Consider the following 251,141-nt stretch of genomic DNA (forward strand, 5'->3'; position numbering starts at 1 on the left):
AAATCTTAGATGGACTGTTGAACCACACTAATCGTTGTTTTGCAGTTATACGTTCAACAGATCAGGACATCACAACCCCTTTACGGATGATTCATCACGTCACCGACTGGACACAGACAACTGAGTGTGTGAGTATCAGCAACATATTCAAGATGGATTGTTACAACCACAATGGTTACATTTCTTCCAAATCTCCCTGAGCACTCACATGGCAGAACGATGCCAGGGTCAGATCACTTGGCTTTACACTCCATTTCTAGATGATTCATCGACAGCAAGATGAGAAGAGAACCCACCTGAGTCCTGAAGGGCTCCACATACTACAGGTCAGAGGTCACATGGTCCCATCACAGTGGAAGACACTGTTGTGGTGTTAATCTTGAATTAGTGAAGTGTTGGAAACTCACTACTCCACTACACACCTACACTGACTTGTTAGGACAACCAGGCAATTTGCTGGGTCCAAATCACAATGACTGCAATACAGTTGCATCACTGATACATGACAGAGAAAACTGAAGACAAGAACTACAGGACATTTGATTGGACACTAGCTTCATTCCTTACAATCAACGATTTCCCTAAATGAACTGATTTCATTTTTGTATGAAGGTTTGTTTCTCACAAGACAGTTGGGAAACTCTGTACGATGACAATCCCGATATTGGACTTATCATGGTATGTTTGGATAGTGAATCCTTCCCTATTGCAGGTAGAATTGTTCTCTATTAATTTGTTCACAGGTACAACAGGATATGCATGAGCCTTTTGTATGATTTTGTAGCATGTATCATTGATACAGACAAGACATTAAAATAACATAAAATGTATCAAAATATAGAGTAGACATTGTTAATGTTGTAAATGACTATTGTAGCTGAAAATGACTATTGTTTGCTAATCCAAGTTTAACATTTTAAAAGGCTAGTTGATCATTAGAAAACCCTTTTGCGATTGTATTAGCATTGCTGAAAACTGTTGTGCTGATTAAAGAAGCAAAAAAACTGGCCTTCTTTATACTAGTTCAGTATCTTAAACATTAGCATTAATTACATTATATTGATTACAGGTTCAAAATGTACATAAACAAATAACTGTATTCTGAAACATGTCAGTCTATTCTTGTTCTTAGAAATGGCGGCCATTCCATGCAAGAAATTGTCAAAAAATGGAACAGCGCAAACTGGCTCTAACCAGAATAGAAAGAGGAGTGGCATGCACTGCTGCACAACAGAGCAAGAGGGCAAATACATTAGACTGTCTAGTTTGAGAAACAGATGCCTCACAGGTCCTCAACTGGCAGCTTCATTCCATAGTACCCGCCAAAATGTTCTTTCATCAACAGTAAAAAGGCGATTCCAGGATCCTGGCCATTTAGGAAGAGTTGTCAAACTGGTAGAGACTTATCCAAATAGAGTCATGAAGTGTCTCAACCAAATATTGACTAAAGGGGGTTAATACTTATGCCATCATTCAAATTTGAACAAATTGCTTATTATTATTATTCATTTGGAACTGATGGACAGATGGACTGGCAAAAACTCCTTATTACATCCAATTTGATTTTATTTTGTAAAATATCCAAGGGGTGAACTATTTTTAGAAACACATTACATGTTAACTAAATATAATAAGCATATCTTTATTTACATGCAAAGACCCAAACAGTGTTACATCCTTTTGTCCAGTCATCCATCTATTAACAAGGAACAAGTGCATGTGGTTCCGTCAAGCTGATCTCATTATTTAATTTTCAGTAAGTATACAGGAGTAGCAGTCCCAATGTTGCAAAAATAATGAACAAAAATATTCCAAAAACATTGTGAAAAACTGACTTTCTCTGTCTCTCTAATTAGCTCCTATCCAATGTAACAATAGTGGTTATATCAGTAACCAGTGGCACCATATGGGTTTATTGTAAAAAAAAATTCGAAAATTAGGTTTCCAAAAAAAAAAATTACAATATTAAATTATTAATTAAAACATTAAATTATTTGCCCATCCACCTATCCTATTTTATTGTTTTTGGCAAAAAGAAAACATCCAGAGAGGCTCTGTATTCTGCATTGCACACCCCACCCCCCACATGAAAAATGGTTTGGTTCAGTGTCAAAACCAGGCGCGAATAGTTTTATGTCGTGAAGCTTTGCCCATAGGGGCTTCGCTCCTATTGGTTTACCCCTCTGCCAATAGGCAGGCACTGAAAATGTAAATATGCAAATCGCACCTCTCATGGCCATCTGCCCCCATGGCTATAAAAGAGGTCGTCACACCCCAATCTGCCTCCCTTCTTTCTTCATGAGAAAGTTTAATTTTATGTGATTTTCTACTAGCTAAGGATGGCTTCACCAACTTCATCTGCTGGAGCGGCTTCTTCTGTGGCAGCACCCCAGCCACTGACTTCTTTGTCAACCTACCAGTGTAGCGAGTTAGTGCGTGTCTGGGACCGCTGCATGCTTGTGACGGTGCCACCGAGGAGCCTGTATGCACCGCCTGCGCCGTCCTCCCTTTTCCCGTTGAGGATGGAGCGGCTTGCGTATTTCGCAGAGGAGGTCCCCCTCACCGACTTCCTCTCTCTCTTCTCTGAGGAGGACTCCTTTCAGGAGTTGGGGTCGGAGGCTGAGGAGACCGGCCCGGTTTTGGCTCCGCCCTCCTCGGGAACTGTTCTGCCCCGCTCGGCTGAGTGGGTGCGGAGTTGTTCCAGCTCTTCCTCTTCGGAGGTGGAGGAGGCTGTCACAACCCCCAAGGACAGGGGTGTCGACCCTCCGGCAGTGAAGAAGGACTTCTTTGCTGCCATCTCTGCCGCTGCCCAGCGCCTGCGCATCCCCATGCCGGTGCCGGCGCCAGGGCTTTGCGGTGAACTGGGAAAAGAGTGCTCCTCAGCCCCGTCAACTGGTGGTATTTCTGGGTCTCCAGTTATCCACAGTCTCTATGAGGGCTCGGGTGTCCGAGGTGCAGAGAGAGGCAACTCTGCGGGCATTCGTTCATGTCCGGCCGTCACGCACGGTGTCGGTGTACGCGGTCATGTCTCTCCTGGGCTTGATGTCTTTGGCCCACGCAGTGGTCCCGCTGGGTCTGCTACACATGAGAGGCCTTCAACGCTGGTATTCTCTTCGAGCGCAAGACAGGCCCCCGTTGGGCGATCCCTTATCGCCACGGGGCGTTGTCACAGGCGAACGGCTTGATCGGGGCGTTCCCTGTGCTGGGTCAGCCACTGCGGGCCTGGCTCCTGAGAGGGCCAGGCTGCTGTTCCAGGGACTGACTGCAGAGGTGGTCGCGACCATTCAGGGTGCAAGGGCAGCCTTGAAGTCGGCTAGCTATACTAGCCGTTGGGGTATCTTTGCCCTCTGGTGTGAGGACACAAGGGTTGACCCCCTCTGTTGTGACGTTTGTGTCTGGTCCACGCTTTGGCACAGTATGTGCGGTGCACGGCCGCGGTGCGGACCGCGCCCTAGCTCTTTGTGTGTCACGGTGGCCCCAAGGTGAGCCAGCCGTTGTCGAAACAGCGTCTGTCTCACTGGTTGTGTGAGGCGATTGATCTTGCCTACAAGTCACGTGTCACTCCTACACCTAGAGGGTTTGCGGCCCACTCCACGCGTGGGGTGGCGGCCTCAGCCACTCTGTTTAGGGGCGTGGGGGTGGAGGACATTTGTGCTGCTGCGTCTTGGGGGACACCGTCGCTGTTTGTCCAATTTTACTTGCGTGACATGGCCGCAGGCACGTTGGCTCACTCTGTGCTCAGTGTGGCTGAGTCTGGGATGTGAGTTGGGTCCGTTAAGCTACTGGGACGGCACATTTGACATGGGTCCGTCCGCTGCTCCGGTGTGCCTGTGCGCTTTTGTGTGTGACGCTCGCGTTGTGTATGCTTGAGCGTCTACTTGTGCGCCGAGTTTGGGTCTCGGCGTGTTCTATGGGCTGGCTTCGGACGCTCCGATTCAGTCAAGACTGATTGAGGAGGTACTGGATGGGTTGGTGCCGTGAGTGCATTCGTTTGGGGGCTGTGGTCAGCGCGCAACCGTATGTGCTTAGTGTGAGCCGGATGGAAGAGACTTGGTGTCGTGGTTTGCACGCCTGGGCCGTCCTGTTTGGCACTTATCTCTTTGGCGAGGTGGGTGACAGGCAGGGAGTACATCTTGGGCTCGCTCGCTTTGCCCTAAACCAATAGGAGCGAAGCCCCTATGGGAAAAGCTTCTGTAGTAACTTCAGTAATATAAAGACTGAATCACGCACTATAACTGTACAGAATACTTTATTGCTTTTACAAGTGTAACAGCATACATTCAATGGAGTGTCACTTCTTCTATCTCGTTTACAATCACTCCCAGGACCCACATGATCCTGAAGCTCAACTGCACCTCTTGTGGTATGGAGTGGAACTGCCGGTAACTAATATAAATGTATCAGGATACCACATCCCTCCCCCCTTAAGAGAAAAAATACTCTAGTGATCACACATCATCTGTTCCCCCAAACTACTCACAATTGTACTGTAAGGGTGATATTATACTTAATACTGTTTGCACAGAAAAAATGTAATTAAAAAAATCAACAGTAAGCTCTTTTAGACAGTCTGTTCACATTGTTGAACAGTTGACACAGGCTGTCAACTGTCTGGCATATTCACACGTTTATTTATTTATTTATTTTTTTTCTTCTAACTCCATGAACAGAGTTAAGACAAAACAAAACGAACTAGAAAGGTGGGTAGACTGCCATCCTTCCAGTGAGTCCCAGAGCTCATTCTTGCTCTGACTTGAGGGATCTCACTACTATTTCACAAAGTCTTTCAGATAAGCAGGAGTCTGTCTTGTGCGCTCGGAGCGGCGCAGCACAGGTAGTGGAACTACTGCTGCTTTTGTCTGTTCAACCACTGAGGGGTGTGCTTGTTTTGTATCAGACTCAGTCATTCTCTAACTGACTGCTGTAGTGACGGCAAAGTCTGCAGGCAGGGCCTCCAATACTGTATCTGAGACCTGAAGACTGGGAGGCTCCTCCGTCCTCTCGGGCATGGGCGTTTCACCGCTCCCTGTGGTATGTCATTTTCTGATTTGGTCAACATGACGCCTCATGACTCGTCCATCTCCTGTCCGTACTGTATAGGATACAGGTCCTGTGTTCTCTTCAACGACTGCAGGTATCCAACGGGGTCCATGACTGTAGTTTCAGGTGTACACATCATCCCCAGGAGAAAAACTCCTCCACTTACTGTGTGTGTCATGTTGTTCTTTCTGTTTGAGTTGTTTCTTACATAACTTTGACTTCACATCAGGCAGTAGCAGATCCAGTGTTGAGCACAATCTCCTGGACATGAGCATTTCCGCTGGTGACAATCCAGTCGTGGTTTGCGGTGTGATTCTGTAATTAAACAGAAATCTTGCTATTCTTGTTTCCAGCGTGTCTCCTTTTATTCTCTTGATTCCTTGTTTGAACATCTGTACAGCTCTTTCCGCTAGGCCGTTTGACGCCGGGTGGAATGGTGCGGATGTTATGTGCTGTATGCCATTCTGTTTCAGGAATGCTTGACACTCCTGGCTGGTGAAGCAAGTACCATTATCTGATACTAAGGTCTGGGGAAGGCCATGTATGCTAAAGCACTGTCTGAGCTTTTCAATGGTAACTTGACTTGTTGCTGTACTGGCTGGGTACACGTCAATCCATTTGGAGTGTGCATCTACAATAACAAGGAACATTTTCCATAGGAAAGGGCCGGCATAATCCACATGCAGTCTGCTCCAGGGTGTCTCAGGCCACTCCCATGGATGTAGCGGTGCTCCTGCTGGAGGATTACTGCTTTCCTGACATGTCTGGCAGGACTGCACTTCCTTTTCAATTTCGGAGTCCATCCCTGGCCACCAAACATATGAACGTGCTAAGCCCTTCATCCTAGATATCCCTGGGTGTGTGTGGTGTAACTGCTTTAAAATGGCTTTCCTGCTCCTCTGCGGAACGACCACTCTCGCCCCCCAGAGCACACACCCATCTTTCACACTCAGTTCCAGTTTTCTCTGACTGTAGGGTTTGTAGATTGTATCCACCTCCCTTGGCCATCCTTTCAGACACCAGGCTAGCACTTGTGAGAGTGTTTCGTCCTTAGCTGTCCACTGTCTAACCTGTTTTGTCGTGATAGGTGGGTCCTCCATGACCTCCAACATAAGGACCTGATCTGTCTCGTCCTCTTCCTCTGTTTGTGGCAGCGGTAACCTGCTCAGCGCGTCTGCATTTGAATGTTCCGGCCCAGGTTTGTATAAGACTTTGTACTCATAAGCTCTGAGGAGTGTCACCCACCTCTGCACTCTTGGTGACCCCATCTGTGGCACTGGCTTTTTTTCATTAAAGAGGGATATCAGTGGTTTGTGGTCAGTGCTGATTGTGAATGTTCGTCCGTAGATGTATTTGTGAAACCTCTTGATCCCGAATATGATAGCTAACCCCTCCTTATCGAGCTGTGAGTATCACTTCTCTGCTGGTGTTAGCGTGCGTGACATGAAGCCTAAAGGTTTTCCGCTACCGTCTTCCATGACATGTGACAGTACGGCGCCTATTCCATATGGCGAGGCGTCGCACGCGAGCACCAAGTCTTTGTCTGCTGAATAGTGGCCCAGGACTTTAGCTAACTTCAGTAGCTGTTTTGAGTTCTGAAAAGCTTCTTCCTGCTCATTGTTCCAGGCCCACGAAACATCTTTCCTCAGCAGCTTGTGTAGCGGGGCTAAGCGTGTAGCTAGACTAGGGAGAAATGTATTGTAGTAATTCAAGAGACCTAAATAGGCCTTTAGCGCAGTCACTGTGGTAGGTGGTGGAGCTTCCTCTATGGCTCTCACCTTGCTCTGTACGGGATGTAAGCCTTCAGCATTAACAACATGCCCAAGGTATTCCACCTCATTTTGCAGAAACGCACATTTGGTTCTGTGAAGTCGCAGGCCGGCATCTTTCAGTCGCCTAAGTACCTCATCCAGTGTGCTCATATGTTCGGCCTCGTCTCTTCCCGTCAGAATAATGTCATCTAAGTAGACAGCTACATTTGGAAGGCCTTGTAACAGGTTTTCCATCGTTCGCTGGAAAATGGCGGGAGCTGAAGAAACTCCGAAAGGTAGCCTATTATAGGTGAACAGGCCTCGATGTGTGTTTATTGTGAGGTATTTCTTTGAGGCATCATCCATCACAATCTGTTGGTAAGCGTGGCTTAGATCGAGCTTGGAGAACTGTTTCCCACCTGACAGAGTGTTGAACAGGTCTTCGACACAGGGAATAGGGTATTGCTCTAGTGAGGAGGCACTGTTAACGGTTAGTTTGTAATCCCCGCATATTCTGACCGATCCGTTTGGCTTTAAGACAGGAACTATGGGTGCGGCCCATTCAGCGTATTTAACAGGAGCTATAATGTCCTCCTTCAGCAGCTGATCTATCTCCTCTTCTACTTTTGCCCTCATGGCATAAGGAACTGAGCGGGGCCGATATAATTTAAGATGTGCTTCAGCAGACACTCGAATGGTTGCTTTCATGCCTTCGACATGCCTAATTCCTGCTTGAAGACGTCTTCATTTTTAATGAGTACTTCCTGTAGACTCTGTGTCTCTGTTCTCACATTTTTGATTTCTTGTCACTTCAGCTTTAAAGCCTCTAGCCATCCTCTTCCTAACAAGCTAGGTCCTGTACCTTTAACCACCACTGGGGGCAATGTATTTATTTGTCGCTCATAGTTGACTTCCACTTCGGCTACGGTGTATGACTTGAGTAGAAGTTTAGTTTGTCTTATTTGTGGTCGTTGCTTTTGTTCCACATCTCATTGAACTTCATCTTGTTTATTATGCTTACACTGCATCCTGTATCAATTTCAAAGTGTGCTGTTTTCTTTTTAACTTCCATAGTTACTTCAAACGGTTTTATTCTCTGAATTGATGTCTCCGTTTTCATGCAGTTTAATGTGAATGCTTCCTCCTCGGATCTATCACCATCCTGCTTTTTACAGTCTACATTATGTGATCGATGTGGACGTGAACGCCGCTCTGCTCTGTATGTTTTCTTTTCGTTGTGGTATGCACCTTCTTTCTTTCTATTTCGGCAAGACTTAGCTATATGCCCTACTTTCCCGCAACAGTGACACTTTGCCTCCTTAAATGTACACTCTACTGCGCTGTGTTGCTTTCCATTACACCGGTAGCATTCTTTATTTCTTTTTCCATTTACCCTCCTTTTTTAGTGTTCCCTCGGTCTTCATGCTGTTGCATGCTAGCGGTGCTTTGTGGAGGTCTTGAAAATGTTTACTAGCAGCTTCTGCAGCTACTGCAATTTTGAACGCCTTCTCAAAAGTCAAGTCTGTTTTGGATAGCAAGCATCTTTAAATCCTGTCATCATTAATACTGCATACCAGTCGGTCTCTTGACATCTGTTCCAGTGTACTACCATAGTTACAATCATGTGCTAAACGTCTCTGCTACATATGCACTGACGGTCTCTGTAGGCTGGCGGGAGCGCGAGTCAAATTTGTATCGCTGCACAATTTCGCTCGGTTTTGGGTTGAAGTGCTCCTTCATTAAATTTTTCAACTGGATGTATGTTTTTGAGCTGGGCTTATCTGGACTCACCAGGTTCCGTATGAGCTTGTATGTGGCTGGTCCCACCACGCTGATGAGGATAGCTTTTTCCTTCTCTCCGTCATCAATTCCATTAGCTTCAAAAAACTGCTCCAGTATCTCACAATACTCTTCCCATGTCTGCTCTTTCACGTCAAAAGCAGACAGAGTGCCTATCATTGTAGTCATCTTGGCGTTTGAGTCTGTGACTCCTCCGGTTCAATACTAGCCCCTCGTTTCTCTCACCATCAGCTCTCTGAACTCATCCAGTGTCATCCGATTCATCCGTCTTTTTACTGACTCTTATTTCATCTTTCCAATATTCTCGTCGCCAATATGTAGTAACTTCAATAATATAAAGACTGAATCACGCACTATAACTGTATGGAATACTTTATTGCTTTTACAAGTGTAACAGCATACATTCAACGGAGTGTCACTTCTTCTATCTCATTTACAATTACTCCCAGGACCCACATGATCCTGAAGCTCAACTGCACCTCTTGTGGTGTGGAGTGGAACTGCCTGTAACTAATATAAATGTATCAGGATACCACAGCTTCACAATATAGTTGCTATACTTGCTGGCAGTGAATAGCGATTGAGGAGTACTGGTGTAGCATCAAGGATGTCTGTGCTTACTAAAGAAAAGTCTTGTTTCCTAAAATGAAAAGAAAGAAAAGAGAGGCGAGAGAAAAGAAAGTGCTACAGTATGTTACCCAATTTTTCAAAAAGTTAGGTGTGTGTAGTCCGTGAGTGGTGGAAAGTAACGTGTTACCTCAGTCCATAGAGAAATAGGCTACTTTTGCACCCCTAATTAGTTAGTTACTTAATATCTTCACAGAAAATTCTGAGTGTTTACATTTTGATAATCTTTTAGCTGACATTTAATCAATGCAAGCAAACTTTTAGCAAGCTATTGATACTAAATCAGTTGTTCCTGCCTGGTGCCAGGCCCAACAGATGCAGATTCAGGCTCAGCAGCCCTGTCTGCCAATTCCATTACCCCTGAACCAGCCCCACTTCCCAACTGAAAGAGGTGAGCAGCATTGTGCTGAATGTCATATCACTTGGCATAATTGCAGGGATTATGTGGGATTAAAAGAAAAATTTATAAAAAATTGATTAAATCCTTTTCAATAAGAATTCAAACATTCTATATCATTCAATGTTGTAAAGTTAATTTATTTAATTGAAGAGGTTAATGTATATTTAAGTTATATTTATTTTAAGCTATTCATTAATGTTGCGATTTTTCCAGTCAAGACATGTACTATTAAAAACATTTACACTGTTAAAGATGTTTTTTTATTTCTTATAGAGGGTATCAGTCTTCCATCAAATAGTGAATTCCACTTTTAAGAGCTGTATCAGTGGACAGTGCCTTCGGGTTTGGTGGTAGCGTGGTGGCAACAGCTTGCTTGACTCGTGTGCATGCTAATATAAAGAGGACTCAACGTAGTTACGAATTATAGAATGTATTGTGTTTATTCCGTTAGCTTCACAGTTAACCGATTACATTAAAGAAATCTTGTTAGACAAAGCAAAGTAATTCCTACATATAATTCATGCAAATATGGTTAGAAAACTGTACAGAACACACAGCTGTCCAATCACCACCTGTTTTAAAGTGACGGTAACCAAATAGGTAAGATATACAATGACAATTCATCCCATGCCTGTACAATGTACATCAATCATAGCTGCTCCTACCATTGTAGTAAAATGTCAGAAATTACAATAAAAATAATTGGACAACATTTTATACCCAGTATTTAGTATATACTGTAGTGATACTATTCCTTGTGCACGCACACCCAACATTAAACAACCGCACACCTTTAAAGGGGCTTTGGCTCCCACACCCACTGTATGCATTTTGCCAATGTGTGCATGTGTACACTAGTTGTTTATGTGTGCACTAGTATGTTTATGTGTTCAAGTGTAGTGAGACACTCTCCACTAACTGCGCTCAGCAGCATTCTACACAACCATTCTCCAGCACAGGGTTAATTTTGAACAACCTAGTTCTAACAATTATTTTAGGAACACTACAAACTCTTTAAATTGTTCACCTTTTGTTTAGTATGATCATATACAGCTCCGGAAAAAATTAAGAGCCTACTGTACCTTTTTCTTTCCTTTCCAAAAAAGTAAGAATGGAAGGTTTTGAGTGAGGAACAGATGGTATTTCTTTTCATACAAGTAATGTGTGACATTTGTATGATATGTCAATGTTATACCTTACCTCAAGCTCAAATGAACCAAAAAGGTGTGACAGGGCAAAGGGGGATAAAAGAGATGTGGAATCCCTGGGAGCACTGAGAGCATAAGGTCAGAGTCACTGAAATGTTCCTACTTATGCAATGTTTCTGAAAACCATTGATGACAGAGCCCACCAGATATAGTATAGTATATTCATAGAGTCAGGTCAATATTTTCACTTCTTAAGGGAGAGGAAGTTCATGTTTAGACACATAGAGTGAGATGGGACTGGGCCTGTATGATGGTGAACAGCTTGGTCGCCAAAATGGAAAGTGCCTTCTTAAATAGCTGCTATGGATGTCTGTACCATCTCAATCCACTTTTGGCATCTAGCCATTATTAAATAATTGGGTGTCACTGACCCCAAATAATATTGTCTGTCTATATTGCAAAACTTTCTTATTGAGCTGAAGTTATAGGTGCATCATCTTTCTAAATCCATGTCTGTGATCAATATTAGATGGTTAGGTGACATACAGTAGGTGACACACAATGAGATACACTGATCAGCCATTACATTATGACCACTGCCAGGTGAAGTAAATAACACTGATAAACTTGTTATCATGGCACCTGTCAGTGGGTGGGATATATTAGTCAGCAAGTGAACATTCTGTCCTCGAAGTTGATGTGTTAGCAGCAGGTAAAATGGGCTAAAGTAAGGATCTGAGCGACTTTGACAAGGGCTTAATTTTTATGGCTAGACGACTGGGTCAGAGCATCTCCAGAACTGCAGCCCGTGTGGGGTGTTCCTGGTCTGCAGTGTTCAGTACCTTTCAAAAGTGGTCCAAGGAAGGAAAAGCGGTGAACCGGTGACAGGGTCATGGGCGGCCAAGGCTCATTGATGCATGTGGGAAGCGAAGGCTGGCCCATGTGGTCCGATCCAACAGATGAGCTACCCATAGCTCAAATTGCTGAAAAAGTTAATGCTGGTTCAGATAGAAAGGTGTCAGAACACACAGTGCATCACAGTTTGTCGCGTATGGGGCTTCGTAGCCACAGACCAGTCAGGGTGCCCATGCTGACCCCTGTCCACTGCTGAAAGGGCACGTGAGCATCAGAACTGGATCACGGAGCAACGGAAGAAGGTGGCCTGGTCTGAGGAATCATGTTTCCTTTTCCGGATGCATGTGCATTGCTTACCTGGAGAACACGTGGCACCAGGATGCACTATGGGAAGGAGGCCAGGTCTCCTGCCATTCATTGTGGATGTTACTTTAACATGTACAACCTACCTGAGCATTGTTGCAGACCTTGTGCACCCTTTCATGGCAACGGTATTTTCTGATGGCATTTGCCTCTTTCAGAAGGATAATGCACTCTGCCACAAAGCAAAAATGGTTCAGGAATGGTTTGAGGAACACAACGAGTTCAAGCTGTTGACTTGGCCTCCAAATTCCCCAGATCTCAATCCAATCGAGCATCTGTGGGATGTGCTGGACAAACAAGTCTGATCCATGGAGGTCCCACCTCACAACTTACAGGACTTAAAGGATCTGCTGTTAACGTCTTGGTGCCAGATACCACAGTACACCTTCAGAGTCTAGAGGGAGTCTATGCCTTGATGGGTCAGGGCTGTTTTGGCGGCAAAAGTGTGACCTACACTAGGCAGGTGGTCATAATGTTATGGCTGATCGTTGTATATCACAGCATGTAATATCCTGCCAAGCAAAGACCTACTTGTTTCTCAGTCTGGAAATTAATGAAATTCAATTACATGCAGAAGGGTAGAACATAATTGAAGTGCTTTGATCAGTCCTATGACTCAAGCATGATAGCAAATTAGACCAAATTCAGTCCCACTATTGACAAAAAGATTACATGGCAACCAATACACTAGTGTTTATCTGCAATGCTACAGAACAACTAAGAGAAATACACACAAAAACTGGAAATAAAAAAACAAGAAAGACTTGGATCAAAAAAGACCCATAAAGGAGATCAATGTATCATCACCTATTTATAAAATGTTTTTTTGGTTAAAAAGTTCTAATTAATGTATATCCTCTTCAAGTGCAATGAAATTAAGTACAATATGCACCAAAAAAGCCCTTATAGTGATTACCTATTTTATTTATAAGTTTCACAACACTGTATGTTATTAGTGCCACACTTAACTCCAGCCTTTGGGTCTAAATAATACATCCAAATGCAGTGTTCTTCACAATTCAGGGGAATACGCATCCAAATGTTTTGTACATTATTCATAACAAAACATTTGGGGACCCAATTTTGTCAGCTTTATAAGACACTGAGCTTATGAATGCTTCATAATACCTTCATAAGCAGTACATAAATGTGTTACAAAGCATTTACAACATTTATTCATGCTTTAAAATAATTAATAAACATGACATTACTATGTGACAAATATTTTATCTCAAATATGCCATAACCCACTTTGTCATATATGAAATAAACATGTGCTTTAGAAAGGGTGGCTTAAGCACTGTATAATAAAGGTTTAATAAATCATAATACTTTGAGGTGGCACAGCTTATTCATGCAATGCCAAAATAGTTAATTTCATTCCTGGGACCGCCCATTGTAACATATGGAACGATTGTCATTTCTTTTGTAAAACAAAACATCAGCTAAATGCTGTATTTGAGCAATAAGACCAGAGATTATGGTATCTAACCAATATATTGCAACAAAGGGTTGTATTTTGGCACAAAAACATGCATGTGTTGTGCTGCAGAATGACACTCAACATTAGGTATTTGGAAGTGTCTTTCTTTTGGTACCAAATGTTCCTTAACATTTAGCTTTTAGCAGGGGAATGAGTGAAAGTGTATTAAATAACTGACCAGGTCTAGCACCACATGGTATGCTTCTTTTAGTGTGTGTGTGTGTGTGTGTGTGTGTGTGTGTGTTTGTGTGTGATTTTAAAAGCCACTTCCATTTCCCTAATGTTGATGGCTATTTAAGCAATAAAGGAATGAGGGTGTATGGCATATGGCCAATACACAATGGACAAGAGCTGTTAGGCAGAGCTCTTAGGCAGGATGCATCACTGTTATCAGCATTATCACCCAATCAGCATTAAGGATAAAAAAAAAACAGTTTATAATATATACCAAATATGCTCAAATACAGCATATAGCTGATGTTTTTTTTCATTACAGTGGGTGGTCAGGAGAATGAAACCCACTCTACTTACATGACAATGTTTAAGTGTATGCTTATAATGTTTAGAAAACAAAAGAACATCTGTATATCTGTACACAGGAAGTCACATTCATTCAAAGTGCAACAGTAATTAGCCCGTGGGCTTACGGTACTTGGATGTGTAATGCAGGTTGGGATGTCTATAAAGCTGAGGTATGACCGGATGTTCTTTGAGATGAGACTGAATTTGTAAGACATCGTTTATAAAGACAGAGTCTGTAACATCATGAACAATAGACTATCAAATGCTGCAATAAATAATTGAATGACTCTCTCCTTTGATGACTGGGTACGCGATCATTATTTCAACCACTATATGAAATGGCTGATTTCTAACAGCAATATTATACATATGTTGTGAAGCACCAATTTAATATCATTTACAAAGTTTTTATTAATCAGTGTGTATTCCACATTTCAAATTCTACATTTCAAAATTCCAACCAAACTACAAGCTATGACTGGGTATTTCCATCACTAGACATTTTCCATTCTTGTGGACAGCTGTTGATGTGAGAGTTGATAGCACCAGCCATATTAATACAGTAAAGTGGGTGTGATTTCAACTTTATTTTATATTTTTTCATTATAATTTCATCCTTCCTGATGACACGGTTTAGACATGACTCTAAACAGGTCATTGAGAAAGATCAGCCAATTAAGTTGGAAGTCCTACCAAACTGACAACATTAAAATGTCAAGGGCCTTTAATGGTAATGTAAATTCTAAAATGGACTTTGGCCACATAAGGCTTCTTACGTACTTGTTATAACCAACAAGACTCAATACTACTTTTTCATTCCTTGTTGCAGTTGGATGGAATAGCCACAAGAGGCCACCGCAACTACATGATCTTGCAACAACAGAAAAGACCGACGTAAAGAAATGGCAATCATTTTCATATAGGCTCTTTGGAAACAGCCCAGCCAGAAAAATTTACCAACCAGAAAATTAACACACTCTGGTGATTATAACAAATAAATGAATTGCCATCATTAAAATATATTTGATTTAAATATTATTCGATGTGTGAAAAAGCATTCAGAAACCTTAAAATCTAGTTAATTCTTCGTAACTAGATTTTAACGCGGAAGGTTCCTGAATGCTTACAGACCGAAAAATTGTTAAATCAACTATATATACATATAACATGCTTTATATCTATAAAGAAATGCCTATCATATAGATGAAATCGTCGAAGTCAATAAAAACACAGGATTACTGTACACACATGCATGAAAGTAAAACGCTATATTCTAAAAACCCATACCGTGGTGTACAGTAATCCTGATTAAAGCGATACGCGGATTAATGTAGTAAATCATTTTCAGGAAGTGACGTTGTTCCACTTCCATCGACAATTGCTGTATTGTTTTGATTCTGAGAGTTCCATGGCAAGCTGATTCTGTTTTGGTTTTTAGCTACAAAAAGAACAAGTTAAAAGGTTAGTGCGCACTGTGGAACACATTATGAATTAAAGTAAAAAACATAGACAGTTTTAATTATCGCTTGATAAACGTAAACCATTTTAGCAAGATCAAAAAGGCTAGCTAGCCAGCTACGCGTTAGCTGCCCTGCAGAACAGGTTCTAGAGTACTGTAAATTGTTAAATTACAGTACTGTAAAGTGACGTTAGATTTAGGCTAACCGTTAAATGTTTTAGCTACTGTAGTTAGGGTTGGATTGTTGTATGTTGTTAGTAATGAGTTATCGTCACGTATGTTTCTTCCGCACATTGTCTCTTTCTTGCTGACTGTCATGCTCATATGCAAAAATATTTTTGTATATGAACTTAAAAAACATACACATGCTGGCATGCAAGACTTGTATTTGAATGTACGTACAAAATGCTTATTTCACTAAGTTGCCCGTTTTAATATATTTACATATTTTTGCTTATGGTTGCCAGTTTTGCACTGCTGTCAAATATAGCTACATTAGCTAGTTAATGTTAGCATGAATTGTGATGTGTCATGGGTATCGATAAAGAGGAATAACGACGAATATCTACTATTTGAAATATTTCTTAGAATGTCTCTAGGCACGCTACTCCCTCACTCGGGAGAGCAGGGTCGAGCTAGAACGAGTGCCGCGTCATCTGGTTATATTGCACTCCTCCCCACTAAAACGATTTGATATAAAACTTTTTAAAATAACAATTATCTAAGTTAAAATGAATGGTCGGTCACTGCGAAAACACAACATTCGGGAACCCCAATCGTTTGTGGTACATATCATATACGTTTTATGTGATGGATGTCTGTTGAGGTTTTAAATGTTACGAGCCGTTTATGTAGGGGATGTTAGAAAAAGTTATATTAAATCGCTTTATTAGGGGGAGAGCAGTATAACCAGATGACATTGCACTCCCTCCTACTCTCGCTAAGTGAGGACGGTGCGTGCATAGACACCCTTAGACAATTACTTATTTCAATGTATGTACTTTGACAAATTGTCGATATTCCCCTTTAAGATCTCTATTTTTCAGAGGTTGCGCAGCAGGCATTTGCCTGCACTTCAGTAGAACTGGAGAAAAAAAAATAACTCAGTGGGTTAAAGAGGCTCACTAGCTACCATGCTAAATTATTTAAATCGTGTATTTATGTGGGTTTAAATGAGTGTTTCTCAATCCTGCTCCTGGACACCCCATTGCCCTGCATGTTTTAGATCTCTTCCTGCCCTACCTTACCTGATATAGCCCATGAAGGACTTGATAATGAGCTGATAATTTGAATCAGGTGTGATAGAGCAGGGAGAGATCTAAAATATGCAGGGCAGGGGAGTGCCCAGGAGCAGAGTTGAGAAACACTGGTTTAAATGGTACATGTGATTAATAGGTACACTTACCCTAGAATTCGGGGCTGCCCAACCCTGTTCTTGGAGATCTACTGTCCTGTAGGTTTTCTCTCTAACTCTTATTTAGCACACCGGATTCTAATAATTAACTGGATGAAAAGCTTAACTGGATTAGTCTCAAATGGGGTTGAAGAGATAACCTACAGGACAATAGATCTCCAGGATTTGGGCAGCCCTGCCCTAGATAGTATTAGTCAGGGGTATTCAACTCTTACCCTATGAGGTCCTGAGTCTGCTGGTTTTCTGTTGTAACTTGAAGCCATCTAGTTTCCTAGGTTTATGTAAGTCCCCGATTAGAGGCTTGCAATGAACTGGCCTCGACGTGTGGAATGGAGTTTTGTGTAGGCTATTATGGACACTGGATATTATTGTTCATTACAATATCTACCAGCTTTGGCAGTTCACTAGTGACACAAGGCGCTCTAACTTCTTTCCTCATCCAGCCGAATTCATCTTCCCAAAATGTCTTCTTTTATCATTCTATGTATGACTATATCATATCCATTCAAGAAATAATGTGTCTGTATCACATAGCTCTAAGCAGTGAGGCACAAGAGGCAATGATTTATCTTGAATTGAAGTCATATTTAACTCTTAGTTCAGCATGCCTCATTATCTTATTGATTTTATAAAACATTGCCAACATACATTTACCAGTCACTCTTCTCCAGAGGAACTTACAGTAGTAAGTGCATATATTAATATAACAATTAGGCTTGCTGGTATTTTTGCTGGAGCAGCTAAGAACAGTTAATGTATTTTACTGACTGACTGAGTGAGTGGGCGAGCGTAGTGGTTAGAGAAGTGGACTTGTGAGCTATAGGTCCCGAGTTCATATCTCCTCGAAGGCTAAATGAATGAAAGAAAAAAGTTGTTTAGCCATGAAAGAAAAAATATACGTTCTTATTCCATGAAATGAAATAGCTTTGGCAGACTTGCTAGCAATTGCTCAATTCTTATGACTATTCCAGTAAGTTAGTAGATACCGGTAAAGCTTATTACTGGCTAATATGCTGTTAAAACAACCAGTGGCAAACAGCATACATAGACGCTATTTGTGGTAGAGGTGAACATAGTAAGGAATGTTAGTCAGTTTAACTGTATCTATGTCATTCAGGAATGGCCAATTAACTATTAAAACGACCAGCGGTAGAGGAGTATTTGTTCAGGATCTACAGATGCCAGGTTTCAGTATAGACAAGAGTAGCTGGCAAATGTACAGCATCGTGGTGTAGTGTTTAACGATATAGCCTTTCACGTGGGTGACCTGGGTTCAAATCTCGAGACACTTTCTATTGCGGGCCGGCTGAACTAGGCTTGCCTGTTTTTTGGTTTTATTAACGTTTTATTCAGATAAGTTAATGTTTACTATGGATGTGCATTGGACATTACTTTGTATCTGAATAATATTTGTTATTATTCGAATAGTATTCGTTTACCTGAAATACATGTTTATTTTTAACTACCGATACAACGTGGGCGCTATAGTACTGCGTAACGCACAAGGGAGTGGATGTCGTTCTCCTATTCTTTCTAATCTAACACTGGCTCAGTGGACGTTTGTGAGAGAATAGAGCGCGCGCCTAAGGAGGAAGCAGTGTGGTACACTTTGCAAAATTTCGCTACAGAACTGAAGAGCAATTTTATTAACACATTGAGTTTCCACAGCAACATTAGATTCCACAGCTACAACTATACGTAGTAAAATAATTTTACTACCAAATAATTTTACTACCAAATAGGTTTCATAAGTAACAATTAATTCCGATAATATATTGCATATTTTACTATTAGTTAACTTTCATCCACAACTTCCTCAGACTACGCATATACTGACTGTGCCTCCACACCACTACGGCTCTGATGATTGACAAAAACACGTGCAAAGGAATGCATGCCATACGAAACATATTTTTAAATGTGAAGCTATGTCATCGTATGTAAAAATTGTAGATTGGAATCTTGATAGTGTTTAGAAAAATCATGTTCTCATTTTTACTCATTTATTTCAACAACAAAAAATACATAGTTTAATTTTTGAAGGACAAAAATTAATACACAGAAGTACTCGAATACTAACTTATTTTAGGTTATTCGAGTATTTAACCGTGCCCATCCCTAATGCATACAACATAATATTCCACTAGAAGATATGGTCCAGACCAAAATCTAATGGTTTGCAGTGTTGGGGACAGGATCCGAAATAACACCCGCCAAGCGACAAATGCGGGTAGAGTTAACGTTTCTCAGTTTCTCAGAAGGCTATCAGCTACACTGCGAAGTTGTGATCCGCCACAACAGAAAACCAGAATATTTTTATGACATACTATTTATTTTACCAAGCTTAGCGCACGTTCGATCGCGCATAGTTTACTATAACACGAGCGCCGGAACAGAGCAACAATGTCCTGGCCGCTCAGAGTATTAAAATAGCTAGTGAGGTCAGAGAAAAGTAACTGGCTGTGACAGTTTATGCGTACGTTTGTGTCGAACTGTCAGTAAGTGTCTGTCATTGTTATAAAAGTAGCCATCGTCTGAGCGACAACCCAAAGTAAGAAGCTAGCTACCTAAAACTTTCACAAACTGGATAGTTACCATGGATTAGTCTTATGCAGGCAACTGTATAGATTCGGCATCAACAATAAGACCTCCGGGTTTCGTATTTTGCCTTCAAAATGAAAGCCTGCGATGGGTTGTGTGTATTGTTTACTTTTTCAAAGGAAAAACTATGTGGGGTAAAATATAAATTAAACTAAATACTATTTAAATAATACATTATTTAAGGTAAATTATATTATAAGGTGGAATACATTGAGAAATGGTTAGAGCTTAACTAAGTTAATGGAGAGAACATCTCTAATATAAAGGAAATCAGATTTTTGATGTTATTGTTGTTCATTTGCTTTGGCTCATTAGGTTTGGAGAGGGATTGTGTTATAAATCTGGGAGGTGATTCATAAACAGTTTTAATGAATGATTAATTGAGGGGGAGTACTTAGGTTAGTAGGGAATTATGTTAAATAAGTATTGTAAAATAATGTTACGTTGACAAGGAAGAGAGACTGATGTTAAGGGACAACGTTATTGCAATACATAAAAAACATGTTTGTAGCATCACATAGAAAAATTAAGTTTAGTGAGAATTTGAGGTTTGGAGAGGTTTGCAAATCTAAAGGTCAGTGACCAAAATACAAGTGGTTTTAGATGTATATGTCATAGGAATCTATTCATAAATTGTGATATATCAGCTTTAACAACAGAAATATATGTAGAAATTGATAGATTTGTTTAATAACACAGTGTCTGTACCTATGTTTTTCCTTTAGAGGGGCAGGTATTAATAGGTTGACACAAAAGGAAAAAAAAATATACAATTTGTTTTGAAAAAGGTATTGACGATCAAACTCTGAGTAGAAAATACAGTATAAAACCAAATTTACCTCAGTGCAAGAACCCAGAGTTCTGCAAGCTTTTTACAGCGTTTCTTAGATAACTAAAAATGTATGCTTGTAATGCTAACGATATCGTGGTCTATATGTACAATGATGTGAATATAAAACTTTCCAGAAATTAATGTTTATTTTACCTTTCTAAATAATGTCCAATTGATTGAATTTGCCTCAGTTCTACATAACTCTCTGGGACAATAAAATGACAGGATTCATCTGAGTTCAATTTGAAGTGTCACATCAAAGGGACCTAAAATGTATAAATGATTTTTCATTTTTATGTGTACTTGGACAAAATAATTTTGGGGTATTGTGTGTTGATAGAAGGCACTCCATATATATGCCCAGGTATGTAGCCTAAAAAGGTGTTGTTCAATTGGTTATATTGCTGTTTGTCTTATAATGTCTCTTAATATGAAAGTAATCAGATTATGTTACTGGGATTGAGTAATCCAGAAGTTACTGATAAAAATTTTAGACCTGTAACTTGTAATTGTAATGGATTGCATTGGTACATAATACCAACAAGGCATCTAAAGGGGTATGTGGTATTTTGGCAACATACCACGACTAAGCACTGTATTCAGGAAGTCTTCGATGCGCTGTGCTTAAGATGTGATGTATTGGTCAGCACTCCTCCTTGTGTCTTATTGCTTGGATGTAGATTTGTAAGTAAATGGAAGTGATCATACAACATCAAGGTTCATGGCTAGTCGTTGACATTGGCCAGCTGAATGGGTTCTTTACATAATTTTGACTAGTGAGGTATGGGTAAACCAAAGGTACAGTATAAGAACTGTATGTCAGTGACATCATTTTTATAAACCTTAGTACCCCATCTGTTTTGAAAAGTATGGCTATCACAATTATGACTACAACTTAGTTACTGATTATCTGAAGTCTTTCTGCGTTGTTACTTGGGTGAGTAAAAACGAATTCTACCTATTCTCTATACACTGATCAGCCATAACATTATGACCACCTGCCTAATATTGTGTAGGTCACCTTTCAGTGGTCGTAGTGTTATGGCTGATGGGTGTATGTCCACACACCAACGGAATAGCAAACATATCCTTCTCACCTCCCTTTTGATTAGGTCTAGCTGAGGAGGTTGTGGAAGCGGGAAACATTTTGTCTCGAAAAAAAAGTACGGAAACAGTGACTCGACATGACATTTAGCCTTCTGTTAGCCATTTTACAGATTTCTTTCTGTGAAACAATTTTGAGCCAACAGTTTTGCTTGTGTTCCCAGTTTCCGTTAGCACAGGAGCTGTTGTAGTTGAGGTAGGTGTGCTGTCAGTGGGATTCTGTTTAGGTAAAACTACTCACAGATCTAGATCTACTGTAAATATATATGACTAAATAGTGAACTTATCTTCTCGGTATGTGCATGTGTGGCAGCAAATTGTATTTGAACTTATATGCTGTTACCATGATAAAGTTAGGGATTAAACCTTCTTGTAGTGTGTACTACAAACCCTCCTGCAGTAGAGAGCACTAATGCTTTATTCCACTTCATTCTCCTCTGGGCTGAGTTTTCTGATTTGACATGCACACTTGCTCTTTCAGGAGTTCCTTAGCATACCAGACCAATATGAATAATTTACACTACAGCAGTAATTGTTTCATTCACTTATTTCTGCTCCACATTGAGCTCAGTCCAACTGCACGCCTTTTTCATTAACCCAGGAGGGGTTGTCAAGCCAAGTCTTTGACAGTATCACAATTTCTTATCAAATCAAATTATCTGAGCTAGGTTAGTAGCCTTCTGTACCTTGATAAGCAAAACCCTGAGTTGTCCCCATGGTTTATCTTAGTAGGCAAACATAATGTCTGTTTTTATGTGGAGGATTTATTTTTGGAATCTTTCCCACAGAATTGGATGACTGTAGGAAGCTACATCCAGGATATGGTGCTTCACTTCCGTAAGCAGGGTTTGAAGAGGTCGGGGGTCATAAGATATTGACATTGTCTGTTGGCCAAACATTTTGAGAACATATTTATATTTTCCTGTTAGCTTGTCTTTTTCAGCATGTGATAAACCTTTTGTTGTAACACAAATAGATTTTCAGAACAGTGTTTAGCATAAGGCAGCGCTCCAGACCGCGATCAGGTGTTCACACTTTTTTGTGGCTTAAATTTGGAATTGGTTGCATGAGCACAACCTTCAAAAACCTTTTATTTTCTTTATTTCAAAGTCTATTTTTGCGGGTTGTGTCTATGGCTACATATAAGCCACAGTCTCCTTCTCACTCATCCAACTTCCCTACAAGGGCGTTTAAAAACAGCGCGGTTGCCAGAAGACAAGAGACCTGAACCTAAGACCAATTCACATTTATAACATTAGTTTAATTGCTGCTAATGGCAACATCATTTTGCTGAGTCTGTTGTTAAGAAGCTGAGCATTGCAGTTTTGTCTTGGTGTAACTCTTGATTCCCATTCACCTTTTCTCTTTGACCATGTCCACTACTTTGTGCCCCCAGTTGCCCCCTATCTGACATTACAACCGATTCCAAACAATTCTACCACTTGATGTGGCTTTGTTGAAATCAGGCTACTCACCCCTTGAGATATGTTTATGGAGGAGAGATATGTTTCTCCACTGGCCCAAAAACTTTGATTGCTTTTCTATCAGAGGAAACACTGGCTGTTAAAGGAACTTATTGGAGCAAAAGGGAGGTGCAGAAGACTTGTTGAAAAAGTGAGAGAAAAGAATTCTGCCTCACTCCTCTTGTGTTATATTAGCACATCACTGCTTGCAAAAACTATACCTCAGTCCAAATAAAATCTTAAATATGGCCTTAGCATTTTAATATTTCTGTTTAAAATAGGAACATATCCTAAATTAACTTGAGGATATTTAAAAGGCAACATTTGCAAGTTTTCTTTTCTTTCTTTCTAAAGATCTGCTGACAGTTTGTACTCTTAGTGGAAGATCCTGTGTGCACAATAAGAACTAACTTTGTTTTCTTCCTATATATGCTGTTAGAGGCAGAGGCAATGGAGGAGCAGACGGGCTCCCCTGGTAACACGGATAACAGCAGCCAGAGGAATGGAGAGGAGGTGAGGCCGTATCATACAAACAACCTTTATAATCTCAAACCATATCTTCAAGGCTTAAACTATGAAAATGTTTAGTAATGTGTTAGAGTAGGTCTGGACCAAAGCCCCCACCCCTGGCCAAGCCTGGAATCCAAACTGATTGGAATTCAAACAAGCCTGAAGTCCAAATGTATTGGAATCCAAACTGACTGGATTCCAAACAAGTGTGGAATCAAAAATAAATTGGTTAGGATCTGTTTCAACAGAGGATATGATTTCATTTTGGATTCCACCATTCATCATAAGCAAATTTTTCCAACTATGGCGGTGCTTATGATTTGCCAATGTTGTCCAACCACCCCCTCCCCCTCTTCAGAAACCCCGGCGCAGCAACTGGACCAAGGGCCGTAAGAGGAAGAAGCCAGTAAAGGACAGCAATGCCCCCAAGGCGCCGCTGACTGGTTATGTGCGTTTCATGAACGACCGGCGTGAGCAGTTGAGGGCTGAGAGGCCGGATGTGCCCTTCCCAGAGATCACCAGGATGCTGGGAAACGAGTGGAGCAAGCTGCCCCCTGAAGACAAACAGGTTGGCCCATAGACTAGGATAGAAATATCATCAAGTTTTCTGCCTCAGTAAAAGAGTAATAGGAGCAGTAAGCATTGTAACATGAAAATTTTCATATCTGAAGCAATAGTGGAATTATAGTATTTTACAGTATTTACTCAGATATTATTTGTTTTGGGTGCATAAAAAAATGTATCCTCTAATTCAGGAATGTGCAGTTTACGTATGAGATGTTTTGTTGACTGGTGTTCAGTATCAGCACCAGTCAAAGGAAATGCGAAAGAGAAATTTTCTGCATCCGCTTGTAATATCTACAGCCAGACATACCACATGGGCATGATCATCGATGGTGTCTACTTCACTCTTCTAAATATTATTATTTTGTTATTTATTATTTTAGGTGTATTCTTTGTTCACCATTTTGTTAGGGAGGCGGTATCTATGTTTGCTATGAATGCTGGAACTTGTGTTTATTCATGAACATATTAATACAGAGGATTGTTGTGTGAAATTCATATTTGCGTTGGGGAGAAGTGGTATTTTTATAAAATAATACGCAAAAATGTATCATTGCTAACATTAGTAATGAGTTTTTTAAGTTGGTGAGCTAAGGTGAATATTTGCTCAAGTATAATGAATTAGATGATCTCTCCTGGCGACCAAAATGGAATCATGTAATCCCTTTTTAATCCATAAGGATTTTTCCTCAGTTGACTTAAAAATGTTATGGCACTTTCCATGCAAGGCCCTAGAGTCCTCTATCTACAGCGTCTCTCAAAAGTATTCACCCCCTTTATCTTTTCCAAAAAAATTTTATTAGATGAATGGAGTCTGCCATTAAGGTGATTCACATAATGTCAGGTTAAATACAAAAAACTGCATCTTGAAGATGAAGGAACATTCAAAGCAAATCCGGAATAAGGTTCTACAAATGCACCAATCAGGAATGGAATATCCCTTGGAGCACAGTGAAGTTCATTATTAAGGAATAAACAGAATATGGCATCAATATGGCAAGCCATTGCTTTGGGCAATGTTCTGCTGGGATACCTTGGGTCCTGCCATTCATGTTACTTTGACACGTACCACCTACTTAAGCATTGTTGCAGACCATGTGCGCCCTTTCATGGCAACGGTATTCCCTGATGGCATTGGCCTCTTTCAGCAGGATAATGCGCCCTGCCACAAAGCAAAAATGGTTCAGGAATAGTTTGAGGAACACAAAAACGAGTTCAAGGAGTTGACTTGGCCTCCAAATTCCCCAGATCTCAATCCAATCGAGCATCTGTGGGATGTGCTGGACAAACAGGTCCGATCCATGGAGGCCCCAACTCGTAACATACAGGACATAAAGGATCTGCTGCTAACGTCTTGGTGCCAGATACCACAGCACACCTTCAGAAGTCTATTGGGGTCCATGCCTCGGTGGGTCAGGGCTGTTTGGGCGGCAAAAGGGGGACCTACACAATATTATGGTTGATTGGTGTATATGCGGTTAGGGCATCCAATTGAACTGCAACTATCTGGCAAGTTTAACTAGTAAAAGTTGTGGAGTTGTTAATAGAGGGCAATGGAAGGAGAGTTTGTTTGGAAGTCAGAAACCGTGCAGCGCAACATATAAGCGCTGTGGACAAAGGCATTTAAGATCTGACTGAATTGCTAAATGTCCACTAATGCTCACTTTACACTTTCCGCTCTATTAAACATCAAATCATAACTAAATGTTTCTCTTTTGCAGTTTTTATGTATAATACCTTATTTACCGCATTTATATCCAGGTATTGTATAATGTACAATTACAGATAGTGTGTAATTATTAGCATATAGTTCATGCATTTTATTCATTATGAGAAACAATAAGCATTTGAAGGAGCATTTATTTAATTTATGTCAGGGTACACAGGTACAGAAATGTCAAAACAATGATATTGACAGATCATGGTATATATATATACATATATATGTGTGTGTTTTTCTTATTGGTGCATCGCTATTTAGAAGTAACAGCCCAAAAATACAATAACTTCTCACAATCTCTTAGGTTGTCTCTTAGAGTCACATTTCTTGTTACGATGTACCTTTCCTTGAGATGTTTATTATCCTTATTTATATATTTCCATATCATCTTTTCATTTTATATACTTCTAATGTTCTTTTTTAATGCATGTAGTGCTACTATATGCATGAAGTGCTACAGTAGGAGGCATTTGATTCATACACAAGGTAATTGTCTTTGTGCGTGACAGTTGCTATTTAAGTCATTTATGTACAAAAGGAATTTCTACTTTTGAGATGTTATCAAGTCTATGCATCTTTTCTTTAAAATTACAAAGCCAACAACATCTAAATTATTAAAAACTGTCAATATTTAGGTGTCCCGGTAAGAGAACCTATTATAATTCTTGGAAATTATTTTGGTGATATCTATGCATTTAGCACATGATTTGCTCAGGGTCATGAATTTAGCTAATTTATTTAGTATGATTCACTTTGTCTACCAGGGGGCACCATTAGACAAGTAATACTGGACATGCTACATATGTGTCTCTCAGCTAAAATAGGTGCGATAAGGCATTTTAGTATTTGAAATCCTCTCAGTACTGCCACAGTTTTAATTAAAAATTAAGTTACAATTATTTTGTTTTACACCACCCCTGTTTACCTTTTCATCGCCATCCAATCAACAGCCCTCACAGCAACAACTGATTCAGGAAAGTTAAAGATTGCCTTTCTCAAGCCATTCTATCCACAAACTGCCCTACCACACAGTTTCACAACCCTCCATAAACCAACCATCCACCTAACCCTCATATTTATAGCTGCACAGGAGTTCAAATACTGTCATCAACAGTATGGCTCTTAATTAGAGTTGTTAAATTATCTGGATGTAAGCTACTGTGATTGCTACTGACCCCCACACCCCTGTTTCTTTCCCTGCTTTTCTCTGCGTGCAGCGCTACCTGGATGAGGCGGAGAGAGACAAGGAGCGGTACATGCGTGACCTGGAGAAATACCAGAAGACCGAGGCCTACAAGCACTTCACCCGGAAGGTCCAGGAGAAACAGAAGGGCAAGCGACACCGGGGAGGTAAAACACCCCTGAAGCAGCTATAGGTCCCATTCATTAGGGGAAGCAAGGCTTGCCTCCATTAAGGCCAGGTCTTCCTTCATATCTTCAGAAGAGTGTAGCAGCCAGTGCACTTTGGAAACTTGGTGTTTTGCTCACAGGTTCAAATTGGTTTAAAAAACATTGCTTTCACCTATGCTGTCCTTACAGATGAGCTGTCTTAGAGGAACAGAGATAACGCCAGTCTCGTATCTTTAGCTTTGATTGCCCACACAAGCCTTTTAGCCTCACGTGTGTGTGCTTTCTGTTCATTGTGATACACTGCAGCGAGCTGCTCCTTTGTACTGCCGTTGGACGAGCTTCCGTTGAAGCATCAAAAAGACAGGCCAGATACAATGTCCCATTGGAAACTGTGCGACTGGAAATGTAAATGGCACCCTCTTTATAGCAGACATTTATTTAAAAGCCAAGGAGTTGATGTTGAAGAAAATTACTTCTCTTGCATTGATTTAATGAGGGGACGCTGGGAATCGAGGAAGCATGAATCATCTCCTGTCTTGTTTATTTTGTATTATTCCTTTCTCACAGATGGTGGGCACCTGGTATCCAATGATTCCCTTCACGAGGTGAGATAACCCTGCCGCTCCCAATCCCTCCTCTACCCTAAATTGAACAAATAGAAAAACTGGTCTTGAACAAAGTCCACTCAGGTTTGGTTAATTAGCTTTTAGGGCCACAAAAGCAAGGTTGTTGAGGTTTAACTTCCCAGATGTGACTAATATGTTCATGTACTGTTAAAATGCTTACCTTGACTTCATGTTACAAAATGCCTCACAATCATGTCGACAATTTCTGAAATAACTGAAAAACCCACCCAACTCAGGGAATTGTCAGTATAACAATCTGAATGTACAGTGGAAATAAAAAGTCTACACGCCCCTGTTAAAATGCCAGGTTCTTGTGATGTAAAAGAATAAGACAAAGATAAATCATGTCAGAACTTTTTCCACCTTTAATGTGACCTATAACGTGAACAATTCAATTGCAAAACAAACTGAAATCTTTGAGAAAAAAATTAAAACTCACAATAACCTTGGTTGCGTAAGTGTGCACACCCTTAAACTAATACTTTGTTGAAGCACCTTTAGATTTTATTACAGCACTCAGTCTTTTTAGGTAGGAGTCTTTTAGCATGGCGCATCTTGACTTGGCAATATTTGCCCACTGTTCTTTGCAAAATGCGCACCAAATCTGTCAGATAGCGAGGACATCTCCTGTTCACAGCCCTCTTCAGATCACCCCACAGATGTTCAATTGGATTCAGGTCAGGGCTCTGGCTGCGCCATTCCAAAACGTTAATCTTCATCTGGTGAGGCCATGCTTTTGTGGATTTGGATATGTTCTTTGGGTCGTTGTGGTGCTGAAAGGTGAACTTCCTCTTCATCTTAAGCTGTCTAATGGACGCCTGAAGGTTTTGTGCCAAAATTGCCTGGCCCCTGACTAAGGCCCCAGTTCCAGCTGAAGAAAAACAGCCCCATAGCATGATGCTGCCACCACCATGCTTCACTGTAGGTATGGTGTTCTTTAGGTGATGTGCAGTGTTGTTTGTTTTTGCAAACTTCAGCCGGGCTTGGATGTTCTTCTTTGTAAGAAAAGGCTTCCGTCTTGCCACCCTACCCCATAGCCCATTCATATGAAAAATACGGGAGATTGTTGTCACATGTAGCACACAGCCAGTACTTGCCAGAAATCCCTGCAGTTCCTTTAATGTTTCTGTAGGCCTCTTGGAAGCCTCCCTGACCAGTTTTCTTCTCATCTTTTCATCAATTTTGGAGGGACGTCCAGTTCTTGGTAATGTCTCTGTTGTGCCACATTTTCTCCACTTGATGATGACTGTCTTTACTGTGTTCCATGGTATATCTAATGCTTTGGAAATTATTTTGTACTCTTCTCCTGACTGATATCTTTCAACAGTGACATCACTCTGATGCTTTGGAAGCTCTCAGTGGACCATGGCTTTTTCTCTAAGATGCAACTAAGAAAATGTCAGGAAAATCCTAACAGCTGAACTTTATTTGTGATTAATCAGTCACAAGGTTTTTATTTTTCCTTTTTCCCCCTAGAAGATTTCAGTTTGTTTTTCAATTGAATTGTTCACATTATATGTCACATTAAAAGTGGAAAAGGTTCTGACATTATTTATCTTTGTCTCATTCTTTTACATCACAAAAACCTGGCATTTTAACAGGGGTGTGTAGACTTTTTATATCCACTGTAGATAAAAATGTTTAGTTCATTTGTAGCCTAAACGTCGTCCTCAAATGGGCTCATATCTAATTGCTGTAGAAGTAATTGACCCATGCATAAGCAAATTAGTGATTTCTTACATATTGGGCATTTCTTATAAGGTCCTTGACACTATCCTCACCTAAGTAGCCTATCCCAAATTCTGGAGAATCTGTTCCACTCTCTGTCATATTAAGGGCTTACTGGAGCAAAGCCGATATTAAACTAGCTTTGGCACTCTGTTTATGTGAGGCTGCAAGCCCTTGGCTTCTTGTAAGTGTATAATTTATCTTTATGAAGTTAATCACTCTAATTATGGGGTCTGGTATAAATCTCCCGGCCTTTTCAAATACACTAGGGGAAAGCCAAGGTGACTTCTTAGCCGGAATTAGCTGTTCAGAAAAAAAAGGATTTCCTTGCAGCATGCAGACAAACAATTACTTTAAATTGAGAGCTATTGATGCTGCTTTGGAAGTACTGTATTACAATTCTCCCCAATGGATGACAAATAAGATATCTTGTTCTTATGTTAACACTGAATGTTTTATTTCCAATTTTGTAATTAAGATTGCACTCTAAATGCATTGTAGTATCTGGTTGTTTACCTCCATATGGTTACTTTTTCACTTGATTTAAAACTGTCTACTACTAAATGAATAAGACATAGACAAGTGTTCCATTATCCAGTGTTTCAATGTTCTCTCCTATGGGGGGCCATACCCCTACTCCATGGCCAGATGAAAAATCAATTCCCTCTCACTGCTTTCCCGTGGCCCAGTCTAGATTTATTTAGCTTTGCTCTACAATCATTAGTCCCCAACACAACAGCAGGAATAATTTCCACCACCGGGGACCACAGTACCAACAGTTAGAGATTGTTCAACCTAGTGAGAGGTTGCAGTCTATTCATAAAAGAGGAATAGTGCTTGAGCCAAAGATAGTGTTCATGGGAATGATAATCGTTGGCAGAGGATCCTGTATAATTTATATTGGTTAAACCATTTCCACCAAATAGTGGGATAATAATGTATTATGGTTTATCAGATAAGATAAGTTCCATTCCCCAAACCTTTTCACAGTTTTCCAAGTATCCATCCATTTCTGTCTCTGCAACACCTGCTTCTTCTCCACCCTTATCAGAAGGACACAGAGGGCAAGGAGAAATCGGTTTTTGACATTCCCATCTTCACAGAGGAGTTTCTCAACCACAGCAAAGGTATGCAGCATATCTGCTTTTGCAGTATCATGTGTTCTTTATACTCTGCTAACTTCCTTAAACAAAAAACATTTGTTGTTCTGTAGAGCAGCCATACACATCCTCAAAATAGCTGCTCTGCTTAGATAACACAATGGTGGCTTGAAACAGACTATATATGGCTGAATTATTGATAGTTCGTCCCCGCTGTTGCCTCGCATATCCTGCCTCGCAGACTTGATTCCTCGTGACCGGGACTGTGTTTCTGTTGTCCTGTGCCTGCAGCGCGCGAGGCTGAGATGCGGCAGCTGCGCAAGACCAACATGGAGTATGAGGAGCGAAATGCGGCCCTGCAGAAGCACGTGGAGAGCATGCGCGGCGCGGTGGAGCGCCTGGATGGCGACGTGAGGCAGGAGAGGGGACGCAACGGGCTGCTCCAGCAGCACCTGGAGACCCTGCGCCAGGCCCTTACCAGCAGCTTTTCATCGGTGCCCCTGCCTGGTGAGACACACAGACACACACACGTATAATGGTACCACACACACTTACAGTTACAAACTCAAAGACACACTGTTTATTATAAATGGGTAAATGCTGCAGACAGAGAAGCCCTTCGGTCGTGTTGAATTCCGGCGTGCACATCATCTCAAGGTCTTATTGATCACTCTCGGCGAGACAACTAATCCTTACCCAGCTACAGGGAAATGGCACGTCTCTTTTATACTTACCAGCGCGCCTCACTTGAATGTCTGCCGCTAAAGTGCCGTTTCACAATGCTTCACCTTTAAGAACTATCGTTCAGTCTTGCAGTGGTTATACGTCCTTGATTATGAATTTTATATTTTCTGTGGAGGATTATGAAAAATACCCTTTTGTTCAGGGGTAATCTTCAGAGGGAAATGAATGAAAAAGGCTTTTGTTGTTCTTTGGCAGTTGGGAACCCTAGGTAGTCCCTTTAACACGGCTTTGTCCTTTCTTCATTCATTTGGATTGTACATTTTCCAAGTGATAGAACACTTTTTTACCTACAGTCGTTTTATTTTAGCCATGGAAGAATTATTGGTGTGCTGGTATTCCTACAGTCCTGTTTTCCTAAATGTTTTTCTACGGTGTTTTCTAACGAACAGGACCCATGCCATTATATATTCCCATGCTCACGCTACCGTCTCGCCTGCAGGCAGTGGGGAGACCCCCACTCTGGACACCATTGACTCCTACATGAAAAAGCTCCATGGTATCATCCTGAGTAACCCACAGGAGCATGACAACCTCATCGGCACCGTCAGAGAGGTGGTGAATAGGCTGGACAGGTAACTAGCTGCCAAACCCTAGAGGTCTTCACAGATGCCCCATAAATAAAACACCAATACTGGGCCCATGTTGTTGATTTGCTTGCTGGTATTGTCTCACAGTACTCTTGTTTCGTTTCTTCTTCATATTAGCAAACAGTTGACTGCATGATTCAACCCCCCCCCCCAAAAAAAAAAGGTCTCAAACAAATAATAAAGGTGTAGGCTACTATGCCTACAGTTCTGTGAGAAAGTATTTGCCCCCTGCCAGGGTTTTTCCACATTGACATTGGTCAGAACTATTTTTGGGTGGTAGTAAAGCCCTGAGAACAAAAATGTGAATTACATCATTATGACATCCTTTGCTCAGTGGGAATATACAGAGGGAATCTGAGAGAAGACATGCCAAAGTTAGGTGCTTGCTTCAATTGATTAGTGTCCTGGGATATTCAATCTTCATGTGTGAAAATATTATTTCCTCCCTTATTAATTCAACCCAATGAAAGGGATTATTATGATTAAGTGTTTTAACACTTATGTAAACAATCTGGCCTGATTTGATCTAGCCCTGCCCAAAATAAATCAGACATTGGCCCTTGCCATCAGATTGAATGATCAGCACACAGGTTCCAAAACCACATCATGCCAAAATCAAAAGAAAATTCTAAACACCTCTGTGATGTTGTTGTTAATGCATATTTGATTGGAAAATGTTACAAAACAATTTCTATGGCTCTAGGGCTCCATCAAGTCGGAGACATATTTTGCAAATGGAGAATGTTTGTGAAAGTATTGGACTAACCAGCAAAATATTTCTAGGGTAAGGTGTGAAATAATCCATTAAGTTACCAAGTAACCTAGGACAACATCCAGGGCCTCTCACAACTTCGCTGATGTTAGTGTTCTTGAAATTGTATTCAGCGTGGGGTAGAGAAGAAGTTTCCCAGTGTTTCTTAAAATATTTGGATAATGTCATAAACCAGCAGGTCAAAACACCTTTTAAATCTGATGTAGAAGCCTGTAGATATATCTCAAAAGCACAACACACTTCTATTGTGAGCTCAGCACACCTGTTTTGGCAGTGTGATTTGCGTGGGAAGCAAATCCATTGTGCAAATACTGGTTTCTCTTTTCAGAATACCCTGCTTCCTGCATTTACGAGCTCTTGCGACAGATGCAGTTCAGTTCCAAGTGTTCACTAAATGCAGCTGTCCTGAAAGCTGTGTTTTGTTGGCAAAATACTCAGTCTACTATGATCATTCTTGCATCAAAAAAAGTAGCATTGGTTATTGTGAGTCCATGCGGGCTACTTTAGGAAACTTTTGTAATAGGCAAACACAATCAAGTCAGCGTCAATTGCAAATATTTATCAATTTCTTGAAATATATAAACTGATAATTTTGCAGTGGTCTCTTAACCACTGCAAAATGATCAGTTTCTCTGGTTTTACTATTCATAGGTATGTGTATGAGTAACAATTTTTTTTGTTTTATTCTATAAACATTACTCACAAAAATATTACTTAAAATATCAAATCAAAATATTGTAATTTTGAGTATTTATTTGTAGAAAATAACAACTGGTCAAAATAACAAAAAGTAAAATGCATTATTTTCAGACCTCAAATAATTCAAAGAAAACAAATTCATATTCATTTTTCTACAACAAAATACTAATGTTTTAACTTAGGAAGAGTTCAGAAATCAATATTTGGTGGAATAACCCTGATTTTTAATCACAGCTTTCATGCATCTTGGCATGCTCTCCACCAGTCTGTCACATTGCTGTTGGGTGACTTTATGCCACTCCTGGCACAAACATTAAAGTAGCTCGGCTTTGTTTGATGGCTTGTGACCATCCATCTTCCTCTTGATCAAATTCCAGAGGTTTTCAATGGGGCTGGTTCAATTGGGCTGGCCATGACAGGGTCTTGATCTGATGGTCCTCCATCCACACCTTGATTGACCTGGCTGTGTGGCATGGAGCATTGTCCTGCTGGAAAAACCAATTCTCAGATTTGGGGAACATTGTCAGAGCAGAAGGAAGCAATGTTCTTCCAGGATAACCTTGTATTTGGCTTGATTCATGTGTCCTTCACAAAGAAAAATCAGCTCGAATCCAGCTTTGCTGAAGCATCCCCAGATCATCACAGATCCTCCACCAAATTTCACAGAGGGTGTGAGACACTGTGTCTTGTAGACCTCTCCAGGTCTCTGTCTTACCATTAGATTACCAGGTGTTGGGCAAAGCTGAAAATGTGACTCGTCAGAGAAGTTGACCAATCTTTATGGTCTTTTGCAGACTTCAGCCTGGCAGTTCTTTGCTTTTAATTGATGAAGGACTTTTTTCTAGCTTTGCACGACATCAGCCCTGCCCCTAGGAGCCTGTGCATTTCACCCCAGCTGCTGTTTGACATTCTTTTGTTTAGGTCACTTGATGTCATCCTACGGTTGTTGAGTTTTTTATTCAAATTACATTTGAGGTACTACTTGTACTGTTTTTGCCATCCAGCTCGTCCTATTGCAAGAGGATAGTGAAGACCACAACAGGGGTTTTTATACTTTTCCTTGTTAAATTAGATTTGGTTCAGGTAATCACCTAACCAGTACCTCATTAGGTAAAATGAGGTGTGCCTGTGCTGGAATTTAACAGACACTGGAATGGAATGGCTGCCATATATGTAGAGATGCTGATTTAAGAAAAACTTGGAGTGGTTTCTTAATTTTTTCCAGAGCTGAATATATAAACGTAAGGGATGCCTTTCGCTTTCAAAAAGTAGGCGATAGGCTACTTTATAAGATTAGATTTTCGGATTAGTTGGGATTCTTGTTTGGACTATCTGAAATTGATTCTTAAATCGATTCTTTGGAGATGTTAAATGAGAGGGAGGTTAGAGAGAAAGAACCAGCGATCATGACAGATAATGCTGCTAAATATAATATGTGTTGTGGCATCGATGGAGTTGTTTCACGTTGGCTATTTCCCACACACACTAAACTCAAACGCACGCTGGCTTGGTTGGGTGGGGCGCATTGCAACCTTTTTTGAACTGGCCAGCCTTGTTCTTAAAGGGAAGCTGAGGTTGCCTAACCTGCCTTTACACAAGCTGCTGATTGACTTGGTTACCAGGTGGAATAGTGTGCTGGAGATCCTAGAAAGGTTCCTGGAGCATCAGCCAGCAGTCTCGGCATCTCTGCTGTCACTAGTGATATACAATTTGTGAACTTTTTACTGACTTGAGAGTCTTTTTTAGTGACTTGTTCAGCTGTATTGTTCAGTCGAACAGTTTGCAGTCCACCAATGTCTGTTTACGTTCCCAGAATCAAATACATGAGACCAGGCAGTTATATGTATAATTACATGCTTATAACTGATCATTTGTTGGAGTAATGAATGCAGATAATTGAGTAATGATTAATGATACACACATTTATATAAAAGCATAAACATAGGTTTTGTTAAAACAATAATAATTTTATTGTTCATCTCTATTTGTACGATTCATATGCTAAAGACATGTAAAGACATAAAGACGTGTTTAATACTGATAATCAGACACAGGGTATGCAAATGGGGAGGAGGTTGTTGATTGTCATATTCTTCAACAAATCTGATTTCAAGTTCGCCATAACGAGCCTGTCCTTTGGCACATGGCAGCTTTCTAGCTTGCCTAGTTGCCTACGTGCACATTTTTCATGTGGTGTGATCGGAGAGCCAGCTACCTAACTGAGGTAGAACTAGTTAGGACGTAATGTAGGAACATCTAAGATTTATTTTAACTTTCTTTTGAGAGGTTGATATTTTTTAGATGTAGTGCTTTCTGTTAGATTTTTTGTTTAGATTTGTACTGAGCCCTGTTGTTTCTTAACGCACAATGGAGGAGAAGAAATGGATTTGGTGACGGATTTACTGTGTGGCACTTTCAATCGATCGAGTACGAAAAGTACACCTGGTTTACAGGGTCGAGGGAACATCGTTTTTGTGAGTACGTTCTTGTTTCTTTTGTAGCTGTAATGTTATTAAGTTGGGCTTTGCGTTGCTGTGTCCTGTCATACTGCATAATGGTAATGTACATCCTTGATGGTTTAATTCACCATGGTTCTGTAATTAGTGTTGTAAGCCTTTTGTTAAATCGCTTTATTCCACTGTTACTGTGAATATGGGATGGCTACGTCGAATGACAAAAGCTTAATAGCCCATAGGATTAGGCAGCCGTACATGCTATAATCATTAGCATTCCGTCCATCGTGCTAAAGTTGCTAATCGTTATTGGCAAGTAGGATAGAGTGCCCCACTTTGGAAATCAAATGCCCGTCCAACACGTTTGTTTTGGTTACTGACCTGTACCTACTTGAAAGATAAGCAGGTTATCTTGTAACCAGGTAATCATTTGTTTTAACCAGCAAGGTAGTAGATAAATCTAGCTGCCATTTAGATGTACAGAAGTTGGTCAGGGGCTAATGAGGGGATGAATTCTTTGTAATTTAATATATGGACTATAAAATTGTGGTATGTGTTCTATTTTGCTAGTTGTTCAAGTAAATGTGCTAGTTTTTAATTACTCCATCTAAAATTATTGTGATAACATTATAACAAACAATTTGGCTATTATTAATTTGCCTTTTATATATGGTGTCTGTATGGTGTTTTCCTACCTCAATAGCTAATCAATGCTCAGTAACTATGTTAATCCACAGTTTTCATTTGTGCAGTGTATTGCTACTATTGGCAAATATTTAGTGGAATACAATGTTGCCATGATTATTTCATAAAAAACTAGCTAGCAGAGTCAATAAAAAGCTAATGACACTTACTTTAGCGATAATTGCTAACCGCATTGGCTAGCTTGTAACGTTTGCTAACGGAAATATGTTTAACTAACCTCAGTTTAAGCTAACGTTAGTCCATCTAAAATCATTCTGTTGACATGAACATAATGACATCCGGTTTAGCTAATAATAACTAACCTTGTGGAGATGGTGTCATTCATTCAAGCCTCAGTAGCGAATGTATTCTCATGTATCTATGTTTATTCTGTGTTTTCATTTGTACAACAACTTGCTAATATAAGCAAATGTTTAGTGAAATGCAACATTTCCATGATTATTTCTTTAAAAATAATTGCTAGAAGTGCCTCAGTCAATGCTAGCGTTAGTTGGCCTTAAATTAATTAATGACCCGCTAGTTAAATTTTATTTTCCTAATAATCACAAAACATTAATGAATTGATCAAATTATTATTCTGTAAAAAATTATATTTTTCAAAACTGCTGCTGCCCCAGAGGCCAGTGAGGCCTTCTCTGCTGGCCTAGTGATGTCAGAATCAGAAAATATAATTTAAATTATATTTTAATTAAAGCTAGATGTAGTTTAGAAAGTTCATTCCATCAGTATATTTACTTAATTTCATTGATATGAAATTAAGTAATGTCTTTCTCTCCGTAAATATATCTTTCTCTCCGTTGCGCTGTTTCCAGAGTAGCTCAGGTAAATCAGAGCTTTTGTCCAATCAGATTTCCCACGTGCTGTCTCCAGATGAAAATCTAAGTTGTTGATTGTCATATTCTTCAACCAATCAGATTTTGAGTTTGGCATGTTGAGCATATTTTTTGACATGCAGGAGCTTGCCTAGCTACCTACGTCAGCATTTTTCAGGTGGTGTGATCAGACAGCCAGTTCGCTAATTGAACTAAAACTGGTTAGCACATAACGTAGCAACATCTAAGATTTCCTTTGTGACATTTAGATTTTTTAGCCCTGTTTTTTTTTTAACACAATGGCCGGAGAAGAAGAAATTGATTTGTTGGGGGATTTTCTGGCAGGATCTTTCAAGAAAATCTGGAAATTGTGAGGAAGGCTTGACCAACCCCCCAGCCAGCAGCCCTTTCCTAGTCAGGGAAAGGATTTGTGTGGCACTTTCAATCGAGCAACTACCAAAAGTATATCTGACTTATAGCATTGAAGGATCATTGTTGTTGTGAGTTTGTTCTTGTTTCTTTGGTAATTACCTTAATTTAGGCTTTACAATCTCTATTTGTGATGCAGCATGTAGTGTAGTGGTACATTCTTGTTGGTTTCGTATTCATGTTTGTGTAATTAGTGTATTGTAAGCCTTTTGTTAAATCACGTTATTCCACTGTCACTGAATATGGGGTGGTTACATCGAATGACATTATCCAATAGCCCAAATGTCATGGTGAGGTTATTCAAAGGCGGTGTCATTGTGGGAGGATAGCACTGAAGGTCTAGGTGTAAAATACACAGCCTGCCTCTGCTGCCAACAGTGCTGTTGGCTATGCTGATAATAGGGGGTTCCACTAGCGCTTTTTTGAAAAGAACCCGTAGCCTAAATGTCACACATTATAATTGGCACAAACGCAGTATTGCAGGCATATAGCCTACAGTTCTGGTTTTATAGAGACATTTACATTTTAGATTTTTTGTTCTGGTAACAGTTGTGGTATGTATTCGACAGTTAAACAAGTTACTAAAGACTGTAACAAGGTCATAGTTTTTTTTAACCAGCAAGCTAGTAGATAAATGTAGCTGCCATTTAGATGTACAAACGGTGGTCAGGGGCAAATTACTTCCAAGAGGGGATGATTACTTTACATTATATAGCTTAGAAAATACAGTGGCATGCTAATATAGGCAGATATTTAGTGGAATGCTAAAAAACTGCTAACTACTGTTAGCAATAAATGCTAACAACGTTAGCTGGCTAGTAATGTTAGCTACATTAACTGTGGTTGACTAGCTTCAATCTAAGCTAAAGTTAGTCCATCTATTCTGGAATCATTCTGGTTCATTCATTTTTTAGAGATGGCGTCATGCTTTCAAACCTCAGTAGCTAATCTATGCTCAAGTTGCTAAATTAATGTTCTCTGTTCATTTGTAGAATTTGTTGCTAATATAAGCAAATATTTAGTGGAATGAAACATTGCCATGATCATTTCGTCAAAAAGATAATCCATGCTCAGCAGGTTTAGTCATTTGTTTTCATTTGTTTCTACAACTCCACTTCTGAGAGAGGGTTAAACTATATTTCCATGCACTGCCAAAGTCAACATTTTTAAAGTAAGAATAGGGAAGGCATTTTCCAAATTAATACAAATCTGGAAAGGTATTTATTTTATTGTTGCCACATAAGTCTTTTGATCATCAATATTAAACAATTCTAACAAATGGTTTGCTCAATCATTTATGTTAATACACATTCTTAAAGGAAAAGTTTGCTATAAACCTGGGGCCTATTTACAGATTGTCTCGCATGATCTTAGTTCAAAGAGATTATATATATTTATTTTTTTTATAATTTCAGTTTTGAGTTTTTCTAATTTTGTCTGCAGTCTGCCAGGGCTAAAATGGAACTGACCAGGGCTACTGATGTAGCATTCGAAAATATCATTCTTTTAGTTTTCCGAAATTGGAAGTGTATTGATGTAGGTCTCCATTCTCCCTATTTCCCCCCCCTCCCCTCCAAAACAAGCATTGTATCAATAATTATGTTCTACGGGAAACCAAACAATTTTCTTTGTAAACGATGCACTACCTCACAACATCTGTAAACGTCTGCACTCCAGTTAACAGGCCAGTGCTGTTTCAAAACAGCTGAACTATGGTGCTGACCTCATTGGAGTACTAGCTAGCAACAAGCACAATTTACGGACATTTTTCAAAATGTTTTGAGAATGATTCAGGGAAAATCAATGACATGGGCGTTCCCAACAGTATCAAAATCGTGCCAATGCTCGGTAGTAATGATTTTAGTACCTCCCCATACTTTTTCTGCAGAACGGGACTTAGGATAGAATTATCCAAATAGCTATACATGCCTACTTACAGAATTGAGAGTTGTCCGTTTGGTCCCTCTGGCCTCTGCCTCTCCTTCGAGTTTCTTTGGGGACCTGGAAGGTTTCCAAAACTGCCCAATTGGTAAGAGCTTGAAATGCCATCTGTTACACATGCTGGAGCCAATTCAGCCTCATCCACCGACACGATGGCATTAAGTAGGAATAAGTCCCACTCCTAATGTGAGCAATAGTTTTGTAAACAAAGCCGGTTGCTGGATAAAGCCTCCTTGCAGACAGATTTGTGTCTGTTTACCAGCAGCTAATAGAACCTCTTGGAATTTTTGTTTGAGCTATTAGTTTATACTAGCTCAAGTGAGCTACAGTTTTGTAAACAAAGCTGGTTGCCGGATAAATCCTCCTCATTGACAGATTCACGTCGGTTTTCCAGCAGCTGACAGAACTTGTTGGCATTTTGGTTTGATTTAGTAGTTTATACTAGCTAACATGGGCTACAGTTTAGTAAACAAAGCCGGTTGCCGGATAAATCCTCCTGGAAGACTGATTTCCGTAAATTTACCAGCAGCTAATAGAACATCTTGGCATTTTTGTTTGAGCTAGTTTATACTAGCTAACATGGGCTACAGTTTAGTAAACAAAGCCGGTTGCCGGATAAATCCTCCTTGAAGACCGATTTCTGTCGATTTACCAGCAGCTAATAGAACTTGTTGTCATTTTTGTTTGAGCTAGTTTATACTAGCCCACATGCGCTACAGTTTAGTAAACAAATCCGGTTGCCGGATAAATCCTCCTTGCAGACAGATTCGCGTCAGTTTACCAGCAGCTTATAGAACCTGTTGGCATTTGTGTTTGAGTAGTAGTTTATACTAGCTAATGTGAGCTACAGTTGTGTAAACAAAGCCGGTTACAGATATAGCCTCCTTACAGACAGGTTCATCCGCATGCCAGCTGCTTATACATTTTCCAGAAACAATATACAGCAATAACCATTGAAACAATGCTTGTTTAGGCACAAATTGTTTTTGGCAAACATACAGAGACCTATATCAACATTCCCTGGCCTTCCCGTTTTGGAAAACCGAAAATATCATATATTTTCAAATGCTATATCAGTTGACCCATTAACTTCCATTGTTTCAAGTAGGCTACATGGGGGCACTATAGAAAAGGAAAAACCATAGATGTCATATTCCTTGTAACTATGGATATAAGTTAAAAAAAACTGCAATCTGGCTAGTAGTAGCTTCAATGCTGAAACCCGCAAAATGCTGCTTGCATATTTTATTAATTGTTATTGAAGTCCACTTCTTTGGAAAAACCCACAAAACACCAGTCTCACTGTCAACAGTGAAGAGGTGACTGGCATGCTCTGTGTTCTTAATCTTTTGTCTTTTTTTCTGCCTAGAAGGCCAGCATCCCGGAGTTGCCTTTTCACTGTTGACATTGTGACTGTTGGTACCGGTACAGTTAAATGAAGCTGCCAATTGAGGACCTGTAAGGTGTATTTTTCTCAAATTAGACACTAATGTATTTGTCCTCTTGCTGAGTTGTGCACCAGGGTTTCCCACTCCTCTTTCTATTCTGCTTAGAGACAGTTTGTGCTGTTCTGTGAAGGGAGTCCTACACATTGTTGTACTAGATCTTCAATTTCTTGGCAATTTCAGGCATGGAATAGCCTTCATTTCTCAGAACAAGAATAGACTGATGAGTTTCAAAGAAAATTATTTGTTTCTGAAAAATTCCGGGATTTTATCGAACTCAGAACTGCTGATGCTGAAGATACTGAACTAGTCTGAAAAAGGCCAGTTTCATTGCTCCCTTAATCAGCACAACAGTTTTCTGTGGTGCTAACAAAAGGTTGGTTAATCTTGGATTAGCAAAAACAATGTGTCATTGAGACACAGAAGTGATGGCTGCATCATGTAGATATTCCATAAAAGTTTCTATCTACAATTCTCATTTCAACATTAATAATGTCTACACCATATTTCTGATCAATTTGATGTTATATTATAATGGACAATCCATTTTTATTCAAAAACTAGGACATTTCTAAGCGACTCCAAACTTTTGAACAGTAGTGTATATTTTGTGATGAAGGTCAGTTACAGGTTTTCAAGTTAATGGGTTTCTTAACTCTACTACTAGAGGTGTTTGATTGCAGTCGTTGTTGCTAAAGGTGGCGTAATCAGGGCAATAACTGTTTTTACAGTAACGCTGGGTGTTTCATAACTTTGTTAAATAAATGGATGAAATAAGTAGCAACATTTTCAGTTTGTTCACTCAACTTTATATTAGCTTCTTCTAAAAAAAATCTAATAAGGGGCAAATGCTTCTTCATTGCAGTTATTATAATTAGTTGACTACAGGCAACTATCCATGCTCCCGATCGTTGCACCATACAGAGGTCTGTGCTCATCATATGTCAGAGACACTGGCCAGACTGAATCGACAGTTGCACTTGCTTGTAAATTCTCTTTTAGTTTCTTATCCCTTGCCCCCTACTTCAAGTTTAGCTTTGTACCTTCACGTTTGCTGTGTAGCCTAATAATGTAACTTGTTTATGTCTCGGATGCTGCTACAGGTATCTCTGCATCTCGGTTGCACATGCCACCTTACTCCTTCAGTTTGCCTTGATTGCACATCTAGAATTGCCATTTGTACCCACACAATTATAAACCCACTTGCAACATACACTATACTTAATACTTTTTTATCTTCTTTATTTATCTTTATCCTCTCCTCTACTTTACATAATTGCACATTTAGTATTGCCATTTGTACTGCATTTGCCTAGATTGCACATCTATACATTCCACATGTTATATACATATCCTTAATACTTAATGTTCTGCCACCTTCTATTTGCACTTCTGGTCAGATGCTAACTGCATTTTGTTGTACTGTACTTGTACTTGTTCAATGACAATACAGTTGAATCTAATCTAATTTTATATTCTGAGCCACTCCAGAAATACTCAGTCAATATCAGCACGACTGCACATAGCCTGTAACACAGGCAAAATGACAAATTAATGTTGCCTCACTCAGTGACAAATATCAAATTTAACAACATGCGTTTGACAAGCAAACAAATAATAGATACTCATTATGTGATGTGTGCAGTACTGTGTTCTATTTTTGCAGTAAATAATAACTAATTAAAGCCAGTTAATATGCATTTTTTTCTTGCAGTCATATAACGGAATAATATGTATATCTGTGTTATTGGAGTTTGTTGTTAATGTTTGATTCTTCAAATAGAATGTTGGGTTTGTTTGTTTGATCTGTGTCCATTATTTGACATTTTCACACCCACCCAAGATCCATGGCCACCAAGTGTAATTTAAATTGGTTCAGAGTGTTAATTACAATTTCAGATAAGATCCTTTCTGCAAAACATTTCCTTTAGTAGAATACCGGAGGGTGTACTCGTGACAAGTTTACCGTAGTCTCGGGTTAAGAACAACCTGAGGTCATGAAATGCATGTAAATGGATTTTAAAATGATAATTTTCTCTTTTCTAGGTAATTGGATTCATCCATTTGGCTTTTTGGGTAAGAGGGAATGTGAGAATTCAAACCTCCTCCGGACCACTTCAACGTCTGGTTTAGTTTAGTATCATCACAAGACGTTGATTAAAAGAAAAACACCTTTTATTAAATTTAGTGAAGTGAAAATCTGTTGGATTATTTATTGTTTGTTATTTTTTTCTACTTTTTTGTACATTGTTGACACTGTCAGTGTAGTTAAATGTTTTATAGAGAATGCCATTCTAGAGATGTCAAGATGTCAGTTCAACACTTTGTACTTTGTGTCATTCAAACCCCATTCCAAGCATGAACAACTTTTTTGCTACTGTGTCAACACAATTACATGCATTTGGTTGACATGTGGATTCAATTAAGCCTGTATGCATCCAATTTTTTTTCTATGGGTCCCATATTTTCTAAAGCCATGATTTTAGTCTGTTCTTTATATGTTTGCTGAGTTAGGAAGAATTATCAACACGTGTTAGTGTTGAATTACACTTCAATCTAAGGTGATTTGTAGCTTTGTCACAAATACAGTGCCAGTTCAAATTTCAAAGCTTTGCATATTTCAAACTCATGCATATCTTCAATAAAATGCATTTACAGAACATTTTTCTAAGTATTTTCACTGTATAGACAATGCACATTTTGTTTCGTTTTGTTGTCTTCCACCTCAACACACCAATGACTCACTACAAATCAGTGCTGCTTCTGGGCACAAAAGTAAGCTTTGTCCAGTATGGCTTTGGCTGTATTTTGGGGGTACATTGACCTGCTGGAAAATGAATATAGTCCCAGGTTTTTTGCTGACTATCAGATTTTCTTCCTGGAGTTCTGTACTTTGCTGCATCCATTTTGCCTTCTTACCTTAACTGAAGCAGTGAATCATCCCCATAGCATGATGCAGCCATCATCATGCTTCACAGGATGATGTGCAGCTTTCGCCAAACATAGTGCTTAGTGTTTTGCTAAAAGCAAAAAAAATGTGGTTTATTCTGCTAGCCTGATTCACATGTGCCATTTTCTCTCCATTTGTTTATAAGGGACTTTACTGTGCTCAGGGAGATATTGAATACCTTGAAAATGGTCTTATATCTCACCCCTGATTCGCATACTACACATACTGTACTGCTCAATCCTCTTCCTAGAGATCTACCATCCAGTAGGTATTCTCTCCAACCCCAGTTGTGAGTGAACTGGCCTTTTTTGTTCTTTTTTTTTTTACAGCTTTTCATCTTGCTCATTATTACAATCAGGTGCGCTAAATTAGGGTTGGTGAGAAAACCTAGAGGATGGTAGCTCTCCAGGAACAGGATTGAGCAGTCCTGTACTTAACAGTACATACTTTACCATTACTGGGGCCAATTTCAGGAATTGTACTAACCAACTCTGCGACCTGCCAGAGACAGGTGTATTTAACCTGAAATCTTGTGAAACACCTTAACTGCAGACAGCTAGACTCCATTCAACTAATTACATGACTTCTGAAGACAATTGGTTGCGCCACAGCACATTCGCATGCTTCTTAACAAAGGTTGTGAATACATATACAATCAATTATTTTCTGTTTTATATTTGTAATGTATTTAGAACAATTTGCAGATATGTCTTCATATTGACACTGTGGACCTTTGTGTGTTTAACAGTGGCAACAATTCTGGATACTTCTAAATACTTCTATATTCTGGAAATTCTAATACTTTTGAGAGCCACATGCAGTGAGGAGAACGAGTATTTGATACACTGCCGATTTTGCAGGTTTCCTACTTACAAAGCAGGTAGAGGTCTGTCATTTTAATCATAGGTACACTTCAACTGTGAGAGACGGAATCTAAAACAAAAATCCAGAAAATCACATTGTATGATTTTTGAATAATTAATTAGCATTGTATTGCATGACATAAGTATTTTGATCACCTAACAACCAGTAAGAATTCCGGCTCTCACAGACCTGTTAGTTTTTCTTGAAGAAGCCTTCCGGTTCTCCACTCATTACCTGTATTAACTGCACCTGTTTGTACTTGTTACCTGTATAAAAGACACCTGTCCACACACTCAACCAAACAGACTCCAAACTCTCCACAATGGCCAAGACCAGAGAGCGGTGTAAGGACATCAGGGATACAATTGTAGACCTGCACAAGGCTGGGATGGGCTACAGGCAAGCAGCTTGGTGAGAAGGCAACAACTGTTGGCGCAATTATTTGAAAATGGAAGAAGTTCAAGATGACGGTCAATCTCCCTTGGTCTGGGGCTCCATGCAAGATCTCACCTCGTGGGGCATCAATGATCATGAGGAAGGTGAGGGATCAGCCCAGAACTACATGGCAGGACCTGGTCAATGACCTGAAGAGAGCTGGGAGCACAGTCTCAAAGAAAACCAGTAGTAACACACTACGCCGTCATGGATTAAAATCCTGCAGCGCACGCAAGGTCCCCCTGCTCAAGCCAGCGCATGTCCTGGCCTATCTGACGTTTGCCAATGACCATCTGGATGATGCAGAGGAGGAATGGGAGAAGGTCATGTGGTCTGATGAGACTAAAAATGTAGCTTTTACATGCTTTGTAAGTGGGAAACACTGTCGACTTTGCAGGTTATCAAACACTTCTTCTCCCTACTGTATATAGCGCATGACAAATGCACATGAATCTATCAGACTAAACTGATAGAAGGCAGCCTGTAGGGTAACTCGGAAAGTTGTTTTGATAGCACAAGATGGAACGTTTCATTGCTTCGGATTCCATTTGCCATGGCAACTTGTTCAAAACAACCCATGGGGCATTTATTAGTGGTTCATGTGACGGTGCCAACTGCAGCAGAAGCTATCCTTCTATTGTTGTGTCGAACAATGATGGGTTTATGCAGCTCTCTGTTTATGTGAAGAAAATGAGGTAAGCATGTCTTCTTAATCTCAAACAGCAGGCGGTGGATTCTGCTTTCCAAATTGCACAAGGCTAGGAATTCTCTCCTCAAACCAACTTAAGTTTGAAGATGCAGTTTGTTCAAATTCAATCGTAGTTCTAATCTGGTCACTGTTTAACATTATGCTGGGTCTGCACACATTGTAGCTGCATCCAATTAGATATTAGATATATATTTATTTTTGTATCTTTATTCATACAGAGAAATCGGTTTGAGTCTTAGATCTCTTTTCCAGCTGTTTTACAGCAAATAATAGATCATTTTAAATAATTTTATATGCTAGTCTACCTTTGACACTTCAGCTCATGTCATCTGCCTGAATTGTCTAATGTGGACTGGCTCTCTAAAATGTGCAGACCATTATTGTCGAACTGTCAGTTTAAGGGTGTAATAAGTACTCCCTGTTGTTGCTCAGTGATGCCCATTTCCTGTGTCTGCTAGCTGGCTCTTCCTGTCCACAATAGACCATGTGTCCCTCTGGCGTTTATCCAACATGCTCCCCACTCACAGGTGATGCTGTCCTCTTCATCTGAATTCTGCTGTAGTTGATTAAGGGCCTAACTTGTGATTCATATTCTTCTACTCAGTTATATCAAATTCAAACTGCCAGTTTGATATATGTGTTTTGGTCATTCACCTCATGTTCAATCTCACTAGTCTTTAACTACAAGTCGCCTTTGAACCCTCTATTAAAATGTTTACTTTTTGGTCTCTGGTATCACAAGCAAGTCCTTCATGCTCTGTGCATGGAAGCAACAAGCCCGGCACTTTGATGTGGACCTGCAGCTATGATGAGAAAGAAAAAATGCCCTTGTCTGTTTCCTGGTCTGGCTTCCTGTAGACAGGAGACTAGGGTGAAATTTAAGTTGGGATAGCAATAAGAAATGCTGTCAGAGAATGAGGGAAAGGGGTCTGTTTCCCATGGAGAAACAGGGCCACAAATCCTGGGCCGCAGGAGGAGTGAATGAGTCAGACATGGTGACTCAGGTGTCATGTGCTGAGCTAGCCAAGCATCATATCCTCAATGATTCAGTCATCTCAGCTATAAGTACAATACTAGGAGACACCAGAGACCTCTCCTGGACCCTCAACACTTCAACCCTGGTCAAAAAGGCACATCAGTGCCTGTACTTTTTGAGGAGACTGACGACCCTTTGTCTTCCCAGATCCTTTTGAACTTCTACTGCTGCACAATCGAGAGCATTTTGACAAACTGTGGCACTGTGTGGTTTGGCGGATGCTCCGTGGCCAACCGGAAGGCCCTACAATGGGTGGTGAAAACCGGCCAGCACATCACTGGTGCCCAGCTCCCAGCCATCGTAGACCTCTAGCGGAAGTGGTGCACGGCATCATCGGAAACACTTCACATCCATGCCACAATCTGTTTGCCCTCCTACCATCAGGCAGGTGGTACAGGTCTCATCATTCCCGCACCAGCAGTTTCAGGAACAGCTTCTTCCCCTCTACTGTAATCTTGCTGAACTCTGTGACCCATAACCAAACATACCCACCCACCACTTATTACTGCCTCTCAGGGACCTTGTGCACTACCTCCTTGTACTACTTGTCTACCTCGGGAACCTCATTACTGCTATCCCTGCATTTCAGTTGCACATACTACCTTACACCTCCAACTTGCTCGATTGCACAGTCAGAATTGTCATTTGTACCTGCATTGCACATCTATTCATTCCCACTTGTACATACATATACTCAATACATGTACATTTTCTGCCCTACCCTATTTGCTTTCATTGCTCATTTAGAATTGCCATTTGCACTGTATTTGCCTTCACTGCACATCCATACATTTCACTTGTAACATTCACTATACTTAATTATTGAAATTTCCTGCACTCTTCTACTTGCACTTCTGGTTAGATGCTAACTGAATTTAATTGTATTATACTTGTACTTTTCAATGACAATAAAGTTGAATCTAATCTAAAAAAGGCCACTCAGTGGCCTCCTCACACTTAAGTTTGAGTGAAAACCTGAGTCAAATTATCAGTCTGTTCAACTGCCATTCCTAATTAAAAATCACTGTTCATAAAAATGTGATCCCACCTTGTTTAAATGTGACATAACTCTGACTCCGACAGATCACCACTAATCAAAATCCCAACTAAATGAGCTTCAGGTATGCAAATGGATGTTTGGGGCTGGGGGATGCACTGCTCTTTGTTTCAATGGATATCACAAAGTGTGTCTAAATTAATGATTTTTTGCAAAGTCTGAATTTTCAGATGGAAGGAGATTTTCGTTTGAGGTTCATGGTAAAATAGTTCAAACAATTGTCATACTGTAAGCCTAGGCATTCAAAAGAAAAGTGAAAATAGCTTAAACTTAATTTAAATTCCTTGGTTCGTTTTGTGGAATAAGTCCTTTTTAATTCCATCATCTGCCACAGTGAATTTCTGTCTGAAATATAAACATTTTGATTATTGCTGGCCATGTCTGAAGGTCTACATATTTTCAGCAATGCTGATGTAGGTATTTGATTCCTACTTCTTTATACCCATCATGAGTAGGGCAAAGACATGCATTCTTTTACAATGTAGTTATAAAAGATTGGTTAACGATAGACAGTTAATTCACTTTCCATACAAAATGATATATGCTATGAACTGAAAACAACTGAATATTGACTCCTTGCACCTGAATGTGTCTATTTTAAATAGAGACAATTTGAAATAGATAGACATGAAAAAAGTATTGCTTTCTAAGTCTGTTCAGATCTTTGTCAAGAATGAGTGAAGAAAGAAAGAAACTGGGATACACCCCCCATTTAGACTTATTTGTTCAGTTAAGAAGAGGGAAACGTGGAGGAGGATGCTGACCTTGGTCTACCGTCTGCTTTTCTCCCCCGAAACTGGAAAACCTTGGCCCTGGTGACTGGGCCAGGGGGGGAAAATGCATGGAATGTGTAAAGACATGAGTCATTCCCACATGTCACCGTAAACTCCCAAATCTGAACTGCAGCCCCTCCTTTCCTGCCAGTAGACACTGGAGAAGGGGAATTCCTTTAAGTTTAGTTCTGTTAATTTAGTGTAATATCCCAGTAGCTAACTTTTAATAAGAAAGTTTTTAGAATGTTAAAGGCAGAGTATAACAGAATGACATCATGGTTTTGTTAAGTGTGATACATGAAAGTTACTCCTAAGCTTTAACACTATCCCTTCTGGCATTTTTGGCCATTGGTGGAGCTGTTGCTCCAAAACAGGTCCCAAAATTGTGTAAGGTCTGTCGTGTGGTGATGTATGCCTAGGTCATCCAACTACTCACTTACAAATTTCATGGCTAACTGAGGTCTGATAGTGATTCCACTTAGAAATGATGTAAAAAAACAACATAGACATCTAGAACAAAAGTGAGCTTTTAACTGCATCTTTAAGAGCTCACATTTGTGCCACTCATCAGCCAACATTTGGTAACAGTTTAGACAGTTAAAGACAGTGTTTTATGCAATTTGTAGGATTTGTTATGAAGCCAACATATTATATAACCTGTGTGCTTTACATTTTGGAATGCGTCTTTAACTTGTTAGGTTTTCTTCCAATCCTCTGCAGAATGCTACTGAATCTCTCTCAAGGTAAGATTCGTCATGTAAATATATTGTCAATCATAATTTAATTAGTGTGCCATCAAAAAAAGAATCATGTTGCAATAATGTAGTTAATAGTTAACCATTATTGCTTATTAAGGTTTCACTGCCGCATGTGCAGGCTAATCTACTTTTGAAACTCGACAGCAGGCTAGTTACTGAGGACTTCGGTTTAATTTGCCAGACATACTCCATAATGAAATTAAAGCAGGGTATTTTGTGAATTCTAAAATAAACAGCTTGTTTGTTTCATTGCATTTGATTTTCGATGTGATTTTGTGGAACAGTCTAGAATTGAGTATTTGTTATTATTTGGATGGCGTTTTTAAGTTGTTTGCAACTGCGCGTAACTGCGAATCGTGTGCATACGCTTTTCTTCAAAGCGCGCGACCACCGTGCCCTGTTTCGCGAGCCCTCACTTGGAGTTTAGAGTAGAGAACTGTCGGAGAACTGCGGGTGAAGCCATGCAGGGGAGTGTTTAGGATCGTCTACGCAGGAGCGCTGACAAAATTGTTGAAATATCCACGGATTTTCTTATCCCCGCATAAAACAGCAATACTAGAGTGGGGTTATGGTTGTCAAAAGATTGAAGAAGCACGAGAGAAGATACCGGACCTAATGGTAAGTAACATGAAGTTGCTTTCGGAATAGAAACGGTATAGACCGCACTGTAAAGTTCCTGTGTGGAAAGGGATGAAAACATTATGCCATGTCTTTTTGGAATAGATTTACATACATTCTGCATTACAAAGTGTATTTAACATGGGCTATATTTTTTCCTTGGTAAAATGTGTTCTGCGTTAGTCAGTAGCTACTTATCTACGGGAAAAGTTTAGTCCGTGCTACAATGTTGCAGGTAATTTGAGTGGTGAACCATTGCCCGGGTTCATTGCATTGAGTATCGTTGTTACGTTGGCACACGTTTGTCAGTTGGGACAAAATGAGGTACCGGTAGTAAAGCAAAAATAGGCCTATGGCATTAATAATGGATTTGGTAATCATTGTTTCTTGACAATTTGTTTTATTGTCTCGGACGTAACTTTACAGAGCATTTCTGGACTGTTGTGGAATAGCTCACTGTAGGCCTAAAGGATTAGTAAAGTAACCCATTTCATTACCATTTTTCTTTTTTCATCTGCAGTAATACATTGATTTGAAATTTTATTTATTATTTGAAACATTAGCTATGGTGAAAAGAGAGGGGGAGCGGTGTCCTTTATGATTCACATACCAGTATGTTATTTTTGTATTTTATTCAACATTTTTGCAATACTCTTCTAGAAAGTTTTTTTTGATACTGTATTTTGGCCAAATTCTTATTAGTTGCTTTAATCTTTGGTTGGTCCCAGGAATTGAACCCTCAATCCTTGCTTTGCAAGCATCATGCACTACCAAAGAAGCCACTGCAGAACTTTGATGCTAATGTAAAATCTCATAAAATGTGGATACCAGGTGTCTGCATCTAGGACTTTACCCATATTTGATTTAAACAAGAATGCCTTGCCAAACTCATGTTCTATCTAAAGATGTAGTCTCTTTTAGGGAGGTAATCTTCTTAGCCAGATATGGTGTTTGTGACTTCCATTCTGTTTTCACATGTGCCTCAACATTATGATTAATACAACTGTCAACCAAAGCAGGTGTTAAGCACGTTTTTTCCTAGATATTCATGTGAATTCTAGGATGGGAGACGATTTTAGATAAAGGTTGAAGATAGGATATCAGTCCATACATAGGCTTTATGTCAAGGAAAATATCCAACTTGCCTTTGACTGCCTGAATTGATTCCTATCTTGGAAAGCACATTGAAGATCCTTCAGTTTTAAACTGTGTTGTTGTTGAATGGTGTTGTGCCATGGCAAGTCAATTCAAAACTGCATTACCAAGATGATGTATTGTGTTATTTGGACCATTCCCAATTAATTATCTTGACTAATAACCTTGACTGATTCCTTGTTTGACTGGATGGGTCACTGATAAGCTTTTATTGAAAGGCGAATTGCTGAGACTACTCATTAGATGAGACCTTGGACATGGGTATCCTATTTCTCTTTCAGTTTGCATATCACAAACGTTTTTTAGTATCAATGTTCTTCTACTATTACTGCTTGCTAAGTTTTGTGTTATTATTACAGATTAGCCTAATGTTTGGACATTCACATTTCACCTCACATGTAATACCTGTTGTAAACTGTTTATTATACTACAATTGGAATGTGGTAAGATTGATATTCATCTACAATACACTGTCCCCCAAATGCATCTGAACCTGTTATATATTATTTTAAAATAAATTGGACCTCATTTTATAAAGGAGGCATTCAGTGTCTGAGTCACTGGTATTAAATTAGGTATTAGTGTGGCGGAGCAGCGTTGAAGTATTGAAGCTAATTATGCCAACAATACATTTTATGTCAGCATGGCATGTTTGTGGTGGTTTGCCAAAACTATGACTCAGAACTTTAACCTGAGTTTAGAACAAGACTTTATTTGGTTGTATTTCAGAGGAACAAGGCCAGAGAAAACTCTCAACAGCCAGTCTATATACATTTTCTGTATCAGCAGAAGCTGACTTGAAAAGGAAATGTCATGTGACCTCCTGGCCTCAAAACACTTCCCTTCCACTCAGCCGGCCGGAGGAGCTAGCAGAACAGGTGTGACCCAGGGCCCATGAGGGATAGGCTTTAGCCTGCCTGGAAAACAACACACAAGATGGCCTACTGCAGCAAGCTAACTGACTTAGGGAGCCTATTGGACTAGCTAGGTGTTGTTCTTTTTTAGATATTAAACTTAGAGTACATCCTTTTGAATTATATTGTTTTTGACCACACCCTTTTTGATATAAACTAAATGTTCCAAACATGTTAACATTTTAATTCATATAGAAGATGCCCCTATTCAGAGGGATTTAACAGTACTTAATGCAAACTTGTTCATGGAAAGTGATTTTAAGAATTGTATGCCAAAACTTTCATTAGTTAAATGTCCTCAGAATATAAACATTTGAGGTTATTGACATTTATAAGCTCACAAACAGGGATGTTATACTATTTTATAATTTCTTAATTAAAAAAAAAAAAGTATTTTTTGATGGCACCCAACTTGTATTCAAGGGCATGTGTCTAAATCGATTTCAGGCACAAAATATGGATGATGCTGTATATTGTAGGACCTATGCTACACTATATGAGAATATGAAGGAATTGTAGTTCTTGCATTTTTAAGATGGATCTTGTGTAGCACACTTGGTAACCATGACACTTGCATCGGCAGTGTTTGAGTTCAATTTCTACTTGGGGTGGAAAAGGGGCAGTATGAAAATGTATCCAATTGTTTTGCCTCCCCAGGTCTTAAATTAAGCTTTTGGACTATTTCTGTGGGCAAACATGCAAGAAAAGCTTAAATCAAAAGGGATGATGGCAAAACTTAATTGAGTTCAAATGGAATGACCTGGAAAGTCAACTCTAACATCGTACAAACAGGAAAGAGTGGAACAGATTAATAGACCATGAGGCCTAAAATGGAGATCATGTGCACTATTTTCTCCACACACAGTGCATGGTGCTTGTAAAGTTCAGTAGGCAAACACTGATCAACAGATGCAGCGGCAGCTCACATTACCTCTGCAAAACGTTAGCTTTTTGTTCTACTTAAGGATGTGTTGTTGGACTTTGGTGAGTGTGCAATTCAGACATAAAAATGTTGCTTAATTACTTGAAAAAGAGAGCTGTTTTTTGTGTGGCTATTTTCCTTTTTTACATAAGGTAATTTATGCTTAAATGCGCAATCCATAAAAGAGCTGCTGCAAGTCTAGTCAAGGTTCTCTAAAATGACTTCCCTTGGTGGAGTCAAGGCAGCCTGTCGTGACATTAAGAAAGTATTTTTAAATTCAGTCAACTGAAGAAGTACTATACCCAAACAAAAATAAAAAACAGATTATTTTACATGCTTTCTAATTCCAAAGGGATGTTGGTTTACTTTCTGAATTGACTGGAATTTAAATGGCACTGACCACAACCCCATAGGGCTGACCAGTTTTAAAATACTTCAGTGCGTAACAACACACAAACTAATCCCCTTTCCCGCTGAGTATAACTAGCAAAATGAACACAGTGTACTTTATTCACTCCAGTATGAAAAAAACCTGCAATGTGGACATGATAGGCCAAATGACAAGTGTGACTGATTTACAACCCTGTTACCAAAAAAGTTGGGACGCTGTGTAAAAAAAAAAGAGAATACAATGATATGCAAAACTTGTAAACCCTTCATTCAATAGAAAATAGTACAAAGACAACATGTCAAATGTTAAACTGAGTAATTCTATTGTTTCTTGAAAAATATATGCCCATTTTGAATTTGATGCCAGCAAGTTGGAACAGAGACTGGAAAAGTTTTGTGATGCTAAAAATCTAAACTTGGTGGTATATCACACAACTAATTAGGTCAATTGGCAACAGGTCAGTAACATTCCAGAGAGGATGGGTCTTTCAGAAGTGAGGATTGGAAAGGGTTCACCACTCTGTGAAAGACTGCATGGGCATGTAGTGCAACAACTTAAGAATTACATTTCTCAATGTATAATTGCAAAAAGTTTGCTGATCTCATCATCTACAGTACATAATATAATTAAAAGAGTCAGAGAATCCGGAGAAATCTCTGAATGCAAGGGATAAGGCCAAAAAACAATATTGGATGGCCGTGATCTTCGGGACATTCAATATTGGGACAGGCAGCACTGCATTAAAAGCAGACACGACTCTGTAGTGTAAATCACTGCATGGGCTCAGGAACACTTCCAAAAAACCATTGTCTGTGAACACAGTAAGTTAAAACTCTACCATGCAAAGAATAAACCATATATAAACGAGATCCAGAAACGCTGCTGCCTTCTCTAGGTCCGCTCTCATTTAAGATGGGCTGTGATGAGGTAGTAAACCTACATGTGGTTTACCAACAATTCAATATTTGAAATTATTTTTGGGAATCCTGGACGCTATGTTCAATGGGCTAAAGAGGAGAGGGACCATCCGGCTTTGTATCAGTGCACAATTCAAAAGCCAGCATCCTTGATGATGTAGGGGTGCATTAGTGCACATGGCATGGGTGACTTGCACATCTTTGAAGGCACCATAATGCTGAACAATATATACAGGTTTTGGTGCAACATATGCAGCCATCCAAAAAAACATCCTTTTCATGGAAGGTTTTGATTATTTAAAGAAGACAATGCCAAACCACATTCTGGATGTATTATACCAGCATGGCTCCTTATTAAATTAGTCTCAGTGCGAAACTGGCCTACTTGCAGTCCAGACCTGTCCCCCATTGAAAACATTTGGCGCATTATGTAAGGAAAAATACGACAAAGGAGACCCCAAATTGTTGAAATGCTGAACTCCTACATCAAGCAAGAATGGGAATACATTTCACTTTCAAAACAACAGTACTTGGTCTCCTCAGTTCCCAAACACTTAGTATTGTTAGAAGAAGAGGTTATGCAACACTGCAGTAAACATGCCTCTGTCCCAACTTTTTTTAAATGAGTTGCTGGCTTGTATTTTTCCAAAAACAGTAACATTTCTATGTTTCAACATTTGATATTTTATCTTTGTACTATTTTAAATTAAATATAGGGATGAATGATTGCATTCTGTTTTTATTTGCATTTTATGCAGATTCCCAACTTTTTTGGAAAAAGGGTTGTATTATTATGAATGCCTTTTTGTAAAAAGCTTTTTTGTAAGTTGTTATTGAAATTGTTTGTAATAGCTACTTGGGTTGGGGGCCATGGTGAAAGTAGTGGCCAACTTTCAGGACTGTCCCGGGACCTGTTGTCACCTCAACAAAGTGTCTCTGCTGGGTCTTTGTGTTTCACTCAACATCCATGTGGATCAGGCCTGGCCATGTTCATTGGGTATGCTTTGCAGGCGAAACACTTGTTTAACATTATTGGCTGATCTGTCTTTTAACACTCGACTGGATGTAAAGGGGTCAATGGACCACAGACTGTGGGGGATGGCAGAAGGACACTGTCATTGGTTACATCCTTTTTTTAACTGTGCGCCAAGTGGGTTTTTGTCAAATCTGCCTGCAAATCCCTCATATATTTATTGTAGTATGCCCACAATGTTGGCAAATCTGATTTAGATCTTTTTGGCAGTTTCTTGCATTTAATTATTTAGCTCATCCTCTATTCAAATTGCCAAGCTCTTCCTTCCAGGGGTGTAGCACATAATTTTGGGCACTGTACCTGTCTCTGAGGGGGCATTTTCAAGGGCCCCTCTACAAATTATGGCCCAATATACTCAATACTTATTTTCCCCCCAGTCTAATGCCACTGCTTCCAGCGCACATATCAACCCCAATCCCATTCAAAATTAAGTTCAGGTTATGCGTCAGGTTGTTTTGGCAGGGAGATGCACTGCTCAGTCGGTTTCAATTCGCTAGAATTGGTAAAACCTATGGTTTGTATAAGGGGACATTTATATGTTTTCCTGTCATATTCCTGTCACAATCAGTGCTACTTCCACTGTTGATACCATCTGAACTGCTTTAACTCTCAGAAAAATTACCAATTGTCCTTTAGAGGAACCTTACTGGAACTTTAATTTCTTTGTAAATATACAGCTCCGGAAAAAATGTAGAGACCACTGCACCTTTTTCTTTCCTTTCCAGAAAGTCGAAAAGGAAAGTTTTGAGTGAGGAGCAGAAGGGTTAAAATTCAGAGACCACTGCAAATTGAACGCTTCTGTTCCTCACTCAAAATCTTCCTTTTCAACTTTTCTTAATTCTTTCCCAAAGCTATATTTTTGGCCATGGCTTTTATGTTTTATTAACTGCTGGATTATCATAAGTCAATCAATCAATTAAATGTATTTATATACATATAGCCCTTTTTACATCACCAGTTGTCAGAAAGTGCTTTACAAAACACCTGAAAACCCAAGGAGCAAGCAACAGCAATTTTGAAGCACAGTGGCTAGGAAAAACTCCCTTCATTATGGCACTCCAGCAGAGTGGCAGCTGAAATCGTCAGGTATCGTCTTGATCTGCAACACAACCAGGAGGACTCTGGACAGGGACAGCAACGAGTCTTTCAAGCCTGGTACTCCGGAGGTCTTCCTAAGAGAATATTTTGAAAGTGCATTCCTTAGATCTATAAGGATTTACAGTGGAGATGGAGAACTGACCTTACTCCCCCGGCATAATAATATAGCAGCGTAAGACCTTGGGGTCTGAGAGTTGAGATCCCCTACCTAAAACATAATAATGTGTTTTGCATGTGTTTATGCTCACTGGACTCATTGGCTGTGTTGGTTTCACCTGTCCAAATATGCATAAGTCACATAGTATGCCTTAATTGTATTACAATGTCAGTGACACAAAAAGGATGACAGTGGCCCTGCAACACACATCAAGCCTGCATACATCCATTACTTCCATGGGTCATATGATCAAATGAGGAAGGGGTAGGCATTTATTTTACTCTCAGCTTCTCTGCAGTGGAATTGGGGGACTTACTATTGCTGTTCATGGCAACAGTTATCACTTTTATTTCTTCACTGCCTTTGCCTGCTGTCAAACAGTTCTAACATATTGACAACACCTCATAAATTTATGTCAAAAGCTGAAATCTAACCAAGTTGCTGTCCTACCATTGCATGCAGATGAATTATCTGACTCATAAAAAGTCACAACCAGGCTGATGGAAAAAGGAAATGTTGGTCCAGATTAGCTAAATCTTGACAGAAATGATAGGAGGCTCTTAAATATTATTTAAACCCCAAAATGACTGTTCCAGGTGTGTAGGAATCACAATTAGAATGCTTGAAAGAGACAGAGACCCACATATTGTACTGTGTGGAACACTGTCAGCAGATAATATGTATGTAACATTGTGGGATCTTGGATTCGTACAATTAATTGAAATAAGATAAAAATGTATGACAGTGGAATAGCCTTCAATATACTTGGATTGAATCACATTCAAGTGAATGTAGTCTTCGCCCTCAGAAAAGCACACAGTTTATTAGGATGATGAAATAAGTTATGATGAACTCAGTGCAAGGTAATGAGCTTTATGCTTCTTACTAATACATATTAAGGGCTGTTGACTAGAACAGTGGTTCTCATACCCCGGTCTGTGGAGGAATGCCTGCCGGTCCATGACATATCTCTCATGAAAAGTCCCAGTATGTATGTATCTAACGCAATGTCCACTGTCCAAATTTGATTCTAGCTTTTGAAGAGCTTGAACTATCTAACTATTACAACCCATTAAATTAAAGGTCTGACTCTCAGAAATGCAGTCATCTGTTTTCCTCTATGGTGCTCACAAGCTTCGTAGGGCACATCAACAGTGACTCTGGCAAAATTGAATTTAAAAGCAATCCATGTCTTTACTGCAGTCAGTGTGTGTATTATAAATCCTACATTCCAACCCTACCCAGAGGAATAAGTTTATGCTTTGCTGGTCCCTGACACAACGGTACGAGTAACACTGGGCTAGAACCCATTTGCCAAGACTAGAGTAGACCCAAAAACTTTATAATCTGTTCATCATCATCTGAATTCAGAAATGCTTACTTGCAGCTTGTTGCCTTAAATGTAATATTGTAATACTGCTGCAGTAGTATTTTTGGGTCAACTACAAATATTTGCATGCACCATAGGCCTGTGCTGTACTCGTTATAACAAGTTGACTTTTGTTGTATACTAGCCTAAATAGCCTGTTTTTCTGTCAACCAACAGAATTAGATTTTAAGATGCATGATTAAGCCCACATCAGCTCTACCGTTCACAGACAATGAATGTATTTTTAGCTGATAAATGGGATGCTTTTTAATTTAGAATCTCCCCAAACATTGATTTTGTTGGTAGGCTTCTCTTTTAACACCCTTTCATCGAGAATAGGGATTTATGTCTCCCCAGGCACAGGGGAAACAGTTTAGCTTTTCAGCCTTTTGAATGGACTTTATAACCATACCTCTTGGACTGTATCTACTGAACAAAACAGGGTCAGACACTTTTCATTTGTCTCCTGTCTGGTAATGAAACAGTGCGTCAGCTTGTTAACGTCTTCTTTCAAAAGCTGATAAATGTGGGATTTCTTCGCATTATCATTGCGCTCTTGACAGACATGATAATTGCTATGACTCGGCCTGCCTCGGGCACCTCGAAGCATAACTTATCATACCGCAGCTTCGTCTAGGCACCATTTAGATACCATCTAGCCTAAAGACCTGCTTTCGACCTGCAATCTTTGGATGGTGGTCTAAATAAAAACATACTTGTGACACATTATTGTCTTGGTTGATTTGGGTGCCTATTCTTTTTATAATTTGTTTGTGGACTCAGAGTATCTCCAGTCAATATAGGTTGAGCGTGTGCAATGTTTCTTCCACCATTGGGTTTCTTTCTTCATGGCACTGCCAGAAACTATTACAGTAGAAGTTGGAGACCATATTCATTATGGCACCGGCCTTGAATAAACTCAGTGACCCTGAATGGGAAGGCTTATTCGGAGATTGCTCCCAGGGTCTGCTCCAGCTGTGTTAAATTCCAACCACTGACATGCTTACGTTATTGTGGTTGGTCTCCCCGTTGATGAAATTCATGCTGTGTAACAGGGGGTGGGGTGTCATGTATTTACCTTACTAATTCTACCAACAGCAGTTGAAATGAATGACATTACAACTTACTCATGCCTGGCACGTCATGCCTGCTTCAGTTTTTGATGGGTGTTAGCTAGAATGAATCCACTCTCACTGTACTCATTGCTGCCAGATACACTACCAGCCAAATGTGTGTGGACACCAAATTATTGGATTTGGTTATTTCAGCCACACCCATTGCTGACAGATGAATTAATGTGAGCACGCAGCCGTGCAATCTCTTTAGACAGCATTGGTTTAGGGTTAGTGGCCCTTACATAAGAGCTAAACTTTGCAAAGTGGTGTAAAGTTCACCACCATTGAACTCATAAGCAGTGGAAATGCGCTTTCGTGAATAGAGAATCACACTTCACCATCTGGCAGTCTGGTGGATGAATCTAGGTTTGGACGATGCCAGAAGAATGCTACTGGCATGAATGCATAGTGCCAACTGGAAAGTTTGGTAGAGGGGAAATATTGGTCGGGGTCTGGTTTTCATACTTTAAGCTAACCCTCTTAATTCCATTAAAGGGAAGTCTTAATTCTACAGCATACAATGATATTCTAGACGATTCTGTGCTTCCTATGTTGTGGCAACCGTTTGGCCCTTTACTGTTTCAGCATGACAAGGCCCTTGTGCACAAAGTGAGGTCCAAACAGAAATTGATTTGTCAAGATCGGAGTGGAATAACTTGACTGACCTACGCAGAGCCCTGACCTGAACCCCTTTGAACACTGTAGAAATTAATTGGAACACAAACTGCAATCCATGCCTAACTGCCCACCATCAGTGCCCAACCTCACTCATTCTATTGTGGCTGAATGGAAAAGGTAAATCCCTGCAGCAATGTTCCAACATCTAGTGGAAGGCCTTCCCAAGAGACTGGAGGCTATTATAGATTTAGATTTCGCAAGGACATTTTCGACAAGCAGGTGTCCATATACTTTTAGCCATGTAGTGTTTGTTGGTGATGTGAGCAGCAAAGTGGCGTATGATACGAAAGCAGAAAATAATGCACATTACGGACTCCAGTGGCAAAAGCTTGGGTTGTTTTATACATAGGGATGCAAAATTGTCAATCCTTCCTACACAGTTCACTATAGCGAAACAACATATAGTGTGGGCAAAAGGACGTTTCAGTCAGAAACTAGAATGTGCGTAGGATAGAGAAGGATATTATCGGGTGCTGCTTTCCATGTATAAAATGTTTTTACATCGCAAATAACCAGAGCAGCCAAGGGCTTTAGGTACAAAACTTCAAACAAGACATGCAAATACTCGTTGGCAAAATATACATGTGCAGTTTAAGATGGATCCAATTTCCTGATCCATTATTCATGCCCTTAGAGAGGAACACCACAAATCTCCATCAAAGGATCAGTATCTGGTACCTGGTGTCTCAGATGAAAGCTGAAACAATGATTGGTTTAAATACCAAATGAATTAACTATCTGAAGCATTAGGTTATAGCACAGGTTCAATACAGAAATACATGCAGTGCATTGAAAGCAAGTAGTGGACAATAATAGGTCTAAAACTTATGTTAAATAGTCATTAGTTGAGACACCTTGCTTCATATAGTGTGCAATAGTTCTGTTGCACTAGGTTGCATCACATGTGACTGACACTTCTGGATGTCAGTTTTTATTTAAAAAACTTAGTCTGCTGTATCCAGATCAGTTTATTTATTCTGACTATATCAGTTCGGTGTCATCCCATGCATCTCCTTGCTATGAATAGTTGAATCTAGCCATGGTCATTGAACCCTGCTCTCGTGCTCTGGCAGATTTCGCTTTGTGATGCCCACCTTTAATTTAAAATTCCCACTACTGTGAAACGGTTTCCAGTTTCATTGGGGAGCAGGTTTTTAAAAATACCCTATGCACAATGAGTGCTGACAGTCTGCTCTTGGATCAGGCGGCACATTTTCACAGCAGAGCCCTGGCACCAGGCAGAGTCCCAATCCTGCTGTCAGTGATTGGCCTTGGTCTGACTGGCTGATTGTGCTCATGGTGCTCTATTGGTTGCTACAGGTAGTGTCTCCTTATTTGCTTCTCTTGCCTCTCTGGCAACCTTGTCCAGGAAATGTTTCACACAGAGAAGGAACGAATCATGTAAACCAAGGTGTTTAGGTTTTATCTACTCAAAAGATTTTGCCTTTGTAATCTCCCATTAAAATTGCTAGTACTTGTAGCACTTGGTTTTAAAGTCAATTTCATAAGGCCAGGTCCTGTAGTAGTTGAACCAATTTAATATTTAATGAGTTCTATATAAAGTTTTAATAAATAAAAATAAGGCAAAATTGACCTGTATTGAACTTTATTTAATGTGTATTAGCATTGAATATTCCTACACTTAACTTTTATACCAGTAAAATATACTTTTATACCAATGAAACATACTTATTAAGAGGAATATGGGGGATTGGAAAGTAATAATTATTTAATAAAAAATATATTAGATAGTGAAGCGTGCCCGTATAGAACCCATTTTCCACCACAGTTAATACCTCACCAATTCAGTAGTCTCGCTCTTTAACTGGACTCCAGACAAACATTGTCCCCATATTTTTCTGTGATCCCTTGCCCAGTTTCAGTCAAAAGCTGACAAATACGTTCTGGAGAAATGTAACCCCTCTCAAATGCATTTCACAGGTCTAGTGATGCAAAGACTGACAATGCATGGATATTATCACTTCATTCTCATTTATATTGTCTTTGTTTACCTTAAAGATGCAGTCTATGATTTTTGGCCACTGTTGTAAAAGTGGCATTGTCAAGACAGAAAGGGTCCCAGAAAATTGTGTCAATGCCATTCATGAATGACATTGATACAGTATCTATCAGTATCAATATAGGTAATGATAACTGACTTTTTTGTCAAGTGAAGAGATAACAGGATCATGTAGCCGGCAAAGTGTTTGTCTATCCTGAACAAATCCTAATATCAACCAGAACTGTTTTATTTTAGGCTTCCTATAACATAGCTACTGAAGGTTATAGCCAGCGCGGTCTTTGTCTGTCCTGAACAAATCCTAGGCATAATGTGTTTTGCCAAACACTGGACTTATTACTCTGTAGTCTGCGTCTCTAACCACTACGCTATTAAACAAGGGTCGTTCAGTCAGTTGGTTGTTCAGGCACTCACTCACACAGTCAGTAAGAGACATTCTCTCTTCAAAATATTTTGGTTTATTGGAAAAGTCCAAGACTGTATCTTCAAGTTTGTTAAACTTTTTACTAAAATGAAGTTATGATTGGGTACAACCAGTGCTTAATTTGTAAATTTAGAGATTCCGGATTACAAAATGAATGTGGATCCTGTATATCTTTGGAAGGAACGAGGTGACGGACTGAAGTGAGCTATAACAGGAGCGCAGTGCTGAAATAACTGAGAAAATATGGGGCCATTATTGTGTGGAAATTTGTGTTTGCCTCAGTAACTAAACAGCCTACATACCAGGCGGTAGTGCACGGTAGCATGCACTAATTTTAAGCATGACATACATTGATGGATGGGTAATGTAGTGGTTAATGAAATGCCATTTAAGTCAATATTAAATGAATAAATATGGCTCACAAAAAAGCTTCTCAGAATTATTGAGAAAGGCTGCCAACTGCCTCGACAGGACGGTGACACAGTATGGGCTCAAATTCAGGACATCCTGGTTTTCACATCAGCAATGTTGAGTTAGCATTTGTTTTTACTAAATAACAGTACAGTTACCTCATTTTTGCTAAGTTAGTCTCATACCCTAAACATTAGTAATAACAAAATGCTACTAGTAACTTGTATCTTGCTAGTCAATCGAGCTAAACATGTGCAACAGTAGCCACCAATAAATAAAGTATTCATTAAAATCAGTCCATACAGTAGTTGCTTCAGATACTGATATAGCCTTAATTGCCTAATTTGCCTTGATTCTTGGTTAGCCAATTGCTTGAATACTGACTAGTTTACAGATTACTCTGTTTTTTATGTTCACCACTAGGATATACAGCTCTGGAAAAAAAAAAGACCACTGTTAAATTATCTTTTTCTCTGGTTTTACTATTCATAGGTATGTGTTTGAGTAAAATGAAAATGTTTGTTTTTTTCTATAAACTACTGAAAACATTACTCCCATATTCCAAATAAAAATATAGTCGTTTAGAGTATTTATATGTTGAAAACAACAACTGGTCAAAATAACAAAAAGAAAATATGCATTGTCTTCAGACCTCAAATAATACAAGGAAAACAAATTCATATTCATTTTGCAACAACAAAATACTAATGTTTTAACTTGGGATGAGTTCAGAAATCAATATTTGGTGGAATAACCCTGCTTTTTAATCACTGCTTTTATGCGTCTTGGCATGCTCTCCACCAGTCTGTCACATTGCTAATGGGTGACTATGCCACTCCTGGCACAGAAATTCAAGTAGCTCGGCTTTGTTTGATGGCTTGTGACCATTCCTCTTCCTCTTTTCAATGGGGGTTCAGGTCTGGAGATTGTCCTGGCTGTGTGGCATGGAGCATTGTCCTGCTGGAAAAACCAATTCTCAGAGTTGGGGGACATTTTCAGAGCAGAAGGAAGCAGGTGTTCTTACAGGGTAACCTTGTACTTGCTGAAGCTTCCTCAGATCATAACCGATCCTCCACCAAATTTCACAGTGGGTGCGAGAGAATATGGCTTGCGAGATAATGTAGGCCTCAGGATGGAAGCAACCTGACGCTCACTGTATCCCTCTGCCAGGAAAGCCAGAATTGAACACTTTTTTATCTCTCTCAAAGCATTTCTTTTCAACTATTTGGTTATGCTGAATAGTAATTTTTTTATTCAAATTACCTTTGAGGTATTACTTGAACTGTTTTTGCCATCCAGCTGGTCCTATTGCAAAAAGACAGTGATGACCACAGCAGTGGTTTTTATACTTTTCATCTGATTAGGTAATCACCTAATCAGTACCTCATTAAATAAAATTAGGTGTGCGTCTGTGTTGGAATTTAACAGACACTGGAATAGAATGTCTGCCATACATGTAGAGATGCTGATTTAAGGAATGTTAGGAGTGGTCTCTTAGTTTTTTTCAGAGCAGTAGATGTACCAGGATAAGTGTGAAGAACCGGTGCCCACTAACTGTTCATCATCCTGGTTTACAGGCACTGTTGGAGGTGTGACAGGCAATAATGTCCAGAAGAGCAGGTAGTGATTACATGAATACTTGTGAGAATGATAAGCATGGCTTACTGATGTTCTGTCTATAGAAGTTCTCAGACTCCCATTGCTGACTTGCCTTTCAACAGGGTAGGTCCATATTTGGGAGACCATACTAATAGTCTCTAATAGTCCTGAACATTGTGCTGTCTTTTAGATGGGATGTTAAACGGGTGTCCTGGCTGGTCACTGCAGATCCCCTGGCTCTGATGGTATGAGGATGTCATGGCATGTAAAACCATGTAAACCATGTCATGGCAAAATATCAAATATGGGTCTCGTAACAACATTGGTAACTAATCATCCCCAGTCTCCAATTGGCTCATTCATCGGCTCTCCTCCGATTGTGACTATTCTCCCAGGTCATTGTTCTAAATGAGAATGTGTTTTCAACTTACCTGGTAAAATAACAGGTTTAATATCAATCTCTTGGCTAGTTGAAAAGCCCCTCCTGTTCATGTTTATTATTTAGTCTATATGTATTTACTGTTCCTGTCTATTCCATCAGTGACCATATCTGTCTGTTTAGTCAGAGCTCAGATGCTGCAGACTACCACAGGTACTGAGTTCATATATCTGGGGTGATGGAAACTATGGATGCATCTACCTGTGAAAGATCTCTGCTCATATCATCAGTCATGAAGGGTAATTGAGTGTTAGGCTGGAAATGTCTTAGTTTACCATTGAGCAAGGCCTAACCTTTATTGCTCCTCTTGGAGTCTCTGGCTCAGAACAGAACAACTGACCAAAATGTAAACATTTGTGAAAGGGAGAGGTGATTGGAAGATGTATGACAGCTAGCTGCTTGAGGAACATTTTGGTTAAAGCCCCGAACTACCCAATATACAATTCAATAGATTTTTAACTCATCATTTGTGATTGTTGTTTCTTTCTTTAGCAGTGTTAATCTAATTAGATCAGGTGTTTAAGCAATTCAGTTTTTCAAATACTTGGAATTGGAGTTGTGAAAACCACTGCAAATATCCACCCACTATTTAATCTCTAGTCCAGAATCCAAACCAGTAACTCACTGGTATCTTGTCTCTGGTAGTAGTTACACTTGCATCTGTTAAGACTGAACATTTTATTCCTTGCTGACTTTCTTTTGGTTCTAGACACATGAGGGTGCAGAGGGAAACACTCTAGATACCTTGAGGGAATGGAGGACCAGGCCACTTTCAGGGCACCTGAGTCAGTTTACTGCTCCTAGCACCTCTATAGTTGCAGCCAATCTCAAACAATCTGAAAAAGAACCCATTGGTTTGGGACAAAGCTTCACTGGTGTTCATAATAGCTATTATTGGCCTATTTATCCTCTTTATGAAACAAGAACAGTTTTTTCCAGTCTGGATGGATGCTGTCCTGTGGTTGGATACAGCTTTGACATATACAGACTCAGTCATTATCATGGGCTTTATGGTCTGTATGTGTGTTTGACATGCATTTAATGTGTTTCCATACTTAATACAATTATTTGAATTACCTCTTTGTTTGTCAGTCATTCTTCAATAGTCATACTTAAATTGTCTCTGAATAATAAATGGTAATGTAAGATATTTAAGCAATTAGGCAGGAATGACCAATATATGAGAACTAACGTCTGTTCTTAGGCACAACGTGACACAGAATGCCTGGATACAGTTCTTTACATTGTGTATCGGCCATACACCTGAAATGTCCTACATTATTACTATTATAAACCTGTTACTAACTTGTACCCGATCTTACAGCAAATTAACATTTAGTTTTTGAACAACAACATTTATAATTCTATACTACTAGTCAGGCGATAGAGTAACTAACATTAAGATCTTAATTTCATCACTACTGTAAATAACATATTTTACACTAAGTAATATTGTTTAATTGATTTTATTTCAAACTGAGGCAGGATTCAAACTGGTGAGTTTAAAGTGTTCTGCCACAGTTTGACAATGTTGCTTATGTTAGATTTTAAGGCAAAATCATGACAGTGAGTGTGTGCTATACAGATCCAGACATTCATTTGATTGTCATATATAAACAAACTGGAATAGAAATAACATATTGTACTGGTTGTTGAAGGTCAGGCTGGCTGTCTACCCAATGCATTGTAATTCTGCCAGGCTTTCCACCCAATGCATTCCTGGAAAATTAATCTACTGCTTGAAAGATTGTCAGGACTCATTTACAATTGAACACTGATTGCTGTTTCTGTGTGTATTATAATTTGGTTCTCCTTTGTCATATGTAAATATTCATGCTATAAGGTTGTATCAGTGTTCAATACAAATCAGAGCAGGAGGATTTATTACTGGAATACTTGGAAAGTTGTTTTACTCACCCTCTGGTGTTCTCTGTTCATCAAATACATTTTATAGAACCCTTTTTGCATTGGCAGTTGTCACCAAATGAATATGAAAAAAACACTAGTGGGAACGGAACCTACTCTCTAAGAAGAAACTTAAAGAGTAGCCAGACTTTTAGGGGTCCTGTTCGGGTGAAAGAAGAATACATGACCTTTTTTGCATGTTCCGATAACTGGCGGGTCAGTAAATACGGTTGAGCTGAGTCTTTATGCAGAATCCAGCTGCACAACCAGGTGGACAATGACAGGGGTGACCAAGTGGCCCATCATCACTGTGTAGATCTGAAACACAACCAGGTGGACTTTGAGCAGAGACAGCTATCTTAAGATTCAACAGGACACCACAGTAATTAGCAGAGGCATTCCATAGATCCAAAAAGATACCTCAGAATTCCGACTGAATTTTGTCCCCCGGCACAAACTATTGCAGCATAAAAACTAAGGACGGGGGTTGTTGGAGACTATGTGGTATGCATTATCTAAGTACTGTTATGGAATATTTATATACACGGATGCATGTTTGGTATCAGTAGAAGGATAAGTGGCATACTTCTTTGAGGATGTTTAGCCCATTAGTCTTCTCAGCAGTCAGGGCCAACAGTGAAACATCATGATCCAGAAAACTGATGGCCAGAATTGGGGACAGAGGGTTGGGCTCCAGGCAGTTAACATGGAAAGAGGTTTAGATGAAGAATGGCAAACATTGAGAAAGGTGATTGACAACAAAACTGAAACTGCTACTGTACAGTTTGTCTGATTATTACTTGTTTGTTTGGTTATTACCTTAAGCAGCAAGGCCCTTTTTATTTGGCATAGATCATCCCACCCACTGTTAATCTGTACAAATGTCTACATTTGAGTAATTTATCAGACACTATTATACAGAGCAATTTACTGTAGTATTTAGGATTAGGTGCCTTGCATAAAGGCAGAGACATGTTTCACCATTTTATCTAGAGAATTTTAACTAGCAAACTACTCTAAAAGCCAGCATACTCTCCCGTTTCCCCCAATTACTGGGTGATGTGAGCGGAAATATTGTTTTGTTAACATATTTCAGCCCCAGTACCGTTGTTATGGGCCTAATCTGTAAAGAGAAACAGTAAAGAGAAATAGAGCAATTAAGATAGATGGTTGAAAGATTTTTTGATAAGTAGGTGAGATTTTTATTTTATCTAGCCCTATTTTCTGTAACATTCTAATTTAGAGCATCAGCCTGGGGGAACTTATACAGAGGAAAGAGAGAAGATGGACCAATTGGATGCTGGCGATGGTAAGGTAGCCATGATTTTATGATATTACATATTGCCATCACACCGGTAAACACCCATTCTCTTACAGTGACATGGGACCTGTGGTGACCACAAACAGTCTGGATACCCATTTAATATCCAATCCAAATCACAGCACCCTGTGCAGGACACTTAAGCAACATGTAGTCTCCCACCCCAGGACCGACCAGGCCCGACTTAGCTTAGCTTCAGAGGCAAAAGCCAGCCATGGGATGCGAAGAACGTCCATAGACATATAGACAGTGCTTTTTCAGTTTTCCATGCTTCCATTCACTAATATTCACCTAATCATATGCTCCACAGTTATAGCTAAGGGAAAATCAAAGTCAATGCCCTTTTTTTACTTCTGCCTTAGAAACACATCTGTTGAAAGTGAATTAGAGTCTGGCCTGACATCCTGATCTCTCCCACAAGACAACCTTTATAATAAAATCAGTACATACATTTTGTGTGAACTAACCTTACATGGTCAGCTTCCATAGCTTATTCAGAAGGGTTGGAGGTTAGGCTACCTGTTCTGCTGGACATTATGACTAAATGTAATAAATACATGATTTATTGGTAGCTATGGTTGCAGATGTTTACCTTGATTAACTAACAAGATACACGTTACTGGTAGCATTTGTTATTACTAACGCTTAGGTATGAGACTAACCTAGCAAACATGAGGTTACTGAACTGTTATTTAGCAAATAGAATAGATCTACCTCAACACACAAGTAACTACATTAGGACTGTTGCTAGCTATCTAACGTTTTGCAGACACTCGTGTCCACAGTGTCGTCATGATAATTTGGTTTACAAAAACAAGCATATTTATAGCTAACATACATATAATACGAAAGTAGTGATGTTCACTTTACAAAGCAACTTTACCTAAAGCTCTTACTTGAATCAAATGGATGTGCAAGCCAGGATGTCCTGAATTTTAGCCCATACCGCGTCACCATCCCGTCGAGGCGGTTGGCAACCTCGCTCAATAATTCTGAGAAGATTTTTGGGAGCCATATTTATTTATTTAATATTGACTTAAATGGCATTCCATAAACCACTACATTAACCGCCCATCAATGTACAGTATGTCACAAAAGTGAGTACACCCCTCACAGTTTTGTAAATATTTGATTATATCTTTTCATGTGACAACTCAGGTTCCACTCAGAAAAGGCCTTGCCATGGTCGACTAAAGAAGTTGAGTGCACGTGCTCAGCGTCATATCCAGAGGTCGTCTTTGGGAAATAGACGTATGAGTGCTGCCAACATTGCTACAGAGGTTGAAGGGGTGGGGGGTCAGCCTGTCAGTGCTCAGACCATACGCCACACACAGCATCAAATTGGTCTGCATGGCTGTTGTCCCAGAAGGAAGCCTCTTCTGAATATGATGCACAAGAAAGCCCACAAACAGTTTGCTGAAGACAAGCAGACTAAGGACATGGATTACTGGAACCATGTCCTGTGGTCTTATGAGACCAAGATAAACTTATTTGGTTCAGATGGTGTCAAGCGTGTGTGGCGGCAACCAGGTGAGGAGTACGAAGACAAGTTTGGGGCTTGTAACATGCAATACAGTAACGTGCGATACGTTTGCTGAATTGATAATTGATGATCACTGGTATTTCCTTTGGTGAATAATTATTTAGCGTAATACATTTGTAGAATCTTAATCTTGAATAAAACAAACAGAGAAAACATTTTAGATTTACATTTGATGAAATAGCCTACACAAAACGCTGAATCTGCTATTGAAAAACGGTAATCTGTGATACATATGTTGAATTGTCAAGTAGCCTATATCGTTGGTATTATATTTCAAATAATAGCCAAATGAAATTGTTGAATGGTCATGTAAATCTTGTAAATTCATTCAAATTCAACCAAGGCTCTATCATTCTTCTGGGAGTATCGTGCATTGATCCATTGACGTCATGCATTTAGTGAGGGGTGATTAGCGCCTGGGTACCATTAGCGGCTGCCTGGGTATAGTTGCCTAGACTATTGGCAGATTAAGTTGGAAAACAGCGTAAAAAACAGGTAAATAGTATTTTCTATTTTGTGAGTTTAGAATTCTGACAATGGAACAATGGAATATACGCTTATTAAGGAAAAGCCATGGAAGGAGGAGGGTGTTGCTTTCAAACTGGCAATTTTATTTTAATTACAAACAAAATTGTCATAGGCATTTGGCATTCTTAGTGTTAATGTAATTAATTCCTAAGGCCAAAAATGAATGAAGAAATGGCAGATAATCACTTTTATTGTAATTGACTGACTATTGAGATATGAGTATGGTGATTTGAAAATAGCAATGTTCCACTCAACGGCCTATCCAAGGGCATTGATGGTCATAGAAGTTTGCATAACTGTCATTGTTTACTGTAGCCCCTTCTACTGGATAAATGCCCACAAATCCTGTCTTCAGTCAGCTATTTTTTGTACACACACACACAACCTAGTTGTGATGTTTATTTCACATTCAGTTACCCATTTCTTAGTAATTCTCTATGCCCTGGGCCTATTTTAAATAATTGTGTGTTAACTTATTATTGGTTGCACGTTGGAGTATTAGGTTGGCTGTGTAAGCACTTTGTGCTAATGTACAAAGGGCTTTATAAAATACATTTAACTCTCTGGTTTGTTTAGTTGACTAAGGAAATATTAGCCTAAGTCTGTTTCACCATGGCAACTGTGCAAGGCAAATGAAGTTAACTTGTGCCCGTGTTTTGACCGAAACCCCTCTCAGATTGTAGTCTTACCTAAGCTCACATCTAAACATAACCTGCTATGTACAGAGAAGTTAAAGTCTCAGACACATACCTTGCTGCTGTTTGCCCCTTTACCCTAACTGAATGTGACCCAATTCCTACTAAGGGGAGATTAGATGGAATGGATAGGAGGTTCTAACATGCCTCAATGCAATCGCATACACTCACATTAGTCACAGGGTGCTGTTTACGACATGTTTATATGTGTGTTTTGTCTGTCAGGTTAAGGTCAGCAATCCCGAAGCCAGTGGAAAAACAACCTCCTAAGCCAAGATTTAACTGAACATGTCATTAAGCATTGTCTCTGGGCTCGCTTCATTCAAATGGAACTGCTGGATTTTTCAGGAGATTGTATCAGGCGCAGATACTGTGTAGATGTTTTCCTGTGAATCACAATTCCTTCACTTGACTTGAGAAATTGTCAAGGATTTTCAACTCCAGTGTGACAGGGATGTATGAGGTATTTTGGAAAAAATGCCCTCTTTATCACATCCATGCACCCAGCTCAGTGAAAGTATGTTGGTTCAATCCAATTGACTCCTGTTTTTAATGACTGCTCCTGCTTTTGGAAATGTGTAAAACTTTCCATTTCTCAGTTATCTAGGTCACCATGACTCTCTTAACTCCCTCAAAATGACAGGTATGTTCTTCTTTACATCTTGCATTGGTTACAGCAAAAGTTTATGCTTGATTGTTGTGTACAAATTCTTTCCCAAGGGAAACTGGGTGTGAATCACTTGCATTCCAGAATTATGATACTTAAGATCCGAATTGTATTCACCCCTTTTTTCTCCTGTCCCATACTTGCTCGAGAGTCCGAATCTTTGGAGGGGGCCTCTGAATCACATCTTAAAACTGCTAGCCATAGAGGATTCAAGTTGACGGTGAGCTACCTATTTGTTTAATGTTTTGGGCAGCCATTCAATCCCTTTAGCTTTCATTTGAGGGCATTGAAACACGGTCTTCAATTTCCTAATGAGCTAATGTCTCCCCAATAAGGAGTTGACCTGCTAATACCACAGTAATGAGCAGCCTTTGAAAGGAGTGTTGTTGTCTTTGACAAGCGATGCAAACTAATGCACGCTGTCTCTGTCTGGACACCGGCAGTCTTTTTGGTAACACTTTACTTGAAGTGTAGTGTCATTATGACATAACTGTCATAATGTGTCATCTCAGCTGACATAACATGTCATATCCTGTCATAACATGGACACAACACTGTAATGACATATTTTGAAATATTATGACATATATTTTGCGTTTTTTTATGACTGGTTATGACACCTATGCAAGTCTGTCACAACATAACAAACCATTCTGTAACACCAGTCTTCTTATGAACAATATTTTTATATTACATTTCATCATGAATGCTATATACAGTGGGGAGAACAAGTATTTCATACACTGCTGATTTTGCAGGTTTTCCCACTTACAAAGAATGGAGAAGTCTGTAATTTTTATCATAGGTACTCCTCAACTGTGAGTGACGGAATCTAAAACAAAAATCCAGAAAATCACATTGTACGATTTTTAAATAATTAATTAGCATTTTATTGCATGACATAAGTATTAGAAAACCTTTAGAAAACCTTTGTTTGCATTTACAGAGATCATATGTCTCCTGTAGTTCTTGACCAGGTTTGCACACACTGCAGCAGGGATTTTGGCCCACTCCTTCATACAGACCTTCTCCAGATCCTTCAGTTTCGGGGCTGACGCTGGGCAATACAGACTTTCAGCTCCCTCCAAAGACCTGGACATGCGCTGGCTTGAGCAGGGGGACCTTGCGTGCGCTGCAAGATTTTAATCCATGACGGCGTAGTGTGTTACTAATGGTTTTCTTTGAGACTGTGGTCCCAGCTCTCTTCAGGTCATTGACCAGGTCCTGCCGTGTAGTTCTGGGCTGATCCCTCACCTTCCTCATGATCATTGATGCCCCACGAGGTGAGATCTTGCATGGAGCCCCAGATCGAGGGAGATTGACTGTCATCTTGAACTTCTTCCATTTTCTAATAATTGTGCCAGTTGTTGCCTTCTCACCAAGCTGCTTGCCTATTGTCCTGTAGCCCATCCCAGCCTTGTGCAGATCAATTTTGTCCCTGATGTCTTTACACAGCTCTCTAGTCTTGGCCGTTGTGGAGAAGTGCAGTTAATACAGGTAATGAGTGGAGAACAGGAGGGCTTCTTAAAGAAAAACTAACAGGCCTTTGAGAGATGGAATTCTTACTGGTTGGTAGGTGATCAAATACTTATGTCATGCAATAAAATGCTAATTAATTATTTAAAAATCATACAATGTGATTTTCTGGATTTTTGTTTTAGATTCCGTCTCTCACAGTTGAAGTGTACCTATGATAAAAATGACAGACCTCTACCTGCTTTGTAAGTAGGAAACCTGCAAAATCGGCAGTGTATCAAATACTTGTTCTCCTCACTGCATGTGGCTCTCAAAAGTATTAGAATTTCCAGAATATAGAAGTATTTAGAAGTATCCAGAATTGTTGCCACTGTTAAACACACAAAGGTCCACAGTGTCAATATGAAGACATATCTGCAAATTGTTCTAAATACATTACAAATATAAAACAGAAAATAATTGATTGTATATGTATTCACAACCTTTGTTAAGAAGCATGCGAATGTGCTGTGGCGCAACCAATTGTCTTCAGAAGTCATGTAATTAGTTGAATGGAGTCTAGCTGTCTGCAGTTAAGGTGTTTCACAAGATTTCAGGTTAAATACACCTGTCTCTGGCAGGTCGCAGAGTTGGTTAGTACAATTCCTGAAATTGGCCCCAGTAATGGTAAAGTATGTACTGTTAAGTACAGGACTGCTCAATCCTGTTCCTGGAGACTACAGACTTCTACATGCTTTGTAAATAGTAAAACCTGTGTATCAAATATTTGTTCTCCCCACTGTATCAAAATAATTATGCATGAAGTAATGTCAGATATTTACCTTCCCCAATGCAATGTTTCTCTTGACTAGGATGCATAATTAGGAGCAGGACATGACATACTCTTTGTGATTACTGACCATCATATGGGCATGTACAGATAGGTGATAGATCTATCTGGTTCCAATGATTATGGTCATAATGCGTCTTTTGTATCGTCATAAACATCAAATAAAGAGACACAGGGTTGGTCATAATGCTATCATGACATTTTCATAAACTGTAGTTTTTCCACCTTCCCCAATGCTTTGTTTCTCATGAATAGGATGCCAGCACTAGTAGATTTTAGGAGCAGGATATGAGATCATCTTTGTGAACAATGATCAATAATAAGAGATCCTTATGTCTTATTGGTGGAGGTCCCTTTGGTTGATGCTTGGCAGTGTGGGTGGATTGATTTCCTGCCTGTTGGGCCCTGTCCGGGGCCTCCCCCGGGTAGGGCCACAGTGTCACTGGACCCCCCTGTCTCAGCCCCAAGGTCTTACGCTTCTACATTATTGTGCTGGGGGAGTAGGGTCAGTTCTCCTTCAGTATAAGTCCTTGTAGATCTATGGAATGTATTTTCTAAGTTTTCCCTGAACCTGACGTTTTAAACTTAGGACAACATGAGGTCTTTGCCCACACCTGAAGAGTACCAGGCTTGAAATACTTGTTGCTGTCCCTGTCCAAAGTATTCCTGGTTGTGTTGCAGATCAAGACAAAACCTGACGATTTCAGCTGCCACTCTGCTGACTGCCCCCCCCCCCCCCCCACATGTTGTCCCTGTCCTTGTCCATCTGCTCATGCTTCCGACCTGAACTAAGTTTAAATAGACTCAGGACTCAGCCCACATGCATTTATTCATTATTACAATTTGTACTCTTAATATGTTCACCCGGCACAGCCAGAAAAGGTCACCCTTCTGAGCCTGGTTCCTCTCTAGGTTTCTTCCTACATTTCAGCCTTCTTAGGGAGTTTTTCTTAGCCACTGAAATTAAACACTACTGTTGTTTGCTCCGTGGGGTTTAAGGGGTGGTGTTTTGTAAAAGCACTTTGTGACAACTGCTGATGTAAAAAGGGCTTTATAAATACATTTGATTGATTGATTGACATCCTCTATGTGACTAATGACCAACAAAAGGCCATGTACAGCTAGGTGATAGGCCTATCTGGTTTGTATGATTATAGTAATGATGCTTCTCCTGTGACAAATAGCTAACATGTCCATTCAGATAGCTTTGTTTGCAAAAGATGGTCTGTACCCATCAATTACCGGGATCAATCAGCAAAACAGGGAACATCTTTCACGGTTCTAGATTTCCGGATATTACATTTGATGAATGAATATACTTTTAATTAAAAACAAATATTAGAGTATATAATCTCATTAATATAATTCCTATTTTTATATAATGATATACTTTTTATATAATGTAGGCTAACATTTTTATGTGAAACAAGGAGTATGGCCTACTTGGTAAGGAACACTGGGTGATTTCAAAACATTTGGTTCAAGTGGGTACAGTGCAATGACCATGCCCCTGATCTAAGTGAAGATAAGGCAGAAGTAAATTTTGATTATAAAATGGTTCTTGGTAGAACCCTTTATATAGTGTTCTAGTTATTTATTTTGAAGAAGCCTATATTGAACCCTGTGCAAAGAGTTATTTAAACAAGGTTGCATTTAGAGGACAAATCGATGCACCCTGTATGGTTTTACTAACTTTCTTTTTAGTAAGAATGGAGTAGGCCTAACACAGTGTTTCCCAATCTGCCTCTTTTTTGCACCCCTTTAAGGAACCAGAAAACTCTCACTAGCACTTGTGGGAAGAAAAGCAGTTGGGTATTTTCAAAGCTGTTTTATTGACCAGTGCTAAACAGAGTAAACCTTTTCCAGGTATTTTAGGGTTAACTCAATTTCATTTCAACCTGCAATCGAAGGACCGGTATATTGACCAAGCTCTGAGTTTGTATTGAGCTGTAGCTTATGTCAATTTGTATTGACCATTGCAATTGCTCGTTCAGTTAATTCATTTTATTTTTCGTTTGCTCCTTGCTGGCAGTAAGTAATTGGTAAGGTAAGCAAATAAGCTTATGGTATTTTTCTCCAAGATTATTATCTAGCTTACCTGTAGCTAGCAGTATTACCCTTTTAAGATATTCTGGATATTCATACAAGTTAACATATAGCCAGATAAAAGCAACATAACAAGTGTACAGTGCTGGCTAACTTAGCTATTTGCAAGTTAACTTTACTACAGTACTGTTGGTAGTAAGCCACCTAGCAGATTCAGAAAATAACAATTTATCGAACAGTTTACATTCTTGTTGACTAGCCATCCAGGCAGAGCGGCAAATGTGGGCTTAGTTTGAGGCCCATATGTAAACGTATCGTTGAAGTTGTATCGATGGTTGGCGCATAGTCTGTCAGCACAGTGGAAGGAGCGCGCCTTCGAAGTGTGTTAGATTTTTTTCATAGGTGGTAAATATGTAGCTGCCTTTGATTTCCAATAAACACAGAAACATTTACTTATTCGATATTTAAAGCTATAGGCTGTATGTTAGCAGCAAACAGTAGCCTGTTTAATACCGTGTGTACAGCTAATTATGTTAACTAGGATGCATGCAGTGCAGCAAACATTTGCAGCTTTTTCAGCCTTGCTGACATTTGGCATTCAAGTTGTCAAATTGTTTCGGTAATCTGAAGAGATTTCACCCCACACTTCCTGAAGCACCATCTACAGGTTGGATTAGCTTGATGGGCACATCTTATGTACCATCAGGTCATTCTGCTTCTACAACAGCGCAATAGGGTTGAGATCTGGTGACTGTGCTGGCCACTCCATTATAGACAGAAAACCAGCTGTCTGCTTCTTCCCTAAACAGTTATTGCATAGTTGGGCACTGTGCTTTTGATCATTTTCCTGTTCTAGGAGGAAATTGTCTCTAATCAAGTGCTGTCCAAAGGGTATGGCATGGCATTGCAAAATGGAGGGCCTTCTTTCTTCAAGATCCCTTTTACCCTGTACAAATCTCCCACTTCACCACCACCAAAGCACCCCCATACTATCACATTGCTTCCACCATGCTTGGCAGATGGCATCAAGCACTCCTCCATCATCTTTTCAATTGGTCTGTGTCTCATGAATGTTCATTGTGATCCAAACACCTGTCCATTTTTCTGTCCATAACACTTTTTGTCTTGTATCTGTGTTCCTTCGACCACCTGTTTTTTCAAACTTGACACTACTGTATTTGTTGTATTGCTCAGTTGTCCCACTCCTCTTTCTATTCTGGTTAGAGATAGTTTGCCCTGTTCTGTGAAGGGAGTAGTACACAACATTGTATGGGATCATCAGTTTCTTGGCATTTTCCCACATGCAATAGCCTTCATTTCTCAGAGCAAGAATAGACTGACGAGTTTCAGAAAAAAGTTCTTTATTTCGGTTTGTTTCTGGCCCTTTTATTTAGAAATCAAGGACATTTCTAAGTGTGTGTGTGTATACACACATTACCTAAACTTTAGACAAAAGGAGACCATCCTAGTGATGCAATTGATGTTAGTGTAGATTTTATATTCTATAGAAAGTCATGTGCCGTGACCGTCCTGTCATTTTATTTTGAATAAATAACTAAACGTTGTCAGTTTACTTGAACTGAGAAAATGCAGTTTTTGAAAATGTCATTGTAGCATTATGACCATCATGTGTCACTTGAACTGACAAAATACAGTGTATGACAATACAAAAGAAGTATTATGACCATAATCATTGCAATGTTTGGTATAATTGCCAAAAGGTTGACCTGGAAATGTTGAGTACAGTGAACTTTTATACAGTAACATGTTCTATAGGGTTATGAAAGTGAAAGTTGTTTGTTTGCCCTTTGGGCAACTTGGGCATTTCTCAGAATTCAACTTTGTCCTATAGACAAAATGAATGGAGGTCAATGGGACATGTTCACATGGCCATACCCGGAATTTTGTGCAGCAGTGATGGATGTCGAACACACATATAAAGTTTAATTGACTTTATTGACATTATTATCGGTCAGCTGTTGCGTAAGATGCAGAGAGATGTGTACATTCACCGCCTGACTCTGCAAAAAGGCCATGCGTGAAGGCAGCCTGTTGCATTGGTGACATCTTCAACCTTATAGCCAGTGACACGACACTTGGTCGGCTAAGGATGTCATGTGGAATGAAGATGTTTGTTCCAGTCTTCTTATGCTTGTGGGATGGTTTGCCCTCAGATGGTGGATAGACTGTGTTAGTATCCTCCTCTGACTCTTCATCACTCTCCGACTTCAAGCTGGACATTGCCGTCATCTCCTCCAGCTCCTTTTCACAGTGGAACTGCCTGGCTGCTGCGGCAGCTTGACGCTCCTCTCGCTGCTTCACCTTGAGCTGGAGCTTTTTGTCCAATACACCAAATGTGGCCACTCTGTCAGTCTTCATGCTGGCCAAGAAAGCTAGGTCTTCTCGGTTATCAATCAGCTTTTCAACTTTTGGAGGCCACAACGGAAATGTGGCATCAAGTCTGCACCCCATTTTCTCCAATTGTTTAACTGTAGTCTCACTGGAGTGCTTGGCCTGGGAGATTGTTGTTAGCATTGACTAAGTCTACCATATTGTGGCATGCACGCTTGTCGCTCATCATTGGGATGTTGGCTTTCTTGTAAAATGGCCACACCTGCTCCAGGACAACCTTGGCTGTCTCGATCTGCGACAACGCTCCATTTGCACCAGGTTTCTTGGCAAGCATGCAGCGAAAGATATGATGCCATCCTCACTGGTGATGCTGGGGCCCAGACCAAAGATCAGGCTGCGACTGTTAGTCTGGCAGGGACCAGTTGGTGAGGGCCGCATCTTAGGAGAGCTGGATCCTGGGGTGGGTTGTGTTGTGCAGTGCCTAAGAATGAAAAGGATACAAGCTCAAGGATATTGTTTAAAATCATATCTTACCATACTTAATATCACTCAATTATGATAAACCATTCTTACATAAGCCTCAAATTTTAGTTGTACATAGTTTAACTTCATCATAACTTACTGTTACATCACTACCAGAGTAGCTAGCTGTGCTTGCAAATATACTTGTATTTAAAATGTTAATTTACTGTAACAACTACAATCCTACTCTCAATAAACATGAGACATCTATACTCTGAATATGACACTGTCCACTCAAGAATTGTGTTTTTTGATGCACCCTAATGTATATGTTGAATGTATATGTTGTATTGTATGTAGTTATTGCTGTAGCTGTGAAGAGTTGAGCTTGGCCTCTATAAAGCAGCATTTCACAAATTTGGGTGAGTGACCTCATCTCGTTGCTATAGTAACTATGAAAAAAAGAATAAGATACACATTTTAGGTCAACTGGTTGAAGATTTCGTATTTTACAAGGATCTCCATTAGCTAGTTCTAGAAGGAGCAGCTTCTTTTCCTGGGGTCCATTTTAGCATTTAATTACTCCAGACTCAAATGGACCCCCCCTCAGTCACAGAATGGGCATATCACATTCCACAAAATTATCTGACAAGCAGTATTAGCACATGCCACGCCACTGTTATTTGCGGTTCAATGACAACCCCCTGGTTGTGTAAGTGCTTATCCATCATGACATGACACATAACTGCATCACATGATAGTCGAAATGCCCAAAGAAGAAACACTTCCAGCTTGTGGATCATCACACCACTGCCACTTAGATTATTCCTGTTTTTCGTTTCCGGTGCTAGCCATGTCACATCTAAGTGACATCTGACGACATAGTGAGGGAAGCATGGCAGGGGTCTAAGTCCTTTCAGAGTATAGCGTCTTAGCCTGAGGAGAGGTGGCAGGAACTGATGGTCTGGCCTATTGACTCATTCCTGGACAGGAGGTTTTGTAAGGAGACCGCTATGAAGCACCGGAGGGAGGACAGCTAGTCTGAACCTGGTTGGTGTTGAATGGCGGGAAAAGTTGCAGATCGGTCCAGGTAAAGCCAGGGGAGCACAAACACATTGCACACAGGCTGGAAAAAACAAAATGAAGCAGAATATTTTGGTGTACTGATTCCCCAGGCCTTGGTTCATTATACTTTGCCCCTCAGGCTTGAATATTTTTTTTTTCAGCAATGCCCCTAGCTTTTGCCACAGGGTGATTAGATGCTCTTTACATTAAATACGTTAGAATTCCTCATTTAGACTTGGTCATCATTTTGTATTTTTTTTCCTCAACATGTCTTGGTGTTGATTTGTTAATGCCATACTATATGATTTGTCCTCATGCTTCATTGGACCTAGTTAAGTCTGTGTTGTTTCTGACAGTTTCCTGCCTACTTTCTTCTACTAACTGCTGGTAGTTGATGGAATGATTCTACTCCATATTTCTCCATGTTTTTTGTACTTGTATTTATGTGTGAAGCAGAAACCAATGATTCGATGGATCCACCTGCCACAACAGGACTTATTACAGCTGACGTTACTTAGTGATCTTGACATTTCTCTGGGCCTTGTCTCTGTAGTCAGAACAGCACACCTAAGCCAAAATCCCTTTATTTGGCTACACAGGGCATGTTGGGCATTTAACGGAAATAAGAACCCCCCAGGGAGTTGCATACACACTGTGACAGTTCAAGTCAAAGCCTGCGAGAGTGTATTCTGTGCGTTCCCGGGTGAGCATCTGTGTAGGCCAACGTGTATCTAACAGACTGTGGAATGCAAGAGGCATGTTTCCTGCTCTGGTGGTCAGCTTTGTGCCAGTGCCCCCCCCCACGGGAGATGACCACCGCTGATGCGTGACAAGGACGCACCACTTTGAAAGATCCCAGCGCACCTTCTTTTTTGCCTGTAGCATAACAGGCGAGTTTGCTTGCCTGGAAAAATAAGCAGCTGACACTGTCAGTGGGTGGGAATTAGGGAAAGAGGCTGGGTCGCACATTGCCACTGCTGAGAGAGGCTATATGTCAACAGACTGTGTACATATTCTATTTTTGGATATTCCGGTGATGGAAAGCAGGCAGCAATTGTACTTGTGCACACCCATCGCTTATGGCTCTGCTACACTATAGCCAGGGGAAAACATTTAAAATCAACAAAGCCTGTTATACTGTCTGTGCAGTGTCTGACGGCAGTAGTCGGGTTCAGTGGTGGCCAAGTACTGGCTCTCGATAGCTGACCCATGTGTTCATTCGATTGAAATAATGAGACACATTGACGTGATGCAACACGTTGTGGTCTAGCAGATATGTTACACCGTGGCCTGTCCACCTTCACTGGCACGGCCAAGAATAGGTGGTCATTTATGGCGCTTGCAAATCCCAGAGTTGTGGGTTTATTTCCCATGGGGGAACATTGTGAAAAAGAATCCAGAAGACTCCATAAGATCAACCTTAGAACTGCTAAATTACATAAGCTATCTACCATCTCAGAGGGAAGTTATGATGGTTTGTAAGGGGTTACTTTTTGTCAGGTAGAAAAAATATTTAAGTTCTATCAAGTTTGAGTAAAAGCTGTCTTCCACCTGCATTGCCACTCATCCCTCTGTAAATTGCCTCTGTTCAGTATCTAAGATATTAGTTTTTTGGACAGATGAGGGGCTATTAGCTCAAGTTGTATGCTTTAACATTAGAAGCTCCGGAAGGGGTAAACTTGACCCAGAGGTACTTAAAAAAAATTTTTTTGCGGCACTTGATAAACTTAATTCGTCTAGACATGCATACTTTATTCCCCACTATTTTTTTATATTACAATAACCACTAGAAAAGCGAATTTTAAGCTATTTTGCACAAATTTCGGCCAGATGCGCTATCCGACATTTTTATAACATTTTTAAAGCTGTAATTCTCCCTTTCTGTCATTAGGTGGTGCTTAACAATAGCTTATTTGCCACCAGATGGCGCAATGTTTTGGTAATATTGATTAGTCTGAATGTGTGTGTCTGTGTGTGTGCATGTGTAAAAACATACACTGCTAGTATGGCTGGTTAGGGACCAAAAGTGAAACTGAAAAGGGAAAGGTGAATTATAGCCTTGCAAATGCATGTAGAGATAAGCCTAAACAAAAAACCAGGTAAGCTTAGTTCAGCCGGGCCGCAATAAAAGTGATGACTGTTGTTACCCTCCCTGGATTCAAACCCAGGTCTCCCATGTAAGAGACTGTCTTTAACCACTACACCACAGAGCTATACATCTGTGAAGAGTTGGTATAGCATTTCAACATTAGATCATTAACATTACTAACATTACTAAGTTCCAATATGTCGCTAGACACCATTAAGCATGGTGTTAAACTGAGTAACATTTCTTATTAAATTTACCTCCACCACAAAAAGCATGTATGAACTGTATGACTTTTGCCGCTGGCCGTTTTAAAAGCTTATTAGCCAGTCATATTTCGCTAGACACCATTACGCATTGTGTTGAACTGATTAACGTTTCTTATTAAGTTTACCTCCACCACAAATAGCTTCTATGAATTGTATGGTTTTTGCCACTGGCCGTTTTAACAGCTTATTAGCCATTCGTGAATGAAAGTGATCCAATTGCTATCAATATAGGTGACGATAACTGTTTCTGTAAGCACAATACAATAAATACACAAGTTGTAGAATTTGACCGTTTATAAAAAAGTTAATTATATAGAAAAAAAAAATAGGCTAAACAGAGAATGGAAAAAAAGCTTGTCCAGCTTTGAAATATGATATCTTTAATTCCAATCTAACCCTTTAGCAATATCTCAGATATAATGGAAAAATGTCATGCTTCAAGTTTCATATCAGCAAACTAATAGTCTTTGCAGACAATGTGAAAAGGCGATCGAGTCACACATTAGGGAAACAACCGGATTGTACTGCCAGCAATTGGCCGTGACCCCCACCCTCCCACTAATTACCATAGCTCTGTCAACATTCAATGCAGACTTTTGATACATTTCAAGTAAAACTGGTAAAAAAAATCCCAACACCACGGTCCAGTGTCAATAAGGAGAAGATGTTTTTAGGCTACATTTCTCTTTTCACATAACTACAATATCATTGAAAAACAAATGTGGTCTGCGTGTTTCATTATAAATGCCCAACCAATGCCAAATTTAATGACCGTTTGAGTGCATTTACCAAAAACAAGTCGCTTGCATGTTTGACAGATATAATTTGTTTCTTTCCCTGCACATATACCAAACTGACCTTTCCTTTTCGTTGTTGGGGAAGGAGTGTCAAAAGGCGTTGCTTGACCGGCATCCTTAATTCTTTTTAACCAACTCAAAAATAAACACCTTCTGCTTATAGTTGTGTTCATGCACTGTTTGTACAAAGTATGTGCATTGATGCCAGCCTGGGCTAAAATGTTGTAAAACACTGCAACTGGCCATCGGCGACTCCCTACCTGTACCGAATACAACTGTGCTATCTGGGTCCATAACATCAACACCACACTTAGTGCTGTTGCAAAGGCCAATATTTTCAGGTTTCAGTTTCTTTGCATCACTGTCAGTTCCATTTCCAATGCATACATCTTTCTTTAATCGTAAGGGTTGCGTTCCCTGCCTTCAGAACTTTTGTTGGATGTTTTTCAGACTGTGCCTGTTTAGAAGGTGGCATCTCTCGGGTGATTTATTCATTGTGCCAACAATTGTGGTTTTGTTTGCCAAAAGATTGCCTGTCAATGGCAAGGAGGTGAAGAAATTGTCTGTGGTTACACTTCTTCCTTTCCCCAAGAAAGGTTCCATCAGACATATAATGACATTTTCGGATAAACGCTGCCCAGCTGGCCTGCTATTGTCTTTTCCCAGACAGGGAAGAGCATTCAACAGCGGAAATACAGAACTTTATGATAGATTTGTCTGGTTTATTATATTAGCCATATAATGTGTGAATTGACAGTGTGCTTTGGTAGGGAACATTTGTTTATCAACAGTTTTGTTCGTATTGGGCTTGTAAGAAGCAACACAGTTTTTTCACAAATGTACAGAAGAACTCCGATATCATGGCAAACTTGTCAGTCTCAACTAAGGAAATAGGCTACCAACCAAATCGTTTAAGCGCTCTTACTCTGTAGCCGCTCACCTGCACCAGCCAAAGACTTGCTACTTTATAGGACTAAACGATAAAGAAACTGTACATTGAATACAGTTTTCCTAACATCGCTGCCCATTCAGTTGATCAATAAAATTTTAAATTTCTCTCTGTTGTTTCAATAGCCCATTATAGCCTATTGAATATCAAATTATTGCTGCCATCTTTGCCCCATTGCCTTACACAATGTGTTAATTTGCTTTTAGAAATAATCACTATTATATAACAATCTTTACGTAATAACGGTAATATATTAAACAAGGGTTTTATCAATTGATGTAGATCAGTAGCCTACATTTGCCAATTCATCCATGCTGACCCAAAATGTGGGGTAGAGATCCAACTCGATTGAGAAAACCATTGAAAAATCCAGGCAGCAGGCTTCATATTGGAGAAATGTTAGGCTAACAGTGTTACTGTTCCTTTTTTAGTTACAAGCCTTACTGTAAGGCGTAGGCTAGCTATACTGATGAACATAGTCCATGTGCGAATTGTCAGTTCTTGCACTTATTTCATATGGAGGACCAAACCTGCCAAAATTATAAATAAATGTATCAATCAATATATTTATACATAACAATATCATAATAAAAGTATTAATCAATATTATTTCCTTACTTTTTCTGTATTTATTTATTTCTGTATATATTTATTTCCGTATTCTATAGGCTACTGAGTGTTTAGCTATAAAAACGGTGCATCTTTGTGGGTCTCCCACGGGGGGTTCTGAGGGTGATAACGAATTGATTTCAATGCCAGTGCATAGGTCCAAACCAAAAGGAGTTCTGGGAAAATACGATTGCTTAAATTACCAGTCTGGTCCTATGCACTGGCACTGAAATTAACCCATTTCAATGGGTCAAACTCGCTGCGTACTGGTAGCCTATTCACTTGGCGAAAATTGTGTTTTTCTGAAAACTTCTCTTGGTTTTTCGATACCTCATTCATGTCACATATGCACAAAGGATGCACATGCTTAAACTAGGAATAGTGATTGGCAACATGGGGATGCGCCAAGGATCTAAAACAGCACTCACCATCTTCACAGTCTGATTCTCTCTGCTGCTCTGGGCTTGATTGCTACATCTGACTGTTAGTCCTGCTCCCTCATTAGCTTATGGACAAGCTAATGCAGAAATATACAGAAATAACTAAATCCAGAAATAAAAGAATATGGAAATAAAAACAGAAATATAAGATTATGGAAATTAATATACAAATAAATAAATACAGAAATGAATGATCAAGGAATTAAATTAATAGGGAAATAATACTGATTAATACATTTATGACTACATTTACATATATATATATATATATATATATATATATATATTAGTTACATTTATTTATTTATTCATTTTATTTTGGCAGTTTTGGTCCTACATCATTTCATCCCAAGTCAAGTGCTGCTAAAAACACGCAATATAAATCTCTGTACACACAAACACAATTTTCATAATAGCTTTCATAACATGCTTTTAATAGACTTTTAGTGGATTCATTAAACTGTCAATTCAATGAATTACATTTTAATTATCGGCACAATCTTTATCCCATTGCCAGATCTTTATGTAATGCAATAATTGGAAATAAGAAAAAAAACACTTTGTTGATGTGGTGGGGTGAGTAATAATTAGAATTTATCATAATGCCTGGATAGCTAATGTTTTCACCCTGACTTTTGGCGCCTGCTATTAGGCTTACTGTGATTTAAGAAATATTAGAAAATATTTTAAGGTTAGCCACACAATTTATTTAACTTTCAAATATTTTTTTAGGCCTATCTCTATTGTTGATAATTACACAATGGACTGAACATGTTATTTAATCTATATGCATTTGCAAGGCTATTACTCACTTCACTATTTTCAACAGTGGTTTGGTTCCTAACCTGACTATACAAACGTGCATACACCCCATTACATTGTTTTTAAGTGCCTCTTGGTCAAAGGTCCTTCTTGTGGAGCCAATAGTGTCATTGGCATTGGATATAGGCACTAAATTCACCATCTACCGATCATTGTGTGTCACCCTCCCATTCAAAACACGCATGGGTCAAAATTACCCCTGATGGTGCTTATGGTGTTATATTTGGAAATATTTTTAGAAGCCCCAACCATTCAGCAGATGTTCTTTTCAGTAGTGATACACAATTGTATTTGCTTAATATTACTGCATTGCATTTGTTTAGTCATTCAATCTAGGGAGGGAAAAATTACTTATACTTAGGGGACATTTGCCAAACATTATAGAATAACACTATGTTTCACATTTCAGGTAGGTAGATGTATTCTAGGTTCTCTGATTTTTAACACTGGTATAATCAGTACACTGCATAAAATACAATGGCTGTATGGGCTGAATCATTAAATTGCATCCTGGTGGACACGTCATTGCCTGTCAAGGGGGCCGGGCAAGTGATTTGTGATTGATGGGAGAGCCACCCTTACATCTGTACTTTTTACATTTGTCTTTCCTTCTTTAAATGACAGATTTTTTAATGGTGCTCTGGCTTGCTGGATAACCCGGCGGAGCTCTTTACGTTTGACTTAATCTGGAGCCGGGGAGTCCGGCAAACTTTAATTACTGCCATTGATGTGCTGTGCATGCCCCCCAGAATGCTTCCACTGTTGGCTTCCTTCTCAAGGAAAATGTAGAAATGCTTTTTTTTGGGTTCCTGGAAATATTTGAACACTGGCCAACTGCCCACCCTGAGACATGCCTTACATTAATAATGTTATACAAACCATTCTCATTCTGGTCCTGATATTCCATGTTTTCCATGTTTTCTTTTTTAAGTTTAACATGATTGGAGCTATGTACTAAAGCATTTAGATACGCGTACAGCACCACCTACTAATCTATGCATGTCACAAAAACCTTAAATTTTGATTGGTATTCAACCCTGCCGACTATGCCATATTACGTGTTACTTAGCAGACATTTTTATACAGAGCATCATACAGGTGCAATTAGGGTTGAGTTCATGATGTTTTCACCTTGTTGGCTCTGGGATTTGAACATTGAGTTCCAGCCTCTCTATATATCCAGGAGGATATCTTCCTCCCTAGATCAAGAAAGTGGGATTAAGAAGTAGGGAGAGAGCAGCAGATTAAGATAATTGTAGGAAGAACTAAAAACTGGTTAAGAGACGGTAGAAGCACTGTAAGTAACCCTTGGGTTGCAGCTTTTCATTCAGTAAGATTGACAAAGAAGCAAGGGTAGAGTCAGCAAACTTTTTACTTGGGTCCCCTCACTGCCCTCTTGCAGAATCCGGTTTAAATTTAGTAAATGATGCTGTTTACATTTGATGCAAGTTCTTGGATCTGCTCACCCTGCTTTTCTGTGTCGGCACAGTAAAAGTGTAATGACATCATGACTAATAGGGACTGGCTATCACATCCTTTGACTTTCTCTGCCAAGTGTCAGTGCCAGGCAATTGGAAAAATAAATTGTTCTAAACACCTTACCAAGGCAATTGATCTCTACGGAGACAGTGTCTCCCCACTGTTATGTTAATGAAACAAGGAAAACTAGTGTACTGGGCTTGTGGGTTTGGTCTTTTTCCACTTGTTTCCTGTCATCCTTGTCTTGCCTGAGGCATTGGTGGAGGGTCATTTTGTGACTAAGCAGTCATCCTTATATTCTTCCTGTTCATAAAAAAATTCCCCTATGTGAACTTCTGTGATAACTGCTCTCAAACAAGAGCGCATGTTGGAGAATTAAGTGAACTGATGACTGTTCTCTAATCTCCTTTAATGAGGCTCATTCAATATGGAAATAAACCATTCTTTCTGTCATGCTGGAAAAGCAACAAACTTTGCATGAACTGTCCAAGAACAGATTGTTAAACTTTGGGAATTTTGGTGGTCTGCAAGCTGCCAAGTTTCCTCCAGTCTGTTGGAAAGGTCACAGCGAACTTTGGGTTGCTGCCGCCTTAGGAACCGTGCTAGGCCCAAAAGACACCCTCCACAAACTACTGCAAACAGTCTGCCCCCTCCACTGCTAAGCCCAGGATTTTTTTCTCTCATCCTAATGGATCTGGAAGGTTCAGAGGTTCGAAGGATGGATGGAGCCACTGGACTCTTGTTGCACAGTGACAAGCCATCTCTAATTTGGACTCATTTCAGATAGTGACTGGCAACAGAAATTATGTTGTATGAGAACCAGCCTGGTATAGATTGCTTCTCACTTACTTAGTCAACTCTTTTGAGTTTAATATCATACATGCTGTAGATGTAGCTTTGATATGATCAGGGATGGCTGCTTTGGTTACATAGGCATTCAGCCTGGGGAAATACTGCATGTTTGAAGTGGGTTGAGGTTAATAGCATGCATATAGGCTGTGGTTTGTGTTCTGTTGAGCTGGGCATATTTCTCTCCCAAAGGGAGATTGAGCTCTCCACTAGAGCACCAGATCAAAGGCTTGTTACGTCAGCCCCTTCCCTGTTCAGGCTGTTCCACCTCACCTCGCTCCTTCAAGCCCTCTATCACCTCAGGCAGTTTTAAAGCAATGTTAACATTACTTTTTTCTGTCAGTTACTATTAATTCCTAATAATATTTGTCTAATGTACTTAACTGAAAGAAATTGTACTTTTGCTACAGCCCTCCATTTCTTCTTGTGGAGTATCTTTGCATTCAAGAGATGGTATTCAAAACCCTTATCATAGCAGTAACTAAGTGTTCACATGTACCCCTTTACCCACTGGCCCACACAAATGTGGGGGCTCGTTAATTTGACACAGATTGATGTGGCCATGGCTAAACAACAGCAGCATAAGCCAAGGGGAGCATCAAATTGAATGCTGTGGTGTTTGTCTTCCCCCATTCTAAGGTCTGAGCCCAGTCTCAGCCATTGTCAGTTTCTTTTTTTTGGTTCTTTTTTTTTTATTCTCTTCTTTTTCTTTATTTGTTTTTCACTCTCTCCTATTTCCTGTCTGTATACCCCTGCCTAGCTTATCAGAGTGTGGGAGAGAAAAGAAAAGGTTTAAAAGGAAATTAGTGATATAGTAAGAGAAAGAGTGGCAGACCATAAGTGTGGTTTATTTAATTCATATAGAGAGGGTGAGAGATGAAGTTCATAGTGCAAATGAGAGTGAGTCAGTTTTGTCTTGTTAATATTCGTAACTGGTAAGGTTTTACTTTTTGGCTGCAGAGCTCTTGCTTCAGGATAACCACTCAACAAGGATCTGTCAGTGTTTCCTGATTTCTATGAAATCACCTTTAAATTAATTAAATGAATCTATTTTTCCATCCCAGAATGGTAATGCTGTGTTAAATAATTTGACATGGTGTGGGCTTGCCCAACAACAGAATAGTGTTTACTGTATATGGTCATAGAAAATAGTCCTGTGCGTATACTACTGATTGGCCAGCTTGTCTTCCTCAGCAGTATGACATAATACTCGACAGTATGTTTGCAAAATGCCATAAACTTTATGTTTGAAGTGGAGTTTTTGAAGTGTCTACTTCTCCAATGTATGTTTTGGAAACAAGATACATGTATAGCAAGATTCAACATTGTTTGGTGTGAGGTCTGGGTTTTTGTTTCATTTTGTAACGTTGTTTCACTTGTTTTGAAAGTAGCCTTCTTCCCGGTCTTTGTCTTGATGAGTTTCACCTGTGTTTCTTTTCACCTGCTCCTTATTAGTTCCAATATAGTTCAGTTCGGTTTTGTAACTTGTTTCTGAGGTATTGTTTGTCTGTTGCCAACATACTGAGCCTTTGTTTAACGCACTACTTATTATCCCGTTTAGAGCATAAATTCGGACATTTGCGACTTTGCTCTTGCTATGTGATTTTTGTACTTTCGCCTTTGCCTATGGATTTTGATCTGTTGCCTTACATGGATTTTGATCTGTTGCCCTGGGCAGTTACTTTAAATTAAAGCTTCAGTGGTTGCTGTGAAAACAAGGAGGGAAAACAGTTTTTGACAAGGAAAGCCAGAATAGATAAGAAGGGCACCATGTAAGATAGCAAGGCACTCTGTCATTCATGGCACTCTCTAATTCATGGTAGTCCATTTCGCACCCAGCTAGGAGTGGGACGATATGAGAATTTCATGCCATGATTATCTTAGTCAATATCCCGATTAATAACAATCCCAATAACACCTCTGGTTTCTAGCTCAAAACGGCTGATCAGATATTCTTCCATTACATAAATAGTGTTCTTGTGCATTTAAAAAGCCATTACAGTAAAATATCAAAGAAGGTTTTTAATAATTAACTAATACACTAATAACATGTAACTCTCTAAATGTATATGGTTGCCAGCTTCATTGACAATACATTGCAGAGGATGTTTAGAGATATTTAGAATTGCCATTTGTACTGCATTTGCCTTAATTGCACATCTATACATTGCACATCTGTAACATACATTATACTTATTACAAGTAAATGTTTTGCCCTCTTCTATTTGCACTTCTTGTTAAATGCTAACTGCATTTTGTTGTACTGTACTTGTAGTTGTTCAATGACAATGTAGAATCTCATCTAAAAAGAAAATTGAGAGATGCGCTCCACCAGATAAATAAAACAAGTATTCTGGAACACTTAGGTGACTGGCAAGAGATCTTTCAAGTCACTTACCTGAAGATCAGGGTTGAAAATAGATTTAATTTCTTACCGGTACTGACCTGTGGATGCATGCACTTCTGTGCACATTTTTTGTGCCTTATTAGCTAAGGATAGGCCTATTTGATGTGTCGATTCTTTATAATAAATTAATAATTCATTATAACAGCTCCCTGTTATGTTGTGCACATCATGTATTGTGCAGATCATGCAGATTGACAATGTTATTTTGGCCCGTGAAAATTATATTCTATTTGACTTCTTTTGTCCTTTTCAGTAGGAAAGCATTAACAATTAGCATACAATATAAACAAAATTAGAATTAGAAAGTTATGTATAATAATGTATATCCTTCTTATATTTTCTACAATTTGCAGTTTGTTAACAGATTTCTGCATGCATCTCTCGTACACTGTAAAAACATTTATTTTATGGTAATTTTCTTTGTAAATTCTCTGTATTTCAGAATGTCAGTAAAATGGGGTTTTAAATTACACATTAAAATCTTCATTTAACATGTGTTCTATAAAATAACTGGAAAAGTCTGTTATCAGTTTTTCCATAGACTTTGATTTGAAGTTTTTCTGTTTTATTATTGATATCCATGCATGCCTTGTGGCAGCTAATTTTGTTAATGTTTATGTTTGTTGTAATTGATGTAATTGATATGAAGGTGCCATCTTGTTCTTTATGTACAGTGTTTCCCTTTGGAATGTTTTTTGGGGATTATGGTCGTGTTTTTGTGCCAACCATAGAAAAGAAGATGATTTTATTTGGTGTGATTTGCTGCTTTATAAGAATTGCTTCGGGAGCTCTGACTCTGGCATGTTTCTGACAACATTGTGTCTGGTAGAAGTTGGTAAGACGTGAGTCATCAAAATACAAATACCTGATGTATAAATGCAATAAACTTGAAAAACAACATTTTTAAAAGCTATTGATGATAGCCACAAATGGGAGAATTTGGGGGAGAAAATGGGTTCTTGCTGTGAAATTACATCAATATACTTTATTTTAAGTAAAGTAATTGTTCCGTATTTCTACAGATTAATAATCAAATTTTAGGCTATGTTGTTTTACAACATAAATCTGTTTTTTAACTGTATTTTTTCGGCACCCCAACTGTAGGCTGATGGAAATAAAGGGTATTTTCAACATTTAAGATTCAATTCTTGCAATGGAGAGTTTGGATATTTTTTTGGGGAAAATCTATATTTAATACAATTAGTGTGTATTTTATGTGCCTTATCAGCTCCTGGTTACGTTGTGTGCATCATGTATTGTGCAGATCATGTAGATAGTCAATGTTATTTTGGCCCACGCAAATTATATTCTATTTGCCTTCTCCTGTTACTTTCAGTAGGAAAGCGTTAACAATTAGCCTACAATATAAACAAAATTATAATTACAAAATTGAAAGAGATGTGTATAATGTATATCCTATTCATATTTTCTACAATTTGCCGTTTTTTTTTTCTGTATGCATTGTAGCTGCACGTCTTCTAGGATATCTTTGGTTTGTTTGAGCTCAACATTGTTTCGACTGCTTATTTTTCATGGAATGGACAGGTATTTTAATATAGTGTGAAGTGTAGTTGTTAGACTAGTACTATTGTAAAGGAATTGGAAAACTAGTTTATTCTTTATATCATTACAATTCAATCCCAATAATAACAACATTTTAGAATTTAATTTAGATTTTTATTGTAATTGACAATATTCTTCTATTTAAGCTAGCAGAGCCATTTGGCTTCATTGACCATACATTGCAGAGGATGTTTAGTGGCGAAGTACATGAGATGAGATCTGCGCTCCACTTGTAAAATAAAACAATCAGTCAGGGAATCTTCAGCGATTGGCAGAACTATTTCAAGTCACTCGTGAGGATTATCCCCATTTACGAGTATACTGATTATGAAATGTCTCCATGATCATGAATATTTTCCATCGCGATTAGTAGTAAAATCGTCTATCGTCCCATCCCTACACCCAGCATTACTCTCTAGAAATAGAATCCCCCAGCCAAACACAACAGCAGCACTTAGTCCAACTTTATTCCCAACTCCTGTTTATAATGCAAGAAAGTGCATATAGAACCTTATAGCATTGTGTTTGCAGGAATGGTCTGTAAAGATGTTGAAATACAGATGCCATACCTGCAGATGGAGGCATACAAAAGTCTTAATCTGCAGACATGTATTTTTGTTTTCTAGAATTGTCTAGATCAGTGGGTCCCAACTACGGTCCTTAAGTACCCCCAACAGTACACATTTTCATTGTAGCCCCAGCCAAGCACAGCTGATTCAACTTGTCAACTAATTATCAGGCTCTCATTGAGTTGAATTGGGTGTGCTTGTCCAGGGCTACAACAAAAATGTGTGCTGTTGGGGGTCCTCGTGAACCGGAGTAGATACAAAAATACAATCCACATTTTAGGCTTGAAAGTGGTGCAGCTTTCTTAGGTATTGCATCTAAATGCAGGTGCATCATTGCAACCTGAGTTCATGTCCAGGTCACAGTTTACCAGGGAGTCCTGCAAAGTGTGGTGCAGATTGGATGGGCTCTCTCCTGGTTGGAGAAAGAGTTTTTAATAATGTTGATTCACGTTACCCTCTATTAGCAGATAAGTCACCTCTAAACTCCTTTGTGGTTGTTAGGTGGAGGAGCGCTGTACTCTAGGTTTGTTGATTCCAGCCTACTTCCAATTTGTGCAAGCTGTGTAGTAAGTGCAAGAAAGTATTGGGGGGGGGACAAACATATTCATGGAATGCATTAATAATATAATGAAACAAAAGAACACAAAAGATACAGCACTTCAAACATGTATACATAAATGAGCATTTAAGTCATTTAGCGGACTCTGTCATCCAGAGCCACTTATGTTAAAGTTTGAAGATCATTAGTCAGATAAATCCACATTTTAAAATGTCCAGTGTTTCAACTTCTTCTGCACTTAGCTTTACAAATTGCAGGCAAGCTGAAATAAGTGCTCTTTTGTTGGCCTGGTGGAAATGTACCCTAATACACCCATATGTAGCTTGAACAGATCATACTGGTAAGCACCACATTCTAGACATTGTGGATGCATGCGTCCTGCATATACCATACCACAAATAATACTATTAACACATGTACTAGTAGAAATATTTTTCCAATAATTTCCTTTTCACAATTCATACTTTCTCAACTGTCTATTAAGCCTGGTTGTTAGTTCAATGAAGGATGACCACCGTTTTTGTATTTTTGTAGCTGTTTAAAAACTGCCTTTTTCCACTACAAATAGGAAAAAGAGGCTACAATTTGCACGAGCTCACCAAAATTGGGCAGTTGAAGACTGGAAGAATGTTGCCTGGTCTGATGAGTCTCGGTTTCTGTTGAGACATTCAGATGGTAGAGTCAGAATTTGGCGTAAACAGAATAAGAACATAGATCCATCATGCCTTGTTACCACTGTGCAGGCTGGTGGTGGTGGTGTAATGGTGTGGGGGATGTTTTCTTGGCACACTTTAGGCCCCTTAGTGCCAATTGGGCATCGTTTAAATGCCACGGCCTACCTGAGCATTGTTTCTGACCATGTCCATCCCTTTATGACCACCATGTACCCATCCTCTGATGGCTACAGGATAATGCACCATGTCACAAGGCTCAAATCATTTCAGATTGGTTTCTTGAACATGACAATGAATTCACTGTACTGAAATGGCCCCCACAGTCACCAGATCTCAACCCAATAGAGCATCTTTGAGATGTGGTGGAACGGGAGCTTCGTGCCCTGGATGTGCATCCCACAGATTTCCATCAACTGCAAGATGCTATCCTATCAATATGGGCCAACATTTCTAAAGAATGCTTTCAGCACCTTGTTGAATCAATGCTACGTAGAAATAAGGCAGTTCTGAAGGCGAAAGGGGGTCAAACACATATGGTGTTCCTAATAATCCTTTCGGTGAGTGTATTTTCCCTCCATAAAGTCAGTTATTCCAGTTGAGAAGCCAGATATTATAATGGAAGAAACAGCATGACTGCATTCTCTCCAGAAAGGCATCTCCTCTTGTTGCCTATACGTTGGTAACAGAAGTGTGATTAGAAATAATTGTGTTCTGCGATGGTGTTCTGTGATTTATCACTGGACAGGAATGATAACTTCTTTATAGTGCCAGTTTCACAATCCATTAATGTTCGTGCATGTTCCAGGGGTAAGGAGGACCCTAAAGCGTATGATACTTACGTGTAGAAAAATAAACTGAAAACCGATACTACTTGAATGCCACTTGTCAGCCTTGCTGTACAGCTGATCCAACGTCGTTTTTCCCGGGGACAGCAAGGTTTAGCCCACATTTTCTAACCGTCAGAATAATGCGTTCAAGGTTTTTATGGAGTGGAGAATTGCTTTCTGAAGAAAATCTCTCTGATGTAGTTTACATTGATTAAACGTAATTTAAAGTCTGTTGCACTTTTATGGCAGCCCCTCTCCTGCGCACTGAGTCCCAGCGCTCGTGTCTCATAAAATCAAGGAAGAGTGCAATTTTATGGGGTCTTTAACGGTTGTTTAGATTACTGTCAGGGCACACATTTTCAGCAGAAGTGGCCCCCAAATGATCAGATATGGCCATTGGCCCATAGTTGTGCTAGGCTTGCAATTACGGCTAGCCAAATTCTAACAACCATGCTTGCTAGCAAAACAGAACGCATGCTTACGGCAGAGCAGCAGTTATCTTAAGTCTAATGCATTACTAATGTCAGTCTATAGCTAATAACGTTATCATGCACATAAAGACGAATAATGCTGTCTTAAAGTTAACACTCATTTAAACATAAATGATCTCAGGTACAGTACACAGAGACATTACCTTGGCTTCATGTATGGAACCTCCGGCTCATCGCAAGGTTATGTAAGTCGCAAGTGACCAGTAGAGGCTTCGCAACTATGGGAGCTAAGTTCTAAGTTCTGCCGATAGCAATAGTTTGTAAACGTCCTATTGGCGCCGATTAATCGGCCAAAGGATTAATCGGTCAACCCCTACTTTAGACAAATATATTTCATGTAAATTGGGTTGTTAGACTAGCCAGTTACATAATTGTAGTCTAACCAAAGTCAGCTCAGTGGTTCTGGGTGCTACAGTTGACTAGGGTAACAATATATCAAGCTAAACAACCTGCATAATAATGCACAAATAATTTTGCTTGTCCAGAAAGAAAGAACTAACTCAATGTCCAACTTCTAATTTTTCACAGAGTAACTAGCCAAGCTAGCATTAGCTTAGCAGGACTGGGAGCTACCTATAGTTAGCTATTCAAATAAGAATTTCAACAATTTGTATATAATAATGAAAAAGCGCTAGATCAGAGTCGAAGTCCATCCCTTTTAATGTAATTAGTTTTTTCACCATGGAAATGCTACTGAACCACGTTTATTTGTGTTTTCACCATTGCTTAATCCTGCTCTTTTGCAAATAGTGCTACTCCGAAATCTTGCTTTGCATGGCAGTTTTCGATGTGTACGCTGTTGTAGGCAATGGAGGAATTTATATTTTGTCATCTCTAGCTGCCATTGTTGCTTCTTTTTTTGCATTGTTTTCTTAGCTCCTTATTGTGGGAATGTTCTTCCTCCTGGCTGTATGCATGTTCACAAATGGAGCCAAGCCCTGCCTCGTCAAAGGTGATTGGCTGGAACTGGAGTGGCTGCATTGTTGCTACCCGAGTCACATGTTTCATTGACAAAAGCTGCTGAAAAAGGCCAATGCCATCAGGGTATACTGGTACCATGAAAGGGTGCACATGGTCTGCAACAATGCTCAAGTAGTTGGTACGTATCATAGTAACATCCACATGAATGGCAGGACCTATGGTTTCCCAGCAGAACATTGCCCAAAGCATCACACTGCCTCTGCCGGCTTGCCTTCTTCCCATAGTGTATCCTTCTGTCATGTGTTCTCCAGGTAAGCAACGCACATGGACCCGGCCATCCACATGATGTAAAAGAAAACATGATTCATCAGACCAGGCCATCTTGTTCCATTGGTCCAGTTCTAATGCTCACGTGCCCATTGTTGGCACTTTCGGCAGTGGACAGGGGTCAGCATGGGCAACCTGACTGGTCTGTGGCTTCTCATGTGAGGTCAATGTGTCTTCTGACACCTTTCAATCAGTCCCAGCATTAAAATTTTCAGCAATTTGAGCTACAGTAGCTAGTCTGTTGGATCGAACCACACGGGCCCGCCTTCGCTCCCCATGTGCATCAGTGAGCCTGGGCCGCCCATGACCCTGTTCCCGGTTCACTGCTTTTCCTTAGACTACTTTTGGTAGGTACTGACCACTGCAGACCGGGAACAGCCCACAAGGGCTGCAGTTTTGCTACTCATGAGGGGGGCCAGCGATTGTATCAGGGTGGCTGTGGCCACCCCTTGGCAGTGTCAGTGCTTGTCATACACATTAGCATGTAACCCGTCAATGATAGTCTGGCAAATGTCATACCCACAGGGTCCATGGCTAATGAGAATCGTAAAAGGACAAAATTGCTTTGTCTTATTATTTGTATTTTTGCCCCTTTCATGTGCCATGGGCTAATGTGTCTTATCTGTCTGGTTTGAGTGGTATGGATCCTTGAAATCTCCTGTAAACTAGGGAGTGAGTAAAATAATGAATCTATTTCTGCTTGCCCAAGCCCTGAATACTTTTCACTGGTGTGCTATGTTTTGGCCACTATGTTTTTTCTTATTTGGTTAATGTGTTTGAGCCTCTTTCTCTCCCCCACCCCCATACTTACTGATACTGATTTCCATCTCTTTTCGCTGCCAGGCGTCATCTGGGGACGCTGCTCACACTTGTTCCCCTCTCTTCCTTTTCTCCCAGCAGGTTAAAACAGTTGGCTCATGACCCCTTCAGTCACCAGCAACTCACATGTCCTCCTGAATTATCTGTATCTGGTTGCATAACTGGGATAACAGACCAGACGTCCTACATGCATATTAACCAGGTGAGTCTGATTGGACCTTTCTACAGAGCTTCATTGAGCAAGGTTGTTTGACTTAAAGCTTGGTTTCTATCCGTCCAAAACAATTCCAGTCTGAATAGCATTGCTGCATCAGTGCAATTGTCTTAGCTTTTTATAATCTTTTGGCTGCTATACTACAGACAAATAGACAAGGTTTGCCATAAATAATGCTGTAAAACCTTTCACAGTGTCAGCTAACTAGAGACAAAATCCTGTGGTCAATATCACATCTACACAATAGTTCATTTATATATTTTTTTAACTTAAGTCATTTTTATTATTAACATTTATTTATACAGTGGAATCATACTGAGACCTCTGTCTTTTTTATTTAGTGGTCATTCATACCCTGGGTGACTTACAGTAGCAAGTTCATGCATTTTTGCAGTTCGGCTATATCCTAAGCTGATGCACTGCAACAGTACTGTTCAGTAACTGCCCGATTCAAATTTGCCTCAAGGCCAAAATCGCTTTCCTGCACAGCACAGGGTGGATAGGCATATTGAGTTATTCAGTGACCTTTTGGTTCAATGTTGTGTGTGTGGGTGTGTGTAACCCCCTGCAGAAAGTCAATGACCAGGGTTATTCTCATGTGAGGTCTCTGTCTCAGCTGAAGCACAAATAGAAACAAGGAGACTGAAGAAGCAGCTGAGAACAACATGTGGAATCCTACTCTTTTCCTGTTAAACAAGCAAACAAGCTTCATGACTAACAAACCAAAGGTACTAACAAATGTCTGCAGGCTGTGGAGGAATTTAGCCCTGCTTAGCCAGTGTCTCCCATGGTTAGAAGAAACCAGTCAAGAACATGCCTGGACATGCAATGTAGGCCTGCAGTTGAATTGCTAATTAGGATGGGAATATTTTGAGCCTCAATGTGTTTGATTTCTATCAATCATACTTGAATTTTCAAGGTCTAATATCCTCAAGAAATATTAAATATTAAATACAAGTCAGTATTAATGCCACCACCCGTTTGTGGTTTACATAGAGTTTCAATTTACAGACTTTGGACTCTTGCCTCTCCTAAAAGACCTCTTTGCGATACAAAGGATTTGAGTAATTTATGTCCTTGTGTGGTTTCAGTACATGTTGTTAACATCGCTGCTGTTATGACCACTCCCATTGTGCTGTCTGTCACTCCCTGACCAAACTCTGTCATCCAAAGTTTGAAAAATCATAGTTATTATCTCATATACCACTCCTGTCCCTATCCCTTATCCTTCTGTCCACTTCACCTATTTTAGGTTTTATTCTTTCCATGTGAAAAAGTGTTTTTTGTTCAGTTCAGTTATGTTTGGAACACCAACAGAGCTTCTTTTGTTTCCCAGGGCCAAATCCCTTCTTTTCTGAACTTGCAACTGTGAGATTATAAAATGGCATATGAGAGAAGCTGTGAACAACAACCGTCTGCTCTGTACTAGTAACTCCCTGTTTCATGGGGTTAACACACCTGTCCTCCTCAATTCATTTGCTTGATTGCATTAGAGCACAGCAAAATCCTGTATTTGTCTTGGGGCGGACTCTACTCAAACTTAATTGGACTTGTCAGATCTGGCAAGCACCAACCATATATCTCAACCATATATCTCAACCATATATCTCACCAACCATATATACCCTCTGTTCTGTTTGACCCAAACGTCATAATTGCATTAATTGTATTGTCTGGATGCCGTTCCCCTGCAGTAAAGAACGGTCACTGCAAATGTTTTCACAAAACTGGATGTGCTTGTACCTAGAGAAATCCTAGCAAAGCCTCTGGACAGAATTGAATTTAGGCATTGAGGACAATTTGTGTTGAAATCGTGACTGTAGAAAAACTGACCAATGCTGAATTTATTTAATGTTTGTTTTACAACATAGAATAATGTTGTTTACACTTGGCTTTCTTGGCTAAGGATCAGTTCCGGATCAATCGTGCTATATTTCTGTGGCTGTGCTTAATTTCCCCCCTCATTTCCGCTTCAAAAAGTGCCTTCTCTATCCAGCCTCTATAGTAAATGATGAAAAGAGAGAGAGGGGCGCAATTGATAAAGTCACAAAAATCTATAAAACTATACAAAGAATCCCCCCAATGGTTAAGAGAAGGGACTTTGATTAGCCACCATCCTTTTCGGTACCACAAAAGTCAATGGACGCAAGGTCAAGGTACATCAACAAAAGGAGGTGGAACTCCCATGCTTTACCCACCTCCCTGTACCCATCTCCTCCCTGGGCCCTCAGAACAAGGCTGCTGGAAATCCCCAGCTGTTGTTTTTCCCATCAAAGCACTGACAATTGTCTGAGATATCAATATCAAATTGAGGTCTGTAGTCTGTTCAGCACGTTTCCACAAACCCTACTTGGGGAGCGCCTCAGACAGATAGCTTCAGCACCTGCTTCAAAAGGTTCAAAATACTAACTGTTGACACAGTGTCTCTCTTGGATAGTCCTTTTCAGCTTGACCCCTATTGATTCAATTGCAAACCAGTTGACAGCCATTTTTGTGATTGTTCTTTCTGGAAAATCATAGCATAGGAAAATCAAATCAGAGAAATTTTTGTAACCACTAAAATAGCAATCAAATGATAACTTCACATTCTCACATTCAAAGATCACAAGTTGGCCGCAGTGTATTTATGCTGTGCAAATGAGGCGAGGAGTGGGTGGCAGCCCTATTGAATTCCACAGATGTGCCCCCCCCACCCCACCCCCGTGATCGCGCTAGTGGCTATAGTTATCCCAGGCCTGTTTATACTGAGCAATGGGAGGAATGCACAATAGCATGAGAAAAGGTCATCAGTGCTGATAACCCACCACAATCAGTCCAGCCTTGGTCAAAGGCGTGGAAAGACAGTCATGCTTTCCCACACACAAACACCAATCGTCACAGAGAATACTGTTCATTCTATCACCCCCCCCCCCCCCCGCCACAAAAAAAAAAGAAAATTTAATGTTTCATTAAAACAACTTGGTTAATTTGCTTGTGAACACGAATTGCCTCATTAGCCTTCTCATAATGTGTCCTTTTCTGAGCAGCTAAAAAAGCATGCTGCGGATGCAGATCTCAGTGCACTTAATCAAATCTGCAATAATTTATTAGATTGTTATTGAAAGTTATTCTTCAATTTCTTATATTCTTCAATTTTTTATATATCTGTTTGGGGGGCAGGATAGGTTGCTAGGTTGAATACCTAATCAGAAGAGGTGTAAAATATGTCATTCTATCCCTGAGCAAAAAAGCTAATCAACATATCACCCAGCTTGTTCCTGAAAATAAAAATGTTTGTAGTCATGATTACGGGCATGTTCTTTAATAAGCACGCCTTAATCGTGACAATTTACTAGTAATATAGCAGTTCTGTGCACCAATGATCTGTATTTGGACAATGTCATGAAAACTAGCATTATTAGTTAAGTTTGTTATTAATGTTAACTTACTCAGCATCCCCAGAGCATGATGCTCCCAACCTTATGCTTCACCATAGGGATGGTATTACCATATGTTTGCCAGATGTAGCGCTTGGCAGTAAGGCCTAATAGTTAGATTTTAAACTCATCAGATCAGAAATATTTTCCTTGTGCTCCCAGATTCCTTCAGACGGCATGTCGTATGCTTTTTACTTATGATTGGCTTCCATCTAGTCACTCTGTAATAAATGGCTGATTGATAGAGTGCTGTGGAGATGGTTGTCCTTATGACAGGTTCTCCCATCTCTGTAGATATACTCTTAAGCACTCTCAGTTGCCATTGTGTTTCTGGGCACTTCATTGACCATGGCCTGTCTTTCCCAGTTACTTAGGCTGGATTGCATTACAGTATCAAACTATTAGGCAGGGACGGAATTATCATTTTCTAATTTGTTTCCCAAAGAACTAGTTGAGAACTGTTGTATTCAAGTGTATATTATTTAATAATTGTTAATTGTCTGTCGTTCTTTAGCCCTTGTTTAATGTTTTAAAGACTTGATAATGTTTTCTATATGTGCTTTTTCATATGTATGGCTGTCATAATTTAACGTGTAACTGTACTAAGTTGATTTAAAGTTGATCAGAAAATCCTCAATTAGAATGAACTGCTTAGAGGTAGTATCTATTCATCATGGCAGTGAGGCCAGATAATGTTAAGGACAGTCTTGGTGGTCCTTCAGAATAATGCTAAACATTTCCAAAGTATTGGAGCATTTTGCTCTTAAAGCGCAATGTTGCTGTGAAACTACTATTTTACACTACCACGTCATCAATGTCGAAACATTTGAAGAAGAACCATCCAATCACGGAGGCATTAGACTTGGGCATGGCTAGACAGGCAGCCTCTTGCCGTCAGAACGGTGATGTATGTAATGTTAGCTAGTAGAGCTGACTAGCTAGCAGGGTGAGGTTTCTGTTGATGCTAGCTATGTGAGTTGGGCACACCAGATAATGCATTCTCCTGTCAGAAAGGGCTGGGTATGTAAGGTTAGCTGACTAGCTAAATTGCTAGATAATGTTAATTTTTTTTATTAGATTTGGTGAATAACGTTGTTGTCAGTGTATTTATTGGGAAACAATTTCTGCATCTTCTATAGATAAGAATTCTGTACAGTGGCCCACAGGTGCACAACACAACATTTGCCATGCGAACAAAAGTTGAAAAACATTTATAAAAATGCTGCATTTCACAAAACAATCAACTACTCACAACGCCACAACATTAAGTGACAACAGCCCAGAAGACAACAGTATAAGCCCAATACACAACAATATTTGCAGAAATGCTGCATTTCAAGTTGCTCGCAATGGAAGTGCTCCAGACCAAGGGGGTGATTTTGGTTGAGAAATCTAGTGAAGTCACTCAAAGTAAGATCATAATTAAATTATATAACATAGCTACTGAAGGGTTGTAGGCAGCAAAGTTTTCGTCTATCTGGTGCAAATCTTAATGCAGAATGTTTTTGGACTCGAACGCGGGACCTATTGGTTGTAGTCAGTCAGACAGACAGACATTCACTCACTCACTCTTTTTGGCTGGCTTGTCTGGCAAAAATTAAATTGTTGTATTGCATAAGATAGCTAAGTGTGTATTCATCTGAATGTGTATTCAAGCAATGGTGAGTCAGGCTTTTCTTCACAGCATAGTAAATAAAGTTAGATCTTAATAATAATGTTGTTTACTGTTTTAGCAAATCACAGAGTGTCATAGACAAGTTCATACAAAGAGCTGGGCTATTTTTCCCTCAGCCAGCACAGAATCTGCAGATAGTATTATAAACATGATCATTATAGACCTGTGCCCAATTTCCAAGGTGATTTGAAAATGTATTTGTTTATATTGACATAAAATTAAGATTTGTTAAAAACTGAATGTCAGCAGTTAAGTTGTTAAGACTACAGCCTAAATTATGCTTTTGAAAAGCAGTGTTTTAGCCTTCAACGACGGAATAGTCAATAGAATAGTTTATCACCAATGTAGTCATTTAGTTTTAAACCTTGCTCTATAATATTAGTAGTGATTTCAATTAAAAACTTTAAATGTATGTATATTGAAAAATATAAACAGAAATGAACCACTTAAAGCAAATGGTTTTAAGCTGGTGAGGTGCATGATGGAAATTGTGTGCTATGGCCTATTGATGTTGTATGATGCCAATGCCTTTGTAGCTCATACAGATTAAACATTATGGAAGGTTAAACGAAGCCTGGATTAAGACACAAATGGCACTTATTAACATTAATTATGCATTGCTCGATTGTGCTTAGTTGCTTATGTCAAATCTAACTTTATTTCTACAAAATAATCCTTTGTAGATTAAATAAAAAAATTAGACTGGTCCAGTTTTGTTGTAGTTTTTTGGGCAGTCAACCATTTTGACTACTCCTTTTGTTGTTTCAGCCTAAGGAGAATGTATTCTGTGTATGCTTACTAAGGCTTTTGATTTCCCTCCACAATGCTCTGCCAATGGATCTGGAACAGCTGTCAGTGTTTAATTTTAATATGATGTGGTGTTTATTACAGTGTACTGTATTTGCTACGGTCAGTAACAAGTAAAATGTGTAGTAATTTGATAAACACTTCCATATTTATTTTATTCAAATTTAATACTGTGTAAATTATATTTGTAAATCAGTCAGTTGGCCATCAAATAAGTAAACACATTTGCAATACCAAAATTTGGAAAGAATAGGGGAGAATGTCATTTATGTATCTTGTTTCAGTGGAAGAGTGTGTTTGTGTTAATTGTGTTTCCTCCTTAAATATTGTAACAGCAAGTAACCAAGGCTAGGCAGATGCTCCACTCCTAACTTGGTCGAATTAAGTCCAGTTTGTATCCTTGGGAGTCTTATGGGTTTGAAGAATGTTACGGTCTTGGTTTCATTTTCCTTTTGTTTTCATGTATGCAGGTCGGTGAACCTCCGGGGATGTTGGTTAATGAGTTTCTACTTTAAGGCAATTATGCTTTTGTCTTTTGGATCTCAGATATAATTCTGTTACTTCACAAAGTGCCATGTAATCTGTGTTTTTGATTAGACCGTCTAGCTGTGGTCTGGCCTCAGACGTTCAACTTGATCTCCCTTACTTTGTTTGCTTAGCTGCAGTTTCATTGTTTAATCAACCCTGTCATGCATGGTTTAAAAAGGACCTACAGTTTCAGCTGCTTCAGCTGTTGCCCCGCTTGTGTGTAGCCTGTGCTTTGAAATGGGTATGAGAAATGAGATTTCATGCTTTTAAATTGATATTGGAACTGGAATGGGAGACACAGCACTGAGTGAACCCTCTGGCTGTCATATTGTATGGCACTGAGCTTTTGAGCTCTCAAATTGTCTGTGATACTGCTCAGTTACCTGGCCTACATACAGGAGCACAGTTCACTGACTTGCCTGTATTGAAGGGTTGCTCTTTCATGCTAATACGTTACTCCAGCATTTGCACATGTATTTAGGGGAATTGGTAATTAAAGTTGTCATTGTTAACTGGAAATGTATATTACTTTTTTATAATTTTTTGGGGGGTGGGAGCGTTCTCACTGTGTATTTGGATAGAAGCAGTGGGGACAAGTTGAAATAGAAGAAATGTTTGTGCTGGAAGACCTGTGGGTCTAATTCAAACCCATACTGCAGCAGTGTATGTGAACTCAGGGGTTTACCGCTAGTTGCTCCATCACCTGAAGTTACACCTATGCACCTTCCTCCAGCTGAGTTGAAAGTGGAAGGATGCCAAACCCATAGGAGTCTAATCTGTTACAGCTCCCATCAATCAAAGTTTGTTTTCAGAATGATCTTTCAGGTACGATAGGCGGGATCCCCACTATCTAGAGGTGGCTAATGTTGAAATAGAACCTGGTGGACTGGTGGAAAGGTTGTTGCTGCTCCTCTTTACCTGTGTTTGATTCCTGGTGCACCCATGCAGGCAATAATGAGTGGTGTATACCAAAATTGCATATGATACCCAAGGCCAGCACATGTTCTTCTGTGCAGCTGTTTATCATCCTGTCAATTTAAAATGCTTTTTTAACTACCAACAGGACCATATTTACACATTGCATGTATTGATAATTCCAAGCACTCCAGTCAGGACGGATGTGGAAACTGTTGACACTTACAATGAGTCAACAACTGAGGAAGAAGGGTGTCGGGTTTCCAACAGGATCTTTCCTGAAACAGAACTTTCCCAGAACAGAACAGTCCCATTTCCTGGACAATGAGTTTTAAAATGTCAACCGCCCTGGTCTGCCACAGACTACACAGTTCTAATCCCACAGTCACAATCTTATTGAGCCTTTAAACTGTAAAAATATTTGCTTCATTCCAGCTAAACTACAACTGTGTCTAGGGGCCCGGAGATCACAGTGCAGCAAGAAGCCAGAGTTCCTTTACCCCATGTGTAATCCCTTCAGCTTCTCCTTCTTTGTTGTATGCCCGTCTGCTCGTCCCCCTTGACGCTGCTCAGTCTGGATCCTTTATCACCCCGCCAGAGCCTTGTCCTTTACCCTTCCCTGTTTTTTCAGCTGCTTTTGGGGCCTTCTATTGCCCGTCTCTCCTGGGCTGAAAGGTGGCTTTAATACCTTACTTTATTGAAGAGATGTGACATCTGTCAAGACTGACAGATCGCTCATATTGCTATGGACATTTGGGTCAAATTTTGACTTTAAAGGACACGACAGACTGTGTGAAAATGAAGTTGAAGGAAAAGTAATTACAGTGCCGATATGTAGGTAAAATCCTCCCCATGCTTAAAGGGATATTCCATCAGTTATTTTGCCGACACTTTTATCCAGAGTGAATAACAGTAGAATTCCTAAATAAAAAATCTGAATTTATCAGAATTATTTTGTTAGAGCATCTTAGTTTTCTTTGGTCAAAGTTCCTTAAGTTTCCTTGCCTTGCTTAGTTGCTTATATTTGCCTTACTGGTGGTAGTGGATGGATTCGCCAAAATGAAACGCTTCGCAATTTCCTCCAAAATGTTCAAATATATATAACTCTAAAGGGTGGTTTCCCTTAAACAGATTATAGTACAGAACAAAAATGTTACCATAGGTATTTTTTAAGTTACATTTTTAGCCCAGGACTAGTCTTAATCTGTGAATAACTGTTGAATTTTGATATGTGGGTATAGCCAACATAGATGACTGTTGTGTTTGATGTGCGATCATTTTACATTATTTTAATTTTTTGGTGAGTCCATCCACAATGGACTGTCTTGCATGTAAAATCGTCCAATGAGCCTGTAAAAATCGTCCGTCAGGTGCCTGTTACTGCGGCCAAAGCCTTGCTTGTCATCTGTTCCCCAATCATAAAATCCAATAAAGCTCATGTTATTAGCATGATGATACAACTCTACAAGGATGCAGAAAATAAATCCTAAAATGTTTATCATCAATGTCAATCATCAGTCAGTCTGGATATGTGTGTATAAATGACTAAAATGTTAATGTAGGTCAGCCAGCTCAGAGATTATTTTTATGTTGTTGAGAATTTTATGGACATTCTACACAAACAAATTTTTCTTGTTGAAAGACACCCATGCACAATGAGCCCCACCTCAAATAAAGGGAATCTGTTTTTACATTTGCTTGATACTTTTGACTGTAACAGCTAAAGAATCTCTAAATGACAGAATGTACTGGCAGTGCAGTAGAAAATCATTGTAAAATTGGGTACCACAGGGGTTCATACTGGGACCTGTACTTTTTATGACATATATAATTTTTTTCATTTTAAAATTTGTGATTGTTTAACAGATGTACAATACTATTAACCCAACTGTTGACCACATTGCCATATGCAAGAGTTGCATTCTTAAACTTACTTTGGTGACATACTCTACCATCAGGGCTGGATTATGTGGACCCTTCAGCCCATCATGTGCCCCATACCAGGGCCCTTCCATAACCCATACCATGACCCCTCAACTCCACCATACCAGGGCCCCCTGGGTCCACCTCTTACCAGGACTCCTCCACAAACCATATCAGGGTCCCTTTACAGTCAATAAAGGGGCCCCTGAATAACATATATTTACAACTGTTTATGTATCCCCGGATCATTTACCTGGAAAACATGCAGGTATGTAAAGCCTTTCTTTAAAATGGAATCCCAGATTACAATACCAACTCACTGACTGGCCTTTAACACAGTCTATTTTCTGTTAGTAGGTTTCTTAGCAACAGCTGTGGCAAACTATCCTTTTGGAAAATGAAATTGGCAGTGCCTCTTCAAGGGCAGATTTGATCAGTTTTCCCGAAACCTCACATCATTGTAAGATATTACCCTCCATATCTCTTTTCATTGTTCATGACATTACATATTATAAAGATGTCTTTGTTACTTTACAGTCTTAACCCCCAACAATATCCCGCTATTAATACCATGAAATTATCAGTGAGGAGCTGTTTTGAGGGGTGGCTACATTGTGTATGTGATTTCTTTTCTCTGTCAGTTGCATGATTACACTGCTAAAATAGACTGATATGCCATATCCATTATTTTTATTAATGGCAGCTCTGTGGTTACCAAGCTGTGCTCATAGCAGTTGTTACTTGTTGTTCAGCATGATATGGCTTATTCCTTCCATTGCTACGGGATCCTTGTCAGCATGATGGCTTCTTCTCGTTTGACATCTTTTGTTCCAATGAATCGGTTGATGGATGAACAGTTACTGCAGAAAGCTAATGCATTTTTTTCCTTAGTAGACAATTTCATATTTTTACCAAGTCTGCAGAGTTATGTTGCTTTTTAATATAGGCTCAGCGAATTGAAGCTGCTGTGAGCAAAACCACCAATATGTCTACCTTTTTAAAGCAGAGAATATTCAGCCAGAGCATTAAGCTTTTGTTCTCTAACAGAAAATGTGGCATGGAGCCAAACATTCAACTAGCTTCTTGCATTTTGAATGCACCTTATTTTATTTATCCTTTATTTAACCAGAGGTTTCATTAAGAATGTATTTTCTTTGTCTTATTCCGGTGCATAACTATAATTGAATGGAATCTGAGGGGAAGTGGATGTTGGAGGACTGCAACAAACAGGCGTAGCTTATTCACCAGTTGGGAGTAAATGAGTAAACTGATGTTTCTTTTAGCGTTACAGCACCGGCTCAGAATGCCCCTTCTTGGCACATGAGTGTTTTTCCACCCCCTAGGCTTGTTGCTAATAAATCTGTATTAGAGTTGTCACTGCAGTGCTTACTTTTAGAGACTGTGAGTGTGTGTGTGTGTGGTTACAGAGAGATTAAAAAGAGTGAATGAGCGAGGGGAAGAATATGTTTGTGGGAGAGTGTGGAAGACTAGAAATGGAGGGGAAATGATGGGGACAGTGAGAACAGTGCGAGAGCTTAAAAAGTTGAAACGGTTGGGAAATTATATCAATGTAGAGAGACCATGCCAAATGCAGGGTATGAGCACAATGCTTGGGGGGGGGGGGGGGGGGGGGGTCTGTTACGTAACGGTGGAAACCTCACGTGTCAACACCACCTCCGCCGCCCCACGTGCAGAAATCCTTCACTGAAGAGTCTGTTGCGTCTGACACTTCCTTCTGAGCAGTAAGAATGGTGACACTACTCCTCAGAGAATTCACGCTAGGGAGCCTTTCGATCAAATAAACATCTCAACACTTACAGCTGAGAGAGAGGAAGAGAGAGATGTCTCACACCTGACATAAAGGACTTCCACTGCTGAATACTCATCTCGTCAAGACTTAAATGATCACAGAGTTAACATATAACCATTAAATGTGTCTGTCTTGACCAATGTTTTCGTATCTGCTTTGGCAGAACACACAAACATTATTGTGTTCCTGTCATTGTGGTGACATTGTTATAGCACGCATTCATTATTCACCTAGATTTTGGTGTTGTGTAGTTCTGAACTTTCTAAGAGAGAACAACCAGTTCACTTAGAAAGAACCTCATGTAAAAATGGATATTGTGTTTCCTTTAAAAGCTGTTGTGCAAGCCTTATACATTGTTCAGCTTTCCAAACAAAAGCTATTGCAAATCTCCAAAGACTATGGGAACACTTTCTTTGGAACTGATCATTTTTTATTCATTGGTGGGCTGGAAGAACAGGCCCCTGGCCTTTCCCTTGAACTGGTGACTTTGATGCCAGTGGTTCCTCGGGTTGCCTTCCGGAGGTTAAATGCCCTAATGGACCAAAACTATTTCATAATAGCTTTCTTTACTCTATTGAAGTCATGTGTTTAATTCCAGCAATAGGACTGCATCTAAGGTGTATGAGTTGAGTTATCCAAGCAGTGAGACCAACTCCATGTCCTGCTCTTCTCTCTCGTTGGCTAACTTGAAATCCTACAGCCCAGAGGAGGAGAGACTGAAACTGCATTGATTAAGAAATTCTTCATATTGATAATCCCCTTCTGTCACTAAAGTATTTTGTTGACACAACCAACAAATGAGCGGGGTCCTTTAACAAAAACAAGGAGGAAATAGGAGTCTTGATACATGCATTATAGATGAGTGGGAAAGTCAATCCCAATGCTAATGGCTAATCTGTCATTCAGGAACGCAAATGACATTAGCCTCTCCCTGCCTCTAAGATGAGCCCCTTCCGACCTCCAGGCATCGATCAGTCAGACAATTTCGGTTTGAATAAATGTTCCATTTATATGCAGGGTCTATAAGAGAGGCCAGAAAGGAAGACACACCCGGACTTAATCATTTAAAACTTTTGGTGCCTCAGGGTCTGCTGATTCCAAAACCGCTGTGCTCACTCGCGATCAATCACTGACTGTTTGTTTTGGCCTTCGTTGAATATGAAATTAACTTTGGCACAGGTTTTACAGCTGGGGTATAATGCAAAAATGTAGAATCCACCAAGCTGATTATAGTTCCCACCTTGCTTGCAGGCGCTCTCTCAATATTGACAGAATTAACTTCAGAGTCTGTCGCGTCCTTGTAGTTTCATTTCAGAGCTGAGATCCAATAATTATGATTTGATACGATTATTCTTTTTGAAAATTTAGAAGCCATCCCATTTTATTATGAATATGTATCCAGTAAGCACACTTTTCTGTCAATGAATAATAATGCATTAGGGATTTAATGTATGTACAGTTGTGCTCAAAAGTTTGCATACCCTTGGAGAATTGGTAATTTATGTACCATTTGTAAAGAAAACACGAGTGAGCAGGCAAAACACATGTCTTTTATTATATTCACATTCAACTGTAGGTCATAACAAAATGGCACAATCATAAAACAAAACACTGCAACAAAGAAATGTTTTTACTGACACCTGTTCAAAAGTCTGCAAACCCTTAGTTCTTAATACTGTGTATTGCTCCCTTTAGCATCAATGACAGCGTGCAGTCTTTTGTTATAGTTGTCTATGAGGCTCCATATTCTTGCAGGTGGTATAGCTGCCCATTGGTCTTAGCAAAATGCCTCCAGGTCATGCAAAGTCTTTGGTTGTGCTGCATTCATCTTGCCATACATTTTCACAAGATTCCCTGTGCCTTAGAGCTGCCTTAGAGCTCACACAGTGAGCCACCACCATGCTTCACTATAGGCCTTGTTGACCCCTCTCCAAGCATAGTGCTTATGGTTGTGACCATAAAGCTCTATATTGGTCTCGTCACTCCAAATTACAGTGTGCCAGAAGCAATGAGGCAAAGGTGTTGTCGGGCATATTGTAACCAAGCTTTTTTGTGGCATTGGTGCACAAAAGGCTTCTTTCTGGCAACTCGACCAGGCAGCCCATTTTTGTTCAAGTATCGTTGTATTGTGCTCCTTGAAAAAAACCACACTGTATTTTTCCAGAGCAGCCTGTATTCCTCCCGAGGTTACCTGTGAGTTTTCCTTTGTATCCTGAACAATTCTTCAGGCAGTTTTGGCTGAAATCTTTCTTGTTCTACCTCACCTTGGCTTGGTATCTAGAGATCCCCAAATGTTCCCCTTTTTAAGGAGTGAACAGAACTTACTGGCATTTGCAAGGCTTTGGATATCTTTTTATATCCTTTTCCATCTTTAATAAGTTCCATTACCTTGTTATGTTATGTTAAGTCTTTTGACTGCTCTTTCCTGCTCACCATGGCTCAGTATCTAGCTTGCTCAGTGCATCCATGTGAGAGCTAACAAAGTGTTTTTAACCTGGATTTAATATTGATAATTTTGGGGCACGTCTAAGATCTTCTGGTAGTTTATTCCAGTGGTGTGCAGCATAATTGCTAAATGCAGTTTTGCCATGTTTAGTTTGGACTCTGGGCTTTACTAACTGACCTGTGTTCCATGGATCTAATGGGTCTAAGAGCCCTGCTCGGTTTATATTCTTCAAACATATCAGAAATGTTTTCGGGGCCCAAACCATTCAGTGATTAATATACTTAAAGCACCACTTTAAAATCTATTCTGCAACTGACTGGAAGCCGGTACAAAGATTTAAGAACCGGAGTGATGTGCTCTGTTCTCTTGGTCCTGGTTAACATTGTAGAAGCATCATTCTGAATGAGCTGAAGATGTTTTACAGTCTTTTAGGGGAGTCCAGTTAAGAGGCCATTACAGTAGTCAACCCTACTTGAGATAAAAGCATGCATGAGCTTCTCTTGGTCTTTTTGGTTGATTCTGGCTGTATTTTTAAGATGATAGAATGCTGTTTTGGTGACTGCTTTGATGTGAATGTTGAACGGGAGGTCTGAATCTATCAGAACACCAAGATTAAGCACTTGGTCCATGGTTTTAAGGGCCAGAGAATCCACCTCTTTATTAATACTAAGGGGTTTTGAACAGATTTTTAATACAGAACCCAGGTGAGATTCCATGGATTCAATTTAATAATGGATCAACGCCACTACTACTGCTTTTTATATCTATTAATTAGTGCGTTTATAAAAATACGAGATGCAGCAGATTTTACTATGAAACATATTTACATCAGGGTATAAAGCAGGTACAACGCCTATAGTGTTCGTGTCACGTCTGTTCATTTCCAAAATTAAGGGACAATATTCCTCTTGGAAGATATCTTTCTGTGTAAAATGGCTTTCTTGTACCGTTCAAACATTTTCCCATTTTGTGTTTGCTCATTTGCACTGGTGAACATCCTGTGAGGGCGAGTTAAAAGTCATATTGCCCCCCTCCTGCTCCCCTTGGGATGTCTGAACGGAATGGGCCGATTACGCGGCATACCTCAGGGATTCTGGGGAAGCAGATGGCAATTCCTCTGTAAGAATGTAACTAGATTGAAATGATTCAGCAATATAAATATATAATGTCATTACGGAAGACAATGGCGCTATTCTGTCTTTGTGTGCATGCGCTTCCATGTGGTAAACTTGCTCAATATTCTGCAGAAGCCTAAAGCCTAGTCCTCATGTACATTGGTATTTTTAAAACGAGTGGTTTTCTATGCATTTTGGCCGTTACCTCCTTTGCTTACATGAGGCGATTTTGTGTAATGGTGGACGTAACCAAAATATTGGTTTTTATCTTGCTAACAGGGCTTTTTCCAAGTTTACACATACATGTACTGTTACTATCCCACTTTAATGAGGAACTGAGGCATCAGAACATGCTACAGATGTCACTGCTACATCCAACACTCAAGCCATTGTTGTCAGTCTAACAGAACCAGTAATAACTTTTTTTCAGGTTTCTGATTGGCCAAATGGTTTTGAGGTTAGGGTTATATTGTCGCCTGTTTGTTTGGCATGCTCTTGACAGTGCTTGACAGCGTGTTTTTGCGTTTTTTCAAATTAGTGCTTGTATGGACAGGATTTCATCAAGCACAAAGCAGTTTTAAAAAAATACTTGTGTACGTGTGGACTAGGCCTCAAACGTTCCCTATCACAGTTTTTAGCTGGATGAGGCTTTCACAGCATATCTCCCACGTTGACACAGGCGCAATTTCCTAATTTACAAGCCGCATCTAAGACACTTCAGAGGTTTGCCGTGGTGGGTGCAAAGGCCAGCTGAGAACTAGGTGACATATAGACTATTACAGTGGTCTCCGAAGATGCTGCAATCATTTCATTTGAACTCCGTCAGTGCCAAACCTACATGGGCAACTGAGCTGGAACAATATCAGTCAGGTTTGAGAAACATTACAGGACATGGTGAATCTGTCTAGTAATATTGCTTCACTATCGACGCTGGGTTTTGTAAAGTTTTGACAATATCCTTTATCCTGTAGGAAGTGGCAAGCAACGTACCATTTTTTTAAAATAACGGTTATCTTGCAGTGAGATGAAAATCAGTGGTTCATGTCCATCATTGTTTTGTGTAATTAACATTGTTTAGCATGTTAAAAACATCATGGCCCTTTTAGTTTTTTGCCTGATCTCACTGTGTAATGGAAAAACAGAATGGAAGTCGATTATGCCATCTGCCAGATCAACAATGCTCATACAAAATACAGTTGCTAAGGAAAGATTTAGCGGTTAGTCAATGGAAGTAGTCAGTGGAGATGCACATAAAAGGCAAAGGGTCACATGGATGGGGGTTCATTCTGGTTCAACTGAGAACCTAGATCAATTCAGCAAATGTATGCAAGTAATTTCCAACTTCACTTTCAGTTCCAATAAGTTTGACCTTTTAATATTCGCTAGCTCATGTTGTAGCAAGACATACGTCTCCAGTGTTTTACTGAAAAGGCCAACATCAGTCTCCTTACACACGCTTCCCGGCTTTGTTTGGCATCCTGCCACTGGCACACCCCTTTCCTCCCTCAGCTGTTTAAGGAATGTGAGGGCGGGAGAGCAGAATCATGGCTCAGGAAAAATCTGTCTGGCCACTTGTGTGAGTGTCCATAGACTAAAAGCCAGCTATGGGTAACTCTAGTTTCCTATACTTATTCTGTGGCAATGAAGAAAAAAAAACTCTGTAGGTAGTTGGGTCATTCTTGAATACCAGGTATACTGGGGTATGCTATTAATATGTATTCACTTCAGTTTTTGTATTGATCATTTATGAGATTGGCCTATGTACATCCATCAGGGGAGACAATGTGTAACTATGTGTACTGTTTTTAGGTACCTCACTTAATTAGAAAGAGAAGTTGTTAGAATTTGTATTCATTCATTTTAAAAAGGGAAAATCCCTTTGGGCCAGAGGTCGACAGATTCCTTGGATTAGAACAGCTATCTGTATTGTGTTCAATACCTTTTTGTGTTGCTGTGATCGATTTCTGTGAAAGTGTGTTTCTGTGTGAATGGCAAATAATTGGACACTGACACAGGTGTTGTTATTTTGGCTGTTTATCAAAATATATTCAAGTTACATAATGAAATAATGCATATGGGCTTGAAGCGCAGTCTCTCAGCTTTAATATTCACATCCAAATTGGAGGAAGGGTTTAGGAATTACAGCTCTTTAATACACTGAACAAAATTATAAACACAACACTTTTGTTTTTGTCCCCATTTATCATGAGCTGAACTCAAAGATCTAAGACTTTTTCAATGTACACAAAAGGCCTATTTCTCTCAAATATTGTTCACAAATCTGTCTAAATCTGTGTTAGTGAGCCCTTCTCCTTTTTTTGAGATAATCCATCCCCCTCACAGGTGTGGCATATCAAGATGCTGATTAGACAGCATGATTATTGCACAGGTGTGCCTTAGGCTGGCCACAATAAAAGGCCACTCTAAAATGTGCAGTTTCATCATACCGCACAATGCCACAGATGTTGCATGTTTTGAGGGAGCGTGCAATTGGCATGCTGACTGCAGGAATGTCCACCAGGGCTGTTGCCCGTGAATTGAATGTTCATTTCTCTACCATAAGCCGTCTCCAAAGGCGTTTCAGAGAACTTGACAGTACATCCAACCGGCCTCACAACCACAGACCACATGTAACCACACCAGCCCAGGACATCCACATCCAGCATCTTCACTTCCAAGATTGTCTGAGACCAGCCATCTGGACAGCTGCTGCAACAATCGGTTGGCATAACCAAAGAATTCCTGCACAAACTGTCAGAAACCATCTCAGGGAAGCTCATTCTGCATGCTCGTCGTACTCATCGTGGTCTCGATCTGACTGCAGTTCGTCGTCGTAACTGACTTGAGTGGACAAATGCTCACATCGATGGCGTCTGGCACTTTGGAGTGTTGTTCACTTCCCGGATGAATCCCGGTTTTCACTGTGCAGGGCAGATGGCAGACAGCGTGTATGCCGTCATGTGGGTGAGCGGTTTGCTGATGTCAACGTTCTGGATCGAGTGGCCCATGGTGGCTGTGGGGTTATGGTATGGGCAGGCGTGTGTTATGGACAACAAACACAGGTGCATTTTCTTGATGGCATTTTGAATGCACAGAGATACCGTGACGAGATCCTGAGGCCCATTGTTGTACCATTCATCCACGACCATCACCTCATGTTGCAGCATGATAATGCACGGCCCCATGTTGCAAGGATCTGTACACATTTCCTGAAAGCTGAAAACATCCCAGTTCTTGCATTGCCAGCACACTCACCAGACATGTCACCCATTGAGGATGTTTGGGATGCACTGGATCGGCGTATACGACAGCATGTTCCAGGTCCTGCCAATATCCAGCAACTTTGCACAGCCATTGAAGAGGAGTGGACCAACATTCCACAGGCCACAATCAACAACCTGATGAACTCTATGCGACAGAAATGTGTTGCACTGCGTGAGGCAAATGGTGTTCACACCAGATACTGACTGGTTTTCGGACCCCCCTGGACCTCCCCCAATACAGTGAAACTGCACATTTTAGAGTGGCCTTTTATTGTGGCCAGCCTGAGGCACACCTGTGCAATAATTATGCTGTATAATCAGCATCTTGATATGCCACACCTGTGAAGTGGATGGATTATCTCAGCAAAGAAGTGATCACTAACACAGCTTTAGACAGATTTGTGAACAATATTTGAGAGAAATAGGCCTTTTGTGTACATAGAAAAAGTTTTAGATCTCTGAGTTCAGCTCATGATAAATGGAGGCAAAAACTAATTGTTGTGTTTATAAAAATGTTTTAAGTGTTTGTAGCCCCCTCTTATGCAAGGGACCAAAAGTAATTGGACAGTTCACTCAAAAGCTGTTTCATGGAAAGTTTTGGGCTATTCCTTTGTTATTTCTTTATCAATTAAGCAGGTAAAAGTTCTGGAATTAATTGCAGGTGTGGCATTCGTATTTGGAAGTTGTTGCTGTGAACCCACAACATTTGGTCAAAGGAGATCTCAGTGAAACAGGCCGTCCTTAGGCTGCAAAAAGAAATCCATCAGAGAGATAGCAGGAACATTAGGAGTGGCCAAATCAACAGTTTGTTACAGTCTGAGAAAAAAAAGAATGCACTGGTGAGCTCTGCAACACAAAAGGCCTGGACGTCCATGGAAAACAACAGAGGTGGATGATCGTAGGATCTTTTCCATGGTAAAGAAAAACCCCTTCGCAACATCCAGCCAAGTGAAGAACACTCTCCAGGAGGTAGGTATATCATTATCCAAGTCTACCATAAAGGGAACACTTCGGAAGAGCAAATACAGAGGGTTCATTACAAGTTGCAAACCATTTATAAGCCTCAAGAATAGATTTACCCAAAAAACATCTAAAAAAGCCTGCCCAGTTCTGGAACAGCATTCTTTGGGCAGATGGAACTCAGATCAACTTTTACCAGAATTATGGGAAGAAAAAGTATGGAGAAGGTTTGGAATGGCTCATGATCTGAAGCATACCACATCATCTGTATAACATGGCAGTGTGATGGCAGAGATTCAGCCAAATTCAGGGAAGTTGATTGGACAGCGCTTCACTTTACAGATGGACAGTGACTCAAAATATACTGCGAGAGCAACCCAGGAGTATTTTAAGGCAAATACAATTTTTTTAAGGAATATTCTGCAATGGTCGAGTCAATCACCTGATCTCAACCCAATCAAGCATGCATTTCACTTGCTGAAGACAAAACTTGCTGAAGACAAAAGGCGGAAAGACCCACAAACAAACAAAAACAAAAGACAGCTGCAGTAAAGGCTTGGCAAAGGTGGAAACCCAGCGTTTCTAGACAAAGTGTAAAAAATTCTAGACAAAGTGTAAAACATTTACATTTTATTCATGATTATGTTAATTTGTCCAATTACATATGAGCCCTTGAAATAAGGGGACTGTGCATGAAAATGGTTGCAATTCCTAAATGTTTCATACAATATTTTGAAATATTGGGCAACATTATGGAGATTGTGTCAGTTTCCAAATATTTCCGGACCTATCTGTAAATGCCAAAGTCTTTGTATTACAATGTATTTCACTTCTTTCCTCTCCTACTAAGCATGAAATGCCCGAAAAAATATTTAGAAAAAGGAAGTAATATACCTGTTGTTTTCATTCTTGTGCACCTGCATTATACATTTTTTTGGACTGTTAGTGACTAGTAGGCCTACCTTAATTAATTACCTCTTGATCTGTCCTAATGTCAACAGAAAGCTGCTAATGATGTGATAATAACCTAGCAGTCAGTTTACCAATGACAAGCCATATTGAATAAATGATTAAACTAGTGTGGAAGAATGGATTAGGTTTTGTTCGGTTGTTCCATTTTCCAACACTGCATTGCATTATACTTACTAATTGGTATGCAGAAACTTTGCAGATTATTTTTTTATTAAAGATATTTTAACCACTTACAATGTTTTTAAGAACACCTTTTTTAAGAATTTGAAGAAAGAAATCTAGCAGTTTAGAACTATATATTTTTCTAAAGCGGGTCGCTGATGCCCTCTGGACCTCCCTTTACTCCTTTGTGGGGCCCTTATAAGCACCTACATCAGAGAATGCCCTAGGGAGAATGTTGAATTTTAAGTCTAAGGTTTTTTGAGTTTTTTGAAGACTGGCCAATTATGGAGTACTCGTAACAATTTAAAGCCTACAATTCCCACTGAAGCAGCCTTCTGCTAACATTATTATTAGGTTGAGAAAGGCCTGTGATTCGAACTGTGTGTGGGTGTCGTGCATGTTGTGGTGTAGTCCAGGGCCAGGGGTGCCCCCGCCAAGCTGATGTGCTGCTCAGAAATATAATTCAAGGTTGGCATGATGGCGAATGTATGTTTTGTAATGGAATGACAGTTCATGTAATCTGGCGATATATAATGTTTGTCATTTAAAAGCGAAAATAATCTGTCTGGCATGTTACTAATATGTTCTGTGATGCTTCTCTACTTTTTTAGGACTTACTGCAACCCTTGGCCATCTTTTCCAGAAAGGGATATTATACTGTACTGTCACTGGTAAGTAGAACATTTTATTTAATTCCTGTATTTTGTTAATGGTCTTACTCTTCCCGTCCACGGGTTAAGCATACTGAATGAAGGTGTGTTTTGAGGAGTTTGATTCAGTTTCTATTGGTGGCTTCTCTGCATATCACCAGGAAAAGGCCCATGAACAGCTTCCAAATTTTTTCTGTTAATATTCGTGACTAATTCCTTTAAATAACCTTGAAGTAAGAAATCTACTTTACCCTCTTTGACTTTTCATTTAGATTATTTCCCTATGTTTGTATAACTCCTGATAAGAAGTTCAAGCTGAGCCACCGCCGAAAGTCACCACCATCCCCCAACCCAAAGCTTGGAATTGCAAATTGCCAGCAAGTAAATTTGTTGGGGGTGGGGGGGTGGATGTCGAGTTGCTTTAAATAGAACGAAGAATCAACGCAAACCCGCTAAATGCTAGGGGACTGCCTCATTCCATTCTGATGGCTTCATTTATATGCTAAGTGTTAAGCAGCTCATCGCAGACTGATATTGATTCTGTGCCCCTCTCTGTGGTGACTCAGTGCTCTGAGTCTGGTCGCTATGGGCATCATCTGCATTCAGGTACACATGTCTGCTGTGCCTCAAGACTTATTTGTTTTTAATTAGGATGACAAGTGTTAATCATAACTGAGAGGCCACGCTGACTTTGTGCAGGTTGGGCTCGTATGTTTCTGGTTTGTGCCTAGTACCTCCAGATTGGTAAAGGCTGATGACAACGTGGAAGAAATTTTTTATTAGGAGTAACTGACATTCCCTGATGTTTTTAGTTTTTATTTAGCCAGCTGTTGTTTAATTACCATTTGTACTCATTGTGCCTGAATCTTCCGATGCCCTTGAGAATCGACTGGGAATATGCCTGTGTTTGACCGTGGGTTTGTCTGTCTGCACATAATTACTATCGCTACTCTCTTTCCCTCTCAATGGAAGTCAAGGACTTCAATGATCAGGACAGGAGAATGTGGCAGAGATAGAGGGTATAGAGGAGAGAGAGAGATTAGGACAAGAGGAAGAGAGGAGGGAGAGATAGAATAGCGAAATGGAGGAGCGAATGAGAGGGTGATAAAAGAGGAGGGGCTGAAGATGAAGTGAGCGAAAGAGTGATATAGCTCAGTTCCAATATTATTATTTTACAAAAGTATTTATTGATTCCATGTCTCAATGTATTAATATCTTTAGTTAATGTCCGCTATCGCTAGTCAGTGCCAAAACAAAGTTTTTTTCTTCCCATAGCTATTGTGGTAAACAAAAATATATACATATCTCAACTTTTTAATGTCTGTGTTCATGAAATACATGTAACATTGAAGTTTCGCATTAATGAACTGCAATGCATCTAGAAGAGCGATACATGTTGTAGGAGCCAATGTAATTGTTGGACAGCCTAGTTGTTTTGGGATGTCACTCTTCCAGGGCACTAAGTGGCAGTATCGTCTATATGTCATGAGGTGGGTTCATGTGATCAACAGTCAGGTGTAGGAAGTTTAGTTGTTCTTGGTTATGGGAGCTTCTGGTTTCTTACCGCTATCACCAAGATACTCTACATCACAAAGCACCACAGTAACATCATCAAAGTCATTTGTTAAACTTTGATGTTACAATAAACGGAACATCAAACTAGATCATGGCTTGAATTGATTTAATGCACGTAATGAGACCAGCATTAGCATAACCAATTAACGAAGTGGCTAATGGACATTTAGGCTATGATAGTCACTACACATAAAGTAAGAAACCAGCCTCATGGAATGTTAAAAGTCTAATGGACTAATTTATTGGATTCAATTGTTTGCAAAATTGCTTGGGGGATTATCAGAATCACACAAGAAAAAGGAAATCAACCTCATTGCCTGGAATGGGAAGAACTCAAACACAGAGACCAAACTTTGCTGACATTAAAGGACAACAAACCAGTAGGTGTATGGATTTACTCTTATTTTGTAGGAGCATTGTGTGGAGCATCATTGGGCTGCAGTGAGAAAAATTGTGACGCCATTCACATTGTTGTTTTCTATTATATCTGGCGGCTGTGAGTGTTGTTTGCTGTGTGGTTTCAAATGCATTCTAGGCTATTTTGAAGTGAATTGTGCTACGTTGATTTATATTGAATGCGATATTGGAGTTCAGTATCAAGGGAAGTGGTGAATGTTGTTTCTTGCGGTGGCTTGTTGTAAGCACTTGAGTTTGGCGCTTGGACTTTCAGGGTTAATGAGGGCCTACTGTTCAGTCATCATTAAAGAAATACTATAAGGACATGGAAGCAAAAAGTGATACTGACTGATGTTCATGAAATTATGTTCATGAAATGCTTAACTCCTATGGAATTCTCATTGCCGGAAGATGAAAGTGAAAAACAAAATGCTTGGTTTTCATCCATAGTGGTTGTCAATAACCCACATATGGATGATGTTAAAAAATTGTTGGATGATGCTGAAAAACTGTTTTAGATCAATACTGCAACTAGTAATGATGATGCTTCTGTTTCAAGTAATGACATTGGTCCAGATGACAGTATATCAAATGTAGTTAGTGAATAGCTTAATGGGAAAGGCCATTCTACTACAACCTCAAAGGCCTCATTTATTTCCTTTGCACGTCTCAAAGCCAAAGCAGAGAAAGCAGTGCTTATTGAACGTGCTGCTGCTCTCAAAGTAGAACATGCACTGGAAGTTCAAGATGAATAGTTGAGAAAGGAGACAGCAAAATTAAGGCAGAAAAATTGAACCGCTGGAGCTAGACAATGACCTAGCTGCCACTAATGCTAAGATCTCAGTATTGGAACAAAGTGAAACAAAAAGTGACACTGGAACAGCATCTGATGGAATGAAAGATCTCACAGGCTCAATTCTAATGCCATGGAACACATACCCAAGGATATGGATCAACAAAGAATGAACTTATTGGAAGGATGAAACCTCAAAAGTCTCATTCCATTTCACATGCTCTGGATGTCTGTCCTAAAACCAGTTCTGTTCAATACACTCAGGATGTGTGCCCTAAGGAAAGGACGTATACACAGGACCAAGGAAAGTCATATGGACCCCATCTCAGGCTGCAGACACATGCCTATCTTTGATGTGCTTAGACTCTTTCTCTAATACCCCAAAGAGATTCAGTTTATCCTCTTGCCAAGAGCAAGGCAAGAGGATGAACACAGATGGGCCTGTAGCAAAATGCAACAGCAAAATGACATTACAGACCTACTTGTATGACAGCAGTGCTCAGCCTCTCTACCACCAAGAGACATATTTGTATTTGATGGAGACCCCATGCAGTATAAGAGATTTATCAAGTCATTTGAATATTGCATAGAGGGAAAGGCAAACAGTTGGGATGACTGTTTGTATTTCCTGGAGCAATACACCATAGGGCTACCCCGAGAACTGGTGAGGCATTGTCAACGTATGGTGCCAGATCAAGGTTACCAAAAGGCAATGGTGCTTTTGAAAGAACACTTTGGAAATGAAATCAAAATAACAAAAACATAGATGGAGAAAGCTTTTGGCTGGTCTTTAATAAAGTCTGAAAACATAAAGGCTTTGCAGGTATACTCACTCTTCCTAAGAGGATGTAGTGCTGCTATGGAAGACATTGCATACATGGATGAGATGAATATTGTATCCAATTTAAGGCTTATCATCATGAAGTTGTCATACAAGCTATGGGAAAGATGGAGAACTGTTGCTTGCAAGCTACAGGAGCGGTGTGGCTACAGAGCCATGTTTCCTGATGTAGTCAACTTTATTGAACGACAAATCAAGTTCCTTTCTGACCCTCTCTTTGGGGATTTTCAGGATTCACAGCTAGGCTCTGCTGTTAAACCAGCTGGCAGAATTAAAGTACCATTGAAATCAAGTAACAGACACAGTTTTGCTACAACTGTTGCAGCTGTCAACACAGCTGTGGATTTAAAGCCTACAACAGGCAAGTGGAAATAAAGACCCAGCTCATATCAGCTCACAGAATACCGGTTGGTTTTGCAGTGGTGGTCATTCATTGGGATGGTGTCAACAGCTGTGGATGAAGATTCATCGGGAAAATATCAAATCTCTGAGGGAGAGAGGGGTCTGTTTTGGCTGCCTAAGGACTGCCACACAAGCAAGGACTGTAGGAGTAGCTTATCTTGCAATGTGTTCAGCACCATCCAAACATATTCCAACCCAAGACAAGGAAACCAAATGTGGAACCACCAGAGGAAACGCGAGGACCAAGACTATCCCCTCCATCTTACCAGTGCAGTTAAAATCCAAGAAAGGAGACAAGGTGCTGCAAATATACCTTTTTGGACTATGGAAGTTCAGCATCATTCTGCACTGAACACCTGATAAAACTGCATAATCTCACAGGGACAAAGACAAGCATACTGCTGCATTGTACAATGGGTCAGGAAAAATCTGTTATGAGCTATGTTGTTACAGCTTTGGAGGTGTCTACACCGGAATAATATTGTTTAATGGATTTACACTCAAAAGTCTACACTCAAAAGAACATGCCTGTTTCAAAGAACAATATTGCTACACAGGAAGACCTGAGACAATGGCCATATTTGGATGGTGTTTGGATTCCAGATCTTGATGCAGATGATGAATTGTTGATTGGCATCAATGCCCCAAAGCTTATAGAGCCATAGGAAGTACTCAATATTCATTGTGATGGACCCTACGCTGTGAGGACCCTATTGGGGTAGGTAGGTTGTTAACAGTAGGGACAAGAATGTCTGCCCCATTGTCAACGCCAATAGGATTTCTGTTGCTAAACTGGAGCAACTATTGATTGCGCAGTACAATCAAGACTTCAACGAGAAGTTCTCAGAGGAAGAGCTGGCGATGTCAAGGGAAGACGTAAGGTTTATGGAGATAATGGGTCATTCCATAAAAGTTCAGAAAGGTCATTACTGTACGGACTTGCCATTCAAGGAGCATGACATCACCTTGTCAAACAATCGCAGCATTGCAGAAAAGCATATCCTATGTCTGGAACATAAGTTTTAAAGAAATGACAAGCATGAGGAATATACATCTATTCTCACTGATGTAATCAGGAAAGGATATGCTGGTCTGGTACATTCCACATTATGGTGTGTATCATCCTAGGAAGAAAACACTGAGGGTGGTATTTGACTGTGGAGCGGTGTTTAAAAGAACCTCTCTTAACTTCAAACTGCTACAGGGTCCTGATCTCACCAATTCTCTCTTTGGTACGCTCACAAGGTTTAGACAGGAGCCTGTCGCCTTGACGGCAGAGAGGCAATATTCCACCTAGTGAAGGTGTCTGAAAAGCATGTAGAGTTTCATCTTGTGGTGGCCTAATGGGGATGTTACTAAAAAACACATTGAGTACAAGATGACTGTGCATCTGTTTGGAGCAACGTCATCAAGTTGTGCCAATTATGCTTTTAAAAGGACTGCAGAGGCCTTCCTTCGAACAAGGCTTCCTTCGAGGCTGAAGTAATTGACACTCTTTTGTTAAATTTTTACGTGGAAGACTGCCTGAAATCCATGCCCTCAGAAGAAGAGGCTGCACTAATAGTGCATGAATTTACTGCTGAATGTATCCAGGGTGGATTTCACCTATCAAAATGGATCACAAACAGCTGTGTAGTGTTGGCTACTATTCCAAAGGGAAATAGGACGAAGACGACAAAGGAGATGCACGGCGCCATTCCAAAAAAGTTGAAAGTTCCTCACCTTCCTTTTCGACTTTTTGGAAAGTAAAGAAAAAGGTGCAGTGGTCTCTTCATTTTTTTTCCGGAACTGTATTCATGCTTGCCATTGAGGAGAGGCCGCCCACAAGACATAATTTTCTGTGGTCAGCTCAATTTATGACCCCCTAGGAATTTTTATCTCCATTTATTTGCCACCTAAACTGCTGTTGCAGGAGATGTGCAAATGGAACATTAGATGGGATGACAACATCCCAAGTATTCTCTCAGCAGTGGAAAGAATGGTTTCTGGATCTGGGGTAGACAGCAGAGTTCAATGTAGACCGATGTATCAAGTCCAGAGTATTTGGACTGCCTAAGTATTCACATTTTCGGATGCCAGTGAACACAGATATGGCACTATGTCATACTTGAGACTGGAGAACATCAACAAACAGGTGTTCCAGAATCTACTCAGATTGGTTTAAACATGAAAACGTGATAGACTCACCATGCACTTAGTTCATTGGTCAGAAAAAGCTGTGCCGTGCCAATCAGAGTCCCCATGGGCATATCCGCTGGTAAATGCTGTGAAACACTACCGCAGACTGTGATTTACAAATACAAATCATTTTGTCACAGTTCTAGCAACATTTTAGTAACAGAACTCCAAGTTAGTTATACTACACACATTTTTTACACAACAACAAATGTAATTCCAAGTTTGCAATTCCAAGTAAAACACTTTTGTCGCTGTTTTACCTTCATATAAAAATGGATATACACCCAATTTAGATGTGGCCTTTATTTTGTAGGAGAAACAAGTCTTCACTTTTTACATATTTATAAACAATCCTGTCACTTGCGGCGCTGTGTCCGCTGTTATTATTAATTCTGCTGCTTTGTCCAAGTTGTCCATGAACAATGTTTCTCCCTATTCAACTGTTATTGAATGGACAACCATCTACAGTAATCTTTGTACAAATGTAGTTATACCTTCTGTTGCCCACATTATTACAACTAAAATATAATGGGATTAAAGTTGTTTTTGGAGACTACAGGTGCTGGTCATATAATTAGAATATCATCGAAAAGTTGATTTATTTCAGTAATTCTATTCAAAAAGTGAAACTTGTATAATGTATACATTCATTCCACACAGACTGATGTATTTCAGGTGTTTATTTCTTTTAATTTTGATGATTATAACTGACATTTAATGAAAAACCCCAAATTCAGTATCTCAGAAAATTTGAATATTGTGAAAAGGTTCAATATTGAAGACACCTGGTGCCACACTCTAATCAGCTAATTAACCCAAAACACCTGCAAAGGCCTTTAAATGGTCTCTCAGACTAGTTCTGTAGGCAACACAATCATGGGGAAGACTGCTGACTTGACACCTGTCCAGAAGACGACCATTTAAACCTTGCACAAGGAGGGCAAGACACAAAAGGTCATAGCTAAAGAGGCTGGCTGTTCACAGAGCTCTGTGTCCAAGCACATTAATAGAGAGGCGTAGGGAAGGAAAATATGTGGTAGAAAAAAGTGTATGCTTCCTGATGCTGACCTACTTTATGGAGATGCAGATTTCATTTTCCAAAAGGACTTGGCACCTGCACACAGTGCCAAAGCTACCAGTACCTGGTTTAAGGACCATGGTATCCCTGTTCTTAATTGGCCAGCAAACTGGCCTGACCTTAACCCTATAGAAAGTCTATGGGGTATTGTGAAGAGGAAGATGTGATACGCCAGACCCAACAATGCAGAAGAGCTGAAGGCCACTATCAGAGCAACCTGTGCTCTCATAACACCTGAGCAGTGCCACAGACTGATCGACTCCATGCCACGCTACATTGCTGCAGTAATTCAGGCAAAAGGAGCCCCAACTAAGTTTTGAGTACTGTACATGCTCATACTTTTCATGTTCATACTTTTCAGTTGGACAACATTTCTAAAATTTCTTTTTTTTATTGGTCTTAAGTAATATAACAATTTTCAGAGATACTGAATTTGGCATTTTCATTAGTTGTCCAGGTATAATCATCACAAAAGAAATAAACATTTGAAATATATCAGTCTGTGTGTAATGAATGAATATAATATACAAGTTTAACTTTTTGAATGGAATTACTGACATAAATCAACCTTTTGATGATATTCTAATTATATGACCAGCACCTGAATATGGAGCTGGAATTTCTACCAACAAGTCCTGTGGTTTTGCGGGATTATCCCAGACCTTTAAAGTTTAGATCCTGGTTCGATTAATCTCTCAGACGTTCAACTTGTCTCTCAGAATTTTTCTTTCAGCCATCGCACAACAATATATTCCACTCTGGAGTCATTGTTTTTCGTTATAGGTAGGCCGAATAGCTATTAGCTAACCATCTACAGTAATCTTGGTACAGGAGTACACTTTAGTTCCATTAATAAACGTTCTGTTGCCCACGTTATTTCAGCAAATAACATAATGGCTGGGGTAAAAGTAACATTTGGAGATGATAAAATAGCTGAATTGAATAGCAGCAGGAAATGTTGTCTTTTGGGATTATCTCTGCTTTTCAATATTTTGACCCCGGTTTCATTCCCCTTTCAGATGTTCCAACTTTTGTCTCTCAGAAATATTTATCCACTCTATAATACCATGAATCTCATAATTAAAAGAGTAATTGTATTACGTGACCCTTTTATATATTTTTTTTCTAGATAAATGAACTTGTTATGGAGTAATTGGAGTCATTGTTTTCATTATACATACTGAATAGCTATTAGCTAGACATCTACAGTAATCTTTGTACAAGAGTACACTTTAGTTCTGTTAATAAACATTCTGCTGTTCATGTTATTTCAGTAAAAATATAATGGCTGAGGTAAAAGTTACATTCCTGCTATTTAAATAGTGTAATGGTTAACGACACAGACTGCCACATAGGAAACCGCAGATCAACACCATCTAAGGACAACAACATGAATATTTTTTTAATCATGGGCTGGCTGAACTAGGATTGTCTGGTTCCTTTTCTGGTTTAAGGGGCACACCAGATTGTTCAAACGAACAACTGGTGAAGGGAATCAGAATGTGCCTGTGTTAAAACAGTAAAGTAAGACTTGTGGCCTTAGGGTGTAGCTCGCATCTCCTCAACACTTAAATAAGGATGAAAGAGATGGCAGTGGGAACAATTACAACCCCCCTCCCGTAGGTCACTCTCCTTCCTCCTTGTGATGGACAAGCAAGTATTCTTTGAAGCAGAGGCAGAGCTTGAAATGGTGAGATAGAAAGACACTAACAAAGATGATTGCACCTTATTATCTGAGGCTATAAAGCTGCATTTAGTTGGTTTGGGATCTACTCTGGCCATAATTATCACCTTTTCAAACAAGGCACTTTTTTTACCGGAGCTTATCACAGAGAAAATGAGCTACTTACTGAATTTCAAAGAGAATGCACACTCGTCTAATTATGAGGGGACAGAGATTCTGCAATATTGTTGTGTAAATGTTACCGCCTTGTTATCATCAATCTCTTGAACAGAGAAACCTTTTTGAGCACAGCATGTGGTCATTGTAGTAACCAGTACAACATAATCTAGGTCTATTCCACATAGTGGTACTGGTTACGCAATTGTTTCCCACTAGAATAGTCTCAAATCTTAAGATCTAAGATCAGCGATTTCTACAAATTATTTGGCTTATATGAGGGGAGAGTTCCCAGCACTAGAAGCAGACAAGACCTGAATAATGTCTCTTCCCATAGAGTAAAACCATTCAAAATCAGTCATTTATTGACAGCATCTCTTTTGATTTGATTAACGTTTTCGATGCATTTATAATTTATTTTGACGTGAGTGCTGAAATAATTTAGGGAATAAAGGTTCCCCACACTAACATGAGATGCCCTTGTCTTCATTACTAAAACATTTAAGAATTATGTATTTCTGTGCGAAAATATGTGGAAGGTTATGTCAAACTTATATTTTCTAAATCAGTGTCAACATTTCACAATATCTGCCTGGGTATGCAATCTTATGAGCACAACTGTAGTAGTTGAAATAATGATTGCGTACCCAGTTGTCTAGGGAGAGAGTAATTAAATTAATTATTGCAGCATTTGATAGTCTACTGTTCATTATGTTACAGACTTGATGTTACAAACTCGGGCTACCAACTCAACCTCATCTCTGTCTTACCAACAAATGCATCTCAAAGAACTTCAGGTTGTCCTCTACTTTATAGACATCACAGGACAGAATACACCTCACAGTACTGTATGCCCATTGGCAGATTACAGTCGAGCTTTAACTGAACGTGACTTCCTGTTTATGGATAAATAAATGTTCTGTTGTAAACATGACAAGCATACATTCATGCACTTCAACACCTTCCTCGAGCAAGGCAGTTTAACTTAAAAGCTCTGGATAAAAACATCTGCTAACCACCCTATGCTGATGTCTAAAAAGTCCACTCCAATTCCTGTTCAACCTTTCTTGACCCATAGCCTTGTTTGCCCCCTCTCCTCACTCCTGACTCCCCTTACTTGCCTTAATGGTGTGGCAAAACCAATTGTCAGTATTGTATGTCCTCTCTTTTCATGCTATTGTTAACTGGTATTGTGAGAGGTGCCATGACAGTGGTCCGTCTGGTAAAATCACTGTTCCTGGGGCTTGATTTGACCCAGTTTGCTAAGTGAGATGATGACATTGCAGTCATGCGGAGAGGGTCTCAGATTGCATTAGGAGAAGTGATAGATATTTGTAATGTCCTCAAACGGAAGTCATAAGACTGCCAGTGTGTTTGCCAAATATTTGTGGAATGTGGGTCTAGACTAGTCCTCGGTTTGCTTTCTTTAGTACCTTATCATATACTGTCAACGATTTGGGGGTGCCAATGTAGTGGTGGGAAATAGACTCTGGACACTCTGGATCGCTGCTACACAACAATCAACAACGCCTATCATGCTGTACACCCTGCTGCTGTAGGACTCTCAGACCATGACATGGTCCATCTAATGTCCACATACAGGCAAAAACTTTCTAGGCCTATTATGCGAAGGTCAAACATGTGGAGCAGTGAAGCAACAGAGGACTGTGTGTCTGGAATGCACTGATTGGGATATTTTTAGGTCTACCACTAATAGTCTGGATGAGTTCACTGATGCTGTGACTTCATACATCAGCTGCGTACCAACATGGACCAGGGTGAGCAACAACAACGAAAAACCCTGGTTCACAGCCAAACTCAGACAGTTGCGCTTGGAAAAAGGCATTCAAGAGTCAGGACAGATACCGGTACAGAGAGGAATTTTCGACTGCCGACTCTGCTCTTGTTTGGAGGGGCCTCCAACAGATCACCAACGACAAGCCTAAATCCCCCACTCCATTAATGACCTACAACTTGCTAATGACCTGAATGAGTTCTACTACAGATTTGAAAGACAAAATGGCAGCCCTGACAACAGGCCTCCTCCCTGCCTGACCAGGCATCAACACCAACCCCCCACCATAGGGACCAATTCACATTTACCCATCTCAATCATCCCCACCATTGGAGCCCATTCACATTCTCCCAGCCCAATCATCCCCACCATTGGAGCCCATTCACATTCACCCATCCCAATCATCCCCACCCCTGCCACTACAATGGAATTTTAAATCCTGGAGGGGGAAGTTAATAACAGTCTATTCAAGAGACAGAACCCCCAGGAAGCAGCAGGGCCTGAGGGTGTCTCCCCATCCACCCTTAAGCACTGTGCAGATCATCTTTCTTTTGTTTTTAGTGATATCTTCAACACCTCACTGGAGACATGCTGCATCCCGGTTTTTAAGTCCTCCATCATCATCCCAGTCCCCAAGAAGCCAAGTATCAAAAGTCTTAATGACTACAGACCTGTTGCCCTGACCTCTGTGGTTATGAAGTAATTTGAAGGCTGTGTACTGTCCCACCTCAAGACCATCACCGACCCTCTACTAGATCCACTGCATTTTGCCTACAGAGCCAACATGTCTGTGGATGACACAGTAAACATGGCTCTTCACTTCATCCTCCAGCATCCCCTGGAACCTATGCCAGAATCTTGTTTGTGGACTTCAGTTCCCCATTGAAGTTATTTCAACTGGGAGTGCCCAAGTCCACATGCAGGAGGATCACAGCCTTCCTGTCCAACAGGAAGCAGCACGTGAGGCTGGGGAAGCACCTGTCCAACCCCCTGACCAAAAGCACTGGCTGCCCCCAAGACTGTGTCCTGTCCCCCGTACTCTTCTCCCTGTACACCAACAGCTGCACCTTGCAGTCACCACTCTGTCATCTGACTTATTTCTGATGGAGACGAGTCTGCCTACATGTGAGAGATTGACCAGCTGCTGTCCTTGTGCAGTCAGAACAACTTGGAGCTCAACGCCCTGAAGACTGTGGAGATGATAGTGGACTTCAGGAGAAGCCAAGCTGCCCTTTCCCTCATTGCTATGGGTGGCTCCCCAGTCAACTCTGTTGAGTCCTTTTCGCTTTCTGTGCACCACCATTGTCCAGGACCACAAGTGGGAGCTGAACATCACCTGTCTTACAAAGAAAGCACAACAGAGGATGTACTTTCTGCGAAAGTTGAAAAAACTCAACCTGCCAACAACTATGATGGTGCATTTCTACACTGCCATCATAGAGTCCATCCTAACCTCCTCCATCACTGGATTCAGCCACTGCAGACCCCAATGCATCATCCCCTCTGCTGGGAGGGTGATGGCTGCAATCTGCCGTGTCTACACGACCTACACACCTCCAGGACACCGAGGCGAGCGACAAAGATGGGGGCTGATCCCACTCGCCCCGGAAATGGACTATTCAGTGCTCTCCCCTCTGGCAGAAGGCTGAGCTCTATCAGGACCTAAACCTCCCGGCACAAGAACAGTTTCTTTACTACAGCAGTAGGCCTCATGAACATTCCCCTGGAACCAAATTTAGTATAGCCCGCTCCCCATATACATGAACAACCCTCAACAAGACACAATCTTGCACCTTACGTATACTTTTTTGTTATTTTTTGTAATTTAACAAATTCTTTGTTTGTTGTGAAATTTACTTGGCAATAAAACCCTTTCTGATACTGAATTGGTTTGAAAGAGAAAATTAGAACACTTGTATCCCTACACAGAGATTTTGCCTCTAGTTATGGACATACTTAGAATATACTTCTAAGTAACTTGCCAGTTGCCACTGTACACATCTTCTGAATCTTATTCAGTGCCATTGTTGATAAAGTAATGTGACCTTGGACCGGGTCAAGCCCACTCCATGGTGCTGTATGTAGGAGCTGTCATTGTGTTTTATGGCCATAGCCATACCCAGCTCGCTCCATTTCATTAGTCCTGCTAATGTGTCGGTCTCACCCTTTGGAAAAAGGTTACTCAAGTATAGTGAGTTGTTTATTGGTCATGGAGTTTTGTGTCTAACTAGACATCTAATGGAGTGCATCCTGGTGCCTTTTGTTCTACAGGTAAGCGATGCACACGCATCCGGCCATCCACATGATGTAAAAGGAAACGTGATTCATCAGACCAGGCCACCTTCTTCCATTGCTCTGTTGTCCTGGTCTGATACTCACGTGCCCATTGTAGGCGCTTTCGGCAGTGAACAGGGGTCAACATGGGCTCCCTGACTGGTCTGCAGCTACCCAGCCCCATACGCAACAAACTGCGATGGACTGTGTGTTCTGACACCTTTCTATCAGTACCAGCATTCACTTTTTCAGCAATTTGAGCTACAGTAGCTCGTCTGTTGGATCGTACCACACGAGCCAGCCTTCGCTCCCCACGAGTCAGTAAGCCTTGGCTTCCCATCACCCGGTCGCCACTTTTCCTTCCTTGGACCACTTTTGATAGGTACTGACCACTGCAGACCGGGAACACCCCACAAGGACTGCAGTTTTGGAGATGCTCTGACCCAATCGTCTAGCCATCACAATTTGGTCCTTGTCAAAATTGCTCAGATCATTTTTCCTGCTTCTAACACATCAACGTTGAGGACAGGATGTTTACTTGCTGTCTAATGTATCCCACCCACTGACAGGTGCCATGATAATGAGATTATCAGTTTTTCACTACACTTGTTAGTGGTCATGATGGTATGGCTGATCGGTGTATATGCAATGACTGTTCCTTTACCATTTCATTCACGGTTTGCAGTAACAGAAGATGAACCACCGTTTTTTTTTCCACAGAACTGTGGGTCACTTTGCTGGGCTGCTGTATGTATGGTTGCCTCCATTTCGTTAATGTCCATTAAATTAGCTTTCACCTCAAACAGGTATTCTTTTTTCTGAATTTATCACTATATAGTGAAGGAGGGGGCAATCAACAAAGGAAGCGCTGAGTTGAGGTACTTTAATTAGGAGACAATATCGCTCAAACTTGCCACCCAGCTAAGTCATTCCTGGAGCTAACAGACTTCCTAAACATCACAAGTAATTCCCAGAAATAATTCACATACAGACTGTTATGTAACTGTGGATTCTGATTGACTTTGTCATTGACTCTATGTACCTACGTCTGTCTCACCCAGTCTCTGCGGTAACTCTTGACACAAAATAGTATTTCACTATACGTACTAAGTGTGTCTGTCACCTTGGAATACATGGCCCAGTGACGTATGCAGGGGCCAACTGACTCTGTGTATTGAGTGCAACCTTTTGATTGGAGAACCAGCCCTGAATATGTACATACAGACAAGCTTGCATAAATCACTAACACAGACACAGGTCTTCCAGACATTAGAAGAAAGGTGTCGAATTTGCCAGGTTCTCTGTGGTTACAGGGATGTTGTGCTGGATGCACACTGGCCCATTCAACCAGGAGAATGTGACAGTGGCCAGAGAACCACATCCCTGACCTTGGATATACTGGGCCGACGGCTTCTGATGTGGAAGTTTCAAATTTCAATATTTTATTCAGAATACAACATAGATGACATATCAAATGTTTAAATTGAGCAAATGTATCACTTTAAGGGAAAAATAAGATGATTTTAAATTTCACGGCATCAACATATCTCAAAAAAGTTGGGACAAGGCCATGTTTACCACTGTGAGGCATCCCCTCTTCTTTTTATAACAGACTGCAAATGTCTGGGGACTGAGGAGACAAGTTGCTCAAGTTTTTGAATAATACATTTCTTGACCAGTACAGGCTTCTAGTTGCTCAACTGTCTTAGGTCTTCTTTGTCGCACCTTCCTCTTTATGATGCGCCAAATGTTTTCTATGAGTGAAAGGTCTGGACTGCAGGCTGGCCATTTCAGTACCCGGATCCTTCTTCTATGCAGCCATGACATTGTAATTGATGCAGTATGTGGTCTGGCATTGTCATGTTGGAAAATGCAAGGTCTTCCCTGAAAGAGACAACGTCTGGATGGGAGCATATGTTGTTCTAGAACTTGGATATATCTGTCAACATTGATGGTGACTTTCCAGATGTGTAGGCTGCCCATGCCACACGCACTCATGCAACCCCATACCATCAGAGATGCAGGCTTCTGAACTGAGCACTGATAACAACTTGGGTTGTCCTTGTCCTCTGTAGTCCGGATGACATGGCGTCCCAGTTTTCCAAAATGAACTTCAAATTTTGATTCGTCTGACCACAGAACACTTTTCCACTTTGCCACAGTCCATTTTAAATTATCCTTGGCCCAGAGAAAACGCCTGCGCGTCTGGATCCTTTTTAGATTGTTTTTTGACCTATAGAGTTTTATCCGGCAACGTCGAATGGCACGGTGGATTGTGTTCACCGACAATGTTTTCTGGAAGTATTCCTGAGCCCATGTTGTGATTTCCATTACAGTATCATTCCTGTATGTGATGCAGTGCCGTCTGAGGCCCCGAAGATCACGGGCATCCAGTTTGGTTTTCCGGTTTTCTCTGAATCTTTGGATGATATTATGCACTGTAGATGATGATAACTTCAAACTCTTTGGAATTTTTCTCTGAGAAACTCCTTTTTCTTTTTAAACAGCGGGACATTTTTGTTTTTAGCCTCACACGACTGATCAACACTCTTTCTCACGGCTCTCACTTGTGCCTCTGTAGCCGACATAAGGTGAGTGATATGTTCTGGAACATTGACTTGAAGCATCTATTTGCAATACATTCACTTGTTAGAATCATAATGCACATCTTACCTCCACCTCTGTGCTGTGAAGATGCATAAAGCATTTTTAACTAAGGTATTCTAACCTGATGTTCTATATCTATGTACAGTATTTGAAGGTTCCAGTCTAGCAGTCTAGTCTTAGCCTCTTCCTATCCCTTATTGAGTTCCTCTGGTGATGCATTGTAAGCCTGTCAAATGTGTAAAGGCTCCAGATTCCTCACAGGTGTGTGTGTGCCTGCCTGCACTCTTAAACAACACCAGTAACATTCTTCAATTGCCAAGCATCCAATTCCTGTGCACTGACCATTGACTTGACAGTGTCAAGTAATTGCACTGCTTTTTGACACAAGGCAGGAAACTCTCTTGCACTGTAAATGGTGAATGTGGAGGAAAATTGCATTTGTCCACTTTACCCCCTCCCACCTCCACCGTTCCCCTATTAGATTAAAGCCCCTCGCACGCACACCTCTCCATCCCCACTCAGAGCCAGACAGTGAGTCAGAGATGGGACAGTGGATGGGATCGGAGGATAAAGCCCCTCTAATTGACCTGATATGCACTCCTCCGTAGGGCTTGTCGCATCAGGGGGATTACTAGTCCTCCCGCCAGCTCAATCACAGCTCAGGCTTGTCATCTTCCCACCTCCACCCACCCCCACCCCCACTCGACACAGCTCACACAAGTCTCATATACACTCTGCAAGTCAGGCTTGCTGTAGCGGCCCTCTGAACATGTGGACGGCCTTGGTTTTACAGATGAGCAAGGACGCACAAGGGGATAGGTTCGCAGTCTCTCTTTTCAGGTTATGTGTCACCCTCCACGCATTACGGCTCTGGTAAATACTAGCAGCAGGTCATAATCCACAAAGAGCTGTAGTGCTGCTATCTGTGCCAGCCGGCCTCTGTCCTAGTTCCCTGTTGCTCCACAGAAACCCTTTCATGTGTTTTGATCCTGTTATTAATAGTGATTTGCTACAAAGCAGTGGCCTTGAAGGAGGGTAGATTTCAGAGGGGGCTGAATACGGGTCACTGTTCAGCAGTGCAGAAGGCAAAAGCAGACAAGGTGCATGCTTTGTTTGTAGGGAAGTCAAACTGCATCTTAACCTTTCAGATGTTTTTTTTTCTGTGAAGACAAGTCCAAAACATCATCCATAAGCCTGGAAAATCAGAGATCCCAGTTTACCAATATGTAATGAAACATATTTTTTTTTTTCTTTCAGTCAGACAAAAGAACAAGGGCCAGGAATGGGCAAGAATGCATTGACACACCTATACGAATATAAGAACATGTATCACTTGATCTCATACCAAAGTCTTAAAAACCATGCTTCCTGTGCTGGACTCCTCTCACGCCCAGGCATTTTTCTCAGTTCTTTCCCAGCCTACTGCAAGCCACAGTGGTTCCGTTGTGGAACCCCCTCCCGTGGTCTTCAGAAGTCCACCGGCTGTTCAGACTAACAGGTTCAGACTACTGAGGGGAGAGGATACAGAACAGCTCCAAACTATTCGCAATGTCTGGGCTAGGACACACGACCCGGATCTGCTTAATCCCGTAGCGTAATCACTCTGCTATGTGTTCCAAAAATAGCCTACATCATCTCCTCCAATTCCAGTCCCTTTGTGCAGTGTCCACTGTTCCTCATTCTCACGACACCAGTCATTGTAATAAATAAAGGATTACCTAGCCCCCCATAGCCCTCTGCATGTAATTTATGACAGGTAATTAGGAATGACTAATATGAAGGAGAAACCTAACGAGATGTGCTTCCTTGAGATAACACTCTAAAAATGCTGCATGGCGTGAGACTCCAGTGGGCACTGTAATGCCTATGAAGAAAGATCTCCTTTAACGGTGACAAAGCCGGCACTTCCCCTTTCATCAGCGGGCCTCCGCCAGCCCAGGCAGAGGAACCGCCACCAGTGGTAGTGGTGTGGATGGATGGCCCTTGTCATGTTTCCCTGCACCCTGTTCTCTGTGAAATGGAGGCAGGAGTGAGTGATGGGCCCTATCTCAGGGATGAAAAGAGGGCTAGTAGGAGAGAAGTAACTGCAGTTTATTGGTGCTCGAGGAGGTAGAGAAAATAGTGATTTCAGGGCAGGAAGCAGGACACCCGTGCAGGTGTACGAGTGTGTCAGCTAAAATGGTGCTTCTCTTGCTCACAACAGAAGGAAGGTTGTCAAAGCACACACTATATAACCATGATCATTTTCTTGCCAGGCCTCTGGTATTAGGCTTGGTAATTGATGGTCTCCTCAGCTCACTCAAAACAGGCACTGCAATATCTGTTGGCAAATGCCGCTCTCCTTTGGCATAGAAATGTGCATGAGAATCTATTCTTTGTTTATTCCAAGAACATCTGAGACATTATTGCTTGTTGGGGTGCTTAAGAGATCCTGTAATCGTCTGGATGGTTATTAGCTTTTCAGAACATATGACTGATTCGGTTTATTGTCCATTACAGTAGTCTCAATATATGAGAAGCCAGTGATCCCCATTATTAAAATATTTCTGCCAGCTTAGTGCATTGTCCAATATATATTTTCCCTGCTTTATGTCAATTCTCAGTTTCCTTACCATACCATTGTTAAAGCCCAAACATAGATTTTGGTTTTGGAATAAGCTACTTTGTTTAAAAAAAAATAAAGACTAAAGCATATTACCCATCCTATGAAAAGCATATCACCAGATCTAGTCGTCTTTATTCTTTAGTTTTTTTCTAGCCTATTCCACATGGGAGTGATCAGCCTTGTCAGGAAGCCCACCTTGCTGATCCGACAGCAGATAGCAGGAGCAGCTACAAAGGCTTTTTTGCTATTTTAATGTCCCTAGGGGGACCTGCAATGTTGGAGGCTCCATCTCTCCCCGCTTGCAAGTGCACGTGGATGGCTTATTGCCGTCAACACCAGCCTCAACCTGCCCACACCTCCGTCCCGTCCTCTTCTCTTTCTCAGACACTTTTGCCTTTCTTAATTCCATGTTGTTCAGGGTTCAATGTTTTTTCTCTGGAGGCAGGCGTTTAACATTTAAGTAAAGATCTTTCTTGCTTTTTTGCATACCTTATGTGATTGTATATATTGGTTTAGAATTGTATAGCAGGGGTAAGCGATTTCTTGAGTGGATGTGGGGCATCTTGCTGATAATATTGTGTCTCACGGCTATTCTTTGCGAAATAATACAGCTGACTCAAAACTGTCCTATTAATAATAGATAGCTGGCATGAGCACTTCACAGTGACATGTGCCTTTGGAGTCTCTGTTCTGCTTTTTAATGGATGGATGGACAGTTGCCCTTGGAGACCCTTGGGCCAAGTTCCCCTGAGTCAGAGGAAGTGCCCTGCTTTCAATCCGTAATTGGACCTTGGCCTTCTATATGAAATGTGTATGGTCCAGGTGTCAGGACAGATGACTCTGGTCAAGAGACCTCGATCTGCTCTGTGCCTCCTCTGCAGTCTGCTGGTGCTTCTGCATCGACGCAGAAGCAGCTTGTCAGTGTTTAAGAGAGGAAATTACTTTTCTATTTTTTTTTTTTACTTGAGATTTCAAATCTTCTACACATTTCATTCTTCAGATTGTGTGTTCAAAACCTGATAGAAAAGAAGCAATCTAACAATTGTGCTAAGTCAGAATGAAGTCCATCTCAACTCAAGTGATTGTTGTCCCATATTATTATTATTTACTTTTCACAGCCTATGTGCCTGTCTCTTACAGGCAAGCTCACAGTTTTCAAATATGGTACTTAGAGCAACACCAAAAAGGGTTTGGTAGAATGTTTGGTAGAATATGCATTGCCAATCCTTTTCAACTAAATATTTACAAAAATTATTTTGTAGAATATGCATTGCCAAACCTTTTCAAAAAAATACTTACAGAAATTAACTTCAGTAGAAATAACTACCAAGTTTGACAGGTGTCAGTATAGCCTCTTGTGTCTATGAACAAATCCTCTTTTGCCACTGGCCGTTTTAACAGCTAATTGGCCATTCATGAATGATATTGATACAGTTTCTAAGTTTACCTCCACCACAAATAGCATCTAGGAACTGTTACCTTTTGCCACTGGCCATTTGAACAGCTTATTAGCCAGTAATAGGCTTTACCAGTATCTACTAACTTACTGGAATAGTCATTGGAATAGAAGATAAACTTTTCCATGCCAGAAACTTTCGCAATATAACCGTATACAATTTCAGGTTTTAGCCAGTGAAGTTTTCGTCAATACGGAATTATTCACAATGTGTAATTCGCTACTGCAAGGAGATATGAACTTGGGACCTATAGTTCACAAGTTTGCTTCTTTAACCACTACGCTGTTTAACAAGGGGTAGTCAGTCGTCATGCGATTTGAAGGGATTCATTTTGTTCCCCTTGCTGGATTCTAACTGGGGTTTCCTATGTGACAGGCTGTGTCTTTAGTCACTACGCCACTAAGCTATACATGTGCCAAGTGTCAGTATAGCATCTTCGCATTAGATAATTTTGCCATGCATTAACATCACGCCAAGTTTGAATATTTTGATAGACACCATTAAGCGTTGTTAAACTTAAGTTTACTTCCACCACAAATGGTTTCTATGAACTGTTTGGGATTTGCCACTGGCTGTGTTAACAGCTCATTAGTCAGTACTAGGCATACTAGTATCTACTTAATACTTGGAATAGTCGTAAGAATTGAGCAATTGCTAGCGAGTCTGAAGAGGAACTTTACACTGCCAAAGCTATTTCATTTCATGTCTAGACAACGTTCGTTATTCTTTCATTTGTGAATGACATTGATACTATAACTATCAATATGGATGACAATAACTGACTCTTTCGTCAAGTGAGAAGAGGAGAGAATTGTGGAAACCCCTCCTCTTTTACTGCGCAAGGGGTTGTGATCTATATTACCCCAAAATGTATGCACGGATTCATACTTCGAAAATATACCAGAAATAGTCGCAATATAATCGTCAACAGTTTTATTTTAGGTTTACTGTAACCTAGCTACTGAAGGTTGTAGCCAGCAGAGTTTTTGTCCGTCCTGAACAAATCCTAATGCATAACTTGTTTTGAATGTGGCAAGGCTCGAACACCGGTCATCTGCATGGCAGTCCGCATCTCCTAACACTATGCTATTTAACATGGGGTATTCAGTCAGTCACTTAGTCACTCACACAGTAAGAGACATTCGCTCTGCTTGGCCAGTTCCACTTATGCGGTCTTGCAAAAAATTTTGTTTTATCATTGTGGGTTATTTTGATTGATGGCAAAATAAAAAGGTCTGTACAACACAACATAATATGGAGAAAGTGATATGTGCTACCATATTAGCTTCTGCCTACAGGTGTAATTATTCTATCCTGTTGTTCTCCCTAATTTTGTAAATAAGATTATGATTATGGCTTTTTTGCAACTATAGGAATCAGGACTGCCGATGTTGAGATGTTTTCTTAAGCACATCCAATGCCCTTTTGGTTCTTATCACTCGCTCCACTAGGAAGTCTAGACTGGGAATGGGAATGCCTTCCCACTCACTATAATTGATGGTCTCGGAATTCTTGTTGCTGTGAATTTTTGCTGCTGCCAGTATCAATATAAAATCAAGGTGTGTGTGTGTATGTGAAATGCTATTTATTGTTGTTTTTATTGAAGTCTGCATTAAGTATAATTTTTGTATTAAGGTCAGTGCCCTCCCTGTAGAACTGATTTAAATTAATAAAGCTTTCATGCTGCAGGAAAGACTTAAGGTAACATCAAAAAGCAAATCATACACTTTCCTAATTCCTGAATTAAACCTATTTTTCTGTGCATGAAGAAGGGGTAGTTAACAATCAGAGCACGGAATGAGTTTCTATTCATCATATGAAAAACTGCTTTTGCTGAACTCCATGGATTAATAGTGTTCCTAACAAAAAGACCTCCCCCACCACCCCCCAATAAAAAGTAAGTCTCCCAGAGTTTGCACACAACTCTCGGAATCACCAAACTGTTCCCCTTCAGTGGCAATGATCGCATACCACAGAAAATATATGAATCATAATTCCAGTTATCACAAAAACACCACTGAACTGTCCGGATCTGCACCAAATAAGAACAAATATCTAAGCATAGGAAACAGCAGTCATTTGGCAACCAAGTGAACTTATGCTAATCTGCTAAACTAATGAATTGCTTGTTATTGATTGTCCTGATTATAAAGTAGCTGTCTTGAATGCATAAAGCCCAGAGAAGCTATTTATGCTAGCTAGCAAATACTGGGATTATTGAGAACTATGAACATTGTGCTCACCCTTCTATTTCCTTTAATATTATTAGCTAAATAGCAAGCCTTCATGTTTGGTGCTGGAGCCTGTCCTCGTTTTAACTTTTAATTCTGTCATTTTTATTCCATCTTTCATTGATTAGCCAGATGTCTCATAATAACTTGCTATTTGGAGGCTTTGGTTTTGATTTTAAGAACGGACCACAACAAGCAATTGAACTAAGAACTGTGTGTCTGTGTCCAGTGTGGATACATATAACCTGTATAATAGCAGTTTTCAAGAAATCCAAGATGGTGGTCACATTTTCTAAATGTGGTATTTTCCTTTTGCAGATGCTCTTATAAAGAGTGAATAACCATAGTGAGTGCATTCATGTTCATACTTTCTCATTCTGGCAGACTAGTGGAAGGGAATCTGGGCATTTTTGCTTGAAATATCAACTGTGCAAACGGATTTAATTCATTTATTGGATTCCTTGGATTCTATTTTTTGCCTCAACCCTTCAACTGGCTTCTTCCTTCTCAGCTTGGTTGTTCATAGAATACATCTCACACCTACCTAGCCAATCCAAACACATTTCGTTTCAGATTTGGAAAGGGTCTTGGTCCTAATGTGAAGTGGCGTGAAGATTCCTTTCAAACAGCAAGCCAGAAAAGGGAGAATACCTGAAACACCAACACACAATTTGCAAAGGCTTTCACAGGAAAATAAAATACATCCATATTTTACATTACAAACTCACCCTCTCTTCATATCTGACAGGCAACAGATTTGCATAACAGTATCTTCCAGAGATCGACCAAATCTATGTAAGCTCTCAGAAGGCCATGCATGCTGTAACTTATGAATCTTCTTATGAATTCTTTGATGTATAACTAATGAATTGGCATGAGCAGGGACTGTCATATGCCACAGCTGCTCTACTTACACCTTGAGTATAATTTAGAAGAACTCAGAGGAAGTTGTATGCTGTCAAAGGCAGAGTGAGAATTAAACAGACCTCCTTTACCTTACAGGGGAAAGCTTCTCCAAGGCTCACCATGCTGTAGACAGATTTCTCTGGTTCAATTCAACTATGCATTGCTCTTCAGATTGCAACAGGGGTTGTTCCTTGCAACAATAGATCTAGGGAAAGAAAAGGTGTGTCTTTGTTCAAAACTCGATAGCAAGGGAGCAATCTAACAATCATCTGAAGTCAAAATGAAGTCGTTCTCAATTCAAGTGTCGTCCCACTGAGTCATACAGTGCTGATCTATCTGCAACAGACGAGGGCTGTCGGCAGCATATGTTGACATTTGTGTACAGTACCGAATCTAACAAAGCCATTTCACAGCCTATGCACAGTCACTCACAGGCAGGCTCACTGAGCAGAGGACAGCTGCTGGGCTCAGACCCTGCAAAGTGCTTCATTAGGAGGCATGGAGAAGCTGATACATCTCCCTGGGAATTCAATCTCCCTACGGGCCTGGCTGTTCCCTCTCTGCACTCATTTCCGCTGCTTTCTTGCCCTCTCTCCATTCCCTCTTTTCTTGTTCCCTTCCGCTCTCTCTTTCTCTTCCAACTCTCTCAATTTCTGATTCCCACTCTCTCCCTGACTCGTTCTCACCAATTGTTTCTCATTCCCACTCTCTCACGCTGTTTCTCATTGTGTCTCTCGCATTCGTACTCTTTGCACCAATCTCTGTTCTGTTGTATCCTCTATATTTTCCTCCCATCTCCCCCTCCTCCTCTGGCACTCTCTCTATTTCATTCTTTCTCTTCTCGTCTCTCCCCCCATGTACCCCTGTTCTCTCTATCTGTGTCTGTTTCTGTAATGGGCTTTTAGCCGTGACCGCATTGTTGATGTGGTGGAGAGGGGATCAGGAGACAGACAGACAGACAGACAGACGGACAGACAGACGGGCTGAGCCTGGACCGGTGCTGCTGAAGAGTGTGGAAAGAGGCCACATCCAGTGCTTTCTCTCTCGCCACACCATCCCTCTTCCTCTCCCATTTTGGCTCACTCTCCCTCATGCTTTATATCCCCTGCTCGCTCAGTCTCTCTCTCGCTCTCTCTCGCGCTCTCTCTCTCTCTCTCTCTCTCTCTCTCTCTGTGTCTCATTCGCTGACTCTCTCCTCATCTGAATGCATTTGTCATGTGGCTGTTCCCCCCTGCTCAGGCTCCGATCGAATTCACAGAATCACGCCGTAAGTTGCGCTCTCCTTTTTTTTTCTCCCCCACTCAAATCTAGAATTCTCCTACTCCTGACGTTTGCTTCAGGCAACTGTTGCTGGAGGCTTGCCTGTGGATTATAACGACTGGCGTGGCAGACAGACTGATGGACAGATTAAAAGAACACCTAGACGGACAGACAGACAGGATACAAACAGAGATGATAGGGGGAGTAAGGGAGGGTGTGACCGAGACTGTGTAGTGTCGTTGACAGAGTTCTTCTAAATGTGTGAAGTGTGTGTGTGTTGTGTAAGTGCAGACTTTTATTAGACAGGATGCAGGGCTTTGAACCCAGACTGGCATGTTAACAAGGCACTTGTTTATGTTCGGAAGCAGCAGTTATGCCTCGGTCGCGGTGCTAAACTATGGTGGTGAAACTCAGACGTGACCTATGCCTTGATTTTGTTGATAGCATGGCATTGTTTTGGTTGGTCAATGGCATTACTAAAACTCAGTTGTTGATGACCCAAGAAAACTTTTACATTCTAGAGAAAAACTTTATTTAGACTTTTACTGCTCTGTGTTCGGCATTGTGGGAATGTGAATTAGAAAGCATAAATATTGATCTTATTGGTTTTTACCTTAGTTGCCATGAAAATATATCCCACTGGTGGTTTCCATCTTGTAGTTGTCAGGTACAGTATGTAAGCATTCAAACGCCACGTTCACTAACAGTGAAAATGGTAATTCTACTATGGAAATAATGGTTTATCTTATTTTAGAGACCACTGTTGGGCCAGATTTGCACATTCAATCAATGGAGCCTGCATTTATGTCTCCTGTTATAATAGAGGGATTTTCTCTCAGGGATTGGAACTGTCTGTGCTACAAAAGGCAGTGAGAGAGGGAGGGAAAGTTGCCAGGAGCAAGATTATAGCTGAAAGCCAGCCGTATCAGGGGAGAAATGATTAATTAATTTCATTGGGTTTTTAGCATCCAGTCTAAAGTAATCCCTGGGAAAAAAAACAAACAGGTCTTGAGTAGATTTACCAGGTCTAATATACAATCAAATATACAATCACATTTTGCTGGACTACACGTTGTCTTTTTTGGCTTGTGTGTGGGCAGGGTTCTTAAGTATATTTTCCACCAATTGTGTTTCAGTTGTTTGCTTTTTAAGCCTGATTGTGATTAAGAGTTCAGTGTCTGTATACATGAAGCAGCTCATAACAGGGTATAACCAGTTTTGCTTAGGAGATCACAAAGGACCAATTGACTTAATAGAATGATTCTAGGTCAATGCCTAAATTGTGCTTTAAAAAAAAACAAGTTCTAAAATTCTGCAAGCTTAGACCCAACACGTCAATACCTGACAGCAGCAGCCAGTGAAAGTAAATGTTGTGGATGCCTTTTGAACAAGCTACCGATGATCAGTCAGCCATTTAAAGTGATGCCATCTCTGGTCTTATCTGATGAACGTAAGGTGTCATGGAGCTGCAGATATTTTGAATTCTGGGTTTCGCTTGGTGAGGAATTACTGGTCATGACAAGTTGTTGGCTACACTGCTGCTGGCAGGGTAGGATGACTAGATGGACAGTCGCTGCATTGTGACACTGTTAGTTGTTTTTTTTGTTGAATAATTGTTGCTGATTGGCTAAAAGTGAGTGAAAGAATGAACATTATTCCTAAAATACGGGACATTTGGTTGTCTTTTCAACAGGTATAAGGGACACGTAACCGTGACGTCAAATGCCACACAACCACTACATTTAGTAAGTGATAAATGACCACAACTATGGAGCTGTTTATCATGCTTATTCAACACTTTCCAATGAACAATGTCAAACATAGCAAAAATATTCTAACAGAAACTTATTTTATTTACATATTTTAGTTACTATTAGTGAATTCATTCTTTTTCATGTTTTGGTTGCTAAAGATGATGCCCAGGAGTTAATTCCATCAACATGCCGACTGTTAACAGGCTTTACTTGTCAGCCCTATCCCTATATTTTACATGTTGGACCATTTGATCGATTTAAAGGCTTAAAAAGGAACAAACATCAATAAGCAACAATTTGATAGTAGAAATATCATGTTAGTTTATAGTTGCTTTTTATATTTACAGCTTTTTATTAGTGATCATGCTTTCTTGGGTAAAAAAATAAATAATCTGAAATAAGCTTTAACTACTGGGTAGAATTGAATAATCAGTAGTACTGTGGGTCCCAATGTCTGGAGTCAAGCTGATGTTATGGAGGAGCCTTCGTTAGCCTTCTGAAATATGCCAGTACAGCATTCCAAGAGTCAAGCACTGTGTATAGTTGATCACTGATTGACTGTAGCTTAAATAAAGTGTTGATTGACATAGATATTCAGTCGCTCGCTAACAGCTTCCAAGCTAAGAGAAACACTAAGCTGTCTTTCAGTCCGTGGAAGTGATAACTAACACCCAAGGACACCCACACTGTACAATTACTGAAGAATTTCACAGCTTCAACAACACTATCCTATTCCTTTTGCTATTAAACACCCAGGCTGGTTGTATCCACGCACACATGCACGCTGGAACCATCTCTGAAGTTTTACACCGTTACTGTCTGTGCTACCAAAAGCAGTGTGGGTGGCAACACATTAACTTGAAACAGGAGACTGATTATACCTAAAATGCACGAGGCCGCGGTCTCACACACATGCACTCGCGCGGTCTCACACACTACAGCAACCTGAACCTAACCCTTGTAACTTTTACCCTTACCCTAATCCCCAAGTCTAAAATAGCCGTGTCCTTCATTGGGCCAGCAAAATGTCCCCATGTGGTACTACATTCCTTGTTTTATTATCCTTTTTGGGATAGTTGAACTTCTAAACACATGATTTTGGTCTGTACTGTTGTAAAGTCTGCATGATTACCTTGGTTAACACTTGATACATGACACATCACATGAGGTATAGGTATAGTCAGTCAGTTTTCTCTTCCAGGACATCGGTGGTTGTTATGGTGACAGAGAGGAAGAGCTGTATGATGGAACTTTCCAGAATAAATGCTTGTTGGAAAGGGAGGACAGTTATTGAGGAAATACCAAACAGTCACTATGAGGACTGGCAATGAAACGGCTACACTGTTTTGGCAATAAATGCCATTAATGCGATTGACTCTGTCATTCATTTAAAGGGCAACAGACCTCGTTTTCAATCATGCTCATTAAGAAATGTAGGCGCTATGACAGATTTTCGATCAGGGTTAGTTTTTAGGGTGTTGTTTAATGTGGGTGTCACAATCTTAATATATCTAATTCAGTTTCATGTGTAGGCCAAAGCCTGCGTTGTTCATTCAAGCTGATAGCTAGGTAGCAAGCATACTATCTTGTATGCGTTCCACAGGTGGCTAGACTATTTAGCTAACTGACACATTTCTCTGTTAAAAACATAAACAATAAATCACAGTCATGCCAATATAGTAGGAACCAGTGTCTGGAATGTGTTTATCCTGTATTGTTAGTGTGGAGGCTAAACCAACTGTCAAACATATTGTTCCGCTAACATTTGATAATTTTTAATGGATAGTTATAAATTAATTGATAAATGTTTTATGATTGTGAATACCAATCAAGTCTCGTATTTCAAAATGAAACTATAACCTATTTATGTTCTTTTAGCAGAAAAATATCAGATTAGGATATATATTTTTGCAATAGACCTTTCCAATAATGCCGGAAAAGTCAATACAACATCACAAAAATGAATGATGCAAACCACCCATCACCCATCCCCCCCAAACCCAGGCAACTCTATATATAAAATGTATTTAGAAAACATCAGACTGAATTATGTAAGGCAAATGCCTCAGCTTGTTTTCAAACTAAACAGTTATGGTCTCTAAAACACACGATACTGATGGTTAATCATACCTTGGCCATATCCCAATTGAGCATGGAAGCTTTCATTATGTTGTCGAAGCTACAACACAAGGGTGTTAGTGGCTGGGGAAGCTGACAAGAGAACATTATGTAACTATGAGTCATATTTGATGTTAGGCTGACTTTCGTTTGGTTATATGATGCATTATCTTTAAAAATCTGAAATCTGTTGAGTAAGGGCTATGGCAGGAGGAATTTACAGGAAGCGTTCATTTTGAAATTGATATGTTAAATATGCCATTGTGTGACATTTATTTTGGTCTAGTGTGTTCACAAATGTGAAATTGTGTTCAATTATTTGATAAATTGTAAAAATTGCTTCACGCCATGGTTTAAATTCCCACAGTTATATCCCTATAAGCTATAGAGCAGCAATCGCAAAAAGGGGAAACTAAAGCCAAACTCCACTTCAGGACATTGGCTGACTTGATGGCCAGTCGCAGAGATCCCCTCAGAGCGCACCTGTAGATTCATGACTAACCCGGGTCCCCTATCTGTCTGTCGGCCTGCTAACACACTCTAAAAGCAAACCACGAAACGGGATGCCTACCCGCAGATTCATGCTCAACATTGCTAGAAAAGCAGATACAAATAGACTACAATAATAACAACTGTTGTAGATCAATATTTAATACTTAGGTGAACAAAAATAACTCACACAAGCTGTGCTCACACAGACACATTCACACAGAGAGACAAAGAGAAAGACTGCATGCGTGTGTGTGTTGGGTGGGGGGGGGTGTTGTGTGTTGACTACAGCAACAACAATGGAGCTATACATTTTGAACTGGATACATTATGCAAATACCTCCCTGCCTCCAGCTCCAATCCCTCCCAATCCTGTTACTCGTTTTCCTTTCTTTTATGAGAAATAAAACTCCCATGACAGATCCCTATCTATTTCTGCTGTGCACGACACTTGATATTTTTTTTTTGCCAATAGCTAACTGCTTAACCAAAGTTATGTACGGGTCACCATTCATGTCTCCTTGAATCACAGTTTCCCAGCAGGCTGACAGTTTTAAAGCCAGTCAGTTAAATTACTGTGTCCAAAGCTCTTATCTTGGAGGTAATGGTTCAGCTCTAAGCCACACGACATGGCGAGTGTGTTTATAAGGTGTCCTGCTGGGAAATGTGTTTGCATTTGAGTGTGCTTGTGTGCCTGCGTGCATGTGTGTGTTTGTGTTTGCATGCGTGTGTGCCATTCACATGAGCTCATTTCTTTACCTATATAATATAACTTCTCTGATCTGTATTCACTCAGCCTGTGTTTCTGAATGACTGATATTTGTCTTTACAACTACATAATTGCTTTGTGACGATTTGACAACTTCTAACACAAAAGCCGTTATGATTTGCCTGCAATATGCATTTAGACAACAGCGAGCATGCACACAGACGGTCAGTCATGAGAGTAAACCAGGAGAAGACTGAACAAGCCCTATCGAGTGGAAACAGTTAATACTTTGTATTGACTCCTGCAGGAGTCTCTCACCGGTAATCCGGAAGAACTGTGGATGAGCATGCATTCAAAGCCTGTTCACCTCAATCGATACATGCCTGCGAAGTGTATCGAAACAAAAAGCCTCTGAGCCCACACTGCAAGGTCTTTCATAATCCCCGCCCCCTCCACCCGATAATGAGCTACAACCAAGTGATCCTTGCTAGAATGCTGTTTTTTCCTCCTTTTTGAGGGATTTATGTGAGATTTGTTTTAATTACTCGCAAATAAATAGTATTTTACATGTCTAAGCCAATGAAAGGCTGATTCTCTGTATTTATTGCAGAATATACTGTTATACTGAATATACTGGAACATGCTCACGCTATCACAAACATTTAGGGGCTGTCAATAACATTTAGGTGTCGTTTAAGCTCTAAAGAGTATTCTTCGCTCAGGATCAATCACCTTTAATCTAATCGTCTCTACAACTGGGAATAAGGTCAGATATAGCAATAACGTGCCACGTAATTGTAGGGCATAATGAGGGACAATCGTGCTTCCTTTTAAACCACCATTACAAAAGTTACAAAATTGGAAACCTTAAAACAAAAGTTCTTTGTCAGGTTACAATTGTAGTTTGAACAACTGAACCGAAACCTTGGGGTAGTTCGCTGTCCTCAGAACAAACCGGGTTGCATTGAACGGTCACTTCCTATTGGCCGCACTCTCATTCCTCGCCATGCAATATTCCGTGCTAAATCTTACATTAAATCTGTCCGGTTTCCTTCAGTGTTGAACTTTCTATTTGGCCTTTCCCTTGCTCTCCACATCTCTCTCCATCTCCTTCCCTGTCCATCCCTCTCAGGCTTCAGCAGTGATAGAGTGTTGGACCCCTTACTGTTTACTGGAAGCAGCTGGGAGTCCATGGCTGGAATTTGACTCATTACACTGTACGTAAGTCATCTCTCTTCATTCCTCTATGGTGTGTGTGTGTGTATGCTGCTTTAAGAGGCCTAGTGCTCCTTTCTCCATATTTATCTGCATAGTGTTGTGCAAAGTGGAAACAGAGTACAAAATAATAACAATCTGGTTAAATAGTTCAGAACACAAGAATATTCCTGGACTGTGCCTTCAGGAAATGAACAGCGTTCTCAAATTGGACTACATAATTCTTGTTTCTCCAGAAAGTAAACAAACTATTTTCCGAATGGCTGGGCTGTGAAAAAATTCAAATTCTCATTTAAACTCCAAAAAGTCAATTTCATTTTAATTTAGTTTAATGTAAAAGTGTTGTTTTTTCCCCTGCCATTCTTGCAGTGGTTTTAGGGAATCGTCTTTTCTTGTTTTAATACCCTGCAGCTAACTAACTGTTATTCCGTATGGCTCCGGGCCTGTTTGCTGAAGATTCTGAAGAGCTGCCATCTGTGTTGTGTCTGGGGCTGGTTGTGGCTCGGCTGCGTTTGCGCATCACTCGGAGTCCCTCGGCTTCTCCTGTTAACGTTGCCTCTGCCAGACTTGCACTGACGCAGTAGGCAGTGACCACTTCCCTTCAGTTACTGTATTACCCTCAAGTAGATTTCTCAGATGAATGGCCTTTTGCCTTATTGTGAAGGGCAAGCTGTTACATAACAAGCCAGTCAATCCACACACGTTTGTGGATAACACTCGTTTTATGCTACATGCACAAATACTCACGTTTTCAAGACTTTTCAAGACTTTTTTTTGTTTATGTAGCACCCTACCCCCTGAACCTTCAAGTCTAAACCTAACCTTACCCCTTAACCTAACCGTAACTGACCCAACCCCAACCTTAAAACAATTTTTTTTTTAAATAACTAACCTCCACTATTAACCTAACCCATAAGCCCCCCCAAAACATTTTGAAACAAGAACTTTCCTTTTGCCATGTTTTTCTAGTTCATTTCTTACATTTGTCTTAAATATGGTCCCGAAAAGGTAGGAAATACAAGCGCGTGCACACACACACACTAACCCTTTTCAGAATAACACAAGCTCTATGTCTTACACAGAAACAAAGATTCAACCAGACACTCTGTCTAACGAATAAGCACACACACACTTATGCCAGAAAGACACCCATTCATGTATCCAAGAGCTCTGGCTATCCAGTGAGCAGTCATGCCTGGCAAGCAGAGAGGTTATGAGGCAGGAGGTTGAATGTGAGCTCTCCTATCTGCTTTGCCTCCTCCAGACAGACGTGTCTCCCGAGTCTCTTGTCTAGGCTAGCTTTCCATTATCCCTCGATCCCTCACATTGGGACTGTTTCTCCCCCTTTGTCCTGTGAGGAGAGCCAAACTGCCCAGTTTATTTTATTTTTTTTTAATATTTTTTTTATTGTCCTCCACTCCAGATGTACAGTAGTGTTCACTGCAGTTCCTCCCTTGTGTTTTTGGATGGGGTTTGACAAGTGACCATTAGACCGGATGGGGTTGGACAAGTGACCATGTGTTTCATTTGACCACATGTCCCTCAATGTGGAAAAACCTCAATTAGAAATAGAAACGTAATCCACCTTTATGGGGGCCTTTATCTTTAGAAATATCCTACTGCTATAAAATATAAAACGACAGACAGTTTTTGAATTCATCTTGTTTTCCACCAGCAATAATGTCACAAAGTAAGGTATAGTATAGCCTTAAATCCCCTGCAGCCAAAACATGCCAACTCTAAATTAAAAGCCTGGGAATTAATGTGTGAAACCTTGGCCGTAAGCAAACTGCTTGTCGTGAGATGCGGGTGAAATATTTCAATAATACCTGTCTGGATAAATGTCATACATGTTGTGACATGTAGATAGAATGATGTCTTAACGCTTGCCAGGTCAGAACGATGCATGCTGTATACTGGATATCTAAAGGTATTCATTCCAATGTACCTATTTCAAAATATTGTATTGTATATTGGTCGTGAGCAATTCACAAAGTGGCAGTCCCCTGTGTAACACCACAAAATACGTTGCTCACAGTGCATCAGGACTTTGTCCTTGACCAGGCCCAATTATTTCTGCTAGTGCAGGGCCGAAAAAGTCACAGCCTGAAGTTCTCAGGGACCAGGGATGGGTGGGCAGCATGGCCTAGCATGGCCTCTCCAGTGTGGCTATATCTCACCCAGAAACATGCTGCTCTGTGGTTTTGCTAAGCCGCCCAGAGTCCTTCCAGATAGAACTGTGTCCTGACTGGGGAAAAAGCCTTACACTAGGCTTCGTTGTCTCATTATCCTCATCAGTGCGGGTCTCAGTATGACCAGGGATAGAAAATAAAATCAGTCATCATTCAAGAAGTTACGGATCAAGTATTTCAATTGCATCTGAGCTTCAACTCCAGCCAAACTGAAGCCGCTTTGCTTGGCGAGCGTTGCATTGGTTAAAATGTGAAGCTCTGGTGGCGGAGCGCCAGTGTGGCTCGTCTCGCCCCACGTTCAGTCAAGGCATTGGCGAATCATCAACACAGCAATTATGCAGTCCTCTGATCTCTGCCCTCTGTCTGTCTTTCCCGAGAGAGGTGTTAAAGTGGGGGTGGGTGGTGGACCGCGCACTTTTTTCCTCACCCGCTCTAAGCTGCATCCTTCCTGTAACAGGAATACAGTCTGACACTGATGACAGCCTGAGGTAATGGGAAGTCACACATTTTATGTCCCTGATTTAGAACCAACAGGACAGGAGAGAGGATAGGAGAATTAAAACAAGTGGACAAATCGACATTAATTGTGGACCGGGCCTCGAATCAGTAATGAAAACATTGACATTTAAATATCAAGTTGTGGGCGGCAAAGTAATTCGGAAATATAACATGTTCAAGGTTGGGAACAAAACTTTTCAAAAGTCCAAAAGGTTTATTTGTCATTTGCAATAACAAGTTACGGAAATGAAATGCTTGGTTTTCCCACTCACGACAGTGCAGTTAAAAGTTAAAAAGTAACAGTAATTATAATAAAAATAAAATTAAAAAAACAATCAGTAATAACAGTATACAAAAACACACATCAATAATAATAACTATACAACTGTATAACCATAGTGCAATGTAAAAGTGACAGGTGTGCATGATATAGTGGCAGATGTGCATGATATAAAGTGACAGGTATGCATGGACTATGTATGGAAGGGAAGAGGTGTTCCCGAGTTGAGCAGCCTTACAGCCTGTGGAAAGAAGCTTTAAACAGTAGTAGTTTAGTAGTTGTATTGAGTAAATCTCACTGTATTACCAGACCAACATGGAATGCCAAGCCAACTGTTTACCACAGGCTAATAGAGAATGGGTCCCCAGGTGTGGAAGGAAGTATAACCCTGTTTGCAGAAAAAGTGTGAAAAACAAATAAAAACAGAATGCAATGATGTGCAAATCATTTATCCCTCTATTTTATTGAAAATAGTACAAAGACAACATATCAAACATTGAAACTGAGCAAAGTTACTGTTTTTGGAAAAATACATGCCATTTTGAATTTTATGCCAGCAACATGTTTCAAAGATGTTGGGAGCGGGTCATCTTTACCAATCTTTACCACGATTGAAAAGAACATCTGCTGAAGGGTTCAGGCTTCAAATTGTTTTATTTGAACCACAAAATGGCGTTGCATCACCTCTTCTGTTAATAACACTCTGTAAGCGTTTGGGAACTGAGGAGACCAATTGTTTTTTGAAAGTGGAATGTTGTCCTATTCTTGCTTGATATAGGATGGCAGCTGCTCAACAGTTCATGGTCTCCTTTGCTGATTTTGTCGTTTCATAATGTGCCAAGTCTTTTCAATAGGGGACATCAGGCAGGGCAGTTTAGCACATGGACTATTTTACTACAGAGTCATGCTGTTGTGATACAGTGAGGGGAAAAAAGTACTTGATCCCCTACTGATTTTGTATGTTTGCCCACTGACAAAGAAATGATCAGTCTATAATTTTAATGGTAGGTTTATTTGAACAGTGAGAGACAACAACAAAGGCAACAAAGGAGTGGCTCAAGAAGAAGCACATAAAGGTCCTGGAGTGGCCTAGACAGTCTGCAGACCTTAATCCCATAGAAAATGGGTTCAAATTGCCAAATTTCAGCCTCGAAACCTTAATGACTTGGAGAAGATCTACAAAGAGGAGTGGGACAAAATCCCTCCTGAGAATTTTTCACTCATTAAAATGTAAATCAATTTATAACATTTTGGACAAATAATGCAAAGGAAAAATTCTTAATCATTTTTCAACAACAAAATATTAATGTTTTAACTTAGGAAGAGTTCAGAAATCAATATTTGGTGAAATATCCCTGATTTTCAATTACAGCTTTCATGCGTTTTGGCATGCTCTCCACCAGTCTGTCACATTGGGTGACTTTATGCCACCCCTTGGCACAGATATTCAAGTAGCTCGGCTTTGTTTGATGGCTTGTGACCACCCATCTTCTTCTTGATCAAATTCCAGAGTTTTTCAATGGGGTTCAGGTGTGGAGATTGGGCTGGCCATGACAGGGTCTTGATCTGGTGGTCCTCCATCCACATCTTGATTGACTTGACTGTATGGCATTGAACATTGTCCTGCTTGAAAAAAACTATTCTCAGAGTTGGGGAACATTGTCTGAGCAGAAGGAAGCAGGTGTTCTTCTAGGATAACCTTATACTTGGCTTGATTCATGCGTCCTTCACAAAGACAAATCTGCCCGATTTTAAGGCTTCCAGCCTTGCTGAAGCATACCCAGATCATCACCAATTCTCCACCTAATGTCACAGTGGGTGCGAAACACTGGCTTGTAGGCCTCTCCAGGTCTCCTTCTAACCATTAGATGACCAGGTGTTTGGCAAAGCTGAAAATCTGACCCATTCCTCTACGGTCCAATACTTATGATCTTTTGCAAACTTCAGCCTGGCTCTTTGCTTCTCATTGATGAAGCGCTTATTTTCTAGTTTTGCACAACTTCAGCCCTGCCCCTAGGAGTTTGTTTCGAACGGTCCTCGTCGGTCACTTCACCCCAGCTGCTGTTTGCCATTCTTTTTGTAGGTTACTTGATGTCATCCTACGGTTGTTGAGTGACATTCGAATGAGTTGACGTTCATCTCGGTAAGTGGAAAGTCATTTTCGCCCTCTGCCAGTCTGTGGCTTGGTTGTCCCCAATGTCTGTTGCTTGACCTTGTTCTTATGAACCACCATCTTTGAAATATTAAAGATGGAAGCAACCTGACGCTCACTGTATCCCTCTGCCAGTAAAGCCAGAATTGAACCCTTCTTTTCCTCACTCAAAGCTTTTCAACTCTTTTGTCATGCTGAATAGTACTTTTTTTATTCAAATTACCTTTGAGGTACTACTTGCACCGTTTTTGCCATCCAGCTGGTCCTATTGCAAGAAGATAGTGATGACCACAACAGTGGTTTTTATACTTTTCCTCTTTAAATTAGATTTGGTTTAGGTAATCACCTAATCAGTACCTCATTAAGTAAAATGAGGTGTGCCTGTGTTGGAATTTAACAGACACTGGAATGGAATGACTGCCATACATGTAGAGATGCTGATTTAAGAAAAAATAGGAGTGGTCTCTTCATTTTTTCCAGAGCTGTATACAGTAGTCCAATCTAACATAAAAGTGCAATAAAGAGTGCGCACTAACGTGTTGCTTGGAGTTCTGCTTCAGGAAATCTCCCTACAAGTCTCATGTGTGAGACTTTATTGCCATAGGACACAAAGTGAGGCCAGGAGTCCTGTTAGAGAAAATGTGAACTCCAAACTCCATAGCAGCAACTTCTTCTTGGCCAACACAATGAAAAAAAGGACAGAACTTCATGCCTTTAAGTGTTAGCACATCTCCATGACTAGGCATTTGGTATTGCAGAAAAACCACATCTACAATGATACTAAAGCATATAACACAAATAAGAAGTCAAAACATCACTAATTAACCCTAGAACTGTAATGTTAGTGTTTCTGGTTGATTAATCTTCACAAGACTATAAAAATGTGTCTTCATTTAAATAACATTATATATTATACCTGGGAACTAACAAGACTCTCTGTCAAACAAGTGCTGTTGTTGGTGATCGTGGATGCAAATCTGGCCACACGTTTTATTCATAGCTATCCTAGTGTAAAAAGCATTTCTGCACCAGTTTGATGAGCCAGGCACATCTTCACACCTAAATACATAATTTTGTTATACTAAAAGAATTGCTGTGTTTTTATAAGAAATTATATTGTAACTCAGTCAAAATCTTCTCCACACACCTAAAATTTAGTTCAGATACCTGTATTTACCCGACAACGCTTGCGAGAAATAAAATCTGTCTCGATTGCCCTTCAACGTGAAGCATGTCGTTGAAGGATTATCGAGGGAAAAATGCGTGCACACACTGATGTGTTCACTACAATCAGTCACTCTAGATAAGAATGTTAAGTTACTGAAATTTTAATGTAAAATGTATTTATAATGGAGAATACAGACAAAACAAAGAAGGGCTGATTTAAACCTGTTGTCTGAATACAAAGCTCAGAAGTTTAACAATTTTTGTTTTGACAAAAAAAATAATACCTCACCTAAATCATGTATTTAATGGATTGATGATTCTCTAACAAGATGATTTAAGGGTGCTTCCTCCAAAATAAATCAAATTCAATTCATAATTTTTTTGGTGGCTGTTTCTGAGTGACAGTCTGTTTGTCAATGAAGACAGTTTTGACATAGTGTGTGTTTAGGCATGCATTTTGAAGTGTACACAGGTCCCAGTCATTTGCAGCACATTAAACAGGCACAGCTGAACGTAAAGTCAGAGCTGCATTCTGCTATCCATTGTGGCATCCATTAACACAAAATGTCATTTTTAACTGGTAGTAGAAAAACATGACTTGGATCTCGAATTACACATGCACACAACGTATGTTTTTCATCAACTCGCTCTAAATTGACCACAGACAGTATTGCAGTGCCTTGTCAACTAGCATAAATCCCTGATATCAAAAAATATTATTAAAATTTAGGTTATAAGTTGGCTGGGGATAAAAAGACAGTTCCCTTATGTTGGTGATTGTCTGGAGAACCAGATTGATTCAGTGTCACTGAGTCAATTTGGATTTGGATCACTGATGCCTGAGGTCTAGAATCAGTGGAGATCTCAAGTGGTGTTATTTAGAAAAGGAAGCTGGGGCAAGTCTGAAAGAATAGCCTGTCGTGTCGTGATAGTTGAGGTATTTGGCTCCTATTCAAATACACAGTTCACACAGAGGTCTAGCACTTTGCCATACATATAAATCTTACGGTCTGGCACTGGGTGAGGAGTCTTCATGGTAACACAGGTATGTTTTTTCTACATTAGGAAGACACAGGTTTGGTTTGAGTTGTTTCTATGTTGTAGTTGTTCTCGGCAGTCAAGTCTGAAGAAAAATGTGTTTGTGTGAGTCACAAGTCCACACGACTGTCCTTAAGGAAAAGTTAAGGAATAACTTTGCGGATATGTTGTTTACGTGTGTTTGCATATGTGTGTGCCTGCGTGTGTATGGGCTCTGAATGCTTTACTCTCACAACAGCTCTGCCATTTCTGTTCTCTGACTGCTTTTTGTCTGTTGGCTGGTTGTGCCCCTGGGGTAGAAGGCATCTTCCCCCTGGGGCCTCTGCTGGGTCTTTCCCATGCTAACTCCCAGACCTTGAGCAACAGCACACAACTGCAATGGAATGCATTTTGGTTCTCTCTCTCTTTCTTTCTCAATCTCAGTCTTTTTACGTGAACTCCAACTCACACTTGTCTTGATTTGTCCTGTCAACTTCCCTGTCTCTTCACTCTCCATTTCTTCCTCTCTCTTTCCCTACCTCACTTCTTTCTGTCTCTTTTCCCAACTACCTTTCTCTCCATTAAGATGATTTTAGCAGTCGCAACTGAAAATCTCAGCTTAAAACAAAATGCTTTAGCATCTGAAGAATGCAGGACTGCTCCGTCTCTTTTTGAGTGGCTCAGAGGCCAAGGGAGGAGTTGAGGGAAACCGGCCTTGGAGGCCTGCGGAGGGGTACAGCCTGTACCCAGAAACTATTTCTGTTACCTGTACAGTGGGGAGAACAAATATGTGATACACTGCTGATTTTGCAGGTTTTCCTACTTACAAAGCATGTAGAGGTCTGTAATTTTTATCATAGATACACTTCACCTGTGAGAGACGGAATCTAAAACAAACATCCAGAAAATCACATTGTATGATTTTTAAATAATGAATATGCATTTTATTGCATGACATAAGTATTTGATCACCTGCCAACCAGTAAGAATTCTGTCTCTCACAGACCTGTTAGTTTTTCTTTAAGAAGCCCTCCTGTTCTCCACTCATTACCTGTATTAACTGCACCTGTTTGAACTTGTTACCTGTATAAAAGACACCTGTCCACACACTCAATCAAACAGACTCCAACCTCTCCACAATGGCCAAGACCAGGGAGCTGTGTAAGGACATCAGGGATAAAATAGTAGACCTGCACAAGGCTGGGATGGGCTACAGGACAATGGGCAAGCAGCTTGGTGAGAAGGCAACAACTGTTGGCGCAATTATTAGAAAATGGAAGAAGTTCAAGATGACGGTCAATCTCCCTCAGTCTGGGGCTCCATGCAAGATCTCACATCATGAGGAAGGTGAGGGATCAGCCCAGAACTACATGGCAGGACCTGGTCAATGACCTGAAGAGAGCTTAGACCACAGTCTCCAAGAAAACCATTAGTAACACACTACGCCTTCATGGATTAAAATCCTGCATCGCACACAAGGTCCCCCTGCTCAAGCCAGCGCATGTCCAGTCCCATCTGAAGTTTGCCAATGACCATCTGGATGATCCAGAGGAGGAATGGGAGAAGGTCATGTGGTCTGATGAGACAAAAATAGAGCTTTTTGGTCTAAACTCCACTCGCCGTGTTTGGAGGAAGAAGAAGGATGAGTACAACCCCAAGAACACCATCCCAACCGTGAAGCATGGAGGTGGAAACATCATTCTTTGGGGATGCTTTTCTGCCAAGGGGACAGTACAACAGTACCGTATTGAGGGGAGGATGGATGGGGCCATGTATCGCGAGTTCTTGGCCAACAACCTCCTTTCTTCAGTAAGAGCATTGAAGATGGCTCGTGGCTGGGTCTCCCTGCATGACAACGACCCAAAACACACAGCCAGGGCAACTAAGGAGTGGCTCCATAAGAAGCATCTCAAGGTCCTGGAGTGGCCTAGCCAGTCTCCAGACCTGAACCCAATAGAAAATCTTTGGAGGGAGCTGAAAGTCCGTATTGCCCAGCGACTGCCCCGAAACCTGAAGGATCTGGAGAAGGTCTGTATGGAGTAGTGGGCCAAAATCCCTGCTGCATTGTGTGCAAACCTGGTCAAGAACTACAGGAAATGTATGATCTCTGTAATTGCAAACAAAGGTTTCTGTACCAAATATTAAGTTTTGCTTTTCTGATGTATCAAATACTTATGTCATGCAATAAAATGCAAATTAATTACTTAATCATACAATGTGATTATCTGGATTTTGTTTTAGGTGCCGTCACTCACAGTTGAAGAGTACCTATGATAAAAATGACAGACTTCTACATGCTTTGTAAGTGGGAAAACCTGCTGTGTATCAAATACTTGTTCTCCCCACTCCCCACTTTCAGCTGCACTGTTGTGTAATGCATGTATGAGCAGGAACAGTAGAAATACGAGTGTCTTTAATTCATTTTATCGCTGGCTGTTTATTTCTGCCACTGGTGAATATCCTCTCTCCACTTTAGTCTATTTATAGTAAATTCTGTGCGAAGAAGCACCCTCTGGGGAAAATATGTCTGAATAAAGGTCTTTGCCACTTCAAGGAGCTTTTGTACATTATGTCCACAAAACAGTGCTTTCCACATGCTGCAAATGCTACAGTCTGATTGTTCCTCAGTTGGCATGAGATCATACTGGTTTATATAGTGTAGGTCTCGAATTACATGGTACAGCATTAAATGCGGTACCATTAGGAACTATTTTGCCTTACCCTTAAGACATAGCCTTAGTAACACCTTACTCTAACCATAAATCTAGTTCCAAAAACGTTAAGCCTAAATCTAAACCTAACCGTACTTCGAGCCGAACACCTTAGACATAATCTCATAACCTCTGGAATTCTGCTTTGGACTTAAATAAAGGCATGTTATATATCACTATATTTATGTACATATGTTATGATGTGTACAAGTTTCCACACCAAGGTAAAAGCATTACGTGCTATGCACTTTGTTCGGTGCCCTCCAGAATGGTTGGACCCCTTAGTAAAGATGAGCTAAGAATGACGGGGAAAAATGTAGTTGTTGTTTAGAAACAAAATAATTATGTTAGTCTAACCTTTGAAAAGCCATTCTCCATGCCAACAATGCATTTTCACATCTTGCCAGACTAGTCTAACTATAGATAATGTTTAAAGAATCCAGGTGCTGACATTTCTTAATTATTCTTTTTCTGGGGATATGTCTAAATAGCTTGTTGGCGGCATCTAATCGAAATTCTGGAAACTACGATTTGATGCAACACTTATTGTTTAACACACTATTACTCTGATAGTGGACCTTGGTATTTTCAGGCATGTTGGTATATTTTATGTTTTTGCCAAATTTACATAGGTCAACAACCTTTTGTTATTTATTTAGGGAACCCTATTGTTATTATCAGTATTATTAGGGGTCCTCCGGTAGGAAAAACCCTATCATAATTATCGGTATCATCATTATTATTATTAGGGGTTTGCTGGTAGGAAAAACCCTATCATAATTATTGGTATTATCATTATTATTATTAGGGGTTCGCTGGTAGGAAAATCCCTATCATAATTATCGGTATTATCATTATTAATATTATTAGGGGTTCGCTGGTAGGAAAAACCCTATCATAATTATCGGTATTGTCTATGGCCTTAGAGAGTTGACTGTCGAGTCAGAGGTCTGTATGACCATACTCATACAGACACGAATGTCCCCTGCCAGACAACTTTCGTATCATGTTAACACTCCATGGCCATGTCTCTGTCTATGGCATTAGGCAGTGAACTGTTGAGTTTGAGGTCGTTACACATGTAGACACGAGTATCCATTACCAGACTATTTTCTCGTTTGCTCAATCTTGTACTTCATGTATTATACTCCATACTAAGTGTCAAAGCGTCTGACCTTTCCAGCATATGACCTGTTTCACTATCCTTGCTATATGAGAGGACCCCGTCCCATTGTTTTGTCTGGACTTGTTTTGGTAATTTAGCAGAAACCCTAGTTTGGGATTTGTCACCTTGTATTTATACCCTTAAACTGAAATGACAGATTACTAAAGGAATCCTTATAATTAAGATGAATAAAAATATATGTAATTACGCGGGTGTATATGTACACTGCTCCAAAAATTAAGGGAATACGTAATCATCACAGTAAAACACCAAGTCAATTAAACTTTGATCTTAATCTGTCCAGTTATGAAGCATAATAAATTGTGATTTTGATACAATCCTGTTTTGATGCAAATGAGAGTGGCAACAGGTCCACTGGAGAGGCAACAGCAAGACAACCCCCCCAAAAAGGAATGGTTTTGCAGGTGGTGGCCACTGACAATTACTCTCTCCTCATCTTTTCTGACTGATTCTTCTCTAGTTTTGCATTTTGCTAGTGTCCTTATAATTACTGATAGCTTGAGGCGGTACCTGCAGCCCATTCAGTTTGCACAGGTAGTCCAGCTCCTCCAGGATGGCACATCCATATGTGCCATCACAAGACGTTTTGCTGTGTCTCCCAGCACAGACCCAGGAGCATGGAGAAGGTACTGTTACACAAGGTGAGCTGGATGGGGCCGAAGAAGAGCATCACCCCAGCAGCAAGATTTGTATCTGCTCCTATGTGCGAGCAGGAAAAGGAGGAGCACTGCCAGAGTCCTACAAAACAACCTCCAGCGGGCCACTAGTGTGCATGTTTCTGACCAAACTGTGAAAAACAGACTCCATGAGAGCAGATTCACACTGAACACATGTGACAAACGTAAAAGAGTCTGGAGACGCCATGGTAAATGTTATGCTGCCTGCAACATCATCCAGCAGGTTTGGTAGTGGATCAGTGATGGTCTGGGGAGACATTTCCTTGGAGGAACGCACAGACCTCCACTTGCTAGCCAACGGTACCCTGACTGCTCGCAGGGTACCGTTGGGTACCGTTACCGGGATGAAATCGTCAGACCCTTCGTCAGACCTTACGCTGTTGTCGGGGGCCCTGGATTCCTCCTGGTGCAGGACAATGCCCGGGTTCATGTGGCAGGTCTTGTGTGTAGGCAGGTCTTGGATGATGGAGGCATTGATGCTATTAAGTTTTTGATCTTCAATATATTTGCTTCATCGAGATCCGATGTGTGATTTAAGTGTTACATTTTTTTTGTGCAAATATTTTCAGTATTAAACCTATCCTAGACTAAGAAAAACATTTAGTGAGGACTTGCCAAGAAGTAAACACTTCCTCCCCTGTGCAAATCTCATTCTTTTTCTCTCTCCTGAAACAGAGAAACAGCCAGCCTGCCCTTCACTACAGTACATCGCAATAGACACAATCTAATGGGTGTTTAATGTTAAGGATCATCAATTATATGCATTATTGTCCTGGCGAGCCAGTAAAGATTAGATGGTGGAATGTTTAGTGCTGTGATGCATTGATAGAGCAGTTAAGACTGGCACTTTCATCTCAGCCCTATGGACTACTTGCAGAGTTTTCAGTACAGCCACGTGCAGTAGTGTTGAGTGTGGAGCAAAACCCTAGTTTCAGTTTGTAAGTGCAACTGCTTCTTACAGGGCATTGTCATAAGTACCTTTCGGAAACTACTAGGTTACTTTTTTTGTCAATTTTTGTAGTTGCATAGGAATTTATTCTGCAGGGGTTCATATTTTCTTGTGTGTGGTTTGAGTAAACCACTCAATATATTTTAATTTACTTAGTGTTTTGAGAAAGTTTGGGCCTTACGTTTTTTTAATGTATTGTGTACAATAGAAGTTATCAGATTTTCAACCAAAACCTAATCATATATAGATATTATATTCATATAATGAACGTTATGCAGCACCCAATTTCCCAGTGTGAGAAAGTAATATAAAAAAATATCAAAATGTTCAGATATTCTTTCTGTTATTTATTTGGTTGAACATTCAATGTAAAAATCCCTATATAAAAATACAGATCTATAGAAGGGACAACAGCATTGGTTGGTTCTTGGAATAAAACACCCTAGAGACTCAGTAAATCAGTGTGCTTTAAACTGTGCAATTCTGAACACCTTCCTCCAGCATGCACAACCTGAGGGGAACACAAGGTGTTGATGTCTCTATTGACTAGCTCCTGCCTCGAGCAGCGTGTCTCCGTCTCAGATGGGTTTGCCCTCTGGACTAACACTTAGCACAACTGCAGCACTCCTACTTAATCCAAATGGGCAAAAATAAGAAGCCATCCCAGTGTAACATTGGGCCTCACCTCGAATCGACTATGTTGGGTAGTAGACAGAAAACACAAGTGTGGAGTTAAAAGAATTATACTTTTTTACTCTCTAACATTTTTGACTGCCATCTTGGGGAGAATTAGTTTAATAGTTCTATACAGATGCTTCTACAATACGACTTAAAGCTGTAAAATGTCCTGAAAGCCCCTGGAAATTGGAGGGAAATGTAGTTTTAATCAAAGATGTTTGGCCCGTATCACACAACTGAGGTGTGACCGGATCTGATTATTGAATGGAAAATTGGCAGCCAAAATGGACAACGGTATGCCTCTTTTCTCACATATCTCACTCAAGTGTTGAATGAAGAAATGGGAAGAAAATTGTGCCATCTTTCTCCTGTCTCACCATTGTATTCGGAGGGGGTGCATACATCTGCTAGTGCAGAAATGTCTGGCTTTTGTGCATAGGCCTCTGAGGTATTTATATTTCTATAGGAGAAATAGAATGAAATGACCTGTTCATCGCTGCATAATTTGCTTCCCCTTATAATTTTAATCAGTCTCCCCTATCAGGGAGCATTATAAAGAAAGAAATGTGTTGATATGAAGGCAGTGAATAGTAGTCTACATGAAGGTCAATTACTGGACACTTTGTAACATATAATTTTTGTGTCATCTTCTGCTGGACACATCACATTCAACTGACAGAATGAGGAAAGCCATGTCAAGTGGAGTGGAAGCTGGGTGGGGAACTATGACATGTAATCCTACAAATGGTGATAACAGTTTTGTTTGTGGCATTAGCATTTTAACAATGACAGTGTACTGTGTTTCTTGCATCTTTTGTAATTATCAAAATCCACTACAGTTTTCCTTAAGTAAAAAAAGAAACTGTAACTAAATATATACCTCTTTCTGATTCAGGCTTTTATTTTAGGCATTATTATTCCAATAACCAACAGTAAAACAGCAGTAAAATCTCATAGCTCTGAGCAGTCAGCTTCTGCTGTGTTATATGCTCAGCCAGAGAGCTCACTCTTCCTCCATTTACTCCCGCTGGCTAGGAACACGCTTTGGCTTCCTAATTAGAATTCCCTATGGTAACAACGAGCCATTGCTATTGTTGGTGAAAGGAGAACTAATCTTTGATACAAGTTTGAGAATGATATTTATCTTTCTAAGGGTATTCTCTTTCTTTCACCTCTCTCAATCACTTTCTGATTTGAATAATGCCCCTAAAAGGCTGTAACAAACATCAGCACAGCCAGTTGTTTCATTTATGTAAATTATGTATGTAAATTCCACAGCCCTTAGCTGATGTCATTCCGCCTGCATTAGGGGACCTGTTGCACTGCTCATATAAATGCTGATTAGATAGTCCACCTGGCACGGTGGACTCCACATTCATAGCACGTACCGAATGTGTTTGTAAATCAGAACGTTAGAGAGTTTATTTGTGCTAAGCTCTTTAGGAACCACGGGGAGAACTCAATTGACATTCACTACACCAGGGAAGTTACCCGTGGATCCTAAAGTGTGATTGACAGTGGAATCAGAATTCTGGTCCAAATGTTCTTTTTTGCGCATGTTCTGTACACATCTCAAGTTCAAACTGTATTTGACATCAACAAGAATTTAATAAAATATCTTTACCATAATGTAAAACAAACCTGAAGTCAACATTCAGACTACCTTTAGAACACATGGACAAACACTGAACATAAATGTGTATTTTGCTTTTGGCCAAAACATCCATGTGGCATAACGCAAACATGCACACATATCCCATTATCGATTCTGCCAGTCGTCCTGCCTGGGCAGCCAGGCCAGACCAACACCACCTCCTAGAGTCTCGGATGGATTTAGCCAGGAAGGAAAGAGGGCCGCCTCATCTCTTCTCTAGCCTCCAGGCAGAATTTACTAGTTGGTAAACTCAACGTGACATCCAGACAGTTCACCACTGACAGCACAAATGTTTCATCTCCCAGGGAGTGAGTATTTCGCTGCCATTTTGATTCAGCTGGCAGTAAAATTAGGGCTTATGTAGGAAGTGAGAGAGGGGTGTGGATAGGGGAAGAGATGGTGAAAAAGCCACCACCAAATGGAATTTGAAGGAAAAAGGATGTAAATTTATCTTTTTATATTACGAATGTTTAGTAAGGAATAAAAATATGATTTACGAAGGAATGGACCATTCCATTATAGTCAAGAGCACATAAAATGAATGACCCAATAAAACATAATGAAACAAACAACAAAGACAGAAAGAAAACATTCCCAACCTCTTCTCAAAATGAATGACAAGAATGACTACCCCCAGGCCTTCCAGAAGTCCCTTTGTAAATCTAAACTCACTGGCCACTTATTTAGGTTTAACACAAACAGCGAATCATTTGGCTGCTACTCAATATACACCGATCAGCCATAACATTGACCACCTGCCTAATATTGTGTAGCCCTTTTGCAGCCAAAACAGCCCTGACCCGTCGAGGCATGGACTCCACTAGACCTCTGAAGGTGTGCTGTCTAATCTGGCACCAAGATGTTAACAGCAGATCCTTTAAGTCCTGTAAGTTTCGAGGTAGGGCCTCTATGGATAGGACCTGTTTGTCCTGCACATCCCACAGATGCTCGATTGGATCTGGGGAATTTGGAGGCCAAGTCAACATCTTGAACTCGTTGCTGTGTTCCTCAAACCATTCCTGAACCATTTTTGCTTTGTGGCAGAGCACATTATCCTGCTGAAAGAGGCCAATGCCATCAGGGCATACCATTGTGATGAAAGGGTGCACATGGTCTGCAACAATGCTTAGGTAGTTGGTATGTGCCAAAGTAACATCCACATGAATGTCAGGACCCAAGGTTTCCCAGCAGAACATTGCCCAAAGCATCACACTGCCTCTGGTGGCTTGCCTTCTTCCCATAGTGCAGGCCACCTTCTTCCATTACTCCGTGGTCCAGTTCTGATGTTCACATGCTCATTGTAGGTGCTTTCGGCAGTGGATAGGGGTCAGCATGGGCACCCTGACTGTTCTGCGGCTACACAGCCCCATACGCAACAAACTGCGATGCACCAGACATGGCGGTTCCATCATCTCACCAACAGATGACCTCCTGGAATTGTCACTCACTAGGAGATCAGAGAATATTGACCAGACTTGTTGAAGCTGACAGAAAATCTGCAAATATTCAAATAACCATTCTTTACATTCAACCTTAAAGCAGATGGAGACAAGGGGATCCTACCCAATAATAGGTGTACCGAAAGTGGCCGGTGTGTCCCAACACCTTGGAATCGTGTAGACAATATAATTTAATTGGTAGCCATTATGAATACTATCATGTATTTATAATAGTGATATATGAATGACAACCTACAGCATTCTGACAACCTACAGCTTTTCTTATATGTATGAAGCTTTATCTCAGTCAGTAATCTCAGAGGCTGTCTTTGCTATCTGAAGGGAAGCAGCAGGTGTTTGTGAGACATTACCTGGCACAATCACAGAAAACCCAAAAAATATCATATAACAGATGGGCGCTATTTCCATCTACGTTGTCTCCACTTTGTGTGGGTACCCAGGCCCAGGAGAAGCAACAGATCTTCTGCCAGTGAATTGTAGAGCTTCATCATGGAATATCCACAGAGAACAATGTTCACATTTTTATAGCTGGATGGATTTGAACCCATGTTGCAGCAGTGCAAGTGTGCTACCGGAGGGAACAGTTAAGACCGCTGGACCACCCTAGGCCACAGGAACTCTCAGACATCCCCACAAAATTGTATAGAGTTCTAATGAGGTGAGCCTCCCGACTCCTTTCCCTCACACTTTGTGTCAACATGTGGTTTGGTGTGTTTGTTGTCCTCTCATTAAGCCTCAAAGGGGACTGCGTTACTGTAGCTTGTCCTCTAAGTCAGGAGAGATATATGTTGACATCCCGGTCAGATTCATATGTGAGTCTTCAGAGAGCCATGGCGAACCCACTAGTCTTTACACGACTATAGCGTTCTTAAGTCTGCCTGTGGGCTGCCCACAAACCAACCCTTTGACCGGCAGAGAGACACACACACACACACACACTTGCAGAGTGAGGGTACACTGATGGCAACTCTATAACTATTAGTCATTGGCTTGCTGTGGGGCAAACGCATTCCTGCATTTCAAAAACACACTTTTTTTTTGTTGCCATTAGGCCCGTAGTAAAATAATAGCATAATATATTATGATAATACTACATAAATAGTGGAGTAAAAAAAAATTTGGCTTCTCAGATGGTGCCCAATTCCTAGCCTCGCACGACCATCCTGATCTTGCGAACTCACATTCTGTTTCACTTCACACTTCGGTCTGGATAAACACAATGAAATTTTTTTCCTCCGTCTAAGTTATGGGTGGACCAATCAGCATTCCCTAATAATCTGAGAGGGTTCTAGTTGATGACGACCAAAACATTTGTGAAATAAAAAACAACCTGAATACATTCACTGCAAATTCTAAATGAACATCTTGGAAGTTCTGTTAACGGTTACCTTCATTTTCTTTGTCTTTCATGAATTTGTCTTTCATGGTTAGCTGCATTTGATTTCTCAAATATCTTTTGGGTGTGTACGATGGTGCACAAATAGCCTTAAGCAAATGGCAATAGTTATCGATAACAGACATCCTAACTAGCTTAGCTAAATAAATGTACCTGCGGTCATTATTGATGTTTACACAGAATGTCATTGTTTTGATTGGTTTACGCTCTACCAACATGTGTATCCAGACTAATGTTGTTGAGTGAGTCGTATGAGGCTATCCAATTCCAGCGTTACCCTTCACAATTGACACCACACGGAAACATAGGATGGTCATGTTCAGATGACTGCCAAGTTTACTGTCCCATAATAAAGCAAGCCATGTGTTAATTCAGTTATGGAGTTACATAGAAAATGAACACTAAAATAAGCAGAGGCCATTTCATGCCATTAGTCACTGAGGAATTTCTTTCTTTGAATTCACTGAAAGCTGTCATACTGCTTGCTTTGCGATGTATCCACTGGCAATGACCAAGCTCGAGAGTTGCACAGGTTAAATTCTACTTAGTCTCAATGGTTTAGTCTCAAAGGCTGCTGCTTGAGTTCCTTCTGACTTGAACATTCCATAAACTAAAGGGTTTTTTTATGGTTGGTTTCCAGTGCAGTGGGTAAAATGTCATTTTGACACGATGCTGAGGGCAATGAGTGTGGCCTGCACACTAGTCCATTAGTCACTTAAGATTTATGCCAGTAGCATTACCATATGCACACGTGCGTTGTTAGCAATTCAGGGTTAGCACATCAGCTCAGATGACATCTGAATGTACATCTGCACCTAGCTTTAACCTTCTCCTAACACTGACCTTAGCCTCAATAAACTAACCTCTATGTCAAATGTAGCCTTAAGCTTAACATTCAGTCCTAACCTAAACCCAACCATAAAGCCTGGAAATGCATTTAAAAATGTAGATCTTTTGTCTTTTTGGACATTCTGGTGATTTTTGGTACTGAAAATGTAGTTAATGTAAGTTACTGGGGATTGCTTTTACGCTTTCAATGTAAGTTTTAACCAATGGTACAGCAAACTTTGAACAATTATACATTTTTAAAGTATGAAAAGTATTTGAAAGGTGATTTCATGTTTCTGTAAATTTAGCAAAAAATCCTGTTGGTATTGTTACTCCAGTCGCAGTATCTTATATTTGGTAAAATACTTAAATAAATATATATATATATATATATATATATATTATATGGTAATTCACATCAAAAAGTGACTCCCATGATTGTGGTTGTGTGTACGGAACCAGACTGAGAGATCTATGGCTCAGGGAGTTAATTAGCTGATTAGAACTCTTCTCAAGTCGACATTTATGTATTATACATTTTTCATTAATATGTTTTGAGATACTGGGCTTTTTGGGCTGTGAGCCGTAATCATCAAGATTGAAACAAAAAAGGCTTGAAATGTTTCACTTTTCCACAATATTGTAATTGTTTTAGATGCACCTGTACATTTCATTGGAGCTGTTTGCAAAAGATCCTGTGGCTATGGTTACTGCAGCATCTTCAGTTTGGTGAGAGGTATTTTATTTCAGATTTAATAGTTGAGAAGTAGAGGAATATATTAAGTACTTTTGTCCATCTTGCTGAGAAAGTGGGTTAAACAGCTGCTGTTAATTAGGAAATATTGCTAAAAAACACATTGCTATGGTTACTGTGGTTGCAATATCTCGAGTTTGGTAAGAGATATTTTCCTGTATTTTCTCTGGTCTGAATAGGTGATGTATAGGTACATTTAGGTAAAGCCATGTGTGTGTGTCTGATTCAGAAAGTACTTTCCATCTGAGCTGTTTTTGAAAGGTAGGAAGAAATCCTGTTGTCATGGTTACTCTGGTTGCAGTATCAAGTTTGGTAAGAGATATTTATCTATTTGGTTTCTGATGTAAATAGCAGAGATGTAGTGGAATGTATGAAACACCAACTTTTTGTCTATCTTGCTGGGAAAGTTGATTAACCCTTTAGACCCCAATAGAATTCTAGAATGCGGCTGTAGATTACTGAGAATTCTCAAAGTAAATAGTATTTTCAAACGAGCAGAAATAGCATAAAAACTAAAAACAAATAAAAATGACTAAGTATAAAAGTTATACTTAGTTTTATCCTATTTTGTAGACACAAAAATTGACCTCTCTTCCTACTGCTCTCCCTCTGCGAGTGGCACCTATTTTGCCAACACAATACACTACACAATAGCCAGATAGCCACAACTGCGTGCTGAAGTCAGTTTACTGTTTCTACATGATGGATCGGTAGAAACAAGAACGAGCACTTACGTTTGCATAACAAAACACTGCAAATCTTTTTGGGCGAGATTGAGCAAGCAATCATTCGAGGTAGGTACAATTAACGTGATTTATAAAGTTAGCATAAGGCACACACATCTCAAGACAAAGAAAGTATGTGTTGGCAGATGAAGGACATCATTATGATCAGCGCAGCACAACATTACTTGTTCCAATCATGGCTAGCTACTGTAGTGACAGTGACAGCTTGTGGCCTTATAAGTGAAACTTTTGCGACCAGAAAACATTTCTATCATCTGACATACGAACTGAACTGGACAATTAGCTGTCTAGATAGCTATTGCACCTGCTTATTGTTTGAAGACAAATTCCATCCTCGTTTCTTTTTTGAAAAAGACTTAGTAAATTCACCACCAAAGTAAATTCACCACCAAATAAATGTATTCTCCTCCATCTGCCATTTGGACAACAGTAAAAATCTAAACAACATAGCTAAAGACTGGAGATAATGCTAGGTAAGGTTTCAGCTAGTTTCTTCAGTTAGCTAACTGCCACTCAGATCAGCAAAATAAAAAATGTTGACATAAGCCTAGGCCAGTTAGAAGGCTCCAGTGTGTCAAAGAAAACACCTAATATGACAACAGCATGGTCAACAGCATGGTCCCGTTCACTTCAATAGCAGAAATTCACTCGAAATTCAAAAGGCCTCCAGTTTACCCGGAGATAACATAGGTGAAAAATCTGATTGGATAAAAGCTTTAATTTATATGAGCTGCACGAGAAACATCGCAACTGAGGGAAAGAATATAATTTAAATGAAGTTAATACACTGATGGGAATTAACTTTGTAAAATACATATAGCATTAATGAAAACATATTAAATAATTTAAAAAAAATCTGATTCTGACAATTTTTAGGCCAGCAGAGAAAGCCTTGCTGGCCCTGATGGCCCACCACTGAAGTTGGGATAACCTAAATTGGTGAAAGTTGGTTTTGTGTATGTAGACCAAATGGTTCAAAAGATTGAGCCTAATAGTTAATTAATGGCAATTATGCTAATTACGCTAATTAGTGTCAACATCTTAGCGTTGGTTTGGACTTGATAGCTTAAACATTTTAGGAGGAGATGCATCGAGACATTTTGACTAGGTTCTCATTGTAACACATTTTAATTTATGCAATATTTGAATGTTTATAATTACAAAAGTAAACATAGTATAAAAAATCTGAAAACAAGCTACTCAAATTGTGCCAGAGTTAACATATTGGCGTTGGTTTGGACATTTCTTAAAAGATTAGTCCAAACCAGCTCAAAATGGCTGGAAACAAAGAACTTTCTTCTGAAACGTGTCAGTCTATTCTTGTTCTGAGAAATTAAGGCTATTTAATGTGAGGAACTGCTAAGAAACTGAAGATCTTGTACTATGTTGTGTTCTACTCCCTTCACAGAACAGCGCAACCTGGCTCTAACAAGATACTCGTGAAATGGTGAAATTTCTAAAATAACTACATCTGTTTATTTGTTCATTAGCATGTATAGCATGAACAACTTACTGTTTTTAGTGAGATGAGTAGCCCTACTCTTTTGGGAAACAGTAGCTGCATCCTGGGTTTGACAGTGGCAGTGGCTGCTCTGATGTCCTCCCCTACAATGAGTCGTGATATGTGTTTGTTTTTTGATGTGTCAGCACAGAAAATAAGTTGCTACATCTACAGTGGGGAGAACAAGTATTTGATATACTGACGATTTTGCAGGTTTACCACTTACAAAGCATGTAGAAGGCTGTCATTTTTATCATAGTTATTCTTCAACTGTGAGTGACGGAATCTCAAAAGAAAAATCAGAAAATCACATTATATGATTTTTAAGTATTTACTTTGCATTTTATTGCATGACATAAGTATTTGATACATCAGAAAAGCAGAACTTAATATTTGGTACAGAAACCTTTGTTTGCAATTACAGAGATCATACGTTTCCTGTAGTTCTTGACCAGGTTTGCACACACTGCAGCAGGGATTTTGGCCCACTCCTCCAGCCTTGAATCATCTCAGCATTGACTGAGCATTGATTTTATCCTTCATGTTAGAAAGATCCGTTCATTCTCCTCTACTATCTCCTCTATCTCAGGAAGCACTTAGGCACTGCCACCTTGTGCATATTTATTTTATGACTTCTAGTCTGTGTGAGTTCATGAATTTTAAGCCAGTCATTGGCACCCAGATATCTCACACAGCCCATCAATTCAGTTCCTTTTTAGGCTGTCCATTTCCTCAGACAGGGGAAATGTTTATATTTGGCTTTGCATTGATAAGTTAAGTACATTATACATATGTCATGACTCATAGAACATACCGCACCTTGTTCTGCTGCTCCTAAAAGCATTAGCAAATTTTCCACACGAAAGCTATTTGAAAGACCCCTCTGGGGTCGCGCCCCTACTTTGAATAAAATAATTTCAAGGGGAGGAACCAGGCATGCCAAAATCAAGAACTTGAAACGTGGTCTGCCAGCACTCAACTCTGCTGTCTAGATGTCCCTGCAAGAAACAGAAATATCCCTATTTAAAATATTTAAGACATTACATTACAGTAGTCATTATCAATGATTATGTTCATTCAGCTCCACAAAATAATTTTTCTTCAATCTTTAAGTTGCAGTTTTTGCTTTTTGATCATTGGGGTTTCTTATATAATCAATTTTTTTGTCAGGTATATTACATTTTTAGTCAGATATTTTAGCAGAATCTCAATTTTTCAATGTTCAATTTGCTACTTGTATTAAAAACAAAATTCTTAAGTTAATTTGTTTTATAAAGAAAAGTAGATAAAATATTTAATAAATTAATTTCTTTCTCTCTTGTTGTCATTTTCTCCTGCATAATTTAGCACTCATATCAAGGAAAGGATGTCGACATGTTTGGCCTTCGATTATACATTTTTCATACTTTACATTGTTTGTAATAAGATTCTGTGTACACACTTTAAACTGCTCAAAACATCAACACCCAAGTTAAATTTCTCCTGTTTGTTGTGATGAGCTTATTTCAGCTTATTTTTATACATACAAATGTTTTATTGGAATGTATTTCTCACATATTGCACAATCAGGGTTTATTAACAACTTTTTCTTAAGCTTTGTGCTTTCTAAGGTAACGCACCGTTGCTTAGTGATGTAAAACAATTTTTTCCTTTCTATCCCTGCCTCTGAGTGGTATGGTCAGAGGAAACCATGTTCACATTATGTTGATATAATTCAACTATGGGTTTTATGAGTCATTGGTTTTACCACTGCCACCAAAAGATGTTGGATAATTTAGAGGGCCTGTCAGAGCAACCAGACAGACTAATTGAAATTTGATTATTTCTTCCCTCATTCCTGTCTCTCGGAAATTCAAAAATGACCCTGTTGGCAGATTTTTTTCCTTCAACTAAATCATGTCTTCAAAGGAAAAAAATACATAATGTTATTAAAAGTGAAGTTTGGATATATATATTAGTGAATCTGAAATTTCTGTATTTTTTAAAGCTGTATGACTACAAAGTTGGTTGTATTTGATTGAATAAGCTGTAATAATACGTTGCTCAAAACAATTAAAGGAACACTTAAATCACGCATTGGGTGTCGATGAACGAAATAAATTGAAGATCAAAATCTTTACTGCACATTGTGTAATTCAGTGAAAACAAAAGAATGTAACTGGTCAATGGAAACCAAAATCACAATTAGTAGACAAATGAATTCACAAGCTGTTCCAACTTTCATAAATGTCATCACATCAACTCATAATGTGACTCAGTAGTTTGTATGGCCCCCACGTGCCTGTATGCACTCCCAACAATGTCTGGAAATGCTCCTGATGAGAAGGCGGATGGTGTCCTGGGGGATCTCCTCCCAGACCTGGATCAGGGCATCAATGAGCTCCTGGACAGTTAGTGGCGCTACTTGGCGGAGTCGGATGCACTGATACATAACATCCCAGAGGATGGATTCAGGTCTGGGGAACTTGAGGGCCAGTTAATGACATCAATGAAGGGCGGCATTGTCCTGCTGTGAGCACAGGTCCGACTAGAGGACATCAGGCCCTCATGTTTGGTTAGCAACATGCACACTAGTAGCCCGCTGGAGGTCATTTTGTAGGGCTCTGGCAGTGCTTCTCATGGTGCTCCTCAGACAAAGGAGCAGATTCTGGTCCTGCTGCTGTGTTGATGCCCTTCTATGGCCCTGTCCAGCCCTCCTTGTGTAATGGCCCATCTCCTGGTATCTCCTCCATGCTCTTGAGACTGGACTGGGAGACATAGCAAACGTTCTTGACAGCACGTATGGATGTGCCTTCCTTGAGGAGCTGACTATCTTTGCAACCTGAATGGGCTGCAGGTACCGCCTCATGCTGCCAGTAGTAACAAGGTCACTAACAAAATGCAAAACTAGAGAACAATCAGTCTAGAAGGATAAGGAGAGAGCAGTTGTCTGTGGCCACCACCTGCAAAACCATTCACTTTTTGGGGGTTGTCTTGCTGTTGCCTCTCCAGTGCACCTGTTTTCAATTTCATTTGCACCAAAAGAGGTAACATGAATTCACAATCGCATTAGATTGATATCCCTGAAGTTTAATTGATTTGGTGTTATACTATGATGATTGTGTTCCCTTAACACTATAACCCCTTCTAGTAACCTGGTGGCATGTGTGCACACCCCCTTATAACTGGGGATGTGGCTGTGTTCAGAATTAACCAATCACATTTAAACTCATGTTAACTAGAAGTCATTACACACCTGCCATCATTTAAAGTGACTCTGATTAATCACAAATAAAGTTCAGCTGTTCTAGTAGGATTTTCCTGACATTTTCTTAGTTGCATCTCAGAGCAAAAGCCATGGTCCACAGAGAGCCTCCAAAGCATCAGAGGGATCTCATTGCTGAAAGATATCAGTCATGAGAAGGGTACAAAAAATGTCCAAAGCATTAGATATACCATGGAACACAGTCAAGATAGTCATCATCAAGTGGAGAAAATATGGCGCAACAGAGACATAACCAAGAACTGGACGTCCCTCCAAAATTTATGAAAAGACGAGAAGAAACCTGGTCAGGGAGGCTTCCAAGAGGCCTACAGCAATTAAAGGAACTGCAGGGATTTCTGGCAAGTGCTGGCTGTGTGCTACATGTGACAACAATCTCCCATATTCTTCATATGAATGGGCTATGGGGTAGGGTGGCTAGACGGAAGCCTTTTCTTACAAAAAAAAACACCCAAGACCGGCTGAAGTTTGCAAAAACAAACATCAAGTCCCCCAAAAGCATGTGGGAAAATGTGTTATGGTCTGATGAAACCAATGTTGAACTTTTTGGCCACAATTCCAAAAGGTATGTTTGGCGCAATAACAACACTGCACATCACCCAAACAACACCATACCCACAGTGAAGCATGGTGTTGGCAGTATCATGCTTTGGGGCTGTTTTTCTTCAGCTGGAACCGTGGCCTTAGTCAGGGTGGGGGGAATTATGAACAGTTCCAAATACCAGGCAATTTTAGCATAAAACCTTCAGGCATCCATTAGAAATCTGAAGCTGAAGATGAAGAGGAAGTTCACCTTTCAGCACGACAACAACCCAAAGCACACATCCAAATCCACAATAGCATGGCTTCACCAGAAGAAGATTAACGTTTTGGAATGGCCCAGCCAGAGCCCAGATCTTAATCCAATTGAACATCTGTTGGGTGATCTGAAGAGGGCTGTGCACAGGAGATGTCCTCGCAATCTGACAGATTTGGAGCGCTTTTGCAAAGAAGAGTGGGCAAATATTGCCACGTCAAGATGTGCCATGCTAATAGACTCCTACCCAAAAGGACTGAGTGCTGTTATAAAATCAAAAGGTGCTTGAATAAAGTATTAGTTTAATGGTGTGCAAACTTATGCAACCAGGTTATTTATTTTTCCCCTTCAAAGATTTCAGTTTGTTTTTCAATTGAATTGTTCACATTGTAGTTCACATTGAAAGTGGAAAAAGTTCTGACATGATTTATCTTTGTCTCATTCTTTTACATCACAAGAACCTGGCATTTTAACAAGGGTGTGTGGACTTTTTGTATCCACTGTATATGGGTGGTTGATGTGACGTGGCCTTTTTGTGGTTCTGAAAAAACAAATAACTAAGATCTCAGTTAATCAAAAAACTTGTATACACTGACCTAAAGGATTATTAGGAACACCATACTAATACAGTGTTTGACCTCCTTTCGCCTTCAGAACTGCCTTAATTCTACGTGGCATTGATTCAACAAGGTGCTGAAAGCATTCTTTAGAAATGTTGGCCCATATTGATAGGATAGCATCTTGCAGTTGATGGAGATTTGTGGGATTCACATCCAGGGCACGAAGCTCCCGTTCCACCACATCCCAAAGATGCTCTATTGGGTTGAGATCTGGTAACTGTGTGGGCCATTTCAGTACAGTGAACTCATTGTCATGTTCAAGAAACCGATTTGAAATGATTCGAGCTTTGTGACATGGTGCATTATCCTGCTGGAAGTAGCCATCAGAGGATGGGTACATGGTGGTCATAAAAGGATGGACATGGTCAGAAACAATGCTCAGGTAGGCCGTGGCATGTAAACAATGCCCAATTGGCACTAAGGGGCCTAAAGTGTGCCAAGAAAACATCCCCCACACCATTACACCTCCACCACCAGCCTGCACAGTGGTAACAAGGCATGATGGATCCATGTTCTCTTTCTGTTTACGCCAAATTCTGACTCTACCATCTGAAGGCCTCTAGAGAAATCGAGACTCATCAGACCAGGCAATATTCTTCCAGTCTTCAAATGTCCAATTTTGGTGAGCTCTTGCAAATTGTAGCCTCTTTTTCCTATTTGTAGTGGAGATGAGTGGTACCCGGTGGGGTCTTCTGCTGTTGTAGCCCATCCGCCTCAATGTTGTGTGTGTTGTGGCTTCACAAATGCTTTGCTGCATACCTCGGTTGTAACGAGTGGTTATTTCAGTCAAAGTTGCTCTTCTATCAGCCTTGAATCAGTCAGCCCATTCTCCTCTGACCTCTAGCATCAACAAGGCATTTTCGCCCACAGGACTGCCGCATACTGGATGTTTTTCCCTTTTCACACCATTCTTTGTAAACCCCAGAAATGGTTGTGCATGAAAATCCCAGTAACTGAGCAGATTGTGAAATACTCAGACTGGCCCGTCTGGCACCAACAACCATGCCACGCTCAAAATTGCTTAAATCACCTTTCTTTCCCATTCTGACATTCAGTTTGGAGTTCAGGAGATTGTCTTGACCAGGACCACACCCCTAAATGCATTGAAGCAACTGCCATGTGATTGGTTGATTAGATAATTGCATTAATGAGAAACTGAACAGGTGTTCCTAATAATCATTTAAATGAGTGTATATGGCGTTTGCCACTGGCCATTTTTACAGCGTATTAGCTAGTAATAGAATTTACCAGTACCTACTAACTTACTGGAATAGTCATAAGAATTGAGCAATTGCTAGCGTGTCTGCCAAAGCTATTTCATTTCATGGCATTAGAACGTATTTCTTTCTTTCTTTCATTCGTGAATGACATTGATACAATAACTATCAATAAAAGTGATGATAACAAAAATTTTCATCAAGTGAAAAGACGAGAGAATCGTGGAATCTACCAGAAATAGTCGCAATACCATAAACAGTTTTATTGCGGCCCACAAACAAAATTAATAAATGTTGTTTCTCCTAATAGATTCGAACTTAGGTCTTCCATGTGAGAGGCACTGGCTTTAACTATTACAGCACTACACGTTTCATTAGTCGCTACACACCATTGAGCATTGTGTTAAACTAACTAACGTTTCTTACTAAGTTTGCCTCCACCACATATAGCTTCTATGAATTGTATGGCTTATTAACCAGTAATAGGCTTACTAGTATCTATTAACTTCCTAGGAATAATCATAAGAATTGAGCGATTGCTAGCAAGACTGAAGATGAAATTTCCCATTCCAGAAACAATCGCAATATAACCGTATACAGTTTTAATTAAGGCTTACTGTAACGAATATCCACCAGAAACAATCGCAATGTAACCATAAACTGTTTTATTTCAGGTTTACTTCAATGTAGATACTGAAGGTTTTAGCCAGCAAAGTTTTCGTCCATACGGAATAATTCATAATGTGTACTTCGCTTTGCCTATAAGGAGATACGAACACAGGACATATAGTTTACAGGTCCGCTTCTCTAACCACTACGCTATTTAACAAGGGGTAGTCCGTCAGTCACTCACTCACTCACTCAGTAAGAGCCATTCGCTCTTCTTGGCCGGGTCCGCTTACGAGATCCAGCATAAAAAGAAAAACTTTTTTTCAGGCTTATGTCAACCACCCATATATATTTTTATTTGGCCTATTTTCTGGCCCTGAGATTACTTTGGACTCACAAATTAGAAAGTGAATCTTGGCTATCAAGTCAAAATAATTGGCAACCCCTGCTTTTTAAAGTGAAAAGATTTGCATGAAATAGCATCAACCCAAAACAGGACTGCCAGTTACAAACCTGCATGTTTCGAAGTAGATCAGGACACTCATCTGATTCTTCCTAGCCAGAGATATATGAGCCTGCCAGAGAAATGAGAAAGTGAGCAAGAAAGAAAGAGAATGGAAGATATGTCCTAGTTTTAGCCTTTGAATTAAACCTATTTATCATTTGTCTGCTGGAAGAACTAATGTCCCTAATCAGAAGTGTTGATGTTAGAGAGATGACTCTCTGGACACATGCCCTGACTTGAATCAGTGAGATGCAATCAATTCAGATTTGCAGACCAAATACTCTGTGTGTGTGTGTTTGTGTGTGTGTTTGAGAGTGTGTGCAAATCATTTATGTCTGGGTGCATTCATGTGTTTTCTGTGTGAAATGTGTGTGCATCACTGTGCCGATGCTTCAAAACTATAATTACTCTGTTTTGAGCAGAGTTGGATTTAAATTACCATGCAACAACGGTTCGATTAAAGGAATGAATTTATGCCCCAGTAACAGCCTTATGTAATGTATTTATGCATTATGCAACAACAGTAATGATTAATCAAAATGCAGACACGGCAGCTACAAAATGGACTAGCAGCAATTAATTAGAAAGAAAAAAAAATTCTAATAAAAAGATGAAATTATGTCCAAGAAATATCATTTAGATTAACGAAAGAACATTATGGTTTCACATTTTCATAATTTTTTACCTCCATTGCAGAGTCACCTTTGAGTGAACTAAAAACATTGCATAATTTATTTCGAGTGGGGGTGGGGGGTGTAACGGAGACAGCACTGTTTCAGCAGACTGCTGGTTTCTTGGAACAAGGCTTGTCTCCACATAGCTGACCAAAATATCTGGCCTCTATGTATTTGGCTAGGTACTGTGATTACAAATATATTGACATTTAGCTGTTTTTTATGTCTTTATTGTGTGCCGTTTTTTTTTGTAAAACATTAATGTAGGTATTCACTCACTGGTCACTTCATTAGGTGTGCCTTACTAGTACCGGGGTGGACTCTGTTTTGCATTCGACAAGGTGCTGGAAACATTCCTCAGAGATTTTGGTCCATATTGACATTATAGCCTAATGTTGTTGCTGCAGATTTGTTGGCTGCACATCCATTATGCAAATCTGACTCATGGTCAGCAGCAATACTCAGGTAGGCTGTGACGTTTAAACAATGCTCAATTAGTATTAAGGGTCCCAAAGTGTGTCAAGAAAATATCCCCCACACCATTTAGCCACTGCCATCAGCCTGGCAGGATGGATCTATGTCTTCATGTTGTTTATGCCAAATTCTGACCCTACCATCTGAATGTCACAGCAGAAATCAAGACTCATTAGACCAGGCAAAAAAATAAAAATAAATTATATTGTGCAATTTTAGTGGGCCCGTGTGAATTGTAGCCTCAGTTTCCTGTTATTACTATAGCTGACATAAGTAGCATCTGGTGTTGTCTTCTGCTGCTATAGCCCATTTGCTTCAAGTTCAATGTGTTGTGCGTTCAGAGATGCTCTTCTGCATACCACGGTTGTAACGAGTGGTTATTTGAGTTACTGTTGCTTTTCTATCAGTTAGAATCAGTCTGGCCATTCTCTTTTGACCTCTGCCATCAGCAAGGCATTTTCACCCAGAGAACTGCCACTCACTGGATATTTTCTTTGTAAACCCTAAAGATGGTTGTGCAGGAAAATCCCAGTACATCAGCAGTTTAACAGGTGCAAAGTATACTCTTTAAGCCCATGGGTGTTGCAAATAAACCCATCTCCAGATTTAGTTTTAAAAGTTTAACTGTATTTACAAGTATTACAAATTCATTATTCATTATTTCATAAGCTAACATTTCAAAATACCTGAATTATTGCAACTGATTTGAAAGTAATTCCTGATAAATGCACAGAAATAAATTTTGAAATTGTGGACACAAACTTAAAAATGTTGTTTGTAGTACATTTGAATAACTATCTGAACATGCTAGAAATTAATTGAACAATGCTTTCTTTTTAAAATATGTGATTTCTCAACTTTGACACTAAAGGTAAACCACCAATAACATAGTGAATGCTTAATCTTACAAGCGGTTAACAAACGCCATGTGCGCCTGATTGGTGATTCTAACATTGGGTGAACATGCATTTGTTCTCATTATAATATGATGTAGTTCTGACTGTGGTAGCTATGGCAATGGTAACAAAAACAATTATGCATTTTTTTTCAATACATAGTAACCAAATGGGTTTAATAGGAAACACTAGTGGATAATGGTAAAAAAGACAAAATAGCTAATTCTTCATTAAGCTCTTTTAGAAAGAAATGTATTAGGAGAGGGGATTTTTAAGTTAAGTGTAACCTTTAAGATATATAAAATTAATGTATAACAAGGTTTTATTTAACAGTAAAATAAGACCAAATGGTATGCAAAATGTGAGTTATCTTTGCTTGGCTTCTTGCATGTTTGTGCTGTATACTCTAGCTAACTTATTGGTTGTCATGTGACATGGTGTGAGTGCTAGCTCATTAAGCCAATTTTTTCAATGACAATTTTATATTAAACATTCAATTAAAATGGTAATAGATCCATGAATAAAAACTATATTCTCAAACCTAAACTTGAAGTATGAAGACTTGCACAAAAAAAAGGAAATATGAACAAGATGATTATGTCTTCTACGCATTAACCTTTTTTCTGTAAGTCTATTCTAAATTTTCCAGGAGGAATAAGTAGCATTTGGACAACCATAACTTAATAAAGACACCTGATTTGCATAAAATAAAAAGTTGCATTTCATAAAGGTCCAGAGATTTGTAATGGTATGTAATACACTACAGTTTGATAAAGTTATGAAGATATGCCGTTGAAAGTTGTTAATCAGCTCTACCTAGTTCTGAGAAAATACGCTTAAAAGATTTTCACACTTGCCAGAGAGCTGGTCTTTGTTTATGCCCATTCAACACAGTTAACAACCTCTTGGCTCTTAACCCCACCTAGCTCTCTAACACTCGGACCACCAAATGCCTACCAGAATTGGCGTTTGAGTTTGTAATTAAAACTGCCATTTTCAAAGCTACACCCTCCTCCTTCCATGACTTTTACTAAATAGGTGTATATTACATTGTTCCATTGTCAGAATTCTAAACTCACAAACAGAAATCTATTTAGAGACTATTTACCAGTTTTTTTTACCCTGTTTTTACCCAGCCCATGGCACTTAGCATTGGTACCCAGGCCATCCACTTATAGTACCCAAGCGCTAATCATTCCTCACTGAATGCATGACATGGATGAAAGCACGATACTCTCAAATGAATGATAGAGTCTTGGTTGATTTTGAATTAACTTACAAATGAAATACAAGATTTCCATGACCATTCAACAATTTAATTAGGCTACTATTGAAACATAATACAAATGGTATATGCTACTTGACAATTCAACATATGTATCACAAGTTTCTCAATAGGAGATTAGTTCTCTCTGTTTTAGGCTAATTCATCAAATGTAAATCTAAAATGTAAATCTAATTATTTTAAGAAATGAAATACCAGACATTCTTTAGTAGCCAACAACCAATTCAACAAATGAATTACACATTACTGTTTTTATTTGGTGAGAAAAAGAAACAAAATCGAATATACATCCTATCATCTCTCTTGGAATTTTCTCACCTTATTTTACTACAGATTAAGATTCTAATGTATTACGCTAAATAATTTGTCACAAAACGAAATACCAACGATCACCAATTATCAATTCAGCAAATGAATTACACATTTCTGTTTTTGTTTGGCGAGAAAAAGAAACAAAATCGAATACACATCCTATCGTCTCTCTTTGAATTTTCTCTGTTTATTTTACTACAGATTAAGATTCTACAAATGTATTACGCTAAATTAGTATTCACAAAACAAAATACCAACGATTACCATTCATCAATTAATAAAATGTATTACCGTTATGGTTTTTCATCGATACAATCAACACATTTATTGTCTATATTGTCATGTAGGCTACTGTATTGAAATTGTGTACATGTTGTTTACATTTTTGCAGTTGTTATATGTACAACCTCATTGCTTTTATCCCTGCATGCAGTTCAGTCTACCTTACACCTTCAATTTGTACATTTATACATCCCACTTATACATTGTTCTTAATTGTTTCACTTGTAAATTTTTTGCACACTTCTATTTTCACTTCTGGTTAGATGCGAACAGCATTTTGTTATGCTGTACCTGTACTTGTTTAATGAAAAATTTGAATCTAATCTAATGAATAGCAATGAACAATGTGCTGAATGGGCGATAACCCCCTGATCAACCCAGACACACCTATGCATGTAGATATTGTATCTAATCTGAAGCCCGGTGAGCAAGTCAGACACAACTCAGACACCATTTACAGCATTTAGTTCACAATGGCAAACAGAACCCGATGATTCGATGCCCTGACAGCATTGCAAATGCTGCAAAATTTTGATGAGAGGGAGTTAGATAGAAATACATCCCGAAATCCAGAATCCTCTGATTCTGATAATGAGCTGCTTGTAAAAAACTAAATAAACAACAGCGACCGCAAATGCCACTGCAAGCCACTACTGTAAGTTATCTTTTTACTCTGCTAATTTCCATTCTTAATTTTTTTTATTCATGTATGTCATGGTGTGGTAACCAAGGAGCCCAGGCAGAGGATGAACAGTGAAACAAGGGTTTACTAAGTTGAAAATGTCGCAACGACTAGAGTTAATACAAAGGAACAAGCACACTAGGTGTGAAAAACAACAAACACCCATGGACAAATACTCTACAAAGACTCCAAACACAAGGGCAGTTATAGGTTGTAGTATTGAGGATCCAGTGTGCGTAATAGCAAGCAAGCATGCAAGTTTATTGATGTAGCACAATTCACACATAGAAGCAATTCAATGTGCTTTACAAAGAAAAATAAATAAATAAATAAAAATACATACAACAAATATTCCAATGAAAACATCAAAACAACATAAGTAATAATAATAAAGCAGAATAAGAAAATATAAATAGAATAGAAACAGGATAAAAACATAGGAATCTATAAAAGATGTAAGGCTAAACAGTGCGGTTAAGTTTAAGTGCTCAGTCATAGGCATGTGAAAAGAGAAGTGTTTTACCTGGATTTAAAAGTTGAAACATTTGGGGCATGTCTAAGATCTTCTTGTAGTTTATTTCAGTTATGTGCAGCATAACTGCTTAACGCAACTTGACCATGTTTAGTTTGGACTCTGGCCTCTATTAGCTGACCTTTGTTCATGGATCTAAGAGCCCTGCTCAGTTTATATTCTTCAAACATATCAGAAGTATATTCGGGGCCTAAACCATTCAGTGACTTATAAACTAAAAGCACCACTTTAAAATCTGTTCTGTAACTGACTGGAAGCCAGTTCAAAGATATTAGAACCAGAGTGACGTGCTCTGTTCTCTTGGTCCTGGTTAACATTCTAGAAGCATCATACTGAATGAGCTGAATCTGTTTTACAGTCTTTTTGGGGAGTCCAGTTAAGTCCAGTTAAGAATTGTTGCTTTGCTAAGTTGTTTTGTTTGTTTGGCTTTGATTCGTATTTTAGTGAAAACCGGGACAATTTGGTGGTGAATGTCGAAAACTGGGACATTTTAGTGTTTTACAGATATTCGTCAGGACCCGGGACACCTAGCTAGAAACCGGGACAATCCTGGGCAAACTGGGACATCTAGTCACCCTATCAATACTCCAAGAATTTGTGCATCTTTCATTGTCTCTATCATAGATTCCATGGTTGTCCTTTGCTTGTAAATGTAATCTATGGATAGTTGTTTTATACAAGACGAGCCAGCGTTTTGTTTTCGAATATTGGCATTGCAATGAAATGCCTCAATTTTGCCTGAACGTTTTGAACAGTATCCAAGTCTGGGATTTCTTTATCGTCACCCAATTCATCTTCTGAATCATGGCATCATTGTCCTCCAGAAAGGAGTATAACTTTTTCCCACTGAGATGATAACGCCAGCTAAATTCAGGGCAACGATGTGGTTCACAGCTGTAGTAACGCGATCGCAGTTGTCTGCTTTTGAAAAACCTGGGGTTGCATTCTACTCAACAAGTATGGCTGTTATGACTGAAACCAGTGATTTGGCAGACCAATCAGAACTCAGTATATCAGCATGTCCAGCCCTTTCATTATGTCAGCCAATCATGTCTAGCAGGAAAAGTCCAGTATTATCCACTGGTTAAACAAGGGTTCGAGTTTAAAATTGTATTTGTATTTACACTTCGCATACTAGTTTGTTATTAAGTCACATTAAAGTTCACATCTTCAGGAAGGCATTTCTGCAAAAAGACAAAATATCCCACCATGTTGTCATTCTTACAAATGGCTCTCCTGAAAAGTAGTGACGAGACACAAGCCATGACATAAGAATTCTGTCACATATATTGATATATGAGAGAAGCTTTACCGGACTGGTCTGATATGTTTTTGTTCTGTCTGGCCAACTCATGGTCAGTGGCAAGATGGCAGATCTGAGACTTCAACCTGACTACCTCAGAGTGTGATCTAGGCCATGACTCTGAGGGAGCAGCCATGGAATGGTGCCAGGTCATAAAAAAACAGATTGTGTGTCTGAAAGAATGGGCGGATTATCGCCTTTTGTTTCAACTGAGTGATGAGTTTCCTGTGCCCAGCCATGTCCGTGCCAAGGAAGAGATGGAGTCTGGGAGGAGACAGGTGTTGATAGTAATGCAAAAAAAATTAGGCTAGTGAGTTTTTTTCTGCTCATTTGCACTGTCTCAATGTTCAGTTGTATCATTCCTTCCTTTCCTGTTTAATTAAATGCTTTTGTTCTGTGTTAATTACAAATCGAAAATGTAAGGTGCAAACCAGCACTTATCTTTCATTATCACTACCTGTTACCTCTTGTGAAATATTAATGGGGGAGTAAATGTTCCTGGAATCACCCCCAAAAAAGTGCTTTGGTATCTTGCCTGACACAACTTACACCCCAGCTGTCACGCTAGATGTGTCTGTTGTATTATGAAATTAGCTTTTTATGGTTCCTCACTAGGTGCTCATTTCCTAAAAGCATGTGAAACACTCACATGTAGAACTCAACCGATTAAGCCTTAATTTTGGTTCCTTTTTATAGGTTTAAACTTCTCTGACGGCAATTGTTTCTGATCAGTGGTTTGGTTTAACAGGATAAACGGTTTCCCTCCCATGTCCTGGTCACCATCGTTATAGTTGGCAGTTCCTGCTTTATTGTGTCCAGCCCTGCATCGACTGGGGTGTTGCTGTGATGATATAACTTACCGGATCTTGCACCTACGCATGTGTCAGAATGATAGATGAATGTGCAGACAGTTGGACATATGTCCTTGTACATCCACGTACCACTGGAGCTGTGGTGCTATTCACCTCACAGGGTAAAACAATGTTGCCCCTATTCTCATTAAGACTTCAACATCAGCACCTGGAGTTTGCTACACATCATTGGAACTTACAGTAGACTGGAACAGGGTGGTATTGTCAGTCTGTGTTGGTGAGAGTAGTCACTTTCTTCTGGCAAAACATTACAATAAATTTTTGGCATGGATGGAACATCTAGTTTTAGTTTTGTAAACTTGGTAACCACAAGATGCAACCAACCTCTCTAGTTCTCTAACTGTGATCCGTGGAGAATTGTTTACCTCTTGAACCATCCTTATTACACTCCAGGCAGGTTTAAAACAGCTTCTGTTGATTTGAACTAGTTTGTAGTAGTGGACATTTGTATTTTCAGTGTTGTAGCTATTTATTTATTGTCATTGCCTATAAAAACTTGCTAGTCAAGGACTGGACTGCTGCTGAGTTATGTTCTCTGATGAAAGTAAATTTTGCATTTCCTTTGGAAATCAAGGTCCCAGAGTCTGGAGGAAGAGACGAGAGGCACAGAATCCTCGTTGCTTGAAGTCCAGTGTAAAGTTTCCACAGTCAGTGATGGTTTGGGGTGCCATGACTTCTGCTGGTGTTGGTCCACTGTGTTTTCTGAGGTCCAAGGTCAATGCAGTTGTCTACCAGGAAGTTTTAGAGCACTTCATGCTTCCTGCTGCTGACCAACTTTATGGAGATGCAGATTTCATTTTCCAACAGGACTTGGCACCTGCACACAGTGCCAAAGCTACCAGTACCTGGTTTAAGGACCATGGTATCCCTGTTCTTAATTGGCCAGCAAACTGGCCTGACCTTAACCCTATAGAAAATCTATGGGGTATTGTGAAGAGGAAGATGCAATACGCCAGACCCAACAATGCAGAAGAGCTGAAGGCCACTATCAGAGCAACCTGGGCTCTCATAACACCTGAGCAGTGCCACAGACTGATCGACTCCATGCCACGCCGCATTGCTGCAGTAATTCAGGCAAAAGGAGCCCCAACTAAGTATTGAGTGCTGTACATGCTCATACTTTTCATGTTCATACTTTTCAGTTCATACTTTTACAAAAAATCCTCTTTTTGTATTGGTCTTAAGTAATATTCTAATTTTCAGAGATACTGAATTTGGGATTTTCATTAGTTGTCACAATTAAAATAAATAAACATTTGAAATATATCAGTATGTGTGTAATGAATGAATATAATATACAAGTTTCACTTTTTGAATGGAATTACTGAAATAAATCAACTTTTTGATGATATTCTAATTTTATGACCAGCACCTGTATTTAACATGTATGTGTTCTCTGACTTTTCCCATGTCGATATTGACTTAGGGAGTTTGGTATTTGTTACCTCATAAGTGTATGCCATAGTGAAACAGGAAGTCATGGATGACCAAGAATTCCTATGGCATCGAACTCCGCCATTTCAAAAGTAAATATCTTTTTAGTGTGCATTTTAATTTGCACTTTGGGCACGAAAGTCAAATTTGTTCTGCTTTTATTTCTATTGAACCTGAAAATATTCAGTATGAATGAATACACAAATTAGAGAACCACCTTACCTTTTGAATTCACTTACATAGAGTATCCGGTGGTGATTTTCCCTGTTTTACCGCTGTATTCATTACAGCCCTAGCCACCAGATATAACTAGTGCCGTTCCCAGGCAACACAAGGGGTGAGTGCATTAAGTGATGACTGCAGAACACAGAGCTGAGAGGAGATAATGACCAAAAGGGTTTTGTAGGATGTGATTTCCTGTTGGCCACATGGGACACATGGGTTAATATTACAAATTCATTCCCACTTGGATGTTTTCTCCATAAGGATTTTTTATATTATCAAATCCTATACAGAGCTCATCTAAAGACCAATTTGTGGAAAAAAATATCAAAATGAATTGGGTTGCGTGCGGCCCTGGATTTGTGAACCGGCAACCCTTGAATACCCTAGACTGATAATTGGTGCTCATCTATCCTGGTTGTCCTTGCTAAATTGTCAATAAGCAAAGTTTTCAATCTTGCTTTGTCCTTTGAAACAGCAAAGTAGTCATACTGCCTAATAATTTGGGTTCACTATAATGCAGCCATTAATATTTCACTAAAAAGTAAAGATAATGTGAAAAAACAAGCTCTGGTCATCAATAAAAGCTGAATTCCCTTTTAAACCTTACCTTTATTCAGTTACACTAGTTATATGAAATTAAACTGCAAATGAAAGTGCTACCTTACAATTTGTACTGAAATTGAACTAATGTAAAATCAGTTGAAAAGACTTGCCTAGCCCACGTTCATTTGCAGATAGATATCAGCATAAGAACCCCTGACTTCATGGGACGGTCAGTCTATAGATTTCCTATAAGCCTCACCTTAAGCCTGGCTGATAAGCCTGGCTGATTGTGAACAGCAACTGCACAGAGCTGCAGTCCAAAAATAGGCTAGGGAATAGCTGTCTGGCACTGTACATTTTTGACCCCCTGGCCCCATAAAATCCCAAGCTCAGCTAAAGAGTAAGTGGCATAGAGGATCTCACTGCCCCTCCACTGAGAGATTGAGTCAGAGAAAACATTGCAGTGCATTGCCACCTAGTGGTGAAAAGGATTCTTGTTGATGTTTAAATATGCTTTTCAAAAAAGCTTTTTACATCTAGGAATAAAATAAGTATAAAAAGTATAAAAAACATTAGTTTGAAATATGTTGTGTTCATACTTAGCATACATATGCATACTAATATATTATGTTGAAACCATTGAATAAATTTCCATATAAAAGTATTGCTATGACCATTAAATAAAACCCATTTCATTTTCTTTCAGATTGAGTCTCTTTGTGAGACTTGAGTGATAACCAGAGGAGAGGAGCGCTGTAGAAGAGTCCATTTTCCTGCTTTTATGGGTCCCATGGAGGGGTTTCCTGTACACTGACCCTCCGCGCTGCCTCACCCGGACAGTTGTCATGTCAGCTTGCAACACCTTCACCGAGCATGTGTGGAAACCAGGAGAGTGTAAGAACTGCTTCAAGCCCAAGAGCCAGCACCACTTGGCAGAGGGTGGCCTGAAGAAGACTGGCCTTGAGGTACCCTCCCAGGAACAGAACCACCCCCCTACAGGAACTAGATCCAACACCAACAGCTCCCAGAGAGGAGGAGGGGCCGGCAGCAGTGCGTCAGCCCGATCCAGCCACTTTCGGCCTCCTGTAGCTAAGAAGCCCACAATTGCTGTCAAGCCCACCATGATGCTGTCCTGTTCATCGGCCGGCCTGGACATGGAGGGCAACCTCCAACGGCCGCCCGATGCTGGTGAACCTGGCAAAACCTCTGACTTCGCAGTCTGGACCCGAAATGGGATGAACCGCAAGAGGCCTGGCGGGCCTAACAACAATGAAGGTGAGGATGCTGGGGATGAGATAGAGGGTTACGGGCAGGGCAGTCGCCGTACCCCCACCGGTAATGACAATGGTTTAACGGACGTTCTCAAGGAAATTGCTGGCCTAGGCTCTTGCCTTAACCCCAGCCCCTTATCAGGCTCGAAGGACCTCTTTTTGGGACGAATCAGCAGCTCTTTCCAGCGCTCTTTAGAAAGAGGCCTCCCCGCTTCTGGTTGCTTGGCAATGGGGAGCAGCAGTGGAGGCGCCACCCAAAAACGTGTGTCTGTCAGCAACAGTATGGAGGTAATCAGCACCGAAGGGGGACGCTTCTGCTACCCTGAGTTCTCCAGCGAAGGAGAGGACGATGACGAGGACGAAGAGCATGAAGAGGATGAAAGTGATGGAAACGACGACAGTGAACACGAGAGCTGGGATGAGAGTGACGAGGAGCTTCTGGCCATGGAGATCCGTATGCGGGGTCAGCCTCGCTTCGCCAACTTCCGAGCTGCCACGCTGTCCCCGGTTCCCTTTGCCCAGGGGAAGAAGTGGAACACTGTACCTTTACGCAACCGTTCACTCCAGAGAATCTGCGCTGTGGACTATGATGATAGTTACGATGAAATCCTCAATGGATACCCTTCCATAGACTCCAACGGAGGTCACGGGCACCTTCCTTATGGCCCTGCTGACCTCCAGGGCAGTGGTTTCCTCTCTAACTCGGAGTGCACCACTTCACCCGAGTCCTCATCATCTCTGCCGGAGGACTCGCGCACCACTTCCAGCTGTAGCAGCAGTGCTCACTGTGGCCCACTGAAAAACGGCCTTCACTCTCCCTCCGCTTTCAGGCCCCCTGTCCTCCAGGCTGCTTCTAAAGTCAAGGAACAGCAGACCCAAAAGGATTTGAATCCACCCAAGGCCATCGAGACCCACAAAGCTGTTCTCGCCATTAGATTAGAGGATCAGGATGGCCGGGAGTGCTTACCTATGCCCCAAGCTCTTCCTGGGCAACCAGTGACAATCAGCTTCAGCCCCACGGAGGAGCAAGCTAAACCATACCGTGTGGTCAACTTGGAGAAACCGCTTATCTGTAAGCCTTACACTGTGGTGGATGTGTCTGCATCCATGGCTAGCCCAGAAGAACATAATCAAGAGCGCACTCCCAAACCCAAAACCCCCGTTAGCCCCTTGTCCTTCCCCATCTCTCCCTTAGGCCAGCCTCTGTCTCCAGCCTCTCCCATGTCCCCGTCATCGTCCATCTCCCACCTATCCATCACACCCTCTGCCGTTCAGGGAAATGCCTGCAAGAAACTGGGTGCTATTCGCTACCAGGAGGTGTGGACTTCTAGCACCAGTCCCCGTCAGAAGATGGCCAAAGTGGATCTGGGTTCATCTACAGCCTCTGGCCCGCCCGTCCCACCCCGCTACTGCAGTCACAAGTCGGCCCCCACATCCCCCATTGCAGGGCTGTCCTCCTCTCGGACTGTACCTGTGAAATCCCCAAACTTGTCCGAGATAAAGTTCAATAGCTACAACAATGCAGGGATGCCACCCTTCCCCATCATCATTCGGGATGATACCACGTACTTCCGCAGTTCTAAGAACGCAGTCAAAGTGCCAATCGTTATCAACCCAAGCGCCTACGACAACCTGGCGGTATATAAGAGCTTCCTGGGTTTGAGCGGGGAGCTGTCCCAACCTAAAGAAGGGAGAGTGGCCAGCCACACTTATGAAGAGATTGGCTCCTCAGAGAGTGTACAGCCTTCTCCTACAGAGCAAACCAGTGTCTGTAAAGTGGCATCAGAGAAAGCGGCGGTGGACGAAAAAAAAGCTGCTGCTGCAGCTCTGATAAGCAAGGAGCTCACCACCAGAACCACTATAGACTCAGTCACGGCGGTGAGCACAGCCAGTGGGGCTGTTTCACCTGCAACTGCTGTTCAATCTCCTCTCACAGTTGCTGCCATCTTGTCCAAAAGCAGCCCAGGTTCAGCCACTAGTGCACGTGTTCGCAAGATTAGTGGGGATACAACATCTAGCAGAGAAGGGAGTGCTGACTACCCACCATCATCATGCACTGGGACGGGCCACCGAGAAAATGCCAGCACTGTGTTGTCCCAGATCGTTGCCTCCATCCAACCCCCACAGTCTTGTCCAGAGTCACCGTACCCAAGTTCTAAAGCCTACGGGATCGACGAGCTTCACGCCCTTCCACTGGATGCCACAAAGGAAATGTTAAACAGGCCCAAGTCTCTCTTCTCTTCCACTGACGGCTGCCTGTCCAAACCCAGGAAGGACACACCCTCTAAACAACTACCCAAATCCCAGAGTGCCTCTGCAGCCGTCCCCCTGTCTAGCCCAACCAAGTCAGAGCCCAACGCCCCTTTCCCCCCTCCCCGGTCCACCTCTTCCCCATATCATGCCTCCAACATTCTCCAAAGGCATTTTGGTAACTGGACCAAGCCTTCCATTGCCAGCTCCCCTACACGGCCCAGTGACGGAGAAACCAGCCCTGGGGGAGGAGAAGGGAGACGGGTAGCCGAGAGCGCCAAGCCTAAACGCTGGATCTCCTTCAAGAGTTTCTTCCGCCGGCGGAAGGATGATGATGAGCAGCGGGACAAGGCGGAGAAGGAGAAGGGCAAGCTGGTGGGGCTGGATGGGACGGTCATCCACATGCTCCCACCTCCACCCATTCAACGCCACCACTGGTTCTCTGAGGCCAAGAATGAGGACCCCAATCAGAAACCCACCATTATCTTTACTTACAAGCCGGACAGCAGTGCTTCGGGTGACGGGAAGGGAGAACTGCGGGTGGAGGAATGCAAAGAGACAGTACTACTGTCCCCAGAGGTGAGCAGAGACGTCAGACCGCTGTCCCCAGGGAGAACCCCGTCCCCACAGATGGGAACTGCCTTCCACTGTAAGACCATCAGGTAAGTAATCTAAATGTCATTCTTAAAGAGTTTAGTAATCATATTACTCATTGTTTATTGTCTCGCCTTTCTCAAGTTTGTTTCTCTGGTCCTCTTTTCTCAAGGAAATTCATACACCATTTTGTCTATACTAAATGTCTGTTACACTCCCTGATTCTGATTAAACGTAGTCATAAAATACATTACCAATAGTCCGTTATTTATGAATAATCTAAAAGCGTAATTACGAAGATTGTTAAGAACTTCATAAACATTGGGGCATGCCACAAGATAATTGCACTGCTTATGAGTGAATGGTTATTGAATGACCTGCTAATAGTTGCAAAAACTTTTTTGATAAGCCATTTCAGGTTTCCACTACCTCTCAATGCCAATTTTTCACTTAATACAAGGACAGTACATTTCTATCACCCACACCAATTCCCACAAAGAGCCTCCTGTCCACCGCCTACTGGTTTGCTCTGAGGAAGCTGCTTGACCTATGCTTCTTCCTGTAATGCCAGGGACAAGGACTTTGACTTCCCTCCTCCAGTCAGATCCTAATGAAGATGCAAAGCGTGCTCCTCTGTCTCTCTCCCTCTCTGGGCATGTCTGCATCCCTACTAATGTCTTCCATTAGCTGCCCAGCATGACTTCCCTAGATCCATTCCCACCGGGGAGGCTATGTGCAGCTCACTGAACAGAATAACTGAATAGCCCAGATTGAAGCACACGCTCACATCCACGATCCATCACTCCTCACCCGGCCATGGACATTGTGAAGTTGATGGGAGCTGGGGAGAGCTGTCTGAAAGCACCAGCTCCAGCCTAATCCCCAAACACATGTTGGATATATCAGAGGAGAAACAGATTTATATCGAACTAAGTGAAGAGACCCTCCTTTCCCGAGTGACTTACATGGTGTGTTTATTTAAAGATGGCTAGGTGGGGAAACCACAACACTCATTAAAAATAACGACTCAATACTCAACTAAGTAGATGTCAGCACAATCCGTGCTAGAGTGGGGTAGCCAATTTGTGTTTTTACTCTTTAAAAATGCAGATTGGCCCACCTGATGAATAAATCTGAAGCATTGGATCTTTTGCACACCTCAAAGAGATAGAAAGACTAGTCGAAGTCAGTGCAACCGGGCTGACATTCTGCCAATTCTTCTTGTCAATTAAACATCTGGTCTGAATAGTGTGGAATTTCCTAAGTACAACCCAGTTTCCAAAAAAGCTGTGCAAAATGTAAAGAAAAACAGAATGCATTGATGTGCAAATCATTTAAACCTTATATTCAATAGAAAATGGACAAAGACAACATGTCAAATGTTGAAACTGAGAAATGTTATTATTTCTTGAAAAATATATGCCCACTTTGAATTTCATGTCAGCACCAAAGAAGCTGTGACAGGGGCATCAAAAGACTGTGAAAGTTGTGTAATGCTAAAACAAAAACCTGGTGGAACATCTCACAACTAAATAGGTTACTGGGCAACAGATGAAAAAAAGAACATCCCAAAGAGGAGAAGTAAAGATGGGGAGGGGATCAGCAGACATATAGTGCAACAATTTAAGAATGACGTTTCTCAACGTAAAATTGCAAAGAGTTTGGGGATCTAATCATCTACGGTACACAATATCATAAAAGATACAGAGAATCTGGAGAAATCACTGTACACAAGGTACAAGGCCAAAAACTAATATTGGATGGCTGTGATCTTCAGGCCTTTAGGCGGCACTGCATTAAAAACAGACACAATTCGGTAGTGGAAATCATTTCTCAGTTTCAACATTTGATATGTTGTCTTTCTAGTATTTTTTATTAAATATAGGAATAAATTATTTGCATGTAATTGCATTCTATTTTTATTTGAATTTTTACACAGCACCCCAACTTTTTGGAAAACGTGGCTATAGTTCATATTCTGTTTTGTAAAAAATAAATGTTTTAGAATGTGTGGAGACCGACACCTGAAAGAGTATAGAGCTATTTCTTACCGGAAACATTTTAAAAGATCTTAGTGGCTCATGCATGGCTCTGCCCTCCTGTTTTCTGAGGTTCTGTCACATCTTCTTCACATTAAAAACAACAGTGTGTAAACAATTGTGGTTTATTTTGGTTTGGTTTGAAAAAAGTTGTCAACAAACGTACTTGTCCATATGACACATCAAAATTTTAAGGGGAGCATGGACAAATATCAACGTTCATTAATCACTTAATTTTCGTTGGACTGTCTGTCTAAGCACTCAGCTCTCTCATTAAGGGGGAGAAGGGTTGAGCTAGTGAGGCATCAGAGAGTGAGATTTCTCTCCCTCCACTAAAGCAGTTGAAAGAACTTGGTAAATAACGATTACCTACACAACAACGTTTTTCTCACTGCAAAAAGATACAATATTTGAGGAACCCCAATCGATTGTGGTACATGCCGTATTGATTAAATGTGATAAATGTCAGTCACAGGTTAGAAAACATTTCTTTCAAAGCAGGCTTGTGGGCTTGTAAATGTGCGCATTTGTCTATGTTAATGTGACACAATCTAATTAGCTCACATTTTCTCAAAGTACACTGAGTGCCATCTCATGAAACAAAGCAGGTCCCTCATCTCTTGTCCCAGTAACCTGAAAAACACAGTTTTCATTAGTTTTTTATGAGTTTACAACCGATCTGTGCCCTCATAGCGGTACAGCATATTGACAGTGGATCAGTTAGATCTGAATGTGTAAGATCTCTGTTGCTTAGGTTCTCTTTCGTAAATGTCTGAGAGTGCCTTTTGCTTTCTGTCAACAATCTTACCACAACTCTCTCTTGGTTATTCTTATTTACTTTGATTCTGATTTGCTCATGTGAGGTAGCCATACCACCCTACTGCACTTAAAGTTAACTGAGCAGTTTGGTCACATGATCATAAATCTCTCTCCAGCTGAAAAGTCCAGACTTTTATAAACCAGTTTGATTTAGGTTTTTTAACTGTTTGTTTTTGGAGAAACATAATTGGGGTAAACATGTGACCAAAGTGCACAATAAAGCACCTGTAAATGACTGTACATTCGTACCATCTGGATTCCCATTTTGATAACACTTTGCCCAACTGTTGGCTATGAAACTTAACTTTAACATCAAATATTACAATATAGATTGGACAGAATGGATAAATGAATCTTATAGGGATCCAGTCTGCAAACTCATAGTTGAATCTCACTCATTATGGTCTATATGACAAAACAATCCACTGATGTTCAAAGTTAAAGGTTCCTGACCATTAGGTGGAGCTGTATTCTAGCCATAGGACATAATCATTGCCATTGAGGATGGCTGACCTACTTTTATTAGGCCCTTGGTGTATTATTAATGATTTCCCCCCAGTGAGCATTGGAACAGCTCAGAACACTCTGATTCATTGTAACACAATTTCAGAACATGGTTGTTGATGTAATACATAGAAGTGATTTTGTTTATTGATACTCATTTTTTATGAAAATGCCTCCTTTACTGTATAACCAAATCTGATTCAACTTGTGTTAGAGCTAAGTTTTCACAGCAACTCTTAGTACTTCTTAGTACTAAAGTAGACTATCAAACAGAAAAAGTCAATGCACCTTTCTGTTGATTATGGCCCAGTGAGGTTTGTTTGTGTTCCAGAGGCTGTTTAGGCACTTCCAAGAAGCTGTCATGTTTCCATCCTGGAATAACCCTTCACTGTTCTCCAGGCCCTTTTTGTTTTTTTATTTGTCTGTTCAGCTTCAGCTGAAAATGTTTTGTATCCACCATATTCTCTGAGGAAAATTGGGACTATTGATTATTTGATTGTAAAATCATAAAATCAGTGATCTAGCTAACGGTCTAACCGGTGCACATCTGCAGCAATTCAAAGTGTCAGTCAGGATGGGAGTTAGAAATTGGATATCGAAAGAGTTTCCGATGGCATTGAGAGCGTGAGAAGCAGTCAGGTAAACATTCTCGGTAACACACTTTGCTTTCCCCTCACTTTCTCCTCCCTCTGGCGTTATAGATGGTTTTAACTGGCTTGCCATTGCTCTCTACTTCTCCACTGTGAAGTTAACCAGCGGAAAAGGTACTTGAATCTCACAGCTTTCTTAGCATAATAATTTCCTCCCAACAGTCCCCATCAATTGCTGTGATGGTACTGATGCAGCACATACACACATATCCACACAAACACCATTGTGGCTGTCCTTTTGCCTTATTCATCTCCTTATCATCTCTTGTACCACTGTTTCGCAACTCTTAAATGTTTATTATTAGTCTATAGATAATATAGTCTGGAAAGCTGTGAATCTCTAACATATACACTGAGTAATCTCATTCCCAGACACATCCATCCAAATGTGTATGTCTGGTGGAATACTTCAACCGACATGGCCTTCTTTAGCCAAAAGGACACATTAGCAAAATTCCTGCAGAAATATTTATTGGGTTAATTTCATTATTTTCTTAGTCTACTGATCAATCACCTCCCACAACACGTTAGCCCACATGTTCTGTGCAACCAATTTACCAATAGCTATTTTGTAATATTGCTGTGGTAAAGCTTGGCTAAGATGTCTCGCCAGAGCTGAGTCACGGCATAAAAAGCAGTTATGGCTTCATTAGGGCCCCTCAAAGCCTAGCGATGGCTTTGCAGATACATTAATTCACATTGTTAAAGCATAATGCATGTACAATTGAATTTCAAGCTTAACTGTCTATGATACCAATTTACAGAGGAAATTTGACATATGAATATCAAATCAAGAATCTGTTATTGTTGCGGCGCCAGGTAGCCAAGCATTAAGAGAATCTAACCCCTAACCAAAAGCCTGCTAGAATGAAAACCAAAGACAGCAAGGTGAAAAATCAACCACTTTGAGCCTGAGAGTGGAATTTAACCCTAATTAGTCCTAGGTCATTGTTGTAAATGACAATGTTTTCTTTGTCAGTGTACCTGGTAAAAAACCAGGCTAAGGCCACACATAGATGTAATTGTGGAGAACAAGGGAGTGGTTTGAAGAACAGCTATTTATGGGCCAATGCCAGATTGGTTGTGAGAAGTGGCCAACACTGTTGTGTTCCTGTGCTAATCTGATTAGTGTTCCTGTGCTAATCTGAAACGTAGGCGTATAGAACGTCATTTGCACATACAAAATTGACATTTAACAAGTTAAATTAGAAACCGATTACTGTTGATGGCGACCTAACAGCTAAAGACACGCAACGCTGCTTTCAGATCCGGCAATGCATCCAGGGGCAACCTGAAAAGGGGCATCAAGATGGCAAAAAATTACCACAAACTGCAGATTGTGGAGCACTTCAACAACTCCAAACGCCGAAACATGTGGCAGGGCATCCAATCCATCACTGACAACTGGCCAAAGAACCCGACCCACCCAGCCAGCGGCGTCTCCTTCACCGACAAATTAAACAGGTTCTACGCCCGCTTCGACAGGGACAACTAACAGCCAGCCATTAAAGCTGAACTCCCCCTATACATCCCCCCCCAGACTAACCTCCGCAGATGTGTTGTCTGCACTGAGCTGGGTGAATGCCTGTATGGCTACTGGTCCTGATGGCGTCCCCGGGCGTGTGTTCAGAACATGTGCTGCGCAGCTGGCCAAGGTCTTTACTGAAATTTTCAGCATGTCCCTAGCCCAGGCAGTTGTCCCAAAGTGCTTGCAACTATTGTGCCAGTGCCGAAGCGATCGACTGCGTCTAGCCTGAATGACTTCTGACCGGTTGCACTCACCCCCGCAATCATGAAGTGCATTGAAAGACTAATTCTGGCCTACCTTTAGTCCTGCCTCCCCCCAACAATGGACCAGTTTGCCTACCGGTCGAACAGGTCTACAGAGGCTCTACACTCTGCCCTGACCCACCTGGACACAACCAACACCTATGTGAGAATGCTGTTCAAAGACTTCAACTCAGCATTCAACATGGTCCTCCCCTCAAGGCTGGTCAACAAACTCCATGACCTGGGGATCAGTCTCTCTCTCTGCAACTGGACTCTGGACTTCCTGACCAACAGACCCCTGTCTGTCAGGTTAGACTATTTTACCTCCTCCACCCTGATCCTGAACATTGGTGTTCCACAAGGCTGCATGCTGAGCCCCCTCTTGTACTCCCTCTTCACCCATGATTGCGTTCCTGTACACAGTCTCAACACCATTGGCCTGATCAGTGACAGTGATGAGTGATGAGTTAGCCTACAGGGAAGAGTTCCAGCGCCGGGTGGCATAGTGTGCTGACAACAACGCAAAGAAAACCAAGGAGATCATTGTGGATTACAGGAAGTCTAAAGGACCCTTCACACCCATGCCACAAACTGTTTGCTCTCCTACCATCAGGCAGATGATACCGGTCTCTTCATTCCCACACCAGCAAGAACAGTTTCTTTCCATCTGCTGTAACCATACTCCCCCACCTCTCAGGGACCTTGTTGCGCTACTCCCTTTGTACTACTGGACTCTGACACCTTGCAAAGTCTGCTGATGGTAGTTTTCAGTTTTTACAGCTATGTGTTTATCTCGGGAACCTCAGTGCTGCTGTCTCTGCATTTCAGTTGCACATTATTAGATTCTGTCCATTCTTGATCCATAAACAAAATGTATGCAACCACTAGGAGAACCATCTTTATTTGCATCCAAAATGTTGATCTTCCATAGTTCTTACATGTTCTCCAATAATTACAAAGTTAACACAGTCCTTTATGCCAATACACATTGGAGGCGGTGAGTGGTCAAAGCCATCCATTACACAGTAAGAAATGTTTATAAAATACCCTTGTGTATGGTATGTTCCAACCTATGGTCCATGGGACTATTCATAACTCCTATCAGGAGGTATGGACAGGATGTATGGATAGGATGTGTGGGGCCCATCTGTAACGGGCGTCATGTCCTATATATTGTCCTTTGTTCAGAGTTAGTCAGCACTTATGTGTTGTGTTAAGTTTCTCTTGCCCATATCCTATCACATTCAATTTGCCTTCATCGCACATTTAGAATTGCCATCGTACTTGCATTTTTCAGTTGTTACATGTACATGTCTACCTTTCAGACCTCATTGCTGCTATATCTGCATCTCGATTGCACATGCCAACTTATTCGTTCAGTTTGCCTCGATTACACTTATAGAATTGCCATTTGTACCTGCACAACTATTCATCCCACTTGTAGCATAGACTATACTTTATTTGCCTTAATTGCACATTTATTATTGCCATTTGTACTGCATATTTTCTGCTTTCTTCTATTTGCGCTTCTTAGACGCTAACTGCATTTTTTTGTACTGCGCTTGTTCAATGATAATAAAGGTGAATCTAATCTAATAGCTATATAGAGCTTATAATGAAAACAATTACTGTCAACTAGTTATTTAAAATGTTCATAATGATTTGATTTCAGGTAACTATATTGTTCTATTTTCAACAGTTGAACTTAATAATAGACAGAAAAGAAACAGAAACAAAAAGACTAATTGTCTGTATACAACTCTAAGAACATCAGTGGTGGGAAAAATATCTATACTCCTTGTTTGTCAAAAAACATCATATTTTTTGTTAGTTTTTCACATAGTTAATGTATTTCTTCACAAAGTTTGTTGATGCGCATTAGTTGGGATAGAGGAGAATTTCAAGACACATAGTCCCACACTTCAAGCAATTTATTATGTTAGGCATGTCGGTTGCATTTCGTCCACTTGGTCCAGCAAAAAATTGCTGCATTCCAGTTGGCGGCAACCTGTGTGTAGAGACTGCTGCTCTGACTACTAAGCTACGCACTTGCGTAGAGTGGTGTAACATACAAATGTTCTGTATACAACGCTAAGAACATCAGTGGTGGGAAAAAGATGTATACTTCTTTTACATTTGTCAATCACCATTATATATTTTTGTTGCATAGTTAATTTATTTCCCTTAGTTCTATCAATCAATCAAATGTATTTATAAAGCCCTTTTTACAACAGCAGTTGTCACAAAGTGCCTTACAGAGACACCCGGCCCTAAACCCCAAGGAGCAAACAACAATAGTGTTGAAGTCCAACATTTCAAGCAATTTATGATGTTTGACATGTTGGTTGCCGTTCGCCCATTGCAACATTGGGTTCAATACCCAGTCTCCTGTGTGGCAGACTGCATCTCTAACTACTACGCTATTTAACGATGGATAGTCAGTCACTCAGTCAGGCAGTCAGAGACGTTCGCACTTCTTGCCCAGCTCCGCTTATGAGGTTCGGCAATAAATTTGTCCATAGGCCTCCATAATGTTCTGTACATTCATGCATTTTGAGTACATCTTGTGACATTACCTGGATTAGTTACATTTACGAGGTGGTGTTTTAGAGCCGTGGTTCTCAAACCTCCCCTGGGGACAACCAGCCATCTCACTATTTGGTTGTAGCCCTGCACTAGCCAAACTGAATCAAGTAGTCAACTGCTTGATAATTACTTAAGTTTATTCAGATATGCTAGCTCTGAAAACACCTAACTGCCATTGATATTGCCCCAACCTACCCCTCCCTGTCTCCCAAACCCACTTCATTCAATTGGTTTTGTTGCAATCTAAGAATAGGCAATTAAATCATATTCCAGTATGTGCCATGTAATCAGGATGCGAGAGGTATGGAACATTCAACAAAATGCTTACTTGCTTCTTCCCTCAAGACAATGTGGGAGGATGACTAATGTGCCTTAGACTTTGCGTCTTTTTCATCCAATGGCAGTAGCTTTTGTTACAAAACTTTCCCAAAGGTCACCCGGGCAGTGACTTAATCGATTTTAACATTAAGATTGGCCAAGCAAGATTAGACTTGCTAGTTCCTGTCTTCTCGCTGTGAGTCAGGTTATTAGCTAACGGAGGGTGTGTGCCATAGTCCTGGCATGCATACATCCCCAACAACAGGTAAGCAGTCAGAGGGGAAAAGGAGAAGGGAGAAAGAGAGCAACAAATTCTAGGGAGTTATACATTGGACACCATTAATGACCCAGAAGCAGCCTTTTGTGAAATGTGAACTGCACTTTCTTTAAGTGTACAGAGAATGGGAAGCTGTGTAAGTCAGTACAGCAGGTAAGCTAATGTCACAGGAGTGTGGCCATTTCTATCTTCACTTGTTGCCGTAAATGGACTGTGCCTTTGTTGACTTAGCTGGGGGAGAAGTGTCTGGACTACTTGCGTGTACTAAAACTGCGATAAGTGTTACTTGAGCCAAACAACATGACAATTATGTAAAATTGACAAAATGCACAAGGCGCGTTAAGGCTGTTAAAACAAGTTACGTCCTGACAGAGCTGCCATTAAGGTATTTACTCCACAGGGTTCAAGTGTCTCTCTGTATTGCCTCTTAAGGGTAGCAGATTTTATATGGTATTGAAGTATGTGCCTTCGTGTTTTAAAATATGCTGCTGGAGAAGTCAATGATTGCACCGAAGATGTTTTAGAAGTTTTTTATCAGAGTAAAACAAAGGTACACTGTTGTTAAGAAGGTGGACTGTTTTACTGACTTATTGTTGGCTCAGAATACCGTGCTGGAAACATTCAATGAAATTCAAATTACTTGTATTTCCTGGGAGGGAACTTCACGTGTGGTGAGGATTGATACATACTAGATACTACATACATCATAGAACACAAAGACAAATATGCTACAATATTAGGTAAAAGATGCATCGTAGTTGTCTATGAATTCACAGGTGTACAGTATACATGCAGTTAATAAAAAACAAGTACATCTTGAAAAGTGATCATATTTTGTAAGATAATATATACGATGATCAAGATGGATGATTTTATGCAAATTGATTTGGATTTGTAATATAAGTGTTACATATATAGGATATGATATACATACAGCTCCGGAAAAAATTAAGAGGACACTGCACCTTTTTCTTTCCTTGCTAAAAAAGTTGAAAAGGAAAGTTTTTAGTGAGGAACAGAAGTGTTCAATTTGCAGTGGTCTCTTAATTTTAACCCATCTTTCCCTCACCCAAAACTTTCCTTTTCGACTTTCTGGAAAGGAAAGAAAAAGTTGCAGTGGTCTCTTATTTTTTTTCCGGAACTATATATATGTGTATGTATGTATCAATGTATACAAATATTTCAAAATAAAGATTTCATGCTATCCACTGTAGAAACCCATTTTATCATTTTATTAAGTATTTGTACTTAACAAAATATTGATCATAAAGTGTTTATAGGGTCTTTCCTATATCTGAGAGGTAACGACCTTTGACCATGTTTCTAGTTTTATATGTTTGTTTTAGTCTTTGAACATTTTGAATATGCCTATTTTCCGGGCTCAGGCCTAGGGGGTACCTGGACCAGTAACAAGTGCTACACTGGCAATTAACCCTTTCAGACCTGAATTGTGAACCACTTCTGAAAAATATAGAAACATGTTTTCCTTTTTTCATAAGGCATCCATAAATTACATTTGTAAATAATAATAATACAAATTTCTACTCTTTAGTTTTATTAATTTGATTTCTATGTCCATTTCAGTGGATGTCAGGTCGAAACAGTTGTACTTCACAAACAACATACCAACATCAAAAAAATATATATACAAATTGTATATATATATATTGGTCTATACTTTAAGTTTCTTCTCTTTTTTGTCCACAAAGTTGGCAGCACTTTTCTCAGTTACTGTGTTCTGAGAAAAGTGCTGCCATGCCTCTCTTCAATGTAGTGGACTTTTTTTTTAATTACAAAATGCTGCCACTTCATTGGTTTACAAGCATCCAATCTCATGTACTTCAGGCTTTCAATGAGGTGAAATGCCCCAGACGCAAAAAATGTTTTTACTGTTGTGTGATGTCCATTGTTATGGACACAGGGTCTGCAGGGGTTAAGTCTGTGGAAGCAGTAGAGAAACAGCACAAACTTTTAGTGCATTTGGTCTGAGCACATATTTAATTCTGTGCAAAAGTAAGTAATTGTATAATTTAACAGCTAACAGCATTTTCATTACCATTGCTTACTAGACATTCTTTAGTACAGTAACAACAATAATCATTCCCTCCAGACATAGCAGCTTCTAGTCACCTTAGCTATTAAATGTGCCTCTGAAACGTGCACACCTATCACTAACTTTGTGCTAATACTGTACTGAGGAAAGTATCTTAACTTGTAAAGTTTAGCGTCTTAAAACATTAACACCTTTCCGATGCAATATAATATCCTACACAAATTACACTACATATTATCTCAATACAATACATAAACTCGTAAGACAAACCGAATAATCAAATACAAACTGGATGACTCACGACTACGAGCACCATGGATAGCTATCTTTCACTTGTTTAAAAAATTATTGTTTCCTTCACAATCAATAAAACTCCATTATTTACACATTTGTTTGCAGATTATCCTAACTAACTAGTTCATACAAATCACACACAACTTTGACCCAAAAAGAATTAATTTTAAAGTATATTTTATATACTTATGGAAGCAGTAGAAAAACAGCACAAACTATTAGTTCATTCGGTCTGAGCCATAGACTGTAAAACAAGAAACAGGGCAAGCCTATTTCAGACAGACTGCAATAGAAAGTATTGCCCTCTTGAGATCCGGACCCGGGTCGCCCACGTGAAAGGCTGTGTCACTAACCACTACACCACAGAGCTCTACGTTCAACGGGTGTCAGTATAGCCTCTTGTGTCTATGAACATATCCTCTTTTGCCACTGGCCATTTTAACAGCTAGTTGGCCATTCTTGAATGAAATTGATAGAGTTAAATTGACTAATGTTTCTTACGAAGTTTACCTCCACCTCAAATAGAGTCTATGAACTGTTAGCTTTTGCCACTGGCAATTTGAACAACTTATTAGCCAGAAATAGGCTTTACTAGTATCTACTAACTTACTGGAATAGTCATAGGAATTTAGCAATTGCTAGCGAGTCTCCCAAAGCTATTTCATTTCATGACATAAGAACATATTTTTTTTTTCATGGCATATCAACGTACTTTTTTCTTTCATTCGTGAATGACATTGATACAATAACTATCAAGAAAGGTGACGATAACTAACATTTTCATCAAGTGAAACAACGAGAGAATCGTGGAAATAAATTAAATAAATGTTGTTGTTCACAATAGATTTGAACTTGAGCCTTCCACGTGAGAGGCACTGTCTTTAACCATAATGCCACGGCATTACACATTTCACCAGTCGTCAAACACTATTGAACATTGTGTTAAACTGACTAATGTTTCTTATTAAGATTTCCTACACCAGAAATAGCATCTATTAGCTGTTAGCTTTTGCCACTGGCCGTTTGAACAGCTTATTAGCCAGTAATAGGCTTACTGGTATCTACTAACTTCTTTGGAATAATCATAAGTATTGAGCAGTTTCTAGCGAGACTGAAGATGAACTTTTCCATGCCATTAAACAGTCGCAATATAACCGTATACAATTTCAGGTTTGGGAGTGACATGAGTGACAGCCCACGCCCCCTAATTATAAGACATAATTTAAACGGATGAGTTATAAACCCCCCCCCTCCCCCCAGGCTGTAAACATGTTGACCAGGCTGTAAACATGTTGACCAGGCTGTAAACATGTTGATTTCTGCTGTAAAGTTGTGCATTTTGCCATATAGATCTATGGAGATTGCTCCCTTTTGCAGCCAGCCTCAAGTGGCCATTCGATGAATTGCAGTTTTTGGCACTTCAGGGTATTTATTTCTGCACAAACTCAGGATCGTTGCCTACCTAATGCAACTCCACAGCAGCACCTATTTGTCAGGTGGAGTAACTACAGTTTTGTAACTGACAAGACAATTGTTAGAATAGTACACAGTGTTCCAAAAAATAAGGGGCGTGTCTGATAATAGCATTATCTTTTAAAAGAAGCCATTTTCTAACCTTTACACCTACTTTCAGATGGTTCCATGAAGAATGTGTTAATCACTGAGAAGATATTCAACATCCTCTGTGTCCTTAAGAATCAGTTGATTGTAGCGGTGTTGTTGTGGCATTCTGTTTTGTTCGAAGACAAACCAGTTACCTGTGATTAAATCTGATCTCACATGAGTGAAAGTCACAGGCATAAACTAATAGGCCATCTCAGTCAAAAATGTTTACTTTCATAACACCTCAACTTTACAGTAATTTCCAGCTCTGACAGTTGGAGAGGTACAAACACAGGAGACTATATTGGTCATTCTTTGTGTGTGTGTTACATTGAAGGCTATTTGTTCTCCCTCCTTCTTCAATCATTTTCTGTAAATGTCACTGAGGTGTCCCTAGCTTGCTTGCTCTGAAAACCTTCCAACTGATTCATATTACGCTGTTCAATGGGTTCTGACTTGTGTTCTCTTAACCACCAAACCACCCCACAATATTAAAGACAAATATGGATTCAATAAAACATTTGTTAAAAGGCTTGGAGCATTTAAGTGTACATTAAATGCCCTCCACTTTTGTAGAAAGAACAGACATTGACATTTTGGGTAAATGTGTTCAGTTTCTTGTTTGAAGGAGAACTTGTTGTCGCTCAGTGATCTGGACATTAATCTCCATCACTGGGATGGGTGGTATGTTGCATCTGAGGTAAATGACCAGCTCTTTTGTTTTGCTTGCTTTAAGGCCACACCACAGTAACAAGCTGTCAATTTCAACCTGGATGCCCCTCTGAGTTGCTTGCGGGGTCCAAAATGTCATGTCATCGGAGCACTTAATGAACTTCTATGGGTCTGAGTTAGAACAGTCATCTGTGTTTAGGCTTCGGCTTCACCAGCTTTAATTCAAGGGATTGAACAAAAATATTGTATGAAACGTTTAGGAAAAGGTTAGCTTGCTGGTCAGTTTGTTAAATTAAGACTGATGACGTGGTGTTGTTACGTTGACATTTGTAAAACATTTCAGGACCTAGCTAGCAAAAAATTCCAGTCGACTACATGGAAAATAGTACTACGTTTTTCAAACCATAACAGATGGATGACGACTAATCTGCTAGGATAAATAGCTAATTAAATCATGGTGGTGTAATTGCATGGTGACACCTAGCGGTAGAAACTAGTAGTATAGAGTTAGTAGGAAGAGTGCAATACATAGCGATGTGATTAAGTACAATGGGAATTGGAATGGGAATATTTTATAAACACCTTTTTGAGGTGTTGATCAATTTAATAATTTATTATATAACATTTTATATTGTGACTATTATTGTTACATCTAGATAAGTGTGTACTAAGTTACTCAAATGTATGTGAATGTTTACAATTCACTTTCATCAACAAAGCATACATGTAAGACACAGAAGTTTAGCTCACAAGTTCAGAAAAAAATCAGACTGGTCCCCAAGAAAAACCCAGATATATTTTTGCCCCATGACAAGTCCCCCTTGTGGTGCCACCTATGGAGACAGCCCACATGCATTTATTAATGATTACAACATGTATTCTTAAAATGTTCACCCAGTACAGCCAGAAAAGGACTGGTCACCCCTCCGAGCCTGGTTCCACTCTAGGTTTCTTCCAAAATGTTTTTCCTAGCCATTGTGCTTCTAAACTGTTTCTTGCTCCTTGAGGTTTTAGGTTGGCTGCATTTTGATTAATGGCAAAGACATCAGTAAATATGGTCAGAAATTGCAGTTGAAAGCCCACATTCAATGACCATGAGGCTTGTACATTATTGCGATATGTAAGGAAAAACTCAACTGAATGCTTGACCCCTACAGAGACGGCGTCTAGAAGCTCTTTTATGCTGTTGGGGGCATTTTTCAGTTATGGTTTGGGTCGCTGCAATGTCGCTGCAAGTTGTTATAAAGTTATTCTAAGTGATCACCTTTATCCTATGGTAAAACGTTTCTATCCTGGTGGGAAAGGTCTCTTCCAGGATGACAATGCCAATCTCTTGCAATTGTTTTCATTACAAACCCGGCACATGAACCAGGATCTTTAACACTAGAACCTGGATGCAGAATTTGAGACAGCTTTTACTTTTTCTTTCTTGACCTTTTTCTAGACGGTCTACTGGAAGTGCAGCATAATAAGCTGTCATGCCAAGCCAGTATTAATGCATTACATTGCAACACAGGCCTTCCTAAATCTCCATTGATTGGCTGTTTGTCAGCTGTCTTCTACGACAGCCTGGCAAGACTGTTGTAATTTAGTAATGGGAGCTGAAAAGGCTAGCAATCGATCTTCTGCATAGGTCAAGGCGGCAGCATTTTAGTAAAGGAATGATAAACGTTTCATATGTTAGTGTTTTCTGGTAGGCTTAGTATCCATCCCCACCCCCCCATAAAGGAAGTATACTTTATATCAGACTTGGTAAGAGTTTTTTCAGTTGTTGGTGAGAACTAATTTCCCCATTGTTACCCACTGCTAAAATTAAATGTATTTATATAAGTTCATAGGGTATTTATATGTACTTACATCCAACATGAGAGAAGGATTGTTATATCCTATTGATCCTCTCATGTTACCTTTTGTTACTCTACACAGTGATATGCTGTCAAAACTCTCTCTTTAAGATTTCTCGATTGGAGACATGTCTGGTGTTACATGTATTTCCAAAGCACTATATTAGTGTCACATCATCAAACAGCAGACTGATGATTGAGTCTGAATTTCCTCCTATTTGCAAGTGTGGCATAAGACCTTAAATCCCACTCTTCAGCAGCTTGCCCCACCCGCCCCAAGGTCAAACTGCTGCAAAGAACACCAGCTGATTCCATCCTCCCCAATGACTTTTCCATTGCCCCAAAGCATTCGCAATGTTGGTAAGGTGCAGGTCTCACCACATTCACATGAAATAAATATGTAAACAAATGTGAACTGAAGTGGCAAATGTGACATACCGTGTTGTTAAAGCCACATTAGAAGCAACATCAAATACTTTTGGATGTAGTCAATCGGTATGAAATGCTTAGACCAGTGGGAGCATTGGACACTCAAATGTTATGAGGCTAAGCTGATTGCCTTTAAGGAATGATCTTTCTGCAATTAAAATTCTGTGAATTTTACATTCAGAAAATTACTATTCATTTACATTACATTTTAGTAATTTAGCAGACACACTTATCCAAAGCAACTTTGTATTTATTTATTATTATTATTATAAGTGTTTTTTTCATCACCATGTTAGACATGAGTAATATACTCTGTACATAATTGTATTTTCTTTGACTTGATAGCGGTGAGATAATTGCCTGTCTGAGTGCTTTCTCGTCATGGAGATTCGTCATGTTGGTGGAGCAGGGGCTAAGGAGACATACAGTAGGACTAATGCACAGACTCCAGCACTGTCTGTCACTTTCCCTTGTAGATCAACGGTTGCTACCTCTCGGACCCAGGATCCATACTGAATATGTCTTGAAGGCGTTCTGTTGATTTAGCTCATAACTACACTAAAGAAAGTTTGATATTAAATAGGTTTGCTAATATAGGCAATTATAATTTAGCAATGTGGGCTTTTGTTTTTTGTTGGCTGCTAATGTGAGGCTTTGTGAGATCCAACCCCACAACAGCCACATTAGTAAATCTTTGCACAGTACAGTACAATGATGTGTTTGTTCAAGCTATGTTTGGTTTAGAATATTACTGGGAGTAAAGTTATAGCTGTAGATATTTAGTGCAAGCATGTGTGGGCAAACCTTTGAAATGGGTTTTGATCTGTGTCATCAGATGGTAGCTTTGAAATATACAGATGTACACAGAAAGGAAATTCTGCCATCTGCCCTGCTCAGGATATATTCCACATCATTATTTTTAGACTGTGCTGTAAAAACACTTTTTTTTTTTTTTTTACACAAACACGGAGTCCTGGCAGGGATCTCATTAAAAGATGCAAACAACACCTTTAAGTCTTGCACTTCTGTTAGACAGACTTTTTCATCACCCTAACTGCCATGTTCTTCTGCATCCTTTCTCCCTCTCTTCCTTCAGTCAACTCTTTTCCCACCACAAATGTACCCATTTTGCCTCTTCCAGTAATCTTCTACGCAAGTGGCGTGCTGTCCTTTCAGCATTGTTGTGACATGAACATAACTCTTTCTTTGCCTTTCAAAGTCCCCCCTGAAGGCAGTGCATGTTCATTCGCAATGAAACAGCACTGCTTGTGTTTCCTTTATTTGAAAAGTGTCTGCCTGTTTGCTGGACATTAGAGATTCTAGTGCCATCTGTACCCACACTCTAAGCTCTGCCATCTCCTCTTCTTTTGCCCTGCAGCCAGGTGCCGGGCGATGCCAACATATCCGAGGGAGAGACACCCACTGTCACTTCCCTACCTGGCAAACTGGCACGACTGCCCCCCAGGGACGAGATTGCTAGCCTGGCTGTCACACCGGCTTCAGTCAGCGAGGGCAGTGCCAGTCTGGATGACCCAGAGGAAGAGGATGGTCACTCCCATTCGCCAACATCCAGCTCCTGCAGTGCCACCTACAGCAACCTGGGTAAGAACTGGCAGCAACTGTACTGAAAGCTACAGGGGAATCTAGTCCATTTAGTCCATTCCTCAACAAAGTTTCACTGATTTTTTTACTCTTTTAGTTTTTTGTGTTCATGGTGATCAATTTCTAACTGATTGGCCAGACGTTTTCTCAGGTGCAGTTATTTTTGGAAAGGTAAGTACAATGAAACCATTGAGGGATGTGCACAGTGATGACTTTCTCACTCCTCTCTCTTCATGCAGCTTTCACTATCAGGCTGAACAAGTGACTTTCATATCACAGAAATAGGAAAGCAGATAGGATACATTCCAAGCATAATTAGTTAATTCTGTTTGATCAAAAGAGACTGCAAGGATCTGTGTCCAGTTGAAGAAGCAGGAACTATACGTTGTTTTGTTTAGGAATAAAGGTAGGCAACGTGGTTGAACCTGCAGCCTCCATTTCATTCGAAATATATTCTAAAAGAATCCTCTCAATTTTATAGTGTGTAATGATCCACACCAAGACAGGGGTTTGGAATCCAGCAGCGGAGCATGGTTTATTCCAAAACAATAGGACAATGCACAAAATGTCGTCATGGGGCGGGCAAAAGGTAAAGACTTAGAATTCTCTAAGGCAAAAGTACAAATCCGCTAGGCAGGAAGAATGGTCAAGGGACAATGCAGATATCAACACAGGTAGTCTAGTACAGGTTCAGAAAAGGCTTGGTAAGTCACAGATAAAACTTTCAACAATACTTCACTTAAACTATAGAGCAGCACTGGTACAAATAGAGAAGGTAATCAACAGGTGTGTTGGAAAACAGGTGAACTAATAGAACCACAATACGGGCGACATTCAAAACCAAAGGAAAAAAAACTAACAGAACAGACATTCAAGAACAAACAACCAAAACATAACAGAACAGCACCTCACAGTGTCTAAATCATGATTATTGTCATGCCTCATTGCAGCACCTCACAGTGTCTAAATCATGATTATTGTCATGCCTCATTGCAGCACCTCACAGTGTCTAAATCATGATTATTGTCATGCCTCATTGCAGCACCTCCCTGCAGTCTCGGGAGAGCTGAAGGATCAAGCACATATTATTTTTAAGCCGTTCTCTTTCATATCACACTGCTTGATCAACCAGCAGTATTCACCAAGCACCTATGCACGTACAGAACACTGTCACTGTCCAGCAACAACCATTGAGCATGCATTGGTCCAACCTACCACAAGGAGTCTCCAGAGGCAAGGCAACCCTTGTCTGAAACCAACCCCCAACAGTGCTGAGCCAATTCGCCTGGTCATATATGAGACCTCCAGGCATTGTTGATATACCGTGACCAAGATTTGAACTCCTCACAATAATGACTCAGCAATGGAGTGATTTTACCACGATGCCATTCGGGAGCCCTTCATTTAAACATTTTAACCTACTGTGATAATATACAATGTTTGTTGCATATTTTATGTTGTCCCAATGAAACCATGTGGTATTATGTGATCTTTGATTGCTCACTGGCTTTCTCAGACCACTTTCCCGTCATGCTCCTTTGTATTCATGCTTGCTGCGGACTGCTCATCAAAGGCTATTGTTTAGCAATGTTCAACAGAAGTTCAGTTTCATAGTGACTGATGTTACATGCAGGATTGCGCCACCCTTTGGGCTAGTTTACTCGAGGTGACTGATCCGCTGCGTATTCGTCGCCTTCCCATCATATCAGATCAGAAACTTCTAGAGAATATGCCGGTGTAATGACATGCACATAACAGTTCTTAAGAGTTTGAAAAAGGTCGAGGAGCTGAAGCATTTGCTCAGAATGGAAAGCCTGGTTGCTTTGATCATGAGGGGCTGTTTTGTGAGAGACTGAATCATCAGAGCTCTGTGTGTGGGTGTGCATGCGCTTGTGTCTGTTGGTGTGGATGGCTCTCAGCACTGACAAGTTGTGTGTGGGTGTCACTGTGATGCAGTGGTTTATGTGTCCTGAATTTTGATGAAGGCCCCATGAGTGTGACTTAATGTTGAGCACCCAGCAACCTAGTTACACCAACTTACAGCTAATGAGAAAGACGGCGAGATAGACAGGGAGTGCTTGTGAGAATGTGACTTGACAAAGAGCGGTCTCTGGAAAATGTATCAATCTATATATCTAATAGATTGAACAATAGAAAATGTGTTTCAAGTTTTGTATGTTTTTGATCCTCTCAATGGTTTTACACTCATGCACATGCACACAAAAAGTAATACTCTGACAAATGTGTTGTCTGAACACTAACACTGAACACTGTGTTGTCTGAACACTACTATTTTTCAGCATGTGACATTGCATGCAAATTCTCAGTGATGGTACCCTTCAAATAACATATAACAAATCCTCTTTTTAATATTTTGGGAAACGTAGTCCAGATTTCAAAATTCAGGATATTACCATTTAGAAATGTCTTGGGTTTTGTTGTGTCTGTTACTCCATTAGCTGACTTAACCGTGTATAGCCAGCTGTCTAAACGATTAGTTACCAACGTGCCAAGGCCCCTGGAAATATTGGACCAGTTATTTAATTTTGATACTCTTTTGAGCAACCATTTAAAAACAAAAGTTTAGTATTCAGCAGTATATCTTCAAACTGGAACGTAAGCAGTCATAACACATTTTGGACTAATTTTGTTTTTAAATACTGCTGAAATGTTGCATGCCCTTGTGCTTGCCAAAAACATGCATAGTATCTTAGAGAGTCTTATGGGCCGTATGTTGAAACTAAATGCTCAAAGGCCTTCCCCTGAACCTCTGTCATAGCTTTGCCACCAGGCAGGGTTTTGAGTGAAACCCAGTTTCATTTTTGGCTACCAAACTAATTATAGATCTGTCATGATTTGTTATCATCATAGATCATAATTGATCAGTAAAAGGTAGATTTTTACACTAAACAAAAAATAATTGCAACATGTACATCTACAAACATCCGTCAATTGAAATTACATTATAAGGCCATATTCTATGGATTTGGCATGAGCATTTGCTGACTAAAACCGGTTAATGCTAAAATGCAGTCAGCTCAAGACACAGAGGAGCTGCCCTCAGATGGTTTGTGACAGTTTGTGGAGAAATTCTTTAGTTTTATGTGAGAGATATTGTAAACCTTATACAATTCCTCCATAGTCCATTTTCTTTGATTTTTCTATTTTAGCTATCTCAGTTTCTGAATGTTAAGTCAAATCTGGCATTTAACAGTTTGTTAAGAACTTAAATAATCTCAAATGTACAATATGTATTGTTACAGATTGTAACAACCATTTCAATAAGTAAAACATTTTAATAACCCTACACACAGACCCACAGACACACACACACATTGTGAAAATCTCCAGATTAGACATGCCATGATGTGTTCAAACAATCAAAATCATCTTGGCCCAAGAATTTGCAACATCATGTAGCTTAGGCCACGATCCTGCATGGCCTACAGTAACTTAAAGAGTCTAACAGCTTTGTTTATATGTCCAAATATGTCATACAGACATTTATACGTGCCCAACCTGGCTACCAAACCTTGCTAATCTTCCTGTACTGAAATGGTAATGTCCATTAGAGCCACAGGCTCAGAAAACACCTGTTTTCCAAGCCACACTAATATTATAACTGTTCTTTTAAACATAACTTTGAAAATGAAAGATAAAAAATCAAAAAATGTACAGGGTAGGACATTTTGAAATAGAGGAAAACTAACACCCCCAAAACCAAAACACACATGTAAACACATTTTCTTACACTCATGCATGCCCTCCCCTCAGTCGGAATCAGAAGCAGCTGAGAGAGTGAGATAGGGAGAGAGAGGGAGCGCGGCTCAATACCTCACTCAGAAAGAATTTCAATGTAGTGCAGGGGGCGTCCTGTCTGCCTGCCTATCTGCCCGTCTGCCTGTTGGCACAAGTGTCGGGTGAACCCCCATTCTCGCTTCAGGATTTCTTCCTATTCATCTTCTCACAACTTTAGCTCGGATACTTTTGCGGGATTGAGGTAGGGAGTTTTTTTCTTTTTCCTCATTCAGTCTTTAATCTGTTTTTTTCACTGTTCCTGTTTTTGTAAGTTTTCTGAGCTCCCCTCTATGCCCTCATTTTTCCTCTGTCTCTCAGACTCCCTCCTCATCTCCCTTTCTTTCTTCACCTCATCTGCCTCCTCTGCTTCTCATCTCTTCCCCAGTCTTCCAAATCCACTCCTCTCTCATCCTTTGTCTAACCTTCCTCTCAGTTCTGCTCATCCTTCAACTCCCTCTCCTTCTTTATTGCGTTCCACTTTTTCTGAACCCCCCCCCCCCTTTTCCCCTTTCTTTGGTTATGGACTCTTGAAGGTTTTCAGGTTAATGGGATGCTTCTTGCTGGTTCTATTTAGCCCAGCACTACCAGAGAGTAATTAACACTGTACCAGTGTGGTTATTGAAGTCTTCATTGTATTTCTTAACATTGATTTCTTGCATTGATTAACCAAAGTTAGTTTCTGCACAGCATTTGTCCCTTGAAATGTGCCGCATAGAGAATTGCTTAAATAGTAGAAATGTAAAGAAGAATACTACTGAACTTTAGTTGTGGTATTCATGGTTAAGGGTGGTGTAGAATCTCAGTGGGAGCTGGGTGTTGAACAGGTCTTATGATATGGGATGTGAATTGATCTCCACAGAGGCTGCATGCATTGTTGAGGAAATTGACTACGATTGCTACTGCAAGGATTATGACACGTTTGGCCTTATATTTGATTCTGATTTTGGAAGGAATTGAAATTCAATTAGCCTTTAATCCAGTGGAGATTTGTAGAGGATTGGGATGGCAGCTTTTCCCATGTGAGTGACTGTGACCCCTGCGTCAAAAGGCCTTTGTAGTTGGCTCCTTCCTATAAAGTTGGCTCTGTTCTTTTACTTACTCTACCAAGATGCTCAAAGAATGATTTAAGATGCATTCCACATGCAAAAAGCTGTGAGGTTCAGAACATACTGCTTACCTCATAATTATGCAGCCTTAGTGCAACTCTTTTACTGTACATTTTATTTGAGAATATCTAAGATACTACTTTAGTGTTCAGTGTTACCCATAGAAAGCCTTGGAATGTGTAGAATACAAATGGTTGGTAAGCATTGGTGAATTTTCATTCAGGTAAATTTGGTTTAGTGGAAAGCTGCATGCCTGAATGCAAAAGAAAAGACTGGTCATGCCAAGAGCTTGCAGAAGCCACAATATATTATATATTATATGTTATTGATATTATAATATCATGACTATGGTTAAACCATTATTCTGAACTACACATTGGTTTTGTATGAATGTCAAGGCCTACACCCTTTTCTTGAAGTGTGTGTATATATACACTGATAGCAAAATACGTTGTTCATCTCCTAACAAGGGTACATGTCATGGTCTGGGTAGATTAGATGGTAATAATCAAACAATCAGTTCTCATAATTGGATGCAAGAGAAATGGGCAGGAGTAAAGACCTAAGCGACTTTGGCAAGGGCAACATTTTTATGGCCAGGTGACTAGGTCAGATAATCTCTGGGCCAGTTGCAGATGTGATGCACTAGGTGTTGTGACACATTCCTCCCGTTACCATCATAAAAATTTTCTGTGACTTCTGCCACAGTAGAACTTCTGTCGGTTCAGACCAGACGGGACTGCCTTCGTTACCTTCAAGCATTAATGAGCCTTGGGCACACAACACCCTGGTTTGTGGTTCATCCCCTTCTCGGACCACTGTCGGTAGGTAATCACCACTGCTGACCGGGAGCACCCCAGAAGCCTTGCTGTTTCAGGGATGCTCTGACCCAGTTGTCTGGCCATAGCAATTTGGCACATGTCAAAGTCGCTGGCCTTCTACCCAGATTTGCAAAGAAAAAGACATATCTCAGACTGGCCAATAAAAAGAAAAGATTATGATGAGCAAAAGAACACAGACACTGGACAGAGGATGAACTCTGCCTAGAAGGCTAGCGTCCTGGAGTTGCCTCTTTACTGTTGAAGTTGAGACTGGTGTCTTGCAGGTATTTAATGAAGCTGCCAGTTGAGGACCTGTGAGGCATCTGTTTCTCAAACTGGACGCTTTAATTTGTCCTCTTGCTCAGTTTTTCTGTTAAGTGAGAACTACACATCGTTGTACAAGATCTTCAGTTTGACGGCAGTTTTCTCACATGGAATAGCCTTAATTTCTAAAAACAAGAATAGACTAGTTTCAGATGAAAGTTCTTTGCTTCTGTTCATTTTGAGCCTGTAATCGAACCCATAAATGCTGATGCTCAGTTTTATTGTTCCTTTAATCAGCACAAAACTTTCCAGTGGTGCTAACATAATTGCAAATGGGTTTTCTAATGATTAAAATGCTAAACTTGAATGAGCACAATGTGCCATTGGAACACGCCTATGTAGATATTCCATTGAAAATCAGTTGGATCCAGCTACAATAGTCATTTACAATATTAATAATGTCTGCACTGTATATCAATGTAATGTTAAATATAAAGTGTTAAATATAAAGACATTTCTAAGTGACCCCACACTATTAGGTCTGTCCAGAATTATTAGCATCCAAGCTAAATATGAACAGAAAAGCCTAATAAAAAATCTTATTTTATTAGTTTGATCTTAAACTCCAAGATATCATGAATCTAACCTTTGAGTGAAAATTGTTCAAAGAATAAAAATATTGCAATAAAAACATAATTTAATTTTAAAAAACATGCATGCCATAATTGTTGGTACCTATGGAAAGTCTTATGAACAAAATCGATCTTGATGGGTAAGATCAGACAATAGACAAATGAAATGAAACTTGCAGTTGTTGACCTTCACATATCAGGCAATAATAGCTATACAAAGATAGTTAAACCTGTGGCAATGTAAAACCACTGGAGCAGTGATGAAACTGCCTGCAATAGGACATGTGTTTTCCCCCCACACATAGTGAGAATGGTGTTTCAAGAGGCAAAAGAATCTCCAAAGATCACAGTTAGAGAATAGCTGCAGTTGGTTACATCTTTGGGTCACCAAGTCTGACATAAGTTTTATGGTGAGGAATTACTCATTACTCCACTAACCTATTACTCCACTCCCATCTAGTCTCTTCAAAATGATTATTTGCCTGTCTGTGTCTACTATTGCAAGTTTCCTAATTGTTTAACCACTTAATAAGCACATTTCTTTAATTTGTGTCCACTGGGAGCTTCCAGAGCACAAACATTTTATATTTATGCAAGCAAACACATTTCCATGTTTTTCCCAACATAAAACAAATATCACAATTAAATAATTTCAAGGGTCTGAATACTTTTGCAAGACACTGTGTATAAGTTGTGTCATGTGTAATTTTATGTAAACCAATGCCGCATTTCCACTAGTGATTTAACCCGGCACCAGGGTCACACCTGTGGTTTATCCTAATGTTGGCTCCAGACTTCCACTGTCAAGTTTGGTATCAAGGACTTACGGAGGGGTTCGGGTGGGGAGGGAGGGAGGGAGGGAGGAGGAAACTATCAACGCGATTTGGTTTTCCGGTTACGAAAATAAAAGGCGATATTTTTCTGAAAGTAAAATAAACAATAATGCCATGCTAACTTTGTTTACAATACGGCATTTGACCTTAAAAACGAATTTCTTCCACAAACTCCTGCAACCGACTCCTTCTCCACCTACACTCATGACACTGCAACTGTAAGCCATTATATTCAATATTAAAGTATTTTGTCAAAACTGTCTAACTTTAATAGAATGATTTGGGAGAATTTTATGTTGTTATAGGTTCTGCAGGCAACATCTCAGTCTCAGCGCTCCATTTTTCTATTGAGTCTATGGCATTGTACCATCTTCAGTTGTTCCAACTCTTTACGTTCTGAGTCTTTGCTTCCCTCTCCTGCTGTTTTATGTTCTTCATTTTATCATGGATCTGTTTGTTAGATTGGATGAAAACCATTATGAGAAGCCTAAAGCAAATGATACACATTGCTATTCGAACAGTACAACATGCCTCTTTTTCACAGCATGCAACATGTCAACACGCAAACCACGCCCTAAATCTTAAAGTCTGGGGCTTGGCACCAAGTGAGAGCTGGGCTACTCAGCCATATTCTACCGGCCGAATGGCACCTGTCTTTGTCAATGGAAATAGAAAATAGTCTGGACTTTGGGGTGAAGCACCAGTGGAAACATAAATCACAATTTACTTCTCTATTTACATTGGTAACCGGTTTATAAGCTGAATGCGGCATCTTGGGGGCTTGTGATGTATTGCCAATATACCATGTCTATGCACTGTGTCCAGGCACTCAACGATTTGTCATGCATAAGAACAGTTCTAAGCTATGGTATAACGCCCATAAACCCCCTCATGTCTTATTGCCTTGAATCTGATTGTTGATTGGCTGATAGCCATGGCATATAAGACCGTATACAATGGGAATGACATCGCATTTTAGTTGCTTTGGTAACAAATATATAATCACAATAATGAGTCTCGGGATTGTGACGTATTGCCAATATACCACGACTAAGCGCTATGTCCAGGCACTCTGCAATGTGTTGTGACTAAGAACAGCTCATAGCCTTTGTATACTGGCCATATACCACATCCTCTCATGCCTTATTGCTTAATTATATCTCAATATTTTTAGTTTCTGATTGGTTATAACTGCATTCTAGTTGGTTGTCTCTGGGACATATATACGGGGAACTTATTAATGATGCATTAAAAAGTATTGCACATGCAGAACATACTTGTTGTAAAGTAGCAATGACCTAAACCAAGAACATCACAAACCAAATTGGATATATTGTAAACCTAGTACCAACAAGGAAGACCCTTGCTTGACTTACAGATACTTACTTACTGCTGCATCTGACGGCTTGCTGAGAGATGAACAGGAATTTCTCCAGTCCATTTTGCTGTAATGACGCAAGTAGAGTTATGCTGTGATATAATGCCTCATGTTGCCAGTTTGACCGGCTGTCATCTGCAAATAGTTTGTTTCTTTGAACCCCTTTGTAATTATTGGCAGATATGCTAGCATAATATATTATTTTGAGCTCAGCCTCATACTGATGCATCATCCATGATTTTCAAAGTCATGTACAAAACATCAGCATTTATCCCTCATTTAATTCCTGTCACTCAAGCTGTGTTAGTCAACTGTTGCCCTTTTCACCCTGACTGCAAATCCAAACCGAACCCTCACTCAACCTTTCTCTGCCAGCAAAGGAGTGAAGCTTGAGACATACAGAATTCTGCCATGGCAGACAAAATTAGGGCACCGTTAACTAAATCCCACTCCCAAAATCACTTTCCATGTGCCTCTTTAAGCCTCCCTGAAAACCACTTAAGGAGGGATTTACATTGGAGCACTGTATGGAGACTGGTCAGACAGACATCCTCTCAGCTGTTCTGCTCTGCTTGGCTTCTTGAATTCACCTCAGGAAGATCTCAAGGAGCACTAAGGCCAGTGTAAAATGCACCCAGCTGGAAATATGAAAGCTCTTTCAAAGGAAGAGAGGTGTCTTTTGTCTTTAGTTGTCTCTTATTCAGGGATTGTGGTTTTAATCCCCCACCTTTCTTGTTTTGCAGGTCAATCTAGAGCCAACATGATCCCACTGAAGCACCCACGGAACATGAAGTCTTCAGACGATGCCCTGGCCGACCTGGAAGAAGAGGCCACCAAAGCCACGCCACCGCCTCTACCCAAGAAGTCCGTAGCCCGGGCTGTATTTGAGACCTCCAGCCTGGGAAAAGAGTTGCCAATAAGGCCCAAGCACGAGGCAAAACCCGGGGGCACCAACCTGAGTGTGGCCAACCCAGTGTATGACCTGGACTCCACCTGGGAGACAGGCAGCCACAGCTCCTCAATCAGCTCTGAGGCCCGTGTCCATGACCAGGAGAGCGGGGACTCCCTGGAGAGGCCGGTAGCGGTTGTAAACAAAGGGCGAGGGGCCAACAGCCTGTCGTGCCTGATGTCGGCTCCCAGTGCCACAACGGGAAGGGAGCGGCGGGGCTGCCGCAGCGCTGAGTCGCTGGCAGGCAGGGCCCGGACCACGGGCAGAGGGGGTGGGGGAAATAGCAAGCAACAGAGGCAGGCCCTCTACAAGGGCATGGACAGTTGGGAGGAGGTGGTGGGACGTATCCGAGGCCTGCACACTGACACACTAAGGAAGCTTGCGGGGAAGTGTGAGGACCGCTTTATGGCTGGGCAGAAGGACCACCTGCGCTTTGGAACCGACAGCTGGTCACACTTCAGGCTGACTACGGGGAAGCCGTGCTGCGAAGCCGGAGATGCTGTTTACTACACTGCCTCCTACGCCAAGGATCCACTGGTCAACTATGCAATTAAGGTATTACCTAAAGCTTGGCAGTAATCAGTAGCAGGAATCACCAGATACATTTTCATTGTATATACATGAATTACATTTTATTTATTAATATTTTTTGTAACTGTGTAGTTTTGGGATTCCATTTATTAATGAAAATGTGTCTAAATATTTGCTCACTTAGTGGGGAGAAATTTAGCTCAGCTATTTCAGCTTTTCTCTTATTTCCATGGCTTGGAATTTGATAGCTCTGTCCTTCCTTAACCTTGTTAATTTAACTTTTTGATGGAAAAGCATTGATGAGGTATTTGTTGGGTGTTTGTTTTTGTTTGTTAGTGAACTTTGCTGTTGCACCTGTTTCTTGCTGTCTTTATTAATCAGCTCTGAGCTACTGAAGTGTTTGTGTGGGCCGATCTGGCTGATTGACAGCACCAAGGACCCTGGTGGCAGTACTCTTCATTAGTATTCCTACTAAAAAGTGTGTGTGTGTGGAACCTACCGGATGGGTCCTGAATATAAGTATGGAACTGGAGATAGATAGGAGGTTGCATTATTTACATGGCAAAAAAAACTCAGCACTCGGCACTGCACTTCAAAGCCTTCTCTCCACGTTTAGGGCAGGCTTGGGAAAAAAAGAGTTGTTTTCCCCACTGCTTTTCCAGAGAAATAAGCCAAACAAGTGCATCTACATGCAAATGGAATAGTCAAGTGACCCAATTAAAAAAAAAGTTTCCACCCTCCACAATATTTAATGTGCCCCAATTGCATGCGGAGAGCCTTCTCTGCTCCCCAATACAAAAACTGATCTGTTTATGTGTTTGGGTCATGACTATTTAACAATGTTTGTTATGCGAAGTCAGTGTCTCACCGATTTGCGGGAGAGTGTCATATCTCCAGGGCTTTTGGAAAGCAATTTCTATTTCAAAGACTTTTCATGAAGTATTGAGGATAGCTCAATACTTAAAATACCCAGAGAAAAACAATGCCATTTTCTTTCTATTGAACTCTCATGGGAGAGAAGAAATCACAAAATACAAACCTTGATTCAAGTCATTTTTTTTTGTGTGAGGGGGGTAAATTAGATAACAGAAATTGAATAGAATTGCATAGCATAGTTTTCATTGAGAATTGTACCACAAAGTGCATTTAGCTATTTTTATAACTAAATTAGTTCACTTTTCTCATATAACACTGGGCACAAAGCTGTCACAATGACTCTCAATTTATAGCAACAAAGGGAATTATTCAGGTCATTAAACCTATTCTCTGCAATTCAAAGGATGGAGAATAAATGCATATTACCATATAGATATTCTTATTGTACCTTATTTGCATATTGCGGTTTTAATTTAGTCATCAATTTGCACCTTGGAGTTTGTCCTGACCTTATTCCCAAATGAGCAAACTTTATTAAGAGCTTTTATTAGTCTTAGTGACTACTAAATAAATTGAACAAATTCCAAAGTTACCAGAGTTCCAACATGCAGTTTTTTATTATAATTACTGTCCGTTAACAACCATTATGAAGTACAACTATTGTGCATACAGTTTATAGACCAGGAATTGTACCGTCCTCTATTTCTCCCTGCTTGGTGCCATGTAGTGTTTATATTCAGTCAGGTCTCTGCACACAAAGAACTGAGCCTGATAGCACATGGCCACCTCCTGTGCTGGGTGTGTTTGATCATAGTGAGCAGCATGAGTGAGAGCGAGAGCTGTAATGCTGTCTGTTACTGAGTGTTAGGAGAAAATAAAGACATCCACCTATGCTGGTGACAGCATTGGCTATCCTCTCCCAGCCAGGCCCAATATTAATGGCATGAACATGATGATGATGATAGTGATGATGCACATCAGAAGGGATGAGACATAGACCATTGTTTCATCTCTGTCTGCCTCTGTTCACTATCTGTGAATTTGGATGTCATTTTTTTAAATAAGTTTAAAATATTTTCAGTTTATCATTCAGGGCAAAGCTTCAGAAAACTCCTGTTTGGGTTCAGTTAATCTATGAGTGTTATGACACCTCCAGTCTAAGGCATTCAATAAAGCATTCAACTTAAAATAGATCATCTTTGTGGCCTGTCATGTTGGGAATGCATTCATGTCTTAGTGGTGTTTGAATGTTAATTATTTCTCCTATTCTCTCCTCCCTCTCTTAAGATCTGTCGGAGTAAAGTGAAGGAAACCCAGCAGCAGTTCTTCCACAGTCTGGCAGTCAGGCAGAGCCTGGCGCTCCACTTCAACATCCAGCAGGACTGTGGACACTTTCTGGCAGACGTGCCCGCACGTTTGCTTCCTTGGGAGGAGGAAGAGGAGGAAAAGGAGGGAAATGAGGAGAAAGAGGATGAGGATGGTCAGAAAGGTAAAGAGGATAAAGAAATAAGTACAAAGAAGGACAAGAAGGAGGTTGTCGAAACAACAAACGTCATGCAGAACGGACAAGCCGAGGACTCCCGTTGCCCGGGCAACCCCGCGGGCGCATCCGGCCACCTGAGTAGCAGAGTGGTAGTGATCACCCGAGAGGTGCCCTTCCAGACCGTTGCCGACTTTGTCCGGGATGGCGCATCCCGGCATGCACGCAACCCGGACCTGTACGAACGTCAAGTGTGCTTGCTGCTGTTACAGCTGTGCTCTGGCCTGGAGCATATGAAGCCCTACCACGTGACCCACTGTGACCTGCGCCTAGAGAACCTCCTCCTGGTGCACTGCCAACCGGGCAACCCCTGGAACCTGGACCTGCTGGAGCCCAACAACAATAGCAGCAACAGTGCCTCCTCTGGAGCAGGTGCCGCCAATGCGGCCGCCAACGCCACCTGCCCAGCCCGCCTCATAATCAGCAACTTCTCGCAGGCCAAGCAGAAGAACCCCCTGGTGGAGGACCCTGGCGCACTGCGCGACCAGTCGCGGCTGGCCCCTGAGATAGTCACGGCGACGCAATATCGCAAGTGCGACGAGTTCCAGACGGGTATCCTCATTTACGAGATGCTGCACAGACCCAACCCCTTTGAGGAGACACCTGAGCTGAAAGAGAGGGAGTACACCTGGGCTGACCTGCCTCCTCTCCCAGCCCGCTCGCTCTACTCCCAGGGCCTGCAGCAGCTTGCCAGTCTACTGCTCACCGTCAACCCCTCCGAGAGGATCCAAATGGCAGAGGCCAGGGCCTGCCTGCAGTGTCTCCTCTGGGGGCCCCGGGAGGACCTTTTCCAGGCGCTCAGCTGCACCAGTGGCCCCATTCCAGGGGCCATCACCAGCCAGCGTGAGACCACCCTCCAGAATTGGTTGGACTTGAAAAGGACACTGATGATGATCAAGTTTGCGGAGCGCTCGCTGGACACGGGCTGCGGCGTGAGCCTGGAGGATTGGCTGTGCTGCCAGTACTTGGCCTTCGCAACCACAGACACTCTCAGCCGTGTGGTCCGCATCCTCCAGCAGCAGAACCCCCGGACCCAGCACACAGCCCAGTCTCAGAATCTTGCTCAATCCCAAAATGTATTTAAGTCCCTGCACCTTTCTCAGTCCCAGCAGCATATTACCCATACCGAACACATAACCCACTCCCAGCCCCTCTGAGCTCCATTGCTTGCTAGCTACTCACCACTCACTCTTTAGCCCTGTGTCCCTATACTCACTGATAAGCTTTGTTTCCTTTCACGTCTCTCTCCTATCCCTTGAACAACGCAGCCGAACCATGTGTGAAAAATCTCTGATAAAAACTGTCATCAGCCTTATTGTGGAATTTGAAGTTGTGCACACTCATTCTGTTCATTTTACGGTGTCTTTTGCCGGAAGAGAGTGTAGGCGTGGGAGGTAATCATATGAAACCTGTTTTTAAATGTATGCTGATCAATTTAAGTGAGGGGGGATGTATGTGAAAACTGGCAAATAGGCAAAAGTCTTTAAATTGTCGATAACTTACATTTAGAAGTACTGAAACAACTGGTTGCATAAACCCTGAAATAAGAGATGATTGTCTCAATTCATTCGAGTTGCAACAGCAAAAGGTTATCTCTACAGTCTCTGAAAATAAAGTTTCCTCAGACTTGAGTTTCCCTTCATCATCCAATAAATGCTTATTCAGTTCAAAGGTCTCGCAACCTTTTGGCTACTGGACAGTTGCTTGAACAGTTTGGCTATCTGTCGTCCTGTTCCCTTCGCCATGGTTTGTTGTTCAGTTTACATAATGAGACGATGAGACATTGGGAAAGAGACTGCATATAGGTCTAGTAATCACATAGCCCAGCGTATCTCTACCAGCTAGAGTTGTTTAGCATCTCTCTTGTTGTTTGTGTGTTTCAATAGCCACTATACTGTTCTGGCACAGAGAGGCAATTCTGAGGGATTTATCCTTGTCTGTTACCTTGATCTAGCAGTTTTAATAATGCAGTTTAGTTTAGCTTTGAATTCATTCTCTAAAAATGTCAGCTGGTGGTCTGTGGTCCTGCTTGCCCCAAATGCTACAGCTCATTTAGCTCGGTCCCAGTCTGAAAGTCTCTAATGCAACACCAAAAACAAAGGACCGACTCCTTCTCATCATATTACACTTGGGGGGAGAGAGATGGAGGGAAGAGGGGAGCACCAAGGACCATTGATCAAAATCAATTATAACAAATATCCTCAGTTCCCCTAGAGGGACAGACAATCCAAATTGACTATCAAAATCTCCACTCCTATAGAGTAAATCATCCCAATATATTTTGCAAACAACTTCAATACATTTAATTCCTTATTCTAAGATAATTGGAATTAGCTATGTCCATTACCACAAGCATTATGCAATGTAAAAAGAACCAAAGATCTGCCATGCTATCTCTATTTTGACACACCTGAGGTTATTGCAAGACAACTGCTTTTTACACGTTGATATGACAGAGGCATTCGTTTCAGCTCGTCAAAGTGAATGCACTGTTACATGGTCATTTTGAAGTGTCCTTACCACTGCTTAAACACGCAAGTTTGTGGGTTTTACTCTGTATTGGAACAATCGATGCGGGCTGCCATGTTGCTTTGTAGTAGTTTAGTCAGTTGTAGTATTGTATCCAAAAGCACTCCAGATGCAAGATTGTTTGGTCGGAATAACATTCTAGGTAGTCTGTTGTTTTAGCTGTGTGTTTTCGTGGACAAATACTATTTTAGCTTTGGATATGTGCAATTAATGTAAAATGTTATTATTACCTATGAAAATCACAGTATTTAAAGTGTATGCAGCCCCATGTTTATCACAGTATGCAACTTGTCAGTTCTTCTCTCATCCATAATTTTTTTAATATTGGCACATAAATGATGATGACTTCTAGTAGAAGATGCAGGGTTTTTTCTGGAATCAAATTTTAGAACTTGTACTCAGCTTGGAAAAGATTATTGCTGCACATAGGCTGTAGGTGGAATTTTGTTTCAGGAACTCTGCTTGGGGATTTATTTGTTTTTAGTCCTTTTTTATTAGATGCAAATATATTTCCTTTTTAAAGTTTCTGGCCTGGGTGATATGAGCAACAGTTGCACATGCAATATAGCTTCCAAATAGATAATGGAAATGGAGAAGCGGAGTGGAGAACCGGTTGTAATTAAACTCAGTTCGAATGTAGCCAGGTTATGCTGCTCAATGTTGTGTAATTGGGTTTCAACCAACCCTCTTAAAAGAAAAACTCTTTGGTCAGCAGCTGCATATGGAATGTAGTAGTCTGCCTGGATTCCATTGACTCTTCAGACTTATTTCATCCAGTAAATTGTCAGCCACTCAGCCACAATCTTGGCTTGTTATTGCTGTTCAACCACTACACATGACCAAAGCCCCTGATCAATAGAGAACAAGCACTGCCTTAAACCCTGGTCTTAGCACATTTAAACTAACCACAACGATGAACCACTGAGATTCATTTGCACATAGTCCCATCTTTTTCATGGGCCTTCCATGGAAACTAATCACAACCAGGGCACATAGGTACATATCCATCCCTCTGACTCAAGTCAGCATTGTGGCTAGCGAAGCACAAGCTTAAGATCCAATATAGTCAAACTAATGAACTTTGGCTTTAATGGCCTGTGTCTGTTTGCCTGGGATCGATGCCACGAAAACACGTGCCTAACGTTGGCTTCACTGCTATAAATGGGCTAGCCAGAGAACAGCGCGCTTATATGTTTGCGTGTGCTATTGTGGTTGAACAAAATGAGACAATCCACATTCTTTGGTAGACAGTGTGGAGTCTCTAGTAGTACTAGTTAGATGCAGCAGATTGTTAAAGTAAGGTATAATTTAATGTCAAATTATGCATTGGTTACCTTGACACCTTGACACGCTTAATCAGTAGTGTGTACTCTACCCTAAAGAAACATTCTGGGATTTTTGCCCACTGGTTTTGAAAGTGGTGATGTTGATCAAAAGTGGGTCCCTGAAAATGGTGTACTATGTTGTGTATGTGTGCCTGTCATCAAAACCACTCACTTTCAAACTTCGAATTTCATGGCTATCTTGGGTATGATAGGGATTCTACTTATACATTATGTACATATAAACAACATGTCCAGGCCAAAATCTAAGATTTCAAGTCCAAGAAATCTATCTTGGGGGGAGGGGAGAACAAACTGCGATACATACTACAATGTAAACATTTTCTACACACAGTATACAACAGACATTTTCATTAAAGAGTTAACCGATATATTATTCTGAAACATTATTTTTGATAATAGCGTTGGTTTTTTCTGTATACAGCTGTTGGGTCAGCTCTACTCATCTAGCAGCGTGCTGTGACAAAAAAGGTTAAATTCTGTTTCTATATCCAAATTATTAACATGACATAGCAGCCAGACACTCACCAGCTAGGTCAGTGGGGGAGTGGGGGTGAAATACTGGGATTTACTGCGGGGGAAAGGATCCTGTGTTTTACACATAGGGTCAGACTGGATGTCATGAACATTGAGACAGCCCTATAGGTGACTCCAAGTCAAGGACACCCGGTCGCCATAATGGTTTATGTACCAGGGAATGCTTGTGGACTGCACTGGTGGCTGTCCTTGTTATAGAGTGTGAACCTTTATATTATCTAATGTAAATGTTAATCCAAATTTATTTACAGAATTTATTGTGTGTTGTTATTAGCCTGTCCATGCAGATGAGATACCATGCTTCTCTCATTTGTTGTGGGAGAAAACTGGTGAATTGGTTTGTCTGTTAAGAACAATGTTATTATAAAACTATAATGTTCTCACCTTTGGGGGAAAGAGTGTTTGAATACAAATTAATGTACAGTATTTTTCCCATCTTGTAAATGATAGAGAAGCCACTTTAACAGCCAGTAGGGAGACACCATCATAATAAAAAAAATGTTCACCAATAGTATTGCCAACAGTGAGTTTTGTAGTTGTTTGTCATTGCATTGTTATCGCCACTGAACATAAAAATTAAGCTCTCTTGGCTTTCTATATGTGTGTATATCTCTTGGCCTATTGCCATTTTATTGTTGATCAAGTTAACCGAAAGTAACACAATAATAAATATGTTTTTATATACATTATTTGTGAGATCCCTTTATTGATGCCATGCCATCTGGCTTGCATGTCCCTCTTGTGGCCATAAAGTATAAAAAAAGAGAAATAACAGGGCTGCATCTTTATAGACTATTTCAGATTCCCTATTAGGTTTGATTCTTCAGCTTGAATCTTTTCCTTTATTTGCATTAAACTGACAAAGCAGGGATGATACAATTTCTCTTCTATGAATTCAGATTTTGGGGGAGATGAATGAGATGCCACATTGGCATCTATCCTCTCTAAACTGTTCAGCCATTGGTCATCTATGAATTGTATACTTGTTTTAAGTTAATCTTTTGTAAGTAAACAGTATGTAAAGCGCTTCTGTTGGTTATTGCCATTGGGATCTTTCTGTCATCATAATAGAATCATCAGATTTAGGGAATAATTGAAAATTAGACAAACAACAAATAACTCTGATCAGCTCTGATAATTTTTTTTAAATCTCCCATCTAAAACGTCCCATTTTGCAAACCAATCATTGGTTGAGGAGACTGTAACAGACAGGATGAGATCACTTTTAAGACAAGGTGAGATTACTTTTTAAGAATTGTGTTTTTGATGATGCTTGACACATTTGAGAAAAGTATGAAAACCTATTCACACACTTATTCTGAAAATAATATGAAACATTTTCCAAACATTGATGAAGAAGGTGAACCGAGCCTATGGGACAACCGTCCTGTGTCCTCAAATCCACTACCATCAGAAATGCTGATGTGTTGTTTATACTGATAGATGATTGTGGTGGATCAGCATTATGATGCAGCAATCAATTCTGTGTCTTTCACACCCTGTCTATTAATTATTTTCTAAAGTTGCACCACAGATCCTTAAAAATTAGTTAGTATGAATGTCACTTGATCTGCTGTATAAATACCACCTACAGTGGGGAAAACAAGAATTTGATACACTGCCGATTTTGCAGGTCTTCCCACTTACAAAGCATGCAGAAGTCTGTTATTTTTATCATAGGTACTCCATCTGTGAGTGACGGAATCTAAAACAAAAATCCAGAAAATCACATTGTATGATTTTTAAGTAATTCATTAGCATTTTATTGCATGACATAAGTATTTGATATATCAGAAAAGCAGAACTTAATATTTCGTTCAGAAACCTTTGTGTGCAATTACAGAGATCATACGTTTCCTGTAGTTCTTGACCAGGTTTGCACACACTGCAGCAGGGATTTTGGCCCACTCCTCCATACAGACCTTCTCCAGATCCTTCAGGTTTCAGGGCTGTCGCTGGGCAAAATGGACTTTCAGCTCCCTCCAAAGATTTTCTATTGGGTTCAGGTCTGGAGACTGGCTAGGCCACTCCAGGACCTTGAGATGCTTCTTATGGAGCCACTCCTTAGTTGCGCTGGCTGTGTGTTTCAGGTCGTTGTCATGCTGGAAGACCCAGCCATGACCCATCTTCAATGCTCTTACTGAAGGAAGGAGGTTGTTGGCCAAGATCTCGCGATACATGGCCCCATCCATCCTCCCCTCAATACGATGCCTTCATCCTGTCCCCTTTGCAGAAAAGCATCCCCAAAGAATGATGTTTCCACCTCCATGCTTCATCTTGCATGGAGCCCCAGACCGAGGGAGATTGAACGTCATCTTGATCATCTTCCATTTTCGAATAATTGCGCCAACAGTTGTTGCCTTCTCACCAAGCTGCTTGCCTATTGTCCTGTAGCCCATCCCAGCCTTGTGCAGGTCTACAATTTTATCCCTGATGTCCTTACACAGCTCTCTGGTCTTGTCCATTGTGGAGAGGTTGGAGTCTGTTTGATTGAGTGTGTGGACAGGTGTCTTTTATACAGGTAACAAGTTCAAAAAGGTGCAGTTAATACAGGTAATGAGTGGAGAACAGGAGGGCTTCTTAAATAAAAACTAACAGGTCTGTGAGAGTCGGAATTCTTACTGGTTGGTAGGTGATCAAATAATTATGTCATGCAATAAAATGAAAATTAATTATATAAAAATCATATAATGTGACTTTTGTGTGAGGGCATGTAGTATATTGCTAATATTGGCATCCTGAAGGCTTCCTGAAGGCTTCCTTTGGCTTTTTCCAAATGTAAACCTGTACGAATGTAGAAAATACAGTAGAGTGAAACATGACTCATCAGATCATGTAACTTTATTCTGTTGGTCAGGGGTACAGGTATTTTGCTCATTATAACAAGTTATGCATTTTTGTGTGTTGGCCTTACATACAATACCATAAATTCCAGCTTTATAAAGCTCATGAGACTGGGTCACAGGGATGCATATTCCTTTTTCTGATCATTTTTAAAGCTGTGTTTTGGGGGCATTGAGCAACTATCCTGTTAAGTGTTTGTTGCATAAGTGTGCCCTGGAACTTATACTGCCCACCAGCCGCAGTTACCTGTGTGTCCACTGACCATAGTTACCTGCATGCCCATCCTCCCGGGGGTGTGTAAGGGCAGCTTCAGCCTCAGCTGTAGCTCCCCCAGAACCTCTACCTTTTGCATCTATGGTAGGTACTTTGTAATTTGGGTGGTGAGCCATGTAATATTTCCACCAAACTTTTATTTTGGAATTAACGCCAAAAGGTTCGACCTTGGTCTCATCAGACCATAACACATTACCCACATGGTTTTGGGAAATGTATACATGCTTGTGTCTTCTTGTGATTAACAGCTTTCATCTTGCCACCCTGTCCCATAGTTCAGACTTGGTGTCACAATGGTTGTACAATGCCGTTCTAGCTTGAAATTGTTGCAGTTACTTTTAGGATGAGTTGTCCTCTTGGCATACACCCTGATGAGCTACCAGGTGGTCAACTTAGTATAAACTTAAATACTGTTGGTAACAAGATCATATTCAAGGTGAAACCTTTATTGACCCTTGTCTTGATCTGAGCTTGATCTGGGGGTGCTTCTCATAAGCAGTGACTTGGCAATCAGGGGTAGGATATAAAACCATATCCAAGGCATTGGGTATCCCTTGGAGCAGAGTAAAGTCCATTATTGAGAAATGGTAAAACGGAATCGAGAATAGGCCATACTCAAATCCTGAATATCGAGACAAGAAGGGCACTGAAACCAACAGCCTATGGCAACTCTAACAAAGACACAGTATTCCACAGCTGAGCTAAGAGACACTGTGCACACGGCAACAATGGCCTGGGTTCTTCACAAAAGTGGCCTTCATGGGAGTAAGCCATTGTTGACAAAAACTCAAAAAGGCATGTGGGAGAATCTGAGAACAAGTGGAAGAAGGCAAAGGTCTGATGAGGCCAAAATAAATATTTTAGGCCACAAGACTAAGTGTTACACTTGGCACATTCTAACACCACACATCATGAAAACACCATCCCAAATATGAAACATGATGGTGTCAGCATCATGCTATTGGGATGCTTCTCTGTGTTAGAGCTTTAAAGACTTGTGAAGATAGAGGGCGAAATAGAAGCAGCAAAGTACATAGAAATACTTGAAGACAACTTGCCAAGGTCTTCAAAAAACCTGGGACTTGGGAAGATTCCAAACATACAGCCTAAGCCACAATGGAGTGGCTTAAAAAAAGTTAAATGTCCTGAAGTGGCTCGGTCAGTGTCTGGACATCAATCCAATTCAGAATATGTAGAAAGAGTTGAATATTGTTAAAGTGTCCAAATGTGCACAGCTGGTGGATAGTAGACTGGAGTAGGTGGATTGACTTGTCTGTAACTGATGCCAATAGTGCTTCTACCAAATATTAAACAGAGGTGAATATTTCTGCAATCAATTAGAATTGTGTTTGTTCCAGTTCATTATTATTATTAGGGTTTCAGCAGTTCACTAGTGAATTTTGTTCTATCTTCTTGAAAATTGGCAACGATCTTCAGACAAATCCTAACTAAAGTTATCAGATGGATTTTTGATCTGCAAAACTGTTTGTCCGTTACAGCCAATCGAATATGTCGATGAGGCCACCAAATGCAATGATATGCATACATCTCTAATGGCTTACCAAGTATGCGTCTGTGACATTAAGCTGAATGACCAGTTCTCACCAACATCCTCGTAAAAATCATGGGGAATATGGAGCACTGAAAATTGGCAACAATCTCCAGATCAATCCTAACTAAAGTTAGCAGAGGCAATTTTGATCTGTTGAGTAACATTTCGAGCACCGTGACGTCGCCAGGTATGGCGCAGCCGGGGCCCCACCCTGGAGCCAGGCCCGGGGTTGGGGCTCATATGCGAGCACCTGGTGGCCGGGCCTCGGCCCGAACGAGCGACTTGGGGCTCACCACCTACAGGAGGGACCATAAGGGGCCGGTGCGGAGAGGATCAGGCAGCAGTCGAAGGCGGGGAAGGAGCTGGGGCCTCGACAACCCGATCCCTGGATTCCGGAAACTAGCTCTAGGGACGTGGAATGTCACCTCGCTGGCGGGGAAGGAGCCTGAGATCGCGCGTGAGGTTGAGAGGTTCCGACTAGAGATAGTCGGGATCACCTCTACGCACGGCTTGGGCTCTGGAACCACACTCCTTGAGAGAGGATGGACTCTTCACCACTCTGGAGTTGTCCATGGTGAGAGGCTGCGGGCTGGTGTGGGTTTGCTTATAGCTCCCCAGCAGTGCAGAGTACCCAACCTTCTTGGAGTCTCTGGGAGGGGTGCTGGAAAGTGCTCCAACTGGGGACTCTATCGTTCTACTGGGGGACTTCAAAGCCCACGTGGGCAACGACAGTGACACCTGGAGGGGCGTGATTGGGAGGAACGGCCCCCCTGATCTGAACCCGAGCGGTGTTCAGTTATTGGACTTCTGTGCTAGTCACAGTTTGTCCATAACGAACACCATGTTCAAGCATAAGGGTGTCCATCAGTGCTAGTGGCACCAGGACACCCTAGGCCACAGGTCGATGATCGACTTTGTTGTCATTTCATCTGACCTGCGGCCGTATGTCTTGGACACTCGGGTGAAGAGAGGGGCAGAGCTGTCAACTGATCACCACCTGGTGGTGAGTTGGATCCGATGGCGGGGGAGGAAGCTGGACAGACTCGACAGGCCCAAGCGTACTGTAAGGGTCTGCTGGGAACGTCTGGCCGAGTCTCCTGTCAGACAGATCTTTAACTCCCACCTCCGGCAGAGCTTCGACTGGATCCCGAGGGAGGCTGGAAATATTGAGTCCGAGTGGACCATGTTCTCCACCGCCATTGTCGAAGCGGCCGCTCAGAGCTGTGGCCGTAAGGTCTCCGCTGCCTGTCGAGGCGGCAATCCCCGAACCCGGTGGTGGACACCAGAAGTAAGGGATGCCGTCAAGCTGAAGAAGGAGTCCTATCAGGCCTGGTTGGCTTGTGGGACCCCTGAGGCAGCTGACGGGTACCGGCAGGCCAAGCGGACTGCAGCCCGGGTGGTTGTGGAGGCAAAAACTCAGACCTGGGAGGAGTTCGGTGAGGCCATGGAGAAGGACTATCGGCTGGCCTGGAAGAGATTCTGGCAAACCATCCGGCGCCTCAGGAGAGGGAAACAGTGCCCTACCAACGCTGTTTACAGTAGAGGTGGGCAGCTGTTGACCTCAACTGGGGATGTCGTCGGGCGGTGGAAGGAGTACTTTGAGGATCTCCTCAATCCCGCTGTCACGTCTTCGATTGAGGAAGCAGAGGATGAGGGCTCAGAGGTGGACTCGTCTATCACCCGGGCTGAAGTCACAGAGGTAGTCAAGAAACTCCTCGGTGGCAAGGCACCGGGGGTGGATGAGATCTGCCTTGAGTACATCAAGTCTCTGGATGTTGTGGGGCTGTCTTGGTGACCACGCCTGTGCAACATCGCGTGGCGGTCGGGGACAGTGCCTCTGGGATGGCAGACCGGGGTGGTGGTCCCTCTTTTTAAGAAGGGGGACCGGAGGGTGTGTTCCAACTACAGGGGGATCACACTTCTCAGCCTCCCCGGGAAAGTCTATGCCAGGGTACTGGAGAGGAGAATACGGCCGATAGTAGAACCTCGGATTCAGGAGGAACAGTGTGGTTTTCATCCTGGGCCGTGTAACACTGGACCAGCTCTATACCCTCTACGGGGTGCTGGAGGGTTCATGGGAGTTTGCCCAACCAGTCCACATGTGTTTTGTGGATTTGGAGAAGGCATTAGACTGTGTCCTTCGCGGCATCCTGTGGAGGGTGCTTCGGGAATATGGGGTCCTCGGTCCTTTGCTAAGGGCTTTCAGGTCCCCATACAATCGAAGCAGGAACTTGGTCCGCATTGCCGGCAGTAAGTCAGACTTTTTCCCAGTGCATGTTGGACTCCGGCAGGGCTGCCCTTTGTCGCCGGTTCTGTTCGTAATTTTTATGGACAGAATTTCTAGGCGCAGCCAGGGTCCGGAGGGTGTCAGGTTTGGGGACCACACAATTTCGTCTCTGCTCTTTGTGGATGATGTTGTCGTGTTGGCCCCTTCAAACCAGGACCTTCAGCATGCACTGGGACGGTTTGCAGCCCAGTGTGAAGCGGTGGGGATGAGAATCAGTACATCCAAATCCGAGGTAATGGTCCTCAGTCGGACAAGGGTGGCTTGCCCACTTCAGGTTGGTGGAGAGTGCCTGCCTCAAGTGGAGGAGTTTAAGTATCTAGGGGTCTTGTTCACGAGTTAGGGAAGGATGGAACGGGAGATTGACAGACGGATCGGTGCAGCTTCTGCAGTAATGCTGTCAATGTATCGGTCTGTCGTGGTGAAGAAAGAGCTGAGCCGCAAGGCGAAGCTCTCGATTTAACGGACAGTCTACGTTCCTACTCTCACCTATGGTCATGAGCTTTGATCCTGGATACAGGCGGCCGAAATGAGCTTTCTCCGCAGGGTGGCTGGGCGATCTCTTAGAGATAGGGTGAGAAGCTCGGTCACCCGGGAGGAGCTCAGAGTAGAGCCGCTGCTCCTCCACATCAAGAGGGGTCAGCTGAGGTGTCTTGGGCATCTGTTCCGGATGCCTCCTGAACGCCTTCCTGGGAAGGTGTTCCGGGCCCGTCCCACCGGGAGGGGACCCCGGGGAAGACCTTGGACACGCTGGAGGGACTATGTCTCCCAGCTGGCCTGGGAATGCCTCGGTGTCCCCCCGGAAGAGCTGGAGCAAGTGTCTAGGGAGAGGTAAGGCTGGGCATCTCTGCTTAGACTGCTGCCCCCGCGACCCGGCCCCGGATAAGCGGAAGAAGATGATGACATTACAAAATTATGGTTAAAATGGTTGCCTTGGTAATTCTAGTGTACAATAAACATAGTTATTCCATTATGGCATGGTGTTTCTGCAAGAAAGCAAAGACCCATTATCTTTGGCACTGTGTGCTTTACTTCGTCTGGGATTAAAACAAGCAAAATAATCAGACATACAGCATTTGTTCTTTTGTTTATATCAAGCCAGACAACACCGTCTCAAAAGCAAAACCTGGCCCATTGGTTTTGACTGTAGAGTGCCTCATTCTACTACTTCACCTCACTTTAAAGTTACACCTAACTTGCAATAGTCAATTTCTCAAGTCCGCTCAAACATAACTTTTTTATCTATTGGCCTAATTTCTTTTCAGAACATGCATGAATTGCTTTTAATTGTCCATCATCCAAATTCAACCACATTTTAAAACAGGGGAGAAAAATAAAACAATCAACCCCAAGAAAAAGGCTATATAAATGCCAGCATTAAATTAGCATGGTCAACCTAAACTTGAAAAACGTTCAGGCTTTTGGCCTGCTTATATAAAGTCGTTAGTAAGGGACCGAACATGAACTTATCCTTCTCAAACAATAACTTAAATAGTAACGGACCATTAGCGCTGCCCTGGGAAGCTCATTAACCTGTCAGGGATGTAATAATATCAGATGCATATAGCTCCACTTCTGATGTCATTGTACCCTCTTCAAGGTATGCTGGTTCTTTTTCTATTTCATTCCAGACAAGTCTTAAATGCGTAACCAGGTCCAGACATTGTGACACCTGAGTGCCTCATACTGCTACTTCACCCCACTTTGAAGTTACCCACAACTTTCAACAGTCAACACTGCCTGATCAAAAAAAACGTCACCATTTGGATTTAAATAAGGAGATACTTAAGAACCTATGATTGAATAATTACTGCAATGATTAATATGTTTAAACTGGTTACAATAATTTTTACCCTAACAGTGAATAGCTTCTAATTTGTTAATGAGAAGCTAAGACACAGCCTATCCGCTTATAGTTATCTGGTAACACGTGCTCTATAGTTATCTGGCACACGTGGCTTGTTAAGCACAATCCTGTTGTCGACTGGGCCACCGGTTGTGTTACAAAGTGGAGTCCGACTTGTCACGCCATGTGTCTGAAGTCAGCCTGTTCCCCGGCCATCGCCAAAACCAAGAGAGACATACCCCCTGTAGACATGTCCACTGTGCCCTCCGAGTATCACGATCTGGAAGAGGTATTCAGTGAAGACCATACCCTAGAACTACCACCCCACCATCCGTATGACTTCTCTCTATACAGTTATTATCCAATGTCACATTTCCCAAGCCCAAACTGTATAGCGTGTCTAAGCCTGAGCGAGAGGCGCTTGAGACCTACATTCATGCGTCCTTGTCAGCTGGTCATATTCGCCCTTCTTCATCACCTCTGGGGCAGGGTTTTTCTTTGTGGGAAAGAAAGATGGGGGACTCCGCCCATGTATAGATTTCCGAGGTCTCAGTGACATCACCGTCAAAAACAAATGTCCTCTACCATTGATGAACTTCGCCTTCAATTCTCTACAGGGGTCTACTATCTTTACCAAGCTGGATCTACGGTGACGAGTGGCTAACAGGTTTTAACACCCCTTTGGGTCATTTCGAGTACCTCGTTATGCCGTTTGGCCTCACCAACGCCCCTGCTCAACAGTTTGTTAACGATGTCTTGTGGGATTTTCTCGGACTGTTTGTGTTTGTATATCTGGATGACATTCTTATTTTTTCTCCCGACCTAGCCACCCATGTCCACCATGTTAGACAGGTGTGACATGGGTTGTATTGGAGAACCGGTTGTATGTCAAGGCGGAGAAGTGTCTTTTTCACACCCGTTCCACCTCCTTTTGGGCTTCATCGTTGAGGAGGGCAAGATCAAGATGGACACCACCAAAGTCACCGCTGTCCTAAATTGGCCAATCCCGGAGACCCGTAAGCAACTCCAGTCCTTTCTGGGTTTCGCTAAGTTTTATAGGAGGTTCATCCGTAACTTCGGATAACTGGCTTCTCCCCTGACAGCGCTTACCTCAACACTCCGTCCTTTCATCTGGACGCCCGTGGCAGACACTGCTTTCCAGGACCTAAAGATGCGTTTCACCTCTGCGCCCATTCTGGCCCAACCCGATCCCACCAGACAATTCATCATTGAGGTCGACGCATCAGAGACTGGTATCGGGGCAGTACTGTCCCAACGCTCCACTATGGATGGTAAGGTGCATCCCTGTGCCTTTTTGTCCACCAGGTTGTCACCTACGGAGAGGAACTATGACGTCGGTAACCGGGAGTTACTGGCAGTCAAGGCTGCAATAGAGGAATGGCGTCACTGGCTGGAGGGGGCTGAACACCCCTTCATTGTTTGGACAAAAATCTAGAATACATCAAGACGGCAAAACCCCTCAACTACCGTCAAGCCTGGTGGGCACTGTTTTTTGCACGTTTTTCTTTTTCCATAACCTTCAGGCCCGGTTCCAAGAACGGGAAACCTGACGCCCTATCCCGGGTTTATGACAAGGAGGAGTTTGTTTCCCGGACACCTGAGACCATCCTCCCCAGCCAGTGCGTCATCTGTACCATCACCTGGAAGGCGGAGGAGGACGTAAGAGCAGCACTCAAGAACGACCCTGGCCCCAGTAACATAACTACTGGCCTCCTATACGTTCACAACACCCTCTGTCCTACAGTGTTAAAATGGGCCCATGCTTCCCACCTGACTTGCCACCCTGGCATTGGCCGCACCAAAGCATTTCTTAATAGGAGGTTCTGGTGGCCGTCTGTCAACACGGATGTCAGGTCATATGTCACTGCTTGTCCCACCTGTGCTCTCAACAAAAGTTCCAACCAGCCCAGTTCCGGTCAACTACACCCCCTGCCTGTCCCGAAACGTCCTTGGTCCCACCTGTCCTTGGACTTTGTTACCGGATTACCCCCCTCTGACGGTAACACTGTGATATTAACTGTTGTCGACCGGTTCACGAAATATGCCTACTACATTCCTCTGCCCAAGCTCCCGTCTGCCAGTGAAACGGCAGATCTTCTTGTCAGAGAGGTCTTTCAATGCCACGGCCTGCCCTCAGATGTGGTGTCTGACCGAGGTCCCCAATTCACATCCATGTGTGGAAGGAATTCTGCCACGCCATCGGGGCCTCTGTCAGCCTGTCTTTCGGCTACCACCCTCAGTCGAACGGCCAGGCAGAGAGGGCCAACCAGAAGATGGAGTCGACCCTTCGCTGCCTGGCCTACTCTGACCCCACTCACTGATCCTCCCAACTCCCCTGGGTCGCTTACGCCCACAACACACTTCCCACAGCTGCCACGGGTATGTCCCCATTTCAGAATATATATGGTTACCAACCCCCCTTGTTCCCTGCTCACGAGAAGGACCTGTCAGTGCCCTCCGTGCAGTCCCACATCTGTCGGTGTCATCGGACCTGGCACCGTGCACGGGGGGCACTGCTACGCAACAATGACGTCTACAAATGACAAGCTGACCGGTGATGGACTCTGGCCCCCGTCTACTTGCCCGGAGACAAGGTTTGGTTGTCGGCGAAGCACATTCCCATTAAAACGGACTCCCGCAAACTCTCCTCCCATTATCTGGGTCCCTTTGTTGTCGACTGTGTCGTTAACCCTGTGTGTGTCCGTCTGAAACTGCCATCTGCCATGAAGGTTCACCCGGTCTTCCACACTTCCCAGCTCAAGCCTGTCTGTTTCAGCTCCCTTCTGCCTCCACCACCTCGGCCTCCGCCTCCTCGCATCGTTGCTGATTAGAGTGTGTCACCAGGTGTCTTCAATATTGAACCTGTTCACAATATTAAAATGTTCTGAGATACTGAATTTGGGGTTTTCATTAGTTGTCAGTTATAATCATCAAAATTAAAAGAAATAAACACTTGAAATATATCAGTCTGTGTGGAATGAATGTATACATTATACAAGTTTCACTTTTTGAATGGAATTACTGAAATAAACCAACTTTTTGATGATATTCTAATTATATGACCAGCACCTGTATATAAACAAACCCTATGTGAAATGTGAATGTTTGTGTAACTTTTCTGAATATCTTGGTTGTGTAATTTCGAAAACTCAAAATAAAAAACGATGTTAAACATGTATTACTTCTCATTATTGCTTGAATGCTCTACGATGTCTGAACAGGTTATGAAAAGTATTTACCACAACCCGGCAAACCCTGGTGCTTATGTGGGTAGAGAGGGTTTGAAAAGAGCGTACTTGAAGAAAACCGGGGAGATCCTAAAAAATGGTGTGGCAAATGATTGGCTGCTCGCCCAGGATACATACACTCTCAAAGAAATAGAGTTATTGTTCATGACATAAATTCACAATTTCGGCTGGATTTATTCGACATGAGAGCTTATAGTGTGGAAAACAATAACATGAAATTTAGGTTAACATGCATAGATGTATTAAGTAAATACGCATGGATTCGTGTGCTGAGAAATAAAAGCGCTATCGAGGTAAAGCGAGCATTTGAAGACATTAAAAGAAGGAAGAACACCACAAAAAGTCCAAAGGGACAAGGGGAAGGAGTTTTTTAATTCACATTTTTAAATGTTAATGAAGAGGTACAACACAAAACATTTAGCTACAGGAAATGTCAAAGCGAGTATCGATAAGAGATTTAATAAAACAATGAAATCACGAATGTGGAGGTACAGTGGGGCAAAAAAGTATTTAGTCAGCCACCAATTGTGCAAGTTCTCCCACTTAAAAAGATGAGAGAGACCTGTAATTTTCATCATAAGTACACTTCAAATATGAGAGACAAAACGAGGGAAAGAAATCCAGAAAATCACATTTTAGGATTTTTAATGAATTTATTGGTAAATTATGGTGGAAAATAAGTACTTGGTCAATAACAAAAGTTAATCTCAATACCAAACTGGAACAGACATTGGGCTTAAAACCAGTCGAGCGGTGGTACGCACCATGGTACGGAACATTCCCCACAGATTTTCTGTCTGGGTTTAACACCCTATACATCTACACAGATATAATTGATTATCAAAGTGTTGGTGACAGTCATGTCCCACTGCTGCGAACTGTACATATTACAGGGAGAAAGAACGAAGTTGTCACAGTGACATACGACAAGCCACACTACGTACCTCTTAGTAAGAGCCAGTTTGATAAGATCTGTATTGAAGTAAAATCTGATCTAAACCAGCTGGTTTCATTCATAGTGGGTAAGGTGATTGCTAAATTACACTTCAGAACCCTCAAACAATCTTTTAGATTATAAGATGCAGCCTCAGAAACTCTAAGATGATCCTCAAAGGTATGTTGAATACTACATAACACATGCCGGTAACAGTTTACCGGGGTATCATGCTAGCACTGCAATGTATGAGGCTGGTCTAGGGGGCCTTTTCCGAGGGCTTTTCTGGATGGCAATACCTTTGTTGAAGCGTGGGTTCTCAATAGCAAAACCACATCTGAAGAATGCGGCTAGGAATATAGTTGCCGTTAAAGAGAGCATTCTGAATTATGGATGTGATACATTAAAGTTACGGGCCCTGCAGGCGAGAACGATGGACTCACGAAAAGGGCTGCCTATTCAGCGGATAGTACAGCATTTGAAATGCTTGGCCCTGTTCATAGCGATATCTTCTTTCAAGAGAAACTCATGTTAAACGGCGTTGACATAAAGGTTAGGATGGTCTGCAGTAAAGATGAGTTCTGCCTTATGGGGGTCGGGGATGTACGTTATCGTTTGCATATATTATCTGCGTCACTATTTGTCAAGAAAGTGTCTGTTTCGCCAGCCATGAAACTTGGACGCTCAAGCGCTACTCTCAACCACCGCCAAGTACCCAATTGAAAGATTGTGAATGAAGACATTTACAAACCAGATTCCAAAAAAGTTGGGACACTGTACAATTGTGAATAAAAACAGAATAAAATGATGTGGAAGTTTCAAATTTCAATATTTTATTCAGAATACAACATAGATGACATATCAAATGTTTAAACTGAGAAAATGTATCACTTGAAGGGAAAAATACGTTGATTTTAAATTTCATGGCATCAACACATCTCAAAAAAGTTGGGACAAGGCCATGTTTACCACTGTGTGGCAGCCCCTCTTCTTTTTATAACAGACTGCAAACGTCTGGGGACTGAGGAGACAAGTTGCTCAAGTTTATGAATAGGAATGTTGTCCCATTCTTGTCTAATACAGGCTTCTAGTTGCTCAACTGTCTTAGGTCTTCTTTGTCGCACCTTCCTCTTCATGATGCGCCAAATGTTTTCTATGGGTGAAAGATCTGGACTGCAGGCTGGCCATTTCAGTACCCGGATCCTTCTTCTATGCAGCCATGACATTGTAGTTGATGCAGTATGTGGTCTGGCATTGTCATGTTGGAAAATGCAAGGTCTTCCCTGAAAGAGACAATGTCTGGATGGGAGCATATGTTGTTCAATGTCAGCATTGATGGTGCCTTTCCAGATGTGTAGGCTGCCCATGCCACACGCACTCATGCAACCCCATACCATCAGAGATGCAGGCTTCTGAACTGATTGCTGATAACAACTTGGGTTGTCCTTGTCCTCTTTAGTCCAGATGACATGGCGTCCCAGTTCTCCAAAATTAACTTCAAATTTTTATTCATCTGACCACAGAACACTTTTCCACAGTCCATTTTAAATTATCCTTGGCCCAGAGAAAACGCCTGCGCTTCTGGATCCTGTTTAGATACAGCTTCTTTTTTGACCTATAGAGTTTTAGCTGGAAACGGCGAATGGCACGGTGGATTGTGTTCACCGACAATGTTTTCTGGAAGTATTCCTGAGCCCATGTTGCGATTTCCATTACATTATCATTCCTGTATGTGATGCAGTGCCGTCTGAGGGCCCAAAGGTCACGGGCATCCAGTATGGTTTTTCGGCCTTGACCCTTACGCACAGAGATTGTTCCAGATTCTCTGAATCTTTGGATGATAATATGCACTGTAGATTATGATAACTTCAAACTCTTTGCAATTTTTCTCTGAGAAACTCCTTTCTGATATTGCTCCACTATTTTTCGCCGCAGCATTGGGGGAATTAGTGATCATCTGCCCATCTTGAATTTTGAGGGACACTGCCTCTCTGAGAGGCTCTTTTTATACCCAATCATGTTGCCAATTGACATAATAAGTTGCAAATTGGTCCTCCAGCTGTTCCTTATCGGTACATTTAACTTTTCCGGCCTCTTATTGCTACCTGTCCCAATTTTTTGGGAATGTGTGGTTCTCATGAAATCCAAAATGAGCAAATATTTGGCATGACATTACATAAGGTCTCACTCTCAACATTCGATGTTATCAATATTCTATTGTGAATTAAATATAAGTTTATGAGATTTGTAAATTATTCCATTCCTTTTTTACTCACAATTTGTACAGTGTCCCAACTTTTTTGGAATCGGGTTTGTAGATGGTCAGAAATTTCCTAGCAAGGCATTCCAACCAAATTAAACAACAGGGTCAGCAGGGCATGAGGGAGTGGCTGAATCATCCATTATGTCGCCAGACGTTTGTTTATACAAATAGATTTTACGTCTTACAAGCGCATTTGGAATAGTTGTAAAAGTCATGTTGAGACATGCCATGGCCTCTAAAAACACCCCCCATCCCAACAGCCTTCTATCGTCAGCAATTTTATTGGTTGCTGTCACACTTTTAACCAGATCCAACAGGTGCGAGCCCTTGATTATCCCTTGATTTCTGAGCATGTTTAACCCTGTCTCGATGCAGTTAGACTGGTTAGGAACGGAACTGCAACGCTTACTAATGGTAGTAGAAAACCTCCAGATTGATTGATCCAGGGACTGAAGTGTTCTTTCTATGTATATAATTTTGGCTTTTTGTCTCTTTACTTTTCGGAGCTGCGATTCTGTTAAGGGTATATTTCCGTGCCTTAGATTAAGTGCTATTTCACTGAGTTGATAGAATGAGGTCGGTGAAGGCTGATTCTAAAATAACTTTCTGTTGAATTGCCGGTGCCTTAAATATCATCTTCAAAAGTGGCAAATTTCTACGAATGCTTTAGACATGATCAAACTTTCTTAGGAACGAACACAACAGGCCAAACCCTGAAAATAACCCCGTTCTCAGATGGTAGTCTTCTGGTTTTGTAGCTTTAAACTCAATAAGTAAAAAACCAAAAGGCGGATGTGTTGCATCTTTAAAACTCTCCATGAAGAATCGAGAAAGACCGGGGTATATCTGTCTGCCTAAAATACTAATCTGCTGATTGTCGCGGGGGGTTTTAAACAAGATGAGGTAGTTTGTGTTCAAGTTAATAGTTCTACTAGGTTTGCCTTTAACAAACATGCTTTGGACAAGGTAAACTGCACTCAGGTTACAGTGGTGTGAATATTGTGTGAAAACTCTCTCCATCTCCAAACTCTCTGATGCACTTTTCATTAAATCGTCAATACTATTCTATTCTATAAAAGTACTCTCCCTCACCTTCAACATTTCGTCATACAGCAGTTGCCAACATGAATTAACCCAGACGATATTTAGAATTTCTTTGGAGATTATCCAACAACATCTTCACAAAATATGTTTTACCAGAGTTACTGGGGCCACTAATGACACAGCTGAACGGGTGTTGAAGTCACGGGTCAAAACCGCTATCCATCCTACAATGTGGTTTAGTACTCCTAAGGCCTTGTGCTGTAATCAGGGAGCAGTACACGCTTGTTATACACAACTCTGAAACGCTTAGACACTACTCGGTTTTTCAATGTGAATGTTCTTTTATCTCTAGCAATTGTGTCGCCATTAGCAAGGACATGATCATCATCACCACCCTCGCCCTGTACAAAGTTATCAACCAGTCGTGGTAGCGTCTCCAAGTTAACAATGGTTGTGTTGTAGCTGTTGAATGTAATGCCTTTTGCTTTGAAACAGGTCAGACCTTTAACGGTTTTGTATCTGTATGTCTTTGGCCCGCCACTAAGAAATTGAGCGATGCTGTCACCAACTGGTAACTCATCAGTCAAGTCACCCAAAAATGGCCCCAGTGGGGGCACCCAATCCCCATGGCGTGTGACAAAGATCATTGAATCAGTGTCTGTGTAGAGTACACGTCTATCCAACTTCTCCAAAAGTGAATACAAATTGAGTCTAGCATACGCGGTTGTGAGCGCGGCAATTTTTTTTTACGTGGTTTGATTGGTGTCTGTTTTGTGTAACGCCATCGCAACTGTGTCTGAGATGAAAGAGAAATAACCAACTTCTATTTCACTGGAAAAAAGGTAATGGCTAAACTCCTCTGGATCTGTAATTACCATTTTGTTCATAAGGTTAGTCCGCTCACCCATCTTACCCCAAAGACTATTCATTGCCAATTTAGCCAAAGATTGCCTAGCGCTGTTTACAACAATGTTTTCCTTGTCAAGCTGCACACCCTCCTTTTCATGATATTCACAGATATACTGGTCTTTAGCCTGATTGTCAACCACATATGGCGGGAAGCCGCTAGCTTCCTGCTTGTGCTTCAGGAATGTTCTCATGTAATCTGCAAAAAGATCATCTGATGTCCTGGTGAAATCCCAGACTTCAAATATTTTAACAATGCGATAACCTTTCTCAACAGCCTTAACCAGCTCAATAGAAACCCAGGTACCGGTTAAAGATTTTTCTGAATCAGTATGTGAACAGTCAGTTACCTGGTTTTCAGACTCTGCACATAATCTACAGGGAAAGAACAGCTTACCGCCAACCCTGTGTGGTAAAACGGGGTGATAAAGGCCTTTCGGTGGACACACCGTAGCCTTAACAATACCAAAGTAGGTGTCTAGTGGTTTGAAATCTCGAAAGATTATGTCTGGATGCCCATTCGTATAAGTCTTTGTCTTGTTGCAGAATGGGTAAAGACTACAGACATCGTTATACTGAATAGTCTCACCCTCTCGAGCCGTAAACTTCAAATGAATTGTGTCGGTACGACCGCCAAAAAGAGCAAAATCATAAAATATGTAGCACTCACAGGGGTCCTTGGGCTTGGAGGGTTTTATAAAACACTGATGATTAATTTCAACCGCCAGATCCATGTTACAGTTGGGACACATGTTTGCCATGCACTTGTGCGCTTTATAGCTAGTAATACTAACGTTGTAATGACGGCCGCAATCGACACAGCATTTCTTCTGGTCACACCTGCTAACCCAACGATCCACATTTTTGTGGTGCTTCAAGCGTTTATTCTGTTTATAACAAAAGTCAGAATAACATCCGTTTACAGTCTGGGCACTGGTTTGTGTTATGGGGTTGTGTATGACAATATTCATGAAGACAGACACTACAGCTATGTTCACAACCATATCACCACGGGTGTTAAACCCGGTATAACACCAGTCACAGATGTAAGACACACCCAGAAAACCCTTCAGATTCATGATGGTTATCGTGTAAGTACATAAAGACGTTTCTAGGGTGGGTGTCCTCGCTGTTTTGAAACTTGGTGACCATCCCGTGTTCAGTGAAAGACAACAATTTTACACCCTGTCATTTCTTCAAACCGAACAATATCTGTGAAAGCCACACAATCATCTAACGCTAAACCATCGCCCTTATGTAACTCACGACCACTAACCAGGGCCTCAGCATATGTATACTGCGGGTTCAAAATACCCATCAAACAAACGGAAAAACATGTAGAATCATTATTCACAGCCACATATAAATGCTTTCTTTTTTTTATTGATAATCTGCTCTATCAACAGCGTTTGAGCTTTACGTCGCGGGGCACTACCCTCGCGTTTTTGACAATTTGTACCACCAGTTCTAGTGATTCATCAATCATAGTCTCAGCATTACTCTGCATAACACGTTCAAGTAAATTACCAAATGTGCGTTCATTATATTAATACGCTCTCATGGTCACATGTACGGGGGGGATCAGAGATTCACCAATCAACTCAATCTGCAGACGATCACCAGGCCCGTGTACAAAGTCTGAAGCTCTAACAGTCAAAGTATCCAAGCCTGCCATAATACTTGCATAGATTGTGCCAAAATCACCAAATTCACCAGTATTTTGTAAATGTATCAACTGTCGTAATTCAACATTGTCAAACGCATTACGTTGTATAACTCTAACATCGCCATCACTGCACCGAGTTTGCATCAGAGAGCTCGAAGGAGAGTCAACTAGATTGTGTGAAAAATGGGCTACTAAGCTCTGTTTACTCTGTGTACTTTGTATCATCACTGGGCTGTCCTCAATCTGTTGGTTGGTAAATGGAGTACAAAGGTTCAGCTGTATGCATATTGTCGTAATTGTTAATAACACTTCAGTACAAGACTAAACATTTCTGTAAATAATTAAACTTACACAAAAAGTATCTGCTCAGGTTGTGTAACATCACAACCCCCAGTCCAACTGACACAGATGCTGGTCACTTGGTCTAAATACAAAGAGAATTAACAAGCGTATACAGGTAATTAAATCTGATTAACAATAATGTCAAAAGTCTACTAACCAAGATTTGAAGGCCCAAAAACATGTTTACCAAACACGGCTGGTATTTAATTCCACTCAACCTAAACCGGAGATTTAAACAGGCAATATGAAAGACAGCTAAAAATGCATGGATTGCGCAATCGTAAAATTACAGATTCTTAAAAAAAAATTGTGGTTTGTTAGCGTTTTTAATTGCAACACAATTAAAATCAATTACTTCAAATAAAATAACTTGTACTTACAACAGAAACAATATACTCCATGCTTGAAACAACAGCTGACTTCTGTGGATGCTGCTGGGTTTAATACCATAGACATAATAAAGAGTAGACGCCGCATCGACCACTACTGCCTACTGGCGCTGACGAGCCGTGGGACCGCCATCTTGGACCGGTCCGCCACTCCACTCAATGTAATCTGTTTTGGCAGGTGAAACGAGCTGTCAGCGCATTTAATTAATCATACCTCTATGAATATTAAAATACGCCGAACCATGTGTCCTGTATCATAGCTACATGTATGACCTTTGCAGCAAAAAAAACAGTGTGAAAATCAGTAAGGTATTCACTGTTTTATATTCATCAAAACTGTGAACATAATCCCCAAAAAGGGAGAAAAACAGGAACATTTCCAGTTTGACTATGATTCTGATTGAAACACCTAATGTGTAAATAGTGGCAGTAAAGTCATAAATATATATTTCTCTCTCTCTCATTCCACAGCCCCCATCCCAACATACACACATGGGTCCCAGTCTAAAATAGCAGGATGAAATGAAATGTGACAGTTTTTATTTAAACTGCACATTTACTTTGTTGAAACTCCCTTGAAAAGTCTGCAAACTTAATTAATGTAGCAATTTTCAAAACACAGTTACAAGTGCTTTTCAGAACCCAGAGGGAAAGGGATCAGGGCTAAGACAATAACAAGGACATAATGTAAAGATAAACTTCATTATACACTAGCTCACAAACTTAGTGTAAGGCAAAGGAGACCAACATTTGGATTCCTGGAGACACACACCATGAGGCTAGAGTTCATGAAACACAAACAAACAGAGGTATTTACAGACCCACCAACACTTACAGCAGTATTCACATAAAATGTGACAGACCACTGTTTTCAGGCAGTTTTAAGCCATTGCTTTCAGTTTCAGTGTTAATCTTGTCAGAATGATGACAGATATGACATAAAGATACTATGTGTGATGAGTAAGGTTAAAGTACAGATATAAAGCTTAGAATTAGTTTTGGGATGCTGGAATTTAGGATTGAAGTCTTGAATTGTCATGGAACCACACACATGCACACGCTCTAAAACCCCTGAAAGAGGACAGTTCTTCCTCGTGCTCCCTTTCTGCAGTTCAAGAGAGGTGAGTTTGGTAATGTGGTGTAGCCTTATTTTGAGAAACACAGACACAACCAATGACAACAAGTCAGAATGATGGTTGTCGATGCCAAACTGAGTCTCCTCAATGTGTTCCCCAAGCAGAAAAACATCCTCCTTTCCAATCTCCTCCCGGACGATGTCTGTGACTGTCGACACCTTAGGAGCTGGCATTGGTGAAGCTTGGCGGATCACCCTCTCTGCAGCACTCAGCACCTTATTAAAATAATAATTGTAAAAAATACATTATATTTATATAGTGCTTTACACAGGTGAGACACCACACCGAACCATCAGGCGGCGGAAGATGGCCTGGAAGTGCCGATGGATTGTTATTCCAGCCTCCTTATATGGAAAACAGGCACACAATACATACTACTCACAAGACAAAGATATTCATTAGGTATATTTTCAAAATTGTAATTAAAAGAGCACCAACCCTACCTGACGCTCTGATTGAATTAAATAGGAGCTCCAAGTGATCTTGGCTGAACCTGTAGGTGAGCACATACCGCTGAACTAAATAATAAGCTTGTTTGAAAACCATTCTACTATCAGATGTTCTGTTACCTTTATTTTAAGTGGGGTGGGTATGAGACATGAGAGGTAACTTACTTTTGTTAGGGTGAATTACACGTGAATAATACACAGTGTTGGGCAAGTTACTTGGAAATTGCAGTGAGCTAAGCTATTAGTTACTCTGTCATGAATAAAGCTTCACTACACAAAAGCTACCATCCAGTCAAATGTAGCAAGCTAAGTAACACAAACACAGTTCATTACATAGGAAGCTACTTTAAGTTGTGCTAATTTCACATGACAAGAAAAGTAGCTTGTGTGGCCAAGCGAGGAGTTACTACTACTGAAAAGTTACTTGATTCTGGAAATAGTGAAGCTACCACCAAAATACTAAGTTACTAGCTAAGCTAGTACTGCCCAACAATGATATATGATATATTTATATAAATATATAATTAGCTGGCCAATGTTATACCAGTAATATTTGCTTTATTTCTACAATAGCATTCTTGAGTCAGTTGTAATCTAAGTCAGTGTTATAGAATATGACTTATCAAGTCTCAGTTCGCTGGGTGAACACCGGCTGGTGCAGTAAACATAGCCTAGCTAGCTGGATACGATTTCAGTACAGTAATACCAAAGATCCTTGCTCCTTCTCAACTCTCTGGTAATATTCTAGTCACAAAATACAACCAATAATACGGTAATGTTAAATCTTACTTGTGAAAAGTAATCCCTCGAGCCCTGCTTTCGATGGCCCGCCGATATGAGCAGGAGTATGCTCCACAGTGCTCTGGCATCGTTGCTTCTGCTGCTACGCAAATAGGAGTATGACCGGTCAAAGATGGCGGCCGTATTTCTCGCGCCCCAGCAGCCAATGCAGCGTCTACTATTTATTATGTCTATGTTTAATACTGTCTTTACATCTCAGATGGGGCGCCTCCAGCAAGTCACGCCTCTTAACTTTGTCATTGGTTAAGTCATTGTTCTTCACGTTATATTCAAATTGTTTTAGAACTATACAGGCTGCAATGATAAAAAATCTGGATAAAACTTAACTATTTAGTTCTGATGATTGTTGACGTTTGACAACCAAATATATTGATACTTCCTGTCTGGTAGAAACACCGTTCTTGTTAGTTATCGTGGCTCAGCTGTGACATCTGTAACACTTGTCGTGGTGTAGTGTTGGTTAGGAACCAGGCGCAGGCAGTAATCTCGTTTGTGGGTTTAATACTCAACAAACAAACCAAACACGAACGGAAAACAATACTAATGACTGAATGAAATAAAAGTGCGCAACATGCGTCTTAGCAATAAACATTCAAACAGTACATTAAACAACACTCACCGATTAACTAACAGACAGCGACAGCAACAATGATCCACAATGTGGGGAGCAGAGGGGAAACATATATACACATACAAACGAGCTAGATTGGGACCTGGTGTGGAAGATGGGAAACATGTGACAGTCCGGGATGTGTTCGTGAGAATATGGGAACTTGTGGAAATATGGCACGGTGGCGCTGCTGCTCACCGCACCATGACAGTACCCCCCCCCCAAAGGCCCGGCCACCGGACGGGCCAAGACGAACCCCAGCCCAAGGGAGGGGGGGCGGGGCAGCACAGTACCCCCATCGGCACAAACCCGCCGAGGGGGCGGAACAGCCGAGACTAACCAGGGTGGCGGAGCCGTCGGGACAGGCCGGGGAGGCAGAACCGGCCGAAGATCAGGAGCCGGCGGAGGGTCAGGAGCCGGGAGAGCCGACGGAGGGTCGGTGGCCGGCGGAGGGTCAGAGGCCGGGAGAGCCGACGGAGGGTCGGTGGCCGGCGGAGGGTCGGTGGCCGACGGAGGGTCGGTGGCCGACGGAGGGTCGGTGGCCGACGGAGGGTCGGTGGCCGACGGAGGGTCGGTGGCCGACGGAGGGTCGGTGGCCGACGGAGGGTCGGTGGCCGACGGAGGGTCGGTGGCCGACGGAGGGTCGGTGGCCGACGGAGGGTCGGTGGCCGACGGAGGGTCGGTGGCCGACGGAGGGTCGGTGGCCGGAAGAGCCGAAGGAGGGTCGGTGGCCGGAAGAGCCGAAGGAGGGTCGGTGGCCGGAAGAGCCGAAGGAGGGTCGGTGGCCGGAAGAGCCGACGGTGGGTCGGTGGCCGGAAGAGCCGAAGGAGGGTCGGTGGCCGGAAGAGCCGAAGGAGGGTCGGTGGCCGGAAGAGCCGACGGTGGGTCGGTGGCCGGAAGAGCCGAAGGTGGGTCGGTGGCCGGAAGAGCCGAAGGAGGGTCGGTGGCCGGAAGAGCCGACGGTGGGTCGGTGGCCGGAAGAGCCGAAGGAGGCGCCGGGGCGGCCGGGACAGGAGAGGGCGGTGGCAGCCAAACCCCGGCAAGCTCAGGCGGTGCAGGCCACTCCTCCTCGGCCTCAGGCGGCCGACGGAGGGTCGGTGGCCGACGGAGGGTCGGTGGCCGACGGAGGGTCGGTGGCCGACGGAGGGTCGGTGGCCGACGGAGGGTCGGTGGCCGACGGAGGGTCGGTGGCCGACGGAGGGTCGGTGGCCGACGGAGGGTCGGTGGCCGACGGAGGGTCGGTGGCCGGAAGAGCCGAAGGAGGGTCGGTGGCCGGAAGAGCCGAAGGAGGGTCGGTGGCCGGAAGAGCCGACGGTGGGTCGGTGGCCGGAAGAGCCGAAGGTGGGTCGGTGGCCGGAAGAGCCGACGGTGGGTCGGTGGCCGGAAGGGCCGACGGTGGGTCGGTGGCCGGAAGGGCCGACGGTGGGTCGGTGGCCGGAAGGGCCGACGGTGGGTCGGTGGCCGGAAGGGCCGACGGTGGGTCGGTGGCCGGAAGGGCCGACGGTGGGTCGGTGGCCGGAAGGGCCGACGGTGGGTCGGTGGCCGGAAGGGCCGAAGGAGGGTCGGTGGCCGGAAGGGCCGAAGGAGGGTCGGTGGCCGGAAGGGCCGACGGTGGGTCGGTGGCCGGAAGAGCCGACGGTGGGTCGGTGGCCGGAAGAGCCGAAGGAGGCGCCGGGGCGGCCGGGACAGGAGAGGGCGGTGGCAGCCAAACCCCGGCAAGCTCAGGCGGTGCAGGCCACTCCTCCTCGGCCTCAGGCGGCGCAGGCCACTCCTCCTCGGCCTCAGGCGGCGCAGGCCACTCCTCCTCGGCCTCAGGCGGCGCAGGCCACTCCTCCTCGGCCTCAGGCGGCGCAGGCCACTCCTCCTCGGCCTCAGGCGGCGCAGGCCACTCCTCCTCGGCCTCAGGCGGCGCAGGCCACTCCTCCTCGGCCTCAGGCGGCGCAGGCCACTCGGCCTCAGGCGGCGCAGGCCACTCCTCCTCGGCCTCAGGCGGCGCAGGCCACTCCTCCTCGGCCTCAGGCGGCGCAGGCTGCTGCCACTGGCAGGAAGGAGGCGCTGGCTGCTGCTCCAATGCAGCAGGGGGCGCTGACTGCCGCTGCTGGCAGGTAGGAGGCGCTGGCTGCTGCTCCAATGCAGCAAGGGGCGCTGACTGCCGCTGCTGGCAGGTAGGAGGCGCTGGCTGCTGCTCCAAAGCAGCAGTGGGCAATCGGCGCCGTGGCGCAGGGACAGGGGCGGCGGAAGGCCGCGGAGCAGGAAGCGGTGTGCGCCTAATTGCCAGCCTACAGCCTGGCCAGCCTGCACGGGGTCGAGGAGGCACCGGACATAGAGGGGGCGCCGTCGGGACTTCCCCCGGGCACCCACTCAGCCCCCCCCTAAAATTTTCCTGGGGGGACCTCGGACCAAGCGTTGGGCACCTCGCCCTCTTCTTCCTCCGGCCTCGCCTGCGTCCTGTCCTTCCTGCCTCCTGCATGTCCTGCAGGAGACCCTTCACCAGCTCCCCTTGCTCTTTGGTGAGGGGCTTGACCACTCCATACTGGTCCATGCCCCACAGTGGCACCCCGAACCCGTCTTGGGGCAACCCCCAGCACTGCTCCCCAAGGGGATCCTCCTCCACTCTCTCATAGACCGCTTCGTCGTCATCTGAGGAGAGGGAGTCAGACCCCCAATCGCCCCTCCAGGTATATACCCTCTCTGGAGGGACTGCCTGCTGGTTCCAGGTTTGGTGGATCATTCTGTAACACTTGTCGTGGTGTAGTGTTGGTTAGGAACCAGGCGCAGGCAGTAATCTCATTTGTGGGTTTAATACTCAACAAACAAACCAAACACGAACGGAAAACAA

At 40.9% G+C, this 251,141-nt stretch overlaps 3 protein-coding genes across 15 annotated transcripts; 2 read left to right on the forward strand and 1 right to left on the reverse strand.

The window, feature by feature from the left end:
- Positions 1 to 4,232: 4,232 nt before the first annotated feature.
- On the reverse strand, positions 4,233 to 6,323 carry LOC117593420 (uncharacterized protein K02A2.6-like). Its single transcript, XM_034288415.1, has one exon. The coding sequence runs from the start codon at positions 6,306 to 6,308 to the stop codon at positions 5,163 to 5,165; it is 1,146 nt and encodes a 381-aa protein (XP_034144306.1). The 5' UTR covers positions 6,309 to 6,323; the 3' UTR covers positions 4,233 to 5,162.
- Positions 6,324 to 15,340: 9,017 nt separating this feature from the next.
- On the forward strand, positions 15,341 to 43,712 carry hmg20a (high mobility group 20A). 5 transcript variants are annotated; one of them, XM_020040178.2, is made up of 10 exons: positions 15,341 to 15,450; positions 23,302 to 23,375; positions 23,731 to 23,940; positions 26,874 to 27,006; positions 27,313 to 27,411; positions 27,574 to 27,611; positions 30,412 to 30,487; positions 30,752 to 30,967; positions 31,644 to 31,776; positions 43,094 to 43,712. In XM_020040178.2, the coding sequence occupies exons 2-10, from the start codon at positions 23,313 to 23,315 to the stop codon at positions 43,095 to 43,097; spliced, it is 972 nt and encodes a 323-aa protein (XP_019895737.2). In that variant the 5' UTR covers positions 15,341 to 15,450; positions 23,302 to 23,312; the 3' UTR covers positions 43,098 to 43,712. The 5 variants fall into 5 exon arrangements, 3 of the variants coding, with proteins under 3 accessions (XP_019895737.2, XP_034144309.1, XP_034144308.1); XR_004574816.1 differs by lacking the exon at positions 15,341 to 15,450 and having other exon boundaries at positions 23,293 to 23,375; positions 31,594 to 31,776; XR_004574817.1 differs by lacking the exon at positions 15,341 to 15,450 and having other exon boundaries at positions 23,293 to 23,375; positions 31,694 to 31,776.
- A 6,322-nt stretch (positions 43,713 to 50,034) lies between these two features.
- Positions 50,035 to 226,378, forward strand: peak1 (pseudopodium-enriched atypical kinase 1). Of its 9 annotated transcripts, none has more exons than XM_020056822.2 (9): positions 50,035 to 50,247; positions 68,038 to 68,103; positions 97,314 to 97,437; positions 118,053 to 118,112; positions 148,532 to 148,616; positions 187,690 to 191,166; positions 208,334 to 208,557; positions 218,133 to 218,893; positions 221,033 to 226,378. In XM_020056822.2, exons 6-9 carry the CDS (start codon positions 187,829 to 187,831, stop codon positions 222,440 to 222,442), a joined length of 5,733 nt encoding a protein of 1,910 aa, XP_019912381.2. In that variant the 5' UTR covers positions 50,035 to 50,247; positions 68,038 to 68,103; positions 97,314 to 97,437; positions 118,053 to 118,112; positions 148,532 to 148,616; positions 187,690 to 187,828; the 3' UTR covers positions 222,443 to 226,378. The 9 variants fall into 9 exon arrangements, with proteins under 9 accessions (XP_019912381.2, XP_019912380.2, XP_010901376.2 ...); XM_020056821.2 differs by lacking the exon at positions 68,038 to 68,103 and adding an exon at positions 133,771 to 133,854; XM_010903074.3 differs by lacking the exon at positions 68,038 to 68,103 and having other exon boundaries at positions 148,532 to 148,620.
- The last annotated feature ends 24,763 nt before the right edge of the window (positions 226,379 to 251,141 follow it).

The sequence above is a fragment of the Esox lucius genome, chromosome 19 (genome assembly GCF_011004845.1).
Source record: "Esox lucius isolate fEsoLuc1 chromosome 19, fEsoLuc1.pri, whole genome shotgun sequence".
NCBI classification, from domain to species: Eukaryota; Metazoa; Chordata; class Actinopteri; order Esociformes; family Esocidae; genus Esox; species Esox lucius.

Bases quoted from the DNA above. Each gene is read 5' to 3' on its own strand.
- LOC117593420 (XM_034288415.1), bottom strand. From the start codon at position 6,308: ATGGGGTCACCAAGAGTGCAGAGGTGGGTGACACTCCTCAGAGCTTAT.
- hmg20a (XM_020040178.2), top strand. From the start codon at position 23,313: ATGGAGGAGCAGACGGGCTCCCCTGGTAACACGGATAACAGCAGCCAG. The intron at 27,612-30,411 runs GTGAGATAACCC...CACCCTTATCAG, and splicing joins CCAATGATTCCCTTCACGAG to AAGGACACAGAGGGCAAGGA. The intron at 30,488-30,751 runs GTATGCAGCATA...CTGTGCCTGCAG, and splicing joins GTTTCTCAACCACAGCAAAG to CGCGCGAGGCTGAGATGCGG.
- peak1 (XM_020056822.2), top strand. From the start codon at position 187,829: ATGTCAGCTTGCAACACCTTCACCGAGCATGTGTGGAAACCAGGAGAG. The intron at 191,167-208,333 runs GTAAGTAATCTA...TTTGCCCTGCAG, and splicing joins TTCCACTGTAAGACCATCAG to CCAGGTGCCGGGCGATGCCA. The intron at 208,558-218,132 runs GTAAGAACTGGC...CTTGTTTTGCAG, and splicing joins TGCCACCTACAGCAACCTGG to GTCAATCTAGAGCCAACATG.